The 271,257-nt window shown below is 40.6% G+C and overlaps 3 protein-coding genes across 10 annotated transcripts; 1 reads left to right on the top strand and 2 right to left on the bottom strand.

Annotated features, from left to right (window-relative positions):
- Positions 1–58,302: 58,302 nt before the first annotated feature.
- On the bottom strand, positions 58,303–168,973 carry STXBP4 (syntaxin binding protein 4). 6 transcript variants are annotated; one of them, XR_014176771.1, is made up of 25 exons: positions 168,749–168,849; positions 168,481–168,545; positions 165,719–165,814; positions 159,588–159,661; positions 159,304–159,399; positions 157,502–157,571; positions 157,234–157,308; positions 147,818–147,897; positions 146,055–146,175; positions 138,332–138,464; positions 133,999–134,105; positions 132,800–132,980; positions 129,370–129,448; positions 127,726–127,817; positions 123,932–124,028; positions 120,783–120,877; positions 119,272–119,361; positions 101,049–101,114; positions 98,914–99,090; positions 96,508–96,624; positions 94,681–94,730; positions 92,916–93,049; positions 74,402–74,459; positions 69,574–69,910; positions 59,857–59,975 (listed from the first exon to the last, which is right to left on the bottom strand). XR_014176771.1 is itself a non-coding variant. In XM_081970412.1 (24 exons), exons 3-24 carry the CDS (start codon positions 165,760–165,762, stop codon positions 59,861–59,863), a joined length of 2,151 nt encoding a protein of 716 aa, XP_081826538.1. In that variant the 5' UTR covers positions 165,763–165,814; positions 168,481–168,545; positions 168,854–168,973; the 3' UTR covers positions 58,303–59,860. The 6 variants fall into 6 exon arrangements, 5 of the variants coding, with proteins under 5 accessions (XP_081826538.1, XP_081826537.1, XP_081826539.1 ...); XM_081970412.1 differs by lacking the exons at positions 69,574–69,910; positions 168,749–168,849 and adding an exon at positions 168,854–168,973 and having other exon boundaries at positions 58,303–59,975; XM_081970411.1 differs by lacking the exon at positions 69,574–69,910 and having other exon boundaries at positions 58,303–59,975.
- COX11 (cytochrome c oxidase copper chaperone COX11) lies at positions 168,941–174,378 on the top strand. The gene is made up of 4 exons (XM_081970475.1): positions 168,941–169,308; positions 172,336–172,491; positions 173,115–173,240; positions 173,758–174,378. The coding sequence occupies exons 1-4, from the start codon at positions 169,033–169,035 to the stop codon at positions 173,938–173,940; spliced, it is 741 nt and encodes a 246-aa protein (XP_081826601.1). The 5' UTR covers positions 168,941–169,032; the 3' UTR covers positions 173,941–174,378.
- Positions 174,379–174,523: 145 nt separating this feature from the next.
- TOM1L1 (target of myb1 like 1 membrane trafficking protein) lies at positions 174,524–237,822 on the bottom strand. Of its 3 annotated transcripts, XR_014176772.1 has the most exons (16): positions 229,950–230,357; positions 228,268–228,352; positions 217,396–217,474; positions 201,497–201,646; positions 198,963–199,082; positions 196,593–196,685; positions 196,154–196,270; positions 190,606–190,739; positions 185,758–185,818; positions 182,765–182,879; positions 181,598–181,700; positions 180,979–181,039; positions 180,004–180,082; positions 178,696–178,777; positions 176,512–177,050; positions 174,524–176,471 (listed from the first exon to the last, which is right to left on the bottom strand). XR_014176772.1 is itself a non-coding variant. In XM_081970457.1 (15 exons), the coding sequence occupies exons 2-15, from the start codon at positions 228,303–228,305 to the stop codon at positions 176,990–176,992; spliced, it is 1,293 nt and encodes a 430-aa protein (XP_081826583.1). In that variant the 5' UTR covers positions 228,306–228,352; positions 237,701–237,822; the 3' UTR covers positions 174,524–176,989. The 3 variants fall into 3 exon arrangements, 2 of the variants coding, with proteins under 2 accessions (XP_081826583.1, XP_081826582.1); XM_081970457.1 differs by lacking the exon at positions 229,950–230,357 and adding an exon at positions 237,701–237,822 and having other exon boundaries at positions 174,524–177,050; XM_081970456.1 differs by having other exon boundaries at positions 174,524–177,050.
- Positions 237,823–271,257: the final 33,435 nt, after the last annotated feature.

Below are 271,257 nucleotides of genomic sequence, written 5' to 3'. Positions count from 1 at the left end.
TCAACCCGGACTCTTCTTTAGAAGGCCAGATCCTGAAGATGAGACTCAAATACTTTGGCCACCTAATGAGAAGGAAGGTCTCACTGGAGAAGAACCTAATGCTGGGAAAGATTGAGAGCAAAAGAAGAAAGGGACGACAGAGAATGAGGTGGCTGGATGGAGTCACTGAAGCAGCAGGTGTGAGCTTAAATGGACTCCAGGGGATGGTAGAGGACAGGAAGGCTTGGAGGAACATTGTCCATGGGGTTGCGATGAGTCGGACACGACTTCACAACTAACAACAACAACTGTCAGATTCACTTTGAAGCTTCCCAAAACCTCCTTCGTTCTATGGAAATTCCACTGCAATCTGCAACATTCTATCCTGGCCCCATCTCTGAAGAAAACCTCAATTGTCCAATTGTCAACTATGCTTACAAAACATTGTTTAACGTTCCAAATGGGCTGGGACTCCATCCACCCAAATCCATGGCCTTCGCTCAAGCTTTTCAGGCTTCAAGAAACAAAAATCCTGAACATAGACTAGAACTCCAATAAAGGATTGTGGATTATGGGACATGGTTTTAATTTATAGTCAGGAGCCCCTGTGGCTGGAATCAATAATGCAACTGGCCCAACAGATCCTTTGAACTGTATAACGTTCCACAATAGCTGCCTACCCACCTAGGTTTCATGACTCAGATTTATACTTTATATATGCTTTGGGTTCACCATGGATTATGGAATAAACCACAATAATGGTTTCCCATTATTTCAGACACAGACTGAAATATGGGTCTGGGGCGTGTGGGGCTGGAGTGATGACATGTGTCAAGACATCACTTCCTAAATGACATTTATTTAGGATGCAGATTGCATTGTATGTAATCTGCATCGCAATATGACTAATGCATATTACATATTGTGCATCACTCTTTGCAGTGATGTTACAATGTTTCATGGCTTCCGTCGGGAGTGGTCAATGAGAACCATCTGTTGCTCTGGATCCAAATTAAAAATTTTAACAAGAGCCTGTCTAGCCTTTGCTTTACTACATACAGGGCATTTAAAAGTTGGCAACATGAAGATGTGTGAACTTCAACTCCCAGAATTCCCCAGATAGCATCCGCAGGAGGGGGCAAAGGGAAGCAAATGACAAGACATGTATTGTAAGGCGATGATGCAAATATACATTGCATTGGCATCCTTCAGTCTCAAAAGACCATGGTATCATGCTCTGGAAAGAGGTCAAAGCTGGAGTGTCCTCTCCAACACGAGGCCTGGTAAATTAATATGGAGGGTAGACTGTTATCCAAGCAGCAGATTCCCCCCTCTCCACGTCGCTGAAATAGTCCAATGGAATGGCAGAGCCAATACGATAGGTTCCAGCTGCATCGCAGGAGTTACCAGAACGTGGTTGTACAGTCATGATCTGCTTCCGGGACTCCGGCTGCAGAGTTTGCCCCAAGGTTGACTCCTGAAGCCTTTCCCAGTAGTGGATATAGCCACAAGGCAGTGGAGGTTTGTAATCAGAGTTTCCATTCTCCTAGAAGATGGGGCATAGAGTCTTCTTCCGCTCTATATAACTGCTACAGTATTTGCATGTAAGTACGAATGGTAGGTTTTTGTCTCATGAAAGCACATTCTGTCATCTGTGCCTCATGGGTTTACAATGCATACCTATCATCAGTTCCATAATATACTAAATCACATTCAAACAGTCTTCGTGATGGACTACCATAGACAGCCCAAGAACTGAGATTAAGGGAATATGACAAAATGAAAGCTAAGACAGTGCAAACATTACCTGAATACAGCAGGTAGACCATGTAGTACTCTCCAATTGGCTAGTATCACCCTCCCTCATTCTGATTATTGATATGGAGAACCCTTACAGCCCCTTGTGTGCTCACTGAATGCAATGGCCCCCACAGGGTTCTAGAGACACTGTACATGCTTCTGGGTTTATACTTCCACACCTTAGGGTTGACCATAGTGTGGTTTGTTTGCATTTGCTTTAAGTCTCCCATCATCCTAAGGTGAAACCTGGGGACTCTACATGTTACTAATGTTATGGGGGGGGGGGACCAAGTTTAGTATAATATGCAATCCTAGTCCAGTGATGGCAAAACCTATTGTATGCATGTCAAAGATGAAATGCTGTCAAGCCTGCATCCATATTTTCTTGTGGATCTCAGGCCTGACACACTTCCTGTTATTCTACTCTGCATTTTCTATTGTGGGAAAATGGGAGGGGGGATTGTACGGAGTTAGATGATATGTAGCCAAAACAAAATTCTTTCTAGAAAGCCAAGGTCATCCTTTGTCTCTACACCTCTACACCTGACCAGAATAGGTATGGAGGCAAGATCTGGAACTTTCAACTGGGTGGGAAAAACCTGGAAGGTTTCAGATTCGGGTTTTCCCAGGTGTGCCAACATGGGTCTCTTAATAAATTGGAACTTTGAGCAATACTTTGTCTTGGACTCTGATTTAATTTTGGATGCTGTTTGGAACCCTGACACATGCCAGCTTTCACGATATCCAACAACAACTATTCTTGAAAGCATGGTCCATTCTTGTGTGTTTTTTTTGAAGGCCAGGGAGGTCACACTCAGCCTCCAGGCCCTCCCGAATATTGTTTTACCTGTAGTTCATGTTTTAATGATTTGATGCTTCTTTATATAATACGGTACATAGCACTACGTGATTGGATTGTATTTTTTAAAAAAACACAAATGAATATGTAAAGAATTGTTTGGGACAGCAGAATCAAGTTAGGCATGTTCTAAATTTTTGGCATACTGAGCCCAAAAGGTTTGCCATCGCTGTCCTAGCCAATGGCAGAGTGGCAGAAATTGTTCTAGGAGAGGCCACCTGATGTCCCAGCCACTGCATCATTTTTCTTGGTGCTTCCATTTCACAGATAGCAACACAATGCTGACAGATAACAGGAGTTTTCGAGAGTGTTGGAGGAAGATTTGCATGGTTGCTACGTTAGCTCTGTAGCTACAACAGAGCTCGCAGCAGCTTCTCCTGAGAGAGTAGGCACTCAGAGTATCACATTTGTATTATCCTAGTGTCAAATCTGGCTTATCTACCCATGCAGTGGGATCATGGGTTCAACTTGCTCATCTCTAAAATGACTGAAAGTTTTTATCCTTTCCCTTCTTTTACTGCAGCCCGATGACAACAGCTCATCTATCTTTATGTGTGTTTCTAAGATTTTAAAAAATCTTGTAGGGAAAAAGAACATTACAGATTTTTTTAAATGGATGAATCCATTAGCATTTGCTCTATCTTTTGTCCTTCTGTTGAAAGAAATGTCCTTCTGTGTTCGGCTCCAAGTGGGGAAAAAGACACTGCAGACATGGAGGCTGCTTGGAAAGATGGTTTATTGGTGGACAGGACCACATGGCTTGAGTCCTGAACAGAAAAGGTGATCAAATGCTTCAATGTTGGTGGAGAAGAAGAGAAGGAAGGACTGAGATGCTAAAAGTCCCTGGTTTTATGCCCTCTCTGGCCTTTGATCTTGAGCTTGTCTTCTGATTGGTTGTCAGACTCCCATGGGGCCATGCAGGGGCAACTCTCTAGGCTGTGTTTTGAATGCAGGTTTGGTTGAGTTCTCAGATGCCATGTGGGGAGTTGGGTAAAGGGCCAATATTATCATGCCTTAATCCCATCCCCCTGGAGCTGAAGGGGAGAACTCTTTATTATGTAAAGGGACTGGCTTGGCCACCTTAAGGGCCCATTGACAAAGTGGGTGGAGGCAGGAAGCTACAGGGAGCTACTCTCAATTTAAAACATATTTCTTCCTTTAAACATCCAGGGAAATATAATATTCTGCCTTTTCGATATTTCCTAGGATATTTCATTTTTCTGGGAGAGGGCTGGGTGATAATTTCCCACACTTCATAGGCATGAAATCAACAGCACTTTGTCTGTCTGTAAGAAAATAAGTAAATTAGATTTCGCTGAATGTTTGAGTTCTTGGAAAATCACACATTTAGGGATCCCGCCCCCCCCCAAAAAACCTAAACTATGGAGAAAGGAAAATAATCTACCCCATAGAAAACGACTACCTTAATAGACTCTGTGCAAAATAATATCTCAGAAGCTATTGATGACTCTTGAGCAGAAGTGCTTGATGGATTAATTGGAAAAGTTGGGCATAACAAGGGCACAGTGAGTTCCAAACCACCTGCCCAAGAAATAACCATGAGAATAAATATTTTTAAGTGGGGAGGAAAGAACAACTACTTGTACACAATCCATGGCATTTTTAAAAAACCAATCCAAATTGCTAGTTATTGGACACCGGGTTACATAAACCCAAGGAGATCATTGACAGGAGTGAGGGTAATATCAGGCAGGGGTAGAGTGGGGATCAGGTGATGCATAATGCATTTCTGTTTGATATGTGCTTAAATAAATATGGGAAGAAACCTTAATGAGAATTAAGGCTAAGAGCGAACGAAAATAAACAGAAACATAATCTCTGGGATGAACAGAGAATCTGAGAAATACTGATAAACAATACTAATCTGCGATTAGGATTAGAAAAAGAAAACCTTGAGAAGGAAGGAAGGGCAGGACGATTGCACTTTCTTCAGTATGCTTTCTGGCACAAAGCAAAGCACATAGCAGAATATTAATATGTGCAATATGATATTTTGCTAAACAGGAAAAGGAGGCAGACTTTTGTCCTTGATTGACTGTGAAACCAGCTCTTGATTGTGACTAGGCTGGGGGACAAGGCAAGTCTAAATACCAAATATTCCAGCATCAAAATGGGCCAGGATAAAAGATTTCCCACTGGCACAGTATTCTAAGCTTTGGAATATATGTTATATTTTTACCTTTGACTTCCAGACATGATTTTAAAAATTACAGGTTGGCTGAGGTTTGCCAAAGTTACTGTAGCTATCGCTGCAATTCCATCAAAGATTGTTCCATGAATAAGGCTCACAAAATGATTTCTCGATTTAAAAAATGCAGATGAGTTTGCTGCATTGTAAGCAGGGGTGGGCTGCTATAGGTTCGCCCGGGATTGGGAGAACCCGTAGCTAACATTATGTCCACTTCGGAGAACCTCCAAATCCCACCCCTGGCTCACTCCACCAACCCCATCCCACCCCGCCCATCCTAGGAGTCTCCACATGGCCCGTTTTGGATGCGAGATAAGTGCAGGGCCCGTGCGGAGGCTCGGGGAGGTGGGGAAAGGGAGCCCAGAGGAGGCAGTTTTCGCCTTCTCAGGGGCTCAAGGAAAGCCTCCGAAGCCTGGGGAAGGCAAACACACACACACACACCCCAGCCGTGGTGCAGGAGGCCGACTAGGCCATGCCCACCCAGCAACCGGGCAGAGAATCCGTTGCTGAAATTTTTGAAGCCCACCCCTGATTGTAAATTAAATAGTGAATTAGAAAATCAGTAAAAACAAACCACAATTGATGAACTATTTGATCTTTCATTGTCGTGCATTTCTTCCCCCCCCCTCCTTTTTTTTTACTTCAGGTCTTTCTCCTAACAGCTACCTAGGAGCAGAAACATATGCACAACTAATTGACCCAAACCATGGAAATATATTCAAGGACAAACTTTCAAACTAATATACCTAACTTGATCTCATGAAACATCGCACCATTTCACAGAACTTTGGGAAGAAGTTAAAAGTACTTTTTAAAAAACTTTTTTTAAAAAAAAGGTTTTAAAAAATGAGTGCAAACTACTGAAAGTAAAAGCCTGAGCATTTTTCTACCTAACACTTTTGCACAATATGTGGCAGGTAAGCAACTTTAATACTTTCAGCTCCTTTAATAGCCTTCCATGGGGACCCAAGAGAGCCATTTGTATCCACTTGGAAGCTCTGAGTAGCACCCTCTTAATCCCAGTTTGCCATCAATTTATGGTTCCAGACAAGATGTGTTTAGCAATCAATATGGGTTGGTTGATTTAAGTACCATAGCAGTGTTTCAGAATCTTTTTTTCTGGCTGTGTATTAGTTGTAAAACACGAGACTATCAATTTCTTGAAAAATGGTATGAAACTATGTTGCTGCCTAAAAAGGAAAGACTGCCCTTTGCTGCCAAGAACTGATCTAACGACATGGCTAAAAATCCTCATGTTCCTTTATTATATCATTTATGCCATTGAGGACTCTATTTATTTGTAGTCAACCAATGAGTCCATATTTCATGGCATTATGTTGATAGTACTAAAATAGTATGTAGTATGTACACACACACACACACAAACACAAACAGTGGCTGTGTTAACCATGGTTAACCGTGGTTTATGAAATTAATCAACTGCTTATGTTCACAGATGTAATTATACACCATGCCTTTTAAATTACATTGTCTGAACGCACGCAATGTGGTAAGCTATAAACCAACCACATTTAGTATAGCAATATCTCTAGACTAAATGACATTGTTGTGAGAAATGTCAGTTGCCTGATGACACTATCATGCATGCATCATAACCTGCTTCACCTTGCCTCACCTTGTGGACACCCATGGCTTAGTCACCGAATGAACTGAAACCATTGTTAATGCCTCCAAGGACAATTATGAAAGGTATCTCAGTTTCAGATGGTGTAGGATCAAGTTATGATTAATTTGGACATGTTGCGCAAAGACCCAGCTCCCTTGGGAAGTCCTTATTGCTAAGAAAGGTGGAAGGAAAGAGGAGAACAGAAAAACCAGCAGCAAGAGAAATGCATTTGATTTCAGAAGTGATTGGTATATAATTGGAAGACCTAATGGAGCAGTTTGGGGCCAGATCATTCTGGAGAAGGTCTGTGTAGGATTACTAGGAGGCAGCACTGATTTGATGAGACATACTCAAAGGACAACTATGAAATGTGCCACAGTTACAGTATCCGGAAAAAAAAAAAACAGTGTAATGTGACACAAGAAGGCAGAGATAGGATAACTGCAGCCTTCTTGAATGTTGCTGAACCACACTTCCCAGAAGCCCAAGCCGTTCAGCTGAGAGAGCAGGGAGTTGTACTTGGGAATTGTAGTTCCGCATTATGACACAACTACAATTGCCGCTGCACCTCACTCCTGTTGTAATGCTGCATCTGTAACCAGGAATACGAGGAACTTCCCTCAGGTTGACAAGACGAAGAGACAAGATCTTCTGTTTCCTTTCACAGACACACAGGCAGCAGTGTGATAAGAGAAGCAGCTTCTTAGCCTTGAAGGAGAGCAAATGCTTTGTACTCGCATGATCCTTGTTCAATTTTCCTCTGAAGCTATGTGAAGCGGCAGTCATGAAAAGGCCCCATGGATTCCATGCCAAATACCACTGTCATGACAAGACTCTCGCATGTACTGTTGACGTCAGATCTAAACTGAAGGTGGCACACCCTTCTAGCTGCTAACTCTGACCGGCTTTCAGATCAGTTACATTTCCATGGTCTGTGCTTTAATGACATCTCTACCTACCCATTTTTATTTCTTGGTTTATTTACCTCTTTCATTCTTTTTAATTTTAGTACCTGTCTTTACATTCCATTCGCTCAATAAAAGGGCAGTAACATTACAAGAAGCCAGTCTGCCCTAGGTTCAAGTTATATACTAATTTTCCAATGTTTTGTGTAATATCTCTTGTAATACCATATGTCAGATTAATAGATTAACAGAGTTGGAAGGTACATTATAGGTCATCTAGTCCAACCCCTCACCCAAGCATGAGACCCTGCATCATCCCTGACAAATGGTAGTCCAATCTCTTATTGAAAGCCTCCAGTGATGAAGCTTCCACAACTTCTGAAGGCAACTTCTGTTCCATTGGTTGATTGTTCTGCCAGAAAATTTCTCCTCATTTCTAGGTTGAATCCCTCCTTGATCAGTTTCTATCCATTTATTCCTTGTCTGGCCTTCAGGTGCCTTGGAAAATAGCTTGACCACTTCGTCTCTGTGGCAGCCCCTCAAATATCGGAACACTGCTATCATGTCTCCACTGATCCTTCTCTTCACTAGTCATACCCAGTTCCTGTAACCATTCTTCGTATGTTTTAGTCTCCAGTCCCTTAAGTCCAGTCTTCTCTGCACTTTTTTTTTACAGTCTCAACATCTTTTTTATAGTGTGGTGACCAAAACTGGATGCAGTATTCTAGGTGTGGTCTTACTGAGGCTTTGTAGAGCGGTATTAGTACCTCTCTTGATCTTGATACAAGATCTTGATCTCAGATTGTATCCCTCTGTTAATGCAATTTAGGATTTCATTGGCTTTTTTGGCTGTCGCTGCACACAGCTGGCTCTTATTTAACTGGTTGTCCATTAAGACTCCAAGATCCCTCTCACAGTTATTGCTACTAAGTCTGGTTTCACCCAGTCTATATGTGTACTTTTGGTTTTTCTTGCGTAAGTGTAAGACTTTACTTTTCTCTACATTGAATATAATTTGTTAGATAGGGCCCAGTGTCTTCATTTTGTTAGATAGGGCCCAGTGTTCAAGGCTGTCAAGATCCATCTTAGCCTATTATCTAGGGTGTTGGTTATTCCTGCCAAAGCTTAGTATCATCTGCAAATTGGTAAGTTCCCCTTCTATTCCCTCATCTAAGTCATTTATGAAGATATTGAAGAGTATTGGGCTAGGACGGAACCTTGTGGTACCCCACTGCTTACTTTCCTCCATGTAGACCTAAACCCATTAAGGACTACTCGTTGAGTACGGTTTGTCAGCCAGTTACGAATCCATCTGGTGATGATGCTATCTATCCCACTGTTTTCTAGCTTACCAAGAGGTAGGTTGTGGTCTACTTTGTCAAATGCCTTGCTGAAGTCCAAGTATATTATGTCCAGAGTATTTCACTGGTCTACTAATTTAGTCACTATGTTGAAAAATGAAATAAGATTGATTTTGCATGATCATGTCCAGGATGAACATACAAGATATATTTATTGTGTCTAATAGGAATAATTTATTTACAAGTATGCAAACAGACAAAACCATCGTTTCATTTGAAAAGATTTGGCAAACTCTATATGGACCCAAGTAGAACAGCAGAAAAGGTATTATGCTCACAGTCACAGCACCATGAAAATAAATGACTCAATTGGCCGGAAGAAGTATTTTAGTATTTCTCCACCAACTAGTAGCATCTACACAGAATCCTGCAGTAGCAGGAGAAGCCATTTGCTACATATATTAAGGAGATATGGCTGTTCAGCCTCCACAGGATGATTTTTTTTTTATTGAGGGGGAGATCTCTGTATATGTTTATGAGCTGGTAACATGCAATCGGGAGCCTTTTTGCCAAACAATTAAATGGAAAAATATTGACTTAGTATCTTAAGTCAATATTAACTCAGCAGGTGTTGGTGTTCCTTTGATTATGGCTGCTTTCTTCAGAGAAAGCCAGGCAGTGTGAAGAGTTCAAGCAAAGTATCATATGTTTTATTATTAGGCATAGAAATGTAACTGTGGCTGATGGCATGCATGTGAAGGGAAAGGCTATTTGTTGTGATAAATATATAGAGATTCTCTGCAAACAGGATGCCTATAGACAACATCACAATCCAGGTCAATATGATTGAGCTACCCAATACACAATATAAAGAGGCAAGTCTACATTTATTTATTTAGTCATTCATTCAATTTAGAAGCTGCCTATCTCAATACATGTGTTTGGGTGGCTAACAAGGATTAAAAACCAAATAAAAAGATAAGAAATCAAGAAATAATATATATTACAACTGAAGTTTCAAGAACAACTACTACTAGCTCAACACAATCATGGCAGAGATTCTATCTCACCCCTGGGATTTGATAACAAAACTAGTTCTTCAAGGTCTTTTGAAGGCCAGGAGGATCTTGTTTTAATAAATAATCCCAAATGCAATTTTCTCTACACACGCAATACTGTTGAAACAAGCACATCTTGTACTCAGGCCGGCTTTCTCCAACTTGATGCCCTCCACAGGTGAAGACTTCCAAATTTTAGATTTCCAGTCGGCATATCTATTGGTTGGAGATCCTGGGAACTGCAGTTGCAACACACTTATGTGTTGTGTTTGATTGTGTGAGATGAGAAAGGCTGATTGAAGCATGAGTAGTAACCATGGGTGTCCAGGCAACTTGTAAAGGTGAGAAAATAGCCATTCAGAAGATCAATAGAGCACTTCTGTCTTCCTATGCAATCAGTTACTCTCTGCCCCTCTTTTACCAGAGCTCCTGCTGGACTAGTAAAGCACATTTTTTTTTTGAAATGTAAAATACTACTTATGTGGGCTGATGACTTGTTGCACTTATCAGAGGGAAAGCAAAAACAGTATCCCCAGCAAGCCCATTTACTTATTTACCTGCAGTATTTGTATGCTACAACACAGGCATCAGCTTTGGGTAGCCCATAACAATAAAAGTCATGCCACAAAACAAATGATAAAATAGCACACAATAATAATTGTAATGACCAGCCATCATTATAGCAACAGTCCTCCAAAAGCCCAACAGAAGGTCCTTCACAAAAGACGTGATCCATGCAGGAAAACCACAATGAGGAATTTGCAAACTGATCTCCATGTATGGTCCAGACATCTTAAAGCTTGCAATCCAGCAGCTGACCCTATAATAAGCCATACCAAAGGATGGGGGACTACTAAAGGTGAGAACCCCAGCTTTCTAATTTCTTTATGGCTTTCTAATCTACACAGAAGGAAGTTACATTAAGTGAGGTTGATTTCTATGCAAGGTTGTACCAGGAGGCTCCTGAGCAAGAGGACCTGAGGCACCCTTTCATAAATGAATAAAGTGGATACCTAAGATTAAATGTACTTCTCAATGCTGGCGCTCTGACCTAGGCTTCCCAAGAGCATGAAGCAAACTCCTGGTCCCGACAAAAACCCCTTTTATTAATTTACTGTGAATTCTGCTCATTCACACACAGCAAAGTCTTTCAAGGGAGGATTTACAGTCACAGACATTATCTGGCTTGGAGAGCTTCCAGGCTGATATCTGCAAAACTTGGCAAGGAGCCTTGGAAAGTCACAAACCAATTAAGCAAACTAATTGTCTCCTGCAAACTCACCTCCCCTTTCATTCCTCTTATTTCTTCTAGGAGGGGCCATTCATCGTCTACCTGGGGCCTTACTCCCAAGTTGACCCCTGTTCTTTAGCTGTTCCCTTCGTCTGGCAATTCTGCACATTGTCAGTTGTCTGACTCTGAAGACAGCTGATAACTGGCATACGGTCCTGGCCCCATCTCTGCCTCTGACACAGAGCCCTCATCAGAGCCTTCCCAAGACTCCAGGACTGGCCCATGCTCCTCCCCAACCTCCTCACTGTCTGAATCTGCAGTCAGCACCACTGGCCGTGGCGGGCCACAACAGATGGAAGAGAAAAAGGGGGGATAAGATGGAAGGCATGTTATAGAAATAAATCAAGGTGTTATAAGAATTGTCCCTAAATAGTCCTATTGTGATGAGCAACAGAGTTAAAGAATGAGCCAATGGATGGCAGAGGGGTGTATCCATCAGCCTATGATTTCTCCCCCTCAACAGAGACTGAAGAATGGAAATCATGCCAAGACGTTTCTGGAATGGCTTCTTTCCGAGATAAAGGAGCCCCATCCCTTATCATAGGCTTTCCATGGGTAATAAAATCTTGCCTTTTCCCATAAAATCTTTGTAAACTAACTGTAGAACTACAGGCCCACCCACCCATCCATTCTTTTTTTCATTATTGTGGTGAAATTCAATTTTTTTCACTACCAGGATACTGCAAAATCTCCATTCTCACCCCACTCCAAAGAAAGGATACTGCAAAAATCCCCATTCCCATCCCACTCTGGGACCAGCCTTAGGTGGTACTTGCCGGTTCTCCGAACTACTCAAAATTTCCGCTACTGGTTCTCCAGAACCTGCTGAATGTCACCCGTTTTTATACTAGGTACCATTTATTCACATTGCTATTTTATCTCCTATAAACTGCTGAGCATCTGTGAGAACTGAGGAGGTGGGTGAAGGGTCTCAAGCAGCCACCAATCCAGAAGAGAAAGAGATCAGAGCCCTCTTTGCCCTCCCACCCCCTTTTTTTTTTTTTGCTTTCAGGGGCAGTTGCCCACAATCAGGGCACGGAAATTGTAACTTGCTTCTCTTAGAAAACTGAGCTTCACAGCTAAGTCATAAGACTACGGCAGCCACCTGTTTGATCGCCAAACATGCTATTTTGAGGAAGCTTCTTAAAGCCTGAATCAGAGAATTCAGGAAAGCATCAAAGGCGTTTCAGTCTTTGCTTTAAAACAGAAGAAAATGGCTTTCATGGTTGCAGGCGTACAGAATATCTGCATTATTGCAAAATTATAGTTGGAGGGTGGATACCCTGTTTCCCCGAAAATAAGCCCTCCCTAGATAATAAGCCCAATCAGGCTTTTGAGCGCATGCACTAAAATAAGCCCTCCCCCGAAAATAAGCCCTCCCCCAAAATACTGAAACACAGCAGCAGCCATGAGGTGACCACGCTCGCTGCCTCCTGCACCTCAAAAATAATAAGATCTCCTTGAAACATTATTGCAATTATTGCTATAATGTAATTGTTGGAAGTGATATATAAGATGATTGAATATATTGTTGATACAATGTAAAACAAAAAGCTGCCAATGTTTATCTCTTAATTTTTGATCTCTATTTTTTTCTGTAAAAGTTGTGAGATTTGGGTGGATTTCTACCTTTCGCACGATGTAGCTGTCAAAATTGTACCTATCTACCCCTTCCTATAAATATTTGTAAAAACCAATAAAATTCTTAAAAAAAAAAAAAAAAAAGATCTCCCCGAAATTAAGGTCAAGTGCTTATTCCGGGGGGGTCAAATGAAAATAAGACCCCGTCTTATTTTCAGGAAAACACTGTAAAACCTTCAACCCTGATTGTGATATAGAAGGCTTTGAACTCCATCCTATAAAGTTTAGCCAAATTCTTTGTGGTCTAGTTCTAACATGATTTTAGCACATTATTTCTCTAGCATGCTGCAGTGTAATGTGCTTTTCATATGACAAAGATTGATGAAACAAGTTCTTCGTTGCTAGCTTTGGCCAATGCAGCCAAATAACAGTACTGAACAAATGAAGGCAGCGGCTCCGATTAAAGAGAAGCTGTGAAAAAAGTCAGGGGCACTCAGCAGCAGACACAGAGGGCACAGAAGCATAGAAATCAAGCATGCTGAAATGCCACACTAGTTTCTGTGGGTGTGCCAGGCTTTCAGCTAATTGTAATACTGTGATCAAAAACAAATCTCCGCACCAAGTGATAAAAAAGAGGCTATATTTAAAACTATCACTGCAGCAGGGTCCAAAAGTTCAGATTCTCAAATCCATCTTGACTCCTGTAATGCATGCATCTCTCTTGGCATGGTATGGAAATGGTTCCCATTGCCTTCCTCTGGGATGGTTTTTTTTTTCTGCTGAAGTCCCACCTTCAGCCCTAGTAACTGTAAATCTTTAATCTCACTATTTAATATGTTCATTTTTAAAACATGCTTCCTGGATTTGCCATCCTTCCAATGTGTGAATTGCAGAACTCATTATCCCTAGCCAGCAAGAGGAGTTGCTAATTGGGGACAATGGGAATTGCAGTCTGCATTTCCTCCATAGGCTTTGCTGGGAAGCAAAGTGGTCTCAAGTGTGATAACACTTAAGATCAAGTGGTGACAATTTTCCTTTGAAGCACAACATCACTGGATGTTTGGCAGTTTATGCTTCTCTGGGCCTTTTCAGTTTCTATCAAGTTCCTCCCATTTTGAGTAAGTAAAGGTAAAGGTTCCCTTTGTATATATGTGCTAGTTGTTCCCGACTCTAGGGGGCGGTGCTCATCTCTGCTTCAAAAGCCCAAGAGGCCTAAGATTATGGCTGTGTGTGAGGTAAAAAACAACTGGCCAATATTTGCCCAATAAGATTGCTGGAGAGCCACATCCAATTCTAACCAGTCTCTGCTGAGGAGATGTAGGAACTAAGATTTGGGATGTAGCATCTTAAAGAAGAAAACTTCAATGATTATAAAGATAAAGGTTCCCCTCACATATATGTGTTTGTCGTTCCCGACTCTAGGGGGCAGTGCTCTTCTCCATTTCAAAGCCGAAGAGCCAGCGCTGTCCGAAGATGTCTCCGTGGTCATGTGGCTGGCATGACTAAACGCCGAAGGGGCACAGAACGCTATTACCTTCCCACCAAAGGTGGTTCCTAATTTTCTACTTGCATTTTTACGTACTTTCGAACTGCTAGGTTGGCAGAAGCTGGGACAAGTAAGGGGAGCTCACTTCGTTATGCGGCGCTGGGGATTCGAATCGCCGAACTGCCGACCTTCTGATCGACAAGCTCAGCATCTTAGTCACTGAGCCACTTTTTGAATATGAAGAGGATAATAGCCTACAGCACTCAGCAATTCAGAATAACACGGGAAACAGTGCAAAACTTAAGTGTCATTGTGAATGTAGAGATAAATACAGTTTGCCTTCAATTTTGCTAATATGCTTTTGCTTTTTCAGTTTGCCTTTGAGACTCCATTTGTCACCAAGAGAAGGAAACAACTTGTTGAAGGATTTATAATCAAACTTTGAAAGCTGCCACCTTTCACGTTAGGACTGCATGGAAGAGATGTGACTGAAATATTACAGCAGAAGCAGATCAAGGTAGGAACATTAGAACGCTCCTCCATAGACTGGCAGTCAATCCTTCTTACATGGTCATCTGAACACGGTTGCTATGCAACAGGGATAACTGCAGGCCATTTCATGTGGGGAAAAGCAAGAGATGCTCTCCCCACTGCCACAACTACCATCTTTTCTCAAAGCTACTTAAAGGATGGAAAAATATTGCCCCTAAGAAGCGTGCAAATAATAGAATTCTTCCAGTATGACCAATAAAGCAAACAATTAAAAATGCTATTTAAAAGTTGACATGCATCTACCGCAATTTAGTTATTTAAAGCTGCAGGATTTTAAACATTGTAGTACTTAATTTTTTTTTCAGTCACAGTTGATTATCACGTAATTATTAGTCTTGTTCAAAAACTTTTTCATTATGGCTATTTATTTATTTTTTTGCAGTACTTGTTTTGCTGTTTCCTTCACTGAGGGGTAAAGAGATGCAGAAAATTCCAGGCACTGATAGATTTTGTTTTGCTGTGCATAAAATTAGAGTAGCCAGACAGTTATTTCCCAGACTGTGGGTTTTTTTTTGCGTAATTGAAAGAGGCAGTTCAGAAAATAGTGCTAAATCCATTTTCAATACCTATTTCAACTAAAGTCACCCTTAGTTATGGTTTGAATGGAGCTACCCATTATAAAAACACATAGAAATACCTTTTCATTTGTTACCTTGTGAAAAATATTTCATTTGTTACCTTGTGAAAACATGATTGACAAGTGCCAAGATTCCCCAGAGGAGGAGAAACTTTTCTGAAACTCTTTGGAATAGACAAAATACCCTGCCAAACCCTGCTAGCCATGCTTTCTTCTGACAACCTGATTTCCCAACTAGCAATCTTTTTCAGAAGACGTAACAAAATATGTAGTTAGATGGGGAGCCACTATTTTTTATTAAATTGCTTTGAAAATCAGTGAGGAGCATTCCCTCCCCTTAGGAAGGAATATTTGACATGAAGAAAAGTCTTTTAACTCTTTACATTAGTTAGCCTTGGCTAACTAATGTCCCCAGACAAGATAAATTCGGCCACCTATTTTTTTTTTTCTTGCACTAGTTTCCAAATGTAATTTCTGATCTGGAAAGGATCTCCTGTTGCTCCAGGTGGAAATTTTACTTAGTTGTTAGAGTTTGGCAGATTCTGTGTGGAAAAAACAGGAAATTGCTTCATAACAGAACTTGAGAAAAATAAATAAATAAAGAGGCGGTAAAAGTTCATCGAAGTCACCATAACTGCAACGTTTCTACCAAATGGATCTCTCCGCCTTCACGTTCCACAGTTGATGGAGAAAGATACATCTCATTCCCGGCCAATAGTGTAAAGACGAAAGCATGCCTGCCCGTCCGCATCATACTTTAGCAGCGGCTCACACAATGAACCTGAGAATTGCGCTCCGCCTTGGTTAACCCCGCCCACTCAGCTGTGCTCCCACGTTGAAGCGATACACTCCCCCCTCCCATGCTTACTCAGGCGGAGGCGCTGACAGCCGGAGTCACGTGAGAAACCGGGGGGGGGGGTTTGACCTACTTTGAGCCAATCGCGAGCCGTCCCGCAAAGAGACTATCTGCGCGAGCTCCCCCCTCTCCCCAGCCGCAGGGCCTCCCCGGGTGAGATTGAGGCTCTGTGAGTTCAGAACATTGGGCGGAGCCTAGGGAGACAACTTTGAAGCCTGTGTGGGAGGAGTTTTAATCGGGAACGCAGAAAGGGATTGGAGGAAAAGCGGAATGGGTGGGCTCACAGAGTGAGCTGGGGAAACAAAGGGGAGGAGGAAAGAAATGGGTTGAGACGTGCTTGGGATGCGAGGGAGCGGGGCCTCTGGAACTCGAGGGCTGTTCCTAGAGCGGCAGCGGCGCTTTTGGAAGTTTGCTTGTCATTCGAGCAAGCAACGCCGACATGGACGTCCTGGCCGTGGTTGCTTGTAGTCAAGTCCCGTCGATTCAGCCAGGGTTTATTTCCACGCGCTCAGGAACAGGATGGGTTTGGCGGGCTAGCAAGTGGCCGAGGAGGGATCCCACCGGAGAAAGAAAATGCGAAACGAAGAGTTCCATATGTTCCCGATACCATCCTATATTATTTTAAGAAGTTTATTGTGCATTGCTTTACAAACTTTTTTTAACAGATTAACAGAGTTGGGAGGGATCTTATAGGTCATCTAGTCCCCGTCCCCCCCAAAAAGCAGGAGAACCTACACTATTTCTGACAAATGACAGTCCAATCTCTTCTTGAAAGCCTCCAGTTCCTCCTTATTTCTAGGTTGGATCTCTCCTTGATTAGTTTCCACCCATTGCTTCTTGTTCTACCCTCAGGTGCCTTGAAGAATAGTTTGACTCCCTCTTCTTTGTGGCAACCCCTGAGATATTGGAACACTGCTATCATGTCTTCCCTAGTCCTTCTTTGCATTAAACTAGACATACCCAGTTCCTGCAACCGTTCTTCATATGTTTTAGCCTCCAGTCCCCTAATCAGCTTTGTTTCTCTTTGCACTCTTTCTAGAGTCTCCACATCTTTTTTTATAGTGTTACCAAAACTGGATGCAAGATTCTAGGTGTAGTCTTACTAGAGCTTTATAGAGTGGTATTAGTATCTGACTTGAAATTGCTTGTATACTTTCTATCCACTAGGCAGCTGCTATTCCTGCAGGAGTTTCGAAATGGTATCCGAATGATGTACCGAATATTTGTATATAAAAAAGAGAAGGTAGCCCTAACTGGCTTGCTAAAGATACTCTCTTTCAAAGCAGGTGGCAGTATTAATTTATTATAGACCAGAGTAGCATCAACTGTAAAGACTTTTGCTGGAAGGGTTGGGTGGGGAGAGGAAGCAAGTATGGCATTTTTGAGGGGAATCCTGAAGATTTGGGATCAAATTTTTGAAGGGAATCCTGAAGATTTGGGATTGTAAAAGCCAGTGGGGTGGGGTGGAGGGAGACTTGGATACCTGAAATCTGGAGGTTGAATGCAAACAGGTATGGACACAAAAAAGTCAAAATGACCACATTGGGATTAAAAAATAGGCAGACGTTCAGTTGTGACATCATTAGTTTTTGACCGCACCTTTTTGACATTCCTGGAATGGATACTTAAAGCCACTGCTTTACAAATCAGCATTAAAAAACACCACCCAACATGAGAACCCAGAGATTAGATCCACAAGTACATTAATGCACTGTTCTTGAGTCATACTTCTGGCAAGTGGAGCTGAGGGGGAAAGAGAAAGGATAAAGAGGAGTCTGGTGGGATCCTTTGTGGTTCTCCCACCCAGCTGTGGGGTGAGCTATTATACCAGCTTGATGAGCTGAATAGGTGAGAAGGTTGTGTAGGAAGTTAGCACCCACCCCTCTCCTAGAAGAATATCCTAGAAAATATTGAAAAGGCAGAATATTATATTTCCCTGGATAAGAAATGGAGAAACATGCTTTTAGGCAGGAAACAGACTCACTCTTAATAGCCCCCACCTTTCTCAATGGGCCATTAGGGGCCCTGAGCTAATTTACTCTACATAACAAAGATAGGATTAGTTCTCAGTAGAGATGGAGATAGCATCCACTTATGGGTTAACCCTGTCCGTTCACTGATTGGACAGAGTCTGATTACTAATTAATTAACCACTTATATAACCCATCCCTGTGAGTGACTCCACCCAGCTTCCGACTCAGTCCACCCTGGACAGTCGTGTTATCCAGTGTTTCCAGTATTTGAGCGAATTATCCTGTATTGAATCTCAATTTCGCTGTGAGTAATTGTGGAAAAGAAGAGTGGGCTAGTGATACAGTGGGGCAAAAAAGTATTTAGTCAGCGACCAATTGTGCAAGTTCTCCCACTTAAAAAGATGAGAGAGGCCTGTAATTGGCATCATAGGTAGACCTCAACTACGAGAGACAAAATGTAAAAAAAAAACCAAACAATCACATTGGCTGATTTGGAAATAATTTATTTGCAAATTATGCTGGAAAATAAGTATTTGGTCAATATCAAAAGTTCATCTCAATATTTTGTTATATATCCTTTGTTGGCAATGACAGAGGTCAAACATTTTCTGTAAGTCTTCACAAGGTTGGCACAGACTGTTGCTGGTATGTTGGCCCATTCCTCCATGCAGATCTCCTCTAGAGCAGTGATGTTTTGGGACTGTCGCTGGGCAACACGGACTTTCAACTCCCTCCAAAGGTTTTCTATGGGGTTGAGATCTGGAGACTGGCTAGGCCACTCCAGGACCTTGAAATGCTTCTTACGAAGCCACTCCTTCATTGCCCAGGCGGTATGTTTGGAATCATTGTCATGTTGAAAGACCCAGCCACGTTTCATCTTCAATGCCCTTGCTGATGGAAGGAGTTTTGCACTCAAAATCTCAAGATACATGGCTCCATTCATTCTGTCCTGTACACGGATCAGTCGTCCTAGTCCCTTTGCAGAGAAACAGCCCCGAAGGATGATGTTGCCACCCCCGTGCTTCACAGTAGGTATGGTGTTCTTTGGATGCAACTCAGCATTCTCTCTCCTCCAAACACAACGAGTTGTGTTTCTACCAAACAGTTCTATTTTGGTTTCATCTGACCATATGACATTCTCCCAATCCTCTTCTGGATCATCCAAATGCTCTCTAGCAAACTTCAGATGGGCTCGGACATGGACTGGCTTAAGCAGGGGGACACGTCTGGCACTGCAGGATCTGAGTCCCTGGCGGCGTAGTGTGTTACTGATGGTAGCCTTTGTTACGTTGGTCCCAGCTCTCTGCAGGTCATTCACTAGATCCCCCCATGTGATCCTGGGATTTTTGCTCACCGTTCTTGGGATCATTTTGACCCTATGGGGTGAGATCTTGCGTGAAGCCCCAGATCGAGGGAGATTATCAGTGGTCTTGTATGTCTTCCATTTTCTAATTATTGCTCCCACAGTTGATTTGTTCACACCAAGCTGCTTGCCTATTGCAGATTCAGTCTTCCCAGCCTGGTGCAGGTCTACAATTTTGTTTCTGGTGTCCTTTGACAGCTCTTTGGTCTTCACCATAGTGGAGTTTGGAGTGTGACTGTTTGAGGTTGTGGAGAGGTGTCTTTTATACTGATGACAAGTTCAAACAGGTGCCGTTGATACAGGTAATGAGTGCAGGACAGAGGAGCCTCCTAAAGAAGAAGATACAGGTCTGTGAGAGCCAGAAATCTTGCTTGTTTGTAGGTGACCAAATACTTATTTTCCAGCATAATTTGCAAATAAATTATTTCCAAATCAGCCAATGTGATTGTTTGGTCTTTTTGTTTACATTTTGTCTCTCATAGTTGAGGTCTACCTATGATGCCAATTACAGGCCTCTCTCATCTTTTTAAGTGGGAGAACTTGCACAATTGGTCGCTGACTAAATACTTTTTTGCCCCACTGTATCAGAGCCAGCAGGAGCCTTGGGGCTCTCAGAGAGAGGCTCATTGAGGCGATTCTACCCAGCCTCGAACAGCAGGTGAGGATGGGGAGTCGCGTGCTGACAAGCCAACCCTGAATCTTCATATCGTGTGCTGCGATCCCCGGGACAGTATCCCCCACCTGCTGTGTGCAGCCGATTGCACAGCGTGCTTGCACAGTTGCAGGGCACTTGACAGTGTTGCCCCAGTGTCTCCAGGCCGGATCGCAGGCAGTAACCACCACAGCTCTGGGGAACGTCACTCCAACGCTGCGGGGAGACAAACGGTCCCCTTGAATTGTTTTTCGCGCCCTGCAGGCTTGCAGGCGGCAACCGAGGGTGTGCGCGACCACATTGGCCTGAGGAGGCTCACAGAAGCCTAGAAAGAGTGCTGGTGGCCATTTTGAAAAGGAAAAATTTGGTGCGGTCGCCATTTTGAAAATAACGGTTGTTCCAATGGCAGACAGCAGTGTGACAGACCATCCTGGTGTGGAAAGACACAGTCGGGGCGGGGGGGGGGGGGCTTTTGCTGTTAGTAGCCTTGTCCCAGGGCAGCAGTACAATTAAGCCACATGATAAGAGCTCTAAGGACTCTAAATCATCCAGCAAGGGCTCCAAGTCTAAAAAGACCTCTAAGTCGGCAGACAAAGAGACTACCCCCCAGGCCAGGACCGGGACTCATCACCATTCCTCCACCTCCAAATCAGGCTGCAGCCCTCCTCTGCAGTTGGATCCTGGGCCTGGCCTGTTTAGCCCAATGTTGTCTATTAATACTTCAGGGCTCTGGGGACAATCTGCACTGCCGACCCCCATGGAGTCTTGCATACCTAGCAGACAGGTAGAGGCCACATTTACGCCCACAGCTGCCGGCTATGCCCTGAGTACCCGACGCCCGCCATGCCACTAGACTATCAGTCCTTCACTCGTTGCAGCAACAACGAGTGCCGCCAACACCACCACTGGCCCCAGTTCGCACCCACAGTGATCTCGTTCCCAAACTGGGGGCAGACCAATCGCCTCAGCGCCCCCATTGCAGTCGGTCCGCGGCCTCAGAGGAAGGGGAAATCAGGGAGGCCGAGCTGTCTGAGGAAGAGAGGGCAAGCCTAGACAAGCCAGTTGCCCTGGGCCTCTTTCCACCAGTTCTGTTCAAACCTCTGCTTTCCAAGGTAATCACTGCAGCTGATATGGGGGGACAGGTAGAGGCTCCCTCAACCTCTGGAGCCACCAAGTCAGTCAGCACATGGTTTACGGAGCATAAATTGGAGATGGACACCATCCCTGCTCCCCAGTTGTTTATGGACACCATCCAGAGACAATGGGCTGCACCAACATCAGGCCCGGCCCTGTCCAGCTCTGACAGATGCTTTTATAATATGGCAGAGGGCCTTGACAAACTGTTGCTATGGCCGACGGTAGATGCCCCAATTTCGGCCTTTCACTCTAAGACTACGTTACCCGGGTCCCAGGAAGAGGTCCTAAAACCCTAGGAGAAGAAGGCTGATCAAACTCTCCAGCGTGCCACCAAGCGGCCACTTGGGTGGTCCGGGCTTCAGCGGTAGCTTCCTTTTGCTCTTGCTCTAGCCTGTGTTGGTTGCAGCAGCTGCAGGAGAGAATCCCGGCCGGGGATTCCAGGGCACACCAGGACCTGAATCATGGACCTCTTCGCCTCTCCAGCCAATGCTCAACTGCCCCGGTTCCTCACGAGGTTCCCCATGACAGGTGCAGAAGGGACGGATGCCCTCCACTGGCCCTGGCCTCAGGGACTACTATACGCCTTTCTACTGCTTCCACTTTTGTCGAGGGTCGTACACAAGATCATTTCGTCCAGGGCGGAGATCATACTAATTGCCCCACATTGGCCATGCTGGCCATGGTTTGCAGATCTTCAGACACATTGTCTGTGGAGAGGCCCTGGAGGATCCCGTCAGACAAGGTGTCCCTCAGCCAGGGGTCGCTGGAGCACCCGGACCCCCAGTGGCTCCAGTTGACTGCCTGGCGCTTGAGCAGAAAGGTCTGACGCTTGACAGATTTTCAGCTAGAGTCATAGACACTATACAGGCATCCAGGCGGCCCTCTACAGATTGCATTTATAATGCTACCTGGCGGGTGTTTTGTGAATGGTGCTCTAATAGGATAATGCGGGTTTCGGGCTCGGTTTCCCAGGTCCTGGAGTTTCTCCAGGATGGTCTGGACAAGGGGTTATCGCCCAATACCCTTAGGCGGCAAGTGGCAGCCTTGTCTACCATATTGTCCTGGAGAGGGGGCCAGTCATTATCCCATCACCCGGCGGTTCGAAGGTTTTTAAAAGGGGCATCTAATCTAAGGCCACCTGTAATGCACAGATACCCCACATGGGACTTGTCGAAGGTTCTCACCGCTCTCACAAAGCCCCCATTTGAACCCCTCAGTACTATTCCTCTGCAATTTATTTCCCTGAAAGTTGCGTTCTTAGTTTCCATCACCTCTGCTCGGAGGATATCAGAGCTCCAGGCACTATCAATTAGGGAAGGTCTGTGTACCTTTTATGAGGATAGGGTGGTCTTCAGGCTGGACCCTTCCTTTCGCCCCAAGATCAATTCGTGATTCTATCGGGCTCAGGAGATTATATTACCGGACTTTTGTCCATCATCATCGAGACCATTAGAGGAGCAGTGGCACATGCTAACTGTCCGGCGGGCCCTCCAAACTTATATCTAGAGACATCGGATTTGACGAAGACGGAACATCTCTTTGTGTCTTTCCAGCCTTCCTCCCTGGGGCAGAGGGTTTCAGTCACTACCATAGGCAGACGAGTTAGAAAATTTATCACCACGGCCTATTTTTCCAAGGAAAAGCCTGTTCCACAGGGGATTACGTCCCATTCCACTAGGAGCTCTGCCACCTCTGCGGCATGGAATACCCAGGCTTCCCTGGGGGAGATCTGCAGGGCAGCGGTGTGGGCGACCCCCTCGCCTTTGTTCAGAATTATAAATTGGACAAATTCGCTTCGGCAGATGCTGCCTTTGGCCGCAGGGTTCTACAAGCAGTACATGCTGACAGATAGTCCAACAGTCTCTTCCCTCCCAACGAGGACTAGCTTGGGTATGTCCCATAAGTGGATGCTATCTCCAGCTCTATTGAGAAAGAGCATTGGTACTTACCTGATACGCCTCTTCTAATAGAGTGGAGATAGCATCCAGCCCCGCCCTATATGGAGACTGTTTCCCATTCTTGCCTGGGGTGATGATTGCTCAGTTGAATTATGTATTTTCTTATGGAACTTCTTGTTTGAGTTTGCACTGCATGGTTTACTAAAGTTGAAGTTTGGATAACACGTGGAGTTCTTCGTTGTAAGTTGGGTGGAGTCACTCACAGGGACGGGTTATATAGGTGGTTAATTAATAAATAATCAGACTCAGTCCAATCTGAGAACGGACAGGGTTAACCCATAAGTGGATGCTATCTCCAATCTATTAGAAGAGGCGTATCAGGTAAGTACCAACACTCTTTTTCTACAGAAACTCACCACATGGCATCTGGGAACTCAACCAAACTTGGGACTCAAAGCACAACCTAGAGAGCTGCCCCTGCATGGCCCATGGGAGTCTTACAACCAATCAGAATACATTTCTTAGACAGGAACAGGAAACAGGCAAGGCCGAGCAGAGTATAAAAAATCCAGCAAGCCCTTTCTTCGCTTTTCTTCACCCAACATTGAAGCATGCGATCACCTTTTCTGTTCAGGACTCAAGCCATGTGGCCCTGCCCACCATTAAACAATCTTTCCAAGCAGCCTCCATGTCTCCAGTGTCTTTTTCCCCACTTGGAGCCAAACCCAGAAGGATATTTCTCCCAACAGTTGGTGCTCAGAGAAATATTTTGAGAAACTTGCATAGGGACAAGGACTACATATGAGGGATCTTTTTCAGATGGAGCAGAAGCAAATTTGTTGAGGGAATGGGGTTCTTTTTTCAATTGCCAACCTTCAAAGTTGGCAATTGAAAACCTTTCTTATCTCCACATCACTGGTTTGCTCTGTGTATGTTTGTGCCACAGGTATTTAATAATTTTTGTCTGTGTAAACTGGGCACAGAAGGAGAACTCTGATTAAACTTCAATTCCACTGAAACTGGTAGGAGAAGGAATAAGAAAATTTCTTGTGACTTTTCAGCTGATGTTGAAATTAGCTTCCAACCCATCCACCAACAGGACGATGTTCTCTTCTCTGCTTGATTATACAGACACAAACTATCTCCTTTGTACTGTACCCGCTTTCTTTAAAAGTAAGACTTTTAAAGAAATTAAAAATACATTTTTTAAAAAAGATAGAAGATCAGAAGTATTGACAATGTTTCTGAAAAGTGGTGAAGGCAGAACAAAAGATCTTTCTAGATACAGATAAGGAACATAGTATTTATTGTGCCTTTAAGTCAGTCTTTACTTTTTATGACTGCCTAGACAAGTCCATGTGATTTTCTTAACATTTTGGGACGTGGTTTGTCAATATGTTCTTCTAGGGCTGAGACGCCTAAAGTCATCAGCTGCTTCCATGCTTAAGGCAGGATTAGAATTCACAGTCTCATCAATTTCTAGCCCAGGGCCTTTAACTGGCTCTTGTGAAGTTTAATAGAAGAATCTGGATCGAACAAAGAGGTCTGAACAGACAGATTAATGGAAAACTATTATGTTCTCCCAGCATCTGTTGGGAAAGTAAAAGAGGAAGCCAAGATGTGTATAAGGTTTGAGATGGAAAACAAACTTTTAAATCTCAAGTAATGGTTGCAGAAAAAAATAGAAATTGAGACAGCTGCTTTTGAAAGTTTTTCCATAAACATCACCTACTGTGAAGCTGGCAGCTCTTCTGCAATGTGGGACGTTGGTAGAATGTTGATATCTTAATGTGAAATTTATTCAGCCAGGCAAGGAAGGAAGGAAGTGCAATTAAGCTTGGCTTCATAGGTGTTTATAAAAGCAGTATATTTATAATCTTTTTCTTCAAATAATTCAAAGTGAATTATACAATTCTTTTTTCTCCCATTCTGTCTTCACAGAATGGGAGAAATTCATGAAATAGAATATGGATTCTCACATATTACTTTACTAGGGATAGCTTAACTCTGGTTTATTGAAAAACCATCCTTAGTTCAAACCTATTAAGCTATGGATCATGGTTTACAGACAGAATGGCTGGTCATATTCAGCATGCTCAACCGGAAACAAGCCAGAGTATGCATTAGTAGGAGCAAAAGAATAATGTCTATTTGGTAAACCTCATGATGATTCAAACCTCAGTCATGATCTGAGAGATGCGGAAACTAAGTTGTTGACAAGTGTCACTGCTGTACTTTTAAACTAAAGTAGAAGAGACAATAAATCACTCAACATTCTTCTAACGTCTGTTTTTATCTAATCCAGTCTATTACTCTATACTGCTTTTCAAGGCTTCTGCAAGAGTGCGTGGGTTAAAATGTAGATAGTGTGTTTGTCCCCCTCCAATTTTAACACCTGCTGCAAATAGTATAAAGCAACTTTAAGAACTAGCTGGATTTTGCTACAGAAATGATAGGTGGTTCTTGTACCATAGATCTGCCAGAGAGGCTTCAGATTATCTCTGGACCAAGTTGGAGAAGGTTCATGCCTGCACTTGCTCAGTAGTGATACTCAGTCGATGGATCAGTCTTCCTGTTGAGAAGTGCCTCTGCAAGATTTCATTGTTTTCTCACCATGTATTCTTAGGCATGTGTATTTTAGAAGCAAGTCATCTTGAATTCAGTGAGTTTTACTTCCAAGCAAACAAACAGATGGATAAAATTGAAAAAGCACTACCTAACCTTTTAAACTTAAGGGAACAATTTCTACCAGTTTCATTCCAGCTGGCTTTGAAATTTGAAGTGTTGTTTGTTTTGCTATGTTTGGGGATTGTATGTATCCATTAATGTGTTTATTCTGCTGTGTCTTGGATTATCCTTTTCATTGCACACTGCTTCAATTACCATTGGTGAAGATGCTGGGCCAGCATTATGCAATCTTCCCTAGCTCCTAGGTTGTCCCTGATTCTAGGATTGTATTAATTCCAAAAGCTCTTCATGGCTTGGAACTGCAGAATCTGAAGAAAGCCTTTTGTTCTGACCCATCTCGTGTAATCATTTTTGGGGAAACTATAATGAGGACTTTGCAATGCACATGGAGAACCAGATTGGCTTAATGACTAAGGCACCAGACATGAAACTGGGAGACTATGAGTTCTAGTCGCATCTTAGGCATGATGGTGGCTGGGTGACTTTGGGCCAGCCACCCCCTCTCAGCCCAACCCACCTTTTAAGGTTGTTGTGGGGAAAACAGGAGGAAGGAGTATTACCTATGTTTGCCACCTATTTAATAATAAAGGTGGATAAGAATCTGATAGACACCTTATCAGTGATAGGGCCCTGAAGAAGTGGATAATTGGGGTCCAATTAGGTAGTTTTTAAACTGCTTTTAACTGTTTTAATAGTTTAATTAATATTTTGGTGTTAAATATGGTTGCTGTTTAAAAACTTTGTTCAGGTAACTTTATTGTTTTAGAATTTAATTTACGTAGTTTAGTTCTTACATTGAATATTTATTTTCCAAGTTGGTATAACTGTAGACTTTTGAAAGCCTTCCTGGGCAAACCTAGTTTTAAAGGGAAGTGCACAATTAAAAAAAAAAGGTAATAAATACAATGTGTGGTAAAAAAAAATTGACATCCAAGATTCAGTTTAGATAGTTTTATGCATAGCAATCTGTCTTCAACTACCAATACTTTATTTGTTCTCTAAGCATTAGCACAAGCATAACAGTAAAACAGGATTTTCTAATAAACTTCAATATTTGTCTTCTTTTCAGTTGCTTAGGGCCATTCTTCCAGTTCAAGATCATTACATTATTAAACAAATATTTATAACTGTTTCACTGGTAGATACAGTAGTTGGAACCAACCTGCTCATCTACCTTGAGATTTTAGGTTGTGGCAAAGCTGCTTTTCAGCCTTGCCAATGTCTAATGCTGACTTGGCAGACAATTTGGGAAGCTGGATTTTGAGAATCCTGCTGGAGGAAGATGGATGTAATGAAAGTCTACCACTTCAGAATTTTTAAGGACCAGAGACTTGGGTCTGGTTTTGTCATGGGAGACAGGTGGAAGAACCACAGACTTGACAACTGTCATGCAAAAGGTATCTCAGCTCACAGAAACAGGAGATGTAGAAAGAGTTTCAGAAGAGACTCCCTAGTTTTCTGAAGAGTAAAGGAGAGAAATACTTTCAGCAATATTCTGTTAATGTAACCTTACAATAAAAATAGAGTTAGTACTCAGAGTTGAGCTTCTTGTCTGGACTACCAGGGAGGGCTAACACTTTCGTTTCTGAAGCATCCATAGGCTAGTACAGCGATGACGAACCATTTTTTGCTTGCGTGCCATAAGTGGGGGAGCGCAGGGGGGTAGTGTGCGGGCGTGCCGCACCCCTAATGCAATGTGCGACCCCCCAGTGCGCATGCCTGCACTACAGGTGCTCCCCCCATTTTGTGCATGCTTTTTTCGCCCTCCCCAGGCTCCAGAGGCTTTTTAGGAGCCTGGGGAAGGCGGAAACAGCCTCCCCCGCCCCCTCGGAAGCCTCCAGAGCAGTCAAAATGAGCCTTCGAGCAAACCGGAAGTCTGTTCCCGAACTTCCGGTTTGCCCATAGGGCCATTTTTTTGCGCTCCGGAGGCTTCAGGGAAGCTCATGAAGCCTCCAGAGGGCCTTCTGTGGGGGCGGGGGATGCTCTTTTCACCCTCCCCAGGCTCCTATAAAGGCTCTGGAGCCTGGGGAGGGCGAAAAATGGCTTTAAAAAAGGGTGAACTCAGCTGGCCAGCGCGCACATGCGCGCTGGCCAGCTGATGGCAGTGCCTCGCGTGCCCTGACAAATGGCTCCGTGTGCCACCTGTAGCACGTGTGCCATAGGTTCGCCATCACTGGGCTAGTATTTTCTCCCTTCCCCCATGTAATTTCTGCTCCATGGAAAGTTTGAAACACAGTTCACTCTTTAAAACTAATATATGGTTTGTTTTTTGCTTTGTTCTAGGTTCAGGTTTATAAATAGCTTTAGATTTCTATTCAGGGTCCTGCTTGAGCTCTTTTTCAAACTGTTTTAGAATACAGAATGACAGAGTTGGAAGGACCTTGGCTGTCTTCTAGTCCAACCCCCTCTTTCATCCCTCTTCTGCGGCTCTCTGTCGCTGGTCGGCTCCACAATTGATAGGGCTTTCTGTTGTGTTTCAACCGGCGCGGCCAGCAGATGGCGCTGTCCGAAACGCCTCTGATTGGCCCAGACGCGTCTGCCGGCCGGCGGGAACAATACAGCTCTCTCATTGGTTCCCCGTCTGACAGCTACCCATATAAATAGCTGTCAGGCGGGGGTTTTGCTGTTCCGTTCTGTCAGAAGTTCTATTGTTAATAAACGTTAAGTTGCACTGTCGCCTCCTCTATTATTGCTGCCTCAGAACTTAAAACTTTCGTTTAGGACAGGTAGGGGGAAAAGGGTACTGTGCTAGGAGGAGACTCTATGGTGGAGGAACCGGACTTCTGGTCGGCTCCAGAATTGAATGAGGGGCTTCTGGTTGGGAACTTTGTGGCTCTTTGAGTGTTTAAGGTTACCAACCCCTGTCTTAGTTACCGTATTTTTCAGAGTATAAGACGCACCATTTTCCCTCAAAAAAGAGGCTGAAAATCTGGGTGCGTCTTATACACTGAATACAGCATTTTTTTTGTCTCCTGGAACCCCTTCACCAATATGGCTGTGCACAGCCTCTAGGAAGCTTTCAGAATGCTTCTGGGGGCTGGGGAGGGCAGAAATGATAGAAAAACGGGCGGTTTCTTTGCTCAATTCTGCCCCCACAGCCCCCAGGAGCACTCTGGAAGCCTCCTAAAGGCTATACATGTCTTTTTTTAAAAAAAAATGGGCCCGTTTTTGCAAAAATGGGCCATTTTTGGGAGGTCTGCAGAGTGCAAAAACTTTTTTTTTTAATTTGCCTCTTCAAAACCTTGGTGCATCTTATACTCTGAAAAATATGGTATATGTGGCTTTCAGTCATTTTTGATAGATCATGGTGGATTTTCTTCCTGGGAAAGGAAACCTGATGTCTCACATGTAAAAGAAGTGGGGATGATTGAGTGTTTAGTCTCTAAGCTCTCCCCTTCTCATCAGATGCCCTATCTGTGCTAGGAAGTAATTTGTTAGGTGGAGAGGCGGATTTGGAATCACTTCTGAGTGTCATCTCTCAGATAACTTGGGGAGGTCCAAACTGCTTCCCACTTCTATAAAAAAACAGATCTTGTTAGTCATCACCTAAGGACTTGTGACTTGAAAGATTGATATATAGACACAAACACAGACACACCCTTCCTGCTTGCCAACACTTACAGTCTCAGGTCTGAGACGAGCAGAATAATTTCATGTACTTCTAAGGATGAGGGGACCTGATCTGAACTGGCAGAGGTCGTCCCATGGAGCAGTCCTTGGATTTAATCCAAAATAGGCAAGGTGCCCTATGCTGTGTGCCAATTCCTGCTATATGAGAGGAGTTGGAGTGGAGATATGGGAGACTGATTAATGCTGAAATCAAGATTCAGTAGGAGAACATGTGTGAAAATCTCTGGCCTGGATCACTCTATAATTGCTAAATTGCACATCATGAGTTGTCTTATTTCTGACTTCATGAATAAGGTCAATGTGACTTTTTCAATAACTATGGTTTAAAACAGTGACGTGCAGTGAGGTTTATGGCTGGTGAGGCACTGACACAGTGGTGGGTTTCAAATATTTTTAGACTTGTGGATTTCAACTCCCAGAATTCCACAGCCAGGCATGCTCAGTTCCGATTTAAAGTGACAGCATTTGTTTTTCTCCTTTGCGAAATAAGTTTCCTTTTTTCATTTTCTTTTTCTTCTCCCTTCCCCTCCTTCCTCCCTCTCTCCCTTCCTCCCCCTCTCTCAAACACACACACACACACAAGTTGGATTGGACTATCTCTCCTACCCCCTTCCCTCTCTCACTCACTCTCAAACAAACACACACACACACAAAAGTTGGATTGGATATCTTTTCCAGTGGCTTGAAAGCAGCTCCTCTGCCATCCCCCCCATTCCCCTGCTGCCTTCCCCAAACACCTCCACCATTGCAAATGCAGCCTGCTGTCTGGGTGGGAAATGCCTGGAACACAATAAAGCCCACCCACTCACCTCCTGCTGGCAGGCTGGGGTGAGAGGAGAGGCAGAGAAGCCGGAGGGGAGCCGATCTGAGCCTTCCAAAAGAAAGAGGCTGGGGGGAAGTGTGTGCGCTACAGCATGGCTCTTTGCCTGGCTTCCATGGATGACTCTGCTTAACTGTTTAAAAAAGCCTCTAAAAAAGCACTCTCTACTATGAGGCAGGAGAACTGCGTGCCTCACCTACATCAGGAATTTTTAGGCTTTTAACCCTCGCTTAACTCTGTTCGAGCAATCATAAAACGCCTAAAAAGTCAGACTAGATGAGGCATGCAGTTCTCCTGCCTCATAGTAGAAGGCGCTTTTTTAGAGGCTTTTTTTAACAGTTAAGCAGAGTCATCCACGGTGAGGCAGCAACTAGCTCAGCTTTTTCCTTTTACATTTTTTTTTCTTTTAAAGTGAGTGCCTCACTTGCCTCACCTGACTGCACGTCACTGGTTTAAAACAGGCATGTCCAACACATGATCTGCAAGCTTCATGCAGCCCTTGACAGCTTATAACGACCCTACAAGAATATAATAAAAATATTAAAAAGGGGAGTTTGTTAGCAAAAGTTTGGACAATCATGGTTTGAAACAATGTTGGCTTATGGTTAGGTATGAGTCCAGTCCTAACCATTCTGAGACAGGAATCTCAGGTTCTATGGATGAGAACATTTTCCAAATCTTCATCACTTGTTGTCAACCTTCATCACTAGAGATTTTAAAGAAGAGACTGGACAGTCACTTGTCTAAAATGGTATAGGGTGTCTTGCTTGAGCAAGGGGTTGGACTAGAAGACCTGGAAGGTCCCTTCCAGCTCTATTCTGATTGATTGATTGATTGATTGATTGATTGATTGATTGATTGATCTATCTTCTGGTGCAAATTGACTGTGATAAGTATGTCTGATACAGGTAGGGGGGGATTCAGTCTCATTTGAAGATCATCGTTACAACTGAAATGATAAAGATGTCTTTAAGACAAGCTGAACTCCAGGCAACAACATGGGATACATCTTGGCATTTTCTTAGCATGATATGGAAAAGTTTAGCATGGGTGAGTTTTTGGTGGCGTTGTTTTTTTGTTTTTGTTTTTGCAAATTCTGGAATTATTTGGAACTTCCCATCCAATTCCTAATCAGGTCTGATCGTAGGTAGCTTCAAAGAACAAACAATGCTGTGGCCAATCAAAGAAAAAGTATGATTGAAATTGGTTGGGGTCATTGAATCCAAACCATGGGGTGTTTTTTTCATCCAAAAGCACTAATAATAATAATAGGGAAAGAAGGATCACTGTCAAAAGTGAGGAGGTCCTAGAGCAAGGATAAGTAAGATGTTAGTGCATGATAGTCCCCAGCCTCCCTCAATTTTCCCATAGTGGCTGGCCGTAGTTTAGCAGTATCTGGAGAATGATGGACCTCTACTGCATTTGAGGGTAAAGGAAAATCCAAGTAAACCAAATAGCGTAAGCTGAACCAGGAAAAGATAAGTCACAAAGCCTAAGTTGAACACCTCCCTTTCTTGTTTGCAATAAGAGTCACCTTATAGGGGAGATGGCTGGCATAAAAATTTACCGTAATTAACAAATTCCAGTTTCCTGTCAGATCTTCCATCACTCATGAAGATCTGGAGATGGAATTGGCAGACAAGTATTGGGTGCAGGTTCATTTCCCACTCTGTTTTTTTTTTTAAATGCATAAAAACAAACTTTTGTGAGATGTGTTGGCCATAGAAGGAAGTGAACCTGGGACTTTCTTGCACTGCCGTCACCGAAGTAAGGCTTCTTCCACTTTGCAGGAGGTGCAGTGTGGCCATTCTTTTCTGCTGTAGTTGACCGTTCTGGGACATTCCCAGAGTTGCCTTTGAGAGAGGTTGCTAAGGCATCTCTGGCTGAGTCCCTGCTCTTGCACATTCAGTGATGGTGAGCTAGTTTGCCTAGGTAGCTTACCTGATCTGTATATCTGTATCGCTGCGAGATGGGCTGCAAATAAGTTTAATTAATAAGCAAATAAATACACAAGAGGTCCCACTGAATCATTCAGTTGTTATTGATGCCGATCTGTATATAAGATGCTGTTCTCTTAGAGAGGTTGCCTATTTTTTTAAAGTGTTTTTTATTTTTATTCTCTTATATATAGTTACGGGTATACGTTCACATAGTTATTGTTCTTATTTATCTTTATCACTTTTACATATTTGTTTTTCCATATAAAAGGTTAAAATATACATTCTGAGTTGCTTTGCTTCGCATCCCATACACCTATTTTGTATTATCACCACCCTATTTTTTCTTTTCTTTTCTCCCTCCCTCCCTTCTCTACTTCCTTCCTTCCTGCTCTCCTTTCCCTTTCCTTCTTCCCTTTCCTCTCTCCTACTCCTCTCTTCCTCTTCCCCATCCTACACTCACTCCTTCTCTTTCTATCCCTTCCCTCCTTCCTCTCCTTTCCTCTTTCTTCCTTTTCGCCCCTTTTCCTTAGAGAGGCTGCCTATTGTGCCTGTGACTCAGGTATCACATGTTCGGTATTAAACACAACACTAAACCCAGATCAGGCAACCCCCACCAGAATTTTCTAAACCTCCTTTTGGTAACCAAACTGGGTTTTCCCTTCCTCTCCCCTGCTACTCATGATTGCTGCTTCCAAACTGTATCAGATGTGCAAAAAGGTTTTATAGGTGGCTGCTTGCCAGTTTTAGTAATCAGAATCTTAATTAGATTTTTTTAAAAACTGCTGAGACCTAATTTATGCCCATCGAACTGTACAAAGCGAATGTACCGTTCCCATTTAAAATTACTATATTTTCTTCTAATTATACAGAGCATATATACCTTTTCTAGAGGAAATGTCAAACAGCAGCTTGATGCACTGATTATTCAATTTGCTTATAATGAACAAATGAGTTTTGCAATATGCATCTACTCTGGCTTTGAATTGGTAGAGTGGTCTCCATGTAAGAAAACATGTGTTGTGTGTCAATATTTCTCAACTGTTTGATTGCACGTTTGTTTCTTTTTCTCTTTACCACAAAAGCAGAGTCAGCCTTCACTCTTACACCTGAAAATAATATTCTTTTTTTTTAATGAATATAAACACACTGAATATAGCACTTTTCTTCAATTCACTCATTTGTTTTCCAAATGAGTCACTCTGGAGAGTAGAAATTGCAAGGAAGATGCAGTCTCCTCTAATGGCAGTGTGTTGTGCCCCCCAATGGCAAGCAGAGTTGGCACCAGATTTGGACAGTGAGGAGGTTGGAGAGGAACATGGCCCAGTCCTGGAGTCTGGGGAAGGCCCTGATGAGGGCTCTGTGTCCGAGGCAGAGAGGAGACCAGAGCCATATGCCAGTTATCAGCTGCCTTCAGAGTCAGACATCAGTGAGGCAGACGAACAGCTGCAGCCTGTTCCCAGCGTGCGCAGGCGCAGAGTTGCCAGACGAAGGGTACAGCTAAAGAACAGGGTTGACTTGGGAGTAAGGCCACAGGTGGACGATGAATGGCCCCTCCCAGAGGAAATAAAAGAGGAGTGAAAGGGGAATGGAGTTTGCAGGAGACAATTCATTTGCTTAATTGGTTTGTGACTCTCCAAGACTCCTTACCAAGTTTTGCAGCTCTCTAGGTCAGATAAGGTCTGTGACTGTAAATCCTCCCTTGAAAGACTTTGCTGGATGTGAATGAGCAGAATTCACAGTAAATTAATAAAAGGGTTTTTTGTCGGTACAAGGAGTTTGCTTCATGCTCTTGGGAAGCCTCGGTGGACTGTGACAATAGAATGCTGGACTCAGTAGATCTTGACATTGGGTTGGTAGAGATCATATGTCTACTACAAGTTATATGCTTACAATTCTTATGAGGCCTGTTAATGGTCATCCACTATCATATTGATTGGAGGTGGGGTGGTCATTAGTAAACTTGATTTCACAATACTTAACACTTTCCTGTCCATGTTTAGAATTGGCAGGAAATTGGTGTCTTGCAATGTACAGTGAAAAAATCAGTAGCGTTGGGTCCCCTCTCCCCCAATCTGTCAGGAGTAATCCACAAATGTACTGAACTAAACTGAACGGAACTTGTTGTGGCCCAGCAGCGGCCAGCTGAACTGTTGGTGGAATCTGACAGCGATGAACACTATGGAACTGCCCTGGGGGCTGAGGAAGACTCGGGGGGGGGGTGTTCGGAGTCAGAGCAGGGACTAGAGAGGCCTGTTGGCCACCAGGTGGCGTCTGAGTCAGGGAGCAGTGAGGAGGAACAGAGGGAGGTTGTCCCTGATGTGCAGATGCATAGGGCTGATAGGAGGAGGGAGCAGCTTTGGAAACAGACTCACAGAAGGAAATAGGAAACAGGTGGCTACAGATTGGTCCCTCCCAGAGAGCTTATAGGTGGGGCGATGGGAGGGAAATTTTGCAGGAAACAACAGTCATTTATCCAGGTGTAACGAACGTTTGAAGAAATCTGTGAGTTCAGGCCTTGTTTTCTGAAGAGATAATTTTCTGGGCTCCCAGCTAAGGGGTAGCTTATCTCCCTCCTAGTTGTGGCAGACAGCCAAGTCTGTGTCAGTATAATTTAGAGGCTTGGGACAGAACAGAACTGTATGCCAGATTGATTCATGGATGATATCTCTTGTTTAATTTCTTTAATTGGGTGCTATAGTGTATGTATTTGTGCCTTGGAGTCAATCTTGTCTACAGTTGACTGCCTGGATCTTACCTGCCCTGCAATTTTTTTGGTAAGACTTTTGGAGACACTCTGTGAGTCAGATGGGTGCTACCTAAATTGGATGGATGGATGGATGGTGGGAGGGAGGGAGGGAGGGAGGGAGAGAGAGAGAGAGAAAGAGCGAGCAAGAGAGAGAGAGAGATCTTCCCTGCTGCTTCTAGGGCTGAGATGAGAGACTGACTGTCCCAAGGTCATCCAGGTGGCTTTGTGCCTAAGGCAGGGCTAGAACTCATGGTCTCCTGGTTTATAGCCCAGTGCTTTTTATCACTACTCCACACTGACTTCTCAGATGCTTCTGTAAGCCTGCCTAATAATAAGGAAGTGTTGGGTGTGGACCTATGCTCCAGCTGTGCAGCTTGGGTTTAAAAGCAATGTTCCTAGCCAGATCAAGGGCAAAAGGCTAAATTAAGCAGAAAGAAGCAAGACTTTAATGACACTGGTATGTTGGCATAGCTTAATATTTGGCATCCTGCTCCATTTGGGAAAGTCACTATATATGTTTATCACCTCAATAAACTGGATTGCTTTGCTTTACACCTTGCCCTGTACCATAGTTTGTTGCAATCTAGTTCTTATGACCTGGCTGAGCTATAGGACTGATTATATAGAAGATTTAGAAGCCCCTAAGGCTGTGTTCACACACTACGCAGTATTAAATCAAATCCGAGCCAACCACATGATGGCTGAGTGGAATTTGTAAACCGAGACAGTCCTGGTTACCAGAAACACGGAACATAATCAACTTCACGATTATGCAAGTGGGAGCGTGTCCTCCATCCACCCAGGCCTTCTTTTTATATATAAAAAAGTTTCAGGTTCCTAAAAAAATAAGACAGGCTGCAAATATTGTAATGAAGCCGCTCAATGAAATTTTGAGTAGGCTGAGGTGCCACAATGTTGGCCCTGTTGGATGATGGGAAAGTGCTTGGATTATTTTAAGCAGTTTATTCATCTGCTTGATCAGTTTTTCCTTCCCTGGCAGCAAAACTCTGAGGAAAAGTGTGAGAATGCTTCACACCTGATGAGAAAAGAAAAAGCTTGTCGAGCGATGGAGCGAACTCCAGTCATGAAGTCCTGCAGGAAATCTGGGATCCCACCAGACTTTTATAGGGACACCACCTTATTTGGAGTCAGGCCCTTGGACTTTAAAATCCCTTGTTTTGACTCTGGCAGGCAAAATCTGCCAGCTATTTGCAAATTGGGCAGATTCATCCTTTGCGATGCATGAACTCCAGCTGTTTTCCTTACAGGTGGTTGCTTGTTCATGCATTTTAATGGCCTCACAAGGTAAAAAAACAATAGTAGTAAGGATGAAATTGCATTCATTTTTTAACTATGAAATCCACTAACTGCTCCATTGCATATTCTGTTTAGTGCCATGAATGCTGTACAGGCAGTCCTCAAATTAAATACTACATTTGAGCCCAAAACTTACGTTGCTAAACGAGACAGTTAAGTGAATTTTGCCCCACTTTATGACCTTTCTGTCCACAGTCTTTAAGTGAGTCACTGCAGTTAAGTTGGTAATACGGTTGTTAAGTGAATCTGGCTTTCCCATTGACTTTGCTTGTCAGACAGTAGCAAAAGGAGATCACATGACTCTGGAATACTGTAACTGTCATAAATATGAGTCAGTTGCCAAGCATCTGAATTTTGAACACGTGACCATGGGGATACTGCAGTGGTCATAAGTGAAAAATGGTCATAAGTCACTTTTTCAGTACATTGTAACTTCAAACAGTCACTAAAGGGACTGTTGTAAATCGAGCACTATCTGTAATGCTATAATGTTCATTAAAAGCCTAATCAAAGATTTTTAGTTAAGTGTTTAATATTTTTTATATGTCAGGTGGCTCATAAATTGTATTTATTTGTTTGTGATAGGCTACCTGATGTGTTACCACCCTAGCATTTAACACACCTGGACCATATTCAAAACCCTTGTTTGTATTAGCTACAGTGAAATCAAAACTGAACTTAGACAGGCTTAATTGCTGAAGATGCCCTTGACAAAATGCAACCTGATTCTCTCTCTGTCCCTACCCCTCCACTGCTTTTCTGGGACCTTTTGAAGTGTTGGCTGGGCATGGGAATTTCCCACAATGTTCCAGAATACCTGTCATAACATTCTTCCAGGACATTAAAGGACCTTTGAAATGGCAGCTTCCATCCACTTAAAAGTGTAAGTGTAATGGATATTGCCAACTACTTTAGAGCTCCAGTAACAGGCTTCTGTTCAATGTCCAACTTCCAATAATATATCAGTTTCTTTAAATGTGTAAATAACTTCATCTGCAGCACTTATAAAGGGAAACAATGAAGAGGGCAGACCCAGCCAGAATAATTTTGCCTGCTTTGCACGGGGCTCTTTTGCTGATTTGTATTAGAGGTGGTTGAATCCCTTCCCCCCCCTTCTTTCCCAAAGGGAGGGAGTGGAATTTCGATAATTCATTCCAGATGTTCATACAGAAAGTGGAAAGCTAAACTGCCTGTAGGACACATTTAGCCTTTATTATTGTTCCCTGTGCTCTTATAATTCATTTATAAAGTGCCTATGGTTTTGTAGCTTCAACTATGTGATGAAAGATATGGCAGTTCCCTTGTCCACTACCTTGAATTAATAGATGGGATAGACTAGAGCAGGGGTGTCAACCTGGCAGCCTGCATGATAGATACGTCATATGCAGGCCACGCCCACCCCAGATCTGTGAAGGGGGAAGACATCACAATACATAAGGTGAACAACTTTTTTACAATGAAAAGGAGGACAAATAAATTGGAAAAAATATATCGTAAATAAAAGAAATATTTTATTCATTGCAACAATAATACACTAAAATATGATATATGCATAATAAAAACATTTGCAACATTTTATATTGTAATTATGCTTACATGCCTGTTAATTATTATTTAAATGAGTACTTTTCCATTGAATTAATATTTTTGTCAATATATCATCTTCTAACAATATATTGGAAATATCTGAACAAGAAATATCCTTCAGATTAAATTTTACGGCAAGTGCTGCAGCTAGAGTATCAACATTCAATCTCGATTTCTCACTTGTCGAAAAATCATTGGCAATTGAAAAAAACTCTTTCAACTGCTGCATTAGTTCCAGGGCAGCACAACGTAAATTGAACAAGTATAAATAAATGTTCACATGGAATATGTTCATTTTTGAAATGGCTGAAAATATCCACCCATCTTTTATCAATTTCAACATGTTGATTTTCCCATTGTATTAATTTTTCAGAATTTAAATATACATTCAGTCTTCTTATTTCTTCAAAGAGACAATTGTCGTCTATTTTAATGTCTAGCATTTCTTTAGATAAAAATTCAACACAAGATTCAATATCTGTTCAATATACTAGCGATGAAGTAAAAAAAACACCATTAAAAACTGTTTAATAAAACATGAATTGTACTTACCTCTGTATAATTGAATATTCACTGAGAAAGAAATAATTACCATGAGTCATTCAATTGCCGACGTGCCGTGAGTCTACTGTGTGCATATGTGCTGTGTTGTGTTTCGGTAAGAAGTAAACAAAGCCACTTGCACGCGGCACTCTCTCTCAAGGTCTCCCGTGCGGAGCGCATGCATCTCATAATCGCATCTTATACCACACTATACCAAGTCTTGACGAATTGTCATGTCAAATACAAATACGTCACATAACGCGCAACAGATTAGTCTTCAAATATCGAAAAGGAGGACATGTAGGAGGACATTTTTCGAGGGAGGACAGAACTTACAAAAGAAGGACTGTCCTCCCTAAAGGAGGACTGTTGGTCACCTTACGATACATCATGTGACAGCAACATGACGTCATGAGTTTAACACCCGTGGACTAGAAGAAAACAAAGTGAGGATTGGAGCAACGATTCATTTTCTGGCTGGTGATTGCAGTAATCTCAATAGTCTCTGAAGATGTTGGAGAGTGAAATTCCTTACAGCTGCTTCTTCTTTGACCAATGTTTGGCCAATTTGGTCTCCCTGTGACTGATGAGTTAGGACACTTCATAGCTGTAGGGCTCTCCAAACTTGGCAATTTTAAGACGTGTGGATTTCAACTCCCAGAATTCCTCAGCCAGTCCACTTGTGGGCTTCAATTTCCACAATTCCTAAGCCAGACATGCTGACTGGGAAATTCTGGGAGTTGAATTCCACAAGTCTTAAAGTTGCCAAGTCTGGAGACCCCTGCCATAAGCCTTGTAACTCTCAAGGAAGAGATAATGGTTTTGTCTAATTGGCTGCTATTTTTTTCTCTGCTTTCTAGTTACGGTAGTCTGTTTTATATCGCAACAGGAAAATGTCATCCTGCCTCCAGTTTCCATTTTAATATTCCTTAAATGCTTTGATGTAGATTTATTCTAATCATGATTGTCTACAGAGAACCATTCCTAATGCAAATTAAATCAATGTTCACACATCCACTACAAACATAAATAAGTACTTCTGCCTTGTTTCCAGCCTGCATTTTCTGGTCAAGCCAGCTGAAAGAGTCTTTCTCAACACCAGTTCTTTAGATTTTCTGCTGCTATGGAAAAAGTAACTAGCATTTTCACTACTATCTCACTTCTGCTTCAGATGAAATACATAAAAAGCCTTGGATCATAAGGAGAGCCTCGGTGTGTTTGCTTACACCTCCCTGGGCATATTCTTCACTTCATTTTTTTTTAAAAAAACTTTTTTATTAAAATAACCTGGGATGTTACAGCCTAAAATGACAGCCTCTGGCATCATCTTTATTTCCAAAAACGTTTCTGTGGATAAAAAAAATAGATAAAGGTAAGCCTAAAGTGATAAAGAATACCCAAGGGGTGCAATGGAGAGCAGCTTAATCCATTTGTTTCCTGGGAAATGGTTTTGTAACTGGCTACAGTCACAACTTTTTCCTCCAAAGAGGCCATGTTGTAAGGGAATTAATATACATTCAGAATTTAGTAAGTTTGAGTATCCATGATTTGATGAATGCATTTTTTTTAAAAAAATTGAACTGATTTCCTTTTGGACAATCTGACCTTCGGCTATTTAGGACTTTAAAACCCAGCATCTTTCATTGAGTGAAGAGACAAGTAGGGACAGTGATTTCAATACAGGTAGTCCTCAACATACAACCACGATTGACCTCAAAATTTCTGTTACTAAGTGAAACATTTGTTAAGTGAGTTTTGCCCCATTTTGAGACCTTTCTTGCCTATGGCGAAGTGAATCACTGCAGTTGTTAAGTGAGTAGCACGGTTAATAATAATAAATAATAATAAATTTGGATTTATTAGCCGCTCCCTTTCCAAGTAGGACTCGGGGCGGCGTACAATGGAGCATATAACATAAAATACATAACAACACCAAACGTACATACATACACAACACATATACATATACACGGAGGAGGAAACAAATTACATCAATAGACAGTTAAAAATCTACTTTAAAATACCCCAATTGTAAAAACCCAATAAAATTAATATTTAAGAACAATTTAAAAAACAGTTTGGAGGAATGGGAAAATTACGATTGCGATTGAGCCAGGCCGGATAATTGAAAGAGGTGGGTCTTCAGCTGTACACGGAAGGAGCGGAGATCGGAAGTAATCCTGATGTCACGGGGGAGGTCATTCCATAGGGCTGGGCCCATCACAGAGAAGGCTCTGCTCCTGGGTGTCGCCCCCCGACACTGTTTGGCGGACGGCACCCGGAGAAGTCCCTCTCTGTGTGAGCGAATTGGTCGTAGGGATGTGTGGGGCAGGATGCGATCCTGCATATAACTAGGCCCTGTGCCATGGAGCGCTTTAAAGATCATAATCAAAACCTTGAAACGCACTCGGTAGACCACAGGCAGCCAGTGCAGCTCGCGCAGGAGAGGTGTTACAGGGGAGTATCTGGTCCTCCCCATAATCACCCGCGCGGCCGCGTTCTGGACCAACTGTAGTCTCCGAGTGCATCTCAAGGGAAGCCCCATGTAGAGAGCATTGCAGTAATCCAGGCGAGACGTCACTAGCGCATGGGTGACTGTGCGTAGGGCATCCCGGTCCAATAAGGGGCGCAATTGGCGCATCAGGCGAACCTGATGGAACGCCCCCCTTGCCACGGCTGTTACATGGTTATCCATGGACAGCCGGGTATCCAGGAGGACGCCCAAATTGCGCACCTGTTCCATGGGGGCTAGTTGGACGCCCCCGATGGCCAGAGATGGAAGCACCTGGTTGAACCGGGAGGCCGGAAGCCACAGCCACTCCGTCTTGGAAGGGTTGAGTTTTAGTCGGTTGCCATCCATCCAGACCCGTACGGCCTCCAGGCACCGGGACATCATTTCAACGGCCTCATTGGGGTGGTTCGGAGTGGAAATGTATAGCTGAGTATCATCAGCATACAGATGATATCCCACTCCAAAACCACGGATGATCTCGCCCAGCGGTTTCATATATGTGTTGAACAGGAGGGGCGAGAGCACCGATCCCTGTGGCACTCCACATGTGAGTGGCCTCCGGGTCGAACTCTGCTCCCCTGTCAACACACGTTGCGTCCGACCAGAGAGGTAGGAGCCAAACCACCGTAAAACGGTGCCTCTGACTCCCAGCCCCTCTAGCCGGTGCAACAGGATACCATGGTCGATGGTATCGAACGCCGCCGAGAGATCTAATAGGACCAGGATAGAGGAACAACCCCTATCTCTGGCCCTCCAGAGATCATCGACCAATGCGACCAAGGCCGTCTCCGTGCTGTGCCCGGGTCGGAAGCCGGACTGGCGCGGGTCTAGATAATCATTTTCCTCCAGGTGACGTGGGAACTGCTGTGCTACCACACTCTCTACAACCTTCGCTAAAAAAGGAAGGTTGGAGACTGGACGATAATTGACTAGGTCCGTTGGGTCCAGGGAAGGCTTCTTGAGCAGGGGCCTCACCACCGCCTCTTTCAAGGCGGCCGGTAGAGACCCCTCACCCAACGAGGCGTTCACCAGGCCCAGGAGCCAGTCGCGCGTAACCTCCCAGGATGCCAGTACAAGCCAGGAGGGACACGGGTCCAATAAACATGTGGTGGGTCGCAGACGTCCACGCAACCTGTCCAAATCCTCGATGGCAACCGAGTCAAACTCCTCCCAAAGCGGTCCCTCAAGACTCGCAACGGGCGTCTCTACTGAACCACTGAAAGGGGTCCATCCCATCCGGATTTGAGCGACTTTGTCCTGTAGATAATTCCCAAACTCCTCTGCTCTGCCCTGTAGAGGGGCTTCCCGTGGTCTCTCAAACAAGAGGGAACGGGTCACCCGAAACAGGGCGGCAGGGCGGTTATCTGCAGACGCAATAAGAGCGGCGCAATGTTGACGTTTGGCCGCTCTTAGTGCCACAAGGTACGTCTTCAAATAGGCTCGTGCCTGTGCTCGGTCAAATTCGGAACGGGAGGATCTCCAACGACTCTCTAGGCGTCTCTTGTGGCGTTTCATCACCCTTAGCTCCTCGGTAAACCAAGGTGCCAGGGTGGTTCTTCGCCGCAGGAGAGGCCGCAAAGGCGCCACCCGGTCTAGGGCCCCGGTAGCCGCACTATTCCATGCGACTACCAGGTCCTCTACTCGGGGGCGGGTCAGGTCCACAGGAGGTGGCCCAAGTTCCGTCTGGAACCTATCCGGTTCCATCAGGCGCTTGGGGCGGAACCATCTAATACCTTCCAGTTCCGCCTCCTCGCGGCGGGGGGTAGCACCAGGGAAGTCCAGCCGGAGAAGTGAGTGATCCGACCATGACAGGGGAATAGTGTCTAGATCCCCTATTCCCAGATCACTCGTCCACTGGCCAGAGACAAAAACAAGGTCCAGGGTGTGGCCTCCCTCATGAGTAGGGCCCTGAATTAACTGGGTCAGGTCCATGGCTGTCATGGAAGCCATGAACTCCCGAACCCCCTCAGACGCTTCTCCCATCGACGGCAGATTAAAATCCCCCATCACTAAAAGTTTGGGGGTCTCAACCGCCACCGATGAGATCAGCTCAAGGAGTTCGGGCAGGGCCGCTGAAGTATAGCGAGGAGCCAGGTATACTATCAGCAGGCCCAACTGCCTCCCTGGTTGTTAAATGAATCTGGTTTCCCCATTGACTTTGCTTGTCAAAAGATCACATCCATGACCCCAAGGATTGCAACCCTCATAAATATGAGTCAGTTCTTAAGCATCTGCATTTTGATCACGTTACCACAAGGATCCTACAACAGTCATAACAGAGGTGGGTGGTGGCCCAAATTGGGCAAATCGGTAGTAGTGGCAGCGGGAGGTGGTAGTAGCAGCGGCGGTGCTTCTTCTGCGCAGAAGTGTCGTGCGTGTGAGCATGCCTGAACCGGTAGTGAAAAAATTGGCAACCCACCACTGGGTCATAAGTGTGAAAAATAGTCATAACACGTCATTTTTTTCAGTGCTGTTGTAACTTCAAACGGTTACCAAAGAAACTATTGTAAGTCGAGGATTACCTGTGCCAGGTATCATGAGCCACCATTCAGCATCTGACTCTGATCTTTTGCTCCAGCTAAACCTGTGGATTGTCAGCTTCAGGAATCTTTAAACCATTATTCATTTAAGGCTGATCAGCCACAGGCATTTCCTGTCCAGCTGGAGCATCAATGAGGCATGACCCCCTGAGCATTGGTTCTAGACACATGCAGGGTGAGCACAGCAATGCTCTTCAGTGAGGCCACTTGTTAGACAAAGGGCAAGAAATGAATAATTGCAGCCAGCTGCCTGCAGACAGATTTATATAGCTGCTCTGCTTTCAGTATTTGTGGGAAATAACCATTTTGAGTTTGTGACTCTTGTTCTTGTGTCTACTTAGTGTTGAACTCTTGATTATTGGACTAGTTGATTTCTTGACTTGGCACTCTGACTCTTGGAATGAATTTGGATCGCTCTATTGCTGCTTGAATAGAGTTATTCAGGCAAGCTCTCTTTGCACAGACCTTGGTTTTCAGTTTTGTCTACTATTATCTGCTTAACTCCTTAGCAACTGTGTTTGTGTTTGAAACAGAGCACCAGTGATGATTGGCTTGCAGTTGCTAATCCAGATCTATATATCTTCCTAAAAAAAAAGAGAGAGATTTTTTCTGTGAGCTCCTACAGAAGAATAGCCTTGTAGCCTGACTGTTTGACGAGGAATATAATCATTGAATGGGACGCAGTGGCTCAGCGGCTAAGACACTGAGCTTGCTGATCAGAAAGGTTGGCAGTTTGGCGGTTTGAATCCCTAGTGCCGCGTAACGGAGTGAGCTCCCGTTACTTGTCCCAGCTTCTGCCAACCTAGCAGTTCGAAAGCATGTAAAAATGCAAGTAGAAAAATAGGAACCACCTTTTGGTGGGAAGGTAACAGTGTTCTATGCACCTTCGGCATTTAGTCTTGCCGGACACATGGGACAGCGCTGGCTCTTCGGCTTTGAAATGGAGATGAGCACCGCCCCCTAGAGTCTGGAACGACTAGTACATATGTGTGAGGGGAACTTTACCTTTATAATCATTGAAGTTTCTTCTTTAAGATGCTACATCCCAAATCTTAGTTCCTACATCTCCTCAGCAGAGACTGGTTAGAATTGGATGTGGATCTCCAACAATCTTATTGGGCAAATATTGGCCAGTTGTTTTTCACATCACACACAGCCATAATCTTAGGCCTAGTGTGATGTATGAACTCAGCCATTCTAGTCTGTAATCTGTGGTTTATATCTTAATGCAGAGGCAGGAGTGTGGTGTGGTAGTTTTTAATACCTGACAGTATTTTACTTACTGAGAGATGGAATAGGGAGAACAAACAAGAATTTCTCACAGAGAATTGTCAGGAAACTGCCCAAGCAGAAAGACCGGAGAATTACAGAGCCTGTATCTGATGAAAGGGAAGGTCCTACAGCGGACCACATTGGGCTGCCTCTGAAGACCATTTGGTCACTTCAATTGGTACAGACTGTGGCTGCACGGGTAATAAATGGTGGTGTCAGATATATGGCAGATGTAACACTACTACTGAATGAGCTGTATCGGTTACTGATATGTTTCTGGGTACAATTCAAGGTTGTGGTTGTCACCTTTAAAGCCCTATGTGCAGGCATTAATGCTAGTTCGGCACGCAAACGTACGCTCTGCCCATGTACGCATTTACACCTAAAAAGGTCTTCGCATGCGCAGAACATAAAAGGGAAAATAATTACATTTATGCAAAGGAGAATATTCTGTGCATGCGCAGAAGCAAAAATAAAGATGGCGCCACCGACAAAAGAACCAGTTTGGGTGCATGAGCGGCCGAATTACTACCTACTCGGCCAAACCGGTCTGAACCAGTAGGAACCCACCTCTGCCTATGTGGCTTGAGACTGGGTTATCTGAGGGATGGTCTTTTTCCTATCCAATTCGATCTAGCAGATTGGGCATGCTGCAGATCTCATCAGCCCAAGAGCTACCTTTGGCTGGAGGGGACTAAAAGATGGGCCTTTTCTGCAGTGGCCCCTTCTCTGTGGAAGATCTTCACTTCAATGATTAGACTGCCCCCAACCCTGCTGGCCTTTTGTAAAGCTGATTGTGTTCCTGAGCCTGGGAAGCTGAAAACGTTAAGGGCTCTGTTTCTCGGCTTTACTGTTGGGTGGCTAATTCTCTCAGTTGCTGTGCATGTTTATTTTGGATATTTTTTATTTTAAAGGGTTTATTTAGTTTTTGTAGTTTTGGAATTGTAAGCTACCTAGAGTCATTGATGGAGATGGGTGCCTATAGAAATTGAAGAAATAAAATCCAGCAGGTCCCTGACCTCTGGAGGCTTCTCTTCCCTACAACCAGGGAGGGTCCCTTCTGTTTTCCCATGAAAAGACACTGTTCACCTTGATCCAGCTTCAGAAGAGTGGCATGCATTGGGAGGCTTCAGAGATCAGTTGCAAATCCCGGCACTACCGGTTCGCCTGTGCTTGTGCATGCTCGTGTGTGCATGCAACCTTTCTGCACATGCACAGAAGCATCCGGGCGGACAAACCTTCCCACTGCAGCCACTACCGGTTCGTCCGATCCAGGCTGAACCGGGAGCAACCCACCTATGAGAGGCTCCATTGTGAGGATGCAGTAAATTGGCTGCCTTGGAGCCGGGGCAAAGTGAGCTGTGTTGGAGGAGCATTTTGTAAGAAAAAATGCAACTTGCAAAGGACCCATAATTTGCTCTCCTCCCGCATGAACAGATTGAGTTGTGAAATGTATCCAAGCCAGAGTTTTGGTGGGCCAAGGTTACAAAGAGTTGTTCAAATGTCGGGTGTTAAAATTAATAACGTTTTCAGTACTCATAAAAGAAGCTGCAGTTTACCCTATAAATTACATTTCCTGTTGCATGCAAAACAAACCTGATTTTTGTTTTTACAAGTGAAATGTGACTATTTTGTGGGAAGGAAAGAAATTGTCTGAGATGCGCTCTGCGCAGTCTGTGATTTTTTTAAAAAAAAAAACAAGCGTTTGAAAAGGAGCCACTGAGAAAACCTAGGAGTGAATATTTTTGCCTGGTGGTTGAACACTGAGCCGTGTTCCCATATATCCTCAATGCGGGAGGTTATTTATAGCCATGACGGCATGAATGTCCTTGCTTAATGCAGCTAAGCCCCATGAACACTCCAGGAGCTGAGGTGGCTTCTCAACCCACTCTACTGGTGACTGCATGCATTGCTACCCTCAGCATCTCCTGCAAACAGGCGATCAATACAGAGCCATTCCTGGGGGCCCAAATGTATCCTCCAATGTGATTCAGGGGCCAAAGGGAACTTGTGTGTTGCTGTGCCGGTTAATTTTTCACCCTTTTCCTTTTGCAATCGACTGTGGGCTTTGCCAAAATACCCCTGAGGTTTCGAACAGGGGTTTGCTGCAGCTGTTCTCTCATCAGCCTGGGTCTAAGCCAGGGGTGAAGTCCTCCCGGTTCGGCCTCGTTCGGCCGAACCGTAAGGATGGTTGTCCTTGGTTTTTGCGAACCGGTAGCAAAAAAAAAGCTTCTGAGGATCGCATGGCTCAGCTGTGAGACGCACAATCATCGAAATCTTTCCCCACTGCTTTTTAAACGATTGTTTCCCTGCTGGTTTGGCCGAACGGGCCTACTGAAAGTCTGGAGGCTTCAGTGAGGCCTGTGTGCATGCGCGTGGGGGGAGCACAGGAGTCAGTTGTGCGTGCATGCTTGGGGGGGGAAGGCATTGCATTATGGGTGTGGGCACGCAAGTGCTATCGTGCGCACGCGCACCCTTTTGGCATCTAAGCAGAAAAATAGGTCGCCATCGCTGACCTAGAGGTTGATTGAGATGGGTGGCTATAGAAATTGCCCGAACTGGCAGGGGGAAAAAATGCTTTAAAAATCTAAAAATAAAAATAGCTGAAAGTGAAAAAAAAGTTGGCCACCCGCACCCAGTTACATGACCTCCCCCCCCACCAAGCCACGCCCACAGAACTGGCGGTGGTGGGAGAAATTAGATTTCACCACTGGTCTAAGCTTTGGGCTCCGTGTGTCAAAAATTAAAAACAAAGCCTAACTTGACTCTGCTGACATTTCACTCTCCCCCACCCCCAACCCAATAAAAGATAAAACAGTTCCCTATCTTTCCATCTCCCCCAACTAGGCTACCCTGAACGGCGATCGTTAGCGGCAGCGCTGAGGCTAGGCCTGAAGATACAGTATTCACAAAACACCCTATAGTTTTACCCTATGAATTATGTTTCCTATTGAACGCAAGGCGAACCTGATTTTCTTCTGCAAGTGAAATGTGACGATTTCATGGGATGTAAAGAAAGGCACTCTGCACCATCTGCGATTTTTAAAAACAAGCATTGGAAAAGAAGTCACGGAGAAAACCTAGGAGTGACACACCGAGCCCAAAGCCTAGACCCAGTATTTTGTGAATACTGTAAATATCATTAATTTTAACAACTGTGTCTCAACTGCAGCCTAGCACAACATCTGCCTCTCAAAAACATTCCTCACAATCCTTTGCACTCTTTCCTACCTTTGGTGGTGTTTTCTTTCTGTTGACAGGGCCCTGAGGCCTACTCAAGACCAGTCTGGGTTGCACAAGCCTTTGCTTTTGAATTGGTTTCAGAGAATGATCTTTCACAGCCTCTGAAAACAATGCAAAACATGCCTTGCTTTTCCGAGGCTCTGGAGGCCATACAAGAGCACAGCTCTCTTATGCCACTTATAGAAGGTCCTGAGGCCATGCAAGAGCAGCACCCCAATCTCATGTGAATTTGGATTGGATTTGGATTTGTTGGATTTATATGCCGCCCTTCTCCCAAAGGACTCAGGGCGGCGTACAACATTAAAAAACACATATCACAAAAGTTAAAAGGAAATTAGATAAGTATCCAAAAAACCCAAACCCAATTAATATAACACTAACGTTTTAAAAATTAGATAAAATTAACAGGCCAGGCCGGCTTGCTGGAAAAGCCAACTTTTTAGGGCGCGTCGCAAGGACTGGAGGTTGGGGATTATGCGAAGCTCCGGGGGCAGCTCATTCCAGAGGGAAGGCACTCCCACAGAGAAGGCTCTCCCCCTGGGGGTCGCCAGCTGACACTGTCTGGCTGACGGCACCCTGAGGAGGCCAACTCTGTGGGATCGCACTGGACGGGTGGAGGCTACTGGTGGCAGTAGGTGGTCTCGTAGGTACCCTGGGCCTAAGCCATGGAGCGCTTTAAAGGTCATAATTAGTACCTTGAATCGCACCCGGAAAACAACCGGCAACCAGTGCAGGCCGCCTAAAAGGGGTGTAACATGGGAGCATCTAGGTACCCCCATGATAACCCGCACGGCCGCATTCTGGACCAGCTGAAGCCTCCGGGTGCTCTTCAAGGGCAGCCCCAAGTAGAGAGCTTTGGCCTCCACAGTCTCTGAAAATTGAATCATAAGAATCATAAACTCTGATGCCGCAGTGGTTAGAATGCAGTATTGCAGGCCACTCCGCCCTTAGCCAGGAATTTGATCCTGAGCGGCTCAAAGTTGACTGAACCTTCCATCCTTCCGAGGTCGGTAAAATGAGGACCCAGATTGTTGGGAGCAATATGCAAATCATACTTATATGCTAAATTGCCTAGAGAGGGCTATGGGGCAACATACAAGTCTAATGGGTATTGCTAAGAACAGGGTGTGCTTTTGACAGAGGTGGGTTTCTGCCAGTTCGCCCCAGATTGGGTGAACCAGTAGTGGCGGTGGCGAGAGGCTCCACCCACCCGCCTGGATGCTTCTGTGCATGCGCAGAAGTGTCGCACATGCACAGAAGCATCACACATGCATGCAAACCGGTAGTAAAATAAATTGAAACCCACCACTGGCTATTGAGAATAGTTGTCAGGTGTTGGCGAATGCTGGAGTAACATCATAAACATGGCATGCCGTTTTTGACACACATGTCTTAAGTTCACTATCACTGGTCTAGGGCAATGTCCCTGGTTCCACCGGCATGGTCAGCAGAGAAAGATGCTGGGTATTCCAGTTAGCAGTACTGCAGGATCATTGGTTCCCAACAGACACTCCAAGGCTTTTACTTAAGATAAAGGGGAGTTATGGAAGGTTGTAGAGTCATAGTCCCCCTTACTGCTCTGTTTTGAAACCCAGATGGTTTTGTTTTCAGTATCTATCTTACTCTGCAATCTAAATCTTCTTCCTGGTGAAAGAGTCTCTGGGAGATTGTGGGAGTGTGGCTGTAATGGAATATGTAATAAAAGAAACCGTGGAGGATATATTTAACACTGTGACCTACTATGTAGAGGTCGCCATGCAAAAGGTATGTTTTCTTGCCTTATTTTCTACAGACTGTGGTGGTTATTGCATGTAACAGTAATTTAAAAGTTGGCTAAGTCAATCCTTTTATTAAGTCCCACAAGATGTCTCAGTGGATTTAACTTGAAGAAATTTCCTCTTAGTTGGCTGAATAAATTTGCTCTTTGATTGTACGGTTAAATGATTAATGAATCATGAGCTAGTTCTGACTACCAATGTGGTTAAGCCCACAGCCCAACTAGCCACTTTGGATGATGAAATTATGGCTCTGTGGTAATTGACCACAGACTATATAATACCCCACACTTCTGGTCTCTTCAATCTAATCAGACGTGAGTTGCCAATTTCTTTACTACCGGTTCGGGTGCACTCCTGTGTGCACTTGTGCGCTTGCGCAATGCTTCTGCACTTGCGCAGAAGCATCCAGGTCGGTGAGCAAAGCCTCCTGCCGCCACTACTACCGGTTTGGCGGATCCGGGCCAAACCGGCAGCAATCCATCTGTGAATCGAATGTTTGAAGTGTTGAATAGTTAATGCTTGGCTTACCTGCTTTATTTCTGCTTTTATTTTTATTGATACATGTTTTAAGCCTCTGGATGCTTCCTTAATCAACTAGCTAATGTCATACAATGTCATGTCAATCCAGTTTGGCGAAATAGTTAAAGTGTTGGATAGGCACCAGGGAAATCCAACAGCTAACCCACTCCCAGCCATTAAATGGACCAGGCACTGTTTCACACTTCAACCAAATTCAAAGGCTGACTGGTTATGGGGGGAAATAGGAGGGAACAATGTGTTAACTACCTTGAACTCTTGAATGAAACAGCAAGTAAATAATGTGTCATGTTTGATGGAGAACGTCTCTGGGTATCGTGCTTTAGCTGTGTTGGCACACCTGTGAGAGCAGCTTTTGGACAATAAGCCTTTAAACCGATGTGGCGCATGTGTGCTAGGTCCTTGCGCAAAACATCTCTTTTGTCAATATTGTTGATTGGTGGATGGCAAAGCCAAGAACATTAGGAATTATTAGATTTCTTCCTCTCTGGTTGGTGAGGAATTTCTCTCTCTCTGAAAGCTATCTAAAGAGACGGAGAAAAAAGGTAAAGGGGTGTGTGTGTGTGTGTTTGTGTGTGTCAGATGTGTGCAATTCTATTAGAATTGCAAATTGAATTCAGAGTGGGGTATAATTAATTGAGTTTAGCTAATACGCTTCACGCAAAAGTGATATACGTAAAAAAGATTCATTACCTCTTGTGGTTTTTTGAATTCTCCTACCGATAAGAACCTTCTGGTGTGACAGTTTCAGATTGCAGTCTGAAGCTGCCAAGGATGCACTTGTAAACAGCTCTGTAGGAGTTTAATTTCAATCTTTCTTACCTAATGAAATGCTGAAGTGTCTTGGTGGCTTTTAAGTCCTCAAGTGCTTTACTGTCTGCAACCCAACCCATGTCTCCCCCCCCCCTTTTTTTTTTGTTCTGCAAAAGCATGATGGAAAGTGCCTTTTGAGATTTGTGGCAATGCCTTTGCGTTAACAGTTACAACATTTGTTTGACGGAGGCTTTAAAGGTATGATTTTGAGAGCTGCTGGTGATATTAAAGGAATGTCAGTGAGAGTTTGAGGGGGTACTTGGTGTCGAGCAGGATGAAGTCGTTCCACAGATGCAACTCTCACGACTTCACAAAGGTGAGAATATTCACCTGAAAACTATTTGGTTCTCCCCCCCCCCCCCAAATAATAACTGAATGTGGCTGCTTTACCTTTTGGTTTCACTGAAGCCTTATGATCCTCTGGAAAGATGCCAAACACTGCATTACGCTACCTAGAATAGTTGAGCCCTTGGGGGTAAATTTGAGATAAGTTTGTTCTAAATGGATTTTTTCCTTTAGCAAATGCCAGGGCTGAATTCTAAGCTGCCAAAACAAACAGGCAACACCTCCCCCCACCAAAAAAATGAACCTGTATTTTTGCAATAGGTGAATTAAACATATTTTCGCAATAAATTAAAACGGCCAGGCTTGCAAAGGCTTTAACAAGAAAAACCAAATAGTTCATCCAAGAACGAAATAAAGAACAAGCAACTACTGGCACAAATCCCAATACAAATAACATTACACAAATGTAGTGTGGCCTAGAAAAAAGTATCTTTAAAAGCTAGTCTTTGCAATGAATAGTGGAAATTCCAGTATCTCAAGATCTGTTTCACATCATCTGTCATTTCTGCACAGGATGTTCCATTGCTTGTGTATTTTTATACAATATCTGAATTATCCCCCTTGCTCAGACATCTAGTTCTGCAACACTTGTTTCTATAGTAAGGACAGATTGCATTTGGTTGCACAGAGGAGCTGGTGGGAAAAACTACAAGCTGTCTACCAATGTCTACCTTGCTAACCCTCTTTTGTAGATATCTACAAATCTTGAAGAAAATGAATGAGAATTGGGGTGTGACAATCCTCTGGAGGATTTGGCTATGATGACTTTTCTCTATGGGCTAACAATCTTCTTACCATAAAGATTAGTGCCATAAGACAGGCAATTTATATCTATAGTGGGCTATACGCAGAGGTGGAATTCAGCCAGTTTGGATCGGTTTGAGTGAACCTGTAGTGGCGACCTGCAGGTGGGCCCCTGTGGGTGGGCCACACCCACCTGTCTGGCTCTATGCTGTCCTATTTAGCCACATTTTTGAAGTCGTGCGCATGCGTGCAAGTCACGCATGCAAGCAAAAAGCATGTGTGGAAGGTTGTGCCCATGGGCAGAAGGTGTGCAGGTTCCCAAAGCGAGCGTGCGCACAGTGAACCGATGGTAAACATCTGTGAAATCCACCTCTGGGTATACAACTTTAGTAGAAATATGTTTGAGGCTGCATTGGCAACCAACAACGCTGGAGTCAAAAGATAGGTAGAGTTTGTTCTCTTTTCCTACTATTCCCATCCTTTTCTCCATCTTCTTTCCACCCAGCAAGTCCCTGAAAGAGAACAAGGTTTCTCTTGCCAGGAATCTGAACTAATTTGTAGCATAGGGCTTTTGAGGTAAGGCCCAAGACTGCCTACGTTCCTTGGAGTGGAGGCTGCCTACCCACAGAATGGGATATTTTCTTCTCCAGATTATCTTCTACATGAAAACAAGAGGCAGGGAGGATGAACCCCTCTTTTCTTTGCCCATGGGATTTTTAGGAGCTCTGCTATGAATTAGATTCATAAGTTGGGAGAAAAACAGAAAATGGCAACAACCTGCCAAGAACTGGTTTAACACATTCGCGAACTTCATACCTGGAGAAACCATGGACGTGTTCATGAAGTTCGTGAATGTGTTAAACCAGTTCTGAACCCTTCCATTAGCTCACAGTCTTAAAAGAATGGAGTGCCTAAATCCTTGTTACTCCAAGTATTGCACTTTGTATTGTGTATTTCAACATTATTAATTTATAATGACACCCAAACATCACTGTGGCAATACAAAGTTCGTTTTCCTTAGTGACATCCCATAGAATGACTGGACGATATTATAAATTGCTAGTGTGGACAGCACGTCATTTTCCTAACAGTTTGTGTGCTGCCTGAGATTTTCTAATCATTCATGGTGTTTATCCTGAGGGATGCAAAAAGCAAGCAGAGTTTGCTTTTCCTGTTTGATGGTCATTAGACCATTGGCATGGTTGACGACCATCCGAGGTGGAAGGAGACAAGTTGAACAGGGAAACAGACTTGCGATGAAGCTTTGCTGAGCTTGCATTGTGACACATATATGTCAGTGGCCTACTTGACTCAGTTCCTCTTGGGTGACAGTCCCTCCCAACCACAGCAATGATGGCTTTGGGATGTACTTGTGCGTTTGACATCTCACCTTTTGGTTCTCCTGTTATACTGGTCTGTCAGGTTTTGGAATTCTTCTACCTCTTCTCCGTGATGTGAGTGCCTATAACTGAAGAAAATACCAAAAGGAGGAGGAGGAGGAGAAGGGAGGGGAGGGAGGAATTTTGCAAGTATTCCCGGGTGGGCACAGGGTGGAAACACTATGGTATAAGAGCAGAAGTTACATTACTATGAATATTGCCACTTTTGAAGTTGGAGAAGAGACTACATCCTATATCAGCGTTAGCGAACCCTTTTGGTACCAAGTACCAAAACGGGAGTGCGCATGCATGCAGGGGAGCGCCGTAAGCTGGAAGAGCAGTTCCCAGCGTTCATGTGTGTACTGGGAAGTTGGCCTTCCTTCCAGTTTCTGGTACACATGCATGTGTGAACACCAGCTGGCCAGCGTGCATGCGCATGCCGGAAACCATAAGCTCAGCATCCCAGCGTGTGCATGCGCTTCCAGTTTCCAGTGCTCCCATGCTCACAAAGACCAGCTGGCCAGAACCCGGAAAAGCAACAGGTGACGGCTGGCGTGGCCAGAGAGATGGCTGTGTGCCACTTCCGGCACACGTGTCATAGGTTCGCCATCACAGTCTTATGTATTCCCCATACACAATTCCTAATGGAGTTTGCATGACAAACTTTATTTACTCGTCCTCAGTGAAAGAAGACCCAGTGGCTCTGTAGCAATCCTTTCCACCATCTCGTTCTCAGATCTGGTTCATGCTTAGCAACTAAGGCACTACCTGTATTCTGCAATAGATGGCAGGTGACCTCTCTCTTCAATCAACTGATCTTTCCTTCTTAAGGAAGGATAAGGATAATTAAAATAATCAGTGTTGACAAAGTCTGTAAGCATAGTTGTCTCCAATAAAAATACAATTGGATCTTTCGGGGCTTAACATAACTATTGTCGGGGTTCCAAATAGCAACCAAAAGTAAATCAAAGTCCGAGGCAAAGGATTCCTCAAAGTTCCAATTTATTAAGAGAACCATGTTGACACATCTGGGAAAACCCAAATCTGAAAGCTTCCAGGTTTTCCCACCCAATTGAATGTTCAAGATCCTGCCCCCCTCACAATTCCATCATATGATCCAATCTTCCATTGCCACGCTGGCATCTTCCATCTATCCAGTTCCGGCCAGGTGCAGAGACAAAGGATGACCTTGGCTCTCTAGAAGGAATGTTGTTATGGCTACATATCACCCAACTTCAAGCAGGCCTGAAGTTGAAAAAGAAAAGATGGCTTTCAGGCCTGACAACTATAATGAAGCCTCAGAGCGTGTTACTGTGTTACTGGGAGGACTGAGTGAAGAACACAGGGACCAAGAGGTTGAAGGTTGAAGATGGAAAGCCAAAGTTGAGAATAGCAGAGTGTTACGTACCGACACGGCCGACCCTCTTCTGTCAATCAGTCAGGGCATTAGCAGCTGATTGGTCTATTTTGGGTTGTGTTCAGGCGGGAGAATTGGAGGGTTCTTATTGGTTAATGCTCTGACAGCTGCGAGTATAAAAGAGTTGTCAGAGCGCGAGTTGTTGTTCTGTTCTGGTTTCAGTTGAAATAAAGCTGTTGTTTGAACCCAGAGTCTCAGCATTCCCTCAGACGCTAAGAACATTAAACAGAGAGAAAAAGATAATTGGGCGGAATAGTCTAGGAAAGAGAAATGAAGCAAAACAACTTATCGGTTGCTTCCAATCCAACGATTTCAAGGTCTGACACTGGAAGTGATCATGAAGTGGTCATGTGCAAATTCCAAGCCAAGCTAAAGCTTGGCTCATCCTGGAGATGATTTAGCCATCTGGTCAATAAGAGTTGATATTGACTTGATGAAATATAAAAAATAATGAAATCTGGAGACAGAAAACACTCCCCCCCCCCGAACCAAATATGAGAAAGAAGCATTACATTACATGAAATACATCTTTGTTTCCTAGCCTTTTAATGTCAATTACTACATATCTGGAAAGTCAACTTTGTCAATGTTTTTGCTGTTGAAACTTCTCAGTTTACAGAGGGGCCATAGAATATTTCTGATTTCTGCTTCTGAAGCTGGAATTTTCACTCTGGAGAGGAAAAGTCATCATTAGGATTTTGTTAAAGCCAACAACTGAAGTTTTTTCCTCTGATGGGACACCCCCCCCCCCAGGTAAAGATACTTTCATTTATTTGTTTATACCTTGTGTTTCTAGACCTCCCCATCTTCCACAATGATGGTATTGAGTTGGGGGGAGGAGATGTATCTTATGGGATACCAACAAGGGAATTAGTTAACTCATTCAACTAACCTGAAGAGAATAAACCTATCTCCAAAAACAACCCCTCTTGCATGTAGTGATAAACGTGCAAGTTATACTTATCATGGGAAACCCCAAAACACAGTTGTCCTATTATTGCCCAGTTAGTCCTGTAAGAAAAAAGTGTTGGATAGAAAGAATGGATGAAAAAAGAAAGCCTGTGTGTTATATACTTCACTACTGATGTCTGGCAGTGATGATGGAGGAGTAACACCTCCTTAAAAAACCTTGGCCCGGCTGGTAGCACCTTGTAAGGGCCCCTTTAGAGGGTTACAGGAGAAGATGGTCAATGGTTGTGAAGGTGGAAGAGGCTTTATGCCCCAACGGCAGATAAAGCGGCAGAACCATCTTCTAGAAGGGAAACTCTGATTACAAACCTCCACTACCTTGTGGCTATATCCACTACTAGAAAAGGCTTCAGGAGTCAACCTCGAGGTAAAATCTGCAGCCGGAGACCCGGAAGTAGTTCGTGGCTGTGTACAACCATGTTCTGGTAACTCCTGTGACGCAGCTGGAACCAATCGTATCGGCTCTGCCATTCCATTGGACTATTTCAGCGACGTGGAGAGGGGGGATCTGTTGCTTGGGTAACAGTCTATCCTCCATATTAATCTACATGGGCCTCGTGTTGGAGAGGACACTCCAGCTTTGGCCTCTTTCCAGAGCACGATACCATGGTCTTTTGAGACTGAAGGATGCCAATGCAATACTGATGCCTGGCAACACAAACACACAATTCCACACACAGACTGACTACAGTGCCCAAACCATGCCTAGTTTGCCCTGACAGCCCTCTCTTGCCACCTGCTTGAAGGACTTATGGTAAATCATGGTTTGTGGCCGAGGACATTATTCCCAACATACAGCCTTGATTCAATGTGATTGTGTGCTGCCAGAATCACTGCTAAGGAGATATGAACGGGTAAGGGGGTGGCCCGAGTTAACTGTGCTGTCAGTTTGAAGAGTTGTCAGTCCCATGGAGAAAAGTTACACTTAACACAGAGTCTGGGGACATGGAATAAAGGAAGGTTTCCGCTGAAAATCAGGAAAAGCTTTCAAATATACGAGCGACTGAGTAGTGGAACTGATTTTCTAGGGAGGGGTAAGTTTTAAATGCTCTGTAAGCATTTTAAAATCCACCTTCATCTGTCAAGGGCAATCATAAATCACAAATACTAGAGAGACTGAAATGGGGATTAATCATGAATCATGTTGAAGAGGGTTCTTTAAATAAAAACAAAGACATTCAGTTCACTGACACTTTCCATGGGAGTTTGTTTTTGGCTTTCGGAGCCAACGTTGCTGGTCAAATGTCAGAATACTAAGTTGGGAGCTTCTGGCAATTCCTTCTTGATCATTTACATGTCAATTTCATCATTCTTGTTATTACAAATGGATTACAAATTAAGTATGCCCCCCCCCAGTAATTACTGAAATGTCATATCAATTATGTAACTACCACAGCACAAAACACATCTCTATATACTGTAGATGACAGAAGGCTGTTTTATGAAGCTATGGACTGCAATGTGTATGAAATATCTCCAATGATAATAATAGAAATAAACATTACCTGCATTGCCTCATCCCAAACATTAAGAGGGAAATTGTAGTCTCCTAGATCTGTGTTGTACTACAACTCCCATCACTTTGACCACAAAACAGGTGATTTTGACTGGTAGAGTCCAAGAATCTCTGGCAACAACTATAATCAAGGACAGATGCCAAGGAAGAGAAGCCAGCTGTTGCAAAGGGGAGCATTAGGATAATCATAGGGAGATGCCCCTCGCAGCTTGTAGGGGCTGTACTTAGATGGGATGGCTTTCTATGCTACGATGACTACAAAAACAGTACTAAGTAGGTAATAAGGATCTTCTCTAAGTTATATCTTGGATTGCTACCTAATATAATTTTAGTTGGCAAAGTTATTTCCAAAATGTTTCCCTTGCCAGCAGGCTTTCATTACAATATACAAATTTATTTACTGCTCTCACTTCATGAAACAACTGACTGATATACAACAGGAGTCTCCAACCCCCAGGCCGTAGACTGGTACCAGTCTGTGGATTGTTAGGAACTGGTCTGCGCAAGTGGGAGGCGAGCGAATGAAACTTAATCTGCACATGTGCAGGATCTAGATTGTACGCAAAATCATTCCCCCCAGGCTCCAGTCCGTGGAAGACAATTTTTCTTCTGAAACCAGTCCCTAGTTGCAGAAAAGTTGGGGACCACTGATATACAGGACAAAGGGAATGCAATTACTATACACTTTGGAAACAGATAAAACTCCCAATTTATACACAACTCTTGGTTTTGCCTTGTTAAGCATGTGTTTTGGAATATGCCCCTTAGTTCACAGCTAGCAAGTTACTATAATCTGTTATAGTAAAATTTCTAGCTTTTATGATTCCTAATCACAGCTTTGAGAAGACTAAATACTTCAAACTTTAAAACCTTGAAAGAAATATCATTTATTCATCTATTAAGATTGAATGCAATAACAGTACAATGTCTCTCATTAGCCTATTATAATTATGTGCAAAGAGAAAAGGTGAAAAATTTGGAAAATGTATAATATAGGAAATTTAAAAAGTTAAAAATTAGGCTAATTTTGTTATAAAAACTATTAAGAACACTACTAATACTTACAAACAGCTAGGGCACTATATCTTAAGACTACATATCCCATTTGCATTTGCCTGCATAATGAAATACATGTTGTAACTTATTAAAAAAAAAAGTCAAGGCTGGAAAATATTTTGCTTTTAAATAAAAAATAATCTGCTTTCATGACATGTCAGTAAAAAATGTGAAGTGAGTGGAACTTATCTGACCAGCAATATGATGCTAGGAAAAAGAAATACACTGGACATAGCGACTTACTTCTGAAGAGCTACTAATATGTTTGAAAAACCCTCAAACATCTGCAGATTGCTGAAATGTTACTATGGCTCAGCGTAAGATAAAACTGCTATGCAATTACTTACTTTTATGTACTGATAGTTGTTTGGAAACGTATGGGGCTAAAGAGTTGCACAACAGATACATCATTAATTTGGTAACGACATTAAGAAGACAGCCATGCTAGTCTATGGTAGCGGTCAGAAAGAGTCTTGTAGCATTATTTCTGACTAACACGTTATATTAAACGCCATAAGCTTTGGTGGGCTACAGCTTACTCTATCAGGTATAGAGTGGCTAGGCTGATATTTCCAGATCTAGGCGAACAAATAGTGCTGACTGCTACCCAACTCCAGTGGAAATTCCTCAAGATATCCTAGGAAGTATATATTTAAGCTACAACCCCCATCATCTCTTCCAGTAAAAATGCAATAGCATTTTTGCAATCTGCATTAGTTTGGAGAGCCAATCTAATGAAGTGATGAAGGCACCAGGCTAGAAATCTAGACTGTGAATTTTAGTCTTGCCTTAGGCACAAAGCCAGCAGGGCGACTTTGTGGCCAGTCTCTCTCAGCCCTAGGAAGAAGGCAAGAGCAAACCACTTCCAAAATCTTGCCAATAAAACTTCAGGGACTTGTCCAAAGTATCACCAGGATCAACGTTGACTCAAGGGCACCAAAACAAAACCTGAAAATCAACAACTGTTTTTGTTACCTTTCTATACCCCCAAACTTTCTGTCCCTAGTCTTTTAAATCTACCTCATGGTAGGACTAGCTTGAGGGACTCAGCACTAATGAATAACAGACAATAGGAAACAATTCAGCTCTTCGGCCAGATATCATCTGTTACCAGCAATAATTATCAGGAATGCAAGAAGATATTCATGGTTGATTTGCAAAGAATGTGAATTTGTAATGGGAAGGACATAAACAATATTAAAATTAAGTTCTTGGAATATGAAACTGGTTCTTCTGTTTAATACTGATCTTGTGAGGGCAATTGTTTCTCCTGAAAATATGTTGTACAGAAACAATAACCAAGCTTTAATTTATTTCTGTTGATGAATAAACTGTTGGAAGCAGGTTGTCTTTTATCTATGGTCTCAGGTTTGGGGATCCGGAAGTTCTCTGAAACCATCATCCTCGTTTCCTTCCAAGCAGGACAAGGCAAGTACATTAGTGACGGGATGGATCCAGGATGTTGTTTGTGTCACATGGCTAGAAAACAAACCAACAACAATTATTCTGAGAGATCAGCTTCAAATCTTACCCATCAATAAAGTACGCCAGATGTTTTGAAAAAAAAGCTAGCATAAAGTTGTGGAAAAACTACCAGTGAAGTTCCTTGATACAGGGAGATAAATTTACTGTAATGATTCAGTTGCTTTGCCAATTAAAAGATGAAAAGGAAAATGTATTTTAATATTGAGAAATATGCAATTCAGGTTTTACTTTAAAAAGCAAAACCATTTATAGAGGAGGAATAGCCATGCAGATCTTTAAACAGAAAGATATTTGAATAGTTCTGTTGAAAAAGGACCAGCTGTCATAGAAGCAACTTTCCCATCAAAGATAACATTTCAGAACTTTACTCACTGAAAATCTAATTTCAGAATTTGACCCAAGTATTATCTGACATGCGATTTATTCATAAATGTCAGTTTATTTTTATGAATGGTTATTTGAATGTTTTTAAGTTTTATATTTTACTCTAATAAATATAAATAAAACTTACTTTGTACCTCTAAGAAATAAAATAGTATGATAGCCTCTCTCTTAGTGTTGCTTGAAACATTTCTCCTAGCCCATGATTCTAAGTTAGATTTAGGCCACACTCTACCTGTTGGTGAACACAGGCACTTACATGGCTAATTCCCATCTGCTCTTCCCAGCTATAAGAAGAATATTAAATAACTAATAGTGAATTCATTATTTATAAATCCTTATGTAGCCAATTGGCATCAACCACACAAAACACATATGCACAAATGTCATGTCTGTCTGGTTGGCATTCTGAAAAAGAGAAGTCCCATATGTATGAATGAATTTACACCTTCCTAATCCATTTGATTGAGATGTTCTCTGATTTTCTTTCTAAATTTAATCAATTTAGGCAGAAAATCAGAAAAGGGAAACTAAATCTAATTTATACTAACCCCATTCAGTATCACTCTTCCATATCTTTCTATCTTTTCAAACCACTCTTTCATCACATCTAAATATTGGGTGGCATCTTTAAACCTCTTTATTTTTGAACGCACCAGCTCCATCCAACTATGACTTTTTCGTTCCTCCTTTTAATTTATTCATTCCTTCTCTTATGCAATTGGGTGTTCATAAATTCTCTATATGATCAAACCCAAATGTATTGGCCACTTATTTTTCCTTTACTCCATTTTTAATGAGCACTGATTCATTCCTGATGCTATCTCCTCTTGTTTTTAACCAAAGTACTTCATTAAATATTCCATTTTTATTGAATCCAACTTCCATATTTGTTATATGTCAACTCTCACAGCAATGCAGCAATAAAGGAAGCATGCACTTTTATAGTTTCACTCATTTGAACCTTCACTCCTACAAAATTTCCAACATTTGTACATCTTAAAAATTTTCCATTTCTTCAGAAAAGGGTAGAGAATTTAATGTACTTGCTTATAAATTGCAATGGTTTTTCTTGTCAATCAAATAAATAATCCACCTTGGTCTTTGATACCTAAATTTTCAGATTTGTGCTTCTTGTTGCATCACGTAATTTATGTGTAAATCATTAGCATTCTCAAAGGTCAACATGGCATTGTTTACATACAACATTACGCATATTATTCATGTCTACAATACACAATATTTGTTCTAATATAACCAGATCCAAATCTATTTACCATCGATCACTCAAGAAACCATCTATAAAGTGTATGAAGCGCTTCCAGCTGTTATAACATGTTGTGCTTCCTGCAGTCATGTGATTGCACTTTGGGCACTTGTCAACTGGCTGAGATTTATGACTGGCTGCAGTGTCACATAGTTATGTGATCTATATTTTCCAGGCAAAAGACAACCATTCAGAAGAATGGATTCACTTAATGACTGCCGCAAAAAATGTTGTAAAAATGGGTCTAGTGACATGGAATGCTCAATTTAAGACCAGATTTCCATTTCCAGTTGAGAGCTACCTATAAATGGAGCCAAATCTGGCAAGAAAAAAGTCAATAGATTTGTACAATGTGATAATTTTTTTTTTTAAAAAATAGATCCAACAAGGAGAACAATGATTTTAAAACTTCAAAGGTAATTGCAGAATGAGGTCAAAGAAAATTCTGTGTTTTCTGCAACTTCTATTTAGACTTGTTTTTGCCAAAGCAGAATTTAATTCAGATATTTTTCGTTCAGAATAATTAGAGCTATTTAGTTTCTCCTAGTGTACATATTCTCAAATATTCGGGTACTTTAGTCAGCAGTACAGTGCAATCACTTGCTTAATTAGTAACATTTTGTACATTCAATAGTGGCTTTCCAGATATATTTAAGCATCAGTGACCATTACTGCACAGGTTATTGGAGTTTTGATTTTGTTATTGTGGGGGATAGGTAGCCTGTGCTGGGGAGAAGGCTGGTATTGCAAGGTCAAAGAAGGTTAAACAGAAGCACTTTCATTGTGGAAATGTGGCAAAATGGGTACCAAGAAAGCCAAATAGCATACAACTGTGTGAAAAAATCCTGCATGCTTTCAGTTTTAAGCAGTATTTATATGTTTAATCAACTTTTCACTCATAGAAACCATGCAAAATTAGTACTTTGATGAAAATTTCTGTAGTTAGATTGAGATGCATAATTTTTATTAATATAACCAAAGTCTTTTAAAGGTTTTGAGTGAGTTTATGTGCTAAAACAAACATAACTTGAATTTTTGAGAATGTTAGGATTGAAAGTAGCCAATCAGCAGGGAGCTTTGGCTGACCAATCAAAATGCACAGCGGCTAAATCTATGAGCCAATCAATATTGTCATACACTCTGACTATAAATAAACATGAAAAGCATCGAGAAATTTAATTTAGCTCTGGATGCAGGCAAGGATGAAGGCCTTTGCTTTCATCAGTACTGAGCAGCGGCATTGCATCATTGTGCTTCATGAAGAGGATTACTCCTGTACAGAAACAGCCAAGAGAGTGAAATGCCATCGCACCACAGTGAGCAGAGTGGTTGAAAAATACCAAACAACAGGTTCAGTTGATGACAGGCTCTGCTCTGGAAGACCAAGAAAGTCGACAAAATGGCAAGATTGGGCTCTGCAACGCATTTCGATGGCTGACAGGAAGCTCACCTCACCTTCAGATTACAAGAATTTGGGGTGAAACATGTGATGTAAAAGTGTGCACAAGCACAGTGCGTCGCAGACTGCTTGCCAGAGGGCTCAAAGGCTGCAGGGCTTGAAATAAACCTTTGCTCACAGACGCTCATTGCTCTCGTCGACATGCGTGGGCCAAGACATATGCCAAGTGGACCAACGAACAGTGGGCCAAGGTCATCTTCAGTGACGAGAGCAATTTCCACTTGACTGGGAATCAGTGCAATAAGTATGTCAGAAGAATTCCAGCTGACTAATTTAGGCCATACTGCCTGAATCTCTCTGTGAAGCATCCATTGCACATGATGATCTGGGGCTGTATTGCTGCTTCTGGTATTGGTTTGATACAAATCATGCAGGGAATCATGAATTCCAGCAGTATGTTGAAGTCCTGGAAAAGACCATGCTTCCTTCAGCTCAGCAACTTGTAGGGAAGGACTTTTACTTCCAGATCATCGAGCCAAGTCCGTCCAGCAGTGGATGAAGAAGCATGGTGTTCGACTCCTGGATTGGCCAGCTCAGAGCCCAGATTTGAACCCAATTGAGAACTTGTGGGCCAAGATTGGTTACGAAATAAGCAAGAAGCATCTGAAAACCAAGCAGGAACTGATTGAATCCATTATTACAGCCTGGCACCATATTGTCACCAAAGATCACGTGCAAAGGCTTATACAGTCTATGCTGAAGCGATGCCGCCTGGTAATAAGCAATAAGGGCTGGCCAATTTCATATTAGTAACCATGTTTGGTTTCCTAAAAGGTCCTTTTCAGGACCACAAACAATAAAAATGTTAACAAAACACTAGAATCGGCCTTAGTAATTGCAACACGTATGCCACTGGGTATGAATCAGTTAATCTCAAAGTTAATCACAAAGATGATTAGGGGACTGGAGACTAAAACATATGAAGAACGGTTGCAGGAACTGGGTATGTTTAGCTTAAGAGAAAGAAGGACTAGGGGAGACATAATAGCAGTGTTCCAATATCTCAGGGGTTGCCATAAAGAAGAGGGAGTCAAACTATTCTCCAAAGCACCTGAGGGTAGAACAAGAAGCAATGGGTGGAAACTAATCAAGGAGAGAAGCAACTTAGAACTGAGGAGAAATTTCCTGACAGTGAGAACAATTAATCAGTGGAACAGCTTGCCTCCAGAAGTTGTGAATGCCCCAACACTGGAAGTCTTTAAGAAGATGTTGGATAGCTATTTGTCTGAAACGGTATAGGGTTTCCTGCCTAGGCAGGGGGTTGAAGACCTCCAAGGTCCCTTCCAACTCTACTATTGTATGTATTGTATTATCTGTTTTCATAGACATTGTAAGCATGCATTGTAAGCATGCAAGAAAATTCTCAATCCCCATCCAAACAGCACCAAATTGCAAAAAGCGTATGCTTTTCACTTAAAAACCACCATTATTTATTTCAATGTAACAATATTTGCATAGCAGTTAGCATAAAATATCATAAAATCAATGGGCTATCCAAAAAATGTAATAAACCGTAAAGCATTCAGGACTTTTTCACACAGCTGTACCTGTCATTTCAGAAGACATCTTATGTGGGATCTTTGGGTGATTTCTTCCTCAATTAAAATTTGTCAAATTCTAGGCGAAGTTTGTAGTAAAACCTACTTACAAAGTCCCAAAGCAATATTATAGAAATAATATATTCTGATTTTAAGACAGATGAAAAGGGGAAAAAAAGAACTATTTGCCACCAGTACCAACTTTCCTGCATTATCTTTTTATCAGAAGTTAGTTTCTGTCACATCAAAGGTAGAAGACTGAGTTAGGACAGAGATACATTTCTATTTAGTGTTACATTTTCTGTTATGGCTCAACCCAGGATTAAGTTGGCTTTTTGGAACGCTCTTAAGAACTGGCTATTTTCCCAGGTCTCAATGTTAAGAGGACAGCTTCGCCCAGATGGGTTGTTCCTAGTTTCTTTGGTTGGCATAGCATGCTTGTCCTTGCTTTTGGCTATTGTTTATTTTGTATTGTTCCTAAATTTTGTTAAGACAGCCAGAATTATATCTGCAAGATGGGTAGATGTAACAATAAAATAAAATTTTATTTTTTTCATTGGCTTAAAGCCAGGTAAGCCTTTCATTTTCTCTCCTTTCTGTTCCTGCAACTGCATGTAAACATTTTCCTTTCTCACAACTATAAATAGGGTGTTGCTGATCTTGGCTTTTATTGTATAGAATTGACAAGGATACTGTGGTTGCTTTCTTTCTGGCCAATATTTCCTCTCTGCTTCTCATCCTTTCATACAATATTGCTTATTGTTATCATCCTAGTTCTTTTCAGCCTTCCATTAATGAATACATTGATAAAATCCATCTTAAAGTGGAAGCAATCCACAAAAATGCTGAAAGAATAAAAATGGTTACTTCTTAAGGCACTGAACATTGTTTGTCTCTTTTATCTTCTCTTTCTTCAGCTATTCTACTCTAAACCCTGCACTTCCTTATCTGGGAGGGAATCCTTTTTCTGAAGTTTACCTTAATTCTTTCTCCACAAGTTTTCCTCAATTCCTTCTCTTCACTAGATCACTTCCAGAACCCATTCAACACCCACCCACCCACCCCAGTCTGCCATTCCTAACTGGCATGGCACCTCTCATATTCTTCCTACTCCCATACATTCTTCTTAACCTGTGCTGGTGCCCTAGTTGATCTGCATGGTACCTCTTACCTCCATAACCTTCATGAACCCTTCTTAACCTGCCCTGCACCTCATGCGCCCTCCCCAATCCACACAGCACTTCTTGTGCATCCTGGGGCACCTTTCCCAACCTAAGCTCCCTCCTCAAATCACATGCCATCTCTAGTGCACACATCCTTCCCAACCCACAAGGCACTGCTTGTGCACTCCTGTCTACCATTCCTGACCTGCAGATCCTTGATTCCCTCCGCCATCCGGAAGCAGTCACTTACCTGCCTGCTGGCCTTGGGCTTGCAACTTCCTGCTGGCTTCCCCGCTGACTTTCTCCCTGCAAGTTTCCCACAAGCAAAATGGGGAATCAGGAAGGAGGGAAGATAGAAAAAGACAGGGAAGAAGGAAAGGAGTGAATGAGGAAGAGGGAGGTGCAGTGAGGAAGTGAGGGAAGGAGGGAGAGAGAGGGAGGAGGGCGGAAAGCAAGCAAGCAAAGAAGGATGGAAGAGAGGGAGGAAGTGTGGGAGAGGAAGGAAGGAAGGGGGAAGGAGAGAGGAAGAAAGGAGGAACAGTGAGAAAGTAGCAAGGGTTGAAGGAAGAAAGGTTTTTGATGCTCCCTGCCAGCTTTCCATAAGGAAACTCAACCGAGAAGCCAATAGGAAGTAAATTGCTTCTACTTCCATTGTTTTGCCAGTCCATAGTTGTTCTATTTCTGTATAGCTAAGGAAATTTCAATCATCCAACAGGGCGTGCAGAATAGTAGCTTTTCTGGATTCTTAAACTATTGGATGTGAAAAAAAATCAGCAGGATTTATCTTGCTCTTATCCTACCTATCTTTGCTTCAGAATATGGCCTATTACAAAGAAATAAGGGGTAAATGAAAGAAGATTGGATAGACATATAACAGGGGAAAGCAGGATCAAATAATGTCCAGGATATGCAGCCAGATTTCAAAAACAGATAATAAGGAAAATAAGGATGCAAAAAGCAGCTTGGTAAAGTATTGGTAACAAGTGGCAAAAATATATTCTTTATGTGACTGGATAAGGATGTTCAGAATTTACTTTGTATAAATTGGCATTTTGGAGTTTTGCTTAGGCTGTTCGGTGGCTTAACTAGATTGATGGAGGGGAAAAAAAGGATTTTTGAAGTGTCCTGACTTCTTGAAAATGCCAGTTTTGCACCAGCTTCAGGCCTGTTTTCTAGATGGACATCATCATCTGTCTAGAAGCTGAATCAATTTATTTCTGACTGTGCTTTACCATGTAGGAAATTGCATAAAAGCCAGTATTGCGCTAATCTTTCCTTTGTATTAAATTGCTGTAGTCCATTTTCATGTTGTTATGCCCATTTTTTCATTAGCAAGAATACTCAGCCTGCCAGTCAAGCTCCTCCAAGCAGACGTTGTGAAAAACACAGCTGGGAACTAAATCATTATTTATACCTCAGGAATGGTAATAATCAGAAATAGCCCTTTCACTGAAAAGCACGAGGCCAAGTCAGAATCTGTACCTCTTAATTCAGGCCCAGCAGGTTTTTATCATAATCAAAAATCAGGGGAAAAATCTGGTCAAAAAGTATTTTATCAATTAAAAATTGTAATGTGTTAGATTCATTGTGTTTGTTCAGACCATTTGAAATAACCTAAAACCTCTTATGCTCAATTATGCCAGCAAAGTTTCTTTGTTCCAAAATTGCTTCTCTGAGATTTCTATTAGGATGCCCTGAGAAGTTAAAATGCTCCATTATTACTTTGTACTTGTTGAGTCCTGATGTCTGACTTGTGACGATTAATTCTTGTGTGCAAATTCTAGATTGCCTGACAGAGAATCCAGAGGTGCATTGCTGGCACACAATGGGAACAAGCCCAGATGTCTGCTTTGCTCTCACTTTTATAAAAGCACTATTATGGGCTCCAACAACTTTTGGATCCTCTTCTTTTAATGTGCTATACGCCATCATGCTTGTAAATTGTCTCCCATGTAGTCTTTCACTGTGTTACTCCGCAGACTTTCCCTCTCCCATCTCTATCCCTTTGCAATGTATTTGTAAATTCAGAAATGAACTTGGTACAAAAGAACCATTAATGAGGGATTTGGATAAGCAATTAGATGGTCCAGACTCAAAGCAAGCCTAAGAAACTGAGAATAACCCCTCCTTTATTTTATTAGCATAAGAGGGAGTAGAATGGAAACATAGACAAGTTTTCAAGATGCTATTGTTATACCTTTTGAGGTAGGCCAGACCACAACAAACATCACAAGGATTCCCAGGCATGCTAGTTTAACCTATCGACTATGTTAATGCTTCTCCAAATACTTGTACTGATCCATTTTCAGACAGACATGCATAAAATAATATAAAATAATTTACCGTACACCAAATTAAGAAAAAGGTTAGAAAATACTGCACAAAAGACCCTAGAATTACAACCATATCCCAAGTTCACCTGATTTTGTAAATATTTAAAAATGATTTTTTTAATATTAACCAAGCCTTTTCAAAATATCCGAAATGTGACATTTTCTGATTGACCATATATATGGTAGCCCATGTGTGTGTGTGTGTGTGTGTGTGTTAAAATATATTGCTAACTCACCTATCTCTGAAATCCAATCTTTTATGCTTATGTTTTGTTTTATTATTGACAAGAGCATGTGAAATTGTTCATCTTAAACAATGTGTCTGCTACACATGGATTCTAGAAGGCAGATGACATTTACTTGCATGAGTTTCATGCCTTATTTCATGACAAATTGGAATTCTTTGGGAAATAGTGAAGGCGTGTCAATACTTTGGCACACCTGTCCATCCTGGTTTCATTATACATGACGAGGAACAAGCTCTTCACACATTTCAGAGATTAGATAAAGAGATACCACACTTATTTTTCTCCAAAGAAAGGCCTCAACTATTTACAGGTTATACAAACTGTGGTTTCCAGGAACGATATTTTGGAACTGACAAGCATTCCTGGAAACCACAAGTTTGTATAACCTGTAAATTCTTATCTGTTCCAAAATATCATTCCTGGACTGCCAACGGTGGTAGCCCATATAAATCAAAGAGATGGAGCTTTCTTTTTTGAAACAGCAAAATTTTAAAAATGTATACAGATGTAAGTAATAGTATCTGTGAAAGAATAGTAGTGACTTTGTAAGAGTTGCTGATTGAAGGGGGACAAAAAAATCTGCCTGTGATACAGTACATATGTACAGCACAGCACATAAAACAACAGTACTGTTTTCTCCACTGCATGGTTTGTGAGATTATCTAGGAAGGCCGTTCAGTATTAAGCATACTTGGTGTACAAAATTACGCTTTTCACCAAAGAAAAGGCAGCTTTTATATTCTACATCAATTGGGTACATAATTCTATCTCTTTCCTCCTTTTTTATAATATGTTCTAATAATGGGAACAAATCCAAACTTTGCAAAATGAAGCTTCATGCCGTATTAAATGCCTTATCCTATTTCTCTTTGGCTTTACATTTCAAACTGCTTATCTTTGCAGAAATGTGCTTTAATATTAATTGTAAAAAAAGGTGCAAAACACAGGATTGAGCATAATCATCACAGAATGCGTAAACTTTCACTTACGCTCCAGCTGCATCGTATCAGGCATAATCAATCAACTTTAAAACCATGTACCATCATTCGATTTAAGTGATAAAATCCTTAACCTGCATGTCCTTGGGAATGAAGAAGAGGGATACGAAAGAATGTACAGGGGTACTTGGTACTTGTTGGTAATGTGCTTCAGAAGATGCAATGAATACTAAAAGCGATGGGTATTGAGAAAACCACGACTAACCCGGTGACCCACTATTTCAGCCAGAAGAAATAGCAAGTCACGAAGCAGCCAATGTTAGCAAATTCTTCCTTGCGTGTCGACTATTGGGAGAAAGACAAGTGCTGGGACAAGATTTCTGCTTCAAAATGTGTTAAATACCGAATTTGACGAGTTTGACGAATTTTGAAGCAGTCGAGTGCTGAGGTACTTGATCTACATTTTTCGAACTGACCTAACTCTTCCACTTTTCAGGCTAATAACGAATATTAGAAACCAGTTATCATTCAGTATGTGCTTCTCGCGATTATGCATATGCTGTTCTTGGTTCCATAATTATGCACACAACTGCGCACAGGCACTGTAAGGGAAAATTGGATTGAAAAATATGTGAATTTTTATGAGCTTTCCCCTTTTAAACTGTAGTATTGTAGAAAATGGGCACAATGGAATTATAATTAAATATGCGGGAAATTGCTATGCACCAAAAGAAGGCTGATTCAGTGACTGCAGTAGAAAAATTAGGCAAGTTCTTGTTTTTTTAAAATTTAGACTTAATATACCACCTTACAGTGCTTTACAGCCCTCTCCAAGCAATTTACAAAGTCATCATATTGCCCACAACAATCTGGGTCCTCATTTTACCAACCTCGGAAGGCTGGAAGGCTGAATCAATCTTGAGCCTGGTTAGATTCGATCTGCCAAATTGCAAGCAGCGGCAAGCAGCAGAAGTAGCTTGCAGTACTGCACTCTAACCACTGTGCCACTGCAGCTCTTAGTTGCAGTGTTTCATTATGTTAGCCCATACTAATACTGCATTGGACTAATAGGAAACTCCAATGAGAAAACGTATAAGGATGGTTTTTAAAAAATGTTTATCTTACTGAATAAAATCTGTGCAAATCATTACTTGCTTTGTAGTATCCATTCATTCTAAGAGATCATGTGCAAGAAAGCTCACAGTGAATTGTGCGGCAGTCTCCTATAGCTCAAGCATGACTATAGGATCATATATTATTTTACATGCCAGTCTTAGCAAATAATGCAGATTAAAGTTCTAACAGAACATTAACAGAGAGACTGGGAAATCTATACCAAAGTTTGACATCTCAGATTAAGTAAGTAACTCTTAGGACATTATATTTCATAAAATACCTAATTGATTATGCTGTATACTTTTGTTTTAGAATTTATTTCTAAATTAATAGACAGAAACATCTTTTCCAACATAAACATAAGACAGCCTGTAATAAGAGATCACCAGCATATTCCAGAAGTGTAGGTTTGTTTGGTGAAACTGAAAGAACGTTCCAGAAGGTGTCTTAACAACATTGTCAAGAAAATAACATGGCTGTCCCTGTGTGGTCAGTATGAGTCAATTTCAAACCTGAAGAAGAGGTTTTTTTTTACTATTCCAGTTTAAAAATAGTCAATGCCATTTCTGTAAAGCATTTATTGCATTTATTGTTATTCAAACTTACGGATTCAAGCTATCTGCTGAGTTAATAATACCCTTGCATTTACTAGTCTCTTCCCTTACAACAGTGACATATAATTTAACCCATCACCTTCAGTTGAAATGCAATTGAGAAAATAGCCCCAAGCTATAAACTGAAGTATTCAGGCACAGTATATTAAAAGTTAGAATGATATGGGGAATTATAATTACCATGACAACCAAGACATGTTCCTAATTTTGTACACTGGAAACAGAACAGTGGGAAATAATTTTAAGGCCCTCATAACTGCAGCTATTTCCAATACCAAAGAGTGAGAGAAGAGACTAAAATTTACTTCTTTTACTAATTTTTCTTTATATAATATACACATGTTAAACTAAAGTTTGAATGGGACCATCTGATTAAAAATATTTTTGAGACTCTTCTTTTCTAAGGAAAGGATATCTTTTTGGAACATGGCCGCAATTTTTGGTTGTGGTCTGGATAACTGACTGGCCCTGAGAGGTGACTGCTGATTCATGCCTGTCTATGGATCCTTCCAACATCCTGTTTGCCACCAATTAACAGTTTGTGGAGGACATGTTCTCACAAAGGCACTTTCATCTTGTCATTAACTCTTTGCTGAGGCAGGCAGAAGTCAGTCTAAAGTGTTCTGGCTTAAAAATAGTGTTTTTCTCCTGCTACCATATTTGGCAGAAATCCTCCCAGGGGATATTCTAGTACAGCAATGGCGAATCTTTTTTGGCTCGTGTGCCACAAGTGGGAGGAGCGCAGGGGGGGGGGTCGTGTGTGGGCATGCCGCACCCATAATGCAATGCATGACCCCCCCAGTACGCATGCGCACACAACAGGCGCTCCCCCCCGATTTGTACATGCTTTTTTCGCCCTCCCCAGGCTCCAGAGGCTTTATAGGAGCCTGGGGAGGGCAAAAAGAGCCTCCCCCGCCCCCCTGAGGCCCTCCGGAGGCTTCAGGGATCGTCCAGAGGCTTTTAATTGTAAAAAGGCTTTTAATTGTAAAAATTCCCTGAAGCCTTCGGAATGCTTAAAACAACCCTCCGAGCAAACTGGATGTCACTTCCGGTTTGCTCGGAAGGTGGTTTTAAGCGTTCTAAAGGCTTCAGGGACCATCCGGAGGCTTCCCTGACGCCTTCGGAGCGCTCAAAACGACTCTCCGAGCAAACTGGAAGTGACTTCCGGTTTGCTTGGAGGGCCGTTTTAAGCGTTCCGAAGGCTTCAGGGAAGCCTCCGGGGGGGGCGAGGGGCTCTTTTCGCCCTCCCCAGGCTCCTATAAAGCCTCTGGAGCCTGGGGAGGGCGAAAAATGGCTTTTAAAAACAGTGAACTCAGCTGGCCAGCGCGTGCATGCGCGCTGGCCAGCTGACAGGGCAGCGCCTCGCATGCCCTGACAAATGGCTCCGCGTGCCACCTGTGGCACGTGTGCCATAGGTTCGCCATCACTGTTCTAGTATATGTGAAGGAGTAATCTTTGAAGTCTGAATATCTATTGAGATCCAATTTGATTACTGACTACCCCTTTGTTAAATCTACCTCTCTGTCTTTGTTGAGTGAGTGAGATAGATAGATAGATAGATAGATGGATAGATAATCTAAAATTGTAAATAAACCTCCAATCTAAAAAAGGTTCAGGTATGTAGAAGCGACCGTGCAAAACAATCTCAAAACTACCTAATGGATGACATCTAATGAAGTGCCAACTCTTTTTTCTAGTCATCTTATTGGAAGTTCTGGTTATTGTTTATTTTGATATTGTTTAGTACTAGAAGAGTTAAAGCCCCTTTTATTTAGCAGTGGATAGTTTTGATAAAAGAGAAACAAACTACTTTTACCCATATCCCAGGAACAGCTAAATATATACAAGCAATAGGTGAAGCAAATAACACCAAAAGGGCAATATTAGGAGTAATTCCAAGCTATATGTGCCATATGGCATCAATATTCTGGCTCCTCTATAACATAAAAATGCACTGTATGTTCTAATCTAAAGAAAATTTGCCAAATTCCCTTTGGGATTAGCTGACTGAAATGTGGATGTTTACTCATAAAAACTGTGTTGTATAAATGGAAATGCTGTGTCACTGTTTGTAAGATGCTGTGTATATTTATTATGTATATATATAATTAAAAAAAATTCTTTTAAGTTTTTGAAACCTTTTGGCAATCCTGTTTCCTGTTTCCACCCATTACATTTCTTTTAAGAGTGCTTCTGTCTGCGAAATTCTTTCAGGACTGGTCTATTCCAAAGGAAGTTTATTAAGAGAATCTGTTAGTTACCAGAGATTTAAATGACAAAGGAGAAAATGGATCAATATTAATTTTTAAGGGGAGAGGAGGACTGGAGAAATCACCATCCTTCCTGAAGATTAGTAACCTATTTTAGACTTCTGCAAAAATATATCTCACAGTATCACTCAGTTTTGGGGAAAATTTTTAAAAGTCATTTGTTTGAATTGAGTGAGATGAAATTTCACACATTCATTTTGTTTCAGTGATAAAAGTTTGCTGTTGATAAATGTATAACACCTTTTGAGTGATGACATGACATTGATTAATACGAAGAACAAGCACACAAACTGACACCAAACTCAACCCCCCAACACTACACACATATTATGAAGGAGGTGTAGGACAGAAAGAAGAAATAGTTCCCGTATTTTTATAGAAACAAAATGCTAAGAAGCAGAGTAACCTTTTACTGACCAGCCTCTAAACTGCATTCTGAGAAGAGCTTTGAACTCAATGAAAAAAAGCTTATTGCTTTTTGAGTCAAGCCTCTGTTTGCACATGCTCCCTTTTAATCACATTGCTTCTGTCATGCAGCAAAGTGAAGTCAGAGGTGGTATTCTACCAGTTCAGCCAAACTGGTAGCGGAAATCGGGGGTGGTCCCACCCACTTGCACCGGCTCTACGGCATCCCATTTAGGCCCTTTTTTCGCCAAAAGCACAGGTGCGGAAGGCTGTGCACATGCACGGAGGTGGCGCATGCGATCTGAGTGAAGTGATCTGCTTTGGTACATGGGTGTGCTCTGAGAGTCTATGCTAAGATAAACATTAATAATTAATAGATTAGCAGCAGCAACATAACTAAGAGGTGGGAACCATTTCTGAACAAGGTTATATGTTTACATCTCTTTTATGCGAATCTTAATTTGCCTGCAATCAACATCAAATGTGTATGACTTGGAGGTAGCAAGATGGCTTGGTCTAACACTGAACAGGAAGAATCTCCTCATCTCCTCATGTGCTAACTAGAGCATATTTCTCTTCTTTTACTAGCATACTGATCATATTCCTTAGTGGCCACATGCATCCAAGATTATAAACTTTTATTTTATTTATATATTTTATAACTGCCTTCTGAAAGTGATGTACTTACTTGATGAAGTATTTGATTCCATCTGCTGTATACGCCTTTTCCCACCCATAAGGCAGACCTAAGTCAAGGGAGAGGAGAAACACGAATAAAAACAAAATGGAATGAATCACTCTCAATACCACACATTTCACATTCAGACATGCTTATATACACATCAAACTATTTCATTTCAAGACAAACAATATTTTGCTGAGCGCAAAAAGAAGAAATAATCAGCATGAGAACTTAAAGATGGATGATGAAAGTCTTTACATTGATCCTTACTTCCTACAATCTCATCTGAACATCCTGGCTATGATGGGAGCTATGGTAGGAACATGTCTTAAGACCCACTTCTGAAAGACCCATCACTTTCAAAAAGGAGAAGTTCCCGGTTTGCATGTTTCTCAGAGAGACAGTCTCCCTAAATTTCACTCCTGTTCATTTTTGCCTTCTTACTTTGGACCCAAAGCAGAAGGAAAAAGAAACGGGAACAGAAACTTCTCCACTATGTTTCTGGTCCTGACTGCTTGTTTGCTTCTTCACTCAGAAAATGTAGGTAACCAACCATTGGCAACAAGGAGCCGAAACAGAGAACTCATGGCTAGAAAGGTTCCAGTAGTACGTTGTAGGGGCTTGATCATGCCAACACCCTGGCTTCATTTCTTGAGGTTAAAATGTTAGATGTGAAAAACTTGAAGGAAATTCACATTTAGCAGAGGAGGAAATTAGACAGTATAAGATCAAAACCACCAGCAGGTTTTTCACATTTCAAGTGAAGTTCAAAGAAATGGTTTTTCATGCAGATTTCATGGGTTTGCATGCATTGTCTGATGTATACAACAGAGACCTTGACTTCTTGTGAGCTTGCTATTTATTTTGTAAAGTACAGACTAGACAAGTGGCACTCTATACAATACTTGTTGATAGAAAATAACGTTTTTCCTCTCGGTTTCCTCTTTTAATTAAGCTTTTTAGAGCCTTTTCTACTATGACAGGGGCTCTAAAAGCTTTGGTAGGCAGATTGTTTCTGAAGCATATAAAGTTGAAGAGTTGCAACTGCACAAATTAAAGTATAGATCTCTGGCCTAATGCCAATTTGAAAAGAAATCCCACCAAAATCTATTTCTGCCTTGATTGAATTTCTGTCCAGAGAAAGAGTTTGATTTCACTGGACATTTGCCATAAACAGCCTACTAATACTAGTGTTTTCCAGGAAATTTCCTCAGCGAAAATGTGTTGCAAATAGCAACTTACCAACTTACCCAGCAAACAGTGATGATTCTAAAATCCATGGAATGAGATAATCATGCAAGTGTGTAAGTCACAAGCTGTTGCACAATTATGTCATTGTCATCATTTGCCCATCTTGTTCTCTGTGAAAATGCCCTTGTGCTTAAATAAAATGCAGGAGTATCCTAGCCTATTAATTTTTACATCTTGTCTCTAAGCAACGTAGTCACTGACATGATTAAATAGCATGCAAAAAAACTAAGGTTTTGATTCACAGTGTGAAAGTTAAAAGTCAAGCACTAGAGCTAGACAAGGATGGCTGGAACCATCAAGCTCTGTCTCTATGAAGAGTTGTCATTAGATATTTAAATGCCAGTGGCAGTTTTTATAGAAAAGCATGCAGATCTGAAAGTCAGAGTCAAGCAAGTCATCAGTTTGGAGTCATTGCATTGCCACAAGAGATCCAAGTCTAACCCCCTGTGAAATCTGTTGACCCATATCTAGAGCCAATTTAACTTTGACGGTTAGTTGACTAGAGTCTTGTACTGAAGTAGTAATGACAAACTCTTCTGTGCTTTGAACGGAATGAATGTGTCTGGTTATTTCCTCCTGACAGTTCTGCAGGCCATTCTCTACAAAACATTCTTTGTGAGGGTATTTCGTAGAGTCTGAGGCAAATTAAGAAGAGTTGCTAACTCTTGCCTCAGTAATACTCAATGCCTAAGATGACAATCCTTTATATACTTACTCAGAAGTGAAGTATTTGGCTCACATAGGTCAAAACTGAGTAAACATATTGAAGAAACGATGCCATTAACTTATTGGTTAATTCCTAGTCATTTTTTTCTTACGTTTTTAGCAATGACCCCTTAGGACTGATACCAAAGCCCTTAAACTTTGTTCTTTCTGAACTTCATTTTAGCTGGATTTTACTCTTGATTGTTCAAAATTTTCAGAAATACATCTATAGCTAAGTTTGAGGGATAGTATAAGTGTGTTTTTCTGGTTAGTAGTTGTATATCACAGTTATTTTTGCGCTGGTGCAGTGGTTAATATTGATATTGGCATATGGGTAAGGTTTGGATTAGGTTTTCTTGTGGTTAGTGGTCAAATTTATTTGAAACTTCACATTAGGGTGAGTTTATGGTTAGCAATTAACTTGGATAAGTATTTTTTAATCTCTTCAAACATTTCTTTTCTATTGGTTAGGACCCAGTCTAGGAGAACAGATCCCCATGCCTCTTTTGGAAAATGAAACAGCAGGATCACTGAGGAATTTGGGGGGACTTCCATTCTTGGTCAGATTACTTCCCATCATTTCTTCTACCTGAAATTTGGCTACCTGGTTCAAGAGGAGATTATCCTTAGGTACGCCTGATTTACAGTTTATAGCAAAGGATAATATCATTGTAGTCACCACTTCCTTGAATTCCTACCCAAACACTCTTGACTGAACAATTTTTAAAATATAATTTTTAATAAGAATTTTGATTACAATAGTCAAACTAATACAAACTAAACTTAAGAGGGGAAAATAAAAAGTGTAGGAAAAACAAAAAGAGAATAAAAAGAAAAGAAACATATAAAGGAGTGACCTTCATTATAAACAAATTTAGTAACTCTCCACCACTTATACATTTACAAACAGATATCTCTTCAGCCCTTATTCTTTATCTATAGGCAAATCCATTAAATGCCAACTTTTCAATCATGGTATCAGCAAGAATGTCCATAAAGGGTTGCTAAAATTTGCAAAAGAAAACTTAATTAATTTTAATCTTGATCAGGTAAATCAACTTTATATTCCTTCCTTTCTTTAATTTAATCACAAACTATCAAAGGAATTGATTTCTCCTTAATTCTTTTTTATTCTATCACAGATTGCTTCAAGACTTCATCATGCTTCTTTTGTAGATCCAATAAGTAAACATTTTCTAGGTCATTCTCTTGGTTTATCATTTGAATTTCCCCTTTAATTTTTAAAGTCTCAGCCAGTTTCTTTTGCTTTTCTAGTGTCCTTTTCCAAATAATTCTCTTCGCCTGTCATTTGTAGTTTCACTTTCTGTATTTTATCCTGTCAGATAAAATGTGTTACACATCAATCATTCCTTTATTAACATATCTTGAACACACTCTATCCCTAGAAGCAGACATCATTACTGACAGCAGTGATATTTTAGATATTAATTTCTGGCTCCATTGTTAAAATGTATCTTTTAAGGTTTCTGATAACATTTTTTTTCATTTTCTAAGTCCCAGTCCCCATAAAATACTGACATCAAGAAGAGGCGTACATGTCCTTTCTTTCTTCTGCTTATTATCTTTAGTCCCCTCTGGTGTCGTTTCTAAAATCATAAAGTAACCTATCTTTGATATGACTTCCAATAGCCAGGATAGCAGACGGTATTTATTTTTTTATAATTACCGCAATTCTAAAGTCTTATGGCAAAAGTCAACAACATTCCAAATTTATCTGGACCCTTAAATCTATTTATAACATTCTTAGATCAAAATCTTATTTAGCTTTTTTCCTGTTGATTTATATTTTTAAGCTTATAATTAATTTTTCTTTGGTTCAAGATAAACTCACCTAAAGACTTTTCAAACTTTTCATTCTGAAGGTCTCTAAGAGCTTTACGATAATTAATGGGCAATTTTGGAAGGAGAGTAGAAAGGGTGGCTTGCAATCTTAGTGGCCTTAAACTTAAAGGCTCCATCTCGGTTGTGAGAATATGGCCAATCCCATTATCTCATGGTGTTCAGACTGCAGAAAACTACTGTTCTGCACTCTTCTCGCACATGTGAGTACTCTCTCATCCTCTCCTTATCTGAATGCGTTGCAAGAAACCAACTTGTTGGTTCCTTAACCTTTGCTGAGTTGTTGGCTTTGCTTTCAAGGAGACATTTCAATTCACCAAACCTCCCCCAGAAGTCCATTCTTAATTGGACTATTGTCATCTTCACAGAGGAAAACAAACATGGCCCATCCCCTGCAGGTCCCAAGAATAGCCTTTTCATCTTTGTTGATGAACAACAATGAAAAATATTCCTCCTGTTCGACCTTTCCTGCTGAAGTCCTATTTGACAGCTCTGTAAGTTTACTCTATGGGGAACTGGCTTCCTTATATGCTCCCTGAAGGTACCTCAGCCAAGTAGAAGTTCAGTTAATAGGCAATTTGCAGCAAACAGCAGCACAATGTAGAAATTATAGCCCTCTGTCTCCTAGGTGTTCCTGTTTCTTCCCTGTCCTCAGTTGAATTCCCTGCTAAACCCCTCTTTGCTCCCTCAGCAATTCTAATCTCTGAGGTCAGATTTCTTTCTCTTTCTACCCAAACAATATGTTTCTTTGTGAAGCCCTTGCAGGTATAACAATACTAAAAATCAAGGCTCTGTCTCCCCTGAGCAGAGATAGAGAAACATGGGATATCACTTAGACATAAACTGCCATCTTCTTCTAGCCAACAGGATCAGAAGGAGAAGAAACAATGCAGCATCTGTCGCTCAATGCTAAATTTGCTTATGTAGCAGTGTTAGTCCAAAATATTTTTTTTAGATTGCAACTCACAAAATTATTAGATAGCATAAGGAAACCAGTTCCATCAATAGTTCCACGCAACTATTGATGGAAGTAACAGAAATCTTGGGGGTCATACAAACTTCGTATCAATGATTTAGCTTCTTATCCAGGAGAATGAGAGAAGTGCTATCTCATAATATCTAAAATCTTAATAGGGATAAAATATTGGGGATTAAAGCTATCCCTTTTATCCTTACTGTACCCAATACTGCTAGCTCCATAAGCGGGGTGACATTTTATTTTTCACTGCGCTCTGTTCTAACCTTTACTAATGCAAACATAGACTTGAACTCAACGTCAACTAGAAAATAACCTGCATTGATTTCTTCCCCTTTGATGTTCTATAACAGTACAACAAGTCTCCGGTTAAAGAATGACCCATTTAAGAAAAGAGCCTGATTTGTGGCAAAATTTGTGTTAAATAAACAATAATTCACGTTAAATACACAATGGCCCAAGTTCATTGCACAGTATTACTTGTACAGTATTTATACAATGCGCCAGCTTCTATACAAATTCAACTTAAGGACAAACCTTGAGAATGAAATGCATTCTTAAATTGGGGACTGAATGAAAACCAGTCCTCATCACTCCAAATCAAAATAAGGTGAACTTGACAGAATACATTGGATAAAATGGCTAGTTCTAAATACTGTTCATATGACAGGACATGAAAAGTTTTACAAATTCTGTGCCTTTATTTTACACACCTCCCCCGTTCCTTAATCTGCTTCTGCTAAGTATATATTTTCATCTTAATAAGAATCTGCTAAAGGAACATTCTTATTTCCCCCCCTGCATTGCAGATTATAGCACAAACAATTAGAACTAATTTGTCATTGTTGCTGATTGAGATAAAATGGCACTTCACCAATGAAGAACAGCATAACGCTTGTCCAATCTGGCACGATGTTATGTCAATACAAGATGTGCTCACAACAACAGATCTACACTGGGAATTAGCACCGAATTAAAGGTCGGGGAGTGGTTTATGTTCACTCATCTACTGAACTCCATCCATTTCAAAACTGAGCAAAGATAGCATGAATATGCATTAGCAACAGAGAATTGCTATTTAGAGAAAAACAAAACTCATTCCTGCTTGCCATTAGCCTCACAACACATGGGAGTACAGCTTGCCAGCTACAAATGAGGAACTGTAGTTTGGAAAAAACTCATAAATGATCATTTAAAATGTGCACGAAGACTGTTCCTTTCCTTATTCGGGTGACATTTTAAAATATGGCAAGCTGAAGCTTTCAAAATCTAATTAGAAAATCATCTTTATAGAAAGAAACCAACATAACTCTGTCAGGCCAAAGGCTCTCACTATTTCAAATCAGAGAAACCTTCGTGGATCTGGAGGGTTATTAAACTGAGAAGGGAAAAACCCAGCTGTGACTAATTTTTAATCCAAGCAGGAGTTTAATGCTAGGCGAAATGAGCACATAGCACTGAACAAAGCAATAAAACACCTTTGCATGCTTTGCTGAAGGCAATCAAACATGAACAATTGTTGTATTCAGTAAACTGAAACCATCTGAGTTTATAGGCTGAAGATGAGCTTGTAATACAGCAGTCTGAATACACATTTCAGTGAAGAGAATACCAATTAAGACTACTGTGTTCTATTGTTTGTCTATTTTTTTTTCTTTTCTTTTTTAAAGAAAATTCTAAACTCTTTCTCCATGTATCCCAATTCTGTATAACAAAACTATCCGGAAAGGGTTCCCCCTACGATACCCTATGGAAGCCAAAATTCAAACATTGAAGAAACGGAATAGAAAATGTATTGATACTTTTGACCTTGGGTGTTGGAGAAGATTCTTGAGAATGCCATGCATAGCCAAGAAAGCAAATGAATGGATTTTCAAACAAATGTATCCAAAGTTAACATTCAAGGCACAGTTGACTGGGCTTTTATGATCTGCCAGAAATCTGAATATAGGAGTATAATTTTTAGCTCTGTTATAATCTTTATTGGCAGCGTTCTCTCTCTCTCTTCATGCTCAGCTATCGAAGAGATAGAAATCAACAAGTTCCGTAGTCTAGGGTCAGACTATTTTTAGTATGAGCAGAGCTAAGCAGAAGCCAGCTCCCCATGAAATTTTACTTGGGAATTAGAATGGAAATGCTCCACAAGTTAATCCTTATTTAACTTTTCAGAAACATTGAAACGGATCCTAGCATATAGTGCTATAGACATGACCAATATAATATTTTGCACCATATGAAGGCTAAAGATAAGAATTTTAAATGATAATAAAATAATATTTTTAGGTTTTTAAAAACTAAGTGCAGATCATGCTCTTACTGCTCATGTTCCAAAAGTGCTTCTTTCAAGAGGCACTTTTGAAAAAAGCACCTTGGGACCACCATAACCTGGATGACTGAGAATCTCCACAGATATTTAACTGCTCATGTAATCTCAAATTACTAAGGTGTGGCCATGCAAATTGCTGAAGTTACTGGAAACAGTGTCTGTACAGAGTATTGAAGATGAAAGATTTTTTTAGAATATATCTCTTTCTCCAGGTTGTTTTCTAGAATACATTCCTTTTTCCAGACACATACAAAACATTGAGTGATTGAAACATATGTCTAAATTATAAATAATTAACAAGAGGAAAAGCTGTATATCCAGTTATATATTTTGTATATCCAGTTATATATTCCAACATTGGCAATGCAGAATAAGCTATCTGGATAAAATTAAGACTGCCCCTTGATTTCAATGTCTCTCTCTCAGATTATTATTTATATACTGTATTTTGCTTGCACTACTGGTAAATTATTTGCTACCATGCTATAACAGTGCCTTGAGTGTTGCAGTGTGTAGTGAAGGTGGTTATATTAAAACAAAGCTTTTTTGTTTTAATCCAAGCAGAAATGCAATACCATTTAAGTAGTGAAGCACATGGGTAATGACTTTCTGTTTACTTGATGCTTGTGGTGTTTTTTGGAGGAAGCTATGCATTTTCACTTATGAAGTTTTATGCCATAGTACAGGGGTGTCCAAACTTGAGAACTTTAAGACTTGTGGACTTCAACTCCCAGAATTCCCCAGCCAGCATGGGTGGCTGGGGAATTCTGGGAGTTGAAGTCCACAAGTCTTAAAGTTCCCAAGTTTGGACACCCCTGTCATAGTAGAACAGTAAATCCACATATAGTTTTTACAAATACAAAGATCTGACCCCCCCCTTTTCCCCCCTCCCTGCATACTATTTTTCATACAAGGGCACTCAATTTAATACAACGGCAATGAAAATTCTCATAGTAGTTTCATCATTGTCAGCTGAAATATGATTTTTTAATGACTTCTATAGGAAATTATGAAATTTCTGCAAGGATATGAGCTTAATAACCAGCAACTTTTTAAATTAATTTTTGGGTAACTGATGAGGCCAGGCATTTAAGGCTTTAATTCCATTGCATACTGCAAGCAATAAAATGTACATATGATCAGAATATGATCATTTGGGTTCATCTTCAAATGTTTTAATGATCAAAAAGTCCTTTGATTGAATGAGCCATGGTTCAATTTACTTAGGAAATAAAGGGTATTTTGGACAATTTGATAGATGAGGAAACAATTCCATTTGAAATAATCCTGCATGAATTTTGTCTTTCACTATTATATATCTCATAAACTAACTAGGAATTAATATACTAGAATGACAAATGCAAAAACCATGGCAATCCAATTGTACCAGATGAGTTTAAAAATAACAAAAACTGATGCTTGCTACCCAGAATATCTACTTATTGCTTAATAAAAATCTTTGGGAGTTCTGCAAATATTCAATATTTTTAAAAAAACCACAAGAATCACTATAGTCTCTGACACAGGCAGGTATTTTCTTAACACATTTTGTTCCCAAATAAAATAAAGTGAGAACACACTACTCAAATTTTCTGAAAATATCTTCATTTATAATATGTTCATTTAGAGCAGTGGTTCTCAACCTTCCCAATGTCGCGACCCTTTAATACAGTTCCTCATGTTGTGGTGACCCCAACCATAAAATTAGTGTCTCGGTTCCTAAGACCATCGAAAATATGTGTTTTCCGATGGTCTTAGGCGACCCCTTTGAAAGGGTCATTCGACCCCCAAAAGGGACCCGACCCACAGGTTGAGAACCACTGATTTAGAGTATTAAATTGAACAGACAACAATAAAAGGTTGAAAAAAGTTCATAAATTTGCTAGAAGCAGTTAGTGACCAAGATACATGTCATCTATCTCTGCATAATCTACTTTTATATTTGCTGAGAATTATTTCTCAGTTTTTAATAGTGCAGTATTATTTTGAGATTAACTGCCAAGATTGATGTTAAGTTTTATCTATTTTTATTCATTAATAATAATAATAATAATAATAATAATAATAATAATAATAATAATAATAATAATAATAATAATTTTATTTGATTAGCCGCAACCCTCTCCCGAAGGACTCGGGGCGGCGTACAATCAAAACAGATAAAATACAGATAAAGACAAACATACATACATAAAGAACAAAGACATATACATGTGCATGGAGGAGGTAGACTCATAAGTGAAAGACAATTAAAAACACAGTTTAAAATCCCATTAAATAAAATTACTGAATTAAAAAACCCATCAGGAGCGTTATGAAGTTATGATTGAGCCAGGCCGGCTATTTGGAATAGGTGGGTCTTGAGCTTTACACGGAAGGAGCGGAGGTCAGTAGTGGTCCTAATATCCGGGGGGAGGTCATTCCACAGGGCTGGGCCCGCCACAGAGAAGGCTCTGCTCCTAGGCGCCGCCCCATGGCACTGTCTGGTGGACGGCACCTGGAGAAGTCCCTCTCTGTGCGAGCGGATGGGTCGTAGGGATGTATGGGGCAGAATATGATCCCGCAGGTAACTAGGTCCTGCCTTTACTATTTTTACAAACGAACAGGTACAATACTTTTGCCTCCTCCCATTTTTCCCACAACAACCTCTCTCTGAGATGGGTTAGGTTGAAAGAAAGTCACCCAGTTGACTTCCATGCCTACTAAGGTGGAACTAGAACTCATGGTCTCCCGGTTTCCAGCTTTATTTTTATCTATAGAGCCATCTGGTGGTTTCTTGAAGAAAATCTACAGCTGTTATTGAGTCTGTAGTGATGTCAATTATATTCTTTTGTAAGCTTTTCAAACTGGATTTACAAATGTGTATCATAAAATGCATCATCCTTGCTGTTTTGACAAATGTAGACATTTTTTTTCTCATTAAAGCTGGCAGTAGCTTGTTTGCCAAAGCTGAAATATACTAGGCTGAGCATAGGAGTTAGGAAATAACAAGGCAGAGAGGAGCTAATTTATTCCAGGTCAACTACCATACATCATTTTGATCACTCACAAACAGGTACATATGAGTAACAATGGTTTTAAATCAGGACAAGGGTATTTTTAAAGCATCCCTGCTGACTGCAAATGAGTTAATCAAATTGGTTATTCATTGGCAATATAGTCTCACATTTTTGCTATTTCTCTTGACAGCTATTCTAAATAAACCACTAAAACATTGAAGACACTTGGAATGCTATATTTGCCAGATCAGAATAAATGTGGCTGTACTGCATATGCAATAATTCCCCACGTCAAAACGAATGAAAAAGGATAATGTTCAATCTTTAAATCCTTTTCCACAGCTTTATTTTTAACTTTTGGATTCACAGAAGGGATCCATCCTCTAGCGCCAGTACTTTTTAACCAATTTCTGTCTATTAAAGTTGACACAACCGACTGTTCGTCTTCAGCTGCATTTAGAATTAAAGGTTTCTCTTGCATGACTTCTCACACAGCCTTCTGGAAATAATTTAATGTGACAGAACATTTTCATCCACATTCCCACCAAATTGCTCCTGCTCTCACAAAGAATAATTTTGCCAGAAAATGATTCTATCTAGCTGAGCTTTTGGAACAGCATCATTTCTTACTTTCAAAGCTGCAGTATTTTATAAAATCACAATAAATTCTAAACTTCATTATTAAAATGTTTGCATACCTTTAACTGTTCCACAGATCCTTGTTTTTCTGACATGTCATGATATTATGGCAACCTATGAAAAGTGACTATACTATGTGTGCATGTTCCCGCATTTGAAAATTAAGGCAGGTACTCATTTGAGCCAGGTTACATACATGTGTCATTGTGTATGGTAGTACGGTTGTGGTACCATATTTTTACTTTCAGCACATAGCAACATTTGATTATTCTTGAAATATGTATATGACAGGACCTGATTATTGTTGCAAGGGAAATCACTGAGTGTCAGAAGTGCATGCTAGTTTGGGTAATGAAAAGATATCCTGGAAAAAGACAATGGTAGAGGCTACCAGGGGGAAGTATGGCGAACTGAAGATGGCTTTGCAAAAGGGGAACTAATGAGTGTTGCAAAGATCAATAAAACAATGAATAAACCAGTTCCTTGGAACATCTCTAGATCAGGAGAGGACAGGATATTGCCCACATCTCATCCGCTCTGGATGGTTGCTCCTGGTGAAGAGATTGCAGGACAATTTTCTGTAAGTTTGAGAGCAGGGAGATGCAACTGTAGCGGAAGTTTTAAGGGACACTAAGTTTGCAGACCTCATTTCCTAGTCGCTTTCAGAAACTGATCATTAACCACTATTAAATTATTGCAGCTCTTTGGAATAACAAGTGTGAAAACACCAGGTACGTTTGCCCTCGATCTCTGTAGAACAAACACATCAGGACTAGATTCAGCAGTGCATCTGCATTTAAAAGACACAGGGCACACAAGGCAGCAAAGTCCGTATTGTGGACAGAGGACTGTTGGTTTGAAAGAGGGGTCAAAGAGGCCATCAATGTCAAAATTGAACAGCCATCTCTCAACAGAGGGGGAGGGATATGACATCATCTATCTCCAATCTACAACATGGTCCTTTCAACAGTTCCAAGAAGGCCCCACACCCATTTGCACCACTCAGGTGACCTTGATCACACAGATAAACCTCCAGGTGGCCTCAACAACTCAGCAAATGACCAGCTGTCTGCAAGGAGTATAAATTCTTCTATTCCCCACCACCCAGTCAGAGTTGAAAAAGCTTCTTGGATGAGAAGTGAAACGTTTTCAAGGAAAAATCAGAAAGTCCAGTTGCCTCTTGAAAAAGCCCCTTTGGGACGACCATGACCTGGATGACTGAGACTCTCCATAGACCTTAATCAAGGAGTAAAGCAACCTAGAATTAAGGAGAAATTTCCTGGCAGTGAGAACAATTAACCAGTGGAATGTGTTACCTTCAGAAGCTGTGGGTGATCCAAGACTGGAGATTTTCAAGAAGAGATTCGACAACCACTTGCCCAGAATGGTATAGGTTCTCCTGCCTGAGCAGGAGGTTCGATTACAAGACCTCCAGTTCTGTTATTCTGTTAGTAGCCATAATATCAACCATGTCAGTAAGGGATGACATTCAGGGTGGTGGTGGTGAATGGGTTCAGAAAGGTGCTTGGGAATATCCAAGAGGTGCCATGCAGATCAGAGATAATGCACAGGAGGCTGCAGTCTGGGTTGGGAAGGGTGTGTCTGGGTGCCCAAAAGGTTCCCTCCCATGCAGGTGATGAAAAGCACATGGGGCAATGTGGGTCAGGAAGGGTATGTGGAAGGCACATGATTTGGGGAGGGTGAAAGGGGATGTGCAAGAAGTGCTGCACAGTTCAGGGAAGACGTGCAGCTGGCTGCATAGGGGTGTGGCAGATGTGCCAGGCAGGTCAGGGAAGTCCTGCAGGGGGTCCTCCTCCCTTCCTTTCCCAGCCAGCAGGAAAATGGCTGCTGCTGGGTGGAGGAGGAAATGAGGAATTTCAAGACTGGCTGGAAAACTGTCACAGAATGTTGAAAATGAAGACCACATGACCACAGCAGCAGTCAGTAGTAGTGAAGCAGCCAAAGCTTTCTCAAATTTCAACCCTGTGGAAGTTATGGGCCCCAGTTTATGGATACATTCTATAAGTTAGCTCAGTGTTTCTCAACCTTTGCAATTTTAAGGTATGTGGACTTCAACTCCCAGAATTCTCTGGCGGGCTGGAGAATTCTGGGATTAGACGTCCACACAACTTAATGTTGCCAAGGTTGAGAAACACTGAGTTAGCTATTTGAGGTACCTTGACTCAAAAAGTGCTGCCCTGTGAGGTACAGTATATAGATTGTACACAGTACAATAAAGAAAATGTGTACTCTTTTGGTTTTTACAGATACTTTTTTTAGCAACAGATTTAAATAAGACTTTTTCATATGACATTTTAATTCTTTTGAGATTAGAACTATAATATTTGCTCACTGATTTATCACAACAGTGAGGATTTTCATAAAATGTTCTTTTATGAAGAACATTTATCTGCAAATTCTGTAAAACAACTACAGAACCAAAAAATAAAGGTTAGATTTAGCTTAAAACTTTTAAAACTTCAACTGTACATACATATTTGAAAGCAACATTAATTGAAATATTTAACAGTTGCTTCTTAATAAAATGACTGAATAGGTTCCAACTATAAATAATCTGACTGCTTGGAAACAAGTGAGTGCATAATTATTTCAGAATCAAATAATTATCATTCCTAATTCTTCCATTAAAAAATTGTGAATGTTTCATATCATGTATTACAGTAATCTAGTTGCAATATATTTGAGGTTACTGTATTTTTCGCACTACAAGATGCACTTCCCTCCGCAAAAGTGGGTGGAAATGTCTGTGTTCCCCACTGCTGGGGAACACAGGAGCCTTTACCACCGAGCAGCTGATTAGCAGTTGGATTGGCCTCCCAGAATACTTCCGATCAGCTGTTCTAGCAGCGGTGATTGCCGCCTCTGCCAATTGAGACTTTGAGGAAACTCAAGCCTCGGAGTTTTTTATTGTTAGGGATATTACTTGGAACCCTGACACATACAGTCACCAACATCGTGTTACACCTTTTCCCCTTAAAATCCCTTTGAACATTAAATAAGAGCTAGGTAACGAAACCATGTTAATAAACAATGGCTTACATTTTTGGGGTTGCAATGAATGTTGGCTTTTGCAGAATATTATATGCAACCATATTTCTAAAGTATTCTGGCTTTTCATAATTCTCAAACTTTGTGAATATAAATTAAGAGTCTATCCAACATCCTGCCCAATAAAGTATCTCACACACAAAAATGCCTCCCTGCTATATATACTCATAGATAAACCAAGATTTTTAGATGCCACAATGTATTTTTAAAAATCACGTTTAGCTTAGCCACTAATAGGCTTATTTGCAGTAACACATTTTAAAGCACCTACATTTCCTGTGATACTGATGAATAAGCCCATCTGTAGATAAGCAGCTCCTTGAATTTTTAACCAAAATGCTGTGGAAAATAAAAGTTGACTTATTCATGGATGGTGCAATTTTCATAGTATTTTGGTTAAAAATCCAAGGGTCAGCTACCGTATTTTTCAGAGTATAAGACGCACCCCCCCCCCAAAAAAGAGGGTGAAAATCTGGATGTGTCTTATACATTGAATACAGCATTTTTGGCCTCCCGAAACCCTGTCCCCTTTGCAAAAATGGATGTGCATAAGCTTTGGGAGGCCTGTACAGTGCTCTTGGTGGCCGGGGAGGCCATTTTTTGCTCACCCAGCCTCCAGGAGCATTCTACAAGCCTCACAAAGCATATACATGCCCCCCTTTTTTGCAAAAAACGGGCCCGTTTTTGCAAAAAATGGGCTGTTTTTTGCTCGTTTTTGTCATTCCCAACCCCCAGGAGAACTTTGCAGGCCTCTCAAACTCTCTGCATGTCCTGTTTTTCACCAAAAAATGAGGCATGCAGAGGGTTTGGGAGGCCTGCAGAGTGCAAAAACTTTTTTAAAAAATTTACCTCTTCAAAATCTTGGTGCATCTTATACTCCAGTGGGTCTTATAGTCTGAAAAATACAGTAATCCACAGGTGGACTTTTTCAGTAATTTAACTGAAGCTCCCTTGACTCCTTCTGAAGTTCTCAGATGTTCATGTTATGTATATGTCAATGATATCTTTCCGTAGAAGCACATTTTGCACTGAAAATGATGTAGTGATCCATATTAAGATTGTTAGCATTCCTGAGAATATCATAGATAGCTAAGAAAACAAACAAATGGATAATAGAACAAATCAATCCAGCGTTCTCATTCGAGGCACAAATGGCTAGCTTAGTTTATTATATTTTGGACACATTATGCAAAGGCCCAGTTTCCTCAAAAAGTCCAGGAAAGATAAAGAAAAGCGAAGAAAATTATTAGCAGAAGGTGTATGCACTCAATTATAGTAGTGAGTGGTGCACTATTGGAAGACCTGAAGAACAAGGCTGGAGGCAGATCACCTTGGTGAAGATACACCTATGTGGTCACTCAGAGTCAACAGTGACTTGATGGCATGTATTCAATTATCACCCTCCAAATATTCAGAAAAATAAAGCAAGCTTGAACTGAAGCCATGTTGGGAAACTCTCAACTAGGCTGGAAGGAAGGGGTCAATTGAGGACTTTGCTTAGAGTCCTTGTACAGCTGCAAATGGCATCATGTTTAGCTCCCCAAAATCCATGAGCCTTATCTGGTCATTCCCAGGGAAGGCAAGCAGTCTGGTGAGATTCTTGTAGCATAGGTAAGCATTAAAATTATAGCCTTTCACTACTTACAAATGGCTCAGGTTGCTTCCATTCGACAGGACCTCAGGCAAACCAATCTAAGCTTTCTCCATAATCGCTTTCATCTTACTTATTAGGATGTGGTAACAAGAGGAATAAAAGAATTGGATCATTTAGGATTATTACTCCCTGGATACTGCCATAAATATGTAGAACAAGTATAAAGAGTTGTTGGAAATCTTGATTGTTATAGTTTCCTCTGTTCCTAGCCTCTAGATATTATGCACCTTATGTACCTGTCATTGTGAACACAGGTGCTGGGACTCATGAAAAATGCATATTGTAAGGGTTTTTTATAACCCTGCTGTCTAGGTTTGTAGCATCTTTGAAAATTAGGGAGGAAAATGTTTTCTACTGTATCTAATTGTTCTAAATGTTTTTCCACTGAGTCCTATTCTCTCCTACAATCTTCATATTCCTATCAATCAGGATAAGTGTGGAAAATGGACAGAAGTTGCACTTAGACTGTGTGTACTTTTCAGGTTAATCCAAAAAGTTTGGGCCAAATAAAATGCTTGTCATTATAGATCCATGAAATTCAGTACCCTATATAACATTCGCTTTGCAGTCATTCTGCCATGATAAAAACTTATATGAGATACTGTCTTAAATTGGCTATTATTTCAGTGAGTTCTCTATGACATTTTCTTATAGAAGTATAAGCTGTTTTGCAACTTGCTTTGATCTAGTTTTAATTCAAAGCACTGCAATATACATTTGAAAGAAGCATTTAACCTTTTGGCAGCATTATTAGTACTCCATAAATACTTTGAATAATAAATTATATGGTCTTGTTTGATTAGAAAATCCATGCTCCTTTCATCAGCAAGGTCAATTATTATTTTTCCCATTTGATTCTAAAATCTGAATGCCATTAACAACATTTTCCAGACTGAAAGGGAATAGATAATTAATATTATTATTATATCAAGGATGACTATGACAGTGTGTTCTCTATGTGTGTTAGGATTACACAAATTTAAAAGATGAATTATTCTTTTTCTGAAACTGTGGTCATCACAATTTGAAACTGTAACCAATTCCTAAACAAACTATGTAAGTATGTCCAACTTATAAATGACTTCCAAAATAAAAATATAGAAAAATATTTATGATGCTACTCATTAAGCAAATTCCTCCAGAATAACTCAGCTAATAGAACAGACCTCCAATTCCTTCCTAATAAATGCCTGTGGAAATATAATACCTTCTACAGTACTAAAAACAAAAGAAAGGACGTTTTATATTTAGGTAGTTGCCAAGGAAAAATGTGTATTGTTAAATCATGCTGCTTCCTTAATGCTGAATATATTGCCATTCCTCATTAAGTAAAATATTAATTGCATTTGGTTTATAGAACAGTGCCTGAAAAAACTAAATATCCCATAGTTAGGCACTCAGTGATGTACAGTAAATCTATGTTATTACAAGATTCCTTCCTATATATAGTAAAGGTATTGGAAGTTGTTATTTCCAATTTTAATATGTCAAAATATAGTGTCATTTGAATCCTTAACCCTAGTTTGCTTCAACACATGTAAGCTAACATATCACATTTAAATTTAACCCAAATCTGTTGCTTCATAGAAAGCAAGAAAAACTGATTAATCTGAAGCTGATGAAAAAAATCCCAACAATTCTCTGTAGTCACAATGGAAAAAGATAGGACTGGATCGGAGCTATGTAAGAAGTTCTCATCACAGTTAAACTATGGTAGTTTCTTTATAGGATTGCTGCCATAACAATTCTGCTATTTTTTAGAATAAAAAAGAAAGCTGACATTATTAAATTGGAATAATTACCTTGCTGAGTCAAATCGATAGTATCTTTAAAGAAGATACATAGAGTGCTACGGTGACACACACCTTTTAAGGGACAAAAGTCTCCGCTTTGGCTTTTCACGCATTAAAGTTAACTCAATATTGCAATTAACACAGCAGATTTGCTTATTTATGTAACAATGAAAAATAACTATAAATATACTTCAAAGGAAGGATTATTGTTTTAGCTACAGGTGACTGGTTCCAACTCACTCTGTAACTAAGTGAATAACACCAACTTACGGATAGTCCTCAACTTACAACCATTTGCATAATTACTGTTAGAAGTTACGACAGGCTACCTAGGGATGCTTATAACCCGGTTCTGAAGTTCCAATGACTGGGCTCCTTATTCAGTCATGTGACTGCATTTTGGTTGCTTGGCAATGGCTTGCATTTATGACTGTTTGCAGCATCCCACAGTCACGTAACAATGTTTTACAACGATTTTGCCAAAAACAGCATTTACTTTCAGTTTTTGGCAAAATCAGCTCACAGTGAACAATTGGTTTGCTTAACGAGTGCAACGTTTGCTTTACAATCGCAAAAAAGGTTGTAAAATTGGTTTGGTTCTGCTTTATGACTATCCCGACTTATGATGGTAGTGTGCAGGCTCCAAGGACTACCTGTATATAAATTCAGAAGCAGTTTCTCTAATAATGTTTGGCCAATGTTTGGGATCATGTGTCTTCTTGAATGGTTTTTTAGAATGGTCTTGTTATAAATTCCATCCATGCAGTACATTTAAATATAACTTTATTTCACAGTTCTGCTTACTATGAAGATGTGACTACTTCCTATGTACATTATCCTACTGGCAGAAACAACATTTGGGATAATTAGCACGTAATTTGAAAGCTTCATCTATTTGAATCACAATTTGCTCTTTTTAGTTTTTGCTTTGCATGTTTGCAGTTAAATAAGAATAGGTACAATTATAGACTGAGAATGCATGCATCAAGCATTTTTCTCAATTATGTAGTTCCACATTCCCAAGTACATATTATACAGTTGCTCTAAATTATTACATCTGTCACAATTTGAACATTTCACGGATGGTTATTTTCCTTTCTTTTGACAAACCACATGGGACAACACAAAAAATGCCAAATATTCTTTTTTAGGGACATTTTAAAAAGAATAAGGGGGTGGGGTAGAAAAGAAAGGAAAATGAAGAGAAAATAGAGGGTAGAAAAATAAAAATAATTTAATAAAACTCACAATCTGCTTCTAGAATAGCCCGGACAGATCTAGCAAGTTCTTTGGCTTCTGTGGCAAGAGATGCTGCAAGAGTGTGGCCATTCCGTCCCAGATGTGCAAGGAGCATTTTTGAAGAGATTGTGGCTTTCCTATCACTGGATAGAATGATCAGAAAAAAGAACAAAGCATTTTCTTTACACTGTTGCAATATTTTTGTTTAGGTCAGAGGTCCCCAACCTTTCCACCTTTGCAAAGGTTGGAGAGGTGGGGGAGATGGGACGGGTCTGCGCGAGCAGTGGGGCACATGCGCCTGCTGCTGGCACAAATGGAGCGCCCACACACATATGTGCCTGCCCACTGTTTGTGCAAATGTTTGTGCATGTACACTTATCTGCTATCTCTGTGGTCCGATTCCAAACAGCTGAAGGCCCAGTAATGGGCCGTGGCCCAGGGGTTGGGGGGCCCTGGTTTTGGTCACTACATGCATTTTCATCTATATTTAGAGTATTCAAGGATTGATTTACCAGAGCACTCTATTCTGAGCTGAAAGATTTCTCAATATAAATTAATACCATTTTTTGAAACAGAGGACAAAGAGGCTTAACACTGCATGGTGAAGTGGGCTGCAAACTTTGGCTATGTTATAAATATGGATATAGGACAGAAAATGTGAGAAACTGGTGTTAAAAGTTACATTGTGTCATAATTTAAGAGAGAACTATTATAAAATAATATACCAATGGTATGTGACCCGATTTACAGTCTAAAACAGTGGGTCTCAACCTTCCTAATGCAGCGACAATTAATACAGTTCCTCATGTTGTGGTGACCCCCAACCATAAAATTATTTTATGTTTTCCATATTTTTTCAAAAATATGTGTTTTCCAATTGTCTTAGGCAACCCCTGTGAAAGGGTCGTTCGACCCCCAAAGGGGTCCCGACCCACAGGTTGAGAACCACTGGTCTAAAATGTAACCACTGGTCTAAAATGTATAAAAGAATATCAAGTAAGCATTGGAAGGGTGAAGACGAAAAGAGGTCTTTGTACCATTCCCCATTCATGGTGGACTTGTGAAAAAGTAAAGGAATTTGAATGCAAATTAATACAACGATTCAAATGATACTGTGGATTAACATAATATTATGATTAAACCAGAATTATATTTACTGCTGGCCAAAATAAAAGATTGAATAATAAATGAATGATAGCAGTAGATTGCAATAGAACATTGAGAGTTAGAAATCAACATGACAGCAATCTACATCAATACGTGAGAAAGATTATTAATTAGGTAGAAGTCATGTATAATTTTATAAATGGAAATATGACATAATGTTATACCCACATCTCGCTGCCGTGAAAGCTTAAGGGAAGATGGGTTATATTTAGTATTCTGATAGATTCTAACCCTAAAATCTGATTCTATTCTTAAAATCCCTGTAAACAATTTTCAACAGGAATACAAAAGTTTCAATTGATGGGTGAGTGGAACTGAGAACCATGTTCAGATTGTAACAAACTCAGTTGTTTAGCCTTGGCAAATCAGATATTTCTGTAGAGTTAATTACCTATCCATATCAAAATAAGACTACTTGTTTCATCAAATAGAATCTTCTGGATATCAATGTCATAAAGCTAATTTTAAAAAATCTGCAGAAAAGGTTTTGTATGGGGTTTGTAAGCAAATAGAATCGAAGTATAAAAATTGGTTCTTGGATTAATTGCCCTCTTAGCAGAGTTAAAAGTATGAATTCAAGACAATTTCAACAGTACACATTTCTTACCTTAAAGTGACTGGAGGACTACTGCCATGCAATAGCATTTCAGGTACAGTCTACAGGCAAATGGTAGAAATAAGAAAAATAAATAAAATAACAATGTCCAAAAGACAAAATAGCATGACTTTCTCTTTCACAGGTTATATAATCATTAGTCCTCCAAGTCTGCATTTTGAAACCACACAGCTATATGTATCTGCCTCTTAAGGTATGTTAGCTTTATTGGTAACAATTCACACCCTTCTGAAATCAACAGCAGTTAATACTCTTCTTAATGGTTCTTGATTCTTTCAGTTGCCTTCAATGCATCAGTTAACAGTCTTATCCTTCAGATGCCTATGAATTTTCTGCTCTTGTATCATGATAGCAAGCGACTCAGCATCCAATCTACAATTGTCATGGTGTAGTTTGCCAACAATTGTAACAATAGTGTTGCATAAGAGCTAAAGTTGGAGACAGGCTTAGCTTTGTGAGATATGGACAAGATCACCCCTCTCTCAAACTGCTTCTGCCAACTTCTGTTTCATCCTACTCCCATGGCACCTAGAACCATGGTGGCATAGTGGTTAGAATGCAGTATTGCAGCTAACTCACTGCTCACTGCTAGGAGTTCGATCCTGACTCAATTCAGCCTTCCATCTTTCGGAGGCTCAGATTGTTGGGGGCAATATGATGACTTTGTAAACTGCTTAGAGAAGGCTGTGAAACACTATGAAGTGGTATATAAGTCTAAGTGCTATTGCTATTATTAGAAGAATGCCTTGAAATAGCTCTAGTCCACTGTTCAAATTATGGGAATAAAAGTAGGGGAGAGGTTTAATGAAAATTATGACCATATATTATCCAAATCATTTCCAATGAATACATTTCTAAGACAGTATCTAAGAGATGCAGTCAAAAAGAGAAGAAACAAGACTTCCCTCATATGATTTGACCAAATAGATTGTCCCAAGCTTCTATATCGATGTGAAACTATATGACATAATAATGGAAGAACTAGAGAGGGAATATTGTTAATGAATATCTATGGGGATTTCTTAAGGGATGAAAGGAAAAAAATGCATCGGATGTCAGGGACTCTTCTTCCTTCCCTGGTGATCTGCTAGAAAAGCAACCATTAATACAGAAGGCAGATAAGAAAGGGAACCCAACAGCATTAGCCACGTCCCTTTAGAGTTGGCATCATGGATTGTACCACTAAACAAGTTAAAAACTGACAATAACAAAGTAAAAGCAAAAGCAAAAGCATTTCTTATTACGGTATTAAACATTGTGTTCATAATCAGAAAAACATTCAATGCATTCTTCTTTGAGTTTGAGTTTCTGAGACAATGTAGAAATGTCTAATGTGAAAAAATCTATTTTGACAATTTTGTGGTCCTTAAATTACAAACTCTGGATTGCAGTAATAACTGAATTATATACAATGCTCTTAATCCTTGCATAGTGTCAAACTCCTAAACAGAGACTTGTCTGTTCACAAAGAGACTTAATTTCTCAGAGATGTTGTAGTTCGGCTTTCTGAATTATTAGGTTTTGGTTTTTTTTTTTTACTGAAAAGAAGAATAAGTTTTCAACCCATTAATAATAGTGCAATTAAATAACTTTTAATAACATATCTTTGTAACAGCTAAACAATCAACATACTCTAGTCCAGGGGTATCCAAACTTGAGAACTTTAAGACTTGTGGACTTCAATTCCCAGAATTCCCCAGCCAGCATGGCTGGCTGGGGAATTCTGGGAATTGAAGTCCACAAGTTTTAAAGTTCTCAAGTTTGGACACCCCTGCTCTAGTCCCTTTAAGGAACAACAATATTTGAATTTTCCATTACCTCAACAAATTCTAGCAACTTTTCAGTTGCCACCTCAAAGGTCTTCTTGGCGGTTTCAGATTTTCTTAACTGACAATCAAGCACAGTAACCCTCTTCCTTAAATCTTGCACACTCTCCTAGGAAAGAAAGAAATTAAATAAAAACAAAAAGGCTACAATATTAAAAAGAGACAACAAATATCAGGGTAGGAGATTCTTTTTAACACTTAGTCAACAAAGGAAAAAAAAAAGGCATTACTTGTACCAAGATCTGATCAGGCATCCTGAGATATTGCAAAATAAAAGATTTTCTAATTTGGGCCGGGGGGGGGGGGAGGAGGGGTTGTTGGTCAAGTGAATTTGAAGGTGATTAAAATACTGGGGAAACCAATCCATTTTTTTCTTTAAATATGTAGCCCAGTGTCCTTAAACTTGGTTAATTATTTCCTTTATTTGTAATCCTGAACAAACTGTTCAATGTGGGAAAAACAACATGACACAATAGAATAGAATAACAGAGTTGGAAAGGGTCTTGGAGGTCTTCTAGTCCAACCCCCTGCTCAGTTGGGAAACCCTATACCATTTCAGACAAAAGGTTGTCCAATTTCTTCTTTAAAACTTCCAGTGTCTGAGAATCACAACTTCTGGAGGCAAGTTGTTCCACTGCTTAATTTATTAATACATTCCTTTTCATGGGTTGTTTACTATTTAGCATATGGCATACATTCTGTTCAGTGCTTAGGTCCCTATCCCTGATGCACTGTGCGCGGGAGAGGGGATGACAAACTAGCTTTACACTAGCTAACTGGGTTGTACATATATCAGTGGCAAGCATAAGAAGAAAAAATAGGGCTTCCTCTACAAGCAGAGTAAGGCAGCCACACTGAGCGGCAGATATTCATAGAGTGGATAAGTGTTTGACAGTGGCCTGTGGTCAACTACGTGGTATACAGTCAGCTTAGCTGTTTCATCTGATCCTCCAGTTCAGACAACAAAATGATTATGGAAGAGTGGAGGAAAACAATTTACTTCTGCTCTGTGTGAACCACGCTTTGCTGGGAAAAGGCAGATTTTTGCTTCTCTGCCCTCAAATCAATTGTTTTTCTTTTAGCAATCTGCAAGAGGAATGAAAAGAGCTGAACCAGTTTTAAACTGTGTAATAATTCCTCTCTATATTCTCCCTTCAGGCACTGTTCAAGCTTGGGTGTAATAAAATGAACCTAGGAACCTGTTTTGACATGCATACTATATAAATGTTAGCCATGGATATCCTGAAATAAAAACATTACAATATCCTCTCTTCCAAAACTACAACTTTATATTTAAATATATTATAGCCTACGGTATAAAAATTGCCTCCACTTATTATGTATTTTAAAATCTTGCTACTATTCCTCATGTATAATTAATTTCAGGTTTCCATGTTACTCAGATCCACCCAATAACAGGTATTTGTGCATAAGACTGCAGTTAAATTTCCAATTCATAAAATGAATTTGCAGTGGGCATTAAGCAAATCAGTGTAGTCATTAAGTAATTCACTCCATTCCTTCCTTCCAGAGTAAAAATTACTTTTAGCTCTCAAGCTGGCAATGAATTTTTATTTTAGTCTTTTGTATGCTGGAAAGTCCATAATTCTTTGGGAAAAGTGAAGGATCTTTCACTCTTCGTGGTCTGTTCTAAAGTAAATAAAATTTATAGTAAACTGAACTTATGGGTTGCAACCGATTTCTACTAATTACAACATCAAGTTAATTGTTTTTGCTTTAAGCCTTATATCATTTCTGGAAAATGCACCAATCATAGAATATCTAGTTACCACAGCTGCAATTGAATTTCAGCATTAAAAAGAAAGCACTTGAAACAAAGCTTTAATTTTTAAACATTTATTTAAAAAAATAGTAATTATACAACCTCTATAATATTTACTCCCCATTAACCACCATAAAATCCTCTACATAATTAGGCAAGATAAATGTTTTATATAAAATAGTGAAAATGAATATGCAGACTAAGGACCCCTAGCTAACTGGAACTCAGACTGAGTTAAATGTTTATGGGACTGTAATTTTAGTTTCCGCATAAAAATAAAGCTGTTTTATCCATTGTATGGTTAAAATATAGATCAAATACAAATGCAATATGCTTCATGTCTCGTATGTATGCTTGACCTAGGCCATACTGGCCGGCAACCTAAATGAAGCCAAAGTTCTTATTTTGCCACTCAAAACAGTTCTCTCAAGGAAAACAAAGTCCATAGCTTTTATGCCCCTCTTCCCTTCACAACACGTTAATTCCAGCTCTTGAATCGCACAAGACAAACAGTGACCTATTTTAGGAGAACAAATGGAAGAGAAATGAAAAACAGGATACTTGACAACAGCAAGGAAACCATGGCAACTCTACTAGAGATACTGAGGTGCTTACTTTATTTTGGCCACCGTGATCAGCAAGCTGAGCCTTCAGCCTGGTGATTTCTATCTCCAGCAAACTGATTACTTCCTCATAGTCCAGTTCCATTCCACGAGCCTGTTTTTGAGCCGCTTCTGCAAGATGGATTCTGCTTCGCAAGGTTCTCGCCTCCTCCACAGATGCCTTGGCTTCCTACAGGGAATCAAATTCTATTTTTGAAATGTACCATTCAAGCTAAGTCGATACTTTCATTTTGTTTTGACTGTGTAAAGTTCCTTTGAATACATCTTTTCTCCTTTAGAAACAGCTCGGAAAAACAGACCCCCCAAAAGCGTTGCAAATACATGTATTGTTAACAGTTACAGAAAGAGGGGGTCCAAGAAAAAAAAAATTAAAAGTCCTGAGAATTCCCAAAGCCAACTCCCAATCTCCTTGTTTCTTCTTGCCCTTCTGATAGGGTGGAAAGGCTTTGGGTCCTCTCTATTAAACAGTGCCACATCTTCTGTGTTGTGGTGCTCCCTGTGGAACAACCTTTCCTGGAGATTCAGGTGGGCCTCGCTGTGTTGACCTTTTTATTTCAAGGCATGGAAGACTTGGTTTCTCTCCTGAGCATTGGACCAAGTAATTTGGTGAGATTTGTCTTGGCGCTGTGATTTTATGTGTTTTGTATCACCCTGCTACAATGTGCTGTTTTTAAATTATCTTTATTATTAACTATTTTAATGGACTGCTAGTACCCAGAATTATGTATTGAGTAGGTGGCCATATACATTTAGCAACAGCATTTAGGCTTCTATACTGCTTCACAGTGTTTTACAGCCCTCTCTAAGCGGTTTACAGAGTCAGCCTATTGCCCCCAACAGTCTGAGTCCTCATTTTACCAACCTCGGAAGGATGGAAGGCTGAATCAACCTTGAGTTGATCAGGATTGAACTCCTGGTTGTGGGCAGAGTCAGCACGCATACTGCATTCTAACCACTGTGCCACCACAGCATATTTATTTAAATAATAAATAAATAAATAAGAACTACTAGACAAAGTGAGGCATCAGGAAAAACGGCAAATTATTATTTTATTTGGCAGGAATTTCATTAAAATCATATTGCCAAATTTGCATGAACAAAATTCTGAACACACTTAATATAATCTGATGGGCTGTGAGAATGGAGACGTCATGGTTGTAGAAACTGACAAAGTTCTGAAAATGAGGGAGGTAAGGAATTTAAAGATTTAAAGTCAACAAATTACTAATTACTAACTAAATAACCATAACATTACAGAGAAGAAATTAAAACAGAAAAGATTAAAAAATAATTAGAATATTTTGCCACATAAAATTAATAATTGAAGGGTTGGCAAGAAAGTAAAAAAGAGAGATTTAGCTGGCTCTGAAAAGACAACAGAATTTAAGTTGAATGTGCTTTTTTGGGGAAAGCCGTCTCATAATTATTTACCTTACCTTCATTGTTTGGGTAAAAACACAAAATGGACCGAAACAAATAACTTATGAACTCTTTCTGTGTGTAAAAAGTGAGACTTTGGTTTTATTAAGCAATATACTTATAACTATATATTCTGCAAGTATTATGGGCCTAATTGGCAAAACAAAGCTCAGGACCATATTCATTGGAAACATGCGGAAGAGGCCTTTATCCTGCAGTGGATAGGTAATAGCTAAAATGATGATGATGATGATGATACTTACAAGGTAGTCCTTGACTTACAACCATAATTGAGCCCATAATTTTGGTTGTAACTTGTGACCGTTGTAAAGCAGTTCATGTGACCAGGTTGGATTTTACGATCTTTTTTGTGGCAACAACATGGAGGTCGTTAAATGAAGATTACAGTTGTTAAATGAATGCAATAATCGTTAAGCAAATCCCATGGTCACGTGACCATTGGGGCGAGTGCAGAGGCAGACGTCAGAACTTTGAGTCCACACTGTAGGTAGCTTTTCTGGGATTTGTTGTAACTTTGAATGGTCCCTAAGTGACCTGTCATTAGTTGAGGGCTATCTGTATATTATAAACTACGTAATCAAGTTATGAAATATGGAAAACGGATATCTCAGAAACAAGGAATATCTCTCAGCGGGGGCAAAAAACAGATTGAATTGCTTAATTTAATTTTACAGATAGTCTACCCACTTGTTTGGTAATCTGCAGCTCTTCAGCTAGTTGTTTTCTCACACATTCTGACTTTGCCAATTCTTCCTAAAACATACACAGAGAAAAGATAAGCAGTTAAATTTAGAGATTTCCCCCCCACCATCTCCCATCATTCCATGACATTTTGATATAAGAAAATCTGGCTGGTTAAAGCAACTACTAATAAATGATTTCCGTTTTCTAGAAAACAGACCAAAGCTTCCGGGAATCTGAAACTCTCTTCTCAAAGTATGATCCTGTCCCTGTTTCCTGCTCTGTCTTGTCTATGGAGAATCTCAGTCATCCAGGTCATGGTTATCCCAAAAGTGCTCCCCCCCCTTTTTCTTTTCAAGAAGCAACTGGACTTTCTGGTTTTTCTTTGAAGATGTTTCACTTCTCATCCAAGAAGCTTCTTTAGAACAAACACATCAGGATTAGATTCAGCAGTCCATCTGTATTTAAAAAGACACAGGCCACTCTTTTGAAGACAACAAAGTCCATATTTTGGACAGAGAGGACTGCTGGTTTGAAAGAGGGGTCAAAGAGGCCATCAATGTCAAAATTGAACAGCCATCTCTCAACAGAGGGGGAGGGATATGACATCATCTATCTCCAATCTACAACACAGTCCTTTCAACAGTTCCAAGAAGGCTCCACACCAGGTTGCACCACTCAGGTGACCCTGATGACACAGATAAACCTCCAGGGGGCCTTAATGACCTGCTGAAAGAATGCAAATGGCCAGCTGTCCGGAAGGAGTATAAATCCTTCCATTCCCCACCATCCAGTCAGAGTTGAAAAAGCTTCTTGGATGAGAAGTGAAATGTCTTTAAAGAAAAACCAGAAAGTCCAGTTGCCTCTTGAAAAAAAGAAAAAACAGCACCTGCTCTATCTTGCTCTTTCTTTGACAATGGGTGTTCCCATCTGCCTCTTGGTCACGTCAGTCCTAGAAACTAGGAAACAGTCCCACATCCCTAGAAACCCTTCCTATCCAATATCATATACCAGTGATGGCTAACCTATTTTGGATCACGTGCCAAAAGCGGGGGGGGGTAGCAGGGGGGGTCATGCGTGGGCAGAGGCTTTCGAGGAATCTGGGAAGGGCAAAAGCATGCCCCCAGAGGCCCTCAGTGATTTCAGAGGCGAAAAACGGCTGTTCCCCAGCTTCTGGTTTGCGCTTTGGGTGGTTTTTTGCCCTCCGAAGCCTTCAGAGAAGCCTCCGGAGGGCAAAAAATGGCCTAAAAAGAAGGCCGAAGTCAGCTGGCCAGCGCGCGCATGCATGCTGGAGTTGACAGGGCAACACTTAGCATGCCCTAACAAATGGCTCTGTGTGCCACGCGTGTCATAGGATCACCATCACAGTCATACACCATTCACTCCTAATCATCCCAAAGGCAAGGGGGGGTGCTTCTGATTAATACTCATCAGCTCCCTGAGTCCATGTGCCATAAGCCAAATGGAAAAATAATCCATTATCCACTTATATTTTTCATCGACCACCTGCCAGAACCGGCTTCTATCAGGAACACAAGTAACAACCACTTATACTACTATCAAGGAAACGGTGCACAGGTCCGTCCTTTCCTTACTTGGGAGAGGTACTAGTCATTTTTCCTTCCACTCCACTAACTTTATTAACAGTGACTTATCCGGAATCATATAATGGTGACAAAATTAACATTCTGAACATGTCTAAGGAAAAATTCCTGTCGCTTCAGGAACCAAGAATTTTTTTCTTAGAAATATAAAGATTCAATTAGGCTCATGTTTTTTTCAATTATTATTTTTTCATTCATTTCATTGAGATGTTACAAATTCTGCTTGCTTACAATAAGCATACGTGACATAATACCCAAATATACAGAAACAGCATTTTGGCTCCTTTTGTTCTACAAGGAACACTACAGCTACATACATGCGAAACTTGAAAAATTAGAATATCGTGCAAAAGTTCATTTATTTCAGTAATGCAACTTAAAAGGTGAAACTAATATATGAGATAAGACTCATTACATGCAAAGCAAGATAGTTCAAGCCGTGATTTCCATAATTGTGATGATTATGGCTTACAGCTCATGAAAACCCCAAATCCACAATCTCAGAAAATTAGAATATTACATGCAATCAATAAAACAAGGATTGTACATAGAACAATATTGGACCTCTGGAAAGTATAAGCATGCATATGTACTCAGTACTTGGTTTGGGCCCCTTTTGCAGCAATTACTGCCTCAACCTGGCATGGCATGGAAGCTATCAGCCTGTGGCACTACTGAGGTGTTATGGAAGACCAGGATGCTTCAATAGCGGCCTTCAGCTCTTCTGCATTGTTCAGTCTCATGTCTCTCATCTTTCTCTTGGCAATGCCCCATAGATTCTCTATGGGGTTCAGGTCAGGCGAGTTTGCTGGCCAATCAAGCACAGTAATCCCACAGTCATTGAACCAGGTTTTAGTGCTTTTGGCAGTGTGGGCAGCTGGAAAATGAAGTCAGTATCCCCATAAAGCTCGTCTGCGGAAGGAAGCATGAAGTGCTCCAAAATCTCCTGGTAGACGGCTGCGTTGATCCTGGACTTAATGAAACACAGTGGACCGACACCAGCAGATGACATGGCTCCCCAAATCAACACAGACTGTGGAAACTTCACACTGGACTTCAAGCATCTTGCAGTGTGTGCCTCTCCATTCTTCCTCCATACTCTGGGTCCTTGGTTTCCAAATGAGATGCAAAAGTTGCTCACATCAGAGAAGAGGACTTTGGACCACTGAGCAACAGACCAGGTCTGTTTTTCTTTAGCCCAGGTAAGACGATTCTGACATTGTTTGTTATTCAGGAGCGGCTTGACAAGAGGAATACGACATTTGAAGCCCATGTCCAGCATCTGTCTGTATGTGGTGGCTCTTGATGCACTGACTCCAGCCTCGGTGCACTCCTTGTGAAAGTCCCCAACACTTTTGAATGGCCTTTTCCTGACAATCCTCTCCAGGCTGCAGTCATCCCTGCTGCTTGTGCACCTTTTTCTTCCACACTTTTCCCTTCCACACAACTTTCTATTAATGTGCTTTGATACAGCACTTTGGGAACATCCAACTTCTTTTGCAATTACCTTTTGAGGCTTTCCCTCCTTATGGAGGGTGTCAATGATGGTTTTCTGCACAATTGTCAGGTCAGCAGTCTTTCCCATGATTGTGATTCCTACTGAACCAGACTGAGAGACCATTTAAAGGCTCAGGAACCCTTTGCAGGTGTTTATGGCTTAATTAGCTGATTAGAGTGGGACACTTTGAGCCTAGAATATTGCACCTTTTCATAATATTCTAATTTTCTGAGAGTGTAGATTTGGGGTTTTCATGAGCTGTAAGCCATAATCATCACAATTATGACAAATCACGGCTTGAACTATCTTGCTTTGCATGTAATGAGTCTATCTCACATATTAGTTTCACCTTTTAAGTTGCGTTACTAAAATAAATGAACTTTTGCACGATATTCTAATTTTTTGAGTTTCACCTGTATAGGGGATGCCAAGCTCTCTGGACCGCTGATCAAAATCAGTTATTTTGCTTTGGAGGCTTACTAAAGCAATCAAGTCAAGGGTAACCTGTAGCAGTCAGAAGAGCAGCTTAGAAAAAGCCATCTCTACTGTATGTGGGAGGGGCAGATACGGTGGGGGCCTAGGGCCAAATTATGTCCGGGGGATGTGGGTTTGCTGTTTAAGAGTGATTGTGCGCGCCGACCCTCATTGCCCCTCTCGCACCCCTTGGTGCTCGGGACCTGGGTCTCTGGCTGGTATCGCTTAACACCAGGTCCGTGGTACATAAGGCTCCCCTCATTTACAACCTCATACAAGAAGGGAGAGCGGACCTGGCGTGCATTACAGAGACCTGGTTGGTCCATGAGGGGGGGGGTGTTCCCCTCATTTGAATTATGCCCACCAGGCTTCCAGGCGTTTCACCGGCCAAGAGACCAGGGCAGGGGCGGGGGTGGTGGTGGCAGTGGTTATTAGGGAAAGTCTTGGACCTCAGGAGGTCACTGTGCCTCAGATATGCGGGTGTGAGTCCCTTTTTGTGAAGTGGGACTTTGGAGTCCAGGTGGGCCTTTTGGTTATGTACTTGTCTCCCTGCTACGTTTCATCGGCCCTGCCGGAGCTGCTAGATGTGTTAGCCAGATTGGCAGTTGATTTCCCCAGGCTTATGGTCCTGGGAGATTTCAATCTGCCTTCCATTGGCGAGACATCCAAGTCAGCTCGGAATTTCATGGCTTCCATGATGGCTATGGACCTAACTCAGTTAATTCAAGACCCCACTCATAACGGAGGACACACGCTCAACCTGATTTTTGTCTCTGGACAGTGGATGAATGATCTAGATTTAGGGGATATTTCTATCCAACCCTTGTCATGGTCGGATCATTTCCTCCATAGGCTTGACTTCCATACTGCCACCCCTTGCCGCAGGGAGGCGAAACCGATTAGATGGTTCCGCCCCAGGCGTCTGATGGACCCTGAAAGGTTCCTGATGGAGCTTGGGACTTTTTCTGAATCCCTTGCTCACAGTTCGACGAAGCCCTAACGGAAGCCTAGGATAGGGCGACCACTGGGGCCTTGGACCGCGTTGTGCCTTTGCATCCTCTGATCCAGTGCCGATCCCGGGTAGCTCCCTGGTTTACCGAGGAGCACTGGGAGATGTAACGTCGGAAAAGACGCCTAGAGAGTGATTGGAGGGCCAGCCGGTCCAAATCCAACCGAACACTAGTAAGAATTCATATTAAATCCTACTTAGTGGCGATAAAAGCCGCAAAACAGCAACATTTTCATTCTTATCGCATCCACAGATAACTGCCCAGCCGCCCTGTTTACTTACTTAATCAAGGAACTGGGGAAGACCCCTTGCAGGGTAGGCCTGAGGAATTTGTTCAGTATCTGCAGGATAAAATCGCTCAGATTCGGACAGGCTTGGACTCTGGGTAGATTCGGGCGAGTCGACGGGGATGAATCTTGTGGAAACTATCTGGGATGAGTTTGGCCCTGTGACTCCCGAGGGCATGGACAGGATTATGGGGAGACTCAGTACTGCCACTTGTGTGCTGGATCCGTGTCCCTCTTGGTTAGTTTCGGCTTCCCTGGAGGTGACACGAGGCTGGCTCCAGGCGATTACCAACGCTTCATTGAGAGAGGGGTTCTTTCCCACCACCTTGAAGGAGGCAGTGGTGAGGCCCCTCCTTAAGAAGCCTTCCCTGGACCCAGCCTCTTTAGCCAACTATCGTCTGGTCTCCAACCTTCACTTTGTAGCGAAGGTTGTTGAGAGCGTGGTAGCACGTCAGCTTCCCCAGTACCTGGACGAAGCTGCCTATCTGGATCCATTTCAGTCGGGTTTCAGGCCCGGGTACAGCACGGAGACGGCATTGGTCGTGTTGGTTGATGATCTCTGGCGGGCCGGGACAGGGGCTGTTCCTCAGTCCTGATCCTATTAGACCTCTCAGCGGCTTTCGATTCCATCCACCATGGTATCCTACTGCGACGACTTGCGGGGTTGGGAGTGAGGGGCACCGTTTTGCGGTGGTTCTCCTCCTACCTGTCGGATCGATCGCAGTTCATGTTGACTGGAGGGCAGAGATTGACCCCGAGGCACCTTATATGTGGGGTGCCCCAGCGGTCGGTACTCTCACCCCTCCTGTTCAACATATACATGAAACCGCTGGGCGAGATCATCTGTGGTTTTGGGGTACGGTATCATCAATACGCTGATGATACCCAACTTTTCATCTCTACCCAAAACCACCCAAACGATGCCCTCAACGTGATGTCCCAATGCCTGGAGGGTACGAACAGGCTCAAGCTCAATCCCTCCAAGACTGAGTGGCTGTGGTTCCCATCATCCCAATTTGTACATCTTGTACCATCTTTGATGATAGGGGGAGAAATTTTAGCCCCCTCGGAGAGGGCCCGCAATCTGGGAGTCCTCCTGGTTTAGTTTAGAAGAACACCTGATGGCCGTGACCAGAGGGGGCCTTTTACCAGGTTCACCTGGTATGCCAGTTGCGCCCCTTCTTGGATTGGGATGCCCTGTGCACAGTCACTCACGCCCTCATCCTTCCTTGCCTGGACTACTGTAACGCTCTCTTCATGGGGCTGCCCTTGAAGAGCACCCGGAGGCTTCAGCTGGTCCAGAATGCGGCCGCGCAGGTTGTTATGGGGGTACTTGGGTGCTCCCATGTTACACCCCTTTTAGGTGGCCTGCACTGGTTGCCGGTTGTTTTCCGGGTGCGATTCAAGGTGTTAATTATGATCTTTAAAGCGGTTCAAGGCTTAGCCCAGGGTACTTGCGAGATCACCTACTGCCACCAGTAGCCTCCCACCATCCAGTATGATCCCACAGAGTTGGCCTCCTCAGGGTACCGTCGGCCAGGCAGTGTCAGCTGGTGACCCCCAGGGGAAGAGCCTTCTCTTTGGGAGCGCCTTCCCTTTGGAATGAGCTTCGCATAATTCCCCACCTCTAAAAAGTTGGTTTTTCCAGCAAGCCGGCCTGGCCTGAATAAAATAAATTATTAATTTTAATTGTTAATTGTTAATTTTAATTTCTAAATCTCATTGTAAATGTCTATTGTTTTTTTTGGATATTCTATTTAATCTTTCTTTTAACTTTTGTAATATATGTTTTTATGTTGTACACCACCATGAGTCCTTTGGGAGAAGGGCGGCATATAAGTCCAATTTATTTATTTATTTATTTATTCTTCGCATTTCTAAACCGCCCCCTCTCCCAAAAAGGGACTCAAACCTCTTTTTAATAGGAGAAAGCCATTCATCAGATTGGCTGATTTGTTCTTTTTCACAACGTAGGGGATCTGCAATGAAAGGTAGTTCTCAACTTACAACAGTTCATTTAGTGACTGTTTCACAGCACTGACTTATGACCATTTTTCACAATTAAAACTATTGTAGCACCCCCATGGTCATGTGATCAAAATTCACATGCTTGGCAACTGGATCATATTTATGATGATTGCAGTGTCCAAGGGTCATGTGATCACCTTTTGCGACCTTCTGACAATGAAAGTAAATGGGGAAGCCAGATTCAATTAACAACCATGTCACTAACTTAACAACTGCAGTGATTCTCTGAACAACTGTGGCAAGAAGGAAAATAAAATGGGGAAAAAACACAATAACTGTCTTGCTTAGCAAAACGTACTTTGGGCTCAATTGTGATTGTAAGTTGAGGACTAGCTTTATGTACAAATCAGTGGTGCGATTCAATTTTGTTTACTATTGGTTCTGTGGGCGTAGCTTGGCTTGGTGGGAGTGGCAGGGGAAGGATACTGCAAAATCCCCATTTCCTCCCAATCAGCTGGGATTCAGGAGGCGGAGAATAGATGGAGACAGGGCCAGTCAGAGGTGGTATTTACCGGTTCTCTGAACTACTCAAAATTTCTGCTACCCGTTCTCCAGAACTGGTCAGAATCTGCTGCACAAACTCTTTTTCCACTTCATTCTGGAAATGCCTCCTGAAGCTATTTGTGCTTATTTAAAAATTATGTATGTGCAATTGTTCAATGAAACAAACAGCAAATATAGTTAGCTTGCAACACTAAATATGAAGGAAGATATTTGGGTTCTGTGAAAAAAAAATGGAACAGGCTTGTTATTTCCTTCCTAATGGTATCTGAAAGCAGTAAACTGACAGCTTGACATCACTGTGCGCCACATCAATCAGGGAGGCTGGAGGCAGGAAAGAAGAAAAAAAGATTTCTTGTCTGAAGCATCCTAATGAATGAGACCTTGTGGGAAAAGCATGACAATGTAATATATTTATATGCAGTTGAGAGAAAAATGCTTAATATGTCTTAAAATGGTGGGTTAAAAAAAGATATTAAAATGCTGGCAAAAGAGGAAAAAGGAACAATGTTCCCCACAATATTGTTAAAGGAGGACTGTAATAGGTCAAACTTTAGTTGGAAAGAGGAAACTTCTGATTGGATTGCCACTTTTGCGATGGAAACATCAGTCGGGGTGCAAGTAAATGGGGAATCGGGCTCTCCTCAAAAGAAATAAAACACTTAAAATTTTCATGCAATAATTTGTTTTAAAAACTGGAGAAATGGAAGTGCAATTCATATACTCCACTACCTACATATGTACATACAAGATTCCCTTCTGAAACAAAGGAACCAAGGTGACTGAATTTCTTCCTATTGGGAAGCGGACTTTAGGGCTGTGTGTTCACAGATGCATATTCTTCCTCTGCTCCAAACTAGTTCAGCATGATTTAAGCAGGCGATCTCCTACCCACGCAGCCTTTGAAGGAGAACATTTGTGGCTCAGATTTGAAATGAGGGCTCCATGGTGCTCTCTGAGCTTGGTTGTTTTCTTGCAGGCGTTTCCATTACCCAAACTAGGCAACAACCATCAATGCCAGTCAAACTAGATAACCTCATCAGTGCTAGTGACTTGATTGCTTTCTTGGTTGCAAGAAAGCTACCAAGCTCTGAGGGTGCCAAAGATACCCACAGGTCCCTTTTAAGACTATGCTATGGGTGCTCTTGTAGGCTATCTATCACCGTTAGCAGAACAAGTCACAAAACAGCCCTCACACTACAAGACAGCCTATGAGAATGCCCATTGTTAATTCCTCTAGTTCTTTCCCCAGCATGGTGCCACTTGCACTTTTTCTGGGTATGTTTGAGTATACTCTTAAACAAGCTTTGTTTATCTAAGTATACTCAAAGCATTTGTGGAAATAATTATAATGTTGGGCATCTCCAAACTTATGCTTTGCAGATGTGTTGGAGTAATTCCTATCAATATGCAGCCAACTATTGATGAGAGTTGTTGTCCACACTGGAAAAGTCTGATCTAAAAATCCCTGATGAAAAAACTCTCAACTTCCAGTCTTTACAGAAACAAACTCAGGGGACCTCCCCATATGAGATTCTGTGCTTTCTGACTTCTATTCACTTTCATCACAATTAATTCAGTTGGTTAAACAGTCCCTCTTAATTCCACTTAATCAAAGTTTTACATAAATAGGTACAGTGAGGCCCATAGTTTAAAATATTTTTTTAAAATTAAAGCGGCGCAGTTACAAATTAAAGCATGCACATGGTCCAACAATACATCACTGGAACAGATAGCAATAGCAATTACACGTTGCCAGCATTGAAGACATATTGTGGCAGTCTGTAGAGAATTTTCTCATGGGGACATATCCAAGGACAAAATCAAACAATTTTTTTTAATTACTTAACAAATTAACTCTTAGTGCAGGCAATCACACAGGAACAGTGATTGTTTCATGAAGTTAATAGAGAACTAATGAAACAAAAATTATGATGCCAGAAACTGTATGCCAATATAGCCTTTAAAACCTTACACTAAGCAACACTTTTAAAAAGCTTTAAAGCACAGCACATGCTTAAGACTAACAATCTATGCTTCCTATTAAGAAGCATCAATCAAAGCTTCATTATGGTCATAGACCAGCATAGGAAAGGTGGGATAAGGTCATTAAAAAACCATAAAGCTCCTTTAAAGGAGGAGCCAATGTCGCAACGAGACGACGTGCGATCTCAATGCTCTGAGATCGCCGTCGATACTTTTGCCGCTGGGTGGTCCAAACGAACCTAAACCGTCCCGCAGAGATGGTAAACAGGAAGAATACGTCTTGCTGATCTCAGGGACATCACAAAGTCCCTGATCGATCCAAGAGAAGTTCTTCAAGCCGGCGACAAAAAATCCAGCCATTAGGCTGATGAAGTCAGGACGGCTCCAAAACGGAAGGATATGGAAAGAGAAAGTGTTTCCAGCTGGTGAGGAATTTTTACCGTTTTAAAAGAGACTGCCTATAAAAAACTTAAAATTAATTTAAATTGGAGAACAGAAGAAATAAGCGGCGGAATTAAATTTGGAATGGTTTTGGACAGTGGGTTATCTTACTTTTTAAATGCTATCTTCATGGATGGAATTTATGCAAGCCTTTTAACTTAATGGATTAAGTTTTCTTCTTCTATTTTTTTTCTTTTATTATTCTTTGCAACCTATGGACTAAAATTTTCCTTTCATTACTGTGGGTGTTCTTCTAACTCATTCAAGAATCGGACTTTTTTTAAAACTTGAAATACAAAAAAGATACAAAAAGAAACAAAGAAAATTGCAACAATAACACTGCTACTCGGAGGATGGAGGTTTGTGTATTGGAAACGAAACACTCTTACTTTTCTCACTGATTATCCTGGCTTGGCACTCCAAGGTCTCACTGCTTGTTTATAGAGAGTGATAAGAAGAAAAGCATACAGATGTCCCTTTGAAGTATATCTTTAACCAGAGAAAGGTGAAAATAAAATATTATTGTGAATCTATGCTTAATCTTGTTAAAACCTTCCAAGCTAGAGCAGCAGTATTTGTTAGCTGGAGATAATGGCACAATTTCAACAGCAGAAAAAATTTTTAAGTCTGCAAAAGATATTCTCAGAAATACAGAAATTATCAAACACATATGAGAGGATAGAGAAGAAATTGGAAGACTTAGAGCATCTAACAGCAAAATATGATGAAGAAGTTGGAGATGTTTATCAAGTGGAAAAAGTGGTGGTTAAAGTCCTAAAAATCGAAGAGGAAAATGAATATAAAGAAATTAAAATTGCTAATATTTATGGTGATTGGTTTGTCTCTGAAAATGGAAAGAGTAGAATACTGGAAGAGGAATTAAATGGAGGGGAAATCTACCCCAGATGGCAAGATACAGAAGAAGAAAAAACAAAAGAATGTATGGATTTAAAGAGAGAAATTTTATTAGCAATATCATTGATAATACTACTGACAATCAAAGATAAGCTGATTAAGGAAACAGAAGAAGGGCATCAAAATTACATGAGAGATTTGGGAGAAGAGCCAGACGTCGCGACGACACAACATGCGGTCTCGACAGTCCAAGATCGCCATTGATTCTTTTACCGCTGCACTGTCCATATGGACCTAAACTGTCCCGAAGAGACGGTGACAGGGAGACAAATCCTTGCTGGTCTCAGGGACACCGCAAAGTCCCTGATTGACCCAAGGGAAGTTCTCCAAGCTGGCAGTAAACAGACAGCCCCCAGGCTGACAAAGTTGGAGACGGCTCCGGAAAGAAGGCAGTGAAAGTGAGTCCAGATGGTGAGATTTTTTCTTTGAGAATGATTGCCCAAAGAATTTTTTTAAAAAAAGATAAATTAGTCCATTAAACAAAAGAATAAAGCGGTGAAATGTATCTTTATTGGACTGCCTTAGAAAGTCCCCCCCCCTTTTCTATGTAACAATGCTTTGTGGATTGAAGTGATTGTAACACTTCCCGTTTCTCCTCTTAAGTGAATGAATTGATTTTTTCTCCTATTCTTTGCTACTTTACTTTTTGGTTGATCAAAAACCTTTTTTATTTTAATAATCCTTCCTTCTACTGTTTATGAAATTTTATTACTTAGATATTTTTGCTTTCTTTAAGTCTGAAACGAATAAGAGAAAGTTGAATCTGCCATTCGGAAGCCAGAACTTGGTCTTTTTTTGAAACAATGTATCCTTTGTTCTATTTTCCTTGATTCTACTGACGTTGCAACTAGAGGGTTTGCAGCTTATCTGTGGAGACTGATAACGACTCAAGGACACGGACTGTTCCTTTGCAGGTGTCTTTGTGAAATAATTTGGGACAAGGGAAGGAAAAGAAAAGAAAAGATAGAACCCTCCCTTTTTTGAAAAAAATTAAAAGAATCTTGTGCTTAAGCAAATTCAAAACAAAAGTATTTTATACATAAAAGAGACATTGAAGGCGAGTGGCAGTGGATTTTAGACTTTTTCTTCTCTTTTTGGAAAAATGTATTTATATACAGATTTATTTATTTATTTATTTATTACTTGAACTTATTAGTCGCCCCCTCTCCCCACAGGGACTCGGGGCGACGTACAAAAGTATTATATAGCGTACAGAGGAGGTAAGAATAAATAAATAAGTTACAATACCTAAAAAAGTTAAAACCCCAGTGAAATTAACCCTTAAAAACTAAAATTACCAAGTAAAAATGAAGAAACCTTAAGATTCCAAGATTTTTTGGATGGAATTCTAAATATATTGGAAGGATTTGAGAGATTTGATAAGAAGTTGGATAGACTATTGCCTGGCACAACAAAAGATGAAGGGGCTGGAGCCCCTAAAAATGAAGAAGAGAATGAAGGTATAGAAGATGAAGCCAAGATAACAGATGAACCTAATAATGGAGCACTCATGAGTGAAAGTGGAAAGAAGGGAACATGGAAAAGTGAACCTGATTATTATTATATACTTGATTATCTGGAGCTCTACCCCTCTTGTCAAGATATGGATTTGATGATGGAATTAAGAAGAGAAACAGCTTTAGAAAGACATCTGATAATCAAAGACATGTTAATTTTAATACCAGTTCAAGGGCAACGAGACTATATGAGAGATCTTTCAAGCAAAAAAGTGCAGAGAAAAGTCTTTAAAAATCTTATAAAGAAGTTTATAAGAGAATTGACACAACAACTGGCTAAAGAGATAAGATTGTTTTGTTACTGGAAAGACACAGGCTGATAATGAAGGTTGATAATTAAAAACTTAGTTAATCTTTGGTGATTAATAAGTAGGATTTTGTAGACAATTTTAGAATTTTTAAAAAAATGTTTATTCGTTAACAAATAACTCATTATGATAATAATAATGAAATAATAATTTTAACTAGTAAAAACAATTTGGATATAAACTGTAAATCGGGACCTGGGAAAAAGAGTTATCAAATTCACTAATACATTGTTGTTTAGATTTTGTTATAAAGATGTAATTTCTCTTGGGTACTTATAAACTTTACTAACAAATTTTTGTTTAGATTTTATTATAAAGATGTAATTTTTCTTGGGTCGGATGAGAGGAGATGTGATATAAATGGTTAAAAAAATCTTTTTGTTAGATAACAATAACAATAAGGAAATGTTAATGGATAATGTTTAATGATTTCTACATGTGTTGGCATTGGTAAAAGCAATCAGATATAAGCCTTAAATAGTGAGTTGGGGGGGGGGAAGGGAATATGCTATAAAAGGGTAATTATTGGAGGTTTATAGAAATAGCTAATAAATGCCAGTAGGTGGTTGTGTCTTTAAATACAAATGATTCTAGATAAAGGCACGTTTAAATAATTATAGCTAAATGGGAATGATGGTACATTGATGGTAAAATACATAAAGATTTTTGATTTAAAATGTACAATTCAATATGAAGGAAGTATAAAGAATGATTGTGGTAGTAACGCATGAAATTTATTTGTAACCAATTGACATGCTTTCTACAAGATGTAATGAAGATTCTTTTTTTTTTTGCATTTTTGTTAATTAAAACAATAAAAAAAAATTCCCCAAAAAAAGTTACATGAGAGATTTTATAAGCAAGGAGTTGCTAAGAGGAGTCCATACAAAGTTGATTAAGGAGATGATTAGAGGATTGACACCACAAATGGCAGAAGATATGAGACTGTTTTGCTACTGGAAAGATACAGGTTGATAGATGGAAGAGTATAATTTAAAACTAATTAAACTTAGTGAAATTTAGTGACAATAGATATAGTTAAATAAATAATTGATAATGATAATAATGTATACAATGTGTAGTATTATGATAAGTAATAATTGGATATGAATATTGAATGGTACCCATGAAAGGAAGATTAGAAATCCTTTTGGATTATATATAAATGTTAATAAAGAACTAAGTTAGATATAGTTAAGTCTTGATTATTAGGGGGAAAATTTTATGATGCAGGATATAGTTAAATAAAGGAGGGATAATGATAACAACGTATATACAGGTATGGCTACAACATAAGGAAACTGGATGTAAATTGTAAACAATGATTTGGAAAGGAGGATTAGAAAACTTTGTTATTAAATATTATGGATGTTTAGCTAGAATAGGACATAAGGATTCAGTGTTATTGGAGGATTTTAGAAATAGTAAATGAAATGCCAGTATGTGGTTATGTATTAAATCTTGATATATTTTATGATGAAGGACATTTAAACAATTATAGTCAAATGAAAATCGAGGTATGATGATAGTAACATGTATAAATATCTGAGTTAAAATACTTGAGTTAATATGAATTATGTTTGTTGACTGTGGAAGAGATGCACGAAAACCTTTTTGTAACCAATTGATACACTTTCTACAGTATGTAAAGAAGGACGTGTTGTGTTTGTTTTGAATTTTTTTTTAAAAAAACATAAAGCATTAAAAAAGCATAAAAAACATCAGGAGTAAAAAAAATATCTAAAAAGATAATGAAAAGCTATAAGATATAACAGATAGCTGAATGAAAAACTAAAAGTATACTAAAAAGTGTGAAACTTAAAAGAAAGGTAGCAGCATTAGATGAGTGCAGGGGAGCATCAAAGGTTGGCATATGGTACATCTATCAAGTTACAAGGCATTCTAATATGGCGAATTGGTTGTTCATTAAATCTAGTTTATAGCACAGGTCACCATCTGGTGAATTTTGTTGCTGCACAGAACCTAGCAACACTGTATGTTGTAGCAGGATTTGTTAAGGAGCACAGCTTTATGTGATTCATATTTTTTTGTTTGTTTCTGAATAAAAGTTAAATGAGGATGTCTATGTCGCAAGCTATGTTGAGTCAATCTACTGAGCAGGCCATCATTTAGGAAGTTCAGAGCTCTTAAGAACAACAGCAACAACAATGGAAGTTATTGCAATATCAGTTAAATAAGCCAACCCACACAATATAAAAAAACAAAAGGGTTCCCAAATGAACTTCCTCAGTATGTAGTTGCACTTGTCTCAGCTGCGAAGCTAAGCCAAGTTGGGTCTGGTATAGCCGGCAAAGAATTCTTACAGACTAGATTGGGAAGTCGAAAAAATATTGCAGAAGGTTATAGCAAAACACACCCATATTGTTGCTAAAAAACCTGCATAATGTTCCCAAGTAGTCTCCAAGGATTATGTTTAACGTGCAAGCCACTTAAAGTAAATTGTGTTTTCATTCAACTTCCATGCTCCCTCTCCCCACCCCTCAAGGTTTGAGGGCAATATATCAAAAATACAATGGATCAGTGGGAATGGAATGGATTAAAAATATTAGTATATATTAAAAAGCAACCAGAAATAATTACTGTTGAACAATAGCTGGGACGGGACTCATTTATTTAAGAAGGTTGTCCAAATCCACATGACTCAAGCAGTGTACAACATAACAAAAATCAAAACAACAAAGAATGTCTTGCAAAAATAACATTAAACAGTATGTGTGATACATACATACATTATATATATATAAAATCCTACCGTGTTTCCCCAAAAATAAGCCACGCCCTGCTAATAAGCCCAATCGGGCTTTTCAGAGCATGCGCCATAATACGCCCTCCCCTGAAAATAAGCCCGCCCCCAGTCTGGGGTACCACCTACCGGTACAGCTTCCGAGGCAAAAAGAGGGCTCGCCGCAAAAACAGCGGCAGGCCAGCAATGTGATCACCCCCTCCTGCCTGTTCCTTCTCGTGCAAAAAAACACCGCCCACCCCAACGGCAAAGGCAGCCTGCCTGGTTCCCTTCCTCGCGTTCATTGTGCTCAGGGAAGCGGCTGGTGAAAAGAAAACTTCTCACGAGTTCAATCAAACATCTTGAAATGGCGAGAAGGCTTTTTTTTTTTTAACCAGGGGCTCCCCTGAATATAATGTCGAGGAATGCAACAAAGCTAGAAAGGTAAGAGGCACGCCCCGCGGCCCAACACCGCCCACTTTGCCCCAATGGTAAAGGCAGCCTACCTGGTTCCTTTCCCCGCTGTCCCTTTAACGAGGGGCGGCAGGTGGGGTGGGGGGGAGAAGCGAGGCACGCCTCCTACCTTTCCAGCTCCGTCGTGTTCCTCGCCCTTTTGCCGATTGAATCCCCTTGTAAAAAAATCTCATTAGTTCAACTCGCGAGATCTTTTTTTACAAGGGGATTCAATGAGCGAAAGGGCGAGGAACGCAACAGAGCTGTCAGTCTCTGGTAGCGCTAGTACACGCGTCTCGCTTCTCCCCCCCCCACCTCTCCCCCCTCACTAAAGGGACGGCAGGAGAGGGAACCAGCCAGGCTGCCTTTATCATTGGGGCGAGGTGGGCGGTGTTGGGCTGCGATGCGCACCTCTTTCCAGCTTCATCGTGTTCCTCGCCCTTTCGCCCATTGAATCCCCTTGTAAAAAAAATCTCATTAGTTCAACTCGCGAGGTTTTCCTACAAGGGGATTCAATGGGCGAAAGGGCGAGGAACGTGACGAAGCTGGAAAGATAAGAGGTGTACCTCACAGCCCAACACTGCCCACCTCGCCCCAATGATAAAGGCAGTCTGGCTGGTTCCCTTCCCCACCATCCCTTTAGTGAGGGGGGAGAGGTGGGGGGGGGGAGAAGCGAGACGCGTGTCCTAGCGCTACCAGAGACTGACAGCTCTGTTGCGTTCCTCACCCTTTCACTCATTGAATCCCCTTGTAATAAAAGCCTCGCGAGTTGAACTAATGAGATTTTTTTTACAAGGGGATTCAATGAGCGAAAGGGCGAGGAACGCAACAGAGCTGTCAGTCTCAGGTAGCGCTAGGACATGCGTCTCGCTTCTCCCCCCCCCACACCTCTCCCCCCTCACTAAAGGGATGGTGGGGAAGGGAACCAGCCAGGCTGCCTTTATCATTGGGGCGAGGTGGGCGGTGTTGGGCTGTGAAGTACACCTCTTATCTTTCCAGCTTCGTCACGTTCCTTGCCCTTTCGCCCATTGAATCCCCTTGTAGGAAAACCTCGCGAGTTGAACTAATGAGATTTTTTTTACAAGGGGATTCAATGGGCGGAAGGGCGAGGAACGTGATGAAGCTGGAAAGAGGTGCACATCACAGCCCAACACCACCCACCTCACCCCAACAGTAAAGGCAGCCTGCCTGGTTCCCTCTCCTGCCGTCCCTTTAGTGAGGGGGTAGAGGTGGGGGGGGGGGAGAAGCGAGACGCGTGTCCTAGCGCTACCAGAGACTGACAGCTCCGTCGCGTTCCTCATCCTTTCGCTCATTGAATCCCCTTGTAAAAAAAATCTTGCGAGTTGAACTCATGAGGCTTTTTTTACAAGGGGATTCAATTGGCGAAAGGGCGAGGAACGGAACGGAGCTGGAAAGTTAAGAGGCATGCCTCGCTTCTCCCCCCCCCCACCTGCCACCCCTCGCTAAAGGGATGGCGGGGAAGGGAACCAGGCAGGCTGCCTTTACCATTGGGGCGAGGTGGGTGGTGTTGGGCCGCGAGGCGTGCCTCTTACCTTTCCAGCTCTGTCGCGTTCCTCGCCATTGTATTCAGGGAAGCCCCTGGTAAAAAAAAACCTTCTCGCGATTTCAAGATGTTTGATTGAACTCGCGAGAAGTTTTTTTTTTTTTTTTACCAGCCACTTCCCTGAGCACAATGGCGAGGAACGCGATGGAGCTGGAAAGGTAAAAGGCGCGCCTTGCTTCTCACCTGCCCCAGAAATAATAAGCCCTCCCCTATAATAAGCCCAAGGCCATATTTCGTGGGGCAAAAGAAAATAAGCCCCTGTCTTGTTTTCGGGGAAACACGGTAACATCTTAAAAGGGGTTTGTCATCACCCTATCCCAAGGCTTGGGGAAACAGATTTTCAGAGATTTTTTTAAATGATAGGTGGCATTGGGGCCATATGAGTATCTGGAAGGATGAAGGCACCTTGAGAGAAACCATTTCTTTGTGTCATCGGATGACACTGTATGATTGATGGAACCTGGAGCATGCCCACCCATCATACAGGATGGATAGGAAATATCAGGGCTAGGCAGTTCTACAGATAGCCATGCCCTAGGTCACAAAGGATTATAAATTGTAAGCAGCCCTTGAATTGTACTCAGAAGCTAATTGGCAACCAATATCGCTCATGGAGCAGGTGTTACATGGATATATTATGGCACTTTATTCAAGAACAAATCAATGCTGCATATTTTCTTCTCCCTGTCCAAAATGGCACTGAGACACTAGCAAGAACAAAATTAAACTGTATCATAGCCAGGAAGTTTTAACATTACGGTATAAAGAAAGCAAATAATACTAATTTTATTTAATCATTCTACACTTAGTTCACCTTTTTACTAAGTGGTAAGTACTGCAATAGGTTTTAAAAAAGCAAAGGTTAGTGCAGATGTTTAAATTGATTAAAGCAAAATGTTACCTTCAGTTGACATAGTTCTTTCAAAGCTTCATTTTTCTCTTTCCTAAGTTGTTCCATTTCATGTCCTTCCAAATGATCACAAGATACAAGCTGTATGCAGTAAAAAAAATGAATCAGAAGCAGACGTTGAGGGAATACATGGATACAAATAACAGAAAAATAACATGTCTGTTATTTAACGTAATACTTTAAGCTTTCTAATTCAGCCTACCAAACAAAACCTCCTTTCTGTTATATACTGTAAAGTTAGAAAACTATAAATACACTTGGCAAATGGCTCACATTTATTACTGGTTACCAGCATTTTGCATGACTGAGATTTGTGACTTTTTTGCCATTTTCTGGTTTTACGACTGTCATAAAAATGGCTGTAAAATCAGGTGCAGTCTAATAGTGCCTCAACTTACGCCGCAACAATGTATAACAGAAATTCTGGGCTCCATTGTGAACATAGGGTGAGGACTACCTGTGGTAGTTTAACTTGCAATGCTTTTTACATTTGTGAAAGCAAGCTTGATTTATTTACTACCGATAAATAAATATGCACACAATTGATCTAGTTAAACTCTCACAAACTATAATTAAAATGGCAACAAGACAAATAACTCATGAAAGACAGCAGTAGAAAAGCCAGTGAAGATTACAATCCAATGGTTAGCTTTCAATAATTGCTGGAATCTTTAAAGAAAAAGTTGTTTAATTTGCCTGTGGGCAGTCAGCCACCTAGAAGATGCTGTAACTCCGGGACATCAGAACCCTCTGCTATTAGTGCCTAATTTGTCATCCACAATTATTTGATATAAGCTTTCTCCATCTACTGCCCTCAAGTTAAGTTGAATAGAATAACAGAGTTGGAAAAGACCTTAGGGGTCTTCTAGTCCATCCTAGACAGGAAGCCCTATACTATTTCAGACAAATCTTCTTAAAAACATCTTAAAGACTTCCAGTGTTGGGGCATTCACAACTTCTGGAGGCAAGTTGTTCCACTGGTTGATTGTTCTAACTGTCAGGAAATTTCTCCTCAGTTCTAAGTTGCTTTTTTCCTTGATTAGTTTCCACTCATTGCTTCTTCTCCTACCTTCAGGTGCGTTGGAGAATAGCTTGACACCCTCTTCTTTGTGGCAGCCTCTGAGATATTGGAACACTGCTATCATGTCTCTCCTAGTCCTTCTTTTCATCAGACTAGACATACCCAGTTCCTGCAACCGTTCTTCATATGTTTTAGCCTCCAATCCCCTAATCATCTTTGTTGCTCTTCTCTGCACTCTGCACCCAACATAGTTAGGAAAACTATTTTAAACAAATGTACATTGTGCACAATAGTTAGCTACAATGTGTGGAAAACCATGATTGTATAATAGCATTGAAAGTAATTTGTTATGAGAGCTCCTTAACATCCTTTCTAGTCATCCTTTTGAAAGACCACAGTGAGCTAGAAGATTTGAATCTTCAAGGAATTTTAAATCAAAATTTCACCACTTTTGTTTGAAGGTAAGAATTATATTATTTACCTGTGAATCTAGTAATTTAACAATTTCATGTACAGGGCTGTGACCAGTCTCATCCAGCTGCTGAGAAAATAAATCTCTTGCCACCTGAATAAAATCTAACATATAATTTAAATCAGAACAACATTATAGTGTCAATCACAGAAAAGTCAACTTATATTTTTCATTAAACAATCTAGTACCTGTTAGTTATTTAGTATTTCAGAATGTCAGTTTAAGCTCCAAACTAAAACCTTGCCAAGAAAACTATAAATACTTTTCTGTATGGTCACCAACAGTCAGGATTGACTTCAAAGAGAGCAAGCGCTAAAGCCTGGACTTCCTCCTTCTCCCCCTCATGCATTCAGACTCATTTAAGTAAAGTAGCATGAAATAAAAATGGAAAGCTATGGTCTTGCAATTGTCTTCCAAACAAACCTTGGTTTGTTTTTCCTATTTGAAAAGCAAACATCACACCATTGCTGTCATATAGACCAAATGTAAGGATAAATTACAGTTTTCATTAAAGAGGTAATTAATTGATAGTCGGTTCTAACTGATCTGATAACTGAAGCAAATCCTTCAGAGGAAGTATAGATGCAAAGCTAAATGAATGTGTGTGCACACATATGCAGCTATGCTTATTGTGCAACTGTATTAATCTGAGGGAAAATGACTACTAGAATGATTCAAAGACAAATAGTTTTCATGGACTCTTGTGTGTTGAGAAGCTCTTCTAAAATTTGCTATTGTGTTATTGTAGTTTGCAGATATTTAACCACCAACAGGAACAGAATTCTATGTCCTTACCTCTGAAGATGGGATGGGCCCATGGCTAAGCATGCAATCTTAAATCTCATAATCCTGATTAATTGCTTAATATTTAATTAAAATTCAATTTGCATTGTGTTTTTGAGGTAAAACACTGCATTATGCAATGAAAGAAAGAAAAAAAGATAAGCTCTGAGCAGAACTCAATTCCTGCTTCATGGTGAAGATGACCAGAACAAGGAAAATAAGGAAACTGTGCTATGAAGACACCACTCTGAAGAATCCTGGATGCATTTGTGAAGAAACCACTCTGAAAAACCCAGGATCAGGCCTTAAATTTTCATTCATTATCCTAAAATATAATATCTGCATCAGGTCTGTCTAAATTCTGTTTTCTTAATGATTACCCATATATCTATGGAAAGCTCACAACAAACGTACCAGGACAGTGGTGGGCAACCTTTTTTTTCAACTGAGCCAAATCTCGCCAAAACCACGATTGAAATTTATTTGGAGAGCCGCATTTTTAAAACCGAAAATACATAGGATGGTACACTGTTTTTAGTTTCAATAAGTTTTTATTGAGAATATTCCGCATGCAAGTATCCACATAGGTGGGGAGGATACAAATAACACAACTAATAAAATAAAAACTTTAGAACGATATTATTTATCGATAACGTTAAATTCCGTAAAATTTGCCTTACAATGTAGAGAAAATTACATCCTGACATTGACTGACAAAGTCACAACCACTAATGTGAACATTGGCCTTGCATTTCCTTGGATAGTTTGAGTAAGTCAGGTTTGTATGTTGTTGCTTTTAATTTCATCTCCCTCTCCCACTTTCTTTCTTTTTTTCTTTTTCTTTCTCTCTCTCTCTCTGGCTCTTTGTCTCTCTCTCCCTCCCTCCCTCTCTGTCTCCCTCTGTCATTTTCTCTGGGTGTCTATCTGTCTGTCTCTCTCTCTCTGTATCTCTGTCTCTCTCTCCTCCTTCCCCCATCTCTGTCACTCTGTGTGTGTGTGTGTGTGTGTCTGTCTGTCTCTCACTCACTCTGTGTGTGTGTGTCTGTCTCTGTCTCTCCCTCTGTCTCTCTCCCCTCCCTCTCTCTCTGTCACTCTGTGTATGTGGGTGTGTCTGTCTCTCACTCATTCACTTAATCACTTACTCTGTGTGTGTCTCTCTCTCTGTCTGTCTATCTTTCTCTCCCTCCCTCCCCCTCTGTGTGTGTGTGTGTGTGTGTCTGTCAGTCTCTCTCTGATTCCCTCCCTCACTCCCTCTCTGTTCCTCTCTCTGTCTGTCTGTCTCATTCACACACACACACACACACACACTGTGGTCACCTTGTTGAGTGTTCCAATCACATTTGAAATGTGATTGGAACACTCAACAAGGTGACCACAGTGTGTGTGTGAGTGAGACAGACAGACAGAGAGAGGAACAGAGAGAGGGAGTGAGAGAGGGAATCAGAGAGAGACTGACAGAGACGAATCAGAGAGGTACTTTTAACTACCTGGCAGCGGCGTTTTGGCTTGGGGGGCTCCTCAGAACTTCCCAAGACTTCGGAGGGAAGTTTACAGCCCTCCCTCGGAACGCTTCGGAGGGAAGCTTCTTCAAAAGCCCTGGCGAGTGACAAGAAGTCTCCCAGGCTTTAATTTGCCGAGCTGTGCGCACGCGCCTGTTTTCCACACCGTGGAGCAGCGGCGAGATTCTGCGCGGCGAGCGATGATTCCGGGGGCCATCCGGGAAGATGAGGAACACGAGGGGGGACCCTGCCCCCCCACTGATGGCCCCCGGAATCATCGCTTGCCGCCCAGAATCTCGCCGCTGCTCCACGCCGTGGAAAACAGGCGCGCGCGTACAGCTCGGCAAATTACAGCCTGGGAGACTTGTCTCGCCGGGGTTTTGCAGAAGCTTCCCTCCGAAGCCCGAGAGGAGGGAGGGAAGCGGGCGCCCGGCACACAGAAGAGCCAGATTAAAATGTTTAAAGAGCCGCATTTGGCTCGCGAGCCGCGGCTTGCCGACCACTGTACCAGGACAGTAAGTTCTTCTTAACCAACTTTATTCCTCATCTGCAAATTTGACTCACTAACCCTCCTGCTCTTTATAATTTGTTCTGCACATTTGTTCTGCACACTTTTTCTTAAGTATATTGGAATAAGGCTGTCTAAAAAGTGTTTTAATTTGTAAGTAAGAAAGTGCTGGGTAACAAATACCTTTAAAATGGGAATGCAAATCGTCACATTATTCACCTTACACATAGGGGCTTCATGGAGAGCTTGACAAAAATACCCAATCAACCCTGAAGCACATTTAGTGACTTCTGTTGAGAAGAATTGTATGTAGAATTCTGAAATCTCTCTTATAGTTTCCAAAAAAAAAAAACCCTTCACTTAATTACCTCCAAAACAGACTGTTCCTTCAGAATCTCTTGGTAGCTGTTGCCTTAGGATTTCTTGCTCTTCTTTTGTAGGCTGAATCCCAAGATACTTCAAAGCCTGGTCAAGAAAAAACATGAAAGAAAAAAAACACCACAAAGTAAGGAGGCTTTGGGTTTTCTAATCTAAAAGGTGCCTTAGACTTTGCTTTATAGCTCTGGGTTAGAAACAAAACCTGTGTGGTAGCTCTACCTTTCACAAACAGAAAACGAACCTTTTTACGTGAAGAAACTGTTTTCACTGTGTAATGTCTATTTGCAGATTTTTTTTAAAAAGTGTTCAGCTTTCAGATGCAATCAAACACAAATTGTAATAATATCTGAAACCACTGGAATCCATGATTTTATGAAAAATCTAAATATGAATGTAGGGTGTTCTTTAGATATTAACAAGCTTAGAGAATTGCTAGGTTGGATTCTACCAACTAGAGCAGAACAGCGGCTTGATTTATCTCTGTTTTCTAGGAAAAAACCCATCCAGTTCAAAGAGATTACCCTGAGACTTCAGCTTATGCTACTAGATCAAGGGCTACTGTGTCACTGCATCTTTTGTACTCCGAGAACAATATACCAAGGAAAGACCAAAGTGGTTCCACATCTTCAAGGAATTCGCTTCAGGTTTTCCTGTGGGAAAGAATACTTCTGAGAACCTTTTTTCTCCCCTTGCCCAATTCATGTTCAATTTGTGCCATATTGTTTTAGTTCACAAGCCTGAGGGCAAAGGACGGTCTTGTTAATTTTTGTTAATTTGTCCCAGAGCCTTTTCAGTTAAATGCAAAATTAAAGGCTTCAGTTTAATTCAATTTAGAGATACTAACATCGAAAAGAAGCCTGTCTCGGCAAGAGGCATTACCAGACTGACCTTCTCTGAGCTTGGGACATAAGCAGTGTTTGGTTTAGTTGGAACCAGAATGGAAGATTCCAGCAATTATCAGGGCTGTAGACTAGACTGGGAAGTTCTAAAAAATATTTCGGAAGAAATAATAGCGAATTACTTCTATATTGTAATAACAAAAAGCACATATTGATGGTTTTGTTCATGGTTATGAGGAACTGAGAATGACCGTAATGACATTTTTCTTATAAAAGAAGCCTAAGATTTGGAAGAAGAATATTTTTTGAAAAGGAGGATTAATTAGATACACAATAACAAACAATTCTAGTTAGCTCCAAAAAAAAAAGACACAAATGAAAAGTTTAATGAAGATCAGAAAACAAGAAACCACCAGAACATGGAAGACAGAATAGCTAGAGAGATACAGGATAGGATAGGATAAGATAGGAAAGCTAGGATTTAGAATAAACTGAATATTGAAACTAAAATAATTTTTTCAGGTAAATTTGAAGCAAGAATGTAAGAAATAATGATGACATTTTAAAACTCAACAGGTTGAAGGAAGAATGGGTGATCTCCTATTCTGCCCTTGTCATCTCCAAAGTTAAATGCATGCAGACTCATGACAATCTTGGGGGTGACTGAGGATTGAAACTGAGAAGCCGGTCAGGAAATTTCTAACTATCGTAAAGGAACTGAAAACTTCAGTGTCAAATTGTTTTCATTCTAAAGAATTGACAAACTTGTTAATATGGTCTCAGAACTAGAATAATCTCTCAGAAATTCTGGAGAACTAAGATGCTATGGAAAGGCACATCATGTTCTAACCTTCAGAGGAATCCTTGAAACTACAGGTTAACAAAAGATGTGGAGGTGATTCATTTCCACAGTGAGTATTTTGCGCACTGAATCTGGCTTCAGAGATGTAGCCTTTTTCTTCAACTGCACTAGGATTGGAACTCCCCTGCATGTTAAATCTCCCTTTGTTTTTGAGATCTTGAATCCAATACTGTTGGCATTAATTTGTTTGGCAAGCAGGACATACTATAGTCCCAAACTACTCACAACTGTTGGTCAACATAACCAGAGCTGAAAGCCAAAGAAATGTTGTCATAACTGAACAAAAATCTAATTTAAGTTGCTGCGAAGTTTGAAAGATAAAAAATGTTGTTTTTTGAAAAGTTATGTTTTGTGCACAAGATAGTATGGCTGACTGAGGTGGACTAAAAAGGGATGCTAAAGACAAAAAGGTTAGATTTATTAAGCAATACAAAACATTTCTTAACAACTGGACTTCACAAAATAGACCAGAATGCTGGCACTAAAATTAAACTGTGGCAGAATACCATTTCTTGTAAAGTCAGAAAAGCATGGCCAAAATTAGGGAGCATCTGGTTCAAAGAAGAATCATCAATCTCTATCTAATAAAGGTAAAAGCTACTGTGGCACATTCAAAAGGGAGAAAGAGTAGAAAATAAGTATAAAACATGAGCTATCAAAAAAAAAAGCCACCCAGAGTAAATCTGGAGTTGGGCAGTAACAAAACTCAATAAAATAAACAAACAGAAGAAAAAGCACACACAGGGAAAGAGATACTATATGCAGCTCTTTCTGAGCAAATGCCAGAAGCTGGAGACAAAATGAATGAGTTGGTTTTAAAGGAGAAAATAGATGAAAGGAAAACAAAGAAAATTTGTTGGCATGGAAAGTCAGTAACGCATATAGTCTGGCTAGAAACAAGAAAGGGAGTTCTACACAGAACCACATGATTTTATCAGACCTCTCAAAATATCTTAGTTTGTAGAACAATAACATACTATAATCTCCTTGGCCAAAATGCTCAGAATGAACTTGAGATGGGCTATAAAATCAGAGAGGCACTGTGCAAACAGCGAGTGTGGTGTCGCATTTCAAGTCCTGGACAAGGACTGGGAAAACCCAGGTTCATGTTCCCATTTTACTGAATGATTTTAAGTCAATCTTTCTCTTTCAGCAAACTCTACCTTATAGGGTTATTGTTCTGAGGATAAAATTAGGCAAAATCTCTCTATATATATATTATCCTGAGTTCCAAGAGAAAAACTGATGCATAAGTGTCCTTTATATATATAAGGTATAAATGCAATAATAAACAAAGAAAATACAGAATTAGAAAAGTTCTTGACTTGATTCCTACAGCTGTTATAATCTTAAGACAATTTATTGTACCGCCTTGACTAAAAAGGATGGCAAGTTTGATGCCAACTGAATTTTGCCTGGGTGCCTTGCTAAAGGCAAGATGGAAACATGTTGGTTAGGTAAGAATGAACAAAACATGAAGGCATGGAAAACCACACTTGCGCCTTGGGATCCTAATTGTAAGTTAAAATTTATAAATTATGTGCTTTGCAGGCATAGCTAAAACTTTTTTTTTTTTTTTTGCTGCACTAGCTCCTTATTCTGAAAAGGCAACTTAACACTTTCTGAAATGGCTTGCATCTTAAAATATAACAGCTGTTGAAGCAAGAATACAAAAAACAAAAGAAAACATGCAAGGTCACTCCAAGGCACCTGCAACCTATTTCCAACTGTTTGGTGGGAGGGGGAACAGGGTGGGCCAGAATGAATAAATCAACATCCTATATGGCTTGCAAAACAACAAAGAAATGTTAAGCATTTCCAAAGCTAGCAAAGGAAAACACAGCTTAAATTGAAGGATCACATTCCTAAACAGATTGATACAGTTAGATCATTTCAATTGACTAAATAATTTCATCACATATCAATATAGATGCAGCATCGTAAGTGATAAGCTTGATGAATTAATTATTGACTCAAGCAGAAAAGTAATTTTATTTTGAAGTAATATTAAAATGAATTCTGAAAACTTATCTGAAAGCTATCACATTACATTAAGAACAAACATTAAAACAAGGATATTTACCATCTCTAGTTTATCTGCTTTGAGGCGAACTGAGGGATTGAGGGAAATCTTCCTTTGTGGTCCATAATCAATTCTCCAAGAGGGGCTAACAGCTATGAGACAACAGGTTGCACATTAATTGGAAATCTAATTGGATTTTTTTTTCTGCTGAAGGATATGTTCTAAACTCCTGCTGTTCAAACAACTCAGCTAATCGCTTGAATGCCAAATGTTGATTATTTTTTCCCTTTAAATATTAAACAAGATGTTAAAATGGAAACTTACAGATGCTGTTAAGCCCTTTTATATTTACCCACTAAGAAATTAAGAAGAATGGGAAATACACATACCTAGGGTTTAATTGACAAAAGTGGAACAAAAAGGTATTCTTTAAACAATAAAAGTTATATTATGATAGAAACACATGGCTTGTATCTGTGATATATTTTTTAACAAGACATAGGAGACAGACTGGTTGTGAATATACTTATACAAATCATTCTTATGGCAGTTATTTTGTTGGGGGGGGGGATCTTGTCAAATCACTTTTTTTTCAAAGTCACAATAACCCCATGATGCAAGGCTTCAAAATACTATATGTTGGATTATCATTTCAATTTCTACCCAGCATCAGCACTGATATGACATAAGGAGGGCCTCTAACGTGTTATTCTTCCCAATACAGATCTGGAGTAACACAGGGCCTGGGAAACTTGCAACCTTAAGTAATTTGCATCCTTGTCCTTCCGTTCACTAAACAAGAGAGGTTTGTGAATGGGAGCCAGTGAACTGCTTTCCAAAGATTGAGATATGATCTAAGGAGACTCAGTGTTCCTCTTTTGAAATAGCTGTATCACAAACTGTCCTTAAACTTTTCCTTGTTTTAAAATAGGTGGTCACTCAAGTAGGAGAGGAGGGAGCTATTTTTCAAAAAACAGATCTCAGAAATAAATTGGGTATTTATATATACTGTCATTTCAACTTCTAAAATGGCCTTCAGTTTGCCTTACATTGACATCCTGGAAAGGGGTGGGTTCCGGCAGGTAGTACTGCCAGTTTGCTCGTGGGCGCACGGCACACGCTTGATGCACACTGTGCATACATGCGCAATGCTATAAAAAATGTTCTGTGCATGCGCAGAAGCAAAAAACAAGAAAAGCGGTTCGGGGGTATGGCAGGTCTGGGTCGCTGCCAGTTCCAGAGACCCACGCCGCCAAACCACTACCGGTTCAGCCAAATCAGTCCGAACCGGTAGGAACCCATCCTTGTATATATATTTTCATCATGGAACTTAAAGCAGTATATATCTTTTCTTAGAAGAATTCTCATCCATACTCTGAACACAAAGGTCTACTTGCTTCACCTAAGTCTTTACAGCTTCCTTGGTGTAACTAAGTTTGCATTGTACCCTGAGATTTACAACCACAATCTCTCAGTTTAAATGTCATACTATACAAGCAAATGTTACAAACAAGGACAATCAGCTTTTATTTAGTTGTCACTGAAAAAGATACCTCAACAATTCATTCATTTCAGTTTTTCATTCACATTGTCAAAGAAAAGGCCCACATACTGTTTTTTTAAAGAAAAGGAAACAAATTACATATTACTCATGTGAAAAGTAGTAACAACAAAGAGAGGGTGAACAAACGCGTAAGTATTTACCCCCAGCTGATACACCAATGAAACTGTTGTCTGTAGAAAATGCACAAAATTGCTCTCCTTTCTTGAATTCAGTTTTCATCTGTGAAAGAAAAACATAAAAATTAGGAAGTACTATTTATTAAAGTAGGTTAGGTCCCAGGCTAAATACTGATGTCAAGTTTTTATTAACCAAATTATTAGTCTATTATGGAGAAAAAAATGTGCTTACATTTTGCCAAACACCCAACAAGTTTATTATAACAACTATTAAGGTATGCGAAATAATACTTTTACCATAGTAATCTTAGTCCGTAGAATCCGTACTATCTTTCGATAGTATTGATTTTCCCCTCTCAAACAGGATTAGCAAAGTAAGTATAGCGTAACAAAAAACAACTTTATCAGAAGTCTGTGTCAATCAATGATAACCAAGTCAATCAAATCAAAAGCCATAAGAAAGAGGGGAGTGCTGCATTAGACATAGGAGCAAGCAGAAGTATCTCAGGATTTGTGACATGGTAGTTCTTCACTGAGGGATCCTAGTTAAAAAACCCATCAACCCTATGTTGAAAAACATTTTCAGTCAATTTACTGTTTGATACTGATTCTTCCACTGCTTTTCGAATTGAACTAGTTATTTTTCCCTTGATTGTTTCACGTGGAGAATGCCTAAATGATCATTTTGACTATCAGTGATCCAAAACAGCACTGAGTATAATTCTTTGCCCCTCTTGTAAATATGTGCATACATATTTAATGTGCATTAAGTAATCTACAACTTGCCAGATGAAGGCATTTCTAAGTAAACTTGTAGCACTGAGGATTTCATTGTTTCATGAAATTTCTTAACAAGCTAGAAATAATGAATACCATTAAAAATAAACACCACCATGTTCTACATTACTTATATAATTTTTTATTAAAACTGCATGCTGGTGCTTTAGAAACATTGAAGGCAAAATTTCTCAAATACAGCTTTAAAAATCTGTAGAACATCCGCTGCACTCCCTACTTCTGGTCTCTCCTCTGGTGGTGGGGTTTATGTATATGATTGTACATTTATTTAATGTACAATCATGTGTGTAGATTCCAACAATTAAACAGGGCTGGATATTGGATTCTAATAGTCTAATCTAGGGCAAGTCCCTTCTCAGTCAGTACCAAAAAGAAACACAAAATCAAACTCAATCACTCAGTGGAACAAAATATTATTCTCTAGGTCTGGGCAAAATCATGAAGCAAAACCGCTATGCATCTACACAGATGTAGGAACTGTTTTTGAAGCAGTCACATGAATCTTATACAGAGGTGGGTTGCTGCTGGTTCGGCCCGGATTGGCCGAACCGGTAGTAGCAGCGGCGGGAGGTTCCGGCCACCCGCCCGAATGCTTTGGCGCATGCACAGAAGCGTCGCATGTGGGCGTGAGTGAGCACGGGAACAGCCCGAACCGGTAGTAAAAGAATTAGCAACCCACCTCTGATTTTATAGTTGATACAACTGCATTATCATCTAAAAAAAGGTTTGTTTTCTATGGGAATCTGGTCTTGAAAAGACTCTTTATAACTACATTATTCTGTATATTGAAATTTCTGAGAAATGCAGCATGCTTTTAGTTGAGTGTCTATTTCAAAGAGAAGCATGCTTTGTGTGCTGCTTTTTTTTTCTTCTTCGATGCAATCATGTTCTATTCATAGATAGGCTTCTCCATAAAGGAAGTATGCCGATAATGGAGAAACCAGCCCATATCTCCTAGGACATATACTCCCCCTTAGGCTATTTAAAAAATATTTCTTCTGCATTAAACATCTGTCTGGGAGAAGTGCTATCTAATTTAACAGCGAATATAGACAATCAATTATTTTGAATACTAATAATCTTCTCAGAATAAGGCTGCTTCCTATAGCTAAAAGAATAAATGAAAATGATTTTTTCCTCAAAAGAGCGAGCGATGTTTTTTAGAGATTTACTTCTTTTCATAAAGCAAATTAAAGTGGGTGAATATGAACCCACTTTGTGCAGAAAAATTCAGGCTGCTGCATTGTTCATCCAGCCTGGTGCCCTGTGATATGTTAAATTTATAGCCTACGTAATATCCAAGAAATATGATAAAAACCATGCCTGCTGGGAGCTGAAAGGCAGCATATACAGAGGACATAAGATTGGAGAGAGCCAAGCCAACTAGAACAAGTTATTTCTTTGAGGTGTGCCATGTACAAGCCAGGAGTTCAAAAAAATTATTTGCGATAGTATTAATTAGCAGATAACTAGATGTTTTAAGTTAAAGATGTGTAATTTGCCTAGCTCTTTAGGCATTTGATAGTCATACTCTCCTCAGCAATAGCAATGGCCATGTATAGAATTTCTTTACATTGAATGCTTTATGCATAAAAAAAAAAAGAGTACAACAGAAGTAGCAATCGGATGAAACTAAACATGACACCCAGTCCTATTCAGCTGGCAATAATGAGCATGAAGAGCTTGCTCTTAATTAGTTTATTTTCTCTTTGATTACTTAATTTCTGTTTTTGTTTCTTCTTTGCAGAAAGTATGCATTATTATATTAGCATGCATAATTTTAAACTACAAATTGCCTTAAAAGTGCTGGAAAGTAGACAGATAATCAATAAACAGTGAATGTTTGCAAACTGCTTCTCATGTAATAGTTATGCCTCATTGATAAAAGTTTACAGGGAGTCCAAACTTAGTTACCTTGCAATTAGTAATCTCACCTTCTTTTCTTAGGTCTTCATTGATTCCCCTCCCCCCCCAAATTAACTATTAGAAATCACTGGGAGTCGAATGGCATATAAGTTTTAAAATAACTGAAAACAAAATTGCCCACTGTTCGCAAGGCTCAGTTCCCAAGTGGTGGTAGGGGGAGGGGAAGGTTTGGCACATGCATGCCACATGTACAAATGCAGCTTCGTGCCCATACGTGCTCGCCCGGAAAGCCCAAAATAATTGTCTTTAAAGTCTTGCCGAGGAATTGTCTTATGCAAATAAATGCTCACCTACTATTATATATTTGGAAATATTGGGGTATGCCCTTACAGAAAACAATAGTCACTTCTAAATTTATAAAAATAGTCAATGCATAAATAACATTGCAAGAAATCTGATTTTATGTATTTTTTTTATTACATTTGATTGTGGTCATGTACTTTGCAAAATTAGACCATAAAGTTCTCTTCGAAACGAGGTCAACTCCTGGTGACTCCATGGGTATGGATGAGCAGATTGCTTGACACTGCTATTCTCCAAGATTTTTAAAATTATTGTTCCTTGATTAGTTTACAGCTTTCTTTCCTAATGGTTTCTCATCAAAGTACTAAGTAAGTCTCCCTGCTCAGGTTTTTGAGATCAGCCAGGTACTGCTTCAGTAAAATTCTTCCACTCAAAGCACAGCAATTTTTAAAGGAAAGCAAATTTTTGTGTGACAAATTAAACTTGCCATATCAGATTTCTCGGCAGTAACATTCTCATTAGAAGACAATGTTTGGCAGAGGCTGAGTAGATCATTCTGTAGTCCACATCTCTCTGAATTTAGTAGATTGGAGAATGGATGCATATTTTCCACTTCATCAGGACCAGAATCATGTCGAATGAAAGTTATCTCCCAAGAGGCATTTGAACTAAATGAATGAAAAAGAACTGGTATCATATGCTGAGTCCTTCCAAGTAATAAAGATTTTTTGTTGCTTTCTTACTATTCAGGGAACAAATTCAGTAAGATTAAAATTTATTATACTGTTTTTACTGGCTTTTGACGTAAGAGGTGAATACAGGTAATCCTTGATTTAGAAGTTTGTTTAATGATGGTTCGAAATTACAACAGCAATGAAAAAAAATGACTTATGGCCTTTTTTTACACTTATGACTACTGCAGCATTCTCATGGTCACATGATCAAAATTCATATGCTTGGCAACTGACTATATTTATGACGGTTGCAGTGTCCCAGGGTCATTTGATCATGTTTTGAGACCTTCTGATAAGCAAAGTCAATGGGGAAGCCAGATTCACTTAACAACCATGTTACTAATTTAACAACTGCAGTGATTAACTTAACAAATGTGGCAAGGTCGTAAAATGGGGCAAAACTCATCTTAAAATGTCTCACTTAGCAACATAAATGCTGGGCTCCATTGTGATCATAAATCAAGGACTACCTGTAGTTGAGTTGTGAAAACCTTAACGCTAACCTCCCCGGATGATAAGCCCAATCAGGCTTTTGAGCACATGCGCTAAGCCCTCCCCCCAAAATAAGCCCTCCCCGAAAATATTGCAACACAGCAGCAGCCATGAAGTGACCACACTTGCCGCCTCCTGTACCTCAAAAATAATAAGACCTCCCCGAAAATAAGGGCAAGTGCTTATTTGGGGTGGGGGGGGTGGGGGTTACAAAACAAAAGAAGACCCTGTCTTATTTTTGGAGAAACACGGTATGAACAAAATATGTTCTGCACAATTCAATGAAGCCCCCAGTGAAATCCATTCATATACTTTAATTTCCCATGATTACTTATAAAATTATCACACATTTTCAGAAGCACGTGTCCAAAACTCTTTTTGACAATTTTAAGAGAGTTAAATACATAAACATAATCTGAAAATGAATGTTGGGATACTTGGTTTTATAACAAATGGTTACCTCGGCTGTGTTTGGTTGATTAGATTTCTTGCCTCTTCATAGGTGATTCCAATCAATGATTCCCCATTAACAGATACAAGCTGGTCACCAGGTCTCAATCGACCATCCTAACAAGAATAATGAGGACAGGGTTTCATGCCGATTTTTACCATCAGTTCAAACAGCTTAATGAAAACTTCTGTAAATCTATTAACTGTGAAGGGAAACCAAGTTACCAGTCAGATTGAAGAAGAGTGAAAGAGCAGGGAAGAGCTGCTAAATGCAAGGGATGTTGCCTCAACAGCCAGTTTTTCCTTTTTTTTCTCTGTCCCATGCTCACATTCCCAAAGCATTCTCTTTTAACTCGTTCACCCTGGGCAGGTCTTCCCAATAAACAGTGGCATGGAGAACTTAATAGCAAGCCATCATGTAAGAGAGTGAGTCAGTTTGGTTAGCAGTTAAGGTGCTGGCCTGGAAATCCCGAGACTGAGTTCTAATTCTGTTTTAGGCATGAAAGCTAAAGGTAACTCTCACCCCATCCCACTTCATCAGCTTGTTGTTGTGGGGAAAACAGGAGATAGGAAGGAGTATGTTTGCCACTTTGAGTTACTTATAACAGGGGTCCCCAATCCCTGGGCTGCGGCCCACTACCAGGCCGTAACCATTTTGGGATTGGGCCACGTGAGTGGTGGGCTGGCGAGTGTGCATGCAGTTCTACTCACATAAGTGGTGGGCTGACACGTGTGAGCACATCTCGACTTGCACAACTGATGAGCCGGTGTGCACATGCATGTAGAAATCGGCCAACCACTTTCAGGGGCCACTTCTCCTCTTCCCCCCTGCTAGGCCACCAAGCCATAAAGGTTGGGGACTGCTGACTTATAAAGCAGGGGTCCCCAACCTTTTTGGTTCCATGGACTAATGGCAGCGGCTTTGGCAGCTTCTGCGGTGGGGGGAAGGTTTAGCGTACGCAACCTAAATCCCCCACATGTTCACATGAAGTTTTGTGCACTCACCTACTGCTTCAGTGGCCCAGTTCCCAAAAGGCAACAGCACAGGGGTCAGGGACCCCCGTTATAAAGTAATAAAGGTGGGATAAAAATCTACTAAATATAACATGCCCTCTGGAAGTAAAGTAGCAAAAATGTTTTAAAAAAGCAATTCATATAATGAAACTAATATCCTGTTTCATCTGAGCAATTGGGACTTATTATCCAAATAAGCCCATTGTCCCCTCTGAAGACGTAGCTATTTTGCAATATATAAACTAACATATGCAGGAAAAGGGAATAACAGAATTATATTTTCCCCTATAGGAATGTAATAGATCCTCCATTTTACTGATCTGAATGCATTAATTCTGGGATATGCTTAATTAATCCTAAAAAAGAACAAATATTCCTTGCTATATACTCTCATCTGAACTATATTCTCCACCCAAAGAGAAGATGGAAAAAAATAATTCTCATTTTTCCCTGGCATTGAAGGGCACTATGCTTACATCACATGGAAGGATATTCAAAGAAATCTCACCATATTGCATATGTTTCTGAAAAAATATGTACTCCATAGTAAGTCTTGTTCTTTTAGAGTCAGTTGTTCTGTCTACTGCAGGGGTGTCAAACTCAATTTCATTGAGGGCCGCATCAGGGTTGTCTTTGACCTGGGGGGGGGGGGGTAGGATGGGCATCCCCAGCTCGACGTCACTCATGTTGAGGGCGTCTGTGGTGGCCCGAGTGCTCTGCCAGCAAAAATGGGCTTTCCAAGCTCCATTTTTTGGCTGTAATGACCTCCTGCAACTCTCTGCTAGTGGCCACATGCAGCACTCATGAGCTCCGTTTTCACTGACAGAGGCACCATGGGCTGATCCTTCACAGTTTCCAGGGTGGTCCCGTGGGCCAGATCTAAGCACCCCATGAGCTGAATCCAGCCCCTGGGCCTTGAGTTTGACACCCCTGGTCTACTGAATTAAAAGGAAGCATAATTCTCTGTAATACCAGACATCCAAAATACTGTTAGTCTCTCTTGAATAAGAAGCCTGACAGACTGGATTCCGTCTGGTGTGGGATATGTAAGGATATAGAAGTGGTACCAGCTTCTTGCTTTATGCCTTTAGAAAAGAAAATGAGATTACAAACTCACCAAAGCTCAGAATAATGTTTTGTGTAGGCTTTCTCCATGCTTTCTAATCCATCCAGCATAGCTGGGGACTGCCTACAAATAATGTCCAAGGGGTTTTTCATAAAAGTGGGTGGGGCGTTTGAAGAGAAAATTAATATCAATCTCTTGGGGAACTGAGTTGCTATTATTATTATTTTTGCCTAAATAACAACTCTGGGAGATCTGGGGTTAGCTTACATTAAACTACAGATGTTTAATTTTGTTATAGAATTAAGCCACGGATAGCCTATGAGAATTTCTGTACTAGTTAATCCAACCCTGAACTTGATTAATTTATTATCAAAGGGATGAGAATAAAAACTCTGTTGTCAATGACTACCGCAGACATACTTCAGTGAACAACTCGATTAGAAAGATATAAATATGATGGATTGACTTTTATATCAATAAATTCAGGAAGTTTTCACCAGCCTTCAGTCAGGGATTTGAAGACCGAGGAAGGCTGATTTACTGCTGTATATTTCTCAGGGTAGTACCAGAAGAATTCTTTATTGTCAGCAAGGTACCATGTTGATAGTCTGGGGTTTCTGTCTTAAAAAGAGTCTGTGTTGTGGTGCAGGCAGCAATAAGACATTGCAAAAGAAATAAAGAAAATTATACCCACAAAGAGTAAAAAAAAAAGGAATAACAGGAGTTGTGGGACTGTCAGTATGAAATATTTGGAATGAAAGAAAGGTTTACAGAAAACAATGCAAGTACCTCTTGAATGTAGATCAATGTCTACAATAAACCACCATTAGTGTTTTTTAATCCCCCCCCCTAATAACATTCTGTATTCCTATGGTCCATAAGATGCTAATTGGTTGCACCTTCTTAAAGGTAACTTCAGCTACAGTATTATTGAGCACTTGCATTTGATGGTTCTTTTAAGATGCCTTCTGATTAGCTTTCTATTGCTAACACTCAATATGTTGGGACGGCAACTTCCTGAATTTCCAACTAGCCTGGGAACTGCAATCCTGGTACATCCTGAATGCACCAAGTTGGGGAAGGCTGTGCTAATGCGTGATGATACAAGCAACAACGGTGACATCTTGTGGCAGTGACTGCAAATAGAACATCCTCTATTTGAATGTAAGAAATTAAATCTACTAGTTGCAGACAACAAGGCACGTGAAAACAGGTGACAGGAAATGCAGCCCAAAACATATGGAGTGCACCAGGTTACCCAATTCTGGCATCAACTCTGAATCAGATTGATAGAAAAGACTATTTTCTTAAAGTATTAAAAAACCCAACAATATCCAGAGAGTTCTGCTCGCAGAGATCTGCAAATTTTGAAAATGGGGATTAATTTATCAACATCTGTCTATATTCTTGCTGTAATAATGTGTAAATTAAACATATGTCAAGTGAAACTCTTAAGTTGGGTTTGACTCAGAATGAGTTCATGAGTTATCTTGGCAATAACATGGAAGTGCTTTTGTCACTGCTTTCTTCCTTGATGTCTTTCAACACCCCGGTCTAGCCCTTAATAATCTAATTACTTGACAATCTCTCATCCAAGAATTAAGCAGGCCTGACCCTGCTTGGCTTTCAAGTACAGACAAGATCAGCCTAGCTTTATCACCTGTGCCATATTTAAATGAGGCATTTCAGGTGCTTGGAAGTTATCCAGATGACTCAGAGAAATCAGTGCACACAATATCGAAGTTTAGGGAATTTCAAAACACTGATTAAGAATATTTCTCTTCAAAGCGCTGCATGAAACTTTAAAACACAAAGTGCAATGGGAAAAAGAAACCTGAAAGCATCAAAGCAAACAGCACTTCATTGGTAAAACCTCTGCATTGAAGAAGATGACTCTGTACTGACAGCTGACTGATCCCAGGCAGTTCCTGGATCAAACCAGTCTATACCCCCGCTTTGAAACGTATCTCAAATATCTGAATATCTAACATCAGAGGTGTCCACAGGACATTGTCAGTCATCAAAATGTTGAATATGGTAGTGAGAATGAAGCTATGCCCATTTTTATTTGAAGAAGGCAAAATTCAGAGGGATGTAGCAAGACGTTTGCTGCTTCTCTAAATTAGACATTCATTTTAATTCTGAAAAAGAGTTCTAAGATATAGGCAGACGCCAATCAATGGCACTCACGTCCACCTTGGGTTGCAAAGAGAAAAAGCAGAGATAGAAACCCTCTTCCCCAACTCTTCTCTGCCTTCTCTACCTTATGACAGTCTCCTCCAGGAATAACTGCCAGAATATACACCAAGGGCCCTTCATTCTTGTCGATGCCTCCTACAATCTGCAGGCCCAGACCCGTTTCCTTGGAAACGCTGATAATTTGAAATATGCTGTCACTAGAGACAAAAAGAAACAAAGTTAGTTTTAAAAGGTCAGTGACTGGGAAACAGAACAAATATGAAGAACACCTTGCAGCAAAATCTTTTGTTTTCTCACAGACATGCTTTGATGCCTGTTATGCTTACGGATATTAAGCAGGAGATCCCATTCCCCTCCACCCGCTACCTCACTCTAAAAGAACAGGAAAGTTGAATCAAGCAGTCGTGTGCAAAATGGAAACTTTGGCGTGGGGCCTCGTATACAATTCTGTTTCTGTGAAGACTATTTCCCCCCCCCCCCAGTTGACTAAGAAAGAATCCCTTACTATATGTCTTTGGAATGTGATGAATGAATATACCGTGTACTTGATTTAAATAAAAAAATTAAACTTAGTTTAAGCAGGGTCTTATTTTCTTTTGACCCCTGAAATAAGCACTTGGCCTTGTTTTCAGGGAAGTCTTACTATTTTTGAGGTGCAGGAGGTGACGAGCGTGGTCACCTCATAGCTGTTGCTGTATTGAAATATTTTAGGGGAGGGCTTATTTTAGCGCATGTGCTCAAAAGCCCGATTGGGCTTATTATCCAGGGAGGTCTTATTTTCAGAGAAATAGGATAGGCCCCACAGCTTGCTATATCTGGAAGAATTTCTCTCTCTCTCTTTGATTTGCTTCATGGAATTTGAGGGTTAAAAAACATTAAAAATGCTCGGAACCAAAAATAAAGTAGCAAATAAAAGACATTTATCTGGAACTGCCTCCTCTCCATTATAATATGCTGTTTCAGACAAGGCAATTGTATAAACCAAACCCATGCCAGAATGCAACCTGTCTCTAGGCTCCGTTAGACTGTAAGGAATCTCTCTTAGATGAGCAGACGAACGTGAGGTTGCCTGGCAAAATTACTTGGTCTGTCCTACCCCGTCTAACAACACTGCCATCTGCCAGGACTCAATGCCTGGCCTTAGGGACACCTCATGTGGAATCAGGCAAACCAGCATTTTATTTTTCACCTCAGGCAGCAGATGCCCTGGGGCAATGCCGATGTCTACACATCTAAAAGCTGAGCTTTATCAATCTGTATAGAACTTGGAAGTTTAATGAGGAGCTAAGACCAGGGAAAACAGGCATTTTGTATATTTCTGGCACCAACTCTGAACCAGACTGATAGAAAAGATCATTATCTTAATGTATTGAGGGGGGGGGGGGAATAACCAGAGAGTTCTGCTTGCAGAGCGCTTTGCAAACTTTGAAAATGGGGATTAATTGATCAACATCTATCTATATTCATACTGTAATAATATGCAAATTAAACATATGTCAAGTTAAACTTTTCAGTTTGGTTTGACTCATAATAAGTTCGAGAGTTATCTTGGCAAAAACATGGAAGTGTTTTTGTCACTGCTATCTTCCTTTCTTCTATAAGCCTAAAAGCTGAGCTTTATAAATCTGCATTGAATTTGAAGTTTAATGGTGAGCCAAAATCTAGGAAAACAGGCAGTTTATCTGTTTCTCTGTAAAGTCAATGATAGCATACTAAAGACATCCGGAAAATAACCTGTGGTCCATAATATAAGCATAATGAAACTTGACAGACAGTAAAATAAAATAAGGTTTGGACCCAGGAACCTAAGGAAAAGGAGCAGGGATACAAAATTTTAAACTTAACTGTTAAATTCGTAGTGAGGAGACTGAGGCAGCGGTCAGTTCAACGTAGGTTTATTAAGGAACAGGCTAACTGACAACGGACAAAACGCGAGCCGGCTGACAGCTATTTATACTTACAGCTGTCAGCCGGTAGAACCAATAGGAAACCTTGAATTCTCCCGCCGGCTGGAGCGCGCGCCTTGGCCAATCAGAGGGCTTCCTCCGAACGCCCTCTGCTGGCCAGGCTCCTCAGTACTCAACACCCCTTTCCCCCGGATTGCGCATGCGTAATCTTCCAAATATCTTGGTCGTCTGCGCACGCGCTGGGAACGCCTTGGCATAGTTGGTGTGGCGTTCGAGGAGGAAGGAGTGTCGGCCCCGCCCGTGTGACGAGGCTCTGGAGGAGCGGCCGCGACAGGCCCAACCCTAGGAGATGGATGCGTCAGAACAGGTAAGGAACCAAACGCACCGGGGGCAACCTGTGACTGCTCGGAGCTAGAGTTTTTTGTACGGTTGGGCCGGCAGGCGGCGTTGTTAGGGCCTGGCTGTTTCTGTCCGCTGGCTGCAATTCCGGGAACTTCTGCCGGTCGTCGCCGCAACAGGTCTACATGGCGCCTCCAAGATCTCCCATCGTTGAGGAGGACCCTGTAAGAGCAGGGCCCTGTTACATCTGAGATCTTTCCAGGCACCCATTTGGGTTCCCCCGCATAATTCCGGGCGAAAATTTCCTCCCCCACTAGAAAGGATCTCGGGGAGGTGGAAGGGTGAAAGGGGGGGGAAGAACAGAGAGGATGCAGGCGGTCTAAAGTAGACCTGAGGCGACGACCCATGAGTAGCTCGGAGGGGGCTTTGCCCGTAGAGGAACAAGGGGTGGTGTGTTGGGTACGGAGGTACGTGTGAATGCGGTCAGGCCAGGGTAGTGCTGCCATACGGGCAAAGGCATCTTTTGCAGAACGGACCGCACGTTCCGCCAGGCCATTGCTGGCCGGGTGATATGGTGAAATTGGGGCATGGCGGATGCCCAGGGAGGTGAGAAAGGATAAGAATTCGGAGGAGGCGAATTGGGGCCCGTTATCGGAAACGATAACATCGGGCAGCCCATGGGTTGTAAAAAGTGAATTGAGAACGCGGATAGTGGCCGCGGAGGTGGTAGAGGTCATGGGGAATAGCTCAACCCATTTGGACCATGCATCTACCACGACTAGGAAGGAATGGCCATCAAGGGGACCCATGAAGTCGACGTGCAGTCGACTCCATGGGCCGAAAGGTTGTTCCCACTCGCGGGGAGGTGCGGTGGGGGGGGCAGCCTGCACTCGCTGGCAGGCAGAACAACCTTGAACGTAGGAAGAGATGTCCGCATCCATAGACGGCCACCAGACATATCCGCGGCCAAGGGCCTTCATTCGGACAATGCCTGGGTGGCCGTCATGGAGGCGAGACAGCACAGAGGCGCGCAAGGAAGAGGGAATAACGACGCGGGAGCCCCAGAGGAGGCAATCCTGCATCACTGAAAGCTCGCAGCGGCGGCGGAAAAAAGGCAAGAGGAGGGGGTCCGTAGAGTAAGCCGCCCATCCTCGAGTTACGGCGGCCATAACTCGGATAATGACAGGATCGGTTGCAGACGCCGCAGCTATGTCCGAGACGGACATAGGAAGGGACAAGTCACCGATTAGGGAGACCTGAACCGTAGGAGCCGGGTCACTAATGGGCAGTGGCAAGGGGCAGCGGCTTAAAGCGTCTGCGTGGGCTATATGACCGCCAGGGCGATAGGCAAGATTATAGGAATAGGCAGAGAGGAATTCAAGCCACCGTAACATGCGCGGGGAGAGGATGGGAGGAGTGGATCGATCCCCGGCAATGATACCCAGAAGGGGCTTGTGATCAGTAATGAGGGAGAAGTGACGACCGTATAGGTAGTGATGGAAGCGCTTTACTCCCGCAACGGCAGCCAGCGCCTCCTTATCAAGCTGGCTGTAATTGCGCTCAGACCTTGATAAGGTGCGGGAGTAAAACGCTATGGGCCGCTCCGAGCCATCAGGAAAGGAATGGCTAAGAACAGCGCCCACCCCAAAAGGAGAGGCGTCACAAACTAAAGTCAGTGGAAGGGACTCGTCATACTGGGCGAGGACTGGAGGAGTAGTGAGGGATTGCTTGACAGCCGCGAGCGCTTGCGCTTCGCGGCTGCTCCAGCTCCAAGGGACTTTGGTGTCCAGGAGACGGTGAAGGGGCTCGGCCAGGGAAGCTTTGTGGGGAATGAAAGAAGCATAAAAATTAAGAAGCCCCAGGAAAGCTTGTAGCTCTGCTTTAGATTGGGGTGGGGGGGCAGCTAGGATGGCGTTAAGTTTTTGTGGATCGGGGTGGATGCCCGCGGCATCGATGCGGTAACCTAGGAAGGTTACAGCAGAGACCCCCAGTTGGCATTTTTCGGGCTTTAAGTGTAGTCCCGCAGCACGGAAACGCTGTAGGACAGTGCGCAGCGTCTGCACGAGGCTCGCAGTGTCGGGAGCTGCAATTAAGACATCATCGAAGTACGGGGTGACCCCGGGAATGGCATGGAGTAGGCGCTCCATTAATCCTTGGAAAATTCCCGGGGCCACGCTGACTCCGAATTGCAGCCTCCGACATTTGAAAGCCCCGCGGTGGGTTACTATGGTTTGCGCAAGCGCGGTGGGTTCGTCAACGGGCAGCTGCTGATACGCCTGCGCGAGGTCTAATTTAGCGAAAATGCGCCCGTTGCCTAGTGTGTGCAGAACATGCTGCACCACGGGCACAGGATAGGGGTGCGCTTGCAGGGCTTTATTTAATGTAGATTTAAAGTCCGCGCAGATCCTCACGGATCCGTCGGACTTAAGGGGAACTACTATTGGAGTTTCCCATGGAGAAAAATCCACGGGTTCCAATATGCCTTGGCGGATAAGTTTATCTAGTTCCGCGTCTACCTTGGCTTTAAGAGCCAGCGGCAGACGGCGAGCCTTCAAGCGTATGGGGGCTATAGTAGGGTCGAGGTTCAGGGAAATTGGGGAACCTGTATAGCAACCCAGGGAGGGGCTGAAAACGTCAGCGAATTCAGTTAGGAGAGCGGAGAGAGAATTAGAAGAGGGAAGAGGAGAGGGAAGTAAGGAATGCACCCCCGCTATAGAGAGCCCTAGTGCCCTAAACCAATCTAGGCCCAGCAAAGAGGATAGAGGGTTTTTTACTATGAGGAGCGGAAGCCTGGCGTGGCGGGAACCATAGTTAACATTAAATCTGCCCCAACCCATCAATTCAATGGGGTTTCCCTGATAGTCTCGTAGTCGACAGTCTGGGGAAAATAGGCTTGAGCGCCGGATTTTAGGTAGTAAATTGTGAAGTGTGTCCCAAGACATGATAGATTTAGCTGAGCCCGTGTCCACCTCCATGGAAGTGGTTACCCCCTCTAAGGTTATTGGGAGGTACAGCTTACCTCGGCCCTCCGCAGAGGAAGAGGCCGAGTCCACCAGCCATTCAGGAAAAGCAGTGGCCGGGTCGCCAACGGTGAGGGAATTTTGGCGACGGCCAGGTAAATTGGCTGGAGAACGGGAATTTTGAGGAGGTTGGTGCGGGAATCGTCTGTCAGGAGGCACGGAGCGGCAGACGGCGGCCAGGTGGCCTTTTCGGCCGCAGTTGTGGCAAAGCGACTGACGGAACCGACATTGAGATCGTTGGTGGCGGCCGCCACAACTCAGGCACTGAGGTCCGTCTCTTGTGGCGAGTGACTGTAGGCGGTCGACGGCCTGATCGACCTCATTCTGGAAGGTAGATGCTGAGGATTGCGCGTAGGAGGCGGTGGAAGCCGAGTACGGAGAAGGCGGTACACCAACAGCATGAGGGTGCTGGCTGAGGTGGCTGAAATCCGGGGTGGATTGGTCAGCCATCTCATAGGCTCTGGCATCATCGACCGCGATTTTTAGTGTTAGTTCCGGTCGTGCGAGGATGCGGCGATGTAATTTTACGTCGCGGAGGCCATAGATAAACTGCTCCAGCAGCGCTTCTTCTAAATCGCTGAACTCGCACAGACTCGCCTCAGCCCGCAGAGCAGCAACGTACTGGGCAATGGTTTGGCCGTCTTTTTGTATGCACCGTCGAAAGTACTGTCGCCGGGCGAAACGAGATGGTGCGGGCTCGTAGTGATGTTTGAGGCGAGCCATCAGGTCTTCCCACGGCAGCGAGTTTGCTGGTTCTGGGGCAGCGAGAGCCCTAGCAGTGGCGAACATCTCCGCGCCACAATAATTTAGGAAGATGCCGCGTTTTCTCTCCTGAGAGAGATTAATGAGGTCATGGGCTATGAGGAAGCAGTCAAACCTCTCTAGAAACGCTTCCCAAGCCTCAGCCTCTGGCCTGAAAGGCGAAAAAGCGGCGGAGGTAGCCATTGGTGGCACGATGAAGGGGTCCGTGTCGCCCGTCCTCGTCGCCAGTGTTAAATTCGTAGTGAGGAGACTGAGGCAGCGGTCAGTTCAACGTAGGTTTATTAAGGAACAGGCTAACTGACAACGGACAAAACGCGAGCCGGCTGACAGCTATTTATACTTACAGCTGTCAGCCGGTAGAACCAATAGGAAACCTTGAATTCTCCCGCCGGCTGGAGCGCGCGCCTTGGCCAATCAGAGGGCTTCCTCCGAACGCCCTCTGCTGGCCAGGCTCCTCAGTACTCAACATTAACGTTGCTTTAAATTTAAAGACGAGAGCCGGTTTTGTCTAGTGGTTAAGGCACCAGGCTAGAAAGCAGGAGAGGAGACTGTGAGTTCAACTTTTGCCTTAGCCATGAAAATAGGAGGAGGAAGATGTGTGGGATATGTTTGCTGCCATAAGTTATTTGCAAAAATAATAAATGCAACATAAAAATAAAAACTGGATCACAGGAGACAATTCTGTTTTGAGTGGTGGCAAGGCAACCACTTCCAATCAGGCTGTTTTAAGACGCTGTCCCCACAGCATGGCAGCCACAGAGGGCAATATGTCTAGAGATACCAAGCTTAGAACCCAGTAGGGTTCCTGCTGTTGGGCGATTTTCACTTCATAATTTCAGAAATGTATGTGTCTGGGATCAGTAACCATGACAGAAAATGTGCAGGCTGGGTGGCCTTGCAGTTGTCTCCTGGATATGTGTCTGCTTGGCCGTGAACAAAGCTGGAAGTTTTACTTGGGCCCATGAAAGAAAAGCACAGTTGCTAAGCAACTGTGACCACATCATTGCTTCTTTTCCAGGTTTTGAAAAATAGGGACAGGCAAAGCTTTTCCTCATCTACAAAGGATTATAGGTGAGAGTTCCCAGCCTAGAAGTTGATGTGTCTTCTCTCAGCCCTCAGAATCTACTTAGAGAATGACAAGGTTTTTTTTTTTTTGCTTATTTTTAAAAAAGGAAAAAAAGCAAATAAAAAAAGGCCTTGGGGAAGTTCCAGGATGCATCCTCAGGGTCTCAGGTTTAACGGATTTGGAGAAGGTCATAGGAAAAGCCTGACAGGATTGGATGGAAAGATGTCTATGGAGATTCATAATCATCTGAGTCATGGTTGTCCCAAAGGTGCTTTTTCCAAAAGGCAACTGGACCTTCTTGGCTTTTTTTCTTTAAAAACATTTCCCTTCTCATCCAAGAGGCTTCTTCAGTTCTGTTGAATGGGTTCAAAGGATTACCTCTGAACTGACATAGGACAAGATTCTATGCTCCTTAAAAACGGAGACCATTTAAGAAAAATAAGTGCAAGCAAACTACAGAAAATGGCAGCAGAGCCTGGCTATGACATTTTTCATACTTAATTCCAGGCAGAGAAACAGCTTATAAAACAAAAAATTGAAACCCATGCCCTTTTGAGGACCTGTCAGTATTGACAGCTCACAATCTTAAGATTAAAAGGGAGGCTTTGGAAACGATAATATTCCTGTGCTTTTAAGCCCAGCATCCTGTCTTTTCCACAAACTCTCCATGAAAAACAAACTTCACATAGTTACTTTGTGATGGCTTGAAGGGATGTTACCGCTGCAGGCCTTCCCGGGAGGTTTGTCACAGTGTCCTTTGGATGAAATAGTGAATGACTCACTGAAGGTGCTCCGGAAGAAAAGCTATCAACACCTTTGCGGGGAGGGGAAAAAAAAGAGTCAAGGAAACAAAATGAGTATCTACTAAAGCAAGCAACTGCTCAATACCACAAAGATTGCTGCCTCTTGTTCCAATCTTCAATTATTTTAAAGTAGGGGTGAAGAATGGGGTCCAATCCAAGGATCACAATATTCTATTAGGAACATCTTAAGTGAGTTCCCTGACATCAAGGAAGGGAAGAGACTGGCAATTCCAGGGCCAAATGTAATCCCAAATCTTTTGTAGCAGGAGTGTCCAACCGTGGCAACTTTAAGACCTGTGGACTTCAACTTCCAGAATTCCATTGTAGCATCCCCACAGCCATGTGATCAAAATCCTGGTGTTTGGCAACTGGCAGGTATTGAACGATGATTGCAGTGCTCTGGTCATTTGTGACCTTCCCAGAAAAACTTTCAAAAAGCAAAGTCAGTGGGGGAAGCTGGATTCGCTTAATAGCTGCATGATTCACTTAATGACTGCAGCAAAAAGGTTGTAAAATCGGACGCAGCTCATTTAACAACTGCCCCCCTTAGCAATGGAAATTCTGTTCCTAATTGCAGTTGTAAGTTGAGGACTGAGTACTGTAAGTAGTACTTTCATCTATGAACGTTTTCAGACTAAACTGCCTACCAGTAAGGGCAGAAATGGCTCCCCAGTAAAACAGAGAGAGTTATAATTTAACAGATTGCTGGACTAGGGCTGGGGAAACCTCACTTCAAATTGCCGTTCAGTCATAAAGCTCAACCTACCCTACCTCACAGTGAAGGAAAACAGGATGTGAGAAAAATCATCCCACCATGAGCTCCTTGGGAAAAAGGCTAAGGGAAAATATAATTTAACTACAACAAGCTGATAGGCCCCAAACCATCCTTTACAATGAATTGCAATGAATTTACAATGAATTGCTGTTCAGCCTGTTATAATATATAAGTGCTTCAAACTCTAATCTTCTAATCTAAACTCAAATGAGTTTAGAATCTCTAAACTCATTAGATGTGAACTTTACTCTTCACATGGGCAATAAATAAACTTGCAAGCACTTTGACAAAATAGAAGTTAGCAACAATTAAGTTATTTCCGTTTTAAACAGTAAGCCAGAAATGTTTTCTTATATTACAATGCAAGGCCCTGCATAGGCTTTAATTGATTGGAATTGACATATGACATGGTAACCTATGTGTAATACGGGATTCTGGGGCCTGAAACAGTCCTGAACAGCTGGTTTAGTAGTGTTTTTCTTCTCACTGTGGCACAGTCATAACACAGCAGTGTTAGCCAGTGATCGCCTGAGAATACAGTTAATTATTTACCTGGCATACTTTGGAATTATAGGCTCAATATGTTCTCAAACCACCAAACATTTGGAAATGTACAGATGAACCCTAGGGGGCAGTATGACACTACTATTATACTGTTCAGTCTCATAAAGAAATAAATATATATAAATTTTTTTGATTGAACTGAAGTGTCCTTTCTGTCCATCAAACATCAGCCCATAAAATCTGGGTTAAAGGTCTACCTTCCAATTCGTGAAAGCATCTCTAGCAACCTGAAATATTAATGGAGGCCATTAGGCCAAGAAGCATTTTCTACTGTTCTCTTATATTGTAGAGTGAAAACATAAGCAACCTCTTACCAGTTAGGATCTGCTTTGGGGAATTCCTACTGGAGTTATTATGTGAACTATACTTCTCCATCAAGGCCAGAAATTCTTTCCTGCAATATATATATATATATATTTAAAAAGGTAAAGATGCAATACATCATTTAATATCTCTTAGAATGTGTTGATCCGAGACCTTTCATGAATAGATGTTTAGCTTATTTGCTGCTGGCTGAGCTAAATCCTGGGTTTTGCCTTGTGTCTTACGCTGCAGTTAAGAAATGTACCAACATTCTTTCATGGAAAGCAAGAATAATGGTATTAAAGATTAGACAATAGATAACTGAAATAGATTTTCTGTCAGATATTTCCTTTTTTTTAAAAAGAATTTTATTGGTTTTTACAAATATTTATAGAAAGGAGTAGATAGGTACAAAAAATTTTGACAGCTACATCGTGCGAAAGGTAGAAATCCCCCCAAATCTCACAACTTTTACAGAAAAAAAATAAAGATCAAAAATTAAGAGATAAACATTGACAGCTTTTTGTTTTAGATTATATCAACAATATATTCAATCATCTTATATGCCACTCCCAACAATTACATTATAACAACAATTGCAATAATGTTATTATTGTGTTATTATTATACTTATCTTTGTGACCTGAGTCTTTTCAATATTGCTTCCCCCGCCCCTGTCTTCTGGCAGAGCCACGGCCCCTCCCTCCTTCATATCTTGTGTAGTGTCCCCTGTTCCATCTAGAAAGGCACTGTTTTTTAATGAAGGCCTCTGCCTCCACAACTGTGTTAATTCTAGTTCTACTGTCCTCCCAGAAAATCAACATTCCTTCTGGCAATAACCATCTAAACCAAACTTCTTTACTATATAATTTCTTTGATAAAGAGGAATATTTCTTCCTCTTATCTCTTACTTTCTTCAGAATTTGTTTAAGAATGGTTATTTCTTTATCTTTATATTTTAATGGTCCCGCCCTTTGAGCTCCTAAGACCTCGTCTCTTGTAGTCTTTCTAAGAAATTTAACATGTACTTCCCTTGGAACATTGTGTGTTCTGGCATATGCTGAATTGATCCTATAAATCAAATCAATATCCCACCATAGCTGTTTATCTCTTTTAATGTATTCTGCTAAAATTGTGGTCATGATCTCCTTGAGATCTTCATTTTTTGTCTCTGGTAAGTTTTGAAATCTAAGGAAAAAAGACATTCTTTCAAATTCCATCTTTATCATAAGATTTTCAAATTCTCTATTCCCCTTCTGGACTATCTTGACCTTCTCCCTCAACCCAGTCGTGTCTTCCTCCAACACACCTATTCTCTGTTTATTCTGTGTTGCTTGTTGTTGCGTTTCTCTGAGATGTTCATTTAAGTCTGCCAGTTGTTTTTTCAGTTCATCTTGTCCCTTCATAATAGTTTGAAACATTTGGGCAACAGATAAGTCCTTTGAACTCTCTTCAGTTGTTTAGGTTGTAGAAATGAGGCCATTTGTGTCTGTTGTGTAATCGGGCTAGACGTAGAAGATGTCGGGGCCGAAGATGCCTTACCAGGCGGTGGCTTTTTAGATCCCATATTAAGTTCAGAGATAGCTGTAAGTCTTATACAAAAGAAATGGCGTCTGTGGAATACACCGCTGGGAGAGATCGTGGAGACAAACAAGCCCAGAAGTGAAAGTTAGTCCTCCTGTACAGCTACAAGCCAGGGGATAAGAATCAAGTACTCAAAATCCAAGGGGACCACATAAGAAGAGAGGCTCCAGGAGATCTCCAGGGTGTAGAGCCAGCAATTCTTTCAAAGGAGAAAACTTCATTCGTAAAAGCAAAGAAGGAGGAAGTTGGCCATCTTGGCTCTGCCTTCACAGGGGACCAGGGAGCAACATGTCCAAAGTTTCCATGAGGTAGTTTAAAAACAACAACTCAGCAGTCATCTCTTGCAATTGTAGCAAAAATCATTCTCCCATTGCAAGTGGAAGTGAAAGTTAGCTTCTAACTCTCTCTCTCTCCTCCGAGAGAGAGAGATATTCTGAGTGCCGCCTTTTCCGAGGGGGGGTGGAAAATCCCCCCCTCCAATCTTAACACTTCAAAGGATTGAATTCACAATCTAGAGAAGCTGCTGTTCATCAATTAAGTAGATTTAAAGGAGATTGAGGGAAACTTCTCACCTCACCGCACTTCAGCTGTAGCATCTAATTCATTCTTTTCTTCCGGAATCCGATCGGCGAAGGTGCACAGCGACAGCGCACAGCGCCACCATGCACCCCCCAAGCTCCCCGGCTCCTGGGGTGAAACTGGAAAAAAACCCTGTGGCTGTCGCCAATCCAGGGGGGCCCAACAAGCCGCCCTATGGCAGGGAGCCCCTCCAAGGCCCCCTGTGCTCCTAAAAGGAGGCCACCGAAGAGACGAGCGGCGGACGCACACATCTGTCACCTTCAGGGACCGGAAGTCGTCTCCTTTCTGTCAGATATTTCCATCATGTTTCAACTGCAGGTTGGAAGTTGTGTGTGGCACGGAATATGCAAGACTGATTCATTGTCAAAGGCAGACTTGAAACAGCAAGAATTTTTTATGTACTTTCTTAAAGGCTCTTTTAATTTGCAAATTCCAACACAAAAGTAAGCTTGTCAAGATGCCCAAGCTTTCCACATATTGATTTTTAAGGCTGACTAGTAACTTTCCCACATCCTCTTCTGTCTTCTCAAATCTGGAGATCTGTCACCAAAGTATCGCTAGGGAACAGCAAAATGGATCAATTCCTCTGTCTACAAACATGAAGAGAAATGTTCTATTTTTGCCAGGTTTATATTATGGTTTTTCTCATAGATTAACAAATCTATGATTAGAAAGATCAAACAGCCCAGTTCTGGAAATCAGACTTGATTTTAAGTAGCAAATGCACCAATCCTTTCTAAAGGAGAGACACATTCTCCATAACTACCTAGAAGTCTGGGGATACAGGTGTACTTGATTAGGTATCTTACATAATACTCAGGTCAACATAATAACTTCTGAAAATCTACTCAGAAGTAAATCTGCTTAAGTTCAATGTGGTTTGGCCCAGGGTTCCCCAAACTTGGGCCATGGCCCATTCAGAACCAAGCCACGCAAACAGCATGTACGCAGTTCCGCTTGCGCAAACGGCCTTTAGAGCATGTGCGCAGCTCCATTTGTGCAAGTGCCATGCGCACACTTGTCTACCGCTCATGCAGAACCATCCACTCCCCCCCCCTCGCCACAGGTCCGCAAAGCTGGAAAGGCTGGTACTGCTGGTTTAGTCTACCTCTTTAGGACTATACAAGTAGTCCTTGACTTACAACCACAATTGAACCCAGAATTTATGTTGCTAAGTGAAATTTGTCAAGTGAGTTTTGCCCATTTTACCACTTTTCTTGCCACATTTGTTAAGTGAATCACTGCAGTTAGTCAAACAGTTGTTAGGTGAATCTGGCTTCCCCACTGACTTTGCTTGTCAGAAGGTCGTCATATGACTCCAGGACTCTACAGTAGTCATAAGTATGAACCACTTGTCAAGAATCTGAATTTTGATCATATCATGCTGCAACAGTCATAAGTATGAAAATTGGTCATGTCACTTTCTTCAATTCCGTTGTAACTCCGAACTGTCACTAAATGAACAGTGGTTAAGTCAAGGATTACTTGTACTCACCTGTTATTACAGGAATATAATACTGTAGTGAGTAGGATCATCCTGACTAAAATGGCCAGATGGAAAAAAGACTCCAAGACCAGACAGATGTAGGCTATATAACAATTTGCCAAATTTAAAGAGATTTGAACATACATGTTAGTATGAACCCAATAAAACAAAACTATAAACTAGCAAGAGGGAGTCTAATTCTGTTCTGGACTGAATGCCTGAACTGATTATAAGTTTTAATTATTCAAGATGGTTACAGTAGTTTTAAAAAAATAGGTCAGCATTTTTTAACTGAAGCAATTAGGAATCTCCAATTTACAGAACAGCCAGAGAAGAAAACCATTCGAGTAAAATTGGCAATTACACAATGAAGTGTGCCCAGATGCCTAGTGTTATTTCACACATTAGGGGAAATTGGCCATTTTTCTTTCAACAGTAGCCAATATTTCCTCAATGCAAAATGTTACTCCAGAGTTTAAATGGCAGGGTTCTCCGACCTCCATTATAGGAAGGAACAAAATGTATTTATTTCCAATGCTTACATTTTTAATTTTGTTGCCTTTTGCTTCCTAAATATCTCTAATTATTTCTTTGCATACAGTTTCAGATGTTACAAATCCAGCAATTTTTCCCAATCTTTGAGAACAAGAATTTGTGCATTCCATTGTTAAAGGCTGTTTTCATGTACAAGAGGTTAGCCAGGTTTTAAATCAGGAAAATACTTGCTTAGAAGAAAACTAGTTTAAAATCCTGCACAATCCTATCCATATAAAGTCTTCAATGTAGGTGCAGTTTCCCTACCATTGCTAGCTAACCTGGTATGCATGTTTTGCTTAGATAATATCTAGTTTGATCCCACAGGTATAAATAAATACACACACAGGCACACACATACACAGCAAGCAAAGAAGCAAGCAAGCTAGTTGGAACTACATTTACATCTATACATCCACCCAAGCAGAATTGCAATTCTGAAAAGGGAAATCAAATTTAGACAAATGCTGTAAAAGCATGATTCTTTAGCAGCAATTTTCTCCAACTTTGCAATGTTCTCCAGAGATAATGCGCCTACAACTCCCAGAATCCTTAGCTAGCTAAGTGGCAATTATTATTTTTATTTATTTGTCAACAAGTACAAGGAAGCAAGTATGAAAAACACATGAAAAATTGGCACAAATAGATATATATATAAATAAGAAAAACATAGCCATAAACACATAAAAAGAGTACATATAAAATGGGACAGTAGGACAGGGACGGGAGGCACGCTGGTGCGCTTATGCGTGCCCCCTTAGGGACCTCTTAAGAAATGCGTAAGGTCCACTTCCGGTTCCGGCGGCTACGGCGACGGGCAAGTCCTTTGCCTGCTCCCGCTCTCCCGGTGGGCTTCCCCTGCTTCTGGGGGGGGCACAGGACGCCCCGGAGAGGCGTCCTGCCGAGGGAGCGGCTCGCGGAGGGCCCTGGCATCGGCGGCGGCTGGTGGGGGCTTCTCCGCTTTGCTCCAGGCACCGGGGAGCAGTATCGGAGGGTGCGCCTGCGTCTCGCTCCATGCCGATCGGACAACGCAAAACTGAAGGAAGCAGCGGCGGTATGGTGAGGTGCTTCCTCTCTCCATTCCCTTTCTCTTGAGTTGATGGACTTTTTCAGTAACTTTAAAAGCTAAACTTTCGGATTTTTCTTGGAGGAGTTGCTGGAGGGAGGGGGATTTTCCCTCCCCCTTGGACAAGCGGCTTGAAAAACTTTTGCTCTCGCCCCCAGGGGAAGGAGGAGGGGGGAGAGCCAACTAATGATGCCTCACCCCAGTAAAAGTGTTTTTCATTGGACTTAGTTCCAGAACTTATTGATGATCTGAGAACTTTGTGAACTTTTAAAACTTTCCTATGCCTCTGAGCCCAAAGCTGGCAGGGCAAGATGACACACTTCCGTTGTCTTCATGAACTTTGAAACCTGACTCCACCTTCAAAATTCAGGCTTCCGGTCTTTGTCTCCGTGTCACCCAGAGGAATCTCTTGTGGATTGTTATTTTTTGAACTCTTTGGAGAGAAAACCTTTCTCTATTGCTAGACTGACTAAAGAAGCTCCCACCTGTTTGGATCTTCTGCCTCCTGGTCTCATCTGTCTGCTCTACTTCTCCAGCTGTCCAGTCTCTACACTGACTGATCTCTTTGTTTTATAAACCATGTCTCCAAAAAGACCACCCCCTGGAAAACCTGGCTTTGCTACTTCTGCACCGACATCTGCAACATCCAGTCCTGCTACACAGTCAAAGATTACAGAACTGATGCAACCCAAGAGTACAGAGATGGATTTGCAACAAATGCTTCAGCAACTCATACAGGGCCAGGAAGAAATTAAGAAACAATTAAAAGAAATGAAGGAGGAAATTAAAGAGAATCAAGTCCAAATTTATAAGAACTCACAGAGACTGGACCTTGTGGAGGGTGGGGTGGCGGAGGCGAGGGGGGGGTAGAGGCTTTACAGAAGGGAAACAAAGAACTTGATACCCAACAAATGAAAACAGAGTTTGAGAGAATGTCCTTTTATCTTAGATTTCAAAATGTTATAGAAGCAGATGGGGAAAATATAAGGGACATTATGACTAATATTTTAGCTGAATACATACACAAAGATAAGCAGCAGATGGAATGGGAGATAGATCTGGTCTATAGAGTGAATTCAGCATATGCCAGAACACACAATGTACCCAGGGAGGTTCACATTAAATTCCTTAGGAAAAGCACAAGAGATGAAATTCTGGGTGTACAAAGGGGGCAAGCATTGACATACCATGACAGGGAGATAACCATCTTGAAGCAGATCCCCAAAAAATTATGGAGAAAAGGAAAAACTATTCGCAATTGGCGAATAAATTATACCAGAAGGGGGTGTGGTTTAGATAGTTGATGCCTGAAGGGATGCTGATATTCTGGGAGGAGACAAGAATCAGAATCAATACACCCATAGAGGAACAGGCCTTTATGGAAAAAAATAAAGCGAACCTAGAAAAAACAGAAGACTCTACAACGGTCATACAGGACACGGGAGGGGCCGGAGCTCTGCCAGCGGGGGGTGATGGGGCAACACCAAGAAAGCTCAGATCACAAAAATGAATAAGAAAACATGGGGAAAAAACTTTGGACATGGGATTGATTTAGAAAAATGGCAAAAATTGTGGACTCAAAATTATAAAATGACAATGTCAACTGCATATAAAGAAAATTTGTATAAGATGTTTTATAGGTGGCATTTATCCCCATCGAGAATAGCAAGAATGTCGAAGAATAAGTCTGAAAAATGCTGGAAATGTCAACATACACCCGGCACATATTACCACATGTGGTGGACTTGTCCTGAAGCTAAGAGATACTGGACTAAAATACACATGTGGTTGGAGAAAATGATACATAAACATATAGACTTGAAACCAGAACTTTTCTTATTGGGAATAATACCAGAAACATACAATAAAGACTTGAAATATTTGATCATAAATGTCTTAACAGCTGCTAGAATTGTATTTGCTAAATACTGGAAAAATGAGAAAGTACCAACAGAGGAGGAAATTGTTCGGAAGATAATGAACTGTGCAGAAATGAGTAAACTTACATTTGAAATTAGAGAATTAGAGGATGAGCAATTTTACAAAGTATGGGACTTGTTTTATCAATGGTTGGATAAAAAAACTTGGAAGTGAATCTTTTCTTTTTCTTTACCCTATCTTATATGTAATAATAATAGAAAGTTATACTTAATGTTTTGAAAAAATCTCTCTCTTTTTTCTTTCTTTTTTTTTCTTTTCTCTTTCTATACATATTAAGCCTTTATTATGAAATAGACCATTTACTTATACGAGATAAGAATAATAATGTATTTAATATATAAGAGTGAGATGATTTAAACTGTTAGGTATGATTATGGCTGGTGACTATTTTATAATATAAAATGGAATAATGATGATGTAATGAACAATGGATGTGAATATAGATTAAAATATTTAATGACTACATGGATTGACAAATAATAATGGGAAATTTAATTTGGAGTTGAGGATGATTGGAAACTTTAAGATTAATGGAAAATAGAAATGTCTTATATGAAGTAATGAGTTTCTTTTTTTCTTTGACTTAATCTCCACTTTTATTTTTGAGAGAATGGTGATACAATTTTATAAAGACCTATTGCTACCTAGTACATAATTGTAGAGATAAAGAAATAAGGGTTGTCATAAAAGAAAGAATACTATGGTAACTTGAACATGCAATGCTCAATGAAATATTTAACTATATTTAATGGATAATTAGTGAACGCATCCTTAATTGTAAAAACCATCGCACAAAAACTTGTAACCAAACGACATGCTTGATGAAAATGTGTTTTTTTTTTTACTTCCCTGCTCTTGTATCTTATGTGTTGTCTTGTCTTTTTAAAGAAAAATAAATAAACATTTATAAAAAAAAAAAAAAAAAAAATGAATAAGAAAACCACACTGTTATAAACAGACCGAAAGTAATAATGAAATTATATCTAGACTATATATCATAACTATATAAATTGATTGAAAACTATTTTTAGAATTAATATGCTGATTTTTTATGATCATGTATTAATGTTTTATACTTAGATGTATCTTATGAGTTTGGAGGGAGGGGGCGTCTGCCATACTTGCAACTGCCAAAATTTGTAACCATTCCACCTACCCTTTTCCCTATAAATGTTTTAAAAAACCAATAAAATTTTTTGAAAAAAAAAAAAAAAGAAATGCGTAAGGTCCATGGTAGACAGCTTAAGGTAAAAGGTATGGGGGTTAGAGGAACTAACAACAGGATCAGGTAGGGTGTTCCACACATTTACTACTCTTTTGCTGAAATTGTTTTTTCTGCAATCAAGATTAGAATGGATTATATTAAGTTTGTATCTATTGATAGCCCTTATGTTTATTGCAGTTGAAGTAAAAGTAGTCATTAACAGGTAGGACGTTATGACAGATTATTTTGTGCATTAAGCTCAGGTTGGAATGTAGACGGCGTAGTTCAAGGTTATCCAGGCCTAAAATTTCAAGCCTGGTGGTATACAGAATTTTATTATGAGCAGAGGAGTTGAGTACTCTTCTTGTAAAATACCTCTGGACTCTCTCTAATGTTTTAATGTCCGAAATGCAGTGTGGGTTCCAGGCAGGTGAGCAGTATTCAAGTATAGGTCTGGAAATATATAGATATAGGCAATATCAGTGGTGATATTTTAAACACATCTGAAAGGCACCAGATTGGAAAAGAATGCTCTATGAGAATTCTATTCATAAAACTCCACAAGCTATAACCATAATAGTGGACCTGCTGCAGTTAGCAATCTACAAGTCCACAAATCTAAAACTCATGGAAGAGGAAAACAAAGTTTCAGACTTCATTTTTCAAGAACAGATTGCAGGAATCATCACCAGACATGTATGATTCACATTTTGTTTCCCTTCACTATTGATTTTATCAGATGATTTATTAAAGTGGGAAGAGGTGCTATATTTATTTTTCATCCCAGCTTTTCTCAAAAATGATAGGGATTGTGGATTTTTCTTCTTTAATTTGCAAAAAAAAAATTGAAAACTTTGCAATTTTGCAGTGAGCTGACGGAAGTTCCCACACTATTAAAGAAGCTCTAATGAAAGAGATTAAATAGAGGGGGGGAAAGAAGGTAAATGGTTATAATGGGAAAACAATAAGATCTACACTCAGTCTTGGGTCTAGTATAATTTTCTAGGACTTGGGGAAATCTAACATTTCTTACTTTGCATCTTCATCTCGGGCAATAAACAGAGACACGTGATTGGTTGCCGATGCCATCTGTAACATGTCAACAGCTCTGTAAAGTTAAAAATGAAGAGTTAAATGTACTGATTTTCTCCACTGAGGTGTTACAAAAGCATCACCATAATTCATTTTATCTAATTGTTTTCTATGAGTTGAACTGATTACATGTTCATTTAAAATACTAACAGGCAAATACAAATGTTAACTATTACAGTTCATGCTTATAATTAAATGTTAGGACTTACTTTTCATTAGTTACACCATATAATTTTTGGCCATTCACTTCTAAAATTAAATCTCCAATACACAATTGATCTTGAAAAGAAAAAAAATCATGATAGTTAATTACAAATCAGCTACAGCAAGAAAACAAAATGTTTATTTAGAAAAAAAAAACTGTACACACACGCAAACTCAAAGAACCCCCCCCATTCACCTCTAAAATCAAATCTCCAATACACAACTGCTTTTGAAAAGAAAAAAAATCATGATAGTTAATTACAAATCAGCTACATCAAGAAAACAAAATGTTTATTTAGAAAAAAACTGTGTACACACACACAAACTCAAAGAAAACCCCCCACAAAAACACAAAAAAACATTAGGACCGAAAAATGTTAGAATTATTTCTGATGTTTTCAGCAAAATTACACAGCTACAATATTAGTAATTAGCTACTTTCTAGCTGACTGCTGAATCACTACATTTATTTTATTTATATTTTTAAATATGACTTCATAGTAATGATTTAAGGCAATCTTTCATTTATCTTTTGTGCATTTTTAATGTTTTACTTATTTTACTATTTTTATATGCCCTTCTAACATAAAAAAATAGTCATTGGGGGTAACTTAACTATCATATGAATCTTACTATCCGATATGCCTATTATAATACCTTGATCCCATATTATTGCCTTGAGTTAGTGAACTAAATATTAATACCTGTTTTTCTGACTTAGTTCTTTATTCCCCACTAATATTGTGCACCAGCAATTTATGATCAACCATGTTCTACTCAGAGGGAATTGATAGTTTTGCAGTCTTGCCAGCTAATATATAAGAGGTTGGAAGGTGAATAAAAAGCTGGATTTTCATTTCCAATAAATTGGAAAGTAAAAAGGTAAAACCAAAAATTATCCATGGTAATCCAACAAGTTTTGGAGCCCCCATGGTTAGAGATAACAGGGGGAAGCTACTCATTCCACATTTCCTGTCCTTTGTCCATATTATGGGAAGTAAAACAGGGACAGGGAAGGTGAGTTTAGAGAAGCTTTTCCCCTCTATTTTGTCAACACAGCTGATAGGAAGACTTACCGTATTTTTCAAACTATAGGACACACTGGTGTATAAGATGCACCAAGATTTCAAAGAGGTAAGTAAGAAAAAAAAGTTTTTGTCCTCCCCGCCTCCAGGAGCACTCTGCAGGCTTCAGCAGGGCTGGGGGAAGGCAAAAATGCCCCCGTTTTTGCGAAAAATGGGATGCGGGGACAGGGCTTCGGGAGGCCAAAAATGGCTGTATTTGGTGTATAAGACACCCCAACATTTCCATGCTCTTTTTTTGGGGGGGGGGAAGTGTGTCTTATACTCTGAAAAATATGGTAATTTTCCTCCAAAACACTCCATGACTACCTGGAGCTAAAAGCAAATTCGTCTAATATCCTGGCTGATTAAATTTATCCTTTTTTCACAACATGATAATCCATCTATCAACGTAGTTTATTGTGTGTAAGGTTTGCAACTTCTCTGTGGGCCAAATTAAATTAGGTATATAGTGTGCCTAGAATTCTCTCACTTGGATCTACTGGGTGAAATCCAGGGACTCCCCCCCCCCCCCAAATTTCTATGAGTGGATGGATATGGTGACCCCAGCTTTTCCTGTGTAATCTGCTCTAAAAGATTGGAATACAGGGAGTTCTGTAGGGGTAGGAAAGAGAAGATGGTCAGGATGTGTGGATCTTTAATTTTAAAAATCAATATATGGATTGTTACAGCTTTTTTTTTTAAAGCAGCATTGCCACCAGTGAAGATCACAAGTAATTTTTTACTATCTGTAGCAGCTATCCTCTCGGGTAATATCTCCTTTATGAAAATTCCATACTCTTCTTTGGATTGATCTTGACAGCCTCCAATAATTTTAATGCCTGTTGAGCAATTAAAACAAACAAGATGTAAATATCTTATTTTCCCCGCTGTGATAAACATACCATGGAAATTGCTAAATAACTGCAAAGATTATAAATCCTGTCTACATCCGAGTGGACCACCTGCCCAAAACAGTATGGCAATTCTCCAACTTCATTAGAGTAAATTGAATATGTAATCTGATTACCTAATCCATTTTGGCAGTCTGAAAATGAAACATGGTGTATAGTTCGATGCGTTCCATTCGGACCTACAAAGATCCTTTGAAATAGAAAAGAGAAAGTTGATTTCAGAGTGGTTGCAACTTATGAAATCATTGTTTTAAAAAATTGAAACATGGAGCCTATTAAGGTAAGAAAAGCAGATATCTTTAGAAATAGTTATTATTTGTAAGCAATCGACATGCTTTCTGGAAGATGTAATGAAGAATGTTTTTGTGTGTGTTTTTTGTTTAATTAAAACAATAAAATAAAAAAACATAAAAAGAAATAGTTATGAATAAGTGATTGAACTCATTTGTTTTGTTCCATTGTTTCCTTCCACCATTTAGAAAGTGATGTTTTATTTTTATTTAGATGGTCTGCACTAACAATAACATACTGTTTACAAGAGCAGACTCAATTCCTACAATGCTCTTTTCATTCTTTTGAGAACTTCCTGGTGCTGAGCTCAGGAAGTTAACTTAATTTAATTTGATTTGATTTGATTTAGGTGATCTCTTATTCCAGTTGATTCTAGGCAGTTCACAATACAGACAGTTCTCATTTAACAATCACAAATGGGACTGGCAACTTGATTGTTAAGCAATGTAATTGTTAAGCAAAACATCACATGGCCACACTAGACATGTAACGTTACCCCTGCCATGGTCATAAAGTGGATCACCTGTGGTCATAAAGTGATTGCGACTTGCAATTTTACTGCCAGCTTCTCCACTGACTCTGCCTGTCAGAAGCCAGTTGTGAAACGTACAAAGGGTGACTACATGACCATGGATTGCTGCAAATATCGTAAGCGCCTGCTGGTTGCAAAATGTCTGAGTCTCGATCATGTGACCACAGGAATGTTTTAACAGTTGTTAAGTGTAAGGACTAGTTGCAAAGTTACTTTTTCAGCACCACTGTAACTTCAAAAACTCACCAAACAGGGCAGTCATTAAGCCATATATTGTACAATAAAAGAATACAGTACAATGCAATTTGAAACAAGCAACAAGATAAGAAGCAGATTAAAAAAATTAGATCACATTACCCTGGACTTTTTCCCACATTCTTTGTGCCCAAAGAAATGTGATACATTTCCTTAGGATATTGTCACTTTGGCAGCACTCATCTAGTGACAAAAAGTAGGTAAATGGGCAGCCTGTTGTACCATGAATGTAAAAGGACACTCTTGTGTACTTCTGATCTACGCTGTCAGCTACCTGTCATCACGCTGATCAGTAAAAATGCTATGTAGTGCACAGGTGTCACTTCTGTCTTCTCTACAACTTTCCAGATTTAGGCTGAAGGATAGGAAGAGGTAAATCATCTTGAACTGTTACTAGAAATGTTTGTACAAATATGAAATCAAGATGAAGAATAAAAGTGGAAAAGTGGGGAAAGAACACAATTGCACAATGTAGTTACGACCTACTTATTATCTAGCAACATTTTATTTGATAACAGCCGCCCCTCAAAATACTAGAAGGCTGTTCGAAAGCAGGGCTGTCAAACTCAAGGTCCGCGAGCCACATCCCTGTGGTGCTTAGATCTGGCCCGCGGGGCAGTCATGAAAACGGCGAATGACTGGCCCACGGTGCGTCTGCCAGCGAAAATGGAGCTTAAGAGGGTCGTGCTCAGCCCCCCCCCCCTTTCACTGGCAGAGGGCTAGCAAAACAAACTAAAAGCAAAGCAAAACAAAAGGAGAAATGTTTTGCATTTGAGCATCCAAGAAGGGACAGGAAAAGAAAAAGGGAAAGAGGAAAGATAAATTAAAAGAAGGAAAGATGGGAAGAGAGCAAGGAAGGAAAAAGAAGACAAGAGGGGAAGGAAGAAGAAAGGAGGATGAAGAGGGAAGGAAAAAGAAGGGAAGAAAGGGAAGTCCTGTCTTAGTACTTGACCACCAGCAGATGGCAAGGCTCCTCTGGAGCAGGGGTCTCCAACCTTGGCAATTTTAAGACTTGTGGACTTCAACTCCCAGAATTCCTCAGCCAACAAAGTCTTAAAGTTGCCAAGCTTGGAGACCCTTGCTCTGGATGACAAGGGTTTGGCACTCGCCCTGGTCTAGCCTTCCTCCACTGGAGACAATGGATCCCCCCAGCCTTGCCCGGACCACCATTGTTGCCCCCAACATGAGTGATGTCAGGCTGGCAGAGATGAAAATACCTGTTTACAAAAAAAAATTAGACAATGAATAGGAATAGCTATCTAAAATCTAACCATGAAGCATATCTTTATAAATCTTATTATCTGGTTTTCATTCATCTTTTTGGCGAAAGACAATTGTTGCAAATGAAAGAAATAAATCCTAAAAAGTGCTGAAAGGTTTCATATTCAGCAGCAGTATAAATGCTTACTTCCACCCTACTTTCAGTTACTAAAACATCAGTTTATCTCTCTTTCCAGTTAATCTTCTCACACGAGATAATTCACTTGTGAAGCAAAAATTAGGTCTCCCATCGCAATTCAATAAGTACAAAGAACTATTTTTTTTAAAGTATAGTGATCACTTGCATTTTCTCTGGATTTTAATACATCATTTTTATCTTTCACTCCACTAAAAGATTTATAATAAACCATAGCTTCTTTTGTTTGTGTTAGGATTCATTCTTAATAATCCTCTTGGCATAAAACTTCAATTATCTTTTTCTGTTTAAAACAGTGTGTCTATCAGATTATGTCAGCACATGTAGGAAATAGAACTCCTTACTCACCAACTTATAATTATCTAAAACTCCCCAGTACCTATCCATCATGTACATAGTGGAATAGGAGAAAACAGCAAGGCAATTATTTTCTAATATGTTTTTATAGACCAGGGGTCAGCAACCTGTCGCTCTGGAGCTGCATGTGGCTCTTTTATCCCTCTGCTGAGGCTCCCTGTCGCCGGTCAGCTTCATAATTGATAGGGTTAGGGTTAGGGCAGGTAGAGGAAAAAGGGTGCTGCGCTAGGAGGAGACTCTATGGTGGGGGAACCAAACTTCCAGTTGGCTCCAGAATTGAACAGGGGGCTTCCGGTTAGGACCTTTGAGGCTTTTTGAGTGTTTAAGGTTGCCGACCCCTGTTATAGACAAATTACCAACTAATTACTTACATTCTAAATGGCAGTGCTAGGCAATAACAAAAGTTACAAAGAATGCTTATTCCCTTATATCTTCCTTCCAGGCATATATGGTTTTCTTTAACTGAAAATTGAAACATTGGCCTAGATACTTAATCTTATAGAACAGCGATGGCGAACCTTTTTTGGCTCGCGTGCTGTAAGTGGGGGGAGCGCAGTGGGGTTGTGTGCAGGCATGCTGCACCCATAATGCAATGTGCGACCTCCCCAGTGCGCATGCGCGCACTACATGTGCGACCCCCCCATTTTTGCATGCTTTTTTTGCCCTCCCCAGGCTCCAGAGGCTTTATAGGAGCATGGGGAGGGTGAAAACAGCCCCCCCGCCCCCCGGAAGCCCTATGGAGGCTTCAGGGACCTTCAGAAGGCTTCCCTGAAGGTCCCTGAAGCAGTCAAAACGACCCTCCGAGCAAACTGGAAGTCAGTTCCAGTTTGCTCGGTGGGTCGTTTTGAGCGCTCCAAAGGTTTCAGAGACCTTCCCTGAAGCCTCTGGAGCAGTCAAAACGACCCTCCGAGCAAACAGGAAGTCCATTCCCGAACTTCCGGTTTGCCCGTAGGGCCAGTTTTTTGCGCTTCAGAGGCTCTAGGGAAGCTCATGAGGGCCTCGGGGGGGGGGCTCTTTTCGCTCTCCCCAGGCTCCTATAAAGTCTCTGGAGCCTGGAAAGGGCGAAAAATGGCTTTAAAAAAGGGTGAACTCAGCTCGCGTGCCCTGACAAATGGCTCCGTGTGCCACCTGTGGCACGCGTGCCATAGGTTCACCATCACTGTTATAGAACTTCTGATTCTAAGACAAAATTCTTGCTGATTCCATGCAAAACTGCTCTTCAAGAACCGCAATCACACTGGATTTTTACTTTAGCTGTCAATGGTTGACTAAATGTTTGTGCTTATATTTGTATACGAAGAAGGTAAACATCTGTCAATACATCCTATGTAAATGAGAGGCAGTTTGGTGTAAGTGGTTAATGCACCAAACTAGAAAATAGGAGATTGTGAGTTGTAATCCTGCCTTAGGCATGAATTCAGCTGGGAAATAGGCCAATCACTTTCAGGAACTCTAGGAAACAAGCAAGAGCAAACCATTTCTGAAATCTTGCCAATAGAATGGCAGATTCATGCTTAGATTCATCTACTTGAGCATGCCTATTTCTTCTTCCCAACTCTTCAAGCTAAGATTTTAGATTTGATTCATGACACATTGCCTAGTGATGGTGAACCTATGGCATGCGGAGCTCTCTGCAGGCACGCGAGCTGTCGCCCAAATCAGCTCCACTGCCCATGTGCATGAGCCTCCTGCCGGCCAGCTGATTTTCGGATCCCTGCCTTGCATGCGGAGACATGCATACATACGTGTGTGTGTGGGTATCACGCACGCATGTTTGTGGGGAGCATGAGGGGGGGGTGCCCACCGCACCCTGTTTTTGGTGCCAGGAGGCTTCAGAAAGGCCTGCTAAGCCCAAAATGGGACACGTGGGGGTCGCATGTGAATGAGCAGGGTGTCATGTTGTGCAGGGGGGTGTCGTGTGTGGATTGAATTATGGGTGTGGGCATGCGCGCGTTTGCTGTTGCGCGCAGGCACATGCTTTCGGCACGCAAAGACAAAATGGTTAGCCATCACTGGCCTAGGTTTCTAATCTACCTTACCTATTTACCTATCTACCGTTTTTTGAAGCTCTGCAATGAGGATAAGGTCATGCTGAGAAAATGGTTAGCATTCTGGTACTAGCAAACTGTATGTTCAAATTAGTTTGCAAGTAAAATATCAACTTTTACTGATAGAGAAATGCAGCAATATTTCAGAATACCCATAGACATACAAGATACTCTGTGGAGGTTCCAAAGATACCAAGAGGTGGAATGGCAGACAGCACCATAACATATATTTTACTTTGGAATCCTTGGTGCTCTCTGAGCTCAGATGTTTGCTTGCAGACATTTCATTATCCAACTAGGTAACATTATCAGTGTAGGTGTGAGTTTTGCTCCCTGTTTATTTGCAGCAGCTTGCCCTGTCAGTGTTGATTTGAAAGAGGTTTTCTCCTAACCCTTGAATAGGGTATTGTTTTCTCCTTGTTTCCCTGGCCGCTGCTTATGTGGTGGTTGGCTGTTGAGAGAGGACGTGTGGACTTTTTGTTTCTTTGTTTTTTGTTGTCTCTTCTAAATGTGTACATATGCTTTAGTTCTATGTGTCTATTGATGTCTGATTTGTCTGAATGCCAGGAATCTCCTAGCATTTTTGGATTTGGTTTGGTCTAGGATGCTCAGTTTCTCAGTTTCACTGTGTCTTCTTAGAACTGGCTGATGTTCATGGATGTGCTCAACTAGTCTTCTGCCTATCTGTCCTACGTAGTGATTGTTACAGCCACCGTATATTGTAGATGATTAGAGCAGGTCATTCCTAAGTTTCTTTCTGATTGTTAAGCCACTGGGGGCTCCTGCTGCTTTTGTCTGTTTCCTAGGCAGCATCTCTTATCCACACATTCCATTGCCTCCTCTGAATAATAATTCCTGCACAGCTACTCTTGTGGAAGGTTGGATTGTTATTCTGATAATGGAACACTTGGTTAGTGTGGGTTGTTTTTCAACAGGGTTGTGTTTCTAATTTCTTCTGCTGAAAAAAATATCCAGGAAGGATATTGTGTTGTTTTCTTCTTCCCTGGCAAATTTTATTCCTTTGAAGCTTCAGAGCACCAAGGACTCCACAGTTCAGCTCTGAACAACATATATTCTCTTTTATTGGTATTTTACTTTATTTACTGTCAATGATCGCAAAAGATAGATCACTCTGGAAACTTATTAGCTCAGCATGTAAGAACACAGTAATGTATGCATGCATGTGTAACATGTATGAAAGCACATTTCTTTTGTTCTTTTCTGCACTAACAAGATGTATCATGCTAACACTAATATACATATATTAGGAACTATTTTGATAATATAAATCAGAGATATTGAATTTATTATGGGTCTTAAGCTGTGAAAACATTATATATGACTTACATATCGGGGTGATTTGAGTCTGGGGATGCCATCTCCGTCGACATGTCATTAATAATGGAATATTCCAACAGGCTCACAACAAAAACTAGCCATTTGCTGTAAAGCAGAAGAGAACACAATAGGTATTATATGCATAATTACTATGGGTTACTATGAATTACTAATGCAAACATACTGTACATTCTTTGATGGTTTGTGTAATACAGCTGGCATTGAATTTACTGAATATTTCTTAGTTGGAAAATAAAATATCCCACATCTTTAGGAGCTTGAGATCGAGCACACTATCTATCTTGGCCACCAAGACCAAGGGCTGAAGCTGTAGGGCCAGAAATGGGGATTGGCATCCAAGTGATGGTCCCTTTTATACAGGAATGGCTTATTCTGCACTTCTGGACATGTCTCTCGTGGCTAATCAATGCAGAGATCAGTTCACTTTTCTTATTTCCATGGAAACTGCCCTTAAACTTTAACTTTAACTTTAATTCAAACTTTTATACCGCCCCCTCTCCCAAAAGGGACTCGGGGCGATGTTAAAGAGGGGTACCAATTCCAATCACAACCACTCTCCAATAACTGAGTCATTCACACATCCATTTCTTTCCTGGGGAAGCCAGCAAACTGGCTAGCTAGTATGCGGACCTCCTCTTTTTATTAGCTACCACCAGTGGTGGGATTCAAAATTTTGTACTTCTGGTTCTGTGGGCGTGGCAGGGGAAGGTTACTGCAAAATCCCCATTTCCTCCCGATCAACTGGGACTCGGGAGGCAGAGAATAGATGGGGGCGGGGTCAGTCAGAGGTGGTATTTACCGGTTCTCCAAACTACTCAAAATTTCCACTATCGGTTCCCTAGAACTGGTCAGAACCTGCTGAATACCGCCTTTGGCTATCACACTTTTTCTATGATTGCAGTCCAGATCAACGTTTACGTGTATGTGCAGAATGTATCTTGAACGGATGGCAGATGGGTGCAATTGTTTGTACTTCTTAGTTTCAATCTAATATTGTCCTTATCAAACTAGATTAAAGACAGCAACCAATAGAAGAACCAGTTTGATCTAGTGGCTAAGGCACAAGACTAGAAACCAAGAGATTGTGAGTTCTAGTCCAACCTAGGCATGAAAAGTTGGCTGGATGACTTGGGGCTAATCACTCTCTCAACCCAACCCATCTCATGGGTTATTGTGGAGAAAATAGGAGGAGGAATGAGTACTGGGCATGTTCACTGCCTTATTTATAAAAATAAAAAGGCGGAATATAAATAAATAAAAGGAAATGCTGTGTGCCATTTAATACAGGTAGTCCTTGACTTACAGCAGTTCATTTAGTGACCGTTCAAAGTTACAATGGCACTGAAAAAAGTGATTGATGACCATTTTTCACACTTACGACCCATTGCAGCATCCCCATGGTGACATAATCAAAATTCATATGCTTGGCAACTAGTTTGTATTTATGACAATTGCACTGTCCTAGGGTCATATGATCCCCTTTTGTTCTGAGAAGCAAAGTCAGTGGGGAAGCCAGATTCACTTAACAACCGTGTTACTAACTTAACAACTGCAATGATTCACTTAACAAACGTGGCAAGAAAAGTCGTAAAATGGGGCAAACTCATTTAACAAATGTTTCACTTAGCAAGATAAATTTGGGGCTCAATTGTGGTCGTAACTCGAGGACTACTTGAACTACCGTATTTATTCGAGTATAACGCGCACACGTGTATAACGCGCACCCCTAATTTTCGATTAAAAATCGGTATAAAATTTTGTTTCACACCAAGCATTGTAATTGACAAAAAAATGTTGTTGAACACGTGCGGCCATGATAAAAATCATTTATTGACAACGTAAACTGGTATAAACACAATACCGAAATAAATAAATGCCGTCCATTTTATTGCTGATGCCGTAACGTGTGAGCGAGGCGAGGAAATGAAGCGGTGACCATACAGCGGATAATAAGAATTCTCACCCCCAGTTCGGGCCGCCCACTGTACGCGACGAGGGGACGTTTTTTTTTTCTTCGCCCTCGCGTACAGTGAGCGGCTGCAGCCCGGAAAAGGCGCAGTGCGAATTTACAATTCGCCTGCGCCCTCAATGGACCGGCCGCCACTGCCACCCCACCCCAGCCCTCGTTTATAACGCGCACCCAAACTTTGATTTCTTTTTTTGGTAGAAAATTTTGCGCGTTATACTCGAATAAATACGGTATGTCCTTACTCAGGAAAGAACAATTAACCTTGCAGTTTTGTTTTTTAAAAAACCGTCTTTCAGAAACCCAAAGCAGCATTTCAGTTCGACTCCACCTGCTGCTTTTATCCTCAAAGCAATCTTGAGATGAAAATTTTTGCCTAGTCTCAGGTCACACAAGAAGCTTTGTGGTGGCTAAAGGAGTCCAGTTCCCTCATCCTGCTCATGCCCTTTGGTGTGAATATTAAAGGACTAGCTCCTTTGATTCCTAATGAAGTTTGAAAACTTGCAAAACAGTTTAACCCTTAGAGACTGCATTTTTAAAAGCCCAGCGCCTTCCTATGGTTTCCAGGGGCTTGTCTGGATAATAAATCTGCAGTGCACCTGCCCCTTTTTGAAGCCTAGCCCTGGGCATCTAAAATTTGCAGGAAGCGGGGTTGCAAGTGGTTTTTTCAACAATAAAACAAAAATCCTAAGCGTCTGCATTCAAATAAATCCAGATTCTACATTTAAAAAAAAGATAACAAAAAACCCCACAATAAATCAGTTTTAAACTAAATTATTTTTACCTATTTATCAGGACTACCCGCGGGGATTTCTAAAACCAGATTTCGTGCTCAGATAAACCCAGATCCTACAGGGGGGAAAAAAAGCCCAGGTGACAAGCCACACCATAAATGCGTTTTAACCTAAATTATCTTTACCTATGTAATACCTACTTAAGACTGCATTAATTTTAATTAATTTCAAACTTAAGACTACATTAATATTTAAATAAAACACGTAGAAGGCCAACAAGGATTGAAAAACCCAAATCTGGATTGAAAAAACCCAGACCTGAATTTAAAAACCCAGCACCGGCAACCTTGGCGGGAAGTTAGCCTCGCTCCTGACTCGGAGGCGGAGCAAAGAGGCGGGCAGGTAACGAAAACGCGAACTTACCCCCTACGGCCGCCGTAGTCAGAACGTTCTTACCCCAGCGTTGGAAAGTTTTGCCAGCATCAAAGCGGGGCCGCCGCCGGGCTCGACCTTCGCTACTTCTCGCGATAGTTGCTAATCGCGCCCGCCCGCCTGCGAAAGGCAGCCAAAGAGAAAAGGGTGGTCACGTGACAGGAAAAAGCATGCGTTTGGGCGCAAAGGGCTGCGTGCTGGTGGCCCGAACGGTGAGAGGTTGGGGCTGCAAGCCGGTTAGGCTCTGTCACCGTGGCAACAGCCAGGAATTCCGCGGGGGCCAGCGGGAGAAGAGCGTCGAGGAGGCTGTCGCTGCTTTTCGCCGGCAGCAGGAGGAGCAATGGAAGCAAAGCAACAGGACGGTGCTCACCTATCTGGCGGCCGGGGTCGTGGGCATGGCGGGCTTATCCTACGCAGCCGTGCCGCTCTATCGCCTCTACTGCCAGGTATGGGGCGGTCCGTGGGTGGGGGAGCGAGGAGGTAGGAGTCCACTTGCAGCTGACGATGCTCCGTAGGGTTACTATGTTTTAGGGGACGAGGACGGGGGTAGTTCTTGTGGTCCATGGAACGTGATACGAAAATAAAGCGGCGATCTTCAGTATAGATTGCCAATTGCTAATTGCTCAAACTATTCTGATCTTCCTTGTTATTGGAGTGTCTTTATTCTTCACGATCTTGTCTTAAATGTATTATTCCCAATTGCTTCTCTCTTAAGGCGCTTCTATTTGTGTTTGTGCACAAGAATAGCAATAGCACTTAGACTTGTATACCACTTCAAAGTGCTTTACATCCCTCTCTAAGCGGTTTTACAGAGTCAGCCTATTGCCCCCAACAATCTGGATCCTCATTTTACCCACCTCAGAAGGATGGAAGGCTGAGTCAACCTTTAGCCTGGTGAGATTTGAACTGCAGCTAGCAGTTAGCTGAAGTAGCCTGCAGTACTGCACTCTTAACCACAACCGACAAATGTATGACCTTCAGGCCTTTTCCATCAACTCCCGAGTTCATGAAGTATGATGGTCGACATAAATTGAGTAGCAACCTTAACAGTAACAGAGTTGGAAGGGACCTTGGAGGTCATCTAGTCCAACCCCCTGCTCACACAGAAGACCTATAATAGGGTTTCCAACCGGCAACCTTTCTGATCAACAAGCTCAGCATCTTAGCCACTGAACCTTAGCAAGGCTGGATTTGGAGGGGTTCTGATTTTGCTTTCGTAATGAACTCCTTAAACTTTATTTACTTCCAGCCAACGAAGTGGTTGCATTTGCAAATCTCAGGTGTATAGTAGACAAACCTTTATTGGTCTCTTCTTGCAGTCCCGCTCTTTCAGTAGGTACGCTGAATGCATGAAATAAACATTGAGTCAACATGTATTTTGGTATCTTTCTCTTCCCTGTTGTGATTTATCCCTTTTCTCTAAATTCAATTCTTATAGTGGTTTTGTCACTTTAAAGATTTTCAAATGAATAAATAGGTTGTTTTGATACATCCATTAGCTTTGAAATAATTGCATGGTCTTGCCACTCTAAGGCCTCTCTATGGTTAATATTCTAATCTAAATCAGAGGTAAACATCCACATATTCTTCTACTCTCCATTATCGGTCTTGTGTTTTTTATCTCATGCTACCCTGCCTTTTCTAAAATACTGTGTTCCTATGTTATTTTTCTCTCTCTCCAACTATGGTCACTTTTTAAATAAAATCCTAAGTAAAATATAATTGTGTGAAAAACTGCCATGATTTCAGTAATTTGTGCATTTGTTTTGTATCTCTTTTTACCCTTTTATTGCCTTGACTCATTTTTATGTTCTTATATTTATTTGGTAGGAACTGATATAACTATTGTGATGAATACGATTGTTTTGGTTAGTTTTAACCTCTACATGAATATTTTAATTTTTGTTTCTATAACCTGTAAACTGCTAATCTAGTAAACTAGATTATTGTGTGTTTCTAGAAGTATAATAAATATACATTGAGGTGTTCAGCTCACTTGTCAATTTTCCTAGTGCTTTTCATTCCCTATTTCTCCTTAATTGCTTAGCTATTCCACTGATGTTTTTGATAGCAAACATACCTTGGGCCAAACCTCTAATTATCTCAACACTTTCCATTTTTACTGTCTTTTAACTATCCCCAATGTTCTTGGCTTTTGCCACTTTCTATCCCTCCTAATTTAGTACTTTGTTTCTGTTTTGACAATTTTAGTTTCTCTTGATTTATTCATTCACACTTTTCATGTTCATAATTGTTCATGCTTTTGTACAGGGAATAACTCTTTTAGTATAGTAAAATCTCAGTTTAACAACTTCAATTTAGTAGTCTTCAAATAATAAACTGCATCCAGATTTCACCTCAATTTAATGTCTATTGTACCCAAAATAATCCTGGCCAAACATAAATTTATATAATTTATATGAGCTACCTTTATTATACTTTTGACCAGAGTGATGTCAATGGACTCAAATGGCAAATTCAGATTGAGTGGACATTTGACTGTAACTAAGATTTTAATTGTCTTTCCTTCTGGTTCCAATCTGATTACATCATCACGTCCAGATCTCTATATGAAAATTCAGTATTCTTCAATTAATAGACAACTTTTTAATGACTTCTGGAACAAAGGGATTCTCATTATCTGGTGCCACCACCATTTGTCTAAATTTTCCAGCCATGCCCATATGCTTGCCTTGGTAACAATAGAGATGATTTGTTCTTTTTTTTAATGTTTGCATTTCTTGTCTAAAATAACTTATCCCTTCCACTTTTAACTGTTCAGCAAAAACTTAAGTCTGTGTTCCCATTCTTCCTAGTTTTACTGAATCAGCTTCACCATTACATGAAAGTGCTCATCTGCTGACAGGGAGCCTTGTAAGGGGATTTTATAGTTTCATGAAGGTGGGAGAACTGTAGTAATTATATATTATTTCTAGCAACAGATGCAGTGCACATATGAATTTCCCTAACTACTTAATGTCTTGTGAAGTCCTCATTAGTATTTAGTTGGTCTCCTTAAAGAATATGACACTGATAAACCTTCTGATCAACCGTGACTTTTGGGGGGGAGGGGCCCACAACTGCTGCTCAGTTTATTGCTGTGGAGTACTTCAGATTCAGAAACTTGCTTTGAAGCATTAATGGGTGCATACATTGCTTCTCTCTCCAACTACTTGAACCAAACTCATATTTTCCCAGGATCTTGCTACAACTACAGAAGACAACTGCATGATCCTGAGAAAAGTCACAGCTGCTTTAAGAAGCTGCAGAGAAATATTCCATGAGCTTCCTTGCAAACATTGAGGCATCTTTTTGCCTTTGAATCTAAAGCACTGCACAGCTCTAGTAAGTGTTGCTAATTTTAAGTAAACAAACTCTAATGAAAAAAAAACACCTCTACTCTGTTCTTATTGCCATGAAAATAATTTGTTTTCAAGCAGATTGTTTTTCACTTCATCTTATTTTCCTTTCAGGCTACTGGGCTTGGTGGATCAGCTTTAGAAGGTCATAGTTCAGAACAGATTGAAACCATGGAGCCTGTAAAGGACCGCATCATTAAAATCACATTCAATTCAGATGTACATTCAAGTCTTCAATGGAACTTCAAGCCTCAGCAGACTGAAGTTTATGTAAGTAATTAAAATCTGCTAAGTGAATTTTACATGAACTTTTATAAGCATTTTTTTTACAATAAAATGACATGCTGCTCTTATAAAAATAATCAAGAATGTAGTAATTGTAGCCAACTGAGAATTTTTAATTAATAGGCTCCTTTTCAATTAGGTAAATGGGATACAATCAAACAATGCATTCTGATTTACTAATTTCCATTAGCAAAATTAGTTTTAGAATTAAGTTTATTCTGCTAGCAAATATGTATGGCAGCCAGGTTAAATCCTAGTACTACTGCCTGTTTGCCAAGTGCCCAAGTGCAGTTTAATCAGGAAATCTAGTCTTGGTCTGTCATTGGTATTAGAGTTAACCAAATTCTGGTTAGTTTCTTTAATCTTAAAATGGCTTTTTATAAATATTTTGAAATATAATGCCAACAGAGATAGTCCACCTCAAATTATCCAGTCTTCAATGCCATTTTTTTCAACCTCAACAGATTTAAAGATGTGTTTGGGAGAGTTCTTGAGAAAAACTGCTTTAATATAACTTGGTGCACAGACTTTGCTAGAAAACCCATTTTGTAAGAAATAAAAGTATGGAAATAAGTTAAAAACATAACAGTTGTAACTTTTTAAAATAGGTGGTTCCAGGAGAAACTGCACTGGCCTTTTATAAAGCAAAAAATCCCACTGATAGACCAATAATCGGAATATCTACCTACAATGTACTACCACCTGAGGCCGGACAATATTTCAATAAGATACAGGTAAGTGCTGCTCAGTTTGGTGTAGTTCCTCAAATATTTATTATATTTATTTATTATATATTTATTATAACTGAAACTAGAGTCTGTTTTGATAATTCATATTTGCAGCAAGCCATAGAATTAGATTTATGGTATGCAGTCAATATTTCTTCTTGTCCTCTTGAATTCTGTATGACTTCATTTTTTTTCTTTAAGGATTGCTATCTTATTTTTCTATAGCATAATAAACATGAGATTTCCAATAGTTGAAAATTCTCAGTTTTCCCTGAAATATGAATAAAACCAATAGGTTCACCAGTATTCCTTAATTCTTAATGTTAATATTTCTTTAAATGCTTTATATTTAGACAGATTTTAAAATGTTTATAAAATAATTACTTGACAAAGTGAGTTTGAAATGGATTTGTTTTTAATAGATTTTTTTAAAAAATGTATTGAATTAAAGGTTAAGACAAAACATTAAAACAATTAGCTGACTATCCAATTTTGGAAAATAAACTCTTTTTTTTCCTTTCAGTGCTTTTGTTTTGAAGAACAAAGACTCAATCCTCATGAGGAAGTGGACATGCCAGTATTTTTCTTCATTGATCCTGAATTTGTAGACGACCCAAAGATGGAGAAAGTTAATTTTATTACTCTTTCTTACACTTTTTTTGAAGCCAAAATTGGATATAAACCACCGCTTCCGGGTTATAATTAACAGTACAATATGTAGACTCTACATCAGTTTTCTCTTCAATACTCTATTGATAATCACTGACTGTATAAAAATAACTACTAAAATAGCCCAGGAAAAAGGTTCTGAATATTTCAGGCATTATGTTTTATTTCCTGAATATGCACTGATGTTTCTTTTCTTTGGAGATATGATTAATCTTCATTTTAAAATCAAATTAAGAATACAAAGAAATGATATACAAAAATGGCATATTTTGTTCATTTCTCTCTCTTCAAGTACAGGAAGATGTATCCATTTGCTAATTTATGACTCATTTTGTAAAGTTTTCTTTTATTCCCCACAGTTATCTAAAATGTTATTTAATAGATTAATGTGTCAAAGGGGAAAATAGTAAATAGTTTATTTTTGGAAATTTGATGTCTGCCTAATAAAGTAATAAGTAACCAGTAAAGTAATAAATACTAGATTTGACTTTACTTGCCTACCTTAAATCAGAAGCAGCACAAACCTGTTACGTTTGGTAAGCTGTTTTAAATAAGTATGCAGAAGATATCATTCAGTGTACTGTGTTAAAACTCAGTTATTCCATGCAGCAGCTTTTCATGTTAAAAGCTACAATCACATTTCTCATGAGTTACCCACAAACCAGTGGTGGGTTCCAGATCCCGTTGCAACTGGTACGGTGCAATGGGGCCCGGTGTCCACATGAACACACGCAGTGCACCCATGCGTCCTGACCTCTTGCGATGTCTCCATGATGCTCTAGCTGCTCAGAACATTGCGCAGGCACTGTATGTGCCGTGCGCGTAAGCGCCAAAGAGCTAAAATGCAGGTAAGGAGGACGGGCAGGCCGGCCCTCCGGAGCACCGTACCATACCAGTACCTGGTGCTCCCGTCAGGCACCGGTACGCCCATACCAGGGCGTACCGCCTGCAACCCACCACTGCCACAAACCAAAATAAATGAAGAATAACTAATAACAGCAACTTTTTAAAATGCTGTTTTTATGCATCCCATAGTATCCTCACTTAAACCTTTCCTCTTGAGTTCTTCTTCAGGGTAATACAATTATACTTTCTTTTCTTTCTATTTTCATTATTAACTTGGTAATACATAACCAGGTTAAATAAAGGTTTGAGTAGCTGTATCTGTATAGCATGCTAAGCTTGATTAGACTACCCTTTCCTGTGGCTTAGAATATTGCACAAATCCAGTGTCTTTTCTGCAAACTCAGAAAATGGATTAAAGTTCAGTAACTATGTTAAATATGTTACCCCAATATTTCAGTATGGAAGATGCTGCTCTGATTTTCTTCTAAATATATATGTGTTTGGGGGTGTGTGGGTTGAGAAAACAATTCCATTAAGATGGGATTTTAACCTCAGTAAATCTGACTAGATCCCTGCTTTGACAAAGTTGACAAACTGCTTTTCCAAAAGAAGAAATTAATATTATTGTTAGACTACAGTATATATTGAAAACCCTGTCAAACAATATCTAAAATACATTACATTACAAATGTAAAGCGATTTATTACCACAAATTCCACTGTGTGGAAAAAAGAGGGGCAGAAGATCTTCCTCCCCATGTATAAAATCTTTATAGGTTTAACAACCTAAAGCTCATTTGCCCAGAAAATAACATTTGTTAATTTTGTATTTTCCCCTGCTCTTCCCTATGTATCTCCCTAATGTTTATGGTAGATCCCTCAACAATACAAAGCAAATCTGGTAGAGTGGATCTGATGCATCACAAAACACTACTTAAAAAACAAGCTAACCATAAAAAACATTTGGGAGCATTTGTGTTCCAATTTAATTCAGTTTTCCATTCCAGATTCTTTACTTGGATTGTATGTTAATAACAGCTATTGTAAAACAAATAATGCTATACATGTTACTGAAGATTTAAAGGGTACCAATTTATTAAGTTTGAACACTAGATCTGGAAATGTATCCAGAAAAGGCACTTATTTCAATCACACTTTTATCTGATCTCATGACCAAGTGTTATTCAAGATATCCTGAATTGTTGGGAATAATAGAAAGTAACAGCAGTAATATAATCAAAATCATTCCAAATACCACACAATACATGTTTTATACTTTGCTGGACCCACTCTGGCAGTGCTTTGTAGCAGCGGTTCCCAATGCAAACCCTCCATAACTTATGAAAGCTATTGCTTCATACATATTTAGCTTCTTTGTTAAGAGAGAATGAAAATAATCTAGGAAACAGATAAAATGGCATTAAGACAAAGTGGAACAAGACCTGCTACTACAGCATGTTACAATTGCTACAGATTCATTTATTCTGTTTTGCTGTGGCTTGTATATATTTTCTTTTGCTTTTAAAGTGCATTCCATAACTGAGAAAAGTCTTAGAGTGGCTAACTATCAGAACAATAGGAAATGTACTGCAAGGAAATCTAACCACCTAGTTAGTGATTGTTTTTCACCAAAGACCAACATTAAAGACAAACTATAAGGTCTCCTACCAAGCAGCCTGCCAGGAAATCTGATTTCAGGATTTAATGAATAGCTAGATCTCTCCTTGCATTCAAACAATTTGGATTTGGACTTGAGTGTCTACAGGTGTAAGTCATCGATCCAACACTCAAGTTCTTTGATTAGGTTCAGAAGCAGTTCCATAAGATTCCAGTCAATTATTCAGCAATATGCAGTGTAGTTCTTCCCATAGGAAAAGATTTTCCTTTTATTATTAAAGAATTCTATAAAAGTAACCTACTTTGGGTGCAAGATTCTGAATGTTATACTTGCTATAAGAATGAAAGTTAGAAAAACAATCATTGTATCAATTGTAGATATTGGTCCAAAGGTTGCAGAAGTGAAACTTGTATTTTTAGTTGAATCCAATGCCAATGTACTTAGGTAGGATGTTTAGGATACACATCTCAGATTTGAAGTGTCTTCTTTTGAACAGTTTTATAAAACATTTTTATCCCAAATCTCAGCCTACTGAGTAGATTTTGTCTTTACATGACACATTTTGAAGCAAGCAGCAAAATCTACCATTTTGTTAAATAAAATATTGCTATTGGCATCTGCTTCTAGCATTTGATGTTAACCTGTGTTTTGAAAAGGTGTGGATCAATTTCTTCATAAATATGTCTGAAATAAAGCAGATAATAAACAGTTCGTGATGAGGAATAATCTAAAAATTAATTACTAAAGCAACATTTGCACATAGGAGAAGTGTTCAGGACAGATGTACCATTAACCTCACATTCTTCCTGGTCATGTCCTCAAAATAAAAAAAATTACGATACTTGCAGTATATCTGCCAAACAATTTTCTTTGTACCAGTCTTGCCACATTTCAGCTAAGTGACAGTTAAAATACTCATCAAACTGCTCATAGTTTCATGTTCAATTTGTGATTCAGATACACTTATCTTACCTATTTCACAAACAATACTACTATGATACCTGACAATTCCTAACCATTAGGCTCATCAGGAAGGCAAGTTCATATCCTTTCTCTTACTTGTTTAATTATTACTTTGCTCACAATAGGTGGAATAGACTATTTTCAGAGGCATTTCCCTCTGAAATGCAGCTTTGACAAATTATGGAAACCTCTGAGACCGCAGTATGTAGAATGGGGGTGCTAGGTCAAGATAAAAAATTTTCCCCACCTTTCTTTAGGGGTAACACACTAGAATTAATTACATGACATGTATTTACCCAGTTTCTATCAATGGCAATGCACTTGCCTCTCAATCCATAATAATTTTATATAGTGTTGTGTTTAGTGTTCTCCTCAACTTCCTTTCCTTTCTGCAGATCAGCAGGCTTAGTGAATAGGTTTTAACTATCAAATATGATGTACATCTATGGTGAGATTTCCTCAAACATTTTGAGGTCATGAGTTTTCAACAAGAAATATACGTGTACATTTGAGAATGTCGAGAAACTAAAAAAATTACAATATTGAACAGAAAAACGAGAACAAGAAACCCCAAAGGTCACTTTCTATGGACCCAAAAAGGAAAGATGAGAAGTCATCCTGATTACAATGTGAGGGTCGGGTTCTTTGGGACAAGTGATACTGAGCTATGGAATTTGAAGTGAGTAGATTGTAGGCTGTTTTAAACAACCTATGTGGGAGTTCAGATTCTTATTTATACTTCCTGACAGCCCAGCCTAGCCCCAGTTTAGATGGCCTTAAATATTCTTCAGTACTCTTGTGAACTTACCTTTCTCCTTTTGCTGTCTCACATTCTTTCATCACTCACCATGTGGTGATGGATGGATGTACGTAGTTCTGCATTTTTTTCTCGGCTGTATATGGCTGAAGTGTTTTCTCATTTTGCAGTTTGAGTCTTTTACATGTTTACTCTGTTCTATCTTGAAGAAAGGTGCCATTTTGGAGGCCAGCATAAACATCTCACACTTCAAGCTACTGGCTGTTAACACTTAGCCTGTTCTATGCTTTGCATTAATGATGCTTGCCCCAAAGAGAATAGTGTATGTACATAAGTATTGTTTGTTATGATAAAAATACAGTATCACATAAAGAGATACTGCACTCTAGTGGATGGGTACTATTAGATCAATTCAGTAACATGAAACTAAGAAGCATTAAAGAAATCTATGCGCCTGTTCAATTTTAGTGGCTATCACTGATGGCTTAAGATATATATATACAATATTTTTTTGCTGTGCTGGTATAAGAAAAGCTGCCTGTGTTGGCCTGGACTATTAAGAACAAGAAATAAGCAAGCAACAATTGAGTCATTTTGAAAATCACTTACTTGGTTGGGTCACAAGGGGCCAAAGGATCAAATTCCATTAGCTCATAATAATTAGGAGGATGTGGGTTGGTTTTTGATATGTCTGGAAAAAGAAAGCCAGAGACAAAAAAGTTTTGTTCTGCTAATCAAAAGTATTAAGAAACCCAAAAAATATATTGAATCCCATATTCTACTCTAATTCGAAGATAAAAGGTAAAAATTCTATCAGGAAAGGAGTGTGAAGGAAATACAATCTGGCCCGCATTTTCTCCCAGCGGTACAGTTCAGGAGTGAGCAGACTGTATACACTTGAACTCACTTTTTAAATAATATCAGAAGAATACAGAGCTATTGCTACTGCCTTCCTGCCCCATCTTCACATTGACATGATATGTATAGTGGTGAAGAGGTTGAACTAGGAATTATGAGATACAGGTCCACTCTCATCAGTGGTGGATTTCAATTTATTTTACTACTGATTTGCATGTGCACGCGCTTGCGCATGATGCTTCTGCACATGTGCAGAAGCATCCAGGTGGGTGAGCGGAGCCTTCCACCACCGCCATTACCTGATTTGGGGCGAACTGGCCTGATTTGTCTGATTTGGGGCGAACTGGCAGAAACCCACCTCTGACTCTCATCCACAGAAGCTGATTAGTTGATTTTGGTACAATTGCTCTCTTTTTCTGCTTAACCTACTCTCAGAGTTGTTATTGTCAGGGGAAGTGGGACTGGGGAGGGCTAGGTGCATCTTGAGCTCCTGAGTGTAAGACAGGCTATTGGACAGACAGACGGAGTGACAGATGGATGTACTTAAACAACACAATTCCTCTGGCAATGATGTGAACTTGCTTTTCCAATACATTTGCCCTCCACATGAAAATCAATCAAAGTGAATCTATTGGTCACTTGGCAGCCATTCAAGATTACAAAGAATCCTCCCACAGCTATTTACAAGCCAGTTCTGGAGTTCTGACAACCCCTCATAGTCACACAATCGTATTTTTGGTGCTTGACAATTAGTTTGCATTTATGACTGTTTGCAGTATCCCACGATTGTGATTTTGGGCAGTTTTACTGGAAACCACCATTTAATTTTAGTTTCCGGCAAAAAAGCATTCATTGAGTAAGACAGGTTTGGTTAACAAGTGTAGTATCTGCTTAACAACTGCTGCAAAAAAAGTCGTAAATCAGGTGCAGTCATGTGGTGATCCGCTTAATGACCACTACGAATTACAATTGTAATTTTGGGCTCAAATACAATTACCTATAGTCTTGTAATTATAATAATGCAAATGCAAACTCTAATTGCAATAATAAAACATTTACCTCCCAGTGGTGCATTTCCTGTACCATTACTTAGATGGTTTACTGCATGCAAGGGCTCTGGATTTAAACACGTGTTTACCTAAGGAAATTAATGGAATTAAATCAGATATGCAGGAAGATGCTTTGGCAAAATATGGTTTAGCATAACAAGATGGTTCATTCTTTTTTTGTCTATACTACCTAAGGTTATAATAAAAGCGATTAAGGATTCTATTAATGTAAACAATACATTAAGTCAGCTTTTTGTTCTCTATAAATTAGATGGCATTGAATAAATCATTTATAAAAGATCCACAGGATTGTTTAGATTGCATTAACCCTATGGAATTAACCCAGTAGAATTCAAAACATTCTGCATTTGGTTTACAGAATCAGACCCCTCAAACTTTGCATCCTGAAGAATACATTTTTAAAACATTCAACTCCAGCCTGATTTCTTAAAATTTATTTGTACTTGCATACATGTTGTATATGCTGGTTACAAAACAACGAGCACTGAGGAAATAAATTCAGCCTATTGCGCCTTTTTGTATTTCTTGGCTACAACTGATCTCTAGGGATTAGGAATCCTTAGCAACGATCTGAAAAAACTGTTAATTTCTCTTCCACAGTACATGCTTAGTGGGTGTGTTGATACAACTTACTAACCTATAAATCATAGTTCACAAAAGAGCAAATACAGCTGCAGGAGGTGGCTACTAGACTGATAGTAAAAAAAAACAGTCCAAACACCAACCAACAACCCCCGGCTTCCCTACGTGGCCATCTGTTGTTCTCATATCACTGTATTCTCATTGCTTTCTTTTTCATTCTTTATTCAATTGTTCCATTACTTTCCCACTGTCTTATTTACACTTTCTTTTCATTTCTCCGTTTTTATTGTAAACCGCCTAGAGTAGCGCAAGGTGAAATAGGCAGCAAATACATTTAATAAATTTAATAAACAAAGAAACCAGGACACAGTTTGATACTCACATTGATATACATTGGGTCATTTGGGATCACCTGGGATGGCCACTGTGCTTCTGTTGGGAATCTTTAAAAGAAAAATCGTGCATTGGAATCCACCAACAAAATACATTAAATAGAATGGAATATGATGGCTTTCCCTATGTGCCCAAAAAAGGACAATTAACTATTCAGCTATTCAGAAGAGCCACCATGGCGCAGTGGTTAGAGTGCAGTACTACAGGCTACTTCTGCTGACTGCCTGCAATTTGGCAGTTTGAATCTCACCAGGCTCAGGATTAACTCAGCCTTCCATCCTTCTGAGGTGGGTAAAATGAGGAGCCAGATTGTTGGGGACAATATGCTGACTCTCTAAACATCTTAGAGAGGGCTATGAAGCACTGTGAAGCGATATATAAGTAAGTGCTATTGCTATTTTATTAGGCAATGCTATGCTTCTTAGTCTGTTGCTTCATTTGCAATAGCCATATGACTTTACATAAATTAGCTTTTAAAATGAAGGTTTAATGAAAATCAAATCTGCTAGAAGCATAGCTAATTATTGGATAAACTTCCAATGATGAGATCCTAATGAACTGTTAAAGGTTGTCTAAATGTTTACATGACTTTAAACGTTGCTACTTACGAAGACTGTGAAGCATTCACAATATCAAGTGAGTTTAGTTGAGGGTATATTGATGGCACAGCAGAATGAGGATTTGGATCAACCACACTTTGGGGTGGATAATCTAAAGAGAGGCAAGTTAGTAATTGTGAATGTCAGAATGTTCCTGCATGTATTCAAATACAGGAAACAAATCTGGCCAACATTTGGTAAAAACATTATTAAGGAGGTTAGTATTTAGCCTTTTCTTAGGCACACTAGGCACACTAAATGCATATGAGATACTAACAATAGATAATTGGTATTTCCTCGACTTATGAGCCCAACATTTCTGCTGCTAAGCGTGACAGTTGTCAATTGAGTTTTGTACCATTTTAACACCTTTCTTTGCCACCGTTGTTAAGTGACTCACTGCAGTTCTTAAGTTAGTAACACCGGTGTTAAGTGAATCTGGCTTCCCCATTGATTCTGCTTGTCAGAAGGTCACAAAGGGTGATCATATGGACCTGGTACACTGTAACCATCATAAATGTGGGTCAGTTGCCAAGCGTCTGAGTTTTGATCACATGCACATGGGATCATGCTGTATTGGTCTGTATGCCACTTTTCTCAGTGCCATTGTAACTCCAAATAGTCACTAAACAAACAGTTGTTAAGCCGGGGACTAATTGTATACCTGACATGTTAGACTGGGATATGCATCCCATGAGCCAAGAGCTAGGCATTGTAACAGTCAAATTTTCTGCCACTTTTGTGTGCAACTTCTTGTTGCCATGCCAGGAAGAGGGCAGAGCTCCTCCAAACCAACAACCTCTAAAGAAGTCCCAAAGGTGCTTTTTTAAAGAGGCAATTGTACTTTCTGGAAAAAAGCACCTTTGGGACAACCATGACCTGGATAATTGAGAATCTCCATAGACAACCACTAAAGAAATTCAGCTAACTAGCCTACCTACCGCTACTGCTCTGAATGTCGGCAGAATTTCTCTGGTAGCTAAAATGCATTTGGGAAAACAAAAAAACCCTAAATATTGATAGGAAGATAAGACACCATCTTTATTTGAAACACATTTAAAATTATATTATATTTAAAAATGCATTTACATTTAGCACAGTTCTCAAACAAATCTGCAAAGAAATTTTTTTTTTTACATAGCTTCTAAAATATTGGAGTTTATATATTTTACTTACTTAACTCTGAAAACTGGGGAAGGTCAGTTCTCATAGGCTTTGGCACAGCAGCAGGAAGACATGACTCAAGGCCAAGCAAATCACAGGAAGGAGCAGATGGTTGGTTGCCACCGGCCTTAAAATTAAACAAAGTTGTTAGACATGATGTCCACTTTGCCTCTGAGCCCATATTAAACATTGCAAATAATCTCTCATTGAAACATATCTTGTAGCCAGTGAGGACTGCTTGAAGTCAGTGATTATTTACATACTGTACTCATTCACTTTACATCCCACCTGACATAAGCCATAGTGCATTTAAGGCAGGGGTGTCCAAACTTGGGAACTTTAAGACTTGTGGACTTCAACTCCCAGAATTCTGGGAGTTGAAGTCCACAAGTCTTAAAGTTCCCAAGTTTGGACACCCCTGATTTAAGGTAACAACAACTCTAAAATAAAGAGTCTTATTTCAATAAGAGTAGATCAAATCAACACAATATTTAAAAACAGGGCAGCAAATTCCACCTACTTTTCATGAATTTATAGCAACTGAAATAGCTCCTAGGTTGGTGCTGATTTTTTTAAAAAACTTGGGAGTAGAGATACTTCTCAGAAGAGAACACTGCACATTCACAGTAGAACTGTTTGCTATATTTTTTTCTTTATGATGAGATGGGAGGATTTAAAGTCCCAGGCGAGCTGTTGAAGTTCTTCTTGAGGCAATCTTTCAGATATTCAACTCTCAAGTAATGTTGGATTTTGTGATGGTTAACACAAGGACCTCTAATTCATCTTAGATAGTTAATGTTAAGCCTTTCCTGAAAATACATTATGTGGATTCTGACAATGGTTCCTGAAAAAATATTGATTTCACTAGCACTGATGATGTTATCCACTTTGGGTAATGAAATGTCTCCAAGAAAACACCAAGCTCAGAGAGCACCAAGGACCCCACACTGCTAGTTGTTTCCGGATCATTTTCCCCACACTAGCCATTTAGGCCTCCAATAACTAGGCTGCATCAAAATTACCCCCAAGAGATTTTTTTTCTTCTTTGAGTGGAATACAACCCTATTCAGGACATGTGTGATGATTCCACCCAATGCTTCCCCAGATGTCACAACTTGGAGGAAGATGAATCAGGTCCCTGGTACGACAGGAGGAGAGTTGGTCAATGGCTCCAAGCATCTGAGACTGATCTGGCTAAAGCACAGCCGCAGAAGGACATCCATGAGACTTCAGGTGGGGAAAGCATACAGCTGCAGCCGATCAGCAATGAAGAAGAGGAACTGCCTTCTGCACCTGATCCAAGAATAGGTAGGGCAGATAAAAGGCAGGAGAGCGAAGGTCTGTCACATTACTCATGAGGAGGCAGCCTTGCCCTTCTTGACAGGCTGCACCAGACGTTGGCTATTTAGAACAGCAGACAGATGGAGATGATGCTGGGAACCTGTTTGTTGTCTTGTTGTGTGTTTTTCCATTGAACTTCAGACTGTCTCCAACTGTTTCCTTTGCCTTGTCTTGCCTTGCCTTTGCTTGTGGATTTGCTTTGGTCTTGGAACTTGCCTTTGCCTTGGGAACTTGCTTTGGCCTAGTGGACTGGATTCGCCTTTGCCTTGAGGACTAGTGGACTGGACTCGCCTTTGCCTTGAGGACTAGTGTTGACTTCATTTGAGTAACCTGAGAGACTCATTGGGGTTGAACTGTGGCCGGTACAGGGAATTGCTGGGGAATATCAATTCAGGTTTGGAAGCCTTAATAAAGACTCCTTACACATGTTGTGTGTGTGTGTGTGTGTGAGCACAACAGGCTATGCTTCTAACTCTTGGAACTAAGGATCAGTTAAATAACAGCCATCTTGTAGGATTCATATTCGTGGTTCTCTGAGCTGTTACAGCCTTCAGGTATTGTTTCATCATCTTCATACACTCATCTTGTTCAGGTGACAGGAATCATATTTGGTCTCATCAAGCACAGTGCTACATCTCTACCCAAAATACTTATCACTTCTAGGTGATTTTATATGAAAAACTGGCTATTTTTCCAGGCATCAGGGTAGGGTCAGCGGACCTGTTTCAGATAAGTGGCTTTATCACTTTGTAACTCTTTTGTAATTTGGGGAGGGGATTGATTTTGATTACATTCTTATTTATTTGTTGTTTTTGTACTATTTTTTAAAACTTTTTAAATTCTGTAAGCTACCAAGAGCCAGCTGGAGTTGGGTAGCATCAAAAATAAAATAAAACGAATAAGTATGAAAAAGCATGGACTCTATGAAATTCCTGATGTTGAACATGAGGTTTCCACAGGCTTTTTGGACATAATCACAAGAAACAAAATCCCCATTTCACCCTGTCCTCATATTTGTGGATGCCACAAATTGCTGATAAATTTAGAAGATCAATGGAGGCATATATCTCTCTTGTCTCCTTCCTGCTGAGGACAATCCATTCATTGGCCAAGACCACTAAAGTATCAATATGATCTTAAAAGCCAGGATGAAATAATTAACTTCCTTCAAGGGTTCCTGCCCAGTTAAGAATGCCTTAGAAATCTTGCTCAGTTTTTACATTTGTTACCTGTTATTTCATAAGCATAAATTATATTGAATATGACATATGATTCCATGCCAGCCAGAAGATTACTGCACACTGAAGATGAGTGAATGAAAGAGAATTGTCTTCTGCCAGGTGAGATTTAGATAAGGTAGATGATAATAGCTGCTTTCCTGTGTTCACAACATGTTTTTTCCCTCTTCTCTTTCTCGAAGCTCTTCATTCCTATCATGCTTAGAGCGGATTTGTATTGTATAAATCCTCACTCCTCCCTGATTGCTTTTTATTCTAATTAGAATATCGTGAGGGTAGGAAGATGAGAACTTTAAAAAACCCATGCTTAACCCAGTGAACTTAATTCTGGGAGCATTCCTAGTTTTGGAAGAGAAAAATATTCCGAATTTTAGGATTAACCACAAAATGTTCTAGACTGGTAGAAATGACTTATCAGTTACTTACTGCTGCACGTTCATTCTGGATTCTCTGATTTTCCCAGAAGCGTACTCTGTTTCTAGAAAACCTAGATAAAAATAGTGTAATCAATACAATCAATGTCAAACAATGCAATGACAGTGAGTTTTATTAACATAAAACACACAAATATGGAGACCAATAGCAGCCTTCACATTCAAATGCAATATCTGTCCTTTTACATTTGAGAGTCTGGGATGACTTAGCATATTCAAATCATGAGCACCATTAAACCACAGATGCTATAAGGAAACAAAACTGTAGAGGTATTACTGGAACTGAAATAAATCTCTTTTGTTCCTATTGCGCAATAGCAGGTAGGTGCTCCTATAAGCAGCAGATGACTCAAAAGTGAAAAACAAGCATTTCAGAGTACCACCTTCCTGGTTGTGTGTTTTGTTTTTTTTTTGAGCGCAAAGAACTCTTGGTTAAAGAAAGTTCTGGAGACTTATTCTTCCTGAACCTGCCTTAGGTAAAGGCAGTGACGTGCGGTGAGGTTTATGGCTGGTGAGGCTGGTGACGTCATCAGGAAGGCAGGGAATTCTTAACAAGGCGCCGGCCACGACTCGGTTTCCAGGGTCCTTTCGCGAGCGAGCTGGCAGGGAAACAGTAGCCAACGGTTGGAAAAGTCAGTTGCACTTTCTGCTTTCCCAAGCAACTCCCCATAAACCTGCCATTGCTCAGTGCAAGGAAGGGAGCCACTCGCGCATGCGCATTCGCCCTGGAACCATGAGCTCCGGCGTCAGAACCCGACAGAAGGCGGGGAATGGGACCAGGTGTGCAGGAGGGTGGCTGAGGCTAGAGGAGCCTCCTGCACCTCCCTCTGTCCTGCACACGTCGTCCCATTCCCCGTCTTCCTGAGTCAACATGAAGGGGACCACGGCTCGCGCAGTCCCATTCCCCGAGGCTCCTCAGCGCCTTTTCCCTTTTCTTTTTTCATGATGAGAGCGCTGAGGCTCTGCCTCCCCTGCCTCCCCTGACCGCACATCCCTGGGTAAAGGTAAAGGTTTCCCTCGCATATATGTTCTAGTTGTTGCCGACTCTAGGGGACGGTGCTCATCTCTGTTTCAAAGCCGAAGAACCACTGCTGTCTGAAGACAGCTCTGTAGTCATGTGGCTGGCATAACTAAACGCCGAAGGCGCACGGAACGCTGTTACCTTCCCACCAAAGGTGGTTCCTATTTTTCTACTTGCATTTTTTACATGCTTTCGCACTGCTAGGTTAGCAGAAACTGGGAGAAGTAACGGGAGCTCACTCCATTATGCGGCACTAGGGTTTCAAACCCGCCTTATATATCTCTTAATGTGGAAGGAGGCATAACAAACTAGAACCCTGAGAATCTGCAGTCCAAACATTCAGAACGTATGGAAACTTAGTAGTCATGAAAGAGGCTTTCTGGAAAATGGGACACAAGTGTCACAGTGAAGAGTACAGTAATGTCACTCCCAGATAGTAACAAACAGCCTATAAAGCAAAGGTGGGAAATTGCTTGTGCTTGCAATACTGCCTTGCCCAGCACCCGGACATCCTGGCACCCAAAACCAGTAGAATAACTGCCAGAATTCAACAAAACTTTTAAACTTCTTAAAATTTGTTTTCAAACTTAAGGGCAAGAATGACAGAAGGAAGCCTCCCAGATGCCTCCTGCTCTGAGCCATTCCTAAATCCTGTCAAAAATTGCAATAATTCTCATTGATTTCACCTATTTTTTGGGCTTGTGATTGAAGGCTTAAGGATAGGAATAGAACACGAGGCCTTGAGAGACAAAGGAAGGTTGCACTGACAAGTTCCCAAATAGGACAAATCAATCACATAGTGCAGCGATGGTGAACCTTTTTTGGCTCGCGTGCCACAAGTGGGAGGAGCGCAGGGGGGGTCGTGTGCAGGCGTGCCGCACCCATAATGCAATGCGCGACCCCAGTGTGCATGCACGCACAACGCGCTCCCCCCCGTTTTTACATGCTTTTTTCTCCCTCCCCAGGCTCCAGAGGCTTTATAGGAACCTGGGGAGGGAGAAAAGAGCCTCCCCCGCCCCTCCGAGGCCCTCCGGAGCTTCCCTGAAGCCTCCGGAGGGCCTCGGGGGGCGGGGGAGGCTCTTTTCGCCCTCCCCAGGCTCCTATAAAGCCTCTGGAGCCTGGGGAGGGAGAAAAATGGCTTTAAAAAAGGGTGAACTCAGCTGGCCAGCATGCGCATGCGTGTGCTGGCCAGCTTACAGGGCAACACCTCGCGTGCTCTGACAAATGGCTCCGCGTGCCACCTGTGGCATGCGTGCCATAGGTTCGCCATCACTGACATAGTGCCTGCTTCCTGATGATCAAGGTAACTGAAAACATATCTGGTTGACAATGTGGAATGAGTCCCAAATAGGTGGAAACTGGTCATGCAGTGCCTTCCTCTGGTGGTAACATACTGTCCTGAAATCCCTATAAAATGACTACCCTGCCTATAGGTTACATGAAGCCTAGCAGAAGCAAGTACCTGCTACAGTAACACATACAGATGTTGGGTGGTTCTTCTGTCAAAATAACCGACCAACCAACCAACCAAAATCTCCTGGTGAGAGAAAGATGCACAGTTTGAATTTTATAAATGTTTGCTTACCTTGTATTTGTTATCTTTCCTAGTATTTGTAACAAAACTTCTTATTATCAAGAGTTGCATTTACACTTAGGGCAGACCACTTTTTACTGTTATTTTGAAATGTAACGAGAAACTTTTGTTCTTCAATTTGAACTCCATTTCAAAGGAAATCGCATTTGCAGATGAGTCAGGCAATTCGTGTCTGCTCAGCCTCCCAATACTCATGTCCCGGAGTAACTGATCTTAATAAAGATCAGTTTCATAAAGGCAATCAATCAGCTCAAACCACTCCCAAATCTGACTGAAAAAGAAATCTTTGTAGGCTAAACAAATGTTGAATATTACAACCAGCCTTGGATGGAAATCTCAAGCTATCATATATTTAAATGCACTGGATTGCTCCAGTTTGAACTTCAGACGTAAATTCAATCTGTTGAGATTCTAAACTCTTTTTTTTTTCTTATGCAGGCAGTTTTCACTTTGTTGTTGTTAGTTGCGAAGTCATGTCCGACCCATTGCGACCTCATAGACAACGTTCCTCCAGGCCTTCCTGTCCTCTACCATCCCTTGGAGTCCATTTAAGCTCATGCCTACTGCTTCGGTGACTCCATCCAGCCACCTCATTCTCTGTCGTCCCCTTCTTCTTTTGCCCTCAATCGTTCCCAACATTAGGCTCTTCTCCAGTGAGTCTTCACTTACCAAGTGCAATTAGGACTGGTGGTTCCGTTAATGATAATGTCATAAAGTGAAATGTAATGTAAAGTGTTGCTCTACGTCAATTTTGACTGCAATTGTTAAGTGAATCACTGTGGTTTTACTTCCTACTAGCTTCCCCAATGACTCTGCTAGTCGAAAGCTGGCTGTAAAGTTTGCAAATGCTGATAACATGATCATGGGATGCTGCAATCATAGTAAATGCGCACAGGTTGCAAATGCCCAAATTGGGATCATGTCACTATGAGGATACTGTGATGGCTGCAATTTTGAGGGCCAAGCAGGGGTCTCCTTTTTCAGTGCTACCATAACTTTAAAGGGCAACTGAACAAGTGGTTGGTAAGCAAGGATCACCTGCATTGAAAAGACATTCCACAACCCAGTAGTATTTACATGTATTCTGATAGGAGGGGGAAAGGTATAGCAAGTTTTATTGATATAGTACTTTTAATATGATAACACAGTAGTACTTAATATCTTATTCCAGTCTTTCATAACAGTGGAACAAAGGGAGTTTAGGTCTTCACAGTTATATCAGTGGTCAACCCTTGGCTTGATTAAATGAGTTTACAGTTTTTGTACCAACTGTGTGATAGCTGATTCATCTTACAGCCTCGGAACATCGTGTTATAGTTACAAATGATGCTATTTTATAGTCATTTTTACAAGCAATTCAGCAAAGAAAATAGTATAATAGTTTAACCTATTTATAGATATTTGAACTTTTGGTAAAGAGCCATGTTTGTTTCTTCCTTGTGATATGTTTCTCAAAAGAGGATGAAGTTTATTCTATACTCAAACTCCGTTTATTAGGCTTCATACTTGTCCGATACAAAGAACAAAACCTATAGATTTATTATTTCTACTAACTGTTCCTAACTTAAGATCCAGAATTCCTTCAGCCCTTTGTTGGGTAGGAGGAAGGAATAAATAGGAGATAGGCTGTTTGTAAAGAAAGGCTCAACGATTTGTTAGCACAGACTACATACATAACTGTCCTGACCCCACTCTCCACGCCTGTGAATAAACCAGAACACAGGCTTGGCTGTTTGCCACTATTTAATTTGCTGTGATAACAAATCCTTTGGCTGAGGGCCCAGACAACTCACGTTCAAGAAAAACACCCAGATAGTCCCCAACGAGCAGACACGACTAGAATACATAGACTTTCTTCACTGCTAAATCAAACGGTTGTTTCCTGCAAATATCCCCTCCCAATGTCTCACCTATAAACTCTCTTGGGTGGAGCCAATCCACAACCACCTGTGCTAATCATTTTCTGTGAGTCTGTCTATGTACTTGCTGCTTCCGTTTCTCAGCCCTTCTTAATCTAGCATCAGGGACAAGCTGCCTTTGATCCTCCCCACTGCTCCATGCCTCAGGCGCCTCCTGGTGGCCAACCAACCCCTCTGGTCCCTGCTCTGAATCTGAACCCTGCACAGGGTCCTCCACATCGTCCAGGGCAGACTCAAATGATCCCTCGCTATCCGACTCCAACCGGATCCTGCTGGACCACAACACATAACAATAAGTAATAATACCTTTCATGTCCCAGTAAGACGTTATTTAGATTTTCATTCATTTGTATGAGTTCAGTAATCACGTCTTCATTCTCCACAGTTGCTAGCAATTCCATAATTCTATCTTGCATTGCTCGGCTTGTTTTGTAGAGCTTCTACCAAGGGAGAAAAGGTATACTATTTGCACTTGAATAGCAAAAATAAGAGATGCTGAAAATATTGAAAACATCAGAAGCACAGGTCCACATGGCATTTAAAAAAAACATGTCATCAATTCATTAATCCTCCCCACCCACCATCTTTTGTTTTATGGTAAAAACATGTCACATTTTAAAACATAGTAAAAAACTTTTTAGAAATGGCCACAGTCCTGTCTCCCTTTTAGTGACTGTAACCATACAGCAAATGCTTTAGTTAGCACCATGAAGGATGCAGCATCAAAGAACATGGAAGTAACAGCAATAACACTTAACACTTATATACTGCTTCATAGTGCTTTACAACACTCTCTAAGCCACAGTCCCAACTCCCGGGCTGAGACCCATTGGCAACCGGGCTGCGCAAGTATGTAAAGCTTTATTTGCACATGCATGGGATCTAGTATGTGCATTTGAAACCATTCTTTCCCCCTTGCTGCTGCTGGTCTGTGGAGCTAGAAAGATTGGGGACGACTACTCTAAGCTGTTTACAGAGTCAGCCTATTGCCCCCAACAATCTGAGTCCTCATTTTACTGACCTCAGAAGGATGGAGTCAACCTTGACTGGTCAGGATCAAATTCCTAGTACTGGGCAGAATTAGCCTGCAATGCTACATTCTAACCACTGTGCCACTATGGTTCCTTAAGGAAGGGTTTATATTTGAATTTTGCAAGAGAGATACCTGCAGGAATGGAAGGCACTTAGAACGTGTTTCATTCATGCATTCACAGAAAATGTTGTGCACTTTTAAACATACATTTAATAAAAACTGTGTTCCATTTTATAAATTTCTCTCCAAGACATGAGAGGGACCCCAATACATAGACACAGGTTTGGTTCATACTTAATGCTAAGCTATACTACGGTTTGTTTTATGCTTAGACTCCAACTGCTATGTGTTTTATCATTACGCTAAGTCATAAATTAACTGGGTCTAATTGTGACATCCAAATTCCAATTACAGCCAAGTTATGTTTAGGGGAGAGAGCCTTAATAATAAACTGAAAATGTAGATTGATATGGATGTAAGCAGTAGCTTGTTTAGAAAACTAAGATTTGGGCTTTATGCTTCTTAAAATTGACTTAACATTTGTATGAATCAGTTCTTAGAAGAGACCTTCTAACTTTCCAATAAGTGCATTTCTGATAGATTTTGTTACATGGAGGTTGAATACTTATCTAGAATATGTGTTTGTGTGCATAGATACAAGTTGTTTCAGGAATCAAGACAGCTAGACAGCCTCAAATTGTAAGGTTACAAAAAGTCAAACATAGCTATCATTTTCCTCATCACGCATATTTTTTGGAAAACTTGAAGATAAATACCCCAATTGGCTTACTTTTCTCTTCAGTGAAATCGATTGAAGTACAAAGGAAATTGCTCTAACCACTTTATTCCTTTCATTACCTTTTCTTGCATCCAATGATTGTTATGACACAACTGAAAAACCTTTATCTGAAATACACACTTATTCTATGGTTATCATTACCTTTAGAGAAAACAGGCTCCTGTGAAGAAAACTGAATTTTCACACTTTTCCTATATATCATTTGCAATGTTTATTATTAAAAAAAAAACTCCCTATGTTTATTTGACAAAACACAGCTTCCATTCACTCAAACATGTACTGCTTTTCTTCAGAAAAGATGTGGGAGAAAAAAGTAGAAAACGTAGAAACACCACAGCAGGAAGCATCAGACACCAGGAAACAAACATAAGAGATTTCAGCGTGCAATCTTATAGTCCCTAAGAAGTTCCCTCGGTGCCTGTAGGATTGTTCATATTTCCTTGTGAAGAAAAAGAATTCTAGTAGTAAAAACTAACTTTGGAAAGCCAGAGGCCCCACTGCAAGAAAAACGAAGCTGAAGATCCACTGGATCCACTGGATCTTGGAGTCCTAGTGGACAACCATTTAAATATGAGCCAGCAGTGTGCAGCAGCTGCCAAAAAAGCCAACACAGTTCTGGGCTGCATCAACAGAGGGATAGAATCAAGATCACGTGAAGTGTTAATACCACTTTATAATGCCTCAGTAAGGCCACACTTGGAATATTGCATTCAGTTTTGGTCGCCACGATGTAGAAAAGATGTGGAGACTCTAGAAAGAGTGCAGAGAAGAGCAACAAGGATGATTAGGGGACTGGAGACTGAAACATATGAAGAACGGTTGCAGGAACTGGGTATGTTTAGCTTAAGAGAAAGAAGGACTAGGGGAGACATGATAGCAGTGTTCCAATATCTCAGGGGTTGCCACAAAGAAGAGGGAGTCAAACTATTCTCCAAAGCACCTGAGGGTAGAACAAGAAGCAATGGGTGGAAACTAATCAAGGAGAGAAGCAACTTAGAACTTTGTTGTATTCGAAATTATTGTTACAACATTATTTTAATTTTCCCAGTTGTGGAAAGAAATTCATTAAAAATGTGTTTCTTTTTTAAATGGATGAGGAAAATAAGCAGAAGACTGAATGTTGTTACATACTTTGAAGACTCCACCTTGAAGCTTTGTCAGAGAATAAATGCAACTCCTCTACTTCTGAAGGATTCACTGTTATTTTAATGTTCACTTTAACATTTTCACCTTTTTTTGGTATTCTGCCATTCTAGACATTTCTGAATAGGGATAACATCTTGTTTCTCAGAGATACAGGGAATAAATCCCATAGTACACAGAGATATATAGGCATCCTCAAATAAGCATGCATAGAATTGGGCTGCATAGATCTTAACTAGATAAAGTCAACTGTAGTACAAAGGAAACAAACATAGAAATATAGGGATCATATTTATGATCACTTTAATGATCATAAATATAGTGATCCAGAAATCACTGGAGGACTACCACGTAATTGCTAAAGAGGGCAATCATGCTACAGAATCTTATGGCATTTAAAGATTTATTAGGTTCTGTTGCAGAAACTCATGACATATTAAAAACAAACAAGAAATACCATATTGCTCCCTAGTCTTAACTCCTGTTTCTTCATGAGCTGATATTTCCACAGCAGTTTTGAATGGTGATGTTATCTGATTACAGACTTACCATTTTATAGTATGAGGTAATCTCGGCCTTTATTTACCAAAGACCTTATCTCATCATTTGAAGTTATAACGTAATGCCACACAAATTCACCTTATTAAAAACTATCAAAAGGGACCAAAGGAAAGGGAAAACATTTTCCATGCTACAAATCAAGGATAGGCAACTTGTAGTTTTCGACCCAATTTTCTGCAAGAGATCAGGCCAGACTTTGGGGAATAATAGGTGGCTCCTCACAAACGGCTCTTTCGCAAAGAAAGAAGAGGATATCCGAAAGGAGAAGAGAATATGATTAAAAAGAATATGTAAAGGGAAGGTGGGGGAGGGTATGCTAGACAATCACTGTCCCAGGTACTTTGTTTCTAGCAGTACTGTCCCATCTTCTCCTCAGCTGGGATTACCATGGGGCCTTTGAAAGATGACAACTGAGGGACTCTTGCTATGGAAAAATGGTGGCATATGCCAGTTACAAATGCTTACACAAAGTCCTCGGCCGATGGCCATTTGTTTAATTTGTTGAAAAAGTAACTTATGACTGTTGCAATGTCCCTGCAGTCATTTAGTAAGTTTATATCCCACCTTTATTAAAAGGTAAAGGCTCCCCTTGCATATATGTGCTAGTCTTTCCCGACTCTAAGGGGCGGTGCTCATCTCCGTTTCAAAGCCGAAGAGCCAGCGCTGTCCGAAGACGCCTCCGTGGTCATGTGGCTGGCATGACTAAATGCCAAAGGCGCACGGAGCACTGTTATCTTCCCACCAAAAGTGGTTCCTGTTTTTTCCTACTTGCATTTTTTACATGCTTTTGAACTTCTAGGTTGACAGAAGCTGTAACGGGAGCTCCCTCTGTTATGCGGCGCTAGGGATTCGAACTGCCAAACTGCCGACCTTTCTGATCGACAAGCTCAGCATCTTAGCCACTGAGCCACCATGTCCCTGTCCCACCTTTTATTACTTTGTAAATAATTCAAGGTGGCAAGCATATCCAACACACTTTCCTCTGCCTATTTCCCCCATAACAACAATGCTGTGATGTGAGTTGTGCTGAGACAGAGGGATTGAGCCCAAAGCTACTCAGTCAGCTTTCATGACTAAGGCAGGACTAGAATTCACAGTCTCCCAGTTTCTAGCCTTACTTGCTACACTAAACCATGTGATCAAAATCCAGGCATCTGGTAACTGATATGTATTTATGACAGTTGCAGTATCCCTGGGTCATGTAATCACCATCTAGAACCTTCAAAGGGAACTTCCAACAAGCAAAATCAATGGTGGAAGCCAGATTCACTTAACAACAATGTGATTCACTTAATAATAGTGGCAAAAAAAGTCATGAAGTATGGCACAACTCACTTAACAGCTGCATTGCTTAACAACAGAATCTCTGGCCCCAGATGTGGTTGTAAGTTGTAAGTCAAGGGCTATACCTATACTAGAAATAATATAAAACAAATAGCCATTTTTAAAGTGGACTGAACCTAAATAATTGCTATGATATTGAAAGAACAGATTTTGCTCCCTCCTTGTCACTTGCATTCACACTCCACACATTTTGAAATCTTTGAAGCCGACATGTGCTTTTATTAATAATAAAAGAGTTAGATGAAAAGATATCTCACTATGCCCAGAATGATTCTTGATCATACAATTCAGGAAGCAACTGAGGAATTTCCAGAATCAGCTCAGGAATCTCAATTGGAGCATTTCTTACTTGTTATAGGCTGCCCATATTTTTGCCACCTACTAAACTTCCTTATAACAGTACTTCACAAACCTTTCTAGCTTGGTGGCCTGGCCCAGCTTGAGGGGGGGGGGGCATGTGAGTGGCAGGCACACAGACCCTCTGCTCGCGCAAATGCAGGGGGTGCTTGTACTCACGCCCAAAACTCCATTCGCATGAGCAGCAGGCATTTGTGCAAAGCTACACTTGTGTGAGTAGAGGGTATTTGAGTGGAGGGCACTGTGTGAGCACGTGAAGCTCTATTTGTGTGAGCAGAGGGCGCTCGTATCCAAAGCTCTATTTGTGTGAATGGAGCTTCATGCGTGAGTGCAAGTGTCCTCCACTTGTGCGAGCAGAGGTTCACACATATGCTCATGAGTGGAGCTTCGTGCACACGCATGCACTTGCCTGTTACTCATGCAACTAGAGATTCACGCATGTGCTTGCCCACTTCTCCTGCAGCCCAGTTTTGAACAGACTGCAGCCTGGTAGTGGGCTGCAGCCCAGGGGTTAGGGACCTCTGCTGTATAATAATTGTGCTTGACGGTAGTGCAGAAAGTATTTATACTTCCAGCACAAAACAGAAACAACAATAACAAAAAAAGTGTTACACTACCTGTAGAAGTGCCATATCATCTGGGTTTTCTGCTCCAGGAACATTTTCTTTCAATATTGCTGACATGACTCTGACATTCATTTTTACCATGTCCAGTTCACTGTAGAGTTTTCCAACCTGTCCAAAAGCATAAGATTCAATTCAAAATAAATGGAAGGCCCCTTGTGGTCTGTGCTCTTTTTTAAAAAAAATCAACATTTGCATCGGAATATTTTCTTATTGGCTTATAAGGAGAAGAATGTTCCTTCTTTTCTTAAATTGAAAATTCAGCCTCACTTCTCCACCTAGGCTGGGGTAGCCTGTCCCACCAGAAACCTATCAATTAAAATGTGTTAATAAGATAGTAAGTGATAAACTACAAACCTACACTCTTGTTCAAATCTGAGAGTTTTAGGATCATGAGGCTTAATTTGTAAATATTTGAAGGAACAAACCATACCTGCTCAGGAATCAGTGTTATTACTGCAGCTGGAGAGAGGGGTTTTGAAAGGCACTTCTGGGAGGAATTATAAGATATCCTTGTGGACAAAGGCTGTGGATATAAATAGGAGATTTTCAACATTTAAACGTAGGAGGTACTTCAAAGAGGCCATACTTTTATCCCACATATTTATATTGGCGTGCACATGCAAATATATTTATAATGCCTTTAAGCTGTCAATCAAAGTATAATTGTTGCTTTATTCCTAAATTCAATGGCATGAGTCTTAGTTTAATTTTTTCATCAGTTATGAGAACATACAGATGGACCTTAATTTATGACCATTTGTTAAATGACTGTTATAGATAAGTCATATTTAAAATGCAATCTCATGATGTCTTTAAACAACCATCAGAAATCAACTGATCTCAAGTACTGATCACTTATTTTGTTCTTCTAAGTCCCGACAGTAACTAAGTAATAGACTCATACAATGTTTATAATGGATAAATTTCAGGGTTAGGTTGAAAAATATGTAGTACCTATAATGAAAAAAACCTAGCAACAGTCCAGTTATATAAAGTGAATACTATTCACTAAGATAGTTTAAAGTGAGCATACAGGGAGGTTGCAATTAGGGTGAGTTAAAATAATGAAATATTCGATTTAGTGCAAATCGTAAATTGATACCAGGTCACATTTAAAGTGATCCAAAATTTAGTTAATGCAAAGCTAGCAAATGCAGAATTAAGACTTGCACATACACAGCTGCAGTTTTGGATGGGCAAAATGGATAAGCGAGAGACTCCATCAGAAAAAAAGTACAAAATCAAAAAAATGTTCTTGGCCTTAAGGACACCCAATTTAGGGTAGTCCAACGGCTTTTGGACATTGATTTACAATATCTATGAGCCAGAACCAACAAAACTTGCTCCCCCCTGACTTTTAACCAACTTAATAATTATGGATTGAGGATGGCTTCCTATTTTTATACTTTAACCACTCCTAAGTGTAGAAGAGCTTTTTCCCTAGCTCGCTTTAATGTCTTGCCCTCAGCACTTTTGGATGGTCGTTTTAAGAGGCTTCCGATTAATGAGCGGCTATGCCCTTGTGACAGAGTCTAGGTTGAAATTGTGGAGCACGTCCTTTTATTTTGTCCCATATATAACGCAGACAGATCCAAGTTACTGTCTCTTCTTGAAATCGTCCCTTCTAGACCTAATGGCTGTAATTTGTTTGTATATTGCCTTGGAGATGGCTCCTCATACATCACCTCTCAGGTTTCCTAATTTTTCTTAAGAGCTGTAACCATTAGAGGAGAACGCTGTAATTTTCCTTAGTTAACCTTCTGGTGACTGATTGTTATGATACTATGATCAATTCTCTTATGTCTCTTTGTAGTACTTGTGTTTTGGTCTGTGACCGTAAATAAATAAATAAATAAATGTTCATATTATATATTAGAGCAACTGCCTGATGTAAATGAACAGCATGGATGTGATCATAGCCAAGCTAAAACAGGATAAGATATTGGAATGTCTAGATCTACAGTAGATTGTTTTGTTTGGCTATCTATAACTACTCTGTGACTTTCTGAACCATAAATTTAAATTAAAAGCATATTCTTTTATTCTTTATTGCAGTGTTTCTCAACCTTAGCAACTTTACGACATCTGGACTTCAACTCCAAGAATTCCAGACATCTTAAAGTTGCCAAGGTTGCGATACAATGCTTTGCAGTTACTGTAATATTTCATTAATATACATATAAACATTATGGTTAAAAGTTTGTATTGCCTACTTTGATCAAACTGGAACTAATTACCATATTTTCCATGGAAATATGACTTTGAATATTTGCAAAGTTGAATAAAGCAACTATGTTGTGGGAGTCATTAACTAATCAAGACCTACCTATATACCCATCATTATGAATTCTGGGAAGTAAAATCCCCTGGATTTTAAGGCATACATTAGAAATCATAAGAATAAAGTTATTTAAACTCATTTTCTGATTTCAAAAGACACTGTAACATGTGTTTTCTGTGCAAGTGTTGTTTACATCTTTGTGGAAGTTTGCAAAGTCTTCAGGCTAACCCGGACACTTAATTTCCTTTATCCTGAGGAAGAAACCTAGGTTAGTAGGATTCCGTGGGCAGATTTAACCTCTACATTTCCTGTTTAAGAAATAGTTTTAAAACTATTCCTCCTACTGTTACGATTTTTTTTAAGCTCCAAGACAGAAACAGATGACTGGTTTCACAAGCAAAGGAAATCACTGTGCCAAATACACATTATTGAGTTAATTAACACACCTTCTCTGCACATGCCAATCTTTGCAACTTGCAGAGCCTGTTTCAAATCAACAGCTCCCAATGAAGCACTTACCTTAGTGGTTCTCCTGTTGATCTCTGAGGATGGAAATTCAACTCCTTTCTTGAGGAGCTCTAGATAAACCTCCTTTACATCAGTCACATCCACAGCATTCTGAAAACCCCTGGCCCAGGTCTGTTTGTGAAAAAAGTTACAGTTTCTGAATCCAATTAACCCCCCTTTCAAAACCTGATAACTGCCATTTTGGGCCAAAAGCTGGGTAACAGCTATTTCTTCAAAAGACTTTCAGAGGAATGAGGCCGTATCAGAAAAGAACCTGATGCATCAAATTTTCCTATCCTATCTTGCCGAATCAGTACATGGACAGATCAAGATGGAGCAAAGGGATTCCTTGGTATTGCAATTGAACTATTTTAGGAACATGAAGAGATGTCTATGTATTAAAACCAAATCAAAAGTTCAGGAAAAAAAAGACCAAACTATTTAATGAATATCTCTGAAATTTCTCAAAATGAATACTTCAGAACAGGAATTGTCCTTTTCCCACATAAAGCCAAAGGCCACATCATTGCCATTTTCTTTACCACATCATTGGAACTGGACAGGAGACTTGGTGTGTTGCCTATGCAGAGATGACTGGTGAAGCTGTCATCAAAATGATCACCCAGGAAGGTGATAAGGGCTCAAAAAAAGAGCCTGTCATTCTCTCCCTCTCTTTTGTGAGCCGGGTAAACATACTTTTTTTTTGGGGGGGGGGGGCTACAGGCTGGATTATTTCAAGTGGCAGGCCGCATCCAGCCCACAGGCCATAAATTGCTGACCCCTGCTTTGGCAAACAACACACAAAAAGACAAGATTTAACTTTAAAAAGGGATTGCCAAAGAGAGGGGGTTATAAAACTACACATTCTGCAGATGTCTTCCTGATTCTTACATTACACTAGAGGTCGTCCCATTAAACTGACTTGTAATGCTGAAAGAATTATAGTCTTCATACAATGCCTCTGTTGAGAGGCAAAATGCCATTCCATATCCACAGGCAGGACAATAGATTAGATGGAGCCTTTGATCCTTCTTTTGTTCATCTCAAGGCTGGTGTTTCTCATATTCAGCAAGCTTGTGAATGTTTACTCCCCTATGTGATAGGTTAGCTTTCAACATCACGAGGAGGAGGGGAATTACTAGTCGTATAAAAGGACTAAATTTTGATTTTTATCTCATGGAAGCACTGACACAAAACCATTTCAGTAGATAGAGGAGTCATTATAACTGTTTTAGCAACTCTCAGAAATAGTGGTGTCAACCATTTATTAAGGATCAGAGATTAGAATATCATTTTATTATTGATGGCTAGTAAAGAGGTAGAGCTCTTGCCTCACAATTAGGAGGTTGTGAGTTTGATCCTAGGTAGGGGCAGAAGATGTAGGGTGTCCTGCTTGGGCAGGGGGTTGGACTAGATGACCTGCAAGGTCTCTCCAAACTCTGTTAATCTGTTAAAGCTGGAAAGTTCTGTGAAGGTAAGGCTGATTTTATTTCTTTCTTTCACAGATCTTCCCAGCTTTACTAGCCATCTAGAATAAAATGATATTCTAATCTCCGATTCTTAATGGATGTTTGATATAAGTACCTTATTTCTGAGAGTTGGTAAACAGTTAGAATGACTCCTCTACCTACTTAAATGGTTTTGTGAAAGTGTAAATTTTACACCTTAAGTAAGCAAACTGATGCTTTTGGATGTTTTGTATCTCAACTTCCATAACCCATTACTATTGGCTTCTGGAAACTGACGGCTAAAATGGAATGTGAAGTTTTCTTATTTTTGTTTTGGCCCACTCAGATGTAGAAGTGAATATATGATTCAGTATGATCCCAGGGACGCAGTGGCTCAGAGGCCAAGATGCAGAGCTTGTCGATCAGAAAGGTCAGCAGTTCGAATCCCTAGTGCCGCATAACGGAGTGAGCTCCTGTTACTTGTCCCAGTTTCTGCCAACCTAGCAGTTCGAAAGCATGTAAAAATGCAAGTAGAAAAATAGGGACCACCTTTGGTGGGAAGGTAACAGCGTTCTATGCACCTTCAGTGTTTAGTAATGCCAGCCACATGACCACGGAGATGTCTTCGGATAGCGCTGGCTCTTCGGCTTTGGAACGGAGATGAGCACTGCCCCCTAGAGTCGGGAACGGCTAGCACATATGTGCGAGGGAAACCTTTACCTTTACCTTATGATCCCATGACAACCAAAAGTGAAGAAAACTCACTTTCCCATCAGAAACACTTCTTTTATTTGCTGACAGGGAAAATAACTTTTATCTTAAGAGCAGAAAAAAATACACAATGATTGCCCTACGGTTTTTCAGTTTGAGCAGATAGGAAAGATTATACAACTATAAAAGAATCATTTGAAAACCAGGCCAACAGATTCTCTATCCTTCTCTTCATTTTCTGTTTGCCATAAAGAGCTTCAAAGAGAAGAAAAGGAAACTGATTTTCACACACTCCCTTTCCAGGCACCATAAGCCCATCTGTCATGAAACATTGATTACATTTATTTCATCGAGGGAGCAAAAAGGAAATAAGGGAAAAAAGCTTACCATGATAAAGGTCAAAATTTTCTCCTGCAAATCCACTGGTAAGTTAAACTTTGGATTCAGCAGCTTTACTAGCCTATCTTTGCAAAAATCTCGTTTCACTACCAGAGACTGGAAACGTGGCCCACAGTTCTTCATACACATCTCAAGGAGCTGCAAACAAATGGGTTTTAGCATCAGTGATATGAACAATTTCATTTACTTCTGTGAGAGCAATGCCCTGTTTCTATTTCTCCTGCCCCATTTCTCATGGCACCCATGCCATCAGTTATCACCTCAAGTGTCCTCTTGTACTAAATGGTCCTCCGAGTGTAGAGTTTCTTAAAATACATTCCACAGACCATCAATATTGCCTGAATAACTTGAAATGATTCTACAAACTGGTTGCAAGATAAAATTGGGAGGAGAGGCATATGTGCCATATGCCAAAGTGGCATATGGTTTTGGGATCCAATCAGTCTGGCTAGCCAAATGAGCAGAGCACCTATCCATGAATTAAGAGGGGGCAGTGGCAGATGTCTCTTCAGATAGATGAAACAGTTGAAGAATAACAATTGGCAGAAGATTCTTTGAAAACTCACAGAAAATATGAGCTTTTTAACTCAAGTGACATTAACGATCCCGCTACCTTTCTCTTCAGTACCTCTTCCGGAAAATAGATTTTCAGCTCCCGAAACTAGATGAACAATATATTGATTCTAAGATTTTAATAATCTCATTCCAAATATTGATGAAATATGCTGCCCATCACTAAGATATGTTTTGATTTGGCTCATCTGCTCTCCCCCCCCCTTCCCTTTTAAAGAAATATGAATATTCCTAATTTTTAAAAAAATAAAAGAAAAAGATATCCTTTCCTTCACATAAAAGCCCTGCGGGATCAGTTGAAAGTTCCATCTAACTACCATTGTTTTCTACAGAGACTTCTTGGAAGTCTATAAAGAAAAGTAATCTTCCATGTGTCAGGCCTGCAGCCGGTGACTATTAGACTATGACTATTTCTCTACAACAAATACTCAGACACTTTTGAACCTGAAATTGTAGGGAATATTGAGGAAATATTTTCTGATATGTATGATCTTCAATGATAATCATTCAATCTGGTGGAGGGTGGAAATCTTTTTTTTAAAGGAGAAGAAATGTTGACAAGATTTTCCTGGGTACATCTTAGGATTCTTGCACTGACCTGACACAATGACAAAGAGATGCTTATAAGCAACTTATCTTTCAGTGTAGGATCACTTATCCACAACCTTGCCAGCTTCCCTTGTCCCAATTAAATCCCAAGGGAAGATAGGATGAAGGCCCCTCATGGGGACATTTTCTGTCAGAAATGTGGACATCTAGGGAGGCTGCAGCATGACAGAGATTCAATGGAGCTGAGGGAAAGGGAGAATTGCTGGTATGATCTGCCATTTTTGCAGCAATAAAATTTAAAAAAGGCCATGCAAACAAGTTCTAAAGAAATTTTAAAGGACTCTGAAAAATAGATATCAAACCTGAAGGTTCTTCCAAAATTGTAGGACAAATTTTGGTATGACAGGTTTATGGTTTTGTCAAATATACATCCAATGGGTTATACAAATGACTACAGTAGAAGGGCACTATGTTCAGGGCTGATAATCAAAATAAATTATTTAACTCATTTTAGGAGGACAGTAAAAAAGGGACAATAACCTAACATTAAATTTAAGCAATGCCATTCCACGATCCCGAATCACATATTGAAATAACAATGCAGTCCGTTCGGTAATGATATTCCCATCAGCAAGAGTTCTAAGGACAATTAAAAATAGATCATTATATAACAGCTATCCTGTAATTTTACAATGATCTGCTTCAGACTGTAACTCTAAAATAAAGTCATCGATTAGCATCATCCACAAAAGTTTTAGGCACACATAGAGTATCAATTCTCCAGTGGAAGACTGGAAGCAAAGTCAATGAGGGAAGAAGCCAAATTCACTTAACGGCTGCATAATTCAATTAATGACCATAGCAAAAATGGTTGTAAAATCAGATCTGGTCATGTGATGTCTCACTTAACAACCACTTCACTTAGCCACCAAAATCCTGGTCCCAATTGTGGTAATAAGTCAAGGACTACCTGTATATTATACCCAATGTTTGTACTGCAGGCCCAAGATGCCCTATAAAGTTGGTGCTGAATTCTTGGTTTTATAATGTGACAAAAGAGAGAAATTACATACACAAGGCACAATTATATTAACGGTATTAAATTTTTTTGGGGGGGATATAAGTTTTAATTTAAATCAAGGTCAGGAAAAAGCTCTTCAACTAGTTACGATCTCTTGTACTAAACTCAGGGTTCCCAGCAGTGGTGGGATTCACATTTTTTTTACTACTGGTTCTGTGGGTGTGGTGTGACTTGATGGGTGTGGCTTGGTGGGCATGGCAGAGGAAGAATATTGCAGAATCCCCATTTCCTCCCGATCATCTGGGACTTGGGAGGCAGAGAATAGATGGGGGCGGGGCCAGTCAGAGATGGCACTTACCGGTTCTCCGAACTACTCAAAATTTTCACTACCGGTAGAAACTGGTTAGAACCTGCTGAATACAACCTCATGCAAATGTGTGTCAATCATGCCAATGGTAATAGCAACGGCAATACCAGTAGCAGTAATAATAACTGTAACAGCCACAAATTATAGGGATATTTATAATTGCTGGAAGGATTTAGCTGTCTCTAATTGTGTAGTGTTTTTTGCACTGCATTCTAGAATCCTGAGATACACCCATCCACAACACCCCAGCGTCTGGTTGAGGATAGGGAGATCTGAACTCCTCTCCATGTCTGGAAATTAATAGATTAGGTTGAAAGCTGCTGCTAAAGCCATCTTCCTAGGTGGATTGAGGTCTTTGCCCACCAACTATGAATTCAGATATTTATAACACACACACACATACACACCCAATTTACTCACAACCCCTGGGTGGGAGTGAGTGGGAAGCACGGCTCACTGTTTGACCACCTCTGTTTGACAAAGTCAAGCCACAATTTCACTGGCTAGATTAGGTCATTGTTCATTCATAACAGTAAAATGCAGTTAGTTACAATAGGAAGCAAAGCTTCTGGTCTCTACTAGTGACCTCTGCAAGGGCAGAAAAGTAAAGAGCACACACACTGTTACTTTTTGTTAACATTAAACTATACCTTGCATTATATCCAAATGAAGCTTTTTCATTATCATGGTATAGCATAGACTGAAAATGGTGAAAATGTAACAGTCCTCTCAATAATTGTTCAGTTCACCAAAGCACCAGTATTACTATACCTCTACCAGAAATCTGTAGCAATAAATATTTCAAGGGGATTCACTGCTCCAGAAGGCCAAATTAAGGGCAATTTGGACCAAAGTATTGATTTTTTAAAAAGCAATTTTCTTGTAAGTTTAGAACAATAAAAAGCAAAAAGCAACCACAAAACCTAATACCCCAAAATCGCAGATTAGAAAAGAAGCAAGCAAACTAGGTTAAAAAAAAAAGAGATGGTGATTGGGAGGAAAAATAATGACGGACGGACGGACGGAAGGAAGGCCATTATAGGGAAAAGGACTATATCACAGCTACCAAAATGTTTTAGCTAGAATCATGAAAGACATGCTAATCAGCTATTTGCTCATAGAAATGGGATTAAAGTGGTTCTGTATATATAGAAAACATTTTTTGCAAGATAAATGAAGACATTATCGACACTTCTCCTGTTATTACCCTTCTCCTGTACAGACAATGATGAAGAGTTACTGGATTTTGTACTCCATTAGAATAGTTTAGTCCTCCCATTGTTTTCAATAACTGAAACAACTAGATTGAAAGTATGAATTAAAAAGCCCCCTTTTTTTGGCAAAGCATTTGTGAGAAAACTAATGGAAGCTACTTCCATGGTAACAGCTATTTTCATCAGAGAAGAATGCCCCAATGAGGCCATCAATTGGTTCTGAGCCACATCCATTGGAATAAAAAATATAAATATTTATTGTACTGTATACTGCAAGTTATCTATCCCATTCCCAGTAAATGTTGACTTATTCATCAATCCTTTCAAGTACCTAGTCTTATTTTTGCAGGATCCAAAATCTGATACAGAATACTTGATAAAGAAAATAAATGAGTTAGAAGCTTTACCAGGCTTCAAAACAAATAAAGAGGAAAACAACAATGCTTGTTAAGAATAAGACTTTTCAGGACTATGAAACCTTAACAAAAAACGCCGGGCTTCAAGATGGAGAAAAAGGTGAAATATCTTGGGGCTACATTGACAAATACAAATTCTAAATTCTTTCAAACTTTGTACCTGTATGGAATGATATATATAGAAAAACCTATTAAGATGGGGCAACTTGAAATTATCTTTTCTGGATAGAATTTGTGTAATTAAGATGACTGTCTTACCAAGGATGTTATTTTTATTTCAGACTTTACCGATTCTTTTAAATTCTTAGAAATATAAGTATTTATAAATAATGGCAAATTGATATTTCTAAGTTCATATGGCGAGGGAAAACCCCCCCAAATTATGTATAAATTATTGCAAGATGCTAAAGAAAGAGGAGGTTTGGGTTTACCAGATTTGAAATTGTACTTTGATGCTTGATGTTTCGTGTGGATTAAAGAGTGGATGACTCTCCAAAACAAGAGATTACTTGAATTGGAGGGTCATGAACTAAAAATCAAAGTTTATTAATAAATTAATAAATATATTAAATATTAATAAGTCTACCACTGTAGGTATGTCATTGTTTTTCCAACTTACTGTATACAATAATCTTGCCACAGTTCCCAAAAACAATATTATTTTCCTATATTTCTTTTCTAACTTCTTGTCCATAAGACTTATATCCTGAAGTCAGAAATAGAGACTGGAATATAATATGAAACCTGACATAATTCTAGGCAGCCATGTTAAACCTGTTCATAAACACATATGTTTGTGAAATATTAGTACAATCAGCCAATACAGAGGGCGGGGTCCCAATGCAACTAAAATGGAATTTAAATGCTCATATCTCTCTTTCAAAGCTACTCCAGAATGTTGGAGATTTCCCAAAATTAATATTAATAATTTTGAAGTCTAGACAATAGCATATATGCTCATAAGTGTTCAGAAAACCTTGTTAGTGAACATTAAACTAGTTGATAATGGCAAACACCTGGATAGGTTTCCTTCAAAAATGCAAAATAAGCAGGGACAGAAAAGTACAGAAGCATCTGACATATTTGGCATTGTGCTTTCTATTATCCCTGTATGTTCAACTGTATTCTTGAAAATGCCATTTATGGAATTCTACAGTTTTGCCAAAGGATCTATTATGCCATGAGTTGTCTTAGCCATAGATTTTAAACATGTCAAAGGGAAGCTAGAGGATAAACAAAATAATAATGGCTTGCTTGGTCAAAATAGGTTTGTTCCTCTTCCTTTTCACCCTTTGGATTTCTGTAGACTGATTAGATCAAGCCAATCAAGTATAAACCAATAAATCACTAACCGAAATAATGCATCTCTATTCATGCCAAATCAAAATTGAAACAGCAACAAACCAAGATTTCCAAATGTTCTTTACTAATCCATACTTAAACAATAATTCATTGACTCCTTTCTCACATTCATGGCAAGCCAGAAAAATAAGCCACATTAAGATTAGTGCAATGTATGAATCCAAGAATTGTTACCTATCAATTCCGTATTGATCTCCCAAGAGAGTAAAGAACCTGCATTTCTTAATAAAATAAATAAGTATTTTATCTTATCTTAAAACTATTTTCCAATTGTTCATTTGTGGGTTATGGATTACATATTAATCTGAATACTGAACTGTAACTCTGATTCATTTGACTGCATGCTAAATTACATATTTGTGCAGAGACTCATGTCTAGGCAATGAAAAATCACCAATTTCCTGGATGCTGATTATGTTACGGTTTGGTGAATCTCCAAGGAACAAAACTGGAAACAGCAACAAGAATGTTCCAGAGAACTGTTAGCATTCACAGCGAGGTGAACAAGAGCTACTAAAAAGAAGCTTATTTAAGGGATTCAAGAGGCTAAATGGAATATGAGAAGACAGCCAGGTTCCTCATGCAAGTAGCCCCCTCCCCCTTTTAAAAACGGGATAGTTTTTAAGATGTTTTGATTCAAAAGTGATGGTAAACTATGGATTTGTTGCTTACTAGAATACCTTCTAAGATAAATATTGATCATAAAGAGCAAGAAGCTGCATCTTATTTCAGTACAGGTAGTCCTCGACTCTCAACAGTTCATTTAGTGACCATTCAAAGTTACAACCTCACTGCAAAAAGGGACTTATGATCATTCTTCACACTTACAATTGCTGCAGCACCCCCCCCCCCGCATGGTCAAGTCATCAAAATTCAGGCAGTTGGCAACTGACTCATTTATGAAAGTTGCAGTGTTGCCGGGATCGTATGATCACCTTGTGTGACCTTCTGACAAGCGAAGTCAATGGGTAAACCAGATTCACGTACCAACTGCAATGATTCACTTAACAACTGTGGCAAGAAAGGTTGCAAAATGGGGCAAAACTCACTTAACAAATGTCTCACTTAGCAACATAAATTTGGGGCTTAATTGTGATCATAAGTCGAGGACTATCGGTACTGATAATAAACAACATCTCCCTTTGTATCAAGTGAGAGGCTACTTTAGGAATATAAAACAAGTTGTGATGGCACACCAAACTTTTCTTCAAGGTCTCTCACCAGTTATGATTCCTTGCCCCTTCTTCTGCCTTATTTGGCCACTTCACTTTGTCTAGCAGCAGAGACATCCTAAAGCAGCCTATGTTACTCTATGGCAGGGGTGTCCAAACTTGGGAACTATAAGACTTGTGGACTTCAACTCCCAGAATTCTGGGAGGGGAATTCTGGGAGTTGAAGTCCACAAGTCTTAAAGTTCCCAAGTTTGGACACCCCTGCTCTATGGCTACAATAAAAGCAGAAGATCCACAAATGATCCACAAGAATACAAGCCCGTATAAGGCATAACATGGGAAGCGATTGTTTCTGAGCATACCGTAGATCCATTGCAGTTTGGAACAACTATTTATATCTCTAGCAGTGCAACCTGACATGGCTTTTAGTGCCTCGTTTAGGAAGGTAAATTAGTCAATAGCGGCAGCTGAAGAACAAAGATGTAAAAAAAGAGGCATGTTAGAATAAATCAGAGGATGTTGATGGACTTGAGCTGTCATTCCTAGTTCTGTATTCCCACTATTAAGATCTTGCCTGAAGCAAGAAAATACAATTATGACAGGGTTCTAAAAGAGCAGAATGATAACACAGAAGCAAGAAAATGAAGCTGATGCATTTATATATAATTAGCAGAATAAATGGATGAAAATAATAAAGGAACAAACTTTATTATTGGCATGTGCAGCTAGCATCTATGAGATTTAATTTTTGCCAGAGATACACAAGAACAGATTCTTATGATACTTGTTCACAATCACTTGTTTTTACAAATAAACTTTCCCTCACTTAAGGCATCTTAAGAACTTCTCCACAGCATCTTGCACAATTAAGGAAAGAAAGAAAAAATAGTTGGGGGAGGGGTGTGTGCACCAGGCAGGCAAGGATTGCATACTAATAGGAAAGGCCATTTTCCAGCAATGGAGAAGGAAGCTAGTCTCTAAAGATGCAACCTACTTGCCAAAACCTTGAGAAGTACTGCTTGCATTTGATGAAGAACATTTTGCCTGAAGGTTAAAATGGGAAGGAGAAAGCAATTATAGCTGCAGTGCCAAGACCTGGAAAAAAGCTAGAAGTGGGTCTCCTGGGCTATCAAACAACTTCCTGAAACAAAGTTAAGAATCATTAATTCTGTACAACTTTGATAGACTGTCAAACCAGATAGTTTCCATTGAAGGTGGTAATTTTACAGCTTCCTGGGGAATATTGGTTCCACCTAATGTGTAACTTTTCTATCTATTTCACAGGAAATGCAGCAGTGATCCTGAATGAGTTTTGTTCTGTTTTGCTAATGGAATTATTTAGTCAGTGAAATGAAAAGTGGGCCCAAGATTTCCTTTCTGTTCCAGTCCAACATTTGTTCTCAAAACTGCTCTGGAGGGTAGGGACGCAGATTGGGAAGGGTGTGGAGGAAATATTTTCATGAAAGCACAGTTCTGTTTGCACAGTGATAGATTTCAGGCAAGCACTACAAACATATTCCAAACAAAATGGAGCCATTTAAATAAGATTATATCGCCTCACTAATGGAAACAGACCTCAAATTGTTGGTTTGAGTATCTGGATGGAGAGAAAATAGTTCACTCCACATTACAGAGAATTTCAGGTAGCTGAATGGATTGCATTAAACACAAATCCTTTAATATTAAATGCCCAGATAAAATTTAGCCCTTAATAAATCAGTGTGAGCTTCTTACTTACTCAGTGACACCCAGTGGTTGGATTCAAATAATTTAACAACTGGTTCTCTGCTCTTAATGATTTCTTCCAACAACCAGTTCACCAAACTGCTCAGAAAGTTAACAAATGGTTATCCCGAAGTGGTACGAACTGGCTGAATCCAACCACTGGTGACACCTGACACCATGAATAGTAGTAGAACAGTATAGAAGGGACCAAAAAATATTACCAAGCTGACCCTCCTAATGTTGTTGAAATGGTAATGAAAATACAAAACTGAATTGCAGTTCAACAATACCTGGATGGCCACATGGCACTCATTTCCGTGTTAAAGAAAGTAACTGCTTACACTAATAACGCAGACTATCTAAAGCAGGGGTGTCAGACTGGCGCCCTGTGGGCCAAATACACAGGCTACACCCACCCCAGCTCTGTGAAGGAAAAAAAGTCATGGTACGTCACGTGATGCCACGGGTTTGACATCCGTGATCTAGAGCGACCACCACAGGAGTTACACATTGTTCTTCTGTCTCCTAAGGAGATTCTGGATTGCTGGAAAGGCCTCTGTGATGTTGGTATAGACACTTTGCCATTTATAACTGGTCTTCTCCCTGTACTTCAAGAAGCTTTGCGTCTTGTCATTAGTCCATAGCTGGCTGTTACAATTAGTGCTAACATGAAACACAATGCAAGCCAAAGGCTACACTGATTTAGTGGCACTGTATTAAAATTGTACCCCACCCTAAATGCACTTTGGTCAGAATCATTCCTTGGATTAGGGTCACTGTTTATTTAAATATGATTTGCTGGGGAAGTCATAATTGGCCAGGTTCATCATCATTACCCAAACCATAAACAATAATTTGAAGACCACAATGGCTGAGGTTCATGAAACTTGGCAAGCCAAATTAAACAATCTGCTTTAGGGTTGGAGTGACATGCAAGTCCCAATATTAAGTGTCATTCTAATTGGATGAAAGGCAGGATGTAAATCTAATGACTGATGAAATGGAGGTACCTATCTTGCATTCAATTTACATAGGTCAAAATACAGTAAACCTCTCAACGTTAGTGCTTCAGATTACAAATTGGGAATGTTGTATTCTTAGAAGATCTGCCTGTAAATCAAAATATTGACCCCTGCCCCAAATCCTCACACTTAGCCAGCTGTGGGAGACAAGAAGAAAGGAATGTCTTTTTCAGACATGCAACTCCACTGGGGTTGTCCTTACATTAACAAACTTAAAGACACCCTTTGGTTCCAGGTAGCATTTAATGATGCAGCTCATTACAAAGAGGACATCACTGATCACTGCACGTGAGAGACTATTTTTCTCCCTCCCCTTTATCCCTAAAGCCCTATTTCAAGCTTCTATCCTTCAAGGGGTATAAACGTCTTGATTCTAATTTGCAATCCCATTATTGTTTCAAACTGCCATGTTCTCATTCTGTCTAATCCAGCCATTTATTATGGGGATTGTGCAATTGCATTTGAGAAAGCTGTGGTACCATGACATCCAGATCCCTAAAATCAGATTTGCCTGGGAAAACGTTGACCTTCCATAGATCTTCTTTATGGTGACCAAAAGCAGCGGGATCTTTCAATTAACACTTAGATTACTATTGCTGCAAAAGTCATATAAACAGACTAGCAAAGACCTAGAGAATTATCAAGGCTCCAGTAAATCCAGCAACTTGTTTATTTACATTTAAGCCATTAGGTAATCTCCCACGAAAACAGGCCTGACACACCCAAAGTTTATTATTAATAAAGGAGGTTATCTAACCACGCAGAGATCTTCGCTGCCTATCTAAAAATATTCCTTCTTACTATGTTTTGCAAATATTGTAAACAGTGAACATTTTTGCTGCTTGTTCCCCCAGGCTGCATGCAGCCTCTAATTATTCTTCTAAGGCCCACCACAAACAAAACTCCATAATATTGATTTGTAAATATTACTTCTTTTAATTGATGAAAAAATAATCTTTACAGGTGAATCATGGAATTTTTTTGGGGGGGGGGGGAGAGCACATTTTGTCTCAATGTTATACCTATTGTCATTTTCATCAGGTTTTAGTCTCCAATTTTTCATTACTCAAATATCAAAACTCCCTCGTGCCTTAAAAAACCAAGTGCATAACAATACGTCCAGTTTCAAATTCCTATTTTTAACAGAGGTACAGAAAGAATATGCTGAATTGGGCAGAAGAAAAATCTTGTTGAAAAGTTGCCTCTACTGCCTCTGAATGTACTAAGAGAGGAAGGGGTAATTCAAACCTGGTTCCAGTATGGACAGTTACAAGCTAGATGGAAAAAAGACCAGACAATTGGTATCACGCAAAATGAGGATAGTCTGGTAAAACAAATTAGGGACCAGAGTCAAATGCATATAAAAAGGTTGTACAATATACTGATAGAAATAGATTCTGAAACAGAGTTAGTTAAAGACTGAATGATAAAATGGGCACAAAATTTCGAAGAGCCAATAATGATGGAAACATGGGAAAAGATTTGGGTAACAACTGTAAAATTTACGCAAGCTCAGAATTTGAGAGAGAATTTTTATAAGTTGATGTATAGATGGCATTTAGATCCCAAAAAATTATCTTGTATGTATCCGAATTTACAACCTAAATGTTGGAGATGTGATTGTGCTGATGCTACGTATTACCATATATGGTGGACTTGCAAAAAAGTCAAATCATTTTGGATAAAAATATGGTGGGTTATTCAAAATATACTTTAAAAAAGGATAAAGTTCACCCCCAGCTGTTTTTGTTAGGTATAATTACAGACTGTACAGTTATAGAGATTAATTTGATTTTGAACTTAACGACGACAGCAAGATTGTTGGTGGCGCAGTACTGGAAGAGGGAAGAATTGCCTACTATTCAAGAATGGACGCTAAAAGTAATAAATCTAGCAGAGATGGCCAAAATTACAGCATACTTGAAGGGCCACTCAGATGAGAAATACAAGTTCGAATGGAAAAAATGGATTGACTATATTCAAAATAAATATCGGACTAAAAAATTTCAATTAGCTTGTGAGTGAAGGAATAAGGAATGTTACAACTTATCTAAAGTTAGCATTAAAAAGGGGGGAATTAAGGCACAAGAGGAGGTAGGATGTCGAATTCAATTAGCTTATGTTAGCATATGATTGTTAAATATTTATACCCTGTATTTTGCTCTGGGGGGTTGGAGGGAGGGAGGGTGGAGGGAGGGAAGGTGAGGGGGCAATATTTGTAAAATTTATTAAAAGTTTTAATTTAAAAAAAAGTTGCCTCTACTGTTGCTTGTAGAAATTACTTGCAGGTCAGCCGTGTTCCCAACTTCTACTAACTCATGCAGCTATAAAAATATATGGGATTTTCTTTATTTAAACTCCATGTGGTAAATTAACATCTGCAGAGTAAATCCCTAGATAAATTATCCCAAGGCATTTTCAAGGCACACATTACGGTGTGCTGAGCAAGCAGGAGAAAATAAATAAAGGACAGATAGTTTGATAGCTAATCCGCATGCCAAGAGGAAGCAAAGGCTGTTTTTTTAATAAATAAAAAAAATACACAAGTTTGCAACTCAGAAGAACTTCAAAATACTTACAGTAGTGACTCAGAGTTACTAAGAAGAGGGTGGGGGTACAGAAGTGTGTCGACATACCCAGGAATCTGAGTCTCCAATCCAGCATAACATACTAAGGCTGTCCAAATTGATGTCTGGAAAATGTTGGCCACTGATCAACCTAAATTATTAGCTCAACTCTGTTGATAATTGTCTTGCTCAACAAGTTACCAGAAGAAAAGCAGAATACGCAATAAATAAGTGTGCTCCTGCACATCTGATAATCATCCCTAATAAGCTCCTCTGATTAAGCAGAGAAGTTGGTAACACACGCACACTGCACAATACTATTTTCTCCCGAGACACAGAGGTAGCAAGCATCTTGTTTTCACCAGTATGCACTGCTGATCAAATGCCGCATGATTACACAAACCCTGAAATTTAGCATAATATTCAGATTTCTCCCTATCTTATCCTTTTTTGTGTGAACACATCAGCATTTTATTTTTCATGATACCTCTCTATAAGAATTCCTCAAGAAAAAGGCCCATAGGCAGACAGATGAGTCCTGGTGAATGCTTGAACAAGTCCTTACGTTTGTTTGTTTTTCTGGCAAGATTTCTGAAGTATTTTGTGTTTGCCTGATCCTAGGGCTGAGACAGAGAGGGGCTAGCCCAAAGTTATGCAGCTGGCATCGTGCCTAAGATGGTCTCTAGCCCTATGCCTTAACCACGACATCAAACTGGCTCTTTCCCAATTTATAAAAGCCTATGGGTTTTTTATAATTCAAAAATCATTTCTGCAAGAAATCAGAAACACACACTACACCCCCGATTCTGCTGAAAGAATTCTGAAATGGTGGGTGTGATTATTCATTCATTCCATTTAATATTTTAAGGCCGGGATGGTGAACCTATGACATGCTTGCCACAGGTAGCACATGGAGCCATATTTGATGGCACACCAGCTGTCAGCGAGTGCCAGCCAGCTGATTTTTCACCCTTCCGGAGTTTGGGAATGAACTTCAAGTTGGCCCGTTGGGGCTGTTTGTTACCCTCCCCAGTCTCCGGAGGCTTTCCTGAAGCCTGGGGAGGGCAAAAATGGCGTCCCCTGGCCCCCCGGAAGCTGGAAACGGATTGTTTCCGAACTTCCGGTTGGCACGTTGGGGCTGTTTTTCTCCCCAGGCTTCAGGAAAGTTTTTCACCCTCCCCAGGCTTTAGAAAAGCCTCCGGAGCCTGGGATGGGGTCGTGCGTGCATGCACGGGGGGGCTGCGCACACATGCACAGATGGGTGGGGAGGACTGAGTGGGCATATTGGCGCATGCAGTAACGTGCACACAATTTTGGCACGCCGTAAGAAAAAGGTTCGCCATCACTGTTTTAATGCATCTGCCATCCCCAATCGAAAGACCACTAGATTAAAAAAATGCCTCTATTTTCTTATAGGACATGAAATCTTAAGGGACCCCTGCTATTTTTCACATTTCTCAAATGATGAATAATGATTAATTACAGTAGAGGCTGGATATAATTGTGCATCCTTGGGGTGTGTGTGTGTGTGTGTGTGTGTGTATGTACTTATGTATATGAAGAAAAATAATACATGATAACAAGATTAATAGTGGTCTACAACACTTCACACATTCTAAAACTGTCCGCAAATTAATCAGGATGACAGGTGCAAGTTAGGAGTGAAAGGTATCATACCCATTTGGGGAAAATATCCATTATTGCAGTTCTGTAATTTCTGAAAGGAAGGATTCAAGCATTAGGCGGTATCAAACCTTGGGGGGAATTTAAATCAGTAGGACTTCATTCATACAGTGTGGTAATCATTATTTTGAAAAGCAAATTCCTCAAATTCCAAAAGCTTATGTGTCTTATATTACAAACAACGAGGCAGGTAATCCTGCGAACAAGAACTATCAATCATTAGTACCATTAGTGACTTTAAAAAAAAAAGCATAGAAATTTGAATCCGTCTACCATTACAACTACTATACATAAGTTCAAGCAATGGACCAGCCTACATTGCCTCAACCTCCTTAACTGCTATCACGGTTTGACCATATTGGCCTCGATTACAGCCTACATAGGAATGTTACACAACATCCATTAAAATATCAGACCGGGCTACTATACAGGAAATTCTTTTTTTTTTTTTTTTTGCTCCAAGTGTTTCTAACTCACACTCACTTGTTATTATTTGGCAAGTATTTTTTTTTTCAAAAGTGGTTTGCCCTTGCTTGCTCCCAAGGGTTGAGAGAGAGTGGCCCATGGTCACCCAGCTGGGCTTAAGGCAGAATCAGAACTCACAGTCTTCCAGTTTCTAGCCAAGTGCCTTAACCACTGCACTAAACGGCCTCTCGTGCCATTTAACTCCACTTTTTAAAATTGCATGTTTATTTGCTACATCCTGGAAACTGGACTGGTGACTAAATGTACAAGACAGAGGTCCTTATATGTGTTTATTTTAAATTCTTTTCAACGGCTTATGACTTGGTTCATGTATCACACTAAATCATAGATGAAGTGCAATTATGATTTGCGTAACAAGCTGTAGCCTGTTCAAACATATTATATAAATATTATTATTGCTAAAATACCATGGTTTAACTTCAGTATATTTTTAACATAACAATCAGATTATGGATTATGGTTTTGAAAATATAAAGCTACCATCCAGCACTGTAACATTGAAATGAAAGACTATAGATGCCTGCAAATAAAGCAAAAGTGAACTGTTGCCCAATAATAATTATTAAAGCTATAACTCCCAGCACCCTTTATCTTAATTATGTTGTAATAAAGTTTTAATCCAGTTATTCAAAGTGTCTCCCTCAATTAAAGCCCAACAAAGACAGAAATACACGAACAAACACACATTAATTTTTCATATTGACTTTACAGATAAAATAATGTAAGAAGTTTTTAAACTGCAAAATAAACATCTCTTTTCTGTGTGAATGGATTCTGAGCTAACACCTTTGTGTAGTTAAAACTACCTGTGTCAATGGACTTGGTTCAATAATATTCTCATAGTACTTGATACTAGCGGGTAAAGATATTACAGCACACTGTAGAGTGGAAAACTCTCAGATAAAATGTTTTGTGGTTAAACAGCAATTCCTTTAACAGGATGTCATTCTTTTTCTTCCAAGCTAACCAAATAATTAGTTTAAAAAGAAAATATGAGGCAATATGCTGATTAAGATGCTAAGCTTCTACTTTAGAGTGAGTTGGATAAAACTAGAATGTTAAAAAAAACCTAGAACTCTGAACATTGCTTAAATTTCTGTTTATTTTAAGTTGGGTGCTTCCATATTTATTCAAGAGAAATGGGGGGGAGGGAGGCGGAGGAGAAGGATATTAATATAGTGGTTAAGTGTTGAATGGGCACTGTGGAGACCTAGGCCTAATCCACCCTCAGCACACAATATCCCAGGTTAGTTCTGAATAAGTAATTCTCAATCATTCTGAGGCTTGCTACTGTATAAGGGTAAAGATGAAGGGAATGGAAACTGTCTTGAGCTCTTGAAGAACTAGCACCCTGTACTAAACTAATAAGTAAGTAGAACTGGAGGTTCTAAATTAATTTCCAGGCTACAGTGCCATAACCTAAAAGTTGTAAGAGTGTATTCTGGTTTAGTTTTCCTTCCCTTGCCATTTGTCTGAGAAGCAAGTGAAATATACAAAGCACTTCTGCTATTCTCAATGGGAGGAGCAGTCCTCTGCCTATTGAACTAAAGGGGATCCAAATGATAGTTTAAATTTAATTCCAAAACGGCAACTTCTGTCCCATGAAGCTGACTTTTGATGCTTCAGAAAACTGTGCTAATATTCCAGCAACACACTTGTCTGGAAAACTCCTACAAATTCTTTCCTATGCTGTGCAAATATTTTATGAGGACCAAACGTGTTGTACTTACGGACAAGGTAAGATGAATCTCCACATGATTACAGTTTTTGGAAAGTCTTTTTTTAAGTGCTCTCACTGACTCCTTGGGTCTGTGGTTAGAAGAAATAAAAACAGAAAACACACCGATCATTACAATTCTACATACATATTATTTCTCTTATAATGTTAGCTGAAAATAAAGAATCAAGATTGCTCAAATGAAAAACCCCCAAAGAGAAAAATTAAATCAAAACGAGAATAAAGCAAGGTAGCCACTTCAGTGACAAAGGTGAGTTGTGTGTTGAGAGCAGGGATGTGCGGTCAGGGGAGGCAGGGGAGGCAGAGCCTCACCGCTCTCATCATGAAAAGGAAAAAAAAGAGAGAAGGGAAAAGGCACACGTGGTCCCATTCCCCGCCTTCCTGAGTCAACATGAAGGGGACCGCGGAGCGCACTGCGCTTCGCGGTCCCCTTCATGTTGATTCAGGAAGGCGGGGAATGGGACCACGTGTGGAGGAGGCTGAGGCTGCCTCAGCCTCCTTCACATGTGGTCCCATTTCCTGCCTTCCTAATGACGTCACCAGCCTCACCAGCCATAAACCTCACCGCACGTCACTGGTTGAGAGTATATACACTAGAGGTGGACAGCTATGGCAACTTTATGACTCATGTATTTCAGGTCCTAAAATGGCCATAGCTGCCCATCCGACATACATTATGTCTTGCCAAAGAATGAATTTCTCATTCCATTACAGAAATTTGTACAATACATAACTAATTTCCAACATCTGCATGACCTGATGTCCGAGATGATTTATATTTGTAAATGTTAATTTATAGTTGACTGCATAGCATCCCTATTACAGAAGATTGGATATTCCGCCATTGGGGACGCTACACAAGCTTTGCTGAAATGGTTTCCCAAACTCAGTGCATCATTTCTGTCTACAGTCGGAATCCTATAGGCTTATCAAAATGTTGAATTCCAAGCCCCATCAGCCCCAAATGCTGTATAGCATGCCTAATAGTCAGTGCTGTAAGTAAGATACCTTTACCGGAGGCATGAAAAATAATCCTCATCAATATGAGAATAAAAACAAAACAATAAAATATTATATTCAGAGTGACACCGAGATAAATTCTGAATCTACTCCCTGCTTCCATTAGCCTCCAAAGTCTTTAACTACTGAAAATCCAGCCTGCTTCTATTTGCATATCCTTATCCTTTACAATAACAGTGAGTGAGAGAGAGAGAGAGAGAGAGAGAGAGAGAGAGAGAGAGAGAGAGAGAACACACATAGCAGTCCTATTTTCCATAAAACAACAATAAAACATAAAGCAATAATCTTATGAGGTAGAATGGGCTGAGAAACAGCTCCCATGATTGAGGTCAGGAACTCAAACCTGGATCTCCCTACTCTTTTTTTTAATTTTAATTTCATTGTTTTAATTAGACAGATAACACACACACAAAACACTCTTCAATACGTCTTCCAGCTAGCATGTCAATTGGTTACAATTAAATTCCGTGCATTACTACAATCATTCTTTATACTTCATTCAAATTGAATTGTGCATTTTAAATCAAAGAATGTACCAACATTCTCCTTTAACTGCATTTGTTTGAAAGTACTTTTATCCAGAATCATTCGTATTTATATTATCCAATGAATAAACATTTTAACACCGACAACAATCTGTAAGAGCTACCACATTCTACTTATTTGTCGCCTAGGATTCTTATTTCTTTCCTCCATCCACCTATACCATTTATCCCATATCTGATAGAATTCTGATTCTTCTTTTCCCTGGATTTCTTTAGTTAGCTTGTCCATTTCAGCACAGCCCATAACCTTTCTTATTATTTCATCTTCACTTGGAGTTAGCTTGTTTTTCCATTTCTGGGCATAGGCAATCCTTGCCGCCGTTATTATATGCAATATTAAGTACTGGGTTTCTTTTTTGTATTTTGTAGGCAGTAATCCTAATAAGAAGATTTCCGGTTTCCATTCTATTTTAACTCCCGTTATTGCCTCCAGCCAGTTTTTGATCTTTTTCCAAAACTTTTTAGCCTCCTCACAGGTCCACCATAAGTGGTTGATCTCCCTACTCTTAATCCAATATTTTATCCATTATGCCACACTAGTTCATTTGAGGGACTGTGTTGTATTTTTAGAAGGTGAAATGGCTCGCTTAAGCCTTGCAGAAACTTAAGGCATCAACAATGGACTTCAAATTTTCAAATAATCTTATTGCATTCTTTGATAGTGTGACAAAATTAGTGGACCAGAGGAATGCCATTGATATAGTTTACTTGGACTTCAGTAAGGCTTTTGATAAGGTAGACCATAACCTACTACTAGATAAAGTAGAAGAATGTGGGTTAGACAGCATCACCACCAGATGGATTGGTAACTGGCTGACCAACCGCACTCAACGTGTAGTTCTCAATGGAACTGCATCTACATGGAGGGAAGTATGCAGTGGAGTACCCCAAGGCTCTGTTTTAGGCCCAGTACTCTTCAACATCTTCATCAATGATTTGGATGAGGGAATAAATGGGGAACTCATCAAATTTGCAGATGATACCAAGCTGGCAGGAATAGCCAACACTCCAGAAGATAGGCTTAAGATACAGAAGGATCTTGACAAACTTGAACATTGGGCACTATCTAATAAAATGAAATTCAATGGTGAAAAGAGTAAGGTTCTACATTTAGGCAACAAAAACGGAATGCACAGGTACAGTATAGGTGATACCTTACTCAGTAGTAGTAACTGTGAAAGGGATCTTGGAGTCCTAGTGGACAACCATTTAAATATGAGCCAGCAGTGTGCAGCAGCTGCCAAAAAAGCCAACACAGTTCTAGGCTGCATCAACAGAGGGATAGAATCAAGATCATGTGAAGTGTTAATACCACTTTATAATGCCTTGGTAAGGCCACACTTGGAATACTGCATTCAGTTCTGGTCGCCACGATGTAAAAAAGATGTGGAGACTCTAGAAAGAGTGCAGAGAAGAGCAACAAAGATGATTAGGGGACTGGAGACTAAAACATATGAAGAACGGTTGCAGGAACTGGGTATGTTTAGCTTAAGAGAAAGAAGGACTAGGGGAGACATGATAGCATTATTCCAATATCTCAGAGGTTGCCACAAAGAAGAGGGAGTCAAACTATTCTCCAAAGCACCTGAGGGTAGAACAAGAAGCAATGGGTGGAAACTAATCAAGGAGAGAAGCAACTTAGAACTGAGGAGAAATTTCCTGACAGTGAGAACAATTAATCAGTGGAACAGCTTGCCTCCAGAAGTTGTGAATGCCCCAACACTGGAAGTCTTTAAGAAGATGTTGGATAGCTATTTGTCTGAAACGGTATAGGGTTTCCTGCCTAGGCAGGGGGTTGGACTAGAAGACCTCCAAGGTCCCTTCCAACTCTACTATTGTATTGTATTGTATTAAATTCACACCCTGCTTACTTTTGAAAGGTGGCTTTCAAATGCTGCATGAAACCTTATGTAGCCTTCAAGCTACTTCTGACTGCATAAATAGAAATGGGAAAGCATGACTTTAGAGCAGGAGTGCCCAAACCTGGCAACTTTAGACTTGCGGACTTCAGCTATGCTGGCTGGAGAATTCTGGGAGTTGAAGTCCACAAGTCTGAAAGTTTGGGCAGCCCTGCTTTAAAGCATTTCCTCCCCCTCAGGGGTGAACTTTCTCTGTGGCAAGAGAACATTTGCTTTTTTAATGCTTTGTAAACTGGCATATTCTGCTGCTCCTGGTAAATCTAAGCTTAATGGTGGCTATCTTTGTTGCTCATCTAGATTCAAGGATAATGATACCAACCGTTAAATGACCAGCCTTTAGTGACAGCTTCAAATACTGAACTGGACACAGGCTTAAGGGTTGCTAAACACTGGCTATTCTCATTGACTGACGCATAAACCAAACCAAAACTCATATAATCCTATTTCCCCCTGTGAACATGGCTTCTCTTTAGCTAAGCGCATAGATGGCTGTGGTTATGCAGATCCAAAGAAAGTTGGCAAGTTTCCGGGGGAACAAAAACCCAGAATGTTGTTTCTTTTTTATTTCTTCTGCTCTTTGAACGTTGAACGGACAAGCAAACAAAAATTCACATCAGCTCTAGGTGATTCTCCCTCAAACTTGTTCTCTCCAGGTATTCTGACTGAAAACTCCCATCAATCCTAAGTTAGTATAGTTAGGAAAGGGAGCAGGTACTGTATATCTCCCCAAGTTGAAGATGTAAAGACTGTTTCAGAAGAGTAACATAAAGACCTTAGCCTGGTTATCCAAAGTACTGTCTATCTTCAATTGATACTGCCTGGTACATTTACATAGAATGGGTTACACTGTAGGTCCCTTCTACTATAGGGTAGAGCCGTGATGGTGGCACACAGAGCCCTCTCTGCGGGCAAGCGAGCCGTCGCCCAGCTCAGCTCTACTGCACATGTGCGCAGACCTCCAGCCAGCTGCTGGTTTTGGGGTCTCTGCAGTGCATGCGTGGTGTACATGCAGGAGACACATGCACAGGGGTGCGTATGCACGGGGGTCACATGTGCATGTGAGTGGCGCATGCAGGGGGAGTCACACATGCATGCACTAGGAAGCAGAGCGCACCAGGGGGCAGTCACGCACACATTGCATTATGGGTGTGTGCATGCACGCTTTCAGCACACGACAACCAAAAGGTTAGCCATCACTGGGATAGAGGAAGTATGCCTGCCTTCTGCAAAACATCTCTCATAGATATGAAAGCACTCACCCTCCTGGAGTCCTGAAAGAACTTTAAAAACTAGCTTTTATTCGAGGTTAACATGTTTAGCTGAGGTATTTGTGGAGGGCCCTTCATATCTACATGGCCTAGTGTTTTGATATGGGCTGCCTGTGTGTGTTTTGATTGTTTTTAATCTATTCTTTCTGGGTTTTGTAAGCCACCCAGAATCTAATAAGAGTAGGCAATCACATTAAATCAAACTGAGATACCTTTTAAAACAATGTGCCAATTTTCCTTGCGTGGTTGGAAATTGCTTAGAGGTTTAAGTCCACAGAGAGTAGCACGGACAGCAATAACACTGCTATTGCCTTTGGCTGGGTTAGACTATTGTAAACTATGTGTTGCTATTTTTTTGTTGTTGATTTGGGTTGTTGCTGGTTTACTTTATTATTATCATTTGAATAAGCCATCCAGGAAACACTTTTAAAAGGAAGAACAGGTTCTACTGCTAAAGTACAAAGAAAAGGCCATGGCTGGATTCCAGAGAATAATCCCTACCAAAAACACAAAACCCATCCCAGAAAAATAAACCCAGGGTAAGCAATAAGCAATGCTTCTAAGTGCATATGAACACCAGCAGATATCTCAGGAGCATACAGTAAGAGACAAAGCTTATTTTATTCCAATTTTGCTTTGAGCAAAAATTGCTCTTTGAAGCAATGATTCTCACAGACTGCTGTCTTCAAAATATGTGGGACTGTAACTCTCTTTGGCTATGCTGGTTAAAGATATATAGGAACTACAGGTAACCCTTGCCTATATGTAATTGAGCCTGGAATTACCACCATAAATTGTTATAGTCATAACTAAAGGCATTCACATGACTGGAAGTAATTTCCAGGCCTTTCTTTTTTTGTGGTGGTTGTTCTTAAGTAAACACAGTTATCGTTAAATGAACGTGACAGTTATTAATAAACCCATTCATTTGAATGGCCATTTTTAGCTGGGATTGTGGTCACAGGGTTGAGGAATGCCCCAAAGCTGACCTGCCCAACATGCAGCCACATGACCGCAGGGAGAACGTGGTGTGACCACTTACGAAAAGCAGGGGTGTTTTATGGACTGTAAGAACCCCATTCTGTGGACATAACTGCAAACATTCTCAAAATAACTGGTTGTTAAGCAAGGACTACCCATGTAGCACAACTCATCTAGAGCACACACAGTTAGAGAAGACTAAGTTTGATTATTTTTCTCTCCTGAGAGGAAGCAGCCAAGAGATACCACAGTATCTGGGCCTGTAAAGGGAAGAATTACATTCAAAAATTATGCAAAGGCCCAGATATACAGCCCCCAATAACTCATCCAGGATTCAAGAAGTTGTGTTTACTGCCTCTTCATACATTGAACCAGTGGTGGGTTGCCAATTTTTTTACTACCGGTTCAGGCGCACTTGTGCATGCACGCTTGCGTGTATGCATTTGCAGAAGCATCCGGGTGAGTGGGAGGAGTCTCCCACCGCCACTACTATCGGTTTGCCCGATCCGGGCCGAACCGGGAGCAACCCACCTCTGCATTGAACTATGTCCACACATTTTTGGACTTCCAGAGTTGCTGAACTACCATTCCCAGTAGTCTTCAACAATCATGGCCAATGGTAAGGAACGCTAGTAACTGTAGCTCAGCACTTTCATGACAGTTTCCCATTGCAGCAACCACCTCCATTACAAGTCACAATAACAGATCAGTGTGTCATATTGTCATGCAAATAATGCAATTCTGTGCTGTGACATCTGATGCGAGGACAAGTTGCATCATTTGTGCAATGCTATCAATACAGAGATGTCATTTGCCTCTATCCTTGCGTTACATGAAGTAGGTTAAACTTGGGTTTTTTGTTTTTTGCATGTTAGCAGAAGAGGTAGCATCACTTTAAGCAAATCAGGGTAAGCTACCCTACATAGCAGTAGTTAGCAAATAGGGTGCATACTTGAGAGAGTTTTGAATATTACTAGAACTCCTTTGAATACAGAATCTGACCCACCCATAAAAACCGTAAAATTAATTGGTACAATTAAAAAAGTCAATTTGAACTAGTGTTGTAGCTCTTAAACAACAAGCCTCAGGATATAGAATTACATGCTCAAAACACATGCTGCTTCTTTGCAAAGTTACACACCTCAAATAGGATGTTTTCTGCTAGGTGCCTTGCAATTCCTGCTTCAGAAGTTTCCTTGACATACAGCTTATGGATTGAGCATTGGCATGGGTGTCAATTAGTCACAAGGCTCGGTCATAAGGCTCACCGAGCTAAACACTCTTTCTCAGGCAAAAATACATCTCAGGATTACTCTGAGGATAATGGACTTTTCTGCATTTTTTGAAGGCAGGACACCAATGTAATTAAAAGGTAGCCCTTGTCTTATGACAGTTTACTTAAAGATTATTTGAATTAGCAACAACTTCAGTAAAAGTTAGTGATGACCTAAATCTGAAGTTACAACTTTACCCATCCCCACAACCACCTGATTGCAATTCAGGTGCTTTGCAACCAGCTCACTTTTATTATCAGTTGCACATCTCGCAGTCATGTAATTGTTAATTGCAACATTTTTGCTGGTTTCTGATTCACAGTTGGAGGCTCCTTTCATCTCCCTATGAATGAGCCCACCAAGGTAGCATCTATTTATTTATTTATAGATCATAACCTATTTCTTGGTAAGTTAGAAAAAAGTGGAATAGATAGCATCACCACCAGATAGATTTGTAACTGGCTGACAAATCGTACTTAATGAGTAGTCCTTAATAGTACTATGTCTACCTGGAAGGAAGGAAGGAAGGAAGCAGTGGGGTACCAGAAGGTTCTATCTTAAGCCCAGTATTCTTCAATATCTTCATAAATGACTTAGATGAATAGAAGGGGAACTCTTCAAATTTATAGATGAGATTAAGCTGGCAGGAATAGTAAACACCCTAGATGACAGGCTCAAGATCTAGATGGATCTTGATAGACTTGAACACTGGGCCCTAACAACATGAAATTCAATGTAGCGAAAAGTAAAGTCTTACACGTAGGCAAGAAAAGCCAAAAGTACACATATAGATTGGGTGAAACTTGGCTTAATAGCAGTACCTGTGAGAGGGATCTTGGAGTGTTAGTGCACAATCAATTAAATGTGAGCCAGCAGTATGTGGCAGCAGCCAAAAAAGCCAATGCAATCCTAAAATGTATTAACAGATGGATTCAAACAAGATCACATGAGGTACTAATACCACTCTATAAAGCCTTAGTAACATCACACCTAGAATAGTGCATCCAATTTTGGCACCACACTAAAAAGATATTGAGACTCTAGAAAGAGTGCAGAGACGAGAAACCAAGATGATTAGGAGGGGACTGGAGACTAAAACATATGATGAACGGTTGCAGGAACTGGGTACGGCTAGTCTAGTGAAGAGAAGGACCAGGGGTGACATGATAGCAGTGTTCCAATATTTGAGGGGCTGCCACAGAGAGGAAGGGGTCAAACTATTTTCCAAAGCACCTGAAGGCCAGACAAGGAATAATGGGTGGAAACTGACCAAGGAGAGATTCAACCTAGAAATAAATAGAAATTTTCTGATGGTGAGAGCAATCAACCAATGGAACAGCTTGCCTTCGGAAGTTGTGGGAGCTTCATCCCTGGCAGCTTTCAAGAAGAGACTAAACAGCCATATCAGAAATGGTATAGGCAGGATCCCTTGCTTGAGCAGGGGGTTGGACTAGATAACCTACAAAGTCCCTTCCAACTCTGTCATTCTATTCTACTCTTGTTTGCACGTTTCCTAACTGCTAGGAGAGCAGGAGTTGGAGAGAATAATGAGGGCTCACCCTGACACACAGCAGCACTTGGGCTTTGAACAATTTGCTGCTGTAAATTGTCGACCCAGCATTCTAACCACATGACCCACCGGGCTTCATTGGCATATAGTCAAGCTGACCGCATGACCATGGAAATGTTTTTGGGCAATGCTGGCTCACTTAGCTAAGAAAACGGAGATGAGCATAACCCCCTAGAGTCCGTCATGGCTGAACAGGGAAATCTTGACCTTGACCTTTTTATTCAGGGGTAAGAAAAGTTCCTATTGCTCACATCTATTCAAATGCTAAAAACCAGTGAAGGCACTAACCAAACTTGCCTGATCCTATAAATCAGGGGTGTCCAATCTTGGCAGCTTTAAAGCTTGTGGGTTTCAACTCCCAGAATTCCCCAGCCAGCAGATGGACACCCCACTATAAATCCATTATAGAACTGCTTTACTCACCATGTTTTCAAAGTATACACTGTCATTAGTTTACAGGCACATTTAATGAACACATGCACAACAAAGAAGAGTTTTCACAGGAGGTAGGATGCAAGTACATCTACCAGGAAGCTAGGATTGCCTAATACATGCAATTTGTCTTGTTTATTATCTACAGTATTTATTTATTAGCATTTATATTCTGTTCCAGAGACGCTGGACAATTCACATTCAAATCCAACTCATGAGGCAGCAGTAAACACAACATCAAAACACGTAGCAATACCAATTTTCAATCCAGTCTTTTTTTGCTGTCTGTGATTTTTTTAAAAAAAAATGTCAAGGTGAAAATTTCACAGCATGGAAAGAAACCTTTGCTTGTGTTTTATGCCAATCAAGCCCTACTTTTGCTAGTCCTAAGAAGAGTTCTAATAATATTCAAAGGTAAGCTAGAGGGACTTGATGAACGTTGGCAACTCCTAGCATACATCGCAAGAGATGCAGAAGTCCCCACAACATCATATAAAGCTGAAATGGATAAACCACAAATTTCACACTGTCTGGTTGGCGGATTTCTTCCCCCCACCCCCCCACCCCACTCCAGCAAATCTCTTCCCAATTGCAAATGCATTGCTTTCAGGAACCTTTGGTGGGGGGAACCTGAAAGGTTTTAACATATATTTATTTTCCTTCTTAAAATAAATTCTAAATTAGAAATAAATAAGTAAATAATAAACAAAATTCTAGAAGCTGCTAGGTTCTTTGGCCCTGACTATCAGCCTGAACCAAAGTGAAGTACTTTGCCAGCAGTACCAAGTCCAAAGGGCCAACAAATCATTGTTGATAATAACCTGTTGAGAAAGGCAAACAGCTTCAAATACTTGGGAAGCATCATCTCGAATGATGGGTCTCTGGATACAAAACTGACTTAGGGGTCAGCAAGGCCAGCCAGTGCTGGGGTGGCAGTGTACTGGAGTGCTCAATCCACACAACATCCATATCACCACAAAGACGGAAGTCTACAGAGTCCAGGTTATCTCTTCCCCCCTATATGGATGTGAATCCAGAAGTCTATACTGAAGGTGCATCAAACAACTGGATAAATTTCATATGTGTGCTCTCTGCTCCATCCTTGATGTTTGTTAGCAAGGCCATGTCTCCAACCTGGAGATCTTGGATATGCAGAGTCCACCAGCATTGAGTCTCTGATTATCAGAGCCCAGATGGGATGGGTGGGACACGTCATCAGAATGGATGATCGCTGTATGCCTCTCCAGTTTCTCCATTGTGTCCTGGAGTCTGGGAAGAGATCTCAAAATTTGAGAACTTCTTGAGATTGGTCAAAGAAAGAAACCGTGAAATCACACCACTGTGACTTCCAGCTAAGAGAACAAGAAGCTGCAGCTGCTGACAGAGCCCGTTGGCAAGCTCTCTGCTATGAAGCCGTCACCAGCTTTGAAGACACGTGCCACCAAACATTGATAGAAAACTGTGAGTGGCATCAGAGAATATCACCCATCGTCACCACAACGATGGACTTTCCCCTGCCCCCACTGCAATAGATTCTGTGCTTCTAGAATGGGACTGCAGAACCATCTCCATGTACACAACTGCAAAACTGTGTCTTTTTCAAACCTGAAGGGCTATCATATTATACTTCTTAGCCACAAATTTTACAAAGCCCCAAACAAACAAGCAAACAAAAGTAAGACATTTCCATCCACTACTTTGGAAAGCTTGCCCACAAACATTAATTTTCCCAACTGCTGAAGAGTAAACTGATAACAAACAAAAATGCAACAATTCAGGAAGAAGCACTGTCATTCTCTGACCTCCTAGCTAAAGATCAAACGCTTCTCTTTTCAAAGAAGATCAAGCAGCTTACCCTTCCTCAATCGTGTTGATAAGATCACAAATATGCATAAACTGACCCCATTCTTCTGTCTGCAAGGTTCCAACAGTAGCTTTATCTGTCAAGGGAAATATTGGGTTCACAGTTAAAAAGCTATACATTTAGAAACAAACTGTTATTTTAGATGACCAAAGTAGGACATTTAGGAGACAGTTTTTTCAAATTAAAACAATGAATAGCCAAATATAAATGTAGTACAGGTAGTCCTTGACTTACAACAGTTCATTTAGTGACTGTTCGAAATTACAATGGCCCTGAAAAAAGTGACTATGGCCTTTTTTCACCCTTACGACCCTGCAGCATCAAAATTCAGACGCATGGGAAGTGACTCATATTTATGACAGTTGCAATGTGATCATGTGATCGCCTTTTGTGACCATCAAAGTCAACAGGGAAGCCAGATTCACTTAACAACTTGTTACTAACTTAACAACTGCAGCAATTCACTTAACAACTATGGCAAAAATGTAATAAAGTGGAGTAAAATTCACTTAACATCTGTCTCGCTTGGCAACAGAAATCTGGTGCTGAACTGTGGTCATAAATCAAGGACAACTTGTAAGTAAACACATATCTCTCAGGCAACTTTTAAATGTAGGAAAGTCGGCTAATAGTAACAGATTGCATTTGGTGGAGTTTCAATATGATGTTCTGGCTCAAATATATTTTTCCAATGCCATTTAAGGAGCCGTGGGGCAACAAGAAGGGTATATCCAAGATAAAATGGGATAGCTATTGCTATTGAACCTTAATCACCATAAATCTTAATCAACAGCTTCTGGAAGTTGACCCATTGCCCTGTTAGATGCAGAACTCCAGCACTGCATCAATGCCTATATTCACAATTTGTGCCCTGAAAAGAGGAGACTTCAGCAGGTGCTATGGGTTGCCTTTATTGGACACACCTGTTGTGGTTAAAAATTCTTGCAAAAAAAATCGGAAAGCATAGATGAGGCACTTTGGGTGAGTTCTGATCCTCAGTTTCTGACTAACGTTTCCTCTAAGCAACCTTACCAAATATGTAATATAGGAATATCAAATCTCTTCATTTGCTCAGTCTTCCAAACTCACCAAAAGTTCAATTACCCTATAGGTTGCCATTAGCATTTCTATAACAATCTAATTTTCAGCGGCAGCGGATAATAGTTTGGGATTTTACTATGAGTTACCAGAAATGCGCTTCCCCACCCATGAAGCCAGGCAACAGGTGAAGCACTTCTCCCCCCACAACCCCTTCAATACACAAATTCAAGAGCCTCACACGATTGTAATTGGAGAATGCCAGGAATCCAAGCGATGTTAGGGTATCAGAAGTTCGCGATCGAGCCGCTAAATTCAGGAAGACGGGGCTCCGGGCTAGCCCCAAGCTTTCACAAGAAGAGACTGGATTTCCATTTGTCAGAAATGGTGTAGGGCAGGGATCCCCAAACTTGGCAACTTTAAGACTTGTGGACTCCAACTCCCAGAATTCTCCCGCCAGCATAGCTTAATTCTGGGAGTTGAAGCGCTTAAGTCTTAAAGTTGCCAAGTTTGAAAACCTCTGGTATAGGGTCTCCTGCTTGGTCAGGGGGTTGGACTAGATGACCTACAAGGTCCCTTCCAACTCTGTTAATCTGAATCTGAAGGGAATGAGTTGCCCGGCAAGCGCCGCTTACCGATCAGATGGCCCAAAGGGGTGCCGAAGGGATCCTTCTGACTCTTTCCAAAAGCCATGCTGAGTTGCGCCTGAGTTTTCAGGCCCGTTCGGGAGACCAGGCTCTTCGGATCAGAGCTGGGAACGACGTCCCCACTCCCAGCCGTCTCCCTGGCACCTAACGCCGACGCGTTCCTCCTCCTCCTCCTCCGATGGCTGCCTCGTCGGGAATCGCGCTGGCGAGCGGCTTTCCCGGAGACTGGAAGGGAGGAGCTTGGCGGCCGCCTTCCAGGTGCTCGCCGGGGCTTGGCGTCCCAGAAGCTCCGAGTCGGGGATCACGTGCCGCGCGGGGCTGGATCAGATCTGCCCTGGCTCACAGATCAAGGGTCGGGATGCTAGGGAAAGTGGTCGGAGGCTCCTCGGTTTGCTCGGCCGGCTTCATCGGGGTGGTGGGGGTATACCACGAGGTGGAGACGTCTCTTTTGATCCCTGGCATTTCACGAGCCGTTTCGTTTGGCAACTTCTGCGATTGTGTTGTGTGTGTGTGTGTGTGTGTGTGTGTGTGTTTTCTCACAATCACCCGGGGTTGTCTCCTTCCTTTTCTTTAGGCGGTGGGGAGACGTTGGTATCCCACGACCACACTTTCTCCTCCTGTTCTAATCCTAAACGTAAAGTCTGAGTTCGGTTAATAAACTCGAGCTAATGAACGTCTGCTCATTATATAATTATGGTGTTTTCGGTTTAAAGCATGGTCGGAGCTGCTGTTTTTCTATAAATCTTGGTGGGGGTGTGTGGAGTGCTGGCTTTGTTTCAATAAGTGGATTGATTGGCTGCGTGGATGTATCATGATTGGTAGATTGATGCTGATTGGTGCTGGCTGTGTGTCCGTTGTTGTTTCGTGTTGTAATGACCTGGGTGGTGGGTGGTGCTTGTTTGTTGACTAGGGCTGGTTTCAAGATGTCTGGTAGGCGGGAGGTATCGTCACATTTATTTATGTTGTGGGGGTGTTTCTCTATTTCGATAGCTTCCATAATTATTCTCTTGTTGAAGTGTTCAGTATTGAAGATTAATCTGGTTTCTTCAAAATTAATTTCATGTCCTGTATACAAAATAGTCATATGTTTCCGAGGGTCCGTGTAGTGATTGTGGTTGTGTTTAAGAATCTGACAGCCCAAGGATAGAAACTATTTTTAAGCCTATTTGTTTGGCTGGCTGTGCTTTGAGGTCTTCTGCCTGGTGGTAAAAGTGTGAAGAGACACTAATAAGGGTGTGAATCATCTGAGTATCTTCCTTACTCTGCTAAAGCAGCGGGACCTGGCGTTGTCATCCAGTGGTGTTAGAGGGCAACCAATGGTTACTTGTGCCGAATTGATCACTCTCTGTAGTGCCTTCTGTCCACAGCAGTCAAACCAGCGTACTATAATATAATAGGAAAGGAAAGGAAAGGATAGGATTGGGGGTCTTCTAGTCCAGCCCCCTGCTGAAGCAGGAGACCCTATACCATTTCAGACAAGTGGCTGTCCAGTCTCTTAAAAGCCTCCAGTGATGGGGAGCACCTACAACTTCTGAAAGCAAACCGTTCCCCTAGTTAATTGTTCTCACTATTAGAAGTTTTTCCTTAGTTCCAGGTTGCTTTTCTCCTTGATTAGTTTCCATCCATTGTTTCTTGCCCTGCCTTCTGTTGCTTTGGGGAATAAACTGACTTCCTCTTCTTTATGGCAGCCTCTCAACTACTGGAATACTGCTATCTTGTCACCCCTACTTCTTTTCTCTAGACTAGCCAAACTGAAATCCTGCAACTGTTCTTCATGTTTTAGTCTCCAGGCCTTTGATCGTCTTAGTTGCTCTTTGAACTTTTTCCAAAGTCTCAACATATTTTTTTGTAGTACGGTGACCAATATTGGTTGCAGTATTCCAGGTGTGGTTGTGCTGAAGTTTTATAAAGTGGTACTAATACGTCACATGATTTTGATCCTCTCTCTAGATTCTATGTCTGCAGTTTCTTACAGACCAATCAGCCTTTCTGCTTTCTTTCTGGTAACCTTGGATGCCTCCAGAATACATCTCCCTGAAGCAGGATTCTCACACTTAACATTTGTAGGTGAAGAAATAAAAGTTGTTTCTATAAAATCATTCGACATCGCTGATATCGTAAATTAGTAACCATTATCACAACAGGCATCCATCTTTATACTTTGGGAATGATCAAAATAATGTCATGGGGCAGAATTCCATCTTTTTTTTGGGGGGGGGAGCTTAATTTTTCCTCCCCTTAGCCTTTCTTTAAACAGCTTTTTTGGGGCTGGTGGGCACGTTCAGAATTTAGCATGAGTAATGCAGGCACATCAGCCAGTTGGGTGGTATGGAGGTAAACTGCCTGTTAAGAAGAGTTGCCCTGGTGGGTTTGATGGTTTGCAAAACAACCCAAGAAATAAACTATTGAAGTTGTCACCCTTTCTAGCCTACTCGATCTCCCTTCATCTTTTTCATTTGTCTGATAAAGTGGATGCAATTTGAAATAAAGCACAGGATTTTTCCCCTTTATTGCAAGTGATTGCCGGGCTTTTCCTTGGAAAGAAAGGCATCACTGTGTTTTAATAAATTATATGCATGTATGTTTATAATTAGAATAATCTTTTTAAAAAGTGATCTTTTTATTGCCAAATTGATTGTGTTCTTTTCATGATAGTCTGTAATCTATCTGAGGGCTGAAGGGAAACAAAACAGGATGTAAATCCCATGTTAATTACATTTCACAATTGGGACAAGAGCCACAATGAGATTTGATTTTTTTTTCCAGATTAAATCCCAGTGACTTCACTGGAATGCATTTCCAGATTGACAACTGCAGGCAAAATCCACATTCAGAGGTGTTCCAGGGCTTTTGCTATTGCTATTCCTTAAACATTCTTCTTCAACTTGGGGACCGTCAAAAAACCATGCTTCAATTCCCAGAATTCTCAGTAATGTTCAAATTAACTATGGAATCCTAGGAGATTTTTCCCCTCTTAACTTTGATTTACCTGAATTCTTCTCATGTCATCTCAATTAAGGCTGGTTAGGAAAATGAATAGCTCTGGAAGCTAGATTATGGCATTTCAGTTCTTCCAGGCATGTGAGTCTACCATTATACTTATCATAACACATTGTTGAGCCCTTTATCAAAGCTGAAAAAGAAGGGCAGGGGAGGCCTAAACAATTTCTTGAATGTTGTGGTCAACCACGATGTGGCATTTAGAAAGAGTGAAACATTAGATAAAAACATCTGGTGCTCTTTTGTTCTGCCCTCAGCACTTTTCTTTTCTCTCTGGATTTGAGCTAGAGAATTTGGCATTTTCTAAGTTAATCACATTCTTATTTGTTTACATTTATTTTCACAGTAGGAATGCTTGTGAATCCAGAGGCATCAGGAGGAAGAAAAACAGGATAATGAAAATGGGTTCTCTAATATAATGTAATATTTGAAGAACAGGGTTGGCCCAATAAGGTAGACTAAACTAACAAACAAATGCCTTATAAATCAGGACTACCTTTATTGTAACAGCTGTAATAGTAAAATCTGAAGGTGCTTCCCCTTCCCTCACTTTATTTAGTGTGAACTAGGGAGGGACTTGTTTGAGATGTTTTCTCAAGTTACGTTTTTTAACCTGGGCTCAAGCCCCTTTTATCTGACTATTGGCTTGATAATAGTTCTTCTTCTTGTCTTTCAAGGCCATTCCCCATGTCTTCCACAGTCAATCTTAGGGTTTTTATATTCAACAAATAAGCATAGCTGATTAGCTTATATATCAGGTGAGATGCTTAAGCTGTAACAGACACTAGTCTAGATCATAAAGCCAATTTCAATCATTTCTGCTTAAAAGTGGGTCTCTGGAATGTTGAGATAGCTTTCCAGAGTCATAAGGATTTAGGCCTTTAAGGACAGTCAGTCAGCAAATACTTGTTAGTGTCAAGGCTCAGACAATACTGAATCTGACGCAGCCATGAACCATGGAGACACCAAGTGTCTTTAGGAAACACGAAGTCAGGAATCAGCTGAGGCAATAAGGAACATCACAAAAGCTAGAATAATTAGATGATGGCATTTCACTTCCAAGCCTTTGGGCTCTAGAGGTAAGGTGGAGAGGAAAGATGTGCATTGAGACCCCTGTCAAACACCTGGCTTAACTAAAAACAGCCTTATGTAAGACTTACAGTACTTCAGTCTTATGTAAGATTTAGAAACAATCATTTGAGTTTCTATGTCTGGTGTGTTGTCGTCTTTAGTTTATATAAGAAACTTGAAACTCTGACTCTTGGACTGGCTGATGATCCTTGCTTGCCTGTCTGAAATTCAGACTGAATTTATTGTGCTTTATTTGTATTATATTTCTTAACTGTAGACTGTAGACTTCAGACCTAAAGTAGAATCATAAATGGGGATGGATTAGATGGATTAGCAAGTGCCGCAGTGGTGGGATGAACTCTAAAACACCTCATTTCCCAATTTAAAGGGAAAAAGACAATAAAAAGACAATTGTTCCTTAAACTCTGTTGCAAGACTTTGATCTATTTGTGTGCAATATGATAAGCCATAATAGCAGTTTGGTTTCCTGCAAGACTGAGCAGTTTTCTAAGAATTGGGGGCTATATCTTGCCCTTTTGAACATCTGGAGGCTAGAGATATCAAGGGGAAGTTAGCTCTTTTAATGTTTTGGAGGGGATTTCAGAGGGGGGATAGGAACTGGAAGTTTCAGACAGGCAAACTGTTTACACTTCCACTCTTAAAAACCTTGATATGCTTGCCATAACCATATTTAACATAAGTTAAATTTAAATAAGTTAACATTCTAAAAGAATGCAAATGACCAGCCGGCTGCAAGGAATATAAATCCTTCCATTCCCTACCCTCCAGTCAGAGCTGAAGAAGCTTCTTGGATGAGAAGTGAAATGTCTTCAAAGAAAAACAATGAAGTCCAATTGCTTCCTAAAAAAGCACCTTTGGGACAAGCATGACCTGGATGACTGAGAATCTCCATAGACATATTTAAAATACTTCTCTCTGAGCCGTGTAACATTTCAGTAGATGTAATTGAAACCCAAATGACCATTCAAAAATAGCCCCACCAATATGATTGCTCCTGCTTCTCAAGAACAGACCCATAAAGTATGATTATCTTCTTTGGCTGGATGCAAGTACAATTCATGGCCACAAGTGTATCATTAAATCATAATTTAATCTGAAGCTTGAACAGTTTTAATATGTGTGGAAAATGAAGGACAAAATGAAAGCCAATTCCTTAAGGCTACCCAGTTACTTGGGAGTAGATCGCATTGAAATCAAAGAGGCTTACTTCTGAGTAAACTTGCACTGGGTTGCTTTTCCCCTACCTTGACATGACAGAATTAAGTATTGCATTATTTGGAACTCACCATGTATCCTTGCTAACTAAAAATAAAAAAGCCAAGTGTTATGAGGAAATTATGATTCAGGTGACTTTAAAGTTCTACTGTAATTGAAATTTGATTACATCCCATGTTGATTGATCATTTTTACACTGGCATGTCAACACAGCTCATGGTTGAGTATAACAGTACATGAAAATATGAAAGAAAGATAAAATATTATGACAGTAAAGCTAGGGAATTGAATCACAGGAGCTGGCAATTTTTGCTTCCTTTCTGAGAATATCTTTGTGCTTTGCATCTGTTCTAAAGTAGCTCCTGAAGGTTGGAGATTTATCCTGAGCAATGGGGACCATGCCTCAGGATGAAAAAAGAGATTTGGGGAAATTGCAGTTACTTTCCTCCCCCCTCTCACATTCCATGTTTCATTAGCATAAATGCTTTCAACTCATACAAGCCATCCCTAAGATCCAACTCAATGACATGAAGCAAATTGTAATGGAGAGAGAGGATTGTATCACATTCTACTTTCCCCCCAAAATGCTGCTGCCTCAAAGATTAAATGCACAGTATTTCACCTTTGTTTTCTCAGACATTCTAGAATCTGGAGCCACCAGTTGCTTATAGACAACATCTTTTGTTTTTCCTGACCTCACCTGCTCTGTAGTGTATTTAAAAACCAAAAATGGCCCTTGGCTTGAATAAAATTGAGAGGTTGCCACAAAGAGGAGGGGATCAACTTATTTTCCAAAGCACCAGAGGGCAAGACAAGAAACAATGGATGGAAACTAATCAAGGAGAGAGGCAATCTGAAATTAAGAAAAAAATTCCTAACAGTGAGGACAATTAACCAGTGGAACAGCTTGCCTTCAGAAGTTGTAGGGTCTCCTGTTGAGCAGGGGTTTGGATTAGAAGTCCTCCAAGGTCCCTTCCAGCTCTATTCTGATGATTGAAATGTTGGATATCCTTGGCCTGTTGTTTCATTACTAATCCTAATGAAGGCTGCTTTAATTTTGCATTTTGTGTACAACTCTTTCCCAGTCTGATGCCTTTTGGAAGTGTTGAATGCTGCCTGAGGAAGATGGAGAATTTACTAATCATTTATATTTAGTGGTGGCATTTATATCCAGCTTTTTCTTTGAATGATCCAGATGGCTTACATGGGCAGCTGTCTTCATTTTATCTTTTCAGCACTAATCCTTTGAGGGTGGTTAGACTAATAGTAGGGTCAACCATGGGAGAAGAGTCAAAAAAAGTCAAGATGGCAGTCAAGGTGCCACCAGACATTAATCTCTCTCTCGGCTAGCACGTTTACTTTTGTGACAGCACCCCCTTCCCTCTGACACGTTCAGCTGAGAGAATGAAAACCTCAAATCAATGGCTGAACAGAGAATTGAACCTAGTTCAAATCCATTACAGGTGGTCCATGTTTAGCAACCTCAATTGGGACCAGCAACTTGTTTGTTATGTGCAATAGTCTCTAAGTGAAACCACGACTGTTCTTTACAGCCTTACTTCAGCTTCCTTTTGCCTTGCAAAGGCCCTAAATGGGAGAATTGGTGACAAAGTTGCTGCTTTTCATCACCACATCATAGCTGCAAAAGTTTGTTCTCCCAGGCAGTCACTAAACAAGGGCTACCTGCACAAATCATTAGAATAACAGAATAACAAGAGTTGGCAGGGACCTTGGAGGTCTTCTAGTCCAACCCTCTCCAGGAGGAGAGGAGGAAACCTGATAACCATTTCAGACAAACAGTTGTCCAATCTCTTCTTAAAGACCTCCAGCGTTGGCAAACCCATAACCTCTGGAGGCAAACTGTTCCAATATTTAATTGTTCTCCCTGTCAGGAAATAATAATAAGCCACCTTACATTGGTGTCCCAGGAAACAGCAAGGCTGGGAAGACTGCTGTACAGCATTTTCCATACAGAAATCTTGAGCAACGTTAGGAGTGTAATGAATGAATTCTGATGCTGCTGGATGCAGTGGCCAACTCTAAGGCTAGGTTAAGTGAGGTTGTCGTGATTAGTAGAAATTGTCTTACACTTCTCTAACTCTAGTGAGAATTGCTGCTTGTTACCGGCTTCCTGGTGCTTACTAGATGAAAATGCCTGAAAAACACAGAGGAAAAACAATTATTTTGCAACTTGATGCTGACTAAATGCTTGGGGCTTAAGTGTGTCAACAGCCCATCCTTGGTCTTTTTAAGGAGAATTTACAACTTTGCTGACAGAGGACAGGTGAACAATGCCGTGTTTACCTACTCAGAGGCAGGTTAATGCCTAATGGTGTCAGAGCAGGAAATGTTGCTTGTTGGGAAAGCACACACTGCCCTTTGCAATCAGGAAAACTGCTTTCCAGAAAATCGTCTAATGCAACACAGCCTACCTGTCTCTGCAGCCCTCCAGGATATCCGGAAGATTTCAAATCTGTCTCTTTGACACCAGAGGTTGAGGTAATTTGCCTTAGATAGAAAATCAGGTTCCTGGTTTTATCAATAGCTGGGGTTTTGGTTTTATCAATAGCTGGGGTTTGATTACTGGGGTGGGAGTGGCACTGCTTATATTTTTCTCCTTAGGCCTCAAATGCCTCGGGTTATTTCTCTGGAAAAAGCCTTGCTCTCTCTTAGGCCTATTATGAGCCACTCTCAGCCCCCCCTTCCCCCCAACAATACTCTGGAGCAGTAGTTGGCAACTATGGTAAATTTATGACCTGTGGACTTTAACTCCCAGAATTCCTGAGCCAGGATTTCTGGCTTAGGAATTTGGGGAGTTGAATTCCACAAGTCGTAAAGGGGGCTATAGTTGCCCACCCCTGGTCTGGAGGAAATTGGGAGGGGTTGGGGCTTGTCCTTCCACTTTGTGATGTAACTTGAAATTATGGGTAGGTTCAGATATGCTAAACCCGTGATACCGAACCTATGGCATGCGTGCCAGAGGTGGCACACAGAGCCCTCTCTGCTGGCACATGTGCCAGTGCCCCAGGTCAGATCTCCATGGCGTTTCTTTCGTGAGCTTCTTTTTTGTCATTTGCAGGGAAACAGAAGCTCACGAAAGAAAAAGATCTTACCTCTTGCCGTGCTGCTGGTGTTGGGATGCCCCACTTCCTGCCGACCAGCTGGTCTTCAGGTCTGCTGCGCATGTGCGCATGTCCATGTTCGCACACACCTTTCAGTTTGGCCATGCGCACACGCACAGTTTGGGCACTCAGTGCCTAAAAGGTTTGCCATCAGTGTGCTAAGCTACGATTTGTGACCATAATTTGTTCATTGAACCAGACACAACACTTGGCTTACATATTTGAGTCTGCGTCATGAATTATGCTAAGCAATAACATGGTCAATGTACCTTGGGCTTAATTAAGGACACCAAAGCCAATCTGCAATTTGTGGATTGTGAGAAAGTAGTGGTTAAGAACTGCAGGATGCTGGCCCTTAACCCCCCTCCCTACCCAAGGCTTTCCTAATCCTCTGAAATCAATCTGTTTACCATTTGGCTGTAAAAATGTCTGCATTTCTTTAACTAGTTGTTTCCTGTAGAAAAATAAAAGTTTGTGTTTACTATTTTAGGCTTAAGCACCATAATGGACACTGTGCAATGGCCATGCTCCATGTACCTCGTCAATAGGCAATGGAGGACAATTGGAAAGAACAACAGATTGGGGTGGGAAAGAAGGATACGCAAATGGTTTGGCATCTGGGCCAAAAATTGCAGTGAAAAGCTGCAAATTTCACCATAGAAACATGAGTCCTGTGATCTATATAGAGTTGAAGGACCTGGATGGAAGCTGCTTGCTGGCATCAGGAAATAAACTACGTAAATCCAGACTGTTGAGCTGTGTTGATGAAGGAGGGAAAGAAAAGAAGCAGATAATACAAGGTTGCAATGCTCAAATGTTTTAAAGACTCCTGTTGTGAAAGCAGTCCAAAATAGTGTAGCCTTTATTGTCATTGTACAAAATAAATACAACGAAATTGGTTAAAATAAAATAAAGCACCTGAAAAGCTGGACAATATCTGCTATGCCTGCCAAATGGTGGACATGGGGACAAAAAGGAGGACATGTCCTACTTTTGCCACACATCTGGTGACCCTACTACACATTCACAGAGTTGTGAAAAGCCTCTGGATGTTAAATGCTGCCCGCAGGCCATTCTTTGCAAGCGGAGCAATCTGCAAGGAGCCCTCCTGTTGGCGGGCCTGAGTTTCCGGGTGAGAGAGAGCAGAGTAGAGAAATGTCAGCTATATGGCGCAAAAAATATGATCTTATCTATCAGATCAGAGAACACAAGGAAAGCCAGCTGCTGTGAGGACAAAACCACCCTGCAGTGGTGCTGACTAAGCATCGAGAAGCAAATACTGTAACATGTTCATCAACCCGAAAAAAACGTACAGGTAATCCTTGACTTTAACAACCATTCTTTTCGCCACTGTTCAACATTACAGTGGAGTTGAAAAGAGTGACTTACAACTAATCCTCACATGTATGACTGTTGCAGCATTTCCACAATCGCATGATCAAAATTTGGGCACTTGGCAACCAACATATATTCACCACAGTTGTGCCATCCCTTGCTCATGCTATCACTATTTGCGATCAGAGCCAGCTTCCAACTAGCAAAATCAATGGGGAAAGCCAGGTTTGCTTAGTGACCACATGATTCACTTAATAATGACAGTAATTGATTTAACAAATGTAGCAAAATGATTGTAAAATTAATTAATTTCATTAATTCTCTTAATAAATTAAACCCTGCTTAGCAACAGAAGCTTTGGTCCCAATTGTCATAAGTTGAGTGCCAATGATTCTTCAATACCAATGAGTATTCAATGCATGTGCTAAGGTATTTCTGCCATTTGAAATATACGTAAAGTAACAAAAAGGCCAAAATCACAATCTATGAAAAGTTTTCTACATCTACTGAGATTTATCCACTGCAGATACACAAAACTGCAAACACTGAGATGAGTGACAAGGGTCACTTGTCCTCATTGTGTTCAATTCTTGTAGAGAAAGTCTTAATGGTCCTATTTTAAACACTGTGTCCTGGAGGAGGGGAAGAGTGGGGTTGTCAAAAAAAAAAGTCAAGATGTGCTGACAATAGAAAAGGTATATTCCTGAGTTGTGGTCACTATAAAGAAATATAGTCCAGAATATTCTAAATAGCCCCAGTGTGGAAAAACGGAATTATTTACAGTTCTATGAAAGTCCAGGTTGGAGAACAGAGTTTCTCCAGAACTCCATATCTATTTGAAAACAGATTTTCCAATGTGTGGTTGGAAAAGGCATCAAAATATAATTATTATTTTATTCATTAAACATGAAACTCGCTTAACTGAACATTTAAAAATGTATCACAAATACCATTGACTGGCACTGATGGTTGATACGGATTGCTGCCAGCGTCCTAGGTGTCAACCAAGTACCTTCTTAAGATGTACGATGTTCCTAGTAACGCAGTTTTTTGCAATTCCGCTGGTGTTATTTCAGGAAGCTGCAATTTCTTGATGTATTTTGTAAAATTCTTTGACATGGTACCAAGTGCCCCAATGACAATGGGTATCACCGTTGCATGTTTCATCCATAATCGCATAGTTTCGATGACCAGGTTGCGATAGTTCGTGATTTTTTCCAGTTCTTTTTCTTCGACTCTGGCGTCTCCTGGTACAGCGATATTAATAAATTGTAAGTTTCAGTTTTCAACAGCTGTGATATCTGGTGTGTTATGTTCCAAATGATGATCCATCTGTATTTAAAAGTTGTTGTTGCTATTATTATTATTATTATTATTATTATTATTATTAGTAGTAGTAGTAGTAGTAGTAGTAGTAGTAGTAGTAGTAGTATATACTTTATTCATTAAACATGAAACTCAGCAAACTGAACATTAAAAAATGCATCACAAATACCATTGACTGGTATTTAGCACCATTGGTGCTAAAGGTTGATACGGTTTGCTGCCAGCGTCCTAGGTATCAACCAAGTACCTTCTTAAAATATAAGATGTTCTGAGTAGCACAGTTTTTTGCAGTTCCGCTGGTGTTATTGCAGGAAGCTGCAATTTGTTGATGTATCTTGTAAAATTCTTGGACATGGTGCCAAGTGCCCTGATGACAATGGGTATCACTGTTACATGCTTCATCTATAGCCGTGTAGTTTCGATGGCCAGGTCACGATATTTCATTATTTTTTCTAGTTCTTTTTCTTCGACTCTGGCATCTCCAGGAACAGCGATATCAATAAACTGTACACTTTGGCCCTCTACAACCGTGATATCTGGCGTGTTATGCTCCAAATGACGATCTGTTTGTATTCGAAAGTCCCACAAGATTATTTTGCCTTCTCATTTTCAATAACTTTTTCCACTTTATGTTCCCATGACTTTCTGGATACAGGTAAATCATCATCATCATCATCATCATCATCATGTTAATCTTTGTTAATCTTTGGTGAGATTCACAGCCTTTGGGGCTGGTTGGTAGCTCAACAGCTCGAGTCCTAACCAAGGACCTAGGAACTGTTAAGGTAACGTTGGAGGATATAAGTTGTTCCAAGTAGGGTGGTTTTTTGTAGAGTCAGAATGTTCAAGTCAGGTAAATTTAGAATTTTCAAATAGCGAGGTAGCTCTTTAGGTATTGCTCCAAGGGCTCCAATTACAATTGGGACAACACATGATTTCTTTTTCCACAGTCACTCAACCTCAATTTGCAAGTCCCGGTATTTTGTGATTTTTTTCTTGCTGTCTATCTTCAATTCATGCATCACCAGGTATTGCAATGTCAATGAACCATACTTTTTTCTTTTCAGTTATTGTTATTGTTGTTGTTGTTGTTGTTGTTGTTGTTGTTATTATTATTATTATTATTATTATTATTATTATTATTATTATTATTATTATTATTATTATTATTATATTGCGCATGAATTCCCAGATGAGCACACACAGTGAAGACTTGAAACTAATTTCCCTGGTCTCCATCCAGCACCCTAACATAGAAATTATTCCTATATTTCATTATTGTTTGCATAGAATATAGAAACAATTCCTATGATGCCCTTTGCTGTAAAAACTGTATATTCCTGAGTTGCGGACACAATAAAGAGATATACTTCAGAGTATTCTAAATAGCCCCAGTTAGGGGTGAAATTCAGCAGGTTCTGACAGGTTCTGGATGACCGGTAGCGGAAATTTTGAGTAGCTCAGACAACTGGCAAATACCACCTCTGGTTGGCCCCAAAGTGGAGAGGGAATGGAGATTTTGCAGTATCCTTCCCCTGCCACACCCACAGTACCGGTAGTAAAAAAAATTGAATTTCACCACTGGCCCCGGTGTGAAAAAAACGGAGGTTGTCTCATTCACAGTTCTATGAAAGTCCAGGTTGGAGGACAGAGTTTCTCCCAGAAATCCATTTGTAGTTGAAAGCAGATTTTCCAATGTGCGGTTGCAAATGAGAAAGAAACACTTACTCTCTTTCCAACCCTGAATCCTGTTTTTCCCCTCTATCAGTAGGTAGAATTCTCTGTGTTCTGAAAACACTTTTGGGAATCTCTAAGAGATTTCTTGGCAAGGTTTTTCGGAAGTGCTTCCTAGGGCAGAAAGAATGTGACTGACCTAAGGTCACTCAGCTGGCTATGTGCCTAAGGCAGGACTGAAATGCTCTTCAGGTTTCCAGACTCTTGCCTTAAACACTTCATCAAACTGGCTTTTCTATACACTGGCCACCAATCGTGTAACTCTTTCTACAAGAAGCATGTGATGCAGTGAACTTCAGCTCTCAAAAGCTTGTGCCTTTTAATAAAATGTGTTAATTGGACAAGATGCTACCAGACTTCTGGTGAGCAGGAATTTCTTCTTCTTCTTCTTCTTCTTCTTCTTCTTCTTCTTCTTCTTCTTCTTCTTCTTCTTCTTCTTCTTCTTCTTCTTCTTCTTCTTCTTCTTCTTCTTCTTCTTCTTCTTCTTCTTCTTCTTCTTCTTCTTCTTCTTCTTCTTCTTCTTCTTCTTCTTCTTCTTCTTCTTCTTCTTCTTCTCTTTCCTTTCTCTTCTCTCTTTACATATATTAAGATATATATGCTTCCTGTTTGTCCTTGCATAAGGAAGACTCTTCCATAACACAGTGACTCCCTCTGCTGGCTAACATTAACTTGAAGGAGGAAACAACTTTTGGGGTTTGCAAAACAATAATTTACTTCTTGTGATGAGTAGCTCAAAGGAATGTAATCAGGTGTTGCCAGATACAGATGTAGTCATTGGCTCTTTTACTCAGTTTATTACTCAGCTTTAATCACAATAATACACAGGCACACAAGAGATACAAACTCAAAGTTAACCGCTCCAAACTCGATTGCAGAAAATACGACTTCAGCAACAGAGTGGACAATGTGTGGAATGCTCTACCTGACTCCGTGGTTTCATCCCCAAACCCCCATAACTTTAACCTTAAACTGTGAACTGTTGACCTCACCCCATTCCTAAGAGGTCAGTAGGGGATGTGCATAAGCGCACCAGTGTGCCTACCATCCCTGTCCTACTGGCCCCATTTATTTGTACCCATTTCTTATGTATATACATATACCTGCTTATGCTTATATGTTTATGTGTTATATTCATACTTGTTTTCTCATACATGCTGATAAACCAAATAAAATAAAAAATAAATAAAAGCCCTTATTACAGAAATTGGACTATTATCATTAGGCCCTGAGCCAGTGTCCCCCCCCCCCCCCGCCAAACCATCTTCAATCCTTATTGAAGTTGAAGTCCACATATTTTAAAGCTGCTGAGCTTTGCAGATACCATCCTAAGCAGACACGGTGCCACTGCTGATTTTCTCTTCCCTTGAAATGTCTCCTTTCAAGGTAGCTAATCAGTTGGAATATGGTTTCTACAATAAGAGGAAATAATTACTATTGATATCTCACTTTTTTCTCAGAAAAGGGCACTTACATTTTAAAAAATCCCCTCTTTTTTTTTCTCCGGTAAGCCAGTTCGTTGTAGTGATTAAGACACCTTTAAGGTTAAGAAATATCATGACCTGGCCATCGAAATTATGTGATTATGGATGAAACATGTAACAGTGGTACCTGTTGTCATCGGGGCACTTGGTACCATGTCCAAGAATTTTATAAAATACATCAAGAAATTGCAGCTTCCTGCAATGACATCAGCGGAACTGCAAAAAACTGCGCTACTCGGAACATCTTATATTTTAAGAAAATATTTGGTTGATACCTAGGAGGCTGGCAGCAATCCGTATCAACCATTAGCACCAGTCAATGATATTTACGATACATTTTTAAATGTTCAGTTGACTTGAGTTTCATGTTTAATGAATAAAAGAGATAACAACAATAACAACAATAGGTTATATATTGCACGTGCGTTCCCAGATGAGCTTCATACCCAGTGGAGACTAGAAAGTAAATTTCCTGGTCTCCATCCAGTACCCTAACGTGGACATTATTTCTATATTTCTTTATTGACTCTATTTTAGCTTTTTGAATAGGCTTGCAAAAGGCTAGAATATAGGAATAATTTCCACGATGCCCTTTGCTATAAAAACTGTATTCAAATATCAGTAAACAGGAAGAGAACCTTCTTGGGCCGATAGGTATAACGACTTCCTTCTAAAGAAACAAGAAATGTTGCAAACCAACTTTAGTTTGGGAGGCTACAGCCATTAAAGGCTTCATGTGTCACAAGCATTTATAACCTGGGTGATCATCAGAAGCCAGCAGCTGTTGTGTGATGCACATATGTAAATGTGCCCCAAGTGATGTCAGTAAACATTCACCCACCCACAGGGGTGGAATTCTATCGGTTTGAGTGAACCGGTAGTTCCGACTATCAGCTGGGCCCACCTGCCTGCCCCTGCGCTATACTCACCTATATTCCCTTTTCTGAAGCTGAGCTGATAGATACGGCAGAGTGGATTGCCGCTCCTCAGCTGTTTTCCTCCCCATGAATAATGAGGAAGGTGATTTCTCTGTAAACAGCGCAAGTGCGCAGCAGCAAACGCATGCTCAGTGAACCAGTTGTTAAACTGGTACCCCTGCCCACCCAGCTGTTCCCTGTAGGGAAGATTGGAACAGCCTAACCTAGCTACCTTGGCATGTTTTGGAATTGTAAGCTGTCCAGAGTCATTGATTCAGATGAACAGCTATAAAATTGAATAAATAAAGAAGCTACTTAATTAATTAATTCATGGATATATAGGTAGTCCTCGTTCAATGACTACTCTTTCAGCGACCATTCTGAATTATAACAATACTGAACAAGGGGATTGATGACCATTACTCATAGTTGCGGCCATTACAGGGTCCTTGCGGTTACATGATTGGAATTTGGGCGCTTGGTGACTGTCTTGCAGTTGTGATAGTCACAGCAACCCACGGCTGCTATTTGTGACTTTTTAGTGGTGGCTTCCGACAACATCAGTGGGGGAAGCCAGCTGGAGGCTACAAATGGATCGATGTGATTGTGAGATGCTGTGGTGTGCGGGATTTGCTTAATATAAGGCAACTACCACTGCCATAACTGCTGTCATAAGTTAGCATGGTCATACAATATCATGCTGTACAACCGCATCGCTTAGTGATGAAGTTGCCAGTCCTCGTTCCGTTGGTAATTGAGGACTACCTGTAAGAGGAGGAAAGTTCACCCAAGATCTCCTTGCATCCCCACTTGGATTTCAAGCATTTGTTAATTAGATCAATTTCTAAGACCACCAGCTCACCTGTGACTCTGTTTAGCTCCAGCATTCGTGAAGTTGCTCAGTGCATCAGACTCTCTTTGCTAGGACTGTGCTTTGCTTAAGATTCAGTCTCCAAAAGCTGCTTCGGAGGAGGTGGGAGGGCGCAAATGTAATTCCAAGTCTGCAATTGTCACGGGGCAGTCATAAGAGGGTAGCCGCACAATCCCCAAAAAAGACCCAGGTGTATTGTTCAAATGTTAGCAGATTGTTCCTAAATTATCAGGGGAAAAGAAAGATAAGCTTCCCTTTTATTTTATGAGTATAAAATGGAATTTATCCCTTGGATTTTTCTTGGATTTTCTTTTCTCTTGGGTTTTATAGTATTCCCCCATACTGTTTACATATTTAACATCTGCTACAGGTTTTAGTTTTGTTTTATTCCCAGACCACAGCCACATGTTACCACATTAGTTTCTTTTACCAAAATCATCCTCCACGTTTCTATCAGTCTGCCTGGCCTCCTTGGCCTTTTAAGATCTTAGAAGGGGAGGGGAGGCGGGAGAGGAAAAGGGTTTCAAAGAAATTACTCAGAGAATCATATTTCATTCCCTGTAGAAATCACTTAATTTTTTGGGGGGGGGGGGGAATAGTGGTGGAGTAAGAACAGAAAGGCCGGGGCCCTGGTTTCCCATCCCTCCATTTTGAGTGCAGCAAGGGACTGCTTTGAGATGGCTTTGTTTGTTTCTTAATACTGTGAAATCTGATGTAGGGCTCACATTACAACAAGAGGCTTTGCAATTTTGCAGTACCATGACCGCTTATATTATATAGGTAAACGTAAAGGTTCTCCTCACACATATGTGCTAGTCGTTCCCAACACTAGGGGGCGGTGCTCATCTCTGTTTCAAAGCCGAAGAGCCAGCACTGTCGGAAGACATCTCCGTGGTCATGTGACTAAACGCCAAAGGCGCACGGAACGCTGTTACCTTCCCACCAAAGTATGTTTTCTACTTGCACTTTTACATGCTTTCAAACTGCTAGGTTGTCAGAAGCTGGGACAAGTAATGGGAGCTCACAACGTTACGCGCCACTAGGGATTCGAACCGCTGAACTGCTGACCTTTCTGACTGACAAGCTCAGCATCTTAGCCCCTGAGCCACTACGTCCCTTGCTTATATTATAATGATGCATAATTATATATGGTTTCCCACATATATATGATAAATATAATCTACTTATCCTAGAGCTTCTCAAACTTTGCAACTGCGCCCAAAATAAAGAGCAAAGACCAGAGGGAGTTTATTTCGTCAAGGCAAAATAGAAGCACTGTTGGGATTTGCTTCTGCTTTGCTTGGACTGGCCCACAGTTGATTTGCATAGATAAAACAGGAAACAAAGTCCAGAAAGAGTTTACATGATTGGGTTTTTTTTTTTAAAGAGATTGTGACCTGTTCTAAGTTGCTTGTGACCCAGTGGTGGGTTCCTCCTGGTTCTAACTGGTTCGGCTGAACCAGTAGTAGTTTGGTGGCCTGGGTCGCTGGAACCGGCAGCGACCCAGGCCTGCCACGCCCCCAAACTGGTTCTCCGGGCGGTGCCTGTGGTACAATTTTTATTGCACTGAGCATGCAAGCACAAAGTGTGCACGCATATATGGAGCAGCCATGAGCAAACCAGCAGTACTGACTGCTGGAACCCACCCCTGTTGTGACCTCTTTCAGGGTCCCACCAAAACTTGAGAATATTGGCATTAGAGACTTGACATGTTTTGAACTCAGAAAGCTGGGTTTTTGAAAGTTGATATCCACACCCAACCAAACATAGATATACCGATATCCATGTCAATGAAAGAGTGGCTGCTTTCACACAATATGTGAACACAAACATGATTGATTTTGGGTGATTTAGCATGTTCTGTAACTGTTCTTACATGGCTTGATATACTGTGCAACTCAGTAAAAGGTTAATTCAGTTACCATATTAAACTTGTTTTGTGGAGGCTTATTGTGGTGCAAATAAGCATCAATGTCAGCTCCTATGTGGCAGCCTCTTTATCATCCTTCTGGAAACAGGCTAAGACATTTCTAAACTTTGGTGTCTTTGGAAACAGCATCCACTATAGTGTTTTCCTTTTTCTATTTTTATTTTTGCTATTGTTTTACGACAGCGATAACAGTTTTATGATCTATTATGCTCAAGCTATTTTAGATTCACTCTGTGCTCTGTTTTGGAAATAGGTATTAAAAATCCTATTGTGTGTATGGAAGAGAAAGAAGGCAGGAGGGTTTATTAGAGCACAGCAGGGGAAACAAACCAGATTTTGGAGACAAACGCTTCCTGGCTTATGGAGGAGACAGCTTTCTAATCATTGCACATCTGGGACTGCTCGACAATGTAATTATCCACTGGGCCAGCAGGTCAATGGAATTAACTTTAAACATCTGTAATGGCACCAGTCCTGATGTATGAAAATAGTTTGATATCTACATATACAAAGGATTGAGCCGTGGTGGTGCAGTGGTTAGAATGCAGTACTGCAGGCTACTTCTGCTCACTGCCAGCTGCCTTCAATTTGGCAGTTGGAATCTCCCCAGGCTCAAGGTTGACTCAGCCTTCCATCCTTCCAAGGTGGGTAAAATGAGGACCCAGATTGTTGGGGGCAATATGTTGACTCTGTAAACCGCTTATAGACTGTGAAGCGATATATAAGTCTAAGTGCTATTGCTATTCTCTGGGCAAAGAGAGAAGATAAATTGCTGATGTTGAAGAAAGCAAATATATACGTATGTACTTGCATGCATGTGCGCACGCGAGAGAGAGAGATTATGTATTCCCAAGAATGGGAATCTACCTGGAACAAGAATGAGTGAAATGTAATTTTAAAAAAGTTTATTTAAGAAAATACAGGAAGGAGGTAGGAAAGACTGCTACCTAGCTAACTTCATTTTACTAGGTGGAGAATTAGTCAGCAAAAGAGCTACAAATGATGTAGAAAAATAAAGAGGTTAAATGCCTCTTTGTTTCTACATCCTTGTGGTCAATAGGCTGTCAGTTGCTAAAGATTCAATGGCACACTTTTCCTTCTGAGAACAATATTAAGTGTTAATCTAATTAAGTACATACCCATCAGATTCTTTTCCATCTGCAAAGTTCTGTTCAATCAGGAGACAAAAGAAAGGTAACTTAATTTAGTTTACATCAACCCCTTATCTTTCTGTCCTTGTAAACTATCTTTCCTTCTACCACGTCTATATGCTACAAACCAGAGGTGGTATTCAGCAGATTCTGACCAGTTCTGAAGAACTAGTAGCAGAAATTTTGAGTAGTTCAAAATTTGAACTACTGACTGGCCCCATCCCCATCTATTCTCTGCCTCCAAGTCCCAGCTGATCGGGAGGTAATGGGGATTTTGCAGTAACCTCCCCTGCCACGCCCACCAGGCCAAGCCACTACCACAGAACTGATAGTAAAAATTTTTGAATCCCACCATATAAACATAACTTTTTGTCCTTTAAACATCTCATTTTTTCTCTTTTTAGCAATCTTGTCTACTCCAACTCCATTTACTGTCTTTCTTTTCACACATTCACCTTCCCTTCATATATTTTCTTTGCAATTCAGTCTGCCTTCATTCTCTTTCTATGGCAAATTTCATTTCTGACTTTTGCGCTGACCACTTGCTTTTGCCACCAGTCTACATTTTCTTAGCACCCATTCATTCCTGACCCTTGTTTCCCCTTACCCCCACTTATAAATTTCCAACTCGCACTGCAGTCAATTTATTGACATGTTTTTCCTGGCATCTTTTGCTTCTGCGTAACAAAGTGAGCAGAAGCACTACCAACTTTTCACTTATATTTCACAATAAATATTATCAGCCTATATCTTCATTTTTAAATAAGTGTTCTGCCGAGGTACACAAATTAAGTTAATGTAGTTTTTGCCATCCATGTGCCATTCATTTCAATCTCTTGACAAATGCACCTGCTTTGATACATTAACTTTTTCAATTCTGAACTCAAGTCTTTTGCCATCACTGCAAATTGTTTGAATTCTTAAGTAACAATGTGACATCATCTGCATACAAAGAACATGCTGCTTCATAACCCCACCTAATACATCTCTAAAGTTATTACAAAGATAAGTGCATTAAATAACTAGGAGAACATCACACAGGCTTGTCTTTTTTCCATACCAGTATTGAAATAAGCATTTTAAAAAGCATTAAGCATTTAATTTATTCTAACACATGCTTTACATTCATCATGTACTACGATTGCATTCAGCAACCAAGATTTTACCCCATATTCACAGAAAACATTCCATAATTCAACTCTACTCACTTTAGCATGAACTTTAAATCAACGTATGTACAATAAACTTTCTTTCCCACATTCATGCATATCTCAATGGTCCGCTGAAGATGAAATATATGGTCTTTGGAAATACTGTTCAGCATAAAGCTGCACTGCACATCCTAGATTTTATTCATGGTTGTTATATCTTTTGTTCAGAATCCTGCCAAGCACATTTAATAAATTAATTTTTCTATATTTTGGGGGCTATCTTTCCATACGAAAGAATGTTATTATTATTCTATTATACTATTGTGAAACACGGATGCACTTGCACGCAAGAGCCATAGCACAACATAAGCATACTAAATCTGTATTTTGGCATTTCTCCAGTAACATCTTCTCTATCTGCAGCTTTACCATTTTTCAACATTTCCACAGTACTTATCATTTCCTTTACATCAATTTTTCTTTGGACACAATTTAGCCTTAATTTCAGTTCTATTTTTCAACATATCACTATAATTCCCATATAAATCCCAAAAATACCCCTTCCAGCATTCTCCTATTTCAGTTTTATCCCAACTCATTTTCTCATATTTATTTTTAATTCCTTTCAGTATATTGAGACTCATTTAATTTGTTTTTATCACTTCCAGAATGTGTGTGTGTATACACACACACAAATTGCTGTAAAGTTTATCTCCCTTCTTTAATCTTAACTATTTCTTGCCTTTAATCATTCATCTTAGACAACTCAATCACATCTTTAGATTTTTTCCTTTGTCCTGTTGATGGATGCATTCAAAGCAGACCTTTTTAAATATAGACTTTATTGCAGAATTTTAAACAAGTACATGTAACCCTCGACTTATAACAGTTCATTTAGTGACCATTTGAAGTTACAACAGCACTGAAAATAGTGATTTATGACCATTTTCACACTTATGACCATTGCAGCATTCTTGAAGTTTTTTTAAAAATGTATATCCTCCTTTAGAAGCTGTATGTGGTCCTAGAGTTACAGGATCTTTCACAAGTTTCCTTTATCTCTTTGTTTAGAAAAATTCACCAGCCAGTTCTCTTATCATATCATATCTCAAGACCTAAAATGGATACCTAACATCAAAAACATCATCAAAAAAGCACAACAAAGAATGTTCTTTCTGCGCCAACTCAGGAAGCTCAAACTGCCCAAGGAGCTGCTGATTCAGTTCTACAGAGGAATTATTGAGTCTGTCATCTGCACCTCCATAACTGTCTGGTTTGGCTCTGCAACCCAACAAGACAGACACAGACTTCAATGGTAAATCAGAACTGCAGAAAAAACAATTGCTACCAATTGTACACTGCAGGAGTCAAAACGAGGGCCGTGAAAATATCTACAGACCGCTCACATCCTGGACATAAATTATTTCAACTCCTACCCTCAAAACGATGCTATAGAGCACTGTGTCAGGCCTGTAATTCTGTTCCTTTTAGGATACATACATACATACATACATACAGTGGGGCAAAAAAGTATTTAGTCAACCACCAATTGTGCAAGTTCTCCCACTTAAAAAGATGAGAGAGGCCTGTAATTGGCATCATAGGTAGACCTCAACTGTGAGAGACAAAATGTTAAAAAAAAGACCAAACAATCACATTGGCTGATTTGGAAATAATTTATTTGCAAATTATGGTGGAAAATAAGTATTTGGTCACCTACAAACAAGCAAGATTTCTGGCTCTCACAGACCTGTATCTCCTTCTTTAGGAGGCTCCTCTGTCCTGCACTCATTACCTGTATCAATGGCACCCGTTCGAACGTGTCATCAGTATAAAAGACACCTGTCCACAACCTCAAACAGTCACACTCCAAACTCCACTATGGTGAAGACCAAAGAGCTGTCAAAGGACACCAGAAACAAAATTGTAGACCTGCACCAGGCTGGGAAGACCGAACCTGCAATAGGCAAGCAGCTTGGTGTGAACAAATCAATTGTGGGAGCAATAATTAGAAAATGGAAGACATACAAGACCACTGATAATCTCCCTCGATCTGGGGCTCCACGCAAGATCTCACCCCGTGGGCTCAAAATGATCCCAAGAACGGTGAGCAAAAATCCCAGGATCACACGGGGGGACCTAGTGAATGACCTGCAGAGAGCTGGGACCAACGTAACAAAGGCTACCATCAGTAACACACTACGCCGCCAGGGACTCAGATCCTGCAGTGCCAGATGTGTCCCCCTGCTTAAGTCAGTCCATGTCCGGGCCCATCTGAAGTTTGCTAGAGAGCATTTGAATGATCCAGAAGAGGATTGGGAGAATGTCATATGGTCAGATGAAACCAAAATAGAACTGTTTGGTAGAAACACAACTCGTCGTGTTTGGAGGAGAGAGAATGCTGAGTTGCATCCAAAGAACACCATACCTACTGTGAAGCACGGGGGTGGCAACATCATGCTTTGGGGCTGTTTTTCTGCAAAGGGACTAGGACGACTGATCCGTGTACAGGACAGAATGAATGGGGCCATGTATTGTGAGATTTTGAGTGCAAACCTCCTTCCATCAGCAAGGGCATTGAAGATGAAATGTGGCTGGGTCTTTTAACATGACAATGATTCCAAACATACTGCCCGGGCAATGAAGGAGTGGCTTCGTAAGAAGGTCCTGGAGTGGCCTAGCCAGTCTCCAGATCTCAACCCCATAGAAAACCTTTGGAGGGAGTTGAAAGTCCGTGTTGCCCAGCGACAGCCCCAAAACATCACTGCTTTAGAGGAGATCTGCATGGAGGAATGGGCCAACATACCAGCAACAGTGTGTGCCAACCTTGTGAAGACTTACAGAAAACGTTTGACCTCTGTCATTGCCAACAAAGGATATATAACAAAATATTGAGATGAGCTTTTGATACTGACCAAATACTTATTTTCCAGCATAATTTGCAAATAAATTATTTCCAAATCAGCCAATGTGATTGTTTGGTCTTTTTTTTAACATTTTGTCTCTCACAGTTGAGGTCTACCTATGATGCCAATTACAGGCCTCTCTCATCTTTTTAAGTGGGAGAACTTGCACAATTGGTGGTTGACTAAATACTTTTTTGCCCCACTGTATGTATGTATGTATGTATGTATGTATGTATGTGTGTGTGTGTGTGTGTGTATCTATGTATGTATGTATGTATGTATGTATGTACGTACGTCTTTGGTTGTTCGGGTTTTCTCCCGCGTAGAATTGGAAGTATCTTCACGACGTTTCGATGAAGTCTCATTCATCATCTTCAGGCTGGTGCTTCCGGCTTGGTGCTTCCGGCTTGGTGCTTCCAGGAGCAATGTGAGATCTCAGCCGGTTCCTCCTTTTAACTGCCAGTGGGGGTTTGTGCTGATTGGGTGGGAGCTTGGCTGCATTCTGATTGGGTGGAGGTGTATTCTGATTGGTAGGGGGCTTGGCTGTGTTCTGATTGGATGGGAGTTTGGCTGTGCTCTGATTGGATGGGGGCGTGTTCTGTTTGGGTGGGGGCCTGGTTGTGCTTGTGTTAGTCTGAGTTGCAGAGGGATTTGAGCTGGTGAGCTGCTTTACTGTTGTTTGGCTTCGCGTTTGTGGTCGTGCCACATCTCCGTGGTGGGCATCAGTTTGCTTAATGTATGGATCTGAGGGGTTTAAAGTGGCTAATAATGCAGCTGTGGTCTGGCTTCTGTTTGTGGTCCGGCTTCTGGTTTGTGGTCATTATCGGTGTGGGTTTGGGCTTGCTTTTTGCGTGGATGTGTGATAGTGACATCCTGTGTGGTTTTCGTGAGTGTGGGTCTGGTATCATTCTTTGTGTTAGGGACTCGTTTGTCAGTGAGGGCGGGTTTCCAAATGGCTGGTAGGCGGGAGGTATCATCTCGCTTATTCATGCTGTGTGGTCGTTTTTCTGTCTCAATAGCTTCTCTGATTATTCTGTTGTTAAAGTGTTCAATTTTGGCAATAGTTCTGGTCTTTTTAAAGTCTATATCATGTCCTGTGGCTTTGAGGTGTTGGACCAGGGAAGAAGTTGGTTCCTCCTTTCTGACTGAGTTTTTGTGTTCTTCAATGCGTGCCTTTATTCTTCTGTTGGTTTGTCCGATGTATGTGGTGGGGCAGGTGGTGCATGGGATTTCATATACTCCTTGATTTTCTAACTCTATTTTGTCTTTGGGGTTTCTTAGGATGGTGGATATTTTTCGGTTTGTGTAGAATGCTGTCTTGATGTTGTGTTTGTGGAGGATCTTGCTGATTCTGTCTGTGGTGCCTTTTATGTATGGGAGGAGGGCTTTGCCGTTTTCTTGTTCACTGTCTTGGATTTTAGTGGGGTTTTCTTTTTGGATAAGGTTAGTGATATTGTTTCTTTGGAATCCATTGGATGTTAGTACGTTGGTGAGAGTGTGTAGTTCGGTTTTGAGGTGTTGTTCATCAGCTAAGCGTTTTGTTCTGGAGATGAGTGTCTTGGCTACAGAGTTGATCTGTGCTGGGTGGTGGTGTGAGAGTGCGTGCAAATAGGGGTTTGTGTGTGTTTTCTTCTGGTAGATGGTGTGTCCTAGGGATCCATTGGATTTCTTATAGACTAAGACATCCAGGAAGGGGAGTTGGTTATTGGCTTCTGTTTCCATGGTGAACTGTATTTTGGGGTGTAGGCTGTTGAGGTGTGTGAGGATGTTGTCCAGTTTATCTTTCCCGTGTGGCCAGATTATGAAGGTGTCGTCTACATATCTGAGCCAGAGTTTGGGTTTGTGATCGGATTTTTCTAGAGCTTGGGTTTCAAAGTGTTCCATGAAGAGGTTAGCAATGACAGGTGAGAGGGGTGATCCCATGGGTGCTCCTTCTATTTGTTTGTATTTTTGTCCGTTATAGATGAAGTATGTGTTGGAGAGGCAGTGGTTGGTCAGATCTAGGATATGTTTGGGGGGGGGGTGTATTTGTTTTGGATAGCTGTCAAGGCTTCTTTGATTGGTACTTGGGTGAAGAGGGATACAACATCGAAGCTCACGAGTAGGTCGCTGGGCTGTAAGTTTTGTTTCTTTATGATCTCTATGAACTGGAATGAGTTTTTTACGTGTGAGGTGATGGATTCTGCATAGGGCTGTAGTTGTTTGGCGAGAAATTTGGCTAGGTTTTGTAGAGGTGAGCCTATGGAGCTGACTATGGGTCTGAGTGGGGTTCCTTCTTTGTGTATCTTGGGGAGACCATAGAGCTTAGGGCATCTGGATGATTTTTCTCTGGGAATGATTGTTTGCTGAATCTCTTCGCTGATGGGGGAGGCTTTTATTTTGGATCTGGTGGTTTTTTCTAAGTAGGTGGTGGGATCCGTGCTTAGGGGTTTGTAAGTGGAGTCTTGGAGTAGGTTGGTTAATTTGGTTTGGTAGTCAGATGTGTTCATGACCACCATGGCGTTCCCCTTGTCTGCTGGAAGGATTATTATGCTAGTGTCTTCTTTTAGGTTAAGTAGTGCTGTCTGTTCCTCTTTGGGTAAGTTGCTTTTGGGGGGCTTGCTGGTGCAGAGGATGTTGGTGATTTCGAGTCTGATTCTGTTAGCGTCATCGGGGTTGATTTTGGTCAGGCTGGTTTCAACTCCGCATATAATGGTTTCAGTGGGGATGTGTTTGGGAGCGACTGCAAAGTTGAATCCTCTGGCAAGGACATTGGTTTCAGCTTTGGTGAGGATCTTATCTGAGATGTTATGTACTGTTTGTTTCATGTGTGGCTGTGAGGGGGGAGGGGTTTGTTTCTGGCGTTCTTTTAGTCTTCGGAGTTTATTGGTATGTGTGTCTGTCTTGAGGGTGGTCTGTGTTTCGGCTCTCCAGGTGGTGAGTTGTTTGGATTTGTCCCAAAGTGTGGGGTGGATCTTGTTGCTGAGTTTGAGGTGAAGTGTAAGGAAATTTTTGTTGATTCGGTCTAGGTGGAATCTTTTTGTGTGAAGTTCATTTCTGATTAGGGCCATTTCTGTTCTTTTCAGGATACGTTTGGTGGCTGTAGAGTTGGAGTGGAATTTTAATTGGAAGCAACTGCCGAGTTTTTGATCTCGGCAGTTGCATAGGAATGTGAGGTCACATAAAATGGAAGCTCTTTGGACTTCGAGTTTTTCGTAGGTCCTGGTCAGATGGTGGATTTCCTCCCCGTAGAGGTACGATATTTGTTTTCTGAGGTTTTCGCGGGTGTTTGTATGTATGTCTTTGGTTGTTCGGGTTTTCTCCCACGTAGAATTGGAAGTAAACAACAGTAAAGCAGCTCACCAGCTCAAATCCTTCTGCAACTCAGACTAACACAAGCACAACCAGGCCCCCACCCAAACAGAACACGCCCCCATCCAATCAGAGCACAGCCAAACTCCCATCCAATCAGAACACAGCCAAGCCCCCTACCAATCAGAATACACCTCCACCCAATCAGAATGCAGCCAAGCTCCCACCCAATCAGCACAAACCCCCACTGGCAGTTAAAAGGAGGAACCGGCTGAGATCTCACATTGCTCCTGGAAGCACCAAGCCGGAAGCACCAAGCCGGAAGCACCAGCCTGAAGATGATGAATGAGACTTCATCGAAACGTCGTGAAGATACTTCCAATTCTACGCGGGAGAAAACCCGAACAACCAAAGACATACATACAAACACCCGCGAAAACCTCAGAAAACATATATATATATATATATATATATATATATATATATATATATATATATATATATATATATATATATGTGTGTGTGTGTGTGTGTGTGTGTGTGTGTGTGTGTGTGTGTGTGTGTGTTGTAATTGTACTGATAAATAAATAAAGGGAGACTAGTATAGATCTATTTCGAGCTAATTAGCTCTCATCAGCTAGCCATACCCTTACTGGGATTCGAACCTGGGCTGTATTATATCTTAGGCAGGAGTCTTAGCCACTAAGCCACAGGCTGTCCTCCTTATCAGTTGAGCCAGGGAAATAGGTATGTATTTGTGTTACAACCCCTGGTATGCCTAAATATGGGAGGAAGGTCACTACTCCCTCTTTCTGTCCTTCGGCTTATCACAGAAGACCATGCAGGCAGAAAACCATATTTTTATTTTTAATGTTGCCTTTTTATATTTGTGTTGTATTTGTACTGATAAATAATATACCTATTTCAGGGATAAGTTCTATGCCCATAGATTCTATGCAGATTGATATGAGTTCAAACGGCAAGGATCACAGGTCTTTACACTTGCCAGATATTCTACAGACCCTAATGACAGCGCCACAGGAAGTCAGTTGCAGGGAACAAAAGGCACTTACAGAATGCAAGTGTATAACGTATTTTTCGGAGTATAAGACGCACCGGAGTATAAGACGCACCAAGGTTTTGAAGAGGCAAATTTTAAAAAAAGTATGTATGTATGTATGTATATATATATATATATATATATGTTGTATTTGTGCTGATAAAATAAAGGGAGACTAGTATGGATCCATTTCAAGCTGTTTAGCTCTCATCAGCTAGCCATACCCTTACTGGGATTTGAACCTGGTATGATTTGGTCATACCAGGGGTTGTAACACAAACACACACACACACACACACACACACACACACACACACACACACATATATGTATATGTATGTATGTATGTATATATATATATATATATATATATATATATATATATATATATATATATATATATATATATATATATATATATATATATATATATATATATATATATATATATATATATATATATATATATATATATATATATATATATATATATATATATATATATATATATATATATATATGCTGGTTTTGTTGTATTCGGGTCTTTTCCCGTGTAAGGTTGAGATTGTCTTTGCAACGTTTCGGCAGGATCTCACCTGCCATCTTCAAGCTGTGGGCTTAAAATGTGACCGGAGCTGCTGTCTTTCTGTAAGTGATATATACATGATAGATAGATAGATAGATAGATAGATAGATAGATAGATAGATAGATAGATAGATAGATAGATAGATAGATGATAGATAGATATAGATATAGATATAGATATAGATATAGATATAGATATAGATATAGAGAGATAGAGATAGAGATAGATAGATAGAGATATATAGATGAAATAGAAATAGAAATAGAAAGATAAATACAGTAGGTAGGTGGGGGAGAAAGAGAGAGTGTAGGTAGGTAGGTAGGTAGGTAGGTAGGTAGGTAGGTAGGTAGGTAGAGGGATAGAAAGAGAGAAATAGAAAGAGATAGAGAGAAATATAGTAGATAGGTAGGGAGAGAGAGAGAGAGTTGGTAGGTTGGTAGGTAGATAGATAGAGGGATAGAGAGAGAAATACAGTAGATAGGGAGAGAGAGAGTAGGTAGATAGATAGATGTTTCCAGGTGTATTTATCCAATTGCTGGAGAAGGAAATCGCTGACAATCAGCAGCACCTAAGACATTGTTTCTGCTGGCACAGTACTTGATCAATGTAATTCTGATCAATCAGTTAAAGAGCTTTCCAATAGGAAAAAAAAGGCATGAATAGGGGGGGGGGGCTTGCAGAGTGCTCCTGGGGGTGGGGGTGGGGCAAAAATGAGCAAAAAACTGCCTGTTTTTCGCGAAAGTGGGCCCATTTTTCGTCAAAAAATTTTGCATGCATAGCCTTATGGAGGCTTATAGAGTGCTGCTGGGGGCTGGGGGGGGAATGGCCCATTTTTTGTTCATTTCTGCCCTCCCCAGCCCCCCAGGAGCTCTCTGAAAGCCTCCATAAGGGTATGCACAGCCATTTTGGTGATGGTGCAGGGTTTCGGGAGGCAAAAAAAGCTGTATTCAGTGTATAAGATGCACCTAGATTTTCAGCCTCTTTTTTGAGGAAAAAAGGTGCGTCTTATACTCCGAAAAATATGGTACATTACAAATACAAGGCATAATATATGTGTGTTACAGAAAACAAATGTTTCTACTAAAACCATCAAGTTTGTATCCTTATTACTATTCCCCTTCACTATTACTATTAGTCTTCTCATCATTCCTATCACCCATCTCCTCCCACTTATGACTGCAGGACTTAACTTTGTTGCTTGTAACCTTGCAATTTATATTGATACTGTTTCCTGATTATTATACCCTATGATTATCATTAAGTGTTGTGCCTTATGATTCTTGACAAATGTATCTTGTCTCTCTATGTACACTGAGAGCATATGCACCAAACACAAATTCCCTGTGTATCCAATCACACTTAGCCAATAAAGAATTCTATTTCATACCCTTAAGAAAAAAATGAAACTCTCAATAATCTTTTGTGCTTTTAAATATTTCTTTATATTTCACTTTGATCTCTCCCAGGTAGCAAGAGGAATCCCAAAGTATAGAATCAAGTAAGATTCAAAGAAGAAGAGTAGTTTTTATTTTTAAAAGTTGTCCCTGTGCATATTTACACCGCTTTTAAGTTCAGTGAAATTCAGAGACAATTTCTTTTCAATAATATTGAAATGGACAGCCTCACATTGTAAATCACTCAGTCAAGGAGAATAGCCCTCTTAGACCAATCAGTTTCCATATTTTCCCCTTGCTGGCTGGCAGCTTCATTCCTTTGCTTCCTAAAGGCTGACCAACTCATTAACTAATTGCCTTGCAAGAGGCTTTGATGTTCCTGAGTGAAAGGTGCTGACACAGAAGTTCAAAGTGTTCTAGCTCTCCCTTTGAAATAAATTAGCCGGAAGAGCCTTCTTTGACTGGCTCTCTGTTGCCTTGCATAAAGCAAGGCCATCATATCCAAAATGTGCATCGGCTCACCTCAAACTACCGGAAAAGCTGGATTTGTGTGCAGGCGGCTCCTATTTGAAAATGCTGGGAGTAACAAGAGCTAACCTTCATCCACCCTGAAGGGGGGTGCATTTACACAGGTCTGCCTTCATTGATAGTCTGTTTGAGTCCTCTTTCGTTCTCATTAGCCCTTTGCCACAAAGACAGGATCAGCAGAAAATATCAGCAGGTCATTAGGCAGATGCTGAACTCTGACAAATGGCAAAAGGGGTCTGCATCAAATCTCTTCTGCAGAATCTCACCAGCTCATTAAATATCTATGGACAGCAAAAGGTTTATCTTGCTGTGTCATGCCCCAGCTTCGGCATGGTGATAGAGCAACCTTAGGATGTCTACCTGGTACCTGTGTAAATTTATTTTTTCATTATTCATTTATCCATGAATTCAATAGTACATACATACAGTAATTAATTAACGGCACCCTTAAATTGCAATACTAAAATCTAACCTTCCTCTTCTCTTATAAAGCAAGCAAATTAATACTATGTGTGTCCAAGAGGGGGAGGTGTTGTTTAACTAATCAAGAGAGGTGATGCTAATGTTTTCATGAGAATCAGACTTAAAGCAAAAACTGACTGACTCATACTGTCTGTCTGTCTGTCCCTCCATCCATCCACCCACCCACCCACACATAAAGCATTTTATCCATAATGGAATTCAATTGTATCATTATTAGGCATTGCAGAGTTACCTCAATTGCACAAATTTTAAAGTTTCCACATAGAAAAGGAAATTTCCTTGGGGTTTACTATTTTGGAAGAACTAATTTATCCTGGGATTATTGCGATGTGATGCAGCCTTCCTGTCTTTAAAAAAAGAATGAAGAGTTTCTCTGGGTGGCTGTTCTTAGACTTTGAAATTCCATACATTGTTCATTCATTAGGCCGAAATGGGGAGGTTGGTAATAAATAGAAACTTTTACGTAGGTTTGTAAAGTTTGAACTTTTGAGTATCATTAAGCTTGCAAATGGGTTTTCTACCTGCTTCCTTTTCCTAAGAAAGGCACCACAGTTTTATGAACTGCCAAAAACCTTGTTTCTGTAATTTGTAAGTTATGCTATAGGATATTATTTGTAAATGAGTTGTTATGCATGCTTATCTGTTTTGCAGAACATTGGACTTCAATCGGTTGAAACACTGTTGTGTCGAAAATATCAGTTTTATTTACTTTGATTAATGTGTAATGCGGCATTTTAATGCAGTTGAAATGGATTAAACTCTTTTTTCTTTGCAGGATGTAACTACTGACAACTGTCCAGTATGTGATAAACTATTGCTAGACTTCAGTGACGTGCGGTGAGGTTCATGGCTGGTGAGGCTGGTGACGTCATCAGAAAGGCAGGGAATGGGACCACGTGTGCTGCAGGCGGAGGCTGCCTCCGCCTTCAGCACACGTGATCCCATTCCCTGCCTTCCTGAGCGTGCTCCGCCGGCTCACGCTCCGCAGTCCTCGAAAGCGACTGGGGAATGACGAGAACCTTCCCCCAGTTGCTTTCGTGGCTTCGTCATCGGGGAGTGCCGACAACATTTCTGCCTCCGCAGCTCCCGGCGTGGCTGGACGGATGTAGCCAGAGCGACGCCGAGGTGGTCCGGGCGGATGAAAGAGCAAGCGAGCAAGCGATGGAGGATCAGGCTGCCTGATCCTCGGTTGCTCGCCCGCCAGACTGCCTCGGCGCCACTCTGGCTACCTCCGTCCGTCCACTCCCGGGAGCTGCGGAGGCAGAAATGTTGTCGGCGCTCCCAGATGACGAAGCCACGAAAGCAACATTTCTGCCTCCGCAGCTCCGGGGTGCGGCCGGACAGATGTATATAATATTATATACTATTATTTCATGAAGAGAGGTGAGGCTCTGCCTCCCCTGCCTCCCCTGACCGCACGTCCCTGCTAGACTTTATCCATCAACACGGAATGCCAAAAGCTGGGTTTGAACTTTCTATAAAATATTTGATATGAGTTTCCAGCAAATCTGCCAATAATGGTTTGTATATTTACCTATTACTTTAAATAGTCTTTGGAGTGCCTACAGAAGTGTGGGTGTTAGTAACGTTAGTGAATCTGTATGGTGATAAACTGAGAACTGATTTACTCAGTACTGTTATGGTGGGGCAATTCACTGATATTTCTTCTTACCTTCCTTCAAAATAAAATTCCTACCTATGCACAGTATCTCTCTAAATTTACATAAAAGCAGTGGTGGAATTCAACCGGGTTGCACCAGTTCAGGAGAATTGTTTGTTAATTCTTTGTGGAGTTCTGCGAACTGTTTGCCTGCCTACCGATTCCAGTAGCTCTCACACAACCCAAACATTCCCGTTTATAATTAACCAAAGGAAGGGAAAAGAAAAAGAAGAAATAACCACATAGCCTCAGCAGAAAAATCCTAGCAAACTCACGCTTAAAGTGCAAGGGAGGTGTCCCCTCCCCCCCCACCACTTTTCTGTCTCTTCAGTTAATAGCTCTGGCCCAGGGAGACAGCCAAGAACCATTTAACATGCGAATACTTAGTTGTGATAAAACTGCAGGAATGCAGTCAGCACAAAAACAATAGAAATTTGCAGATCAGACAGATTAACAGAGTTGGAAGGGACCTTATAGGCCATCTAGTCCAACCCCTCACCCAAGCAGGAGACCCTACATCATTTATGACAAATGGCAGTCCTATCTCTTCGTGAAAGCCTCCAGTGATGAAGCTCCCACAACTTCCGAAGGCAAGTTGATTGTTCTCAATGCCAGAAAATTCCTCCTTATTTCTAGGTTGAATCTTTCCTTGTTCTTGACAGGATTAGGCCAGAGGAGGAGTTTTAAAAATGTTAATGCAGAGCAGGAGTTTCTTGTCAGAGTTCTTGTGTCTTTTTTAATAATACACGTTCCAATTGGCAGAATTGATTTTATTCATTTGGTATAGGGTTGCAATGCTGTTTCTATGTTTATGTATTTTGATCCTGCATTTTCAGCATTTAAGAATTAGCTTACAGTATTATACTGTAAAGATTTCAAATTATCTTGTAACTGTGTTGCTTGTGTGTGATGGAGCACCCACAACTTCTGAAGACAAGCTATTCCATTGGTTGATTGGCCTCACCCTTAGGAAATTTCTTCTTAGTCTTAGGTTGCTTCTCTCTTTAGTTACTTTCCATCCATTGTTTCTTGTCATGCCTTTGGGTACTTTGGAAAATAGTTTGACTCCCTCATTTTTGTAGGAATCCCTCAAATTTCCTGACAGAACAATTAATCAGTGGAACAACTTTTCTCTAGAAGTTGTAAATGCTCCAATGCTGGAAGTTTTAAAGAAGAGATTGGATAGCCATTTGTCTGAAGAGGTGTGGGGTTTCCTGCCTAAGAAGGGGGTTGGACTAGAAGATCTCCAAGGTCCCTTCCAACTCTGTTATTCTATTCTGTTCTGTTCTATTGAGTTGGACTAAGGAGAAATTTTCTAAGGCTACGCCCACTCAGTCACATGTCCACCCAGCCACACCCAACCAGCCTGTCATTAGGGCAGAGAACCATTTGTTAAATTATTTGAATCCCACCACTTCATAAAAGGCATACAAAACTTAAATGAGACAGGTAGCACCATGGGCTGAAAAAAGCAAATATTTATCCAAAACAAATACGGAAAACAAAAGAGAATAATCTCAATACAGTAGTAAAATCCAGAAGTCAGGAAGTATACTACAGTAAACTAGATAGTCTTCTCTTTTAAAACCATGGCTTTATATTTGATTACATTTGGGATTTATTTCCAATGAAAGTAATATATTTTTTAAAAACTCTCAGATTCTATCATTGTTTTGTTCAATTTATAAATTAATATTTAATTATTAAGATTGGTTTATTTCTTGCACAACACTAATCCCACTAAAACCATTAATCTTATTTGGGCTATTAGGAGTTACTCACAGCTTTGTTAATTATCACAGGATTACAAAATTTGAGGACTCTTCAACTTGGTCCTTATTAGTTGAATTCACTGAAGACGATCAATCTATTTCCATTAGCAAAAAAAAAAAAGTCTTCTCTATGTCAGCTTTTTGTGCTTAAGCTTTTTTATTTTGAATTGATTTCTAATTGGTTGCATTTGGAGATATTTAACATGCTTCTAAAGTTAGCCTAATTACATATTAAATTGTATTGTTGTAATTGATCTCATAATTAAAGTTTTAAAATCCCATTATTTATTATTGGTATCTGCCTTGGGCATTAACATCAAGAAAAACAGGAGATATAAAATTGGTAAACAATAATAAACAAGATATGTGTGTCCCACTATTATGTGTTTAAGGCACTTCATTGCAGGCTGTTGGGCTGTCCCCATGGAAACCAGCTTTTCAGTGATATTCCTATCAGATGAAGTGTCTCCACGGAACTTTGGATATGGATTACTAGTGATGTAGAAAATGAGAAAACAAATTTTTGATATGATTTTTCCCAGCCATTTAGATTTCTAACAATTAAAGCCAGGAACAGGCTGAAAGATTGATGGATTGGGTTCTCCAGTTAGAACATCTGTGGGCCAAAACCTGTCACTCCTGGGCTGTATAGACACTGTGTCACTTTAATGACCCAACTGCCAGATCTCATTTGTAAGTGACTTTTATTGCAGACTCCTCTGTCCCTTTTGCAAAATACTTCTGCTTCTCTTTGCAGTTCGGCCATAACTCTTCCTGCCTTTTATATCCTGGTGGTCCTATTTGCTTAGCAGGGTGAACTTTGCAATGTTGTAAACATGCACTGTTGGCAGATCTTGAAAGCAAGGGTGGCAGGTGTGGAATTACGGCCAGAGGGGCTGGGCAGCAAATCATGGGGTTAGAGTAGCTTAATTTGGTGACGCTGGAAAAGGGAAATCTGTCATGCAGGAAGCGTTTATAGCGTAGTAAACTAAGAATAAAGAAAGAACAAACAGTATTTCCCACAAAATTGGCATCCCTTTAATTGATCTAGACTGTGAACAAAAGGCATTTATTTCCAATTCACTTCCTGTTCTGACTGGCGCTCTGAACACTCTGGTTTAGAGCAGAGATAAACAGCCTATGACTTTTCAAAAGACAATGGATTCCAGTACCTACTAGTTTGAGCTACCATGGCTAATGTCCAGAAGGGATGGAGGCTGCAATCTGACAATATCTGATTTCCTGCTTCTCAGAGGATCTTTCTTTGGCATTCCTCCTATTCTCCTCTTGCCTATTGAGAAAAAAACTTGGGCATTTTTCATGCTCCTGGAAGCCTGTCTTCACTCCTCTTTTCATCTTTTCAACAAAAAGCTGCCAATGTTTATTCAAATTTTGATGTTTTCTTTTTCTTTTTTGTAAACATTGTGAGATTTGGGGGGATTTCTATCTTCCGCATGATGTAGCTGTCAAAATTTTCTATACCTATTTACCTTTTTCCTCAAAACACTTGTAAAAAACCAATAAAACGTTTACAATAAAAAAAAGACAACTAAACATAAGAATAGTTTTTTCCCGAATGCCATCGCTCTGCTAAACAAATAATTCCCTCAACACTGTCAAACTATTCACTAAGGCTGTATTACTATTACTATTAGTCTTCTCATCGTTCTTATCACCCATTTCCTCCCACTTATGACTGCAGGACTGTAACTTTGTTGCTTGTATCCTTATGATTTATATTGATATTGATTGTTTCCTGATTGCTTATTTGTACCCTATGACTACCATTAAGTGCTGTACCTTATGATTCTTGACCAATGTATCTTGTCTTTTTATGTACACTGAGAGCATATACACCAAAGACAAATTCCTTGTGTGTCCAATAACACTTGCCCAATAAAGAATTCTATTCTATTCTATTCTATTCTATTCTATTCTATTCTATTCTATTCTATTCTATTCTATTCTATTCTATTCTATTCTGACGGGTTTTTATTGGGTATTTTAATTATATTTAATTATCTAGGGGTTTTAAATACTGTATTTTAATTGTTTTATTTATCAGCCGACCTCCTCCTTGTGTATGTCTCGGTATATGTCTCTGTTATATGTTTGTTTTGTCCACATATTTATTTCATATGTTTCATTGTACGCCGCCCCGAGTCCTTCGGGAGAGGGTGCGGCTAAGAAATAAATATTTATTATTATTATTATTATTATTATTATTATTATTATTATTATTATTATTATTATTATTATTATTCTATTCTATTCTATTCTATTCTATTCTATTCTATTCTATTCTATTCTATTCTATTCTACCCTACCCTACCCTACCCTACCCTACCCTACCCTACCCTACCCTACCCTATCCTATCCTATCCTATCCTATTCTAACCTATTCTACTCTATTCCATTCCATTCCACTCCACTCCACTCCACTCTACTTGGCATTAAGTAACCTTTTAGCTACTAAATGGAGTTGAGAATGTTTCTTTCCTAGGCTGGGCCAGGTCTGACATCTGGGTTAATTTGTTCAATGATCCATTTGTTTCTTTTCTTGGTTGCCCATGCTATCCTCAGGAGGCTTCTCCAATACTAAAGTTGAAAAGCATCAGTACATTTCCTATCTTGAGTCTTCAAAGTCCATTGAAGAGATTGCACCATTGAAATTCAGTGCCAAAGTGGCCAAATTTCAATGGTGCATTAAAAAAAAAGTGTCTCCCAAAGTTTATTCTGCCCACCAAAGCTTCCAAAGTAAGGTATTGCTGCTTCTGGTATCATCACAATGTCATCAGAAAGTCTTCTGCAGCCTGACTAATAAGCGGATAGTCAGTTCCCAGCCCGTAGAAACTGTTCCCCACCATCATAAGCATGGATTACTGAGCAAATGACTCGTCATAGAACACTAAATCATAAACAAGGAAACCACATTTTGACTTTAATATATGTTACAAGACCCCAATGGCTATATCTATGTAAATAAATATTTATTATTTATTTATCCCATACCCTGGTAAATAAATATTTATTATTTATTTATCCCATACCCTGGTAACGATAGATGAGATGATTATCAAGCGTAATGCAATCCCGATAAATAATTTGAGAGTGCTGATCCTTGTAGAACTGGTAAATCTGCCAACTTCTCTTGGTTTGAGGCCTACCCTTCAGTGTCATTGTGAGTGTAAAATAGAGCTAGGAAACACTTTTGTACATCGTTCTGAGCTTCTTAGAGGAAAAATGATGTAAAAACTATAATCAGGCCGTTAGCAGCACTGTTATCATGATCATCCATGTAACTGCAGGTATTAGAAACCAAGATACAGTCAATAAGATTATTTTCCTGCACTGTGCATCACATATAATCTTGACACCAACTTCAGGTTTTTTAAATGTCCATGTTTTTGTTTTTGTTTAAATCAGAGAATTCTAAGGCAGGGATGTCAAACTTGATTTAATTGAGGGTCGCATCAAGGTAGTGTTTGACCTCAGGGCTGGGGTGGGTGTGGCAAGGATGGGCATGGCCAGCTTGATGTCACTCATGCTGGGGGGAGGGGGGCTGTGGTGTGATTTGGACAGGTTGCGCGGGCGACTGCGAGCCACCACATGTTTATTGGACCCGTGCCCCTCCTGGTTGGTACTGGCTTCCTGGGAGGGTTCACGAGGCTGGCTACTGTGACTGGTGAACGCTTCGTTGGGTGAGGGCCTTTTACTAACCGCCTTGAAAGAGGCGGTGGTGAGACCCCTGCTCAAGAAGCCTTCTCTGGACCCAATGGAGCTAGCAAATTATCGTCCTGTCTCCAACCTTCCTTTTTTAGCGAAGGTTGTTGAGAGTGTGGTGGCTCAGCAGTTCCCGCGTCACCTGGAGGAAGATGATTATTTAGACCCGCGCCAGTCCGGCTTCCGGCCCGGTCACAGCACGGAGACGGCCTTGGTCGCATTGGTGGATGATCTCTGGAGGGCAAAGGATGGGGGTTGTTCCTCCATCCTTGTCCTATTAGACCTCTCGGCGGCTTTCGATACCATCGACCATGGTATCATATTGCGCCGTCTGGAGGGGTTGGGGATCGGGGTCACCGTATTGCGGTGGTTCCGCTCCTACCTCTCTGGCCGGATGCAATGTGTGTTGACAGGGGAGCAGAGGTCGACCCCGAGGCCCCTTACTTGTGGGGTCCCACAGGGGTCGATCCTCTCGCCTCTCCTGTTCAACACATATATGAAACCGCTGGGCGAGATCATCCGTGGTTTTGGGGTGAGATATCATCTGTACGCTGATGACACTCAGCTGTATATTTCCACCCCAAACCACCCCAACGAGGCTGTTGAAGTGATGTCCCATTGTCTGGAAGCCGTGCGGGTCTGGATGGGTGACAACAGGCTCAGGCTCAACCCCTCCAAGACAGAGTGGCTGTGGCTTCCGGCACCCCGGTACAACCAGCACATTCCATCGCTGGCCATCGGGGATGAACAATTAGCCCCAGTGGAACGGGCACACAATTTGGGCATCCTCCTTGATGCCCGGCTGGCTATGAAAGATCATGTGGCAGCCGTGGGGAGGGGGACGTTCCACCAGGTTCGCCTGGTGCGCCAATTGCGACCCCTTTTGGACCGGGAGGCCCTGCACACAGTCACTCACGCACTGGTGACATCTCGCCTGGACTACTGTAATGCTCTCTACATGGGGCTCCCCTTGAGGTGCACCTGGAGACTGCAGTTGGTCCAGAATGCAGCCGCGCGGGTAATTATGGGGAGATTGAGGTTCTCCCATATAACACCGCTCCTGCGCGAGCTGCACTGGCTTCCTGTGGCCTACCCGGTGCGCTTCAAGGTGTTAGTTACCATCTTCAAAGCGCTCCATGGCATAGGGCCTAGTTACCTGTGGGATCGTGTCCTGCCCCATACATCCCTGCGACCCATTCGCTCACACAGAGAGGGTCTCCTCCGGGTGCCGTCCTCTAGAGATTGTCAGAGGGCGGTGCCCAGGAGTAGGTCCTTCTCTGTGGCGGGCCCTACCCTTTGGAACGACCTCCCCCCAGACATTAGAACAACAACCGATCTCCGCTCCTTCCGCAGTAAACTGAAGACCCACCTGTTTCGGCTAGCCGGCCTGGCATAACTCGACAACTTTTCCACCCCTAGGTCATTTTTAATTGTTAATTTTAGTTTTTAAACTATTAATGTTATTGGGGTTTTAACCTTTTTCAGTATTGTAATTATTTATTTATTTTTTACCTCCTCTGTATGACACTGTGCTGACTGTTGCTTGTGTACGTCGCCCCGAGTCCCTGTGGGGAGAGGGGGCGACTAATAAGTTTAAATAAATAAATAAATAAATAAAATAAATGTGGTGGCCCGAGCACTCTGCCAGGAAAACAGGCTCCTGAGCTCTGTTTTCGACTGTGACAGCTTCCTGCAACCCTCTGCCAGTGAAAATGGAGCGTGGGAGGGCCACACCTGGCACCCTGTGGGCCAGATCCAGTCCCCGGGCCTTGAGTTTGAGACCCCTGTTCTAAGGGGAACTTCTGGATAGGAGTCATAGCGTTCTTCATAAATAGAAAAGTAGGAGGACCATCATGAAGGAGAACTTCCACATGGAAGTCAACAGGACCCCACCATGGAAGGATTCCATTTTAAATTAAAAGCCAATCTCTTTACCCATCTTTAATTTTACCCTGCTTACCCTTTTGCTAATTTCTTAACTAATAACTTATTTATTCAAAGTTATTCCTTTGCTCTCCTTTTCTCCTAGTCATCTGTTTTTTTAATTTTATTTATTATGAAAGTGTTTTTATGCAAATTGATTCTTTCCTGATCAGAGGTTGTGTGGTTGTCAGTACTGGGGATGGAGACTCGGGTTTTGCTTCTAGACTTCTGAAAGCGTCTGCATTAGAAGAAAACACAGCACTAGATAAGCCTTTTGAGGCATCCGCAGTCCTTTGTACACTTCAAATGTCCTACGAAATATTGTACACACACTTCAAAAACCAGCTCTGATTAATTTCAACTAGAAAATCTTGGGAGCCGGCCAGATTGCATCCATAAATTCCATAGAATTCCTTATGGGATGTGCTACATTTTGTTTACAAGAGCAGTTTAATGTATTCATCAAAGTTATTAAAAGTATATGATGAAAAGCCTCTTGACCACGATACCAATTTCCTCACCTCCCATGAATGGCTTAATGAAGGTAGTTGTATTATTTATCAGTCTGTAGACTTTTCGTTCCCTTTTCTGCTTGGCCACTGATTAATTCTTCAGGCAGACCTTGGCATAAACAGTTTTACTGAAGCATGATAGAGCTGCCAACACCTCTGCAAGTTTGGATTAACTCTTTTGTCAAGTGCCCAGTTTAGAGGAGCCTTGACCCCCCCCCCTCACCGAGATCCCACCGAGATTGAGATGGCTTTTTCGATCCAGTCAAAGAGCTTAATGATTCTAATGCTCTCTTAAATGCAGCATTGTTCTTCATGCCTATGTAAAGCAGCCCCTGGAGAGATGGAATTGTTGTGCAGTAGAGATCTCTTATGTTGTCAGTGTTATTTCTGATGATAATTGGCCATGCCATTCATGCCTTCAAGTTAAATGTGTTTAGTCTTGCAGAATAGACTTTTCCAGATTTGTAGACTGTTTATCTGGATGACTCAATAGTGGTTTTATTTCTATAGGCTAAACTTTCTGTCTCTCTCGTACAATAATTACTCGCTGAATGATTTTGTCTATGAAATAAAGGAAGCAAACATCAAATGTGAGCTCATTCAAGACTCCTTTTCCATCTCAGCAAGACCCACAGGAAGCTCTAATAACATTACATGGAGAACATATACAACACACAGGAAATCTATAAGGGAGCAAATGCTTTTTCACACTAGTGTAGTTCCAGGAATCAAGATTGAGCAGTCTATAGAAAAGGACAGTGCCAACTAAACTGGAACAAAGAAGTTCTGGAGATCCCAAGTAAGACTTGGTTTTTCTTACCAGTATTATTTACAGACCTTCTTCAGCCTTGAAGGTTTCCCATAGCAAACCATCAAATGAAATTCAGATGCTGTTTCCCTGTCCCCAAGTTTACCATCGTAAAAGACATCACAGAAGAAAAAAGGGATGAGGTAGAAAAAGGAAACTTTATTTATGCTTGTGGGTGGTGCATGGCATGATGGGAAACAGGTTGGATTAAATCCATTTATTTCCAGTTGTGGTCGGTTTCAACATATGCACTTTAATAAGTCCATTATGCCTTATTGTTGTTTCAGAAACAGTCCTTATTTATAAGCAATTTTTCAACATTAT

The sequence above is a fragment of the Natrix helvetica genome, assembly GCF_964273705.1.
Source record: "Natrix helvetica genome assembly, chromosome: 1".
NCBI lineage: Eukaryota > Metazoa > Chordata > Lepidosauria > Squamata > Natricidae > Natrix > Natrix helvetica.
Note: the sequence above shows the minus strand (reverse complement) of the source record. Positions and strands in the feature narration are given on the sequence as shown.

Bases quoted from the DNA above. Each gene is read 5' to 3' on its own strand.
- COX11 (XM_081970475.1), top strand. From the start codon at position 169,033: ATGCGTTTGGGCGCAAAGGGCTGCGTGCTGGTGGCCCGAACGGTGAGA. The intron at 169,309-172,335 runs GTATGGGGCGGT...TTTTCCTTTCAG, and splicing joins TCTATCGCCTCTACTGCCAG to GCTACTGGGCTTGGTGGATC. The intron at 173,241-173,757 runs GTAAGTGCTGCT...TTTTCCTTTCAG, and splicing joins AATATTTCAATAAGATACAG to TGCTTTTGTTTTGAAGAACA.
- TOM1L1 (XM_081970456.1), bottom strand. From the start codon at position 230,007: ATGGCTTTTGGAAAGAGTCAGAAGGATCCCTTCGGCACCCCTTTGGGC. The intron at 181,701-182,764 runs GTAAGTAAAATA...GCCTCTCTTTAG, and splicing joins TCCCCAGTTTTCAGAGTTAA to ATTATCCACCCCAAAGTGTG. The intron at 177,051-178,695 runs GTAAGTGATTTT...GCTTTATTTCAG, and splicing joins GCCCCTTGTGACCCAACCAA to ACATATTTATGAAGAAATTG.
- STXBP4 (XM_081970412.1), bottom strand. From the start codon at position 165,762: ATGTCGACGGAGATGGCATCCCCAGACTCAAATCACCCCGATAT. The intron at 157,309-157,501 runs GTAAGTCCTAAC...TTAACTTTACAG, and splicing joins TATGGTGTAACTAATGAAAA to AGCTGTTGACATGTTACAGA. The intron at 101,115-119,271 runs GTAACATTTTGC...TGTATGTTTTAG, and splicing joins AAGAACTATGTCAACTGAAG to GAAGAATTGGCAAAGTCAGA.